The 218300-nt window shown below is 37.3% G+C and overlaps 24 protein-coding genes, 4 long non-coding RNA genes and 2 other non-coding genes across 41 annotated transcripts; 15 read left to right on the top strand and 15 right to left on the bottom strand.

Moving 5' to 3' along the window:
* The first annotated feature begins 6574 nt into the window (after nt 1-6574).
* On the top strand, nt 6575-12223 carry LOC137948300 (uncharacterized). Its single transcript, XM_068794339.1, has 9 exons — nt 6575-7281; nt 7853-8004; nt 10521-10616; nt 10723-10785; nt 10993-11061; nt 11169-11271; nt 11357-11428; nt 11666-11754; nt 11837-12223. Exons 1-9 carry the CDS (start codon nt 6975-6977, stop codon nt 11984-11986), a joined length of 1101 nt encoding a protein of 366 aa, XP_068650440.1. The 5' UTR covers nt 6575-6974; the 3' UTR covers nt 11987-12223.
* Nucleotides 12132-19978, bottom strand: LOC137948301 (acetylornithine deacetylase). Its single transcript, XM_068794340.1, has 10 exons — nt 19512-19978; nt 18658-18902; nt 18242-18350; nt 17592-17730; nt 17401-17458; nt 17262-17279; nt 16977-17099; nt 12633-12789; nt 12514-12547; nt 12132-12379 (listed from the first exon to the last, which is right to left on the bottom strand). Exons 1-10 carry the CDS (start codon nt 19842-19844, stop codon nt 12264-12266), a joined length of 1332 nt encoding a protein of 443 aa, XP_068650441.1. The 5' UTR covers nt 19845-19978; the 3' UTR covers nt 12132-12263.
* An 8785-nt stretch (nt 19979-28763) lies between these two features.
* Nucleotides 28764-29486, top strand: LOC137947585 (transcriptional regulator SUPERMAN-like). Its single transcript, XM_068793394.1, has one exon. It carries the CDS (start codon nt 28764-28766, stop codon nt 29448-29450), a length of 687 nt encoding a protein of 228 aa, XP_068649495.1. The 3' UTR covers nt 29451-29486.
* A 15524-nt stretch (nt 29487-45010) lies between these two features.
* On the top strand, nt 45011-46045 carry LOC137948609 (AT-hook motif nuclear-localized protein 23-like). The gene has a single exon (XM_068794705.1). It carries the CDS (start codon nt 45047-45049, stop codon nt 45890-45892), a length of 846 nt encoding a protein of 281 aa, XP_068650806.1. The 5' UTR covers nt 45011-45046; the 3' UTR covers nt 45893-46045.
* A 6979-nt stretch (nt 46046-53024) lies between these two features.
* LOC137948191 (mannose-1-phosphate guanylyltransferase 1-like) lies at nt 53025-55970 on the top strand. Its single transcript, XM_068794186.1, has 5 exons — nt 53025-53066; nt 53832-53992; nt 54245-54307; nt 54391-54630; nt 55031-55970. The coding sequence occupies exons 2-5, from the start codon at nt 53882-53884 to the stop codon at nt 55700-55702; spliced, it is 1086 nt and encodes a 361-aa protein (XP_068650287.1). The 5' UTR covers nt 53025-53066; nt 53832-53881; the 3' UTR covers nt 55703-55970.
* A 6726-nt stretch (nt 55971-62696) lies between these two features.
* On the bottom strand, nt 62697-69101 carry LOC137948805 (B3 domain-containing protein LFL1-like). 2 transcript variants are annotated; one of them, XR_011111662.1, is made up of 7 exons: nt 68387-69101; nt 65193-65273; nt 64963-65063; nt 64113-64159; nt 63928-64004; nt 63270-63821; nt 62697-63161 (listed from the first exon to the last, which is right to left on the bottom strand). XR_011111662.1 is itself a non-coding variant. In XM_068794976.1 (6 exons), exons 1-6 carry the CDS (start codon nt 68666-68668, stop codon nt 63330-63332), a joined length of 1080 nt encoding a protein of 359 aa, XP_068651077.1. In that variant the 5' UTR covers nt 68669-69101; the 3' UTR covers nt 63194-63329. The 2 variants fall into 2 exon arrangements, 1 of the variants encoding a protein (XP_068651077.1); XM_068794976.1 differs by lacking the exon at nt 62697-63161 and having other exon boundaries at nt 63194-63821.
* A 5747-nt stretch (nt 69102-74848) lies between these two features.
* LOC137949037 (uncharacterized) lies at nt 74849-78293 on the bottom strand. Its single transcript, XM_068795295.1, has 2 exons — nt 77836-78293; nt 74849-75262 (listed from the first exon to the last, which is right to left on the bottom strand). The coding sequence occupies exons 1-2, from the start codon at nt 78049-78051 to the stop codon at nt 75032-75034; spliced, it is 447 nt and encodes a 148-aa protein (XP_068651396.1). The 5' UTR covers nt 78052-78293; the 3' UTR covers nt 74849-75031.
* Nucleotides 78294-82785: 4492 nt separating this feature from the next.
* Nucleotides 82786-91460, top strand: LOC137947950 (AP-2 complex subunit mu-like). The gene is made up of 13 exons (XM_068793822.1): nt 82786-83125; nt 83903-84080; nt 84343-84433; nt 84649-84743; nt 87992-88081; nt 88162-88210; nt 88316-88454; nt 89354-89470; nt 89706-89796; nt 89951-90093; nt 90365-90479; nt 90956-91000; nt 91088-91460. The coding sequence occupies exons 1-13, from the start codon at nt 83043-83045 to the stop codon at nt 91166-91168; spliced, it is 1317 nt and encodes a 438-aa protein (XP_068649923.1). The 5' UTR covers nt 82786-83042; the 3' UTR covers nt 91169-91460.
* Nucleotides 91461-92318: 858 nt separating this feature from the next.
* Nucleotides 92319-100502, bottom strand: LOC137948024 (AT-hook motif nuclear-localized protein 10-like). The gene is made up of 6 exons (XM_068793928.1): nt 100382-100502; nt 99544-100039; nt 98348-98400; nt 95181-95312; nt 93107-93268; nt 92319-93020 (listed from the first exon to the last, which is right to left on the bottom strand). The coding sequence occupies exons 2-6, from the start codon at nt 99980-99982 to the stop codon at nt 92709-92711; spliced, it is 1098 nt and encodes a 365-aa protein (XP_068650029.1). The 5' UTR covers nt 99983-100039; nt 100382-100502; the 3' UTR covers nt 92319-92708.
* A 470-nt stretch (nt 100503-100972) lies between these two features.
* LOC137949091 (uncharacterized) lies at nt 100973-104702 on the top strand. Of its 2 annotated transcripts, XR_011111690.1 has the most exons (4): nt 100973-101082; nt 101169-101264; nt 102229-102267; nt 104189-104702. It is a non-coding gene; the product is annotated as an uncharacterized lncRNA (long non-coding RNA). The 2 variants fall into 2 exon arrangements; XR_011111689.1 differs by lacking the exon at nt 102229-102267.
* A 7586-nt stretch (nt 104703-112288) lies between these two features.
* Nucleotides 112289-125303, top strand: LOC137947959 (3-hydroxyisobutyryl-CoA hydrolase 1-like). Of its 2 annotated transcripts, none has more exons than XM_068793832.1 (14): nt 112289-112434; nt 112642-112722; nt 113060-113128; nt 113337-113400; nt 113644-113723; nt 113841-113924; nt 120276-120360; nt 120556-120641; nt 120986-121107; nt 122166-122226; nt 122449-122547; nt 124629-124730; nt 124836-124877; nt 124958-125303. In XM_068793832.1, exons 1-14 carry the CDS (start codon nt 112396-112398, stop codon nt 125096-125098), a joined length of 1155 nt encoding a protein of 384 aa, XP_068649933.1. In that variant the 5' UTR covers nt 112289-112395; the 3' UTR covers nt 125099-125303. The 2 variants fall into 2 exon arrangements, with proteins under 2 accessions (XP_068649933.1, XP_068649932.1); XM_068793831.1 differs by having other exon boundaries at nt 112630-112722.
* Nucleotides 125304-125404: 101 nt separating this feature from the next.
* Nucleotides 125405-126394, bottom strand: LOC137948565 (pentatricopeptide repeat-containing protein At1g08070, chloroplastic-like). The gene has a single exon (XM_068794652.1). The coding sequence runs from the start codon at nt 126392-126394 to the stop codon at nt 125405-125407; it is 990 nt and encodes a 329-aa protein (XP_068650753.1).
* Nucleotides 126395-126504: 110 nt separating this feature from the next.
* LOC137947969 (uncharacterized) lies at nt 126505-131434 on the top strand. Its single transcript, XR_011111578.1, has 3 exons — nt 126505-127123; nt 127236-127572; nt 131401-131434. It is a non-coding gene; the product is annotated as an uncharacterized lncRNA (long non-coding RNA).
* On the bottom strand, nt 129832-132678 carry LOC137947968 (protein LSD1). Of its 3 annotated transcripts, none has more exons than XM_068793846.1 (6): nt 132455-132678; nt 132132-132280; nt 131398-131511; nt 130825-130938; nt 130440-130549; nt 129832-130261 (listed from the first exon to the last, which is right to left on the bottom strand). In XM_068793846.1, the coding sequence occupies exons 2-6, from the start codon at nt 132187-132189 to the stop codon at nt 130226-130228; spliced, it is 432 nt and encodes a 143-aa protein (XP_068649947.1). In that variant the 5' UTR covers nt 132190-132280; nt 132455-132678; the 3' UTR covers nt 129832-130225. The 3 variants fall into 3 exon arrangements, with proteins under 3 accessions (XP_068649947.1, XP_068649949.1, XP_068649948.1); XM_068793848.1 differs by having other exon boundaries at nt 132478-132678; XM_068793847.1 differs by lacking the exon at nt 132455-132678 and having other exon boundaries at nt 132132-132444.
* Nucleotides 132679-132686: 8 nt separating this feature from the next.
* LOC137947970 (uncharacterized) lies at nt 132687-134331 on the top strand. 3 transcript variants are annotated; one of them, XR_011111581.1, is made up of 4 exons: nt 132687-132754; nt 132876-132989; nt 133101-133160; nt 134104-134331. It is a non-coding gene; the product is annotated as an uncharacterized lncRNA (long non-coding RNA). The 3 variants fall into 3 exon arrangements; XR_011111579.1 differs by having other exon boundaries at nt 134100-134331; XR_011111580.1 differs by lacking the exon at nt 134104-134331 and adding an exon at nt 133605-133799.
* A 904-nt stretch (nt 134332-135235) lies between these two features.
* Nucleotides 135236-137771, bottom strand: LOC137947967 (plant intracellular Ras-group-related LRR protein 5-like). 2 transcript variants are annotated; one of them, XM_068793845.1, is made up of 4 exons: nt 137246-137771; nt 135697-136610; nt 135509-135592; nt 135236-135298 (listed from the first exon to the last, which is right to left on the bottom strand). In XM_068793845.1, exons 1-4 carry the CDS (start codon nt 137769-137771, stop codon nt 135293-135295), a joined length of 1530 nt encoding a protein of 509 aa, XP_068649946.1. In that variant the 3' UTR covers nt 135236-135292. The 2 variants fall into 2 exon arrangements, with proteins under 2 accessions (XP_068649946.1, XP_068649945.1); XM_068793844.1 differs by lacking the exon at nt 135236-135298 and having other exon boundaries at nt 135410-135592.
* Nucleotides 137772-142720: 4949 nt separating this feature from the next.
* On the bottom strand, nt 142721-144041 carry LOC137947816 (E3 ubiquitin-protein ligase PUB22-like). Its single transcript, XM_068793608.1, has one exon. It carries the CDS (start codon nt 143921-143923, stop codon nt 142721-142723), a length of 1203 nt encoding a protein of 400 aa, XP_068649709.1. The 5' UTR covers nt 143924-144041.
* Nucleotides 144042-151204: 7163 nt separating this feature from the next.
* Nucleotides 151205-154349, top strand: LOC137948085 (MND1-interacting protein 1-like). Of its 2 annotated transcripts, XM_068794025.1 has the most exons (4): nt 151205-151372; nt 151456-152231; nt 152322-153070; nt 153502-154349. In XM_068794025.1, exons 2-4 carry the CDS (start codon nt 151478-151480, stop codon nt 154018-154020), a joined length of 2022 nt encoding a protein of 673 aa, XP_068650126.1. In that variant the 5' UTR covers nt 151205-151372; nt 151456-151477; the 3' UTR covers nt 154021-154349. The 2 variants fall into 2 exon arrangements, with proteins under 2 accessions (XP_068650126.1, XP_068650125.1); XM_068794024.1 differs by having other exon boundaries at nt 151456-153070.
* A 10312-nt stretch (nt 154350-164661) lies between these two features.
* LOC137948925 (aluminum-activated malate transporter 12-like) lies at nt 164662-166977 on the top strand. The gene is made up of 6 exons (XM_068795140.1): nt 164662-165004; nt 165114-165254; nt 165419-165691; nt 165778-165899; nt 165985-166131; nt 166269-166977. Exons 1-6 carry the CDS (start codon nt 164725-164727, stop codon nt 166881-166883), a joined length of 1578 nt encoding a protein of 525 aa, XP_068651241.1. The 5' UTR covers nt 164662-164724; the 3' UTR covers nt 166884-166977.
* A 458-nt stretch (nt 166978-167435) lies between these two features.
* LOC137948564 (uncharacterized) lies at nt 167436-168275 on the top strand. Its single transcript, XM_068794651.1, has 2 exons — nt 167436-167601; nt 167708-168275. Exons 1-2 carry the CDS (start codon nt 167436-167438, stop codon nt 168229-168231), a joined length of 690 nt encoding a protein of 229 aa, XP_068650752.1. The 3' UTR covers nt 168232-168275.
* A 424-nt stretch (nt 168276-168699) lies between these two features.
* On the bottom strand, nt 168700-168771 carry TRNAD-GUC (transfer RNA aspartic acid (anticodon GUC)). The gene has a single exon. It is a non-coding gene; the product is annotated as a tRNA-Asp (tRNA).
* A 2729-nt stretch (nt 168772-171500) lies between these two features.
* LOC137949004 (uncharacterized) lies at nt 171501-172696 on the bottom strand. The gene is made up of 3 exons (XM_068795256.1): nt 172436-172696; nt 172039-172318; nt 171501-171951 (listed from the first exon to the last, which is right to left on the bottom strand). The coding sequence occupies exons 1-3, from the start codon at nt 172631-172633 to the stop codon at nt 171839-171841; spliced, it is 591 nt and encodes a 196-aa protein (XP_068651357.1). The 5' UTR covers nt 172634-172696; the 3' UTR covers nt 171501-171838.
* LOC137948563 (NAC domain-containing protein 71-like) lies at nt 172676-174117 on the bottom strand (the record flags this gene model as incomplete). Its single annotated transcript, XM_068794650.1, has 3 exons — nt 173862-174117; nt 172881-173161; nt 172676-172759 (listed from the first exon to the last, which is right to left on the bottom strand). Coding segments are annotated over exons 1-3 (522 nt in total), but the record flags the coding sequence as incomplete, so codon positions are not given.
* A 3214-nt stretch (nt 174118-177331) lies between these two features.
* On the top strand, nt 177332-177456 carry LOC137949122 (U6atac minor spliceosomal RNA). Its single transcript, XR_011111695.1, has one exon. It is a non-coding gene; the product is annotated as a U6atac minor spliceosomal RNA (small nuclear RNA).
* A 256-nt stretch (nt 177457-177712) lies between these two features.
* On the top strand, nt 177713-181208 carry LOC137948322 (pentatricopeptide repeat-containing protein At5g46580, chloroplastic-like). 2 transcript variants are annotated; one of them, XM_068794372.1, is made up of 3 exons: nt 177713-180197; nt 180971-181104; nt 181173-181208. In XM_068794372.1, the coding sequence occupies exon 1, from the start codon at nt 177799-177801 to the stop codon at nt 179902-179904; it is 2106 nt and encodes a 701-aa protein (XP_068650473.1). In that variant the 5' UTR covers nt 177713-177798; the 3' UTR covers nt 179905-180197; nt 180971-181104; nt 181173-181208. The 2 variants fall into 2 exon arrangements, with proteins under 2 accessions (XP_068650473.1, XP_068650472.1); XM_068794371.1 differs by lacking the exon at nt 181173-181208 and having other exon boundaries at nt 180971-181130.
* Nucleotides 181209-182053: 845 nt separating this feature from the next.
* Nucleotides 182054-186217, bottom strand: LOC137947945 (protein phosphatase 2C 29-like). The gene is made up of 4 exons (XM_068793817.1): nt 184622-186217; nt 184428-184541; nt 184053-184317; nt 182054-182397 (listed from the first exon to the last, which is right to left on the bottom strand). The coding sequence occupies exons 1-4, from the start codon at nt 186179-186181 to the stop codon at nt 182273-182275; spliced, it is 2064 nt and encodes a 687-aa protein (XP_068649918.1). The 5' UTR covers nt 186182-186217; the 3' UTR covers nt 182054-182272.
* Nucleotides 186218-187256: 1039 nt separating this feature from the next.
* On the bottom strand, nt 187257-190547 carry LOC137948908 (uncharacterized). Its single transcript, XM_068795123.1, has 7 exons — nt 190287-190547; nt 190004-190136; nt 188315-188388; nt 188082-188160; nt 187883-187992; nt 187699-187763; nt 187257-187515 (listed from the first exon to the last, which is right to left on the bottom strand). The coding sequence occupies exons 1-7, from the start codon at nt 190362-190364 to the stop codon at nt 187422-187424; spliced, it is 633 nt and encodes a 210-aa protein (XP_068651224.1). The 5' UTR covers nt 190365-190547; the 3' UTR covers nt 187257-187421.
* Nucleotides 190548-192402: 1855 nt separating this feature from the next.
* LOC137948347 (glycine cleavage system H protein, mitochondrial-like) lies at nt 192403-194278 on the top strand. Its single transcript, XM_068794412.1, has 4 exons — nt 192403-192667; nt 193206-193294; nt 193426-193596; nt 193734-194278. Exons 1-4 carry the CDS (start codon nt 192559-192561, stop codon nt 193860-193862), a joined length of 498 nt encoding a protein of 165 aa, XP_068650513.1. The 5' UTR covers nt 192403-192558; the 3' UTR covers nt 193863-194278.
* Nucleotides 194279-196851: 2573 nt separating this feature from the next.
* On the bottom strand, nt 196852-201554 carry LOC137948660 (uncharacterized). Its single transcript, XR_011111636.1, has 3 exons — nt 201116-201554; nt 200953-200979; nt 196852-197351 (listed from the first exon to the last, which is right to left on the bottom strand). It is a non-coding gene; the product is annotated as an uncharacterized lncRNA (long non-coding RNA).
* A 1866-nt stretch (nt 201555-203420) lies between these two features.
* On the bottom strand, nt 203421-213225 carry LOC137948168 (serine/threonine-protein kinase BSK2-like). 2 transcript variants are annotated; one of them, XM_068794144.1, is made up of 11 exons: nt 212759-213225; nt 212277-212679; nt 211980-212203; nt 211673-211808; nt 210135-210268; nt 208427-208532; nt 206651-206736; nt 205906-206094; nt 204744-204902; nt 204373-204486; nt 203421-203933 (listed from the first exon to the last, which is right to left on the bottom strand). In XM_068794144.1, exons 2-11 carry the CDS (start codon nt 212353-212355, stop codon nt 203682-203684), a joined length of 1479 nt encoding a protein of 492 aa, XP_068650245.1. In that variant the 5' UTR covers nt 212356-212679; nt 212759-213225; the 3' UTR covers nt 203421-203681. The 2 variants fall into 2 exon arrangements, with proteins under 2 accessions (XP_068650245.1, XP_068650246.1); XM_068794145.1 differs by lacking the exon at nt 203421-203933 and having other exon boundaries at nt 204464-204543.
* Nucleotides 213226-218300: the final 5075 nt, after the last annotated feature.

Below are 218300 nucleotides of genomic sequence, written 5' to 3'. Positions count from 1 at the left end.
TTCCAGGAATGTGACTATCTCTGCAGAAGACTATGCTGTAATTCAGAAGCTGAAATCCTTATTGGATCAGTCCTCTACTCCACTGGGCCCTACTGCTGCCACTACCATTGCCTCAGGTATGCTTTCTTCCGCTTCAATCCCTTCCTCTTGGATCATTGACTCTGAGGCTTCCGAACACTTGTCAGGTAACAAACATATGCTTCATTCATTGTCTCCATGTCTTTCTCATAAACTAGTCACTATTGCTAATGGTTCCCAAACCAAGGTGTTTGGCAAGGGTTCCTCCTCTCTTACTGCGTCTATTCCTCTCCAAGATGTGTTAGTTATTCCTCAATTTCTGTTAAATTTGCTCTTCGTTCGTCAATTAACCAAACAATTGAATTGTTCTATCACCTTCTCACCATCTTCATGTATATTTCAGGATCTAACTACGAAAAAGGTGATTGGTGGCAGCCATGAAAAATGGGGTTTATACTATTTTACTCTTCCACTAATAGCTGCTATTTCATCCACTACATCTGAGGCTCAACTGCGGCACAACCGGCTTGGTCATCCATTTACCTCGTTACTTCATTTTTTAGTTATATTTTTTAAATCTTTGTCTAATTTTAATTGTGATGCATATCAATTAAGTAAGCATATTAGGAGTACATATTCTCCTCGTCTTACAACTACTAGTACTGCTCCTTTTGCATTAATACATTCTAATGTATGGGGCCCTTTAAAGGTCTCTAGCATTTCTCAGGTTCAATATTTTTTTACATTTGTGGACGATTTTACCTGAGTGACTTGGTTGTTTTTTTTAAAGAATGTTCAAAATTTTTTTCTATTTTTAAAAACTTTCATGCAATGTTTCAAATGCAATTTTAAAAAAAACAGATTTTACCTATCTCTTCATGGCAGAAATCCTTCTATACACAACTTCTTGAATGGATGACATAACTACTTGAATAAGGATCCTAACCTCCAAACTCTGGTACCATGTAGAGGTTAGGACCCCATGAGAATGACTCTAGGTTAACGTGGAAGTGTCAGAGTGGTTCCGTCCACTCTTGTAGGTAGCTTTCCGTACCTAACATATCGATCTTTTGGGTGTATTGGCTAGCCGTTGTCATGGTATCAGAGCTGGGCACGCCACGTCCCGCATTCGAATCCTGTGAGAAGCGGTCAAGAATGAGCGAGGTGGGTGTCAGAGTCAGTTCAGTCCACTCTTGTAGGCGGTAGCTTTTCGTACCTAATAGATCGGTCTTTTGGGTGTATTGGTTAGCCGCTGTTAATAAAAAGAAGGAGAAAAGAGTGAGAAGAGGGAGAAAGGAGAAGGATGTTAGAGAGGAGAGTCTGGATTAAGGGAAGGAGAGAATGCGTCAAGGGAGAAGAGAGGGTGGCTGGACATTTTTCCAAAGAGAGGAAAAGACTTGAATGCCTTACCTCTTAGCCAAAACTCTTATTTATAGTGTTACAAAGCCCTTAAGGTTACAACTCAATAGATTAAAAGACATACTAAGACAATGTATTTACATCTTCATGCCATCCTTATGGAACATACCATAAATAACCACTTTGCCACTCCTTTAACGTGTGAGATTCTCACAAAGTGACAATCCAACTCAATATGTCACCTCGATATGCTTAGTTCTCTCATAAAAAATTGGGTTGGAGTCAATGTGGATCACTATTTTGTTGAAAGATATGGAGGACTGCCATTTTATACAAAAAAATCTATACATCATTTGCAGCAAGTTGCGAGTTCATGATGTTCTCTCACCCCTAGCTTGAGGGGGGCCAAAACCCACATGACCAAGGAAGACCCACATATATAAGAGTGTTGGAAGATGGATCCAAGCCCATAAGATATGGATCCACATAAGATGAATTTAAGCTCACACGACCAAGGAAGACCCACATACCTAAGAATATTGGAAGGTGGGTCCAAGCCCATAAGATATGGACCTACAGAAGAGTTTCAGTTTAAAGATGTTTTAGTCATGTTAGTCTTTTATTTATTTTGGGTTATTTAATTATGCTAGGACTTATCTTTAAGTGTTAGAGTTTGGGTGTAATTGGGACAAATATAGTTTTATTTTAATTGGACTCTACTACTTTCCTCTATTATAAATAGAAGTTCATGTACTCTGATTATAATGACCAAGGAAGGCCCACATATATAAGAGTGTTGGAAGATGGGCCCAAACCCATAAGATATGGATCCACAGAAGATGGACTTAAGCTTACATGACCAAAGAAGGCCCACATACCTAAGAATGTTGGAAGATGGGCCCAAGCCCATAAGATATGGACCCACAAAAGAGTTTCAGTTTAAAGTTATTTTAATCATGTTAATCTTCTATTTGTTTTGGGTTATTTAATTATGCTAGGACTTATCTTTAAGTGTTAGAGTTTGGGTGTAATTGGGACAAAAATAGTTTTATTGTAATTGAACTCTACTACCTTTCTCTATTATAGATAGAGGTTCATGTACTCTGATTATAATAAGTCAATGAAGTATTTTTTTTTTTTATAAATTCGACATGCTTGATTGTCACAATAGAGTTCCATAGGACCTTCTTTGTAGAATCCATTTCAGTTAGAAGAGATTTAATTCATAGAAGCTTACTTACAACATGTGTCATGGCTCTATATTCTGCTTCTACACTGGACCTTGCAACCATTTTGTTTACTCCTCCATGTAACAAGGTTGCCTCCAACTAGAGTACAATATCCTAAAGTAGATTTTTTTTTATCATTTGGTGATCTAACCCAATCTGCATCGGCAAAACTTTCAATATTGCGATGACCATAACACTTATATAAAAGCCCTTGTCTTGATGCATTTTTCAATATTGAGATGACAATGATACATTTGAGGTTTATGCATATATTGACTGACCACACTGACGGTAAAAGAAATATTTGGTCTAGTCATAGTGAGATAGATAAGCTTGCCAACTAGCCTGTGGTATTTGCCCACATCAACTTCTTCTCCCGAGCCAACACATAGTTTTGTATTTGTCTCTATAGGAGTGTTAGCAGGGTGACATCCTAGCATTCATGTTTCTTCAAGCAATTCAAAAACATATTTTTTTCTTTGATAAGATAATACTATGCTTGGACTGAAGAACCTCAATACTAAAAAAGTACTTAAGGAGTCCCAAGTCTTTTGTCTTAAATTCATTGCATATCTTGTTTTTACTTGACTGATACTATCAATATCACTACCCGTCAAAATAATATCATCCACGTATACAACAAGTAGTACGACTCCTTTCTCAATACGCTTGACAAATGCAAAATGGTCCACAGAGAACCTTGTCCCGAATTGAATCATTGCTTGATTAAACTTGTCAAACCAAGCCAACAGAGATTACTTTAGACTAAATAATGATTTTTTAAGGTGGCACACCAACTCCCCCTCAAACACATATCCAAGTGGTTACTAGATATAAAATTACTCCTTAATATCGCCATTAAGGAAGTCGTTCTTTACATCTAACTGAAAGACAACCATCAAGAATTAGCAGCGAGAGATGATAAGAGACACATCGAGTTGAGCTTGGCAACTGGAGAAAAGGTTTCCTCATAATCAATCCCATAGCATTGGGTATAGCCTTTAGCCACATGGAGGACTTTAAGGCGGGCCATTGTGCTATCTGGATTCTGTTTGACAGTGAATACCCATTTACAGTCCACTGACTTTTTGCTAGATGGTAGAGAAACAAAGCATGATGTTTGATTTTCTTAAAGGGCTATCATCTCTTCGTTCATGGCTGTTTTCTATCCTAGATTTTGTAGGGCCTCCTAATAAGACTAGAGGAATAGTAACATAAGAAATAGAGGCATGAAATTGACAGCAAGATGGTGATAACCGATGGGTGGATAAAAAATAAGCAATGGGGTGAGAGGTGGAAGGTCGGGTGCATACCCTAGGTTCTTTCCAAAGAGCAATAGGCCGGGTATCAAATGGAGGACCAAAAGTAGGGGGTGGAGAAGGAGAGCTTACCTCAGAGGGATCTGGAGACTCCACAAGGTATTGTTGGCCAATGCTTCAGGGGGTGGGGCACTGGTGGATGGATAAAAGTACTTGAGTTTTTGCAACTTCGAGATAAGGTTTTAAGTTGGCAAGACATATGACAGAAATCAATGCCTCCCTTTGTCTTTTTTGGGTTGCTATGTTAGTAGAATATGACTATGCAATTTTTCACTCTTGTAAGAAACCTTGAAATCTAGTAAACTCATAGAGATTGTTACATACTGTCAAGAATGGAATATAACTTAAAAAAAATCTCCCAAACATCTTATCCATACTATTCATCAACTAACTTATGACTAGAGTATCTTCTTTCAATCACTTATGAGCAGAAGAGTCATCTTCTTCAACCACTTTTGCATAACTTTAGAACAGTTTAACAAAACCCTAGAATCCCTGCTCTGATACCATGTTAGATTCTTGGGTTCCATTCTTGAAAAAAACTAGAGTTGATGTGGAGAAGAGGTAGGAAGAAGAAAGAAAGAAAAGAGAGAGGTTTAGAGACGGAGAAGGCAAAGGGGACCAACTAGGTTTGAAACAAGGAGAGCTCAAGTATGGGCTTCCCCTCTCCAAAGTGTCTTATTTATAATTAAGAGTGAAAACTCTAGTACATGGTAAAGATGAAAAATAACTTAAAATACTTAGTAATTATAATTTATGTCACTTTATCCTTTAATTATAATATGTATCATTGGAGGTGCTTCAACAATTGGGTGGTATGCTCAAAACTTCTCAGATTTTGACTTCTGGAAAACATTTTGAAAAACAAGTCACTTTCCCTAGATATGTATATAGATGCCAAGATAGGACATTAGCTTGGATAAAAATTTTCAAGGTTTTACTATGTAAGGTCAATGGTCGAATTTAGAAAGACAAATTAAATGGAAGACTTGGGCATCATAGGATACGGCAAGGGGAGGCTCACTAAAGGTCATCGTTTGTTCATTTTCCTTCTAAGTTGTTAAAGATGGAAGATGTAGCAAACAATGCAATGGCTTCAATGTTATAAAACATAACTTACACACTAATAAAAAAATTAATCAGTTCTGATTGAACTTGCATCAATAAGTTAGACCAATAGTCTACTCACAATGGGTTCTACATCTCCCCATAGGTTCTACTCCTCTTCTTCTAGTGAATTTTCTATTCTTTGTACACTTCTATGCACGATCTTGACTTCTTTAGCTTTTGATCATCTTTTTGTACATGTTTTACTCTTCTTGCGTTTTCTTGACTGGTTTGCTTCATTCTGTTGTAAAAATGACTATGCTTCCTCTTAGTTGGACAAACAATGTTGCTAGGTTGTTTAACTAATGTGTTTTTTTACACAAGTTGTTTGTTCCTTTGTTTTTTTTTTATGTATGGGACCATTTAAATAGGCTTTGGCTACTCGAATGAACATGCTGCTGAAATTTTCCTTTCGAGGCTTATTGAGCTCCATAATATACTTTAAATTACATAATTAATACTTGATTATTCGTTATCATCAAAATTATCTCAATGGGGATTTTGAGACCAACATGCTGATGTTGTAAGGAACCTTACTTTTTATATAAAAAAATGTTCGCACTTCTATTTTAGAGACGCAAGGGAAGGGGGATGTTTGCCCCCCTCCCTATTTCTTATTGGAGGTGGGGGAGGAGCCCATTCCTCCCTAAGCTAATGAAATAAAGTGTAGATCCCTCCGCCTTCTTTGTGTCGATGGAGCTTTGACGTGTGGAGGAGCCCTAACAGATTCGTAAGAGAAGGAGAGGGAGGTGTACCACTAATCTTTTGCATTTGGCCTGATGTAGGAACCAGTTTGCTAAATGCAATGATGTGATTATATATTTTTCTCATGAGCAAGGAAGGGTGAACCTCAAATCCCAGTGGGTTCTTCCCACACTATATTATATATTTTTAATTGTTATATCTTTTAACAATTTTTTTAAATATTCATAATAGTAATTGGTTAAAATATTAGACACTTTTGTAAAAAACATATTTTTATTTTTATTATTAAAGAATTAAAGGGTTTTTAAGATGAGGTTGAAAGGGTTGGGACAGGGCCGATGGCCAGGTTAGCTTTTCTAAAACCAGTCACAAGCTCGCCTGCTATAACACATACGATATACGATGATTTAATAATGCTACTTACTAAATACGTATTCACATTTTGTTCGAATAAAGAAATCAATAGAAAAAAAAATGTTAAAATTTTTATCACAAAAATGAGTTTCTCATGGTATGATTCAAAGGCTAAGAAGGCAATCAAGATGGTCAAACCTCATTCTTGAAAGGGTATTTATTTAATGCTCAAACTAAAGGCACTTTTTATGAAATAGCCAAATGCTCAAACTCTGCATATCATATAAGTAAGAATAATTCCTACATTATCAGGTTCTTAAAGATCAATTTTATCTCTTTCCACTTTGGCGCAGTCTTATTGGATCTTTGGATCTTCATCAATCATCAGTCATCACCACGCCAACATAAACACGGAATCTACCCGTACGAGTTACGACAGCCACATGCATGTACCCCTCCCTCAACGGCCCAAATTCGATTTCCGTCACCATGGTTTTTCTCCATGAGAATCATTGCTCTATCGACTTCACTTGTCATTTCCTTTACTTTCTCTATCTAAGGTTCAAATCTCGCTCTTTCTCTGTGAACCATAAGCTCGCCTTCTACAGCGCTGATATTTCTTCGCTGAGAGATTTTTTTTTTTCTCCTTTTTCCTTTTTGAGACTGGAAGTCGTCGCATGTATCATTATTAATTCATTCAGTGTATCGACATTTAAGATTCAATAGCTTATGGGGCGCTGTTCTAGGGTCCCCACCAATGGTATTCTTATTTGAGAAAACGGATGGCGGTGACCCACTGAATCGAGGATTCAGCTATGGTTTATGAGGCTCTCAGCTCTTGCTTTTTTAAGATGGAGCTCTGAGGCCTCAGTTGATATTTCTGATGGAGCTTCCTCTGATTTCTAGGAGTAGGAATTTTTCGTCTTTAATTCCCACTTCTTTGTTTTGTATCACAAGTTCTAGAATAGGAAGATTGCATGCTAGGAGGTCGGAAAGCGTTTTTAATGGAGCAAGGGTCAGGGCCTCGGCGGAGCGGAGCGGGGAGGGGATCGAAGGTGGAAGAAGTGCGAACCAGACTGGCTTCTCCGGTCCTGCTATGGAGGTTACAACGTTCAATCAGGGTTTTAACGATGCAGAATTTCCTCTTTGGGAGAAACTGGGGGCTGTAGTTAGACTCAGCTATGGAGTTGGTGAGCTCAGCAACTCCAACTCGGTTATTAATTTTGATTTTGACGAAATAGAGTTTGCTATGTTTCGAAGTTTGGATTTCTGATAGCTGAATATTTTTCTGGTTTTCAGTTTGCAATAGGTTTATTTAGTGATCTCGTCCTACTTTTTCGTTCAGATTGAATTCATTTGCTTATACCAACTTTAAATCTTATTCAGGTATGCGGTGTTTGTTAAAAATTTCGTTTGATTTTGTGGGATTCCTTGTTTTTTGTATGGCAATTGATAAAAGAGTCTAGCTTTTCGAGGTTTTATCTCGACAACCTTTTTAGGAGTATCAGCCCCTTACCCGTCTGCTACTTTTTGAGTACTTTTGAATGCTTTTTCTTTTGCTTTCATCAATCTGGTAGCAACGTGACTTCTCTGTTATTGGAATTTGTTCGGTAAAGGGAAGTAAAAGAAAAGAAAAGCGTGTTCTGCTGTCTTCCTCCTTTAGCCATGACTACTGCATGGAATCTGAACCTCATCTAATGAAAACTGTAGCTTGACAGAAATGGTTATCTTACGTTTTAATTTGTTTCTATTGAACTTCAGGTATCTATGGTGCTATGGCAGTTGCGGGAAATTTCATTTGCTCAATCACTGGAATTGATGCCGTGGGAGGATTCCATCCATCCTTCGATGCTATTCTAGAGGGGCTTGGATATGCTTCTCCTGCAATTATGGCTCTTCTCTTCATACTAGATGTATGTAGATCCCTTCTGCCTTTTTCACCTGTGAATGATCAATGATTTATTGTATCTTTCTCTTGTCTTTTGTAGAGAAGCTGCTGATTTATTTTATTTTATTTCATTCAGTTTCTTGAGTTTTATCAAGAAAGGAAAAAGATTGAAAGAGAAAGAATAAACAGATTTTAGGAACTGAGAGAGAGACAAAGCATCTTCTTGCACATTCTTCTTAGGGATGAATGTATCCCCTAATTTCTTTTTTTTGTAGGTTACATATGAAAAGACCATAATGTCCTTTAGGACTACATAACATACACCAACACTCTCCCTCAAGCAGGGTGATACAAATTGAACAAACCCAATTTGTTACATAAATAGATGAAACCCTTCTGACTCAAAGCCTTGGTAAAAATATCACCAACTTGTTATGAGGATGTTACATATAGAGAACAAATCTTGCTATTGAACATTGCATCCCAGATAAAGTGGCAATCCACTTTAGTATGTTTCATTCGCTCGTGAAAGACTAGATTGCTAGCAATAAAAATAGTTGTTTGATTATCAAAATCTCATCTCTATAACAAACTGACACACCAAACTCCTCAAGTTGAGATTTTACACAGATGAGCTCACATGTTGTATGATTCATAACTCTATATTCTGCTACTGCATTAGATTGGGCTACAACATTTTGCTTCTAGCCTCTCTATGTCACAAGATTTCCTCCCACAAATGTATAGAAACCACTAGTAGATCTCCTATCAAGTTTTGACCCAACATAATCAGCATGAGAAAACCGGTAATCTTAATATGACCATGCAGCATATATAATTTGCCTTTTCCTGGACACTGTTTCAAAAATCTCAAAATCTTATATATCGCTTCTTGATAAATAACCTGTGGATAATTCCATAAATTGACTTACCACACTAACCGCAAATGAAATATCTAGGCTAGTTACCGTGGCATACGACAATTTCCCTACCAATTTCCAATATTGGGTTTTATCTCTCAATTGTAGACTACAATCATCATAGAAATCGTTTCCACTTTCAATGGCAGTATCAATAAGTTTAGCACTTAGCAGCCCTGTTTCCTATAGAAAATCAATCACATATTTTCTCTGAAATAGGATGACCCTAGACTTACTACCTGTTAACTCAATACCAAGGAAATATTTCAATATTTCCAAATCTTTGGTTTGAAAATGTTCCTCCATATGCTGTTTAACTTCATGTATACCCTGCAAATCACTTACAGACAAAATTATGTCATCTTATATAAAGTAATAAAATAATATTGTCTGTTTGGTGCTTCCTATAAAAACTTGTGTGATCACAATGGCTTAAAAAAAAACCAAAACATATAACAACTCTGCTAAAATTTTCAAACCACGTCCCCGCACTATGTTTCAAACTATAATTAGTTTTTTTAAGCCTATACACTTTGTCACTCTTCCCTTGAGCAACAAAGCCAAATGATTGCTTCATATACACCTCCTCATGAAGATCACCATATAAAAATGTATTTTTGAAATATTTTTACAAACAGAGACCACACTAGATAGTTCTTCTCATTCAACTTGGGAGTAGTAATCTGAATATGGGTAAACCCTTTTCTTTAACATCCACCTGAGTGTCCACACTAGATAGTTCTTCTCATTCAACTTGGGAGTAGTAATCTGAATATGAATAACACCCTTTTCTTCAACATCCACCTGAGTGTTTTCAAAAGTTACCTTTATAGAATCTAATGATGCCATGATAAATACTATATGATCGATCAACCTTGTTACAGCCTTACTATATGATTTGTCAACCATTTAATCTATCTTCTATCAGATTGATCAACCTATATTGATGATCAATATATTATGCTCAACTCTCACTGTATGTTTGATCATTCAGCTTAGTGTGATCGTGACTGCCATGAAAAACCACAAAAGACGCATCTTTAACTTCTCCTTTCCATCCCTCACATTCATACACCCTCTTCTACTACACCCCAGTACCCGGGGCACCAAATATATCACCAATCTATAAACAAAAGCACCACAATCAAAAGAATTAAAGAATAAACAAGTGAACTAACCAGAGCCAATCAAAATGGCAAAATCCCTGGATTCCTTTATTGTGCTTGGCGAAGCTTAGAGGTCAACAATTAGAACGAAAAATTGTAACAGTTCCCCTCAGATCAAACCCACTCTGACACCATGAAAGATTGAAAGAAAAAGAATAAATAGATTTTAGGAACAGAGAGAGAGAAAGAAACAAAGCATCCTCCTTCACGTTCTTCCAAAGAATAAACAGATTTTAGGAACCAAGAGAGAAAGTGACAATGCGTCTTCCATCACGTTCTTCTTAGGGATGAAAATAATCTCTTATCTCCTTTATTAACGATCTTTCTTAGGATACATCTGAAAAGACCAAAATGCCATTTGGAGCTTCATAACATACACCAACATTTCCTAAACTTGATTCTTCTATTTTAGTTGGTCGCTTTGAACTCATCCAAGTGAACTGATATGTTTGCAGGATGAAGTTGTGAAGTTATCCCCTCATGCTCGTGCCATAAGAGATGTGGAGGATGAGGAGCTTCATAGTTTCTTCTATGGAATGTCACCTTGGCAGGTATATTTCTCATATTTGATTTAGGGATTTGGATGAATTGATCTTTTTCAACCTATTCCATGCAACACTACCAACATATATTATAACCAAGATCTGTTTTTTGCAGCTTATACTTATAGTCACTGCAAGTTCAGTTGGGGAGGAGCTCTTCTATCGTGCTGCTGTGCAGGTTAGATGAAAATTAACTAGTAAAGTGCCTTGAAGAATTTTACATCAAGCAACATCTTTCCATTACATTACATTCTCAGGAAATTCATGAACATGTAGGGGTCGTCGAACAAATGAACAATTGTCAAATTGATTGTGCAAGAGTATATAGTATTTGAAGTTCGTCTTCTGATAATCCCTGCTCATTTTATTTATTGGCATGTGATAGGGTTCCTTGACGGATATGTTCCTGAGAAGCACAGAGTACAGGACAGATAGTCATGGAATTGCATCTCTGGTATTGCAAAACTTTTTTCTCATTCATCTTTGTTATCTAATATGTAACTCTATCACTTCGTGGTTGCTAACTTGCTGCAATTTGTTTTGATGATCTAATTGGTGCAGAGTGGCATGTTACCACTTCTTGTCCCATTTGCGCAAGCATTTGCAGCTGCAATTACAGCTGCTCTTACAGGATCCCTGTACTATGTTGCAGCCTCTCCGAAAGGTAGCACCTACAGTAGCAATGGTTTACCCAAAATTTACCTGTTTGCATATCTTTGTTCTCATAAAGGATGCATGGTTCCTTTCAGATCCTACCTATGTGGTAGCACCAGTACTGCAGTCCCGCTCGGGTCGAGAAGATCTCAAGAAGCTGTTTGCAGGTTTGTTTCTCCTTGTTACAGAGGAAAGATTTGACACAATATAGGTTTTTTTCTTAGCTAAGAGGTGCTGAATTCTATTTTATTACCACAAGCATCTGTCATAAAAGCATCTAATCTTTTGCTATTTGTAGATGAAATCTTTCTTCTTGGATAGAACTTGGTTTCCTTATTATGTGGCAGATTTATACCTTTCTTTTACCGAAAACATTTTTCTTGTATGCAATATTTTGCTTGCAGCCTGGTATGAGAGAAGGCAAATGAAGAAAATCTATTCTCCCCTCCTGGAAGGGCTATTAGCCCTCTACCTTGGGTTCGAATGGATCAAGGTACTCTTTGTTTTCAAGTTTCTCTTTCCACTTGACCCCTCTTAGGGCCTTGAATCCACCCATTTGTTTTCGTCTTCTGCAGACAGATAATATCTTGGCTCCCATGATCACCCATGGTATATACTCTGCTGTGATCCTGGGGCATGGCCTTTGGAAAATACACGATCACCGCCGAAGATTACGACAGAGAATTCAGCAATTAAGGGTTGATGGAGGACAAGAACCAAAATGAAGTTCTGAAATCAACTACAGGAACAGTGTTTGAGTTTTTACTAACAAGAGCAGATGTACAGCAAGTCAATGGGATAGTGAAATATTTGCTTGAAGGTTATTCTTATTTACATAGTGGAATGTTGATGTATAGCGAATGATGTGATGTATACGAATGCTTGAAAGAGTTACAGATGAAAATTTTGATAGAATCATAACCTTGCAGCAGCTCCAAATAATAACACTTATTAATGCTGTAGTTAAATTCTCCACTCTTCTATCAGTTTGTTTACAAGGAATCATGCCTTGTTGTCTTCTTCCAGTTGCGAAATGATGCTTACGAATACTTGAAAGCCTTGAGACATGTCAGAGAAAAGGCAGTACTCATTCTTCGCGTGGTAAGTAGATAATAAGCCTGCAAAACGCAACACCTTGCATCAGAAAAAGATGAGCTAATGCTGGGATCTTCACCATCATTGAATCTAATAGAACTAATATTTGTTTCTTGTAACGGATGAAACAATCTTGAATTCGTATTAATACACATACCATAGCCTGCAGTTTGAACATCAAAACCTTCATCCTGGATACAAAGTAAGGAAATCAGGCCAACTTAATGATCACAGTTCTAGGACGAAGCCAAAATGAAGATGTGGGAGGAACCAAACCTGCAATTCCCGGATCAATGGCAGACTTCCTGTTATGGAGTAGGGTTTTACATGCCCAACAACCTCCTCAGTTGCTTTGCATAGTACATGGAAGCCCTGGGACTCAAGGCTACAAGCCACTCCGGACATCATTGACTCGTCAAAACTCAGAGTCAGCCTGGAAAGAGATAAAATAGCTAGATTTAGCAGGCTTCTACATGATCCAGAACCTACAAAACTTGATCTAATACCTCCTATTTAGAAACCCTTCAATCTGACCTATGAGTTGAAGGCTCAATGCACACATTATCTACCAATCTAAAGTACTTTCATGCCACATGCTATCAAGGGTAAAATAAAGTGCATCAGAAAAGAAAAAAAAACCTTCCATCTCTTTCACATCCAATTTTTGGGACTATTATAGTTATGTTGAAAAGAAGATATGGAAGACTCTTACATGCCTCTCACAGTAAGAAGTCTCACAAAGCCAAAATTAATATGGTGGAGTCATATAGGAGTCTCAGTTTAAAGGTGTTTTAGTTATGTTAGTCTTCTATTTATGTTCAATTGTTTAATTATGCTAGGACTTATCTTTAAGTTTTAGACTTTGGGTATAATTGGGACAGGGTAGTTTAATTGTAATTGGACTCTACTACTTTCCTCTATTATAAATAGGGGCTCATGTAGTCAAATTACAATAAGTCTGTTGGAAGATATGATGTAATTAGGGTGTCATTTATGTAATTAGTTTATGTTTCTAGTTTTTTCTTCACTCTTACTAGGGTGAAGGGTATAATTGTAATATTTATATTTATTCATTTATAAATAGAGCTTGAGGGGGAGGGTTTGGACATCAGTCCATAACCTCTTCTTCCCTCTGTTTTCTCCCGATGAGTGTCTCCTCTTTTTCTCCATGAGCTAAATCCATGGAGTCAAACAGGAGGAAGAAGAGGTTATGGACTTATGTCCAAACCCCCCCCCCCCCCCCCCCCCCCCCCCCCCCCCCCCTTAAGCTCTATTTATAAATGAATAAATGTAAATATTATAATTACGCCCTTCACCCTTGTAAGAGTGAAGAAAAGACAAGAAACATAAACTAATTACATAAATGACACCCTAATTACATCATATCTTCTAACAGACTTCAGTACTTGCTCTGACCCAATTCATTCAATTTAGAACCAATAATGATCAATTCCAACAATTGAGACCATAAATCAATGAAAGAATGACCTAATTGCAACAAAATCAAAATGGTGTGGCGTCCACTTGACTACGCAAATATTGAAATTTGGGGAAAGTGCTTCCTTTTGGTTAATTGACGCTCTAGTATACTGAATTGTGGTGTTTGGTGATATTTAATGGTTGATTCCAGCACACGGGTTGCTGTCCAAAGGACTGCTAAGAGCTCAGATGTGAAATTCTCTTAGTCTATTCAGATAACTACGATCCGGTTGAATGGATCGAATTATGTTAATTGGTCTAGATCAGTTTTAATGTATTTGAGGGGTAGAAAAATATATAAATGATAATCCCCTGGTACTTGTTACTGAAGATTGAGTGGCAGAAGATAATTTAGTAATGATCTGGTTGGTCAATAGTATGAAATCCAGATTTAGTGATCAGATTTTGAGTTGCAGTACTGCTAAGGCAATGTGGACTACATTGGCTTCCATTTTATCTCAAGAAAGTAATTTATCAAGGATCTATGAGTTATATGTGAAGTTCTCTAATATGAAGCGTGGAGGTAGATTAGTGGCAAAATATTTCATTGAGATGAGGGGAGTAATACATGAGATTAGTACATTCCATCCTTTTACTACGAATGTTGAAGACATCCGTAAGAAATAAAATCATATTCAAGTACCCCGGTTTTTGGATGGTTTGGGGGGGTGAGTATGATGCTATTAGAGCCTAGTTGTTGGTCAATGAGGATGTAAACACTCTTGAGCAAACTTTTAACAGAGTTTTTCGAGCTGAAGGTGCAGTTGTAAATAAGAATGACTTAGGCGGAGCCCTCTTAGAAGCAGCTGCTTTTAACCTTCAATCTTCTACTAGTAAGCCCGATGGTTAGTTTCATGGTAGTAATAATAGAGGTAGAGGTCGCTCTTACATAACCCGTGGTCGTGGTCGAAATGATCGGAGAGATCGAAAATGTGTTTATTGTGGTAGGACTAATCATATTTATGAGAAATGCTGGGACAAATTTGGTAAACCTACCTGGGCCAACTCTATAGTCTCAGATAAGGGCGCCCCCTCACACACTAGATCCTATGAGGAAATTTAGCAGTTATTACATCGACTGGGTCAACTGACTGCTTCATCTGCTGCTTCTCATACTACCGAGACTTCTCCTTCTTCCTCAGTGAGTACCATGATGGCTAGTACAGGTATGAATGCACTAAATGTGTCTCATTCCCCCTCTTGGATCATTGATTTAGGAGTCTCTACACATATATCAGGTATGCCATCTCCATTTCAATCCATTAGTCCATCTCATTCATATCGTCAAGTTACTTTAGCTGATAGATCCACCTCTCCCATTCAGGGGGAGGGTATAGTTTGCACTACTCCACAAATATCCTTAGATTCTGTTTTATTTGTACCAAAGTTTCTAGTTAATCTCTTGTTTGTGAGTCATATAACTAAATCCTTAAACTATTCAGAAGGCTATTTATGGACTTAAACAGAGTCTGCGGGCCTGGTTTGAAAAGTTTAGTGATGTGGTACTACAATTTGGGTTTTATAGGAGTCATTGTGATCATTCTATGTTCCTACTTAAAAGGAAGACTGGTATGGTGGTTTTGGTTATCTATGTAGATGACATTGTGTTATTTGGTGATAATCTTGATGGTATTACAGAAGTTAAAACAATATCTGGCCACACATTTTCAGACAAAGGATTTGGGCTCTCTCAAGTACTTCCTTGGCATTGAAGTCGCTCATAGCAAGCGAGGTATTGTTTTTTCTCAGAGAAAATATATATTGTATATGCTACAAGTGGATAGTTTAGGTGTAGGCCCTCTGTTGTGGCTCTACAAGTGGATAGTTTTAGGTGTAGTAGCTCTACAAGTGGATAATTTTAGGCATCGGCCCTTTTTTGTGGCTCTACAAGTGGATAGTTGAGTTGTAGGCCCTCTTTTGTGCCTCTACAATTTGATAGTTTAGGTGTAGGCCCTCTTTTGTGCCTCTACAAGTGGATAATTTAGGTGTAGGCCCACACATGATATCAGAGCAAGTACTCATATGTGGGCCTAAACCTACACTATCCACTTGTAGAGTCACAAAAAAGGGCTTACACCTAAGCTATCCACTTGTAGAGCCACAAAAGAAGGATTACACATAAAATTATCCACTAGTAGAACTACAAAAGAAGACATACACCTAAAACTACCCACTTGTAGAGCCACAAAAGAGGGCCTACAAGTGAGGGGGAGTGTTAAGGAAAAGATCCACATAGATTAGTGAGATCAAATATCTTGAGTTTATTAGTTAGCAGAAAAGGTTTCCTAAGTGGCTAGTCATTTTGGGATGGGTCCAACAATTTAACAAAGTCAATGAAGTTTTCCCCTTTTCTAGAAATTCAACAATAATCACTGATTAGATAAAAATAAATGGAAGGTATTAGATCCAGTGACAGGACAACCAAGGCTCTTCTAAATCTATGAGTGTGGGACAGCCAGATGGTGGCTTTGGATCATCTTGACAAATACTACTAGCATTTGTTATCTCAAGTTGTATCGTCAATTTCAACAAACCCAGACAGCACAAAGGAGACTATTTCAGGCACTACTGAACTATTATCTCATCAGCATGACAGACTATTCTCCTTAAAGTTTTTTTTTTTTTTTTTTGAGAGGAGCATGGTGCGATTCGAACTCACGACCTGACGCACCTGATGTAAAGAAAATACCACTAGACCAAACAGCTCAAAGTTGAGGGTCATAATTTCAAAAGTTTCCATATTTTACAAAAGAAATGCACAGTTGATTTCCCAAATCCCCACTTGGATCTACAACCTGAACTAAATTATAGGTTGTCTTTTTTTTTTTTTGTTTTCTTTTATTTTAAGCTTTATTTATTCATTTATTCATGTCCCAAAGACACTGAAAAATTGGGAACGAAGCTTTTGCTACCATGTATTTTTGTAAAAAAGAAATGGTACAATTTTCACTCGTTGAAATCATGGAAATATTTGGTGTGCTAAAAGGGATGGCTTATATTAGTTGTCATTTCTATGGAGACCAAAATATGTGAACAAGTGAGAAATAACTGCAAAACTTATCAATTGCTTGAAGAAAATGCTGATACAATTGGGAGAAAAGGGAAAAAAAACTAGAAAAAGGTAAGCATGAGAACACAGACCTGCCCCTCAAATTTTCATCAGGGAGAACATACTTGGACACAGGCCCTCGTGTAGCAAGCTTATCCATGTTGGCATTTATATCATCAACATACTCCTGTAACCTTTTTCCCACATCTGCCACACTGTAGTGGAATCAGATGGAAAACAAGGATTTGAGGTTAATTTCCATATTTCAATGGGATATGTGGCTCAAGAATGAAATAGTTATGCTAACTATTAGATAGTAAACCAAGAAGAGAAAAGAGATAGAACTGAAATTGCATCACAGATAGAGGAACACATACTTGTAAAAAGGGGTCAACCTGCAATTATGGCAACAATAAAACAAGTTATCAACTTTCCTTCAATAGTTTACCTCTGCATGTTCATCGAAAAATGCTGCTTTAATTACGAAAAGAAAAAGAAAAGACTGATAAAACAAACCTAACATCTCCCGAGATTGTACACTCGGCAGGAATCTGATTAATACCACCTCCTGGATCTACAAACACCATACAAGTACATAATGATGTGTAAGGTACAATTCCTCAAGTGATTAAGCATTTGAAATTACATGCAAAAATATGACAAGAGCAGGAATTAGCTGATGATAGAAAGACAAGTTTACAACTTACAGCTCCATTGGGTAGGCTTCATGGTTGAAGGTGTTGCAAATCCATAGACCTGTTCCTTGGGATGTGGAGGAAAGTCCCTGTAGAATCGAAGCTGGATCTCCTTAAATGCTTCCATTAGAAGTTCAAGCGGATTGATTGCCTGCAATTTGTATATATAACAAGCAACAGAGTAAAGGTCAAAGATTACAAACATGCACATGTAATTGTAACAAAATTTTACCCAGAAGAATCCATGTTGAAGCAATGGAAACCTAATCTGATCTTTAAATGGATAGTTTTTTTCCTTTTTAATCTGATCAAAGTAAACTAAAATATCAAGGTTCTTAAGTTTTACATTCAAAGATTTCCAAATTATATGAAACTGATGATAAAGTACTCAATGTTCATTTAAGATCAATTGAGGCTCATAAGCCACTCAAATTTCAGAAGAAAAAAACTGACAGTAAAATTCTTAAAGCAGGCCTTAACATTTTGGGCACAGAAACAATGGCATTAGAAGAGGAATCGATAAACATTTTGTCTGCTTTGAGAGCTGGAGGTCATGGCAATCTGAAAGAAAAGTCTCAGGTGCTCTGCAGATTGCCTTTATGGAGTGAACAAAAGTCAAGAAAGCCAACACAGGTATAAGGACTGCTTGGTAGCTTCTGTACCTTGTGGGGAAGACCACTATGGAAAAGTTTTCCTGTTGCTCTAAGTTTCCATGCTATCATTCCTCCGGTACCTATGCAAGGCTGCTTGTCAGCTGTATCAATCCAAAACCTGCACAAAGGCAAGTGGATGAACCAAAATTGTTACTTTAACATATACAAAACATAGAACGCACAGACATTCATGTGAAGAAGGTCTAAAGATCCGATCAAAATATTTTAAGAAAAAATAGGGCCACATGTAGATCTTGCAAAAAAACGAAGATGAGTTTTTGAAACTGTCATATAAACTACAATGAAAATGCTAATTTAGAGGGCTTACATATCAGTAACTTGTCATAACATATGCAGCTTGAATGTATACCATAGATAAAAAAAATTAAAATCTGAGGAGATATTCGAGCAAATGAACTACTTACAGAGGACCCTTCTTGAGCTTATCAAGCAAGCCGTCTTTCACGAGCGCATCAACACCTACCCCAGCAACAGATGAATTTTCCTCATTAGCTATAAACACAGCAACTACAGTTGATTTAAGGATTGGTTTAGTCTCTCCAAGCTTTCTCATCAGTTCTGTCACAAGTGCTACATGACCCAAGCAGTCAGTAGTCCCACGGCCCCGCAGTTTATCTCCATCAATGCTCAACGAGAAAGGATCAAAGTCCTGCATTTCAAGTCAGGCGCCAAACTAAACTGTCAAATTTCTGTTGTTGCCACTCACACGCATCTGCATATTACAATTTTATTGTGAAAGGTGTACAAAAAATTAAATTTATAGTACAAAAAATTATGTCCTAAACATCAAAGTCGGCGACTCAAATTACATTGCTGAAGTTAAGTAGGTAACAGGGGAGAACACAGGGATGAGGCATTTCTGGTCTATCCTTCTTCCCCTAGGCGCTGGTAGGGACAACCGGGCTCTGGCAATCATAATTTCGTAAACACTCCGTGTTGTTATCCTTTTTATTATTTCCTTTCTCTCTCCCTAAAAGTCTATCCGAAGAACGTTTACCAAATGGAGAGAAGATCATGTCATTGCTTTTATTATCAGGCTCATCCATGTGGAAGCCAACAAGCTGAACGATGCCAATCTTAATCGTACAAAAGATGCACAGTAGGCAGAAAGAGATTCCAACACATGACGATTTGCTGCAAGTTGATAACGAGCCACGCAGTATTTCTCTTCCAAAGCAAAAAGAAAATTTCCACCACATTCAGGAACTGAAGACTTAATGAAAGACATCGGGAGTGTAAAAAAAAGAGAAATCGGTACCCAATCTTGGGGATTAGCGGTGACGACATCCATGTGACATCCGACGAAGGAGAGGATTTGTCCGGGAACCGTGCCGGGGTACTCAACGATGACGTTGCCTCTTCCTTCGACATAGCTGACATGGTTGACGATAAGAGGCCCACCGCCGGTGGAGGTGCTGAGAGGGAGAAGGGCATCGAGAACGTGACGAGCGACTCTGTCTTCTCTGGGAACGAGCTCCGGTGGATTGTTCTGCACGTGCTTGACCTCGCTGATGATCTTGCCGAGAAGGGTCACGAAGGAATCTCTATCAAGCTCACCCAAGAGAGATTTCAACGAAGGAGAAGAAGCCATATCACTGGTAAGACTCCGAGGGGATGAGACAGGAGGGGAGGGAGCGTTGGCTAGGGGCCCTCTGCAATGCGGAGAAGGCACAGGGGAAGTCAGGAAGGTGGTATTGTTTGCTTTTTCTTTTACGCAAGAAGAAAAGAGTAATCAACAAACTTGGGAAGATACCTACGCGACTGCAGTATCCAGTAATGACCATCTGACTCAAAATGGTGAATGGGCAGGTCACCGATTACAAGTATTGGAAGTTGATTTTATTGTCTAATTTTTATTTTTATTTTAACCAAACTTTACAAGCACTCAATCCTGTTACCAATTACCCTTTTTGATTTAAAGGGCAAAAAAAAATAATTTTTACTATTTAAAGGTGTAACATAGAAGACATTAACCCTAATGTTCTTATAACCCTTTTAAAGATGATTTGTTTTTGAAGGACCTTATTATTTATATGTATGTTGTTATGAGGTGATACCATGTTTTCTTTTTTAATTTTAAATAATTTTTTATTTTTTATTAAAATTTATTTATTTATGTAGCATGGCTAAGCAATCCTACTCACATTGAACTCAACACCTAGGTGGTTTGGCTAGGTCAAGAAATATTGAATCGTGATGTGGGCGGTCAGAATGTTTTTATTGATAATCCATCATGAAGAAAAAAGTTTTTGAAACTGATTATCACTTTACTTTTTTCAAAACAAGGTTTAAGAAAGTGGATTGTCAATGTTCAAGTTGGGAGGAGAAGATCAAAGAAGTGGCGGATGTTTGACAACATAGCAATGATTCAAGTGCTAGAGAAGGTCATGGTATCGTTATTGTGTTGAAGTCAAACACAAACAACACCCCTGGCGAGATGATGAACAAGTATTCTAACTTTCCTTACCAATATGTACTCTTTTTCTCCTCCTAATCTCACAAAGTAGACATGAGTTTATGTTTCCTTATGGCCTTCTTAGAAGTGAAATTTGATGGACCACTCAGAGGTTTTTGATACTTGGATCTAAGTTTTCATGCTTAATTGGCAATGGATCATATGTGGATCATGTGATCCTCCCATTCAATTCGACTAATTTGCAGCCCAAGTTGCATATATAAAAAATGTCTTGCTAAAGTTAAAAAAAAAAGCCAAATGAGAATGGGCTATGCCTAGGTTTACAGAAAAAGGGGAAAAATGCCTTGGATTTCAGGCCTTTCCATGTGAGTTGAATATTAAAATGATTAATGAGGCACATTGCACATTGATTCATATACTATATGGATATTTTTGTATATAGATAATAAAAATAATAATGTTGAAGACATTCAAATGGTATATCATGTAGTTAAAATAGTGAGTGGCATAGGTTGTAATTAATTATAAGTTTAAAGTTTTTTTTTTTTACTTATAGATAATTTTGCATTTTATTTTGAAATAAGAAACTTATTTACATAAGATTGACTAGTTTGAATATGAATAATATAAAGTAGTTGGTAAAAAATCATTTCAAAAGTCACTACACAGAGGTTCTTAGATAACTCAGATTGTGAAAATTCTATCTTTATTTCCTCAAATAAACTACAACGCTTAGATTGAAGGTACACACAATCCAAGGAGCAAACGTCCTATGGAAATGAATCATTGTGCTATAACTGCATGCACTATGCTAGTTTGTTGAGTTCTAGAATCAAAGCAGAGAATGAATAGTAGTTGAGTATCTTATGTTTGTATAAGAATTTCTTATAGTGGGTAATTGAGTTTCATTAATTAATCTTTTTCAAGAACTAACCATAGGTCATTGAAGCCACATATATAAGTAATATAGTAAGGGGGAGGAGGGTTATTGAGCTATTCTCTCTAAACCTTAATCTTCCCTCCAACTCATGCTTCCACAAGCTCTCTTGTCTTCTTTTTTCTGATGGATTAAACCCTATAATTTAACATGGAATCAGAGATGGAATTCTAGGGTTTAAATTAAAGTTAACCAAGTCATGTAAGTGTAGAGAAAAAAGGAGTCTTAAAATCATCCTTCAAGCAAGACAAGGTTCAACCAACTTGAAGAAAGGAAGAGGTTGAAGTCAATTCAACGTGGTATCTCTTTAATCAGCTAAGCTTCACTCTATGTTTTACATTATGAGGGATCAACTTCATGTCTTTGAAAGTCAGAAATTTGTTCATGGTTAACCCAAGTCAATTCTCAAAAAAAAAAAATCATTTTTCTTCAAGTTCAATGGCTGAAACTTGCATGCGCACATGTTGATTGTGTAGTTCATGCTTTGCTTCATTTTTTATGCCAAAAATTCTTCAATAAAATTCAAAAAATTCCTCCAAAATTTCTCCTTGATTTCAGTTTTTTTGAAAAAGTAATTGATCAATTAATCCATTGAAACCTTAAGTTAGAGTTTGTGGAGTTGTTTTAGAAAGTACTCCATAGTTCAATTGCATTTAGGACCACTTTCATACTAGTTTTTATTTTGATTTTCCTTGGCTTGATTAACAGTGATTGTTGGCCAATTAGAGTTCTGGTTTAAACTCTAAAATTAGAAGAAAAAATAAAAAAATGGAAGTCGTATCCATATGCCTATAGGTTGAGTTTATTCTCTTGCTTGATTATTGAATTCAATGTATTGTTGGTGTTGTTTTTGAATTCCATTGCAACAAGTATTTGATTCCTTTGATTCAATCTTATCCTCTTCTTTCTAAAGCTCATTCAAGAGTGTTGTTTTTCCTGAAATTTTTTTATTTTTTGAGTCATCATGTCGAAAGTTTTGAACTCTTCTTCTTCCTCCTCTACATATGCTGATTTTAGCAAACGAGATCCCTTGTGAATTACAATAATTTTGAGTAATTATTTGTCTTGGCTCCAATGTGTGAAATGATTCTTGATTACTAGTGACCTTGTTGGATATATAACTCAGCCACTATTTCATATAGATGACCCTTCTTATCATAAGTCGTTGAGGGAAGACACTATAATTATCAATTAGCAGGTAAATAGCATGGAGGAACATATAGCAAACAATGTGGAGCACCTAGGGACAACCAAAACAGTACGGGACATGTTTTAAGTTATATTTTACTTTTGATAGTCTTTAGAAGATTTATAATATTTTTCAAGAGATGAACAACACAAAGTGTAAAGACAACCTTCATGAGTACTGTGCTAGAACCAAAAGGTTACTACATGAATGGAAAGTTGCGTAATCATATGTTCTTGATATTGTTACATAGGAAAAGTTGAGAGATCCCATTGTTTCAGCTATATGTCTTACAAATATACCATCTTACTTGGATATTGCCAAGTCACAAGGATTCAACTTTACTGTAAAACCCTCCTTCAATGATGTATGAGCTACCATGCTAGAGATTTCAGTTAAGGAGTCTAACAATCAACCAGACCAAGTGACAAATTCAGCAATGTTCTCTTCAGGGAAACACCATAGATCTATCTTTCAACCCATGCAAAACAATATTGCTTCTAGTCCTTTTTCTTTAGTTCATTCAAATGTTTATGGACCTATTGATGTCCCAAATATTTTATAATTCAAATATTTTTTATATTCATGGATGATTACACGAGAGTTACATGGTTATATTTGATGAAGGACATGGATGGAGTTTTCATCTCATTTTGTGCTATGATGGAAAATTAGTTCAATACAAGGGTAAAACCTTCCAATCTGATAATGTGAAAGAATTTTTTTCCTTTACCTTTTTATTTTTTTGAAAATAAAAAGGGATCATTCACCAATCCTCATGTGTTTATACACCTCAAAAAAATGGTATCTTAGAAAGAAAGCATCGACATCTTATAGAAGTTGGCCGCACTATTATTTTGTCTATGAATGTTCCTCAGTTTTATTTGTCCTATGTTGTCCTCTTTGCGTATTTTTTTATTAATTGTATGTCGCAGAGTATGCTATAGGGTGTCATTCCCTTCTCAAAATTGTTTCTTGATTTGGTTGTTTTGCCTTTACCAACTAAGCTATTTGGGTGCACCTCTTTCTTTCATCACTTAGGGCCTCACCAAAGTAAATTTCTTTCCCAGGTTATAAAGTGCATTTTCCTAGAGTATTCAAAAACCCAAAAGGATTATGTGTGTGACTATCCATCCTTGAAGAAAATGTTTATCTCAGCTGATGTTTCTTTTTTTGAGAATCAACCCTATTTCTCAGCTAGCTCTCCTCTTGGTTTTACACCATTTTCAAGGATGCCCAAGCCGCTTACTCCAATGGATTATGATATTTGGACTTAGGACTAGCTGTCCAAGGACCCTCTCTCTTCACCTGTTGCTCAATCACATGTGGAGTCTTCTAATGACCCTGAGGTATGTTCTCCTCCCTCTCAACTGGTTTATGGCCCACCTTATGACACTCGGCCTATTGCTCTTCGCAAAGAGCCTCACTCCAATGTTGTCAAACCTCCATCCAGTTCACACCCTATTTCTCATTATGTTTTCACTCATCATTTGTCTCTTAGTTGCGTTTCTTTGTTGTCTGCAGTATCCTCTACCACTATTCCTCCCTATTATTACATGATCCAAGGTGGAAATATGCCATGGATGAAGAAATACAGGCTATGTATAATAATTTTGCTTGAAATTTAGTTCTCTTCTACCTGAAAAGAAGATAGTTGGGTGCAAATGGGTATTCTCATTCAAGTATAATCCAGATGGCTCTATTGTTCGATGCAAGGCTCGACTGGTTACTAAAGGTTATACACGATCTTATGGTATTGGGTTCTCATTTCCCTTGAAACCAATTTTAAATAGGAGCTCCATCAATTATATGTCAAGAATGTTTTCTTAATGGGACTATCTGAAGATGTCTAAATGAGCCAACCATCAGGTTATGTGGTTGAGTGGGAGCAAATATGTCAACTGAATAAGGCAATTATAGGTTGAAACAGTCTCCTCAGGCTTGGATAGATAAATTTACCATTGTGGTTATAACACTTGGGTTCAAGAGGTGTGAAAGTAAAAACACCACTAAGGAAAACATCACTTAGCATTCAACAGGTTAAGCATGACCTTAAACAAGGAGTTCCAAACCAAGGACCTCAGACTTCTTAAGTACTTCCTAGGGATTGAAATTCTTTAGTCCATGAATGGTATAATTCTATCACAGAGGAAGTATGCATTTGATCTATTGAGGGAAAGGCAAATGCTTAAATATAAGCTAATTGATACATCCATGGAACCTAATGTTAAGTTGTGTGGTGGAACTAAGAGTGATGTTGATGTTGGTCGGTTTCAACTGTTACTTTGGAAACTAATCTATATCATAGGCACAAGACCAGACATATCCTATTCAATCATTGTTATCAGTCAATATATGCATCAACCTCAACAATCACTTTGGGAAGCATTGGAAAGAATCGTTCAATACTTAAAAGAAGAGCCCATGACAAGGATTGCTATACAAATGTCATGGGCACACCAAAATTGAAGGTTTTACTAATGCAAATAAGGTCGTGTCTTTTGATGATAGAAAATCTACCTCTGGCTATTGCACAACAGTTAGAGGCAATCTAGTCACTTGGAACAAGAAATAAAATGTGGTGGCAAGATCGAGTGTAGAGGTTGACTACCAATCTATGACACTAGCAGTGAGTAAGTTGTTATGGTTGAGATCATTCATGACTGAGTTGTGATTTCTGACAACCATGCCCATGCAACTTCATTGCGATAATCAAGCAATTATCCATATTGTAACCAATCCAGTCTTTCATGAAAGGACCAAACTTGTTGAGATAGATTGTCACTTTGTTTGGGAAAAACTTGAAAACTGATTAATATTTATACAATATAGACCTTTGAGGAATCAATTGGCAGATATCTTTACAAAAGTTATTGTTGCAAAGTCACTCACATATACATGCACCAAGCTGGAAATATTTGATGTTTTTTCATTTGCTTGAGGGGGAGAGTTGAAGACATTCAAGTGGTATATCATGTAATTAAGAGAGTGAGTGGTATATGTTGTAATTAGTTACAAGTTGAGAGTTATTTTTTCACTTTGTTATGCACTAGGGCATTCAAGCCCACCTATATAAGTAATATAGTAAGGGGGAGGAGGGTCATTGAGCTCTTCTCTAAATCCTAATCTTCACTCCAACCCATGCCTCCCACAAGTACTATTGTCTTCATCTTCTCTTCTTTCTCCCTCTTCTTTCTTCCTTCTTCTTCTCCCTTCTTCTTCTTTTCAAATCTAGTTCCTATGGATTAAACCCTAGAATTTAAAAAATAATTAAATTTTAATTTTAGGTTTTACAATTTTTAGAGTTTGTAATTAAATAGTTGAAGGAAAAATATGAAACAAGGAAAAAGACATCAATGGATGAAGATTTTTTTTTTTTTTTTTTGCATTAACAGACTTGACATAAAATTTGATAGTAACTTCATTCTAGGGATCCAAGAAAACAACCCTCCCTTCACATTTTGGTTTAGGAACAAAATTAGCCTACCCCGGCTTACAGAGATGACTCCCCACATCAAAAGGGAGTTGGGAGTCTTCTCCCTTTCTTATCTGTCTATATATGCTAGAGAAGAAACAAAAAAGGTTGGTCTCCTCTTTGCAATAGAATTGTCAAGTTTTTCTCCAATCAATTATTTAAAAAATTAAATGATATCATTTGACATCATTCTAAATCAATTAGTGGTAAAGTCCAATTGAACTAGGTTTAATTGAATTTAGTCACCTCCTCCTATAGGTGGCTGGATGTGTTTTCATAACATTGATAAATTTTATGATGAGTACAATTCTTCAAGTATTTAATCAATGGGTGCAAAAAAATGTTTCCATTAATATTTGAATTAAAATTTTATTTTATATAGATAAATCATAAACCATCTCTCTAATTTCCTAAATTTACAAAAAAAATCTTCTTTTTAATTTTTAATTATTACAGGGTCTACTTTAATTAACATAATTTTTTAATTTATTCTCAACATACCAAGTGCACATGCAGAACCAGATCATGACAAGTACCTGAAGATCACCAGTGAAACCCATTGAAGCTGTTTAAGTAGGCTTAGATAAACAAATCAATAAGACAGTTATATACTTGCTTACAGACTTAATCACCAAGTTAAGCAAGTAAACATCTTCTTCACGTCGGTTTCCCATGAGTTAAAATGAACTTATAAGGGATTATTTAAGTTGACATGATTTGATTAAACTAAGTGGACATAGACTTACCTTGATAAACCCAATAAAATATCCAATAAATTATTGCCTTGAAAAACCTTGAAGAATTTAAATGGACTTTTCCTCAACTTGTCTTGATCAAGGCTTTATCTAGCTATTAAGCCTTCCTTTTAATTGTTGAAGATTAGGGTTTGTCATCAATCATCACTTGCCAAGAAAAATACCCCATGGCCTTCAACTATCCTAAAGGCTTGCTCGTTTTCAACGTCTCAATCGCTGGACCTATCGACTTTCTCTCTCCCTACGTAACTGATTAATCTACGTACCCGCATGGCTGAATCAAAGCATATATCAATTGTCAACCTCCACCCCCTTAGAATGTCCTCCCCATTCGGCACAATCGATAAACAGGTCGGGATACGACAGGCGCAAGCCTCCATTTTCTCTTACTGAAAGCTCCAGCGAGACAGAAGCAAATCGAGACATTGAGTGGAGGGATTGTTAAATCAATCGGGTTTAACTAGTTCAAGTCATCGGAACTGCTCGGTGGTGAGATAATAGATGTATCTGAGTATTCTTCTTTTCTCAGCCCTAGGATTTCGTTAGAATACCAGTTGACAGATTCTTTAAAGGTGTCTGTCGAGGGTCGGCGGTGGCAACAGTTGCGGGACGTTGGAAACAATGGCGAAAGTCATCACAAAGTGAGATTGGGCTTCTATTGGTTTCGTCGAACGCCGATCGAAGCAAGGAAGCGTCGGAGACTTTTTCTTCTGTTTATGCTTTAAATTTGAAGGAAGAGTAGGATGGGAACTGCTGCTACCAACTGAGAATTAAATTAGTTCAATTCTGTTCCTGCATTAAATAGAGGAGGTTTGATCGCTAAGGGAATGTCTCTCGGTGAAGTCAAAAGAGAAAGAAACAGGCGAGGGAATATAAATCAAGTGAAGGGGATGGGAATTGAGTAGCTGGGAATGACAGTCTACATCCGTGAAAGCTTGTGGAAATGACGGGCAAGGACGGAAACCGGATAAATAAATGGAGAAGTTACAGTAAGTGTTTGAAGAAATTCTCAACTGAACGCGACTATACGAGTCACATCTTCCGAAGACAAACGCTTGGGCAAAATGCATTCTTAGACGGCATCCATTGCCCAAAAAACTGTAGCTGTTACTGTACAGTTATGCCTGGATATGAACATAAGACAATGAAAGAAGAAAAAAGGCTAATCATGAGATGGGTAGGATCCCTAGATCGAACAGATTATGCAAATAGTGGTCCACTCTCTGGATTTGATAGCATGGGTGGAGTACCGGGACAAGATGGTTTGCTCGAAGACATGGAGGGCGCAGCCTGTGTGTGTTTAAGTTGCAGGCGCGCATTTGCTTGACGTCGTTGTCTGCAGCATCAGAGGAGAAAATATAGCTCCAGAAGCTGGATCAAAGAGGGGAAAGGCGTGAGAATTGGATATGGGTAATCTGGACTAGTAAATGGGAGGAGCGGCGTTCAAGCCAAGGTAAGTTGTCGTCTTCTTTCCATGGAATCCAGTCCAGTTGCGTGAGTCGTGGTCTGTTTATTATAATACAGGGGAACTCTCATGTACTCAACTAAATTCCAATCATTTACAGAGGATTTTGGTGATACAATCGGTGCTAGGGTTTCTTTGGCATCTTCTGCAACAAAGAAATCTGCCCTTTAGCTGCTATTTAATCGTCTGTGAGGCCAAATTCAAACACCATTCTTCCCTGCTATCGTCTTCCTAGATGCTACTAGTGGTGCAGACGCGGCCGACTCTATCATCTCCATGGCTGCGGAGCTCGGTTTCGTCTCTTTAACCCAGCTGCAGAAACTGGCTCAACAACAAAACGCAAACCCTAGCTCTAATCCGGGGACTTGGATGTGGTCCACGCGGCGGGCGCCCGAGGAGGACGACTCATGGGAGGTCCGAGCCTTTGCGGAAGACACTGGGAGCATCATGGGCACGACATGGCCTCCTAGGTCATACACTTGCACTTTCTGCAGGCGCGAATTCAGATCAGCGCAAGCGCTGGGTGGCCACATGAACGTTCATCGCCGCGACCGCGCTCGTCTTCGGCAGTCTCCCCCCAGCTCTGATGCTTCTTCTTCTTCTGCTGCTTCCTCGTCGGCCCTCCTCTTCCCAGCTCAGGAGCTTGTCGCCAACGGCGGTTTGTGCCTTCTCTACCCTTTTCCCAACCCCACACACGGTTTTCCTCCTCCAGTACCTTCCTTCCATGGTTCCCTGGACTCTTCTCCCTCCACTCTTCTCTCCATTTCGCCTTATCACCCGGCCAACGGGTACATGCCGCCGTGTTCGCCTTCTCCTCCTCTGCAGAATATTGAACACAAAGTGCTAACTAACCAAGGTAATGATGAAGACAATAACTATGGCAGCAGCGACAATGCCCTCCCACGAGAAGCCGTAGTGGAAGAACTGGATTTAGAGCTGCGACTGGGGAACAAAATCAGTTAGGTAGTCTGCTTTTCTCATCTATACAGTGAGTGTGGATTTTTTTAGAGCTTCGACTTAGGAACAAAAGCAGTTGGTCTGGTTTTTTTTTATCTATACGGTGAGTGTGGATTTCTTTGCTTGATTCCTTCTGTACAAGTATATATGAACCAGTTGCAACACACAGACTAGTGGAATGTGATGACCCTGTATCGTTTGATTCTTTCGTCTCTAGCAACCGCGACTCAAGTTGCCATGGCAGCAGGCTAGTTTCCGCCATGAGAGAAGAATTTAAGCTGTTAAGAGAGCTTGTAATATTGGTTAAGAGTGGGATTAGAGGGAGGTGTCTTGAAGAAGAGTACAGATTGCAGTGCAATGTCGTTTTCTCTTACGCATTTCTTAGAGCTAGCGGTCGATCTACTGGTTCTGCATTCCGTGGGGACTATGTCTTTGGGGTTAGGGAAAGATTTGATTCCCTTCGCCTCTCAAACTACCGAAATGCCCTTCATCCTTGTTTCATTATCCGAGGAAGGAAACAAAAACTCAAAGGAAGCAACTGAAATTCTCATCTTTTTTTTTTCTTTCTTTTTTGATCTGTTTCCTTCATTATAAACAACCAGAATTCATCTTCGAGAAACTTTAGAGAGAAACCAACCTGTGCAGAAGATCAGAAAAGGAGAAATACGACGACACTGAGTATCTTCATAGTAAAATCTGATCTGTTTGGTTACACGATGATGCAGGAAATTAAGTGTAGCTTTTACCATGGTGCAGCTTCGGGATTTTTGTTTTTGGTAAAAAGAGCCAACCTTTATGTGCGCACAGTGAGAACACCATGATCCATGTCTTTCCGGGTACGATCTTTTTTGTCTGCTGGAGTTGAACCTGAAGGAATTCCAGCTACAGATTCAGGCTAAAAACCTGAAAATATAACCCAGAAACGACTCCTCTAAGCTGATGTTTTCCGAATCCAGATTGCAGAATTTTGTAACCAGAAGCCATATCAAGAATGTCTTGATTTTGATTATTTCCATGACTACGAAACGAAAAGCTCTGAGCTTCATAAATTTAAACGGCTTAACGCGTCTCTCTGATTGTAAATAGTACGTGCAGTTTGGTGGAAAAAAAAAAAATCAAACTCAACATCTGCAAGTAACCCATCATATCTTTTTTGAATAAACCATCATCAATCTTCAGTCTTTTACATGTTCAGTCTTCATCTCATTGCTCAGGAAACCTGAGTCTCTGTTATATCTCTTCTGGGCAATTTTGAGCCGACTGTCAACATGAAACCAAATGAGACTATCACATAGATGGAGACTTGTGATTTTGTACCATGAGATGTAGCAACAAAGCTGGAGTTCATTTGATTATTTTGGGTAGTCTTCCTGCGAGTGAAAGGAGGTTGAACCCAAGTTGTCACAACCTTGACTCCACCCAAATGTCAATTTTTTTTAAAATCTATTTGGTTTATGGTATTTCTTTATATTTATAAAAAGATGTCATTATCTTCATTTATCATGAAAAAATGACAAAAAAATTAAAAATTCAACATAAATGGATGAAATAATAAATAAATGTAGAACAAGAAGAAATCATATTTTAAGTCATTTGAATAACATTTGATGGTTAAATTAGAAATTGGGTGTACCTAGGCTTATATGGACTTAGGTCCTCTTAGATGCCATATTTCTAAATAAGATGTCTTATATATGGTCTCCATAAGAAATTTATAATATAGCTTTAGTAGATAATTATGTTGTTACACTATAACCAAAGAAAAAAGAAGTAAAAATTTGTATATTGCTCCTTATTTTGATATACTATATTTATTGAACAATGATGGAGTAGGGGTGACAACCTCACTCCATTGAAAAAAAGAGGAGAAAGGCCGCCTTTCTCCGGTTTCTACACAAGAAACTCCTCTCCTAGAGCCAAAAAGGGGAAGGGGACCGACTTCCCTTCGTCGAGTACCCTTTGAATACATAATGAAAGGGGGAGAAGCGACCTTTTTCTGCTCCGGGAGAGACCAACTGTCCCTCCTATGAGAGGCAAAGGTCTTGGGGGACATTATGGCCCCACTATTTTATTGGAAAATCTAAAAAATATTTAGAAATTCGTTCTTCAGATGATGGTTTTTAAGGAAGCCAATAAGACCGCATCTATAAAGTACCATATGTGTATTATCTCTTTGAAATTAAGGGCCTATTTGGAACTCACAAAAAAGAAAAGAAAAGAAAATGGAAAAGAAAACTATTTTATGTTGTCTGGCAGCAGAAAATCATTGAGAGAAAAGAAAATAAGAAAGAAAGACACTTTCTCTCTTAGTTAACAAATTTTCTCTCACAGAATGATGAAATTTAGAAAGAAAATAAAAGAAATAGAAACTTGAGAAAAAAATTTAAAATATTACAAATTTTCTTTTGTTTTCCATTCGTTTTCTGTGTATATTCGAACAAGAGAAACTATATTTTTCATTCATTTTCTCACTAATTTTCCTTGAGCATCCAAACAAGTTTTTCTCGACTTTTTGTGTTCCAAAAAGAGCATAAAAGAATACAAATAGTAGAAAATAGAGGGGGAAGTGGTGTAGTTAAAAGAGAAGAGTGGACAGAGAATAGTGAATCATATTATCCACTTTTAAAGGATCAAGGCGCGAATGTAGAGAGCCCAATGATGTCCACCACACCTGAACTCAGATACCACATCTCACTCCCTCTCTTTTCCCTCTGTCTCTCTCTCTCCCTCTGCATCTCCGCCTCCCCGATGGCGACCACTCCCTCCCTTCTCCCAACCACGTCGGTACGACACCTTTCTGCGAGATCCCATTAACCCTTCCTCGACAATTTTCTCATTGTTTTCTCCCAGATTCGGTACTGTTCAGCCTGGAGTCTCTCCTTCTCTCGGAACTCCTCATCTCAGGTCGCTGTTCCGTGACGGAAACGCCCACGCCCTCTGTGAGGGAGGGGGGACCTCAAGGGACCACCATGGTCCTGTTAACTCGCAGTTTATCCCAACGCCTGATTGACGAACAATGATTTTGTTGGCTCTGCAGTCTTATCTTGTTTGGAAATCAGTTTTGAATTAATGGGTGTCAACGGTGAATTAGATGGGAAGTACGTCTTCGTGCACAGGTTCCGGTGCATGTTGATTGCAGATCGATCTTTGCTGAAGATATTAGCACTGGGTGGAAACGCTTTCACGTACAATTCGATCGTACTGAATTTGTGCTCTTCAGGGATGATAAATCTGCGGTAACTTTCATCTTCAGGGATCGTACAATTCGATCCGAGTGGAGGATTCAACTATAGAAAAGTCATTGGAAGCCTAAAGGAGTTGATCCCGGGCATAGGAGTTGATCCCTAGCAGTAGAAATTCAGCTCTTCAGAATGTCAATGGCAAATCCAAGAGCTACAGGATCTTCAAATTTTTTCAGGTATCAACATGTTTATTTGCAAAAATAGGATTTATTGATTATTATTTCATAATTTTTACATGATTTTTCGCAATGCTTACCTACACAATGTCTTGCGACTCATATAGAAATTCCGGATCTTTGTACAGTCAACATTCTAAAAATGTTTCTCTTTTTGTAAAGAGACATTAGAAATAGCTGTAGAAGAGAAAATTCATTTCCAGTTGAATATTCTGTACTGTTAGATTTCTGTACCTCTTCACAAGCACGAGAACTGCAAAAAAATGGAAAGATCGACAATCACAATTCCAAAGAATGGGAAAGAAGACCAAAATGATGGCGATAATATGAGCAGTTATATAAGAGTTTTTAGCAACCCAAAATCGAAGGAGACAGCAGAAGAACAGGAGAAAGCCATCTCTGTAAGCGAATTTTATGGTGGGCAATCGCTATTACTGGACAAAACCGTGTAAGAAGTGTAGATTTGAAAGGATAGTCGGATCTTTTTCTTTCCGAAGGAGAAAGTGTGTTTTCGTTTTCTTCTTTTACCGGGCTATCCCTGTAATGGCCGTCGTCTTGTTGCAGCTTAAAGACAAAAATGTTGCGTGTATCAGACTGGCCTGGACGTGTCTGATCCTCCGCCCAATCTTCTGGCCTCCTCCTTGCATGGTGACTCGTGCATCGGCAGTATTAATCATTGCGTCTCTCCTTGTTCCTTCATGCAGCTCCTCTTGTTGCTTCAGCTTCTGCTCTTTTCTAGAAATCCTTTTTCACTGGATTCAGCGTTTTCCTCGTCTTTTCCTCACTGTCTTGAATGATAAATCAATATATTGTGTTAATTAAAGTCAAGTTCAAATCCATCTCACATAAGTAAAAATTAAGAAGCCTTATTCCAAGTATAACGATAATAACACTCTCTGTATGTTCTCTAGATAATTGCTTACTTAATATAAAAACTACAGAATCTGAATTCAGATCATTCTTTAGAGGGTTTTTTCTTCCTTTTTCATACAACTAGTTGTCTTGTAGGATAGAACTTTCATCTTATGAAGAAGGTTTTCTTTGTGTTTGGCGTCGTTGATGGTGAAATGAAGTGTCATATGAGATGGGAATTTTGTTTTTGAGATGGTAATGGCTCTAGAGGGGGTCATCACATCTTATATCCATCTTATAAAAAAATATTTGATACAAGAAAATATTGTGACACAAATTAGATTAAATAGTGGTCAATGGTGTATGAAAAATATATTAATATAATATTTAAAAATGGTTTAGGATACGAGATTGTATTCGTCACGCAACCCGATTGCTAATACCACAAAATAATATCACCCTACTGATTCAATAAATAAATCTATTCTCAATTATTCCCCCTTTTTAAAAAAATTAATAGAGATTTTTGAAAAAAACTAATGGTGACAATTTCATAAAAAATGAATGAAAAATTAGGAAAATATGAGAGATTTTTGTTGGAACAAAAATTTTGGGTAAAAAATGAAAAAAATCGTACCAAAAAATAGTAACAACATAAATTTGGAGTGAAGTTGGTCAAGGTCCATCTTAAAATGACTAGCCATCTTAAGAAACTTTTTTTTCAACTGATAAACTCAAGATATTTGTACTTACACCCACATAGGAGTACCTGCTCTGATACCATATGAAGTTGGGTCTAAGGCCTATCCCAAAATGACTAGTCAACTTAAGAAGCCTATTTTCCAACTAATAAGTTCAAGATATTTGTACTCACTAATCCATGTGTGACTATTCCTTAACTCCATACAAAAAGCGGAATGCGGTATGTATGCGTATTCTCTATGAGTTTTCCAACTCAGATCCGGAACTACGTAGGGGATCCTTGAGTTAGACATGCGGTTAAGTGTTGGGGACCCGGTACCATCGTATTAGGTTTGTGCATGGTTCCTATGTCGGATCTGGTTTCCGAAACCAAATGCACAAGCCTGTGTGCCTATTAGGCGAGCTACATTGACTCGTTGTCTTCTACTCGATGCAAAATTAACCAGAGATTTGAAATCTCAATTGAACCATCATTTCTTGATGGATTTTGTCAAAATAAGTGGGAAAATATTTGTATTTGAGTCATCTTTCAAAGTAATACTTTAGTATAAATAAATAAAAAACTATATTGCAACGAAAAAGTGGTTCAAAAACATGGTGTCAATCGGTGAAAAACACAAAATTATAAACCATTTCTCAATGGATTTTGATGAAACAAGAGGCAAAATGCTCGAAGTAAGCCGAACTATGTAATTTATAAATCAATTTGAATTAAATACAACGGAATAATAATACACAAAAATTATGTTAAAACTAACAACGAAACAAAAAATTGCCAAAATCAAACATTCAACTATGATACTATGAGAAATTTCTATGTGAAAATAAAATTGAAGGTGAAAAGAATAAAAAACACAAACCAATTTTATGTGGTTCGCCTAATCCATGAACGAAAAGGGAGAGAAAGATCTTTTATTGAATCAGAATGAAATTTTACGATCAATATTAACCTATCTATAGGCTAAAGAGGGATTATTTAATTCTTTAATTAATTATTTAAAAATTTTAATTTAAAAAATAAAAAATCAGTCAACTTTATATTTATCAGTCAAAAATACCTCCTCAAGAACCCTCTCCACTGCTTCCCTCCATCCGATGCCACTTATCATTATTCTCCTCGCGCGAACCCCTTGCATCTCTACCTGCTTATCTGAAGGGTTCTCTCTTGTTTCATCTCCACCTTTATCTCGTCCTCGTTTACTCCTGGAAGCTCAGCCTTAAAGATGAGAGCTTCTTCTGGAGTTTCACTCCAGTCGACATGATTGATTGCGAAGACAGAAGATACAGTGCTCATGGGCGATAAACTCCTGTTGAATGGGAAGCCATGGTCGAACGGGTTGGTCGTAGATCTGCTGAAATAAATAAAATTTACAATTTTTTAGAGGGTGAGTGGAAGTATAGAGGAACAGCTTCAGTTCTGGTCGTCAAGCTTATTTGAGATTTCTTCCCAAAGTGACACTTCTGGGCTTAGAATTACCCAAAAATTTGTGGATTTCTCATTACCTTGGCCCATCTATGCAAGTTCTAGTATAAGCGTAGAACTACAGTGGATTGAGGGCAGGTTCTTGTCTTCTTGAGAACCCAAAACCTGGTTCATGAAAAGGCTATGCTTCAGTGTTTCGCCCACTTCTTCAGAGATCTATCAAACAATGGGCCGTCAATTCCCAGTGTTTTCTGGGGCTGAAATGGCTCTATCTTCTTCACCAAATCAAGCCGCCTAAATGATTAAACAGAGAATCCAAGGACTGGTTTTGTCTCTTAAAAAGATGAGATAGACTACACGAATCTCGTGATTAAGTGTCACTCTCAATGTTGAAACCATTGGGCTAAAAGGCTCGAACCTTTTAGGAAAGCAACCCCACGGATCTTATACAAGGATTGGCCCGGTCGACACAAACACAAATTCCAACACTCCCCCGCACGGGAAAACCCGTGGACAAATTCACTGGAAAACCCAGGACAAACTCCTGGAAAAACCCAGGACAAATTCACCAGAAATACCTGGGACAAAATTCGGTGGGAGCGGGACTCGAACTCGGGACCAACCTGCTCTGATACCATGTTGAAACCATTGGGCTAAAAGGCTCGAACCTTTTAGGAAAGCAACCCCACGGATCTTATACAAGGATTGGCCCGGTCGACACAAACACAAATTCCAACACTCAATTACCCATTTTATTATAGAAGAATCGGAAGAAGGAAAGTAATTTATAGTGTTTTTCATTGATGAGGAATAAGGTATTTATAGAGATTATAATAGAGACCGTAACGATTATAAAGATTACAATTCTTCAACTGCTTGTCATTGCTGGATACAAGATTTACAGTTTGAGTCGGAGTCTATCTCGAACTTGATCAACCCTTATCCTTATCTAATGTTCTTCCTGATTTTAGCCAAGAAAACTTAATCTGATAACTCTAAATAAAAAACTCAATTAGGTATACCAGGCCGACAATCGAGAGGCTATCTGGTATCACTTGTTGAGGTATTCGAGTCAAAGCAACAACAATGAGTAGATGCCAGAGTAACCAACATTTGCACTGATCAGGAAGCATACTTAGTACTGCTAAAGCACTAAGCATCAGTATTATAATCTCCACACACACCCCTTTAGACTGCATATTCTTTATCCCTGTTCTCTGTATGAAGAACAAAGGCCACACTTCCATTATTGTTTTTACATGTAATCACCATCCAGCTTCGATCAACTCAAGAAACCTTCTTAAACAAAGAGATAAAGCCCAAAGCAAAGCCTGGCAGTGTCTCTTGTGAACTTGATTCAGTCTCCTTCATCTAAGATCTTACTTAAATTATGCAGGTATTTTCATCAATTTTCTTAATTAACCTGTTTATTATTATTATTATTATTATTATTATTATTGTTTTTATCGAGACCCATATATTTGACTTCTCTTCCCATCAATTTCTTAACTGGTCACCCATCTCTCTTTCTCTTTTCTCTTCATGAGACCCAAATATAGGTCATGTGAGAATTTCATTTCCTTTCCAAATTATTTAGAATCTGTTTGGAACCCATGGAAAAGAAAAAGAGAATTTGACCATTATTATTCCCAAAAATAGTTAGTAAAAAGGAGAATTTGATCATTATCTCTTTTTTACTACTATTTTTTATAATAATAATGATTAAATTCTCGGTAACGAAGAAGGGAAGAAAAGCCAGGCATGAGAAAAGAAATGAAACCTCTTAAGACAAAGAGAATCCAAGCAGAGAGGATGAAGGGCTGGTAAAGAAGGTTCTCCGTCTACCTCCCCTCTAGCATATGCTCTCCATTAGGGCAAAGTGGCTTCCAATAAAGAACCCTTGGAACTGTGCCCACCATTAACTCTCTGCCTTCCTTTCCCTGCTTTATGTCTTAATGTTCCTCTCTTATCATCCTTAATCATATTGTATTTAGTGGGTTCCCCCATCAAGGGAAAAAAAGAGAGCTTAGTCTCCTATACTATAGCCCTCAACTCACATGGCCTTAGTGGGGTTGAAATATATGCTGCATATTTTATGCTATCTGTCACATTTTAATAATCTAATGTGACACTATCTACAATGTACTTTATGAGGAAACCCATGAGACCTCTGCCTTCGCTTTGATCACCTCATTACATTAATTCTCCTTGTGTTTCAAAATCTAAAGTTTCAGTGTGGTTGTGGGATTGATTATGAAAAAAAAAATGCATTTTATCTGCTTTATGTACTTTAAGATGAAATATCTTAAAAAGGTTGTGCAATTAATTTATTTTTTTTAATTTCAATTTTATGAAGCGGTCTAATAAGGTGCACATGTCGTAAAATTTTCCACAATAGAATAGTGACTAAATGATCATATTCAACAAGGGTTGTTTATTAAATATCGTAAAATATGTTACCATCGGAAATACTTGTGGGTGGTATGAGAGGTCAGTTTATATCGAGGTTACTAGGGATATAAGTTGACTTCTAATTTAGTAGAGATAAAAAATTTAATTTTCATTAAGGTTGTGTTTGGAACACAAAAAGTAGAGATAAAAGACGAGAAACAGACAAGAAAATAAAAGAAAAATGTTTTTTTTTCTCTTGTTTAGATGCCCATGGAAAATGAGAGAGAAAATAAAAGAGAAATGTAGTTTCTTTTGAGTTGATATACATGAAAATTGAAAAGAAAATAAAATTAGTAATAATTTCAAATTTTGATGAATAAAATTTTCTCTCAAAGTTTCTATTTCTTTTTTTTCCTCCCCAGTTTCTTATTTTCTTTTATTTTCTTTTTAATAATAATAATAATAATAATAATATATAAAAATTAAATTTGTTAAAATGGTTATTGTTTTCTCATCCATATTACATTATAATGATATGATACTTCAAAATTCATGTGTTACAATATGTATTGTTTGTTACACAAAAAACATATTAATTGAGTATTTCAAACTAGGGTGGTGAGTATTCGTATAAGGAATTCTATCAGATATTCCCCATATGTTGAAATGTGTTATTATGTGTCACTAAAATGGGACCCTATGTCCAACTATTATACTCTAATGTAACAAATGAAGCCCCTTATTGATATTCAAGACCTATATTTCATAAAAAAAAATATTACATCTATCTTCAAGTTATCAAAGAAAAATTCTCCCTCATGGTGGTCTTGTAATTTGCTCCAAAACAAAGGTGGTCTGCTAAAAGAGGGGTCATGGACCCACACTTTTTCTCTTAGAGCTTCCTAGTCAGACAAATCAGTCACGTGGGAGCGTGAGCGGATGATAAATCCCCTTCCTCTCTTCTAATTCGGCGCGCACGTGTGCCAGTACGGACCTTCTTACCTGCGAATGAATGAACTCTAACGATGGGACGTTACCCTGCACGTGACCTCCCCGTGTACACATACGGTCTCCCCTACCGTATATCTACGACTCCAAATACATATTTAATTAATTCGACGACTCCAAATACATATTTAATTACCCACTTATATATAAGAGTGATTCAATAAATATTTTACTTGAATGAGATATATTTGATATGATTTTTATACTTTTTATAAATTTAAATTATTTTTTTCTATCCGTATATTTACTTGATTACCCATTCTACCATCCAATAAATAGGTAAATAACGATATATAAACTAACGTATTTAATATATTGATAATACCATATACCAATACGCAATATATACATAAAATAAAATAAATAATTTATACCATTCTGTTCCATAATAGCCAACATTCATTGTATATCGATATAGGGGGGTTGAATAGATTTATCAAATTTTATTGCTAATTCACAAACTATTGCATTTATAATATTTAACAAAAGGAAAAGGAGTCGATCAACCATTGCATCAATAATTTTTATAGCGGCTCACAATCAATAATTCAGATTGCTAATCCACTCCCAATTAGCCTTTGCCATAGAATTAAGATTTCCAGTATGCTCAACCCAATGACATCTAGAATAACTTATAGTCTGAAGATATTGGAATACAACACTAGCCCAAACATCTTGGCACTTAATGTCACAAAAAATAATCTATAAATCCTATTTTTGTTGTTAAATATGTTGGCGAGTGACCTATAACCTTTTCAATCTACCACTGACATCTTTATGGGGTTGACTCTAGTATAGGAAGAAGGGAGCAAGAGGGGAGTTCAAGTTCTTTGGCACCTATGATCAAATTTGAGATTGAATTCTTCTTGTGCACTTGAATCTCCATCTTTTCATTCTTCTTTAAGACGGGGTTGACTCTTTCAATTTTCACAGTTTTTAGGTAGACTCCAATTTTAAATCTCAAACTTATTGTAAGTTGGTGCAAACTCCATCTTCCCTTTTGTTACATGCTACATGGGGTCGACTTCATTTAGGTGTGCTCGACTCATTTAGTAACTTCAGTTGAGGGTTCAACTACACCTAGTAAGAAGTCGACTCCACTTTTGGAAATGTCTTTTGTAAAGTAATTTTTTGCACAAATGTCTCTTATACACTATAATTAAGTAATTTAGCTTGTTACAACCCCCACGCTCACCTCATCATATAATTGGTTATTTATCTACTTTATGCCTTCAATCAAGCATTAGTAGACATATCCAACCATTAAGATCTTTAGCCCCCAAAAGAGAACTCCAACATGACAAAAAAAAGTTCCATTGAAACGATTTCCACCCTTGCTTTACAATAAGCACTTTATTGTTTATCTATCACCTCTATTATTTGGTCTCAAGAAAGTTGTCATTCACACATTACCTAGTCAATCAACCTTTTGAAAGTCATTAGCAAGCCTAGAGATTTCAATAATCCTAGCTTCTTAGTTTCAATTATTTATGCCTCTCTTCATCTTCTTTACTCATTAATTTAATCGCCTCGAGTATCCAAAAAAAAGGACTCATTAGGTGAAAACTAGTATTGTCACAAGTGAAATTTGAATAAAAAAAATTGACCTTAAAAGCTTTGACTACTACCTATGCTTGAATCGTCAGAATCATGTTAATTAAATATCTTGCATGTAGTTTTTTAATCCTCAAGAGGGAATATCATTTCATGTGGAATTATGTGAAGATAAAGGTGTTATGCTCAACTAGTGGTGGTAAGTTAGTTTAATAATCAAATCCTTTTGATGAATAACATTGTTACTAAGTAGTTCTTCTGAAGGATCACGGGGGGAGAGGGGAAGGAGTAACGCCTATCGCACGCTTCAATCGGTTGATTCGCAAAATAGGTATAAATCAACTTTTCCCGATTTTTGCCTGAGCGAATAAAGTATTGTAATCTCACTTCAATGTAATTCATTCTACAATAACGCCATTATTTAATGAACTAAGTAATGCAGGGGGGAATTCATTCTGCTTCATTGTGGACTAGACCCAACACCATATTCTAATATTTGACCTCCAAACTCAAAATTTGAGGAAATGACTTCCTGCCGAAAAAGAAATAAATATTTGAAAGGCAATCTAGTTTCTTAATCAATTACCCACCATCAAAAGTGTTACTTAATTAGTCAATTTTATACTAAGGCAACAAAATTTAATTTTTTAAAAGAAACAATAGTTGCTTTTTAATGACAAGATCCAAGTTGTTACAATTATCTAATTCATCTATATGATCATTAAATTAATCTATTGCTGGTTGCTGTTAAATGACCTTAAGGAAAGCTCATCATTGAATGATTGAAAGGAAAAAAAGAATCTTCCAAGAGTATAGGCATTTCTACTATTTCTATAAGCAAAAGGACATGTTGTTTTGTTTAATTTTTAAAATCTGCACCAGCATCAACTACCCTTTTGAACCCTTTTACTTCAAAGCTCAAGTGCCTGTAAGTCATCTATATATATATCAACAAAATGTCTAGATCAATTAGATATTGAGACTATGAATGAATTGATCATATTATAAAAGGGTCTACTTATTTTTAATTGCAGTAGATGATGTTATTAAGCCTTTCATTATCTAGTCATAGACCAAGCAAGGAGATTCGCCATTTTTTCTAAAGGAAGCTTTTGAGTCTAATTGAGATGGAGGAATGAAACACTAGCTACAAATTAGGTGTTGAAAAGGAATTAGGAAGATGAACCTTGACTGTTGAGGAGACGTGATTAGCCGGTCCGACGGACTTGAACACAGATCATTAGCAGGCTTTAATTTCTTCTTTTGTGTCCGAAGACGCAGTTCTGATTCGTCATTGGTGATGTTAACATCGAGGTTATCGAGATAAGCCTTGTTTAGTTTTCTAAAGCAAAAAACGACAGATTAGGGGTAGTGTGCTTGAACTTATAACAGGGAAGAATCATCAAGACTCAACCACTCTGAACAATTCCACCGGTCAAAAGAGACGAATGACGATGATAACTATGAATTTGTTCTTCGTTTATCGGCGAGTTTACGATAGCTTAACCATGGTTAAAGACACCTAAACAAGTCGGCAGATGTGATCTTATTGCATGATTAATATACGTTAGTGAAATAGTTAGTTGGATCAAAATATTTTGATGCTCCCCTAGATAATTATATCTGTGTTTATCACTAGATTGCGTTATCTAATTATTGAACCAATCATGGAACAGTTCCCAAGTCATGATTCAGTTGTCGTTCAATCTAACTATAAAAATTTCGTAATTTTTTTTCCTAATTTATTCTTTTTAATCTGTTCTCTTCGTCTCTCTCTTATTTGAGGCGACCCAGGATTTGATATCACTGCGGCAAACCTACGACAATCAGGGAAAGATGACAGAAAGTTTTCGTTAAATCGACTTTAGGTTTCAGTAGGACAAAAGAGAACAAGAACTGAGGTTAGTGATTGCTGTTGAGCTCATGAATGGCAGAGAAGGAAGGGGGAATTAGTGGCGGGGGCGTCATGAATGGAAGAGAGAGGGAGAGGAATTAGTGGCGGGGGAGTCACCACAAGGCGACAAAGGAGGCGGAATGGGACCCTTTTAACTAGGCAGTCGTACCCATGACTTCTTTCCGGCCCAAGGTTTTTGCAATTTGAAAATGGATTCTCTGGTTAATTATTTGCAGGGGAGAAGGAGGGGACGTGAGGGATTGACGAGAGAAGGGGAGAGGAGTGACGGTGACGATTGATATTGACGTGGGTGATCTGGGCTTGTGAATGGTTCAAGGACGGATCCAATCGCCGTCACATCAGCTTCGTCTTTCGTCTTGTCTCTGATAAAAACTGACAAAATCTGGTGGTCAGGGAAGAAGGAGAAGGAGATGACTCGTGCGGACTGGCGGAGTGCTCAGATTTCAGAGTTCAGACTGCAGAGACATCTAATCGTTACTGAGTTTCTCCCTGCTTTTACCCTTAAACCCGGGAGTTCGGACTTCCAGGTTTCAGACAACCCTCCCCATAATTTTTTCTCTCTCTCTCTCTGACGCTCTTATTTTCGAGTTTCAGGATTCCGCAGCGTTGCAGAGAAGAAGGATAGAGATGACTGGTTCCGGTCGAGTCGAACGGGTCATGGGTCCAGTTGACCAATTCCCAATGAAAGCGACTGCTGGATCGTGGCCGACAGCTATTCGGTGTCCCTCTTTCGGCACTCTTTTGACTTTATGACCGCACGTGATCGATACAACGGATCCCTCACCTCCGGAGCGGAAGCCGAGCCGAGGCTCTGCTTCGGTGTTCGGTGGGTTGTCCGATCCGTCTCTCTCTGGTGTTCCTTGGGCGAGTTAGCGACCATAGACCCCGACACTCAAGGCGGGAAACAGACGACCAGCAGCCGCTCCTGCTCCTTCTGTTGCTGTGGATTTCCCAGAACAAATTCTTGTTCAATTTCGATTATTCCATCTCCTTTTCTAAACCTTATCCTTATTTCCTGATATCGTTTGATCGCCGTTCTTGTTAAGCAACACTGAAAGATGATCGCCACCCATTTAGGCAAGCTTTCCGGCGGGCATGGCTGTGAACCGCCGCATCAATATCTTAAAAAAGAAACCCAAGTTACACCATAACACAGGAAATGCATATTACAGAAGCGAGTAAATAATCGTTTCTGAACGCATTGTTCATTACGATTGTAAGTGTAAAGGAGTTTCAGAAAACAACTTGTTGGCACAAACAGATATATTGACTCTTGGAAAAACTTGTATGGGCGTCTGAATCCAATCTACATTTTTTCCAAGGACCCATAGAAATAAATAAAGACTACCATTCTTTACACCCAAATAGAGATAATTAATTAAAAGAGACTACAAGAGCCAGCAAATAATGTTTCCAGGTGAATTAACAAAGCCTTCTGCTGCTATGGATTAGTTTTTTTTACTGTTTGTTTGTTTGCTACCGTGAACGTGTTTCCTTTTAGTTTCTGCCAATTTACCCTACTGTACGAAGTCGATCAGGAATACTAATCTGATCAGACATGTACAGAAGAAGGATTTGACTCCAGAAGTTGCAGCAGTACCATCAGCCCCACGAGACGAGAAGAAGAAGAAGAGTGTTTCGAGGAAAACTAAAAACAGTACTGGAAAGCCAACAGACTCGGCTTCCTTTCAAAGAAAACTTAGTTTGAATTCAACTTCTTTGCTTTTCATGATGAGTTCGCAGACTAGGAAGAAAATAGTAAGAGAAGGAACCAAGGAGACTGGTAATTCGTCTCTAAAGTCAAACGTTTACACCGCTAAAATTTGAAGTTTAAGCCCTTAATTTGACAGTAATATCTAAACCGCTCAAGCCGATCTCTCCCAGCCGAGCCGCAGCTCCTGCTCCTGCTCCTTCGTAGGAAGTGGGCCCACTGGCCTCTTAACCCAGGTCAACTTCCTTAACCCTGATTAACCGCCGCTGCCTTGTATTATATTACTTGGTTAACTCCTATGTCACATTTCGATTCATAATCACACGCTCGCACACACGCGGTCTCACCGTCCATTTTTTTCCCATTTTTTTATGACGGGAAATAAAAAAGAAAGAAAACAATTATTTTATAGGGCGAAATAGAAAAGAAAGGCGGGGTCGGGGAATGGCAGCATTTCCCTCAGTGTCTGCGTCTCCTTCCTCTCTCTCCCTGCCGTCTCCCTCTCCCCTTCCCTTTTCCTCCGCTCTCGCTAGTCTAGGGTTCTGGGTTTCAACTCCCTCCTTTCTTTATACATATTTATAATCCAAATTTATATAGTTTTTTTTCTTTTCGTCCTTTGTTTTTGGATATGGCCATGGCGGGCTTGGATTTAGGTACGGCTTCGAGATACGTGCACCACCAGCTTCACCGCCCGGACTTGCACCTGCAGCAACCCGCAGATTCCGATGAGGACAACACCAGGGCTCATGACTTTTGCGGCGAGCGGGACGACTCCGGACAGGGCTTGGAGCTCGTCTCCGCCAATCAGGGACTGGGTGACATCGTCGCACGTCGGCCCCGTGGTCGACCGCCGGGGTCCAAGAACAAGCCCAAGCCCCCCGTGATCATCACGCGGGAGAGTGCTAATACGCTGCGGGCGCATATTCTGGAGGTTGGGAGCGGCTGCGACGTGTTCGAGAGCGTGTCGACGTATGCCCGCCGGCGGCAGCGCGGGATCTGTATTCTTAGCGGGAGCGGGACGGTGACCAACGTTAGCCTTCGACAGCCGGCGGCCGCGGGAGCTATCGTCACGCTACATGGGAGATTCGATATACTGTCGCTGTCGGGTTCCTTCTTGCCACCGCCAGCACCACCGGGGGCCACTAGTCTGACCATATTTCTGGCCGGCGGGCAGGGTCAGGTCGTCGGTGGGAGCGTGGTGGGCGCCCTTATCGCGGCGGGGCCTGTTATTGTGATCGCGGCGTCGTTCACCAACGTGGCGTACGAGAGGCTCCCGCTTGATGAGGAGGAGCCTTTGCAGATACAGCCGCCGGTGTCGCAATCTCCCGTCGGTGGAAGCGGCTGCGGCAGCGTCCCTAATCCTTTTCACGACCCATCGTCGGCGTTGCCGTTCTTCAATTTTCCGCTCAATATGGCCAATTGTCAGCTGCCCGTGGATTGGGCCGGGAATGCCACTGCAAGACCTCCTTATTGAGATAACCAGACAGCAGTCCAGCCACCCAGCCACTCTCGCATGTCTTCTTCATCTTGTAATTTTTCGGATTGAAGTTGGATGACCAATTCGACCGGGTTGTATGGATGAGCTGATTGCTAGCTATTGAAGATGATCGGTTGCTCGAAGGTCAGATTGTTCAAGGATCATGTACAATTAGTGTTTTTTTTTTTTTTTTAAATTTCCATTTGCTTCTTCTTCCTCTTTCTGCTTTTGCTTTATTTTCGTTTCCTGGTGAAGAGATCGTCGTCATCTTTCTTCTTCTTCTCTGTGAACTCCTTATTTTCATTTCCAGCAAATGAGTATGCGTTTTTTCGCTTGCTTCTTCGTTATAAGAATCATCATAACTGTTCACAAGCTCTACTACTGACACTGCCGAAAGAGTGAGGGATAGGTCTAATGGAGTGATACCTAGGACTAGACGATCTAATAAGATTTCTTTAATTATCTCTCTGCTTCTTTTCAATATTTTCTGAATGTCCCTGCAGATCTTACAAGTCATGATTTTCTTTTCTTCTCCTTCGACTTTCTTTCAGACTGATCTTAACAACTCCAGCAAGTAATGTTCCCAACATTGTTTTCAGTGTTCAAAAGTTAACGATAACATAAGAAGACGGTATTCCAGGCCTGTTACAGACGATTCTTACTTGAACTTCACAACTCGGTTTATAGATTTCCTCATCTTTCGTGCTTTTTCCACATGTCTTCCGCTCCATGGCTTTACACCCAATTCCCGCTGGACACCCGGCAGGGAGCTTCGCTTCTTCAACTTCTTTGTTTCACTATAAAGACTTGTTTTCTGCAACTATTCTAATAGGGAACTTCTCCGCCAAGCATCTCCGCCTTATCCAGACTCGTTACTTACAACAAGTTATTCTTTACTTGGTTCATCCAGAATTGGCTTCGTTCTTTACTTGTTTATTAAGCTAGCTCAAATGTTTCAGTCATTACAGCTAATTGGTTTTCTCCCTTCCTTCCAATTTTAGTTGCCCAGAGTTCCGTGACAGGAAGTTTGCATCAGATGAGATCTATACTTTGGATACTTCCTAGTTTCTGCTCTTAACGATAATATATAGTTTGTCTTGCTAGTTATCTTCTCTTTCCAGGACATGTATAGTTTGTCTTGCTATTATGATTCAAACTTTCATCTGCATCATGTTATCTTCTCTCTCCAACAATATTTATTTATTAGATAGCTAAAGATGAGGCTTGATTACAGCAAGACGGAGATGGTGAGAGGCTTTCAACTGAGAATCAAAATATGTGTTTCTCTTTGTGGGATTCACTGATGCTATTACTAATGCTTGGCTAAATTCGTTTCTCGAATGAGTTCAGTTTTGAATTCCCTACCCCATTTTTAATTTGCTTCATCACATTTCTCAAGCTGATGCTGATAAACCCAGTTTGGTCTTGATGATTTGGGGATTAGCTCCTTGAACTTCATTATTGCTTCCTTCACTCGTGAAATCTTGTTTACTTGAGATGCCTTTCACAAGCTTGAGATCAACAAAACGGATCTTTTAATATCTAGCAGGCGAATTGATATTGATGCAGATGAGTAGTTTTACCTTCTTTAACTAGTTATTTTCAGGAAACCAGGAAACCAGGAAACCTTCTGATCATTAGTTGTAGAAGATCTGGTTACCTGATAATCTTCGTATTTTTTATTGGTATCTGATCAAACTCGTGACCTCACCTTCCCTAGTCTTCGAACTAACAGATCAGCCATGCGGAGCTCGAGCGCGAGTTGTTTATTGCATTAATGAATTAGGTCTTGTGTTGGCTGCAAGTTGTTCAGATGGAGAGGAAGAAAGAGAGAGAGGGTGAGAGCGTGATGGAAACGGAGTTGTGATGGAAAAAGGGCCATGGACCTCGTCAATCCACCAACCCAGGACCTGAAAGGAATCCAGAAAGGTGATGTTAGACCCAGAAAACAAGGATTTCGATCCGGAAAGTAAGCATTTCTCATAAAACGATTTGCAAAAAGCCGTGTTCTTTCATGTCGATCGTCTTCTCCGACTGGCAACGTTTGAATCTGTAACGTAACACATTTGAGGCAAGAAGATCAAAATACAAGTACGCTAGCACAACCCTCCATGCACAAGTTTGAACCAGACTAATTCAGAGGAAAACCATGAAAGATTAAATATAATAATCGTGAAGACTATGTAGAGTGCACTTTTTTACACCCTTAAACCCTAGGAAATTACTTTCTATAAGAAATTATTTTCCTAAAAAACTAAGTAAACTAAATTACTCTGATTGTTCTTTCCAACTGGGTGGGGCATATGTATTTTTCACACCATAGGTAAATGATGTCCTAAATGGTCTTACTTATCCTTCATTGGCTCATTTAGATAATTTTTTATGATAAAAAATTAATTGTTAATTTTTTTTTAAATTAAATATTTCAAATACTGCACCTTCAAGATTCAATGTATTTCAAAATCTAAAATTTCAAAATGGTCAAACTTATACAATGCCTTAAGCATCATTGAAGAACGTCTTTTGAAGAAGTACTCACAAGGAAGAAAACAACAAGAAGACTAGAGTTCAAATGTCTAAACTCAGTCACAATGTAAGAGAGTATTCTTATTTCATTTTAACACCACCTAACTACACAAAGTCTCACGGCTCCCATAGTAGAAAATTCAATTTACCAACCCGTATATACCTCCACCACAACAACTTATCTCAAATTCTTTGGGGTGAAAATGGAGTTTGCCACTCATAGTTTGACCCAAATTGCAAGGATTACTTGATTTTAAGATTAAGATTGCTCATATAGTTCTCAAAAACTTGATTTAAAAATACATGTAGCTCAAGATGACTTGATTTGAAAATTTGTACTCAATGTAAATTTGGGAGGTGTTTTTCAAGTTGGAGAATGTACATAAAACATTAGTAATCTGAACTTAAAACGAATGATTTCAAAGCCTTATGGCGCTAATTCAATGTACTTGAGCATGTATAATCAATATATTTCAGAGTATGAGTATGTAAATGATTGAATTTGAATCTTACCCCCAAATTTAAATGTTATGCAATAAAGCCCTTTCAAATGCTCCAATAAATCAACATATCAACATGTAAGATATGATTTGAAAATAAAGAATCTTACGAATCTTACTAGCATAGATTGAGTGGTAGTCAATTACACACAATACAATGGTTGAACCAAATATGATGTTAAAAATATATGACACACATTTAGCCAATTGGGGTCTAAGTATTCACTCAAGATTTAAGAGATTAGCACTGAAATACTAACCTCAATGAAGAAAACATTCAAATTTGGCTCTGCTTCAAGGCTTAGAGGAGGCTACAACTTCTCTGAATGAGTGTGGGTTTGAAAGACTTGGTTTCCACCATTCAAAGAGAGGGAGAGAGAGAATCCATTCCGGGTGAGTTTGGGTTAAATAACATGACTCTCAATGTTATAAATAGTTTTTATGAATGGATGAGATTATTTTTGGTCAAACATATGAAAACTAGGTCCAAATATTATGAAAAGACAATCGATAAATCCTATTTTTGCTACTAAACATGTTGGTAGGTCACTTGAAATTTTTGGAGACATATAGCCCTTGAATCTACCTTTGACATTCTAAAAAGTTGAATTTCTACAACCAGGATTTGAATCTTGTGCTATGGATTTGACTCCATTCCTTCCAATGATTTAATTTTGCATTCCAATCCCCCTCGGGTTTGACTCCTTTACTTCTACTCCCTATAAGTGAATCTATTTTTTATGCCAAAACTTTTTTTCAGTTGGGTTTGCATCTTTTTTGTTGTTGTTTTATCCATATGGGGTCAAATCCACCTATGGGTTTTACTCCTACAACCTACTTCTTCAATTGAATCCACTTCTACTTTAAAAGTTTTTGTAGCTAGGGTTTGCATCCTTTCTTTTCCCTGCTTGCCTTAAGGGTTTGACTCCTGATTGATCCTCCTATCAATTCAAATCTCTGCTCCTTTTTTACTATATGCTTACTCCTTTTTTGTTGTATTTGGATTATCCCATGGATTGAAATCCTCTCAAGTGGACTTGAATCCTTCTGCTCCTTTTTCACTATATGTTTACTACCTTTGTCTCCTTTTACTTTAGGGTTTGGCTTATGTACATGGGTTTTAGACCTTCAGACTTTGACACTTCACTTCATCATTTTCTTTTACACATTTTATTTTTCTTGCGTTTTCTAGGTTGGCTTGCCTCATTTTCTTGTAAAAATGATCATTCTTCTATTGTTTGGGCAAATGGTGTTGCTACGCTATTTGGATGTTGTGCTTTTCTTACATGAGCTGCTTGTTCCCTTCGTGCAAACCGCTGAGACAAACCATGACGGTTCACATAGATATGCTACCAGAAATCTCTTTGGGGGCTTATTGAGTTTCACAATATACTTAACACACATTGTTAGTACTTTAGTATGTTATCATCAAAATAATCTATATGAGGATCTTGATACCAACAATAAATACTTAGATTTTAAGAATCAACCCTAAATTATAAAGACTATGAAAAGGCTAGTTCATCCAATTTCTAAAATGAATAGTATGTTTTCAAAGTAAAAAAACAATAATTCTAGCAAGGTTGATGCTAAGTAATTATTGCATAGTAATGACATCGAAATCTTAGCTCCTTAGAGGAGTGTCTTTTCCAAAACCCAAATTCAATCTTCCAATTTCAATTTCGAAGTGTAAGAGTGCTTGGAGTGATCGTTAGAGCCTTGGGAGTTCCCTATGGGGGAGGGGGTTAAAAAGCAACCTAAATAAACAAGTCTCCCATGTGCAAAAATTGAAGCTTGAAAAAGGGACATTTTGTCCTTTTTTAAAACACATTGAAATCTCAAGTAAAAACTTTGAAAAATACTTCAAACTTTTCTTCATGAGTTTCTAATCACATAGACAGATCACTTACAAATTTTGAAGACTTATCTTCACTAAATTGAAGCTTTGACTATCTTTTTGCAACTCTTCTAAGTCCCATTGTTCAAAAGCATGGAGAGCTATTTGAACGATCTTTAATTAACCTTTTTTCCTTCAGTCATCCAATCACTTTGAATTGGTTGTTCGAACACTCGATTGAATGGATCTTCTCAAAGGTTTTTGTATCTTTGTTGTTCGAATAGATTCTTATTGAGCAAATGTTCTTCTTAATTGTGCTTTGTTTTTCTTCTTTTATCGTCTACCCTATTTTGGGTTGACTATTCGAATGTTAAGGGTAAGTGGATCTTGATCAAGAGCCTTCTCTCTCATGGTCATCTAATTGATTTCATGTCTTTCAAACAGATGACCTTTGCATCTCCTCTTACGCTAAGCAATCTTCATGTCATTCTAATGCTACCCTAGATGGCCTCTTCCTAAGAGCTTTTTCTTTTGTGTCTAGTCAAACATATACTATTGGTTTTTTCTATCAATTATGCTCACTCAAATTCACAATTACTTGCCAAAGTGTTTGTCATCATAAAAGTCAAGGGGCATATTGGGATCAATATTGTCACCCTTTTTGCCATCAAATGTATTTAGGACTTTCAATGCAAATGATTAATGCATATGCATGACTAGTTTTTTTAAAACTCCCCCTAAGTGTGACTAGACACATTCCTTCCAACAAATAATTAAGGTTAGTGGCAAATAATTCATGAAGAAATTAAAAGTTTTAAGACAATTAAAGACATCAAAGCTTTAAATTGAATAAATGAATTGTTGAGAAGAAAACAAGTTAAGTGGAAGAAGACATTTGAAGAACAATATTGATTGTATTGGAAATTTTTATGAAATGGTTTGGATTTTTGCTCCAAAGGTTAATTACTAGAATCTCCAATTTTTTTGGAATAATCCTTTGGGTTCGCTTAGGTTTAAATTAATTAAAATCGCTAAGGATGTTTTGAGCCATCTCTAGAGCAAAAAAATCACCTCTCTAGAAAATGGCCTTGAGTTAACTCAAGATATAGGCACAATTTACTTTGCTCTAGGGTTGAAATTGAGAACTTGAGTTAGCTCTAGTCTGACTTCTAATAGTAAGTTTAAGTTTTTCTCAACTTGAACTCAACATAAGCCTAAGTTAAGTTGACTTATAAAAGCAAGTATTTTTCTTCAGTTGAGTTTGAGGTAAGTCTAGCTAGTTAAGTTGACCTAAGCTCAAGTTATCTCATGTGTATGAGGTGTGTTGTCCTAGAATAGCCAAGGATAGCTCAAGTTAAATCGACCTTAATTCCATTGGCAAAAAATGTCTAGTTGGATTTGTGGCTAAACATATGTGCATCAAGCTCATTTATTAAAATATTGATTGCAAAATTTTCCTAAAATTTAAAGTCGCGTTAGCGTCCTTGGGTGGAAATTTATTTCCCACAAAAAGCTAGAAATATTTTTCCTAGGATATATATTTCTAAAAAAAAACTTTAGATAAAATCCTATTAGTGCCTTACCAGGAAATTACATGGAAAATTCTAAGGAAAATTGAATGGACCTGTTAGTGACTTTTTCTAGGGAAATAAATAAAAATTAATAATCAATCTTATACATTACCATACATATCCGATAAAATTTCAGTAAAATAAAATATCAAATACAAAATTACCATGAAAAATTGCCTTGTCCCGAAAGTATTACAATATCAATTGTCAAATACTTATTAAAAAAAATTCCATATGGTTTTCCAGCCCATCTTGGTTGGGAAATCTTACTTGAAAAATATATGAATTTCTTGGTAAGAATTTCTACCTAAAAAAATATTTCCAAGAAACATGAGGCACTGAAAACGTACTTCGACTAAAATATTTTTCCAATGTTTCCTGGAAAAGCACTAACAATACCTAAAAGTGCTCTTGAGAAAATTTGGATGCTCCAAAGTCAAACATTAATTAAATTTGTTCATAATTTTTTAAGAAATTTCTATCTATAAGGGTGCAATTTGTTCCATCGATATAATGTTCTGAAGAAGATTGAAGCAATTAAAAGCTTCGATTTAATCAAGTACCATAATGGAAATCTATTTTAATGCGCACGCGCCGCAGCCGGATGCTTCGGCGGGAAACCCGCCAACACGAATCATCTTTATTCCTTCCAAAAGGCATCTGCTTACTTATTCTTCTTTCCTGCTAAGCTGTCAGCTCTCCAAGCAAAGCTTGCGTGTGCTTTCCTCTTGCTCCAGGTGAGTCACATTCCAAGCTGTTTCTGGTCTCATTTCAATTTCTACGGTTCTTTGTTTTCTAATCTGTTGAACAAATGAAAATCTGTTTTGTATTTTCTAATACACGCCCATGGTTTTCGTTTTGATGCATAATTGAAATTAGCAAGGGTTTTAGCGTGTTCTATGTTTCTTATTGGTTTTGGCTCTCTGGAACGTACCTGTTGAGAAATCTTTGAGATATAGCATAGTTGGTTGAATATACAGTGACCAGTTTTACTTTCCTCTCTAGTTAGATACATGGATATTTGATGTTTAGGAGTACTGGATATGAGATAAAAGCTAGGTGATTGGCGTCACTCTGTATTTTGCTGAGAGTGACATAGGTTTGGAAATAACATGATGGCCAAATATTTGGATGGATGGAATTTGACCTAATCTGCATTACATCGCATACTTTCGTGCGATAGGCTTTTGAAACTGTTGCTTTGAAAAACTGATGAAACCGAAAATGAACTATTTTCTTGTTTTTCTTTTTTTCTGACTGGTTGTCGTATCATTGGAACTATGAGAAACGTGATCATAAAAGGGTTGTGTTCTTCTCTTTGATCCTCTTTTAAGGGGAAGAACAGGCTATATGAACTGTTTTGCTGGCGCCTGCAATCCAATATACTTTCAGTTCTCTGTTTGAAATCCTTCTTAAACAGAGGAAACAAGCTGAAAGCTCATATTAACTTAATTATGCTATTAAAAAGAGTTTTGACTTCTTTGTCACTCTCCTTTAAACAGAGGAAACAAGTTGAAAGGACATTTTACAGATTCCTGCAAGTTATATCAAGATGAAGGCAGTCATTTTAGTAGGCGGATTTGGGACCCGATTGAGGCCTTTAACACTCAGCAAACCAAAGCCTCTTGTTGAATTTGCAAACAAACCCATGATTTTGCATCAGGTGCTTAAGGCTCATGTTCTTATATTTCTCCGTAGAGCTATGCTTGGCAACCGTCATAATTACCCCTGTCCATAAATGCATGGATCCATGGCATTTATATGAAAAACTTGGCATCTAATGAATGCATGGTACTTTTTTCAGTTCGTTTACAGAGGTTTTTTTTTTTATCATTTTCCTCCAAATATGCATATTAGCTTCTATTATTAATAAAATACAGTTTCTGGAAGCTAAAGTTGATATCTGTGAACTTAGATTGAAGCTCTTAAAGCTGTTGGAGTGAATGAAGTAATCTTAGCAATCAATTACCAACCACAGGTAAGATGAATCCATTATCAATTGATACCTTTCTGTTGATATCTATCAATTCTTGTAAGGAGTAATCTTGATAACCCTTGTAGGTTATGTTGAGTTTCTTGGAAGAACATGAGCTCAAGCTAGGGATAAAAATAACATGCTCCCAAGAAATAGAGGCATTAGGTACAGCAGGCCCACTGGCCTTAGCTGGCAAAAAACTGTTGGAGGAGCCAGATCAGCCATTCTTTGTCCTCAACAGTGACATTACCTGTGAGTATCCATTGAAAGAAATGATTGAATTCCACAAAACTCACGGAGAAGAAGCATCAATCATGGTAACCCAGGTACAGTTGTTTGAGTATATTTGAGTTTATTTAAAGATGTAAACAAAGCTAAGAAAGATAAAGCATCAATATTTCATTGACAAGTTGCAAAGTTCTAATGCACAAGCAACAATAACAATTACAACAACAATAAATGCAGTTTTTTTTGTAACCAATTACAAATTTCTCTAGGAAATTGTCAATGAGTATTCCAAGAATTTTGATCCCAAGAAGCTTGAAGAATTTATTTGATAGATATTTGGTTTGGCAAACTTGTTGTGTAAGAATACTTTCTGAAAGTTTTTTCTTCAAGCTGTTTCTATCTATTCAAGGTTCCTTTTTTTTTTTTTTGGCCCACAACTAATATACTAAGGATGGGTAACAAGTCTTGCATGATGTAAGATGAAATTGTGACTGCCAGGTGGATGAGCCTTCAAAATATGGTGTGGTGGTGGTCGAAGAAGAGACGGGAAGAGTAAAGAAATTCGTTGAAAAACCAGCAATATTTGTTGGCAATAAGATTAATGCTGGAATCTACATCCTGAACACCAGTGTTCTTAACCGAATTCCTTTACGACCTACTTCTCTAGAGCGTGAAGTCTTTCCTTCCATTGCTGATGAAGGAAAGCTCTATGCCATGGTCTTGAGAGGGTTCTGGATGGATATTGGGCTGCCCAGAGATTATTTAACAGGCTTGACACTGTACTTGGACTATCTGAGTAGAAACTGCCCTTCAGCACTTGCCAAGGGACCAAATATAATTGGGAACGTACTGATTGATAAAACTGCTGAGATTGGTGAAGGTTGCATGATTGGACCTAATGTAGTTGTGGGACCTGACTGCGTGCTTCAGACTGGGGTAAGGCTCTCCAGGTGCACATTGATGAAGGGAGTGAGAGTGAAGAATTCAGCTCATGTCTCTGGCAGCATCATTGGATGGCACTGTACAATTGGGCAATCAGCACAAATCACTAGTATGGCTGTTCTTGGAGAGGATGTCCATGTCAGTGACACCTTATATCTCAATGGGGTGGCAGTTCTACCTCACAAGGAGATCAGGTCACATTTCACAAAACCAGAAATTATAATGTAGATAGCAAACAAGCAATCAAGATCAAGTTAGGAGTATAAATGAAGAAGAGGGTCATTCTTCTCCATCTTGCTGCTATCTAGGAACAATTGTCTGTGTTGTAGCCTGTTTCCTAGGTTTTCTTATGGGAAATGAATCATGATTCAGAAAGGATCACCAACCATGTGCATTTTTTTCTTCCAGTTGCTAGCACAACAACCCAGAGTTGTTTTTGGCAATAATGGACATTTTGTAATGGCTTACCAGTTGCTTTATTGCACTAGTGAAGTATTTCTATTATCTGAAAATTTTCCAAGGAGATTTTTTTTGCTGGCTTTCCAAGGAGAAGAGGAACTGAAACTGCCAGGCAATAGATTTTTTAGCTGGAAACTAATAAATGACAAAAATATAGTTTTTACCCCGTTCTAAAAGATTTTTTAGATATAAAAATTATGTGATTATTTTTTAATCTTTTAATAAGATCATTTTAGGCATTTTATTTACTAAGTAAATGTTGCTAGAGGAATTTATTATAGAATGAGGCAAATGATATAGTTTTGTTATTTACTCATTTTATTTAAATAAAATTAAATCAACATAGATTTTTTAATATAATTTTTTTGGAAAAAGACTTTTTGGATAGGTGTAGAAAATAAAATCACTATATTCATTATGTTTAACAAGAAAGAATCTAAAAACCAAACCATAATACCTAAAAAATGGTACTTTTTTCAAATGCATGATTGTATTTTATTATTTCATTTTCTAAAGATAACAAGAATATCAAAAGACAGGTCGATGCAATTTATGGAGCCACGAGTGTAGCATATGCTGAATGTTGTACAATAATATGGTATTATAAAATCTTTGTTGGCTAACCGATCTTGGAGGGGAGTAATAGTGGTAGAAGAGTGCTAATGGAGCGACTTGTTCAAATGACACAGACTGTCAAGAGCTACTACACATGGGGGTTGATGCATTTGGAAGATTACTTAATATCTTGAGGGAAACAGATCGTCTTAAGGATAATGTGTATAGCACCACAGAGGAGCAAGTAGCAAAGTTTCTCTATATAGTTGGCCATAATTGGAAGAACCATCCAATGAAATTCCATTTATTTCGTTATGGAGAAACAATCAACATTCATTGCCATCAAGTCCTCCAAGCACTCATATCCTTGGAAGACATTTTTTTAAAACAACCTGATGGATTAGAAGTTCCCCTATAAATGAAAAAAAAAACAATAATAAGTTATGCTCATACTTTAAGGATTATGTAAGATACATATTCTTGTGAAAGTTTCAGTATATGATATATCAAGATATAGACGACGAAAGGAACATCCAACACAAAATCTATTGGTTGCATGTCCAATTATAGAATGCAATTGAAAAATATTTAGTGTTTTAAATCAAATATTTTCCATTTTTAAGACAAATCTTAATTATCCAATTCAAACTGAGAAGGATAATGTATTAGCAACATTTATTATTCACAATTATCTTATGGGGGTTGATTTAAACCTAGAGCTTATTAAGGAGGTGGACCGTGAGCTTATGGAGCAAGAGATTGATAAGGAAGTGTACTCAACTATATACTAGCAGAAAGATCGAGGGGAAAATAACTAAAAAATGTGGCATGATGAGATGCAATAAAAAAACTTATTTAAATGTGATGTTATTGTATAAATATGAGAAATCTTCTTGGAAATAGTTTATGTTTGAAGTATGTATGTATTAACTTAAGACTTATAATTTCCATGTATTCATGTATTTCAAGTGTTCCGCATTTGGTGCCTAATCATTGAAAAATTGATATTGACAATTTTCAGGAAAAATAGATAATAGTAGAGGTGATAAAAAGAATATTATATGGAGTCGAGACATGGGGAATTTTCTTATACAAACTCCAATAGATCACATGAATAAGGGCAAAAAATTTGAGAGGACGTTTATATGATTGCATATTCAGTAGCTTCTAAAGTTATGTCAGAGAATTTTGGATCCTTTTGTGGCTTGTAATGCATATATGTCCAACGTATTAAAAACCAACCGAAGACATTGAAGAACTTTCCTACACTTTAGGAATTTCATCATAATAGTGTTAGCAGATTCGGTTTTATTCAATAAACTATGATGTTTGAAGTAGCTTCGTAAGTGTGGGACAATTACATATAGGTATGCTCATCCACATTTAGATTTTTTATGTTTTAACTGACCTTTGTACACTAATTTTGTTTAACAAATTTATTAAATGTATAAGCCCATCCAGATGCAAAATATGATGAATTACATTTTCTCTTTGAGAAAGATCGTGCAACTGGGTCTAGTTGTATTATTGCCAAAGAGGGGCAATTGAATTTGAATAAGGGGCCTAACATATCAAATTTGGGAGATAGTTTTACTTCTCTTGAAGATTGTACTAATGAAGTGGAAGGCATTGCAAACTCTCCTACTCAAGAGGTAACAATTCCTAGAACATCTATTCCATCTGGTATTAGTAAGGTCAAGCGTAAAAAACGATGAGCTTTTGATGTCCTAAAAAAATGTCTGAAATCAATCAACAGTCTTGATGGACTTTCAACAACCATTTCATAAACAGAACATTCAAACCTCTCAAGCAAGTGAGTTGTATAATAAAGTGATGAAGATTCCAGAAATTTACAAATGTGTCGAGATGAAAGCATATACTTTCTTGTTTTAAAATTCTATTAGAGCAGTTGCCCTTATGGAGTGCTCTCTTGAAGATGGAGCAATATGGTTTATGATAAAAATAAATAATTAATTGACTTACTTTAGAAATTGAGTACTTTAGACAATTTTGAGCAATGTAGTTCAAACAATTTTGAGTACTTTAGAAATTAACTTATTTTATGATGGAATGGTTTGATCAAACAATTGATGTTTAAGATAGATTTCTTGTACAGATGTTATTCCTATGAATTTGTTGAACTATCGTGGACATATCTCATTGCTATATCTCTTCTTCTACAAATACTTTTGAGAATTAATTAAAAGAGATTATTGGAAAATGAAGTATAATTTTGTAATTTTATTATAAATGAAAAAGTAAAGTTATCCATGTAGTGGAACTACTTCGAAGAGGGAATCCACCCTTGTCTCTAATCACTTTTTTTGTAGATGGAAAAAATTTCTATGTTGAATTTAATGGTTGTAGATGGAGGGAGAAGAGTTTTAACATTTTATTTGATAAATTTTGATAGGTAGAGTGGAGGTGGGCATCGAGTAGGGTTTTTTGGGGAACCCGACCTAACCCTAGAACCCTGAATTTGGGTTTTTGTTTTCACCCCATGGGTTAGGGAAGGGGCGGGGAAAAAGCTCATGTGGATTTCAAGTCTGGGACGGATTTCTCCAAACCTGACAAGGGGTGACGAGACAAGGATACAAAACGGGGTTGGGATGGATTGGGGATGGGAGATGATGGGGCAGGTTTATTGGGACTGGGTGAGGATGGGTCAACTTTAAGTTGGGTTTACAGGAATGTGGAGAACAGGGTTGCAAGGATGGTGATCGGGTTCAGGGATCGTAATCGTATTTGTGTTTTGAGAAACCTCACCCCGGCCAAGGAGACTCGAGCTTGACAATAAAAAGTTTCAACTTTTTTATGTTCAACAATTAATTTTTAGGTTATACTGAGGTATTTTATAATTAGAGCCTCTAAAAATTATTTAGGAATATTATTTTTAAAATAATAATTACTATTACTATTATAATAAATTTATAAATGGAAGTCAATAGATAATATTGGTTTTAATTGATAAATAAAAATGTATAGATAATATTAGAAATTTTAAATAAATGGAGCGCTTATCATGGAACGAGACACGGACAACTTCGGACCGTGACTGGCTTGCTCAGTTGCACGTGGCCCCAGCTGGACTATCCTTGCAGACAGATTGACACGTAAGTGCTGAGCATTACAACGTGTCCATGGCGAGGTGATCTCCAAAGTCCAAACGCTTGCCATGGCAGAAGAAGAAGAATAAAGGAGAAGACAAGGCGTGCTCCGCTTCCATTGTCATTATAAACACGATAAGAAGCCCTTTTGCGGTGTCCTTGTTCAAGAGATCAATTTCAGGGTTTGATTCACATTTAGCACAGGAAGAAAAAGAGAGCAAAATGCAGGCAATGAAGGAGAAAGCGAAAGACATGGCCAGTGCAGTCAAAGAGCACGTCGATACCTACAAGGCCAAGGCAGAGGAGAAGGTAATTTATACGGCCACCAGAAACTGATGATTTTTCTCTTCTGTATGCTTGATTCTTACTTAGGGCTCGTCTGCATCACAGGCGGCGAAAGCAACGGCGAAGACGGAAGGACAGAAGGTGGCAGCCCACGAGGTGAGGAAAGCGAAAGAAGCCGAAGCGAATAGAGACCTGCACGAGGCCAAGGCTCGACACAGAATGGAGGGGGAAAATGCCAAGCACGCCCAAGCAATGGCGGCCACCGGTGGGAACGATATGCTTATTGCCACCCACGACCACCACGGCGGCCATATCCCGGACGACATGATTCCTGCAACAGCAGCCGCGGCGGGAGCGGCACCCACCGATCCGATCAGTGGACATCTCAGTTATCCTACCGCTAGCAAGTACTTATAGATCAACGGCAAAGCCCCGAAAAAAGGTCGTGGCTTCTTCCTTCGCGAACTATGTTTTTTTGTTTCTTTGCCGATTCTCTTACGGCCAGTACTAGGTTTTCATCTTCCATGCATGGTGAAGATATTGGAGTTCCAATGGAGATTTTCTGTAGCGAATGAAGAGAATAAGAACCAGATGTCAATGCTGGAACGATCCGAGGCCATTCAATTTTTTTTATTTTTTTTCTAAAAATGAAATGCCCATCGCCATAATCCTGAAATAATTTATTCATTAAATAATACACCTAAATACTTTAGCAAATTGTCATGTATCTAAAAAAAAATCCAGCTTCAGCAGTTAAAACGCAGTCCATTGTGTGGGTAGTATTTTGCCTTATTATTTTTCAATGATGCAAAATAATAATAAATAATAATAATAATAATAATAATGGTTATAGTTCTCTTTCATTAAAAATATTCAAAACTTTGAGAATAAAGGTTTATGGATTCGCTAATAAATGTTCATTAACTTCGTTTGTAAAAATTATTACATTGATTATCCATCAATATAAAGTGATTGATTGATAATCACGTACACTTAATAATCATAGATTGATAGTTATTGATTGATAATCATATACAATGGTTTTTTTATGATGTGACTTAACAATCAATCAATATGTTATCATTGGTCCTCTCAAAGTTTTTTTTGCAGTGCAATGTAATTATGTTTTGTCAGTGAATTTTTTATGATTGATCATGTTTTATGTCTTTTATGGGTAACATTATGTTTAATTAATTAAGTCCTATGATCGATTATGTTTTATGTTTTTGATTAGCAATGTTGTGTCTGATTGATCAATCATGTAAGATAATCAACCATTCTATGTAGTTTTTGTTTGCCTAGATAGTATTGATCAATCGATCCAAATGAGATGATCGATCATGTTTCATGTAATGGTCATATTCTGGAAAATCAATCAATTGACTTAAGTTGATCGATTATGCTTTATAAGTTTGGCTTATACACTTTTGGATGATCAATCATTCCAGTGCAAGTTTAACTAAGTTAACTTTAACTTTTTAAGCATAGGAATGATTGAATCTAAGTGCTCTATCATGTTTAAAAAGATGTATATGATGTTTTAAAACATGTGTAAATACAATATATCTCTTAAAGCTTCATGTTTGGATTTGTACCTTAAGAGAAGGACTTTTGGAATATCGTCTTACATATTGATTGAGTTTTTATATATATATCAATGACTCCAAAACATTGTTTCTTTTTTAAGGATTCTTCTTCAAGAGTTGTCTTTAAATGATGTTTGAGATCTTGAGTAGGCTCAATCGTTTTGAGGCATGTCTTTTGAAAGTAAAGTATTTGAAATATTTAGTTAATTTTTAATTTTATTAAAATTTGTTATCGTCAAAAGCAATAATGGAGTCAACCTATATTCAACATATTCTAGACTATAGCAACTCAATGAGTGAGACACCTACAATAAATATTTTGAAATAATTAAAATATAGATTTAACATAATTATTGGGTTCTATCGAAAATTGATATTAATATTAGTTGCTTAAGATAAATAAATATTATTATACTTATAATAATAATATTTTATCATAATAATAATAATGAGTAATAAAAAATAATTTATTGTCATTCAAATTTATTAAAATTTTATTATTATTCAAAAATTTCTAAATTTTAATATATAATATGTAACTATTTATATTAAATTACTATGTGAATTAATAAATTTGAAAGTAAATATTTTATGATTAGATTAAATTAATTTAAAGAAGTGCATAAGTTTAAATAGAGTGAAATAAATATTAGACATAGTTTTTTACTGATATATATAACTTTGATTAATAATTTAAATATTTAATATATATTAAAATTAATATTAAACTTAATGAGTGTGTTAATATATATTTGCAAATTAATTGTAAACCAACAAAAAAAAATTTTAATTTTAAATTACATTTAATTATAAAATAAAATTTTAGAAATTATATTATATTAAAATAAATAAAGTTTTTATTTTTTAAAATATAATTTACTCTAGCTTTAATAAAAAATAATTATATGATTAATTTAAGTAAAATAAGATTGTTAAGTTATTTAGTGAAATATATTTTTTCCATAAACTATATTAATGTTTTTAAATAATATAAATTAATTCTTTAAATGAATATGATGAATTTAGCTTAATTTTAATTATAACATATTTATATTATTAAAAGCGAGTAAATTTAATTTTTCTTATTTTCCTTCACTCTTTAGGATTTCATTAACAACTGAATTAGAATTTCACTAACTCTGATTTGTAATCCCAAACACACTAACATTCATCAATTTCACACTTTAGACTCAAACCCCAATTCAACAAGGGTAAAAACCAGGTCGTTTACTAGTTCTAAAAGCTGAAGTCCAGATAAGTCAAAATAAAAGGCGCGAGGGCATCCGTGCCTTCTCATTTACAAATAAACCGGGACTGCTCTTCTACAAGAGGGGAGGGGAGACCGAGCCAGGGCATACCAGCTCAGTGTTTGACTCGTGGACGCCTTGGGAATTCACAATCTTCACATCTCCCACATAAAGACGAAGAAGAAAAGAACAAGAATCTTACAAGCCTTTTCCCGAGACGCTTTTCTTTTCCTTCTCTTCCCCATTTTCATTGGTATCGGAACTGCTGCTGCAAGACCATTGCAGTCTCCCACTTAGTTTCCCAGCTCAATCACCAAATCAGTGCAGTTTGACCTTTGAACTTTAGAGTTCTTGGGTGCCCTTCTGTCGACTAGCATGAAACTCCAAAATGGGTCATCTCTTCGGAACACAATTCATCATAGAGATTCACCCAATGCTGCAGCTAACACTGTAATACATAAAAGTATAGCTTTTCACAAATTTTCAAAGGCTTTATTTTCTACTATTCATAACACCAGTGTCAACCAAGCAACTATAAACAAAACCAAAGACTCACCACACAAAACACCAAACATAGTCCATCTGCACTTTGCACACCCACAGAAGCGAGGTGGCTTTATAAGAAGTCATCAAAAGACAAATTATCATCAGGCCCTATACATGGACTTGTATCAAGCCATGGAGAGCTCCCATTCGTGCTACTTGAGAAATCAAAAGGTGTATCCGCAGCAAAGGCATCATCAAGTATGCTACTAAAGGTAGTATCATCATCGGTTGTAGGAAGAGTTGCATGGAGATAGGTTAATTGATTAGCCTCTGCCTCTGCCTCTGCATCAGGCATTGCTTGTTCATTATAAGTATCAATGACTGAGGGAGTGGTTTTTGATAAGCTGCTCTCTTTAGTGGAGGGATTTACATGATCCTTCATCTTCCATGAGAAGCTTGCATGATGTGACTTCTTTCTCGAAGGGGTGATGAGACTCATCGCCTTTTTCGTGGAATATGCCTGCTTTATCATTTTTCCCGAGAGGCTCATGTGATCCATCACCTTCCTTGGAGGAAATATACTACAAGGCATGCGACTTACGGTCTTCCTTGCTTGAATTAGCTGCTCATCAGTTTGTAAGAAATGAAAAGAAAAAAAAATGATCCAAGTAGCTGTTGCTTACAAAGATGGAGGCAAGGATAATAAATGATGTTAAACAGAGGCTTACATATTTCGGTGGATGGTCATCCTTAAATATCAAGATGACATCACCACTTCGTAAACCATGAGCCTTGATGAACTCGCCTGAGATAAAATTACAATAGAGCAAGATAATCTGCATGGTTTACTGGTAATTAAACAAAAAGAAGAGTGTTAATTAAAAGTAAATGGGACACACATAAATGCCCTCACCTATATGCTCAAGAATGTACATTCGGCTCTTGTTATTTGGCCAATATCTATACAAGACAAAATTATCAGCTGTTATGCATACGTGTAGAAAAGATAAAAATACATTAGATTTTATCTCCTCCCCTCCAATGACAGGACACAGAATGGCCAAATCATCTGACCAATTTAACCCACCAGATTTTAGTTCGCTATCATTTACACATATTTAAGAGACTACAGGTGCCAATGATCAGGTAACCCAAAGATGGAAGTTATCAATATTCAACCCAACATAGGTTTCATGAGTCGAGCATATAATCCAAAGGTCCATGCGGCACACAAAAACTCAAAAACTTTTATCCAAATGAAAAATTTTATACAAGAATATGTACTCTATTTAGACTATCTTGTTTCCGTTTGCACCTTGACAGGAAACATGCCAAATACTTGTTTCCGCTGCCAAACAAGAAAATCATGACAAATTCATAGGTGCAAACTTTGGATGGTTGATTGTTGTTTTGTAAAAGAGAACAAGCACAAGGGAGGAGAGGGAGAAGGAGCCTCACCATGTCTTATACTCAGAAGCTAGGAGAATTTTCTTGGAGAAACATTGGTAAGGAGAAATCATGAAACAAAACAAAAAAAAGTTGCTGCAAAAACTGGCACAAGTACCATGAAATAGTTAAATGTACAAAAAAAATTTCTCCAACTTTTGCTACTGAATGTATGGAAGATACTCATATGGCATGGAACCATTGCCAATAGTATCCAACCGTTTCAAAACAGTGTAACATAAGAAATGTGTTCAGAAGTTTCAAAGACACCGAAGTATGATAGGCATGAAAAAAATAAGAGGAACATAAATTCAGACCTGTACTTGAAGTTCCATACACGTGCATTTTCCATGTCCTCCATGGTTATCATTATACCATCCCTCGCATTAAGAATAGGTAAATGGGCTTCAGCCTCCTTCTGAAACCCAATCTCATCTTCCATCAATCTTATGTAAAAGCAGTAAGTACAACTTGAAATCTATCAAAGGCTCCAAAGTTTAGAAGAAAGAAAGGCATGCATACATGTAAGAGTCTATTAAGCACTAACCTTAGGAAGAACCATACGGCCAAGGGAACTCACATCACTGTTTTGAAGTTCTTTCTGCAGGAGGAATCTCAAACCTGTATCCTGAAATAAGAAAGCTTGCTTCACGATCATAATTCAAAAGGGAGAGAGAGAGAGAGAGAGAGAGAGGAACTGTACATAAGTCAGCAAAATTGTACAATTTTCTAGATTTATGAAATGACCAATAATGATTAGTCTGCATGATATTGCCAAAAAGAGGACTAGTAAAATTAGAAAGAGAAAAAAGATACAATAAGCAGCAGCGTAGTAAAAATAAATGAGTCGATGACAATAAGTTCTAATCAGTTTAGTGCAGATAGATTCGTATCCTTAGCAAGGACTCTTCCATCATTCCCACTTATTTGTTCCTCCACACTATCAGATGATTAAACTATGTTTATGAGGATACTATGTCAGCCCAAGCACTTGACTTAAATTCACTAAAATCCACTCACAGTTGTTATGTGAGGACTACATAGAGATTCAATGGAGACAACTGAATTTTACACTCATTTTCATATTTTTTTTCAGAAATTGTATTCACCGAATTCAACATTCAGTATGAAGCCTCAAGCAAGCTTGGTATTTGGCAGGCTAGGTAAAGCAACTGAGCTTGATCAATATTTAAATCAAGTAAATCCCTAAACTAATAGGTGGAAAGAGTGCAAAAGCTTATATCAGTATATGATAACTGATTGAGAAGTATTTATGACTCCTGTTGAATCAAGCTTATGTTGTAACTTCCAGACCACAACTTTCAGCTGTATCAATGTGGAACAGAAGAATATACTGATGTATTACCCAAATGTTATAAAACCCAACCAAGGAAGGTGAGTGGTCAACCAGGTTTGACCACTTGTTGACACATCGCCAATGTCAACAACTATTAAAGATAAATCACAAAGGGGCAAGCCACCCGTCTCCCTGATCTTACTGTTACAGCCTCCCCTTTTCTCTCAGGAGGTAAGGAAGGGCCCTCTGTCTTCCCCCACCAACAAAGAAATCCAGAAGGCTCCCTCCTGTTTAATGGTGAGGGAAGCACCCCCACCTTCCTTTCCAACTTACGAAAGTTCTGCATGACAGAAAGGAGGTTGGGGGCACCTCCCTCACCAACAAACAAAATGGGGAGGGGCACAGCGCTACCCTTCCCCTGTTCATCTGCCAGCAATGGGATGACAGGGGAGCTTCAGCGACTGCTGAAAGTGAGAGGGGGGAAACCCCCTACCCTGCTAAAATTGCACAAAGTGTTCCCTACACAACCCAACTTTCCCCTGAACAGTCCAAGCCACCAAGTAATCAATTGAACTTCGATTGCTCAACTGGGTTTTGACTAGTTACCAGGTTTCTAGGGTATCAGGCCCAACCAGTCACTTCAGTCTGGCTCTGTTAACACTGATATTACCTGCAAATTTTATTGGTCTCATTTGAGCACTTTTATGCACTTTGCTAGTAAAAATTGCAATGAATGATAATGGGACCTTTTTTTTTTTTTTGAAAGATAAGGATAAAGATCTTACTATAAACAAAAATAGATCCACGACCACAACAAAAAGGGTAGAAGAAAATATAAAGCTTCTCAGCCAAGGCCTTAATTTTAAGATTTCAAATACTACAGATAATATCACACACAAAAATTCTTGCAGATTCAACATACAACTTTACGAGTAGGTTTCCCTCTTTTTTTCATGAATAGTGTTTCTTTCATTTTTCGGGTAACATGAACGGCATTAGATATGTTCTGCCCTCCGGAATAAAACAAAGGAACATAATCTGGTCAGCCATAATATTTTAAAATCAATTCCCAAAAAACAAATGGAAAAAATGCTAGCAATTAATATACAATTCAATAGATTATTTTTCCTCAGTTTTGGAGGAAAAAGAACAACATATAAACCTTTAGCAGGTTATGTATACTTCAGTAATGAAAAAGAACACAACATCAAGATTCACTATACTCCAAAAGATACAACAAAACAAAGTGTCTAGCCAACAAAAATCTGTTAAATGACACATGTAAGCCTGCTGTTTTCACACACACATAGGCACACCAAATTGCACATGGATTCATAACTTTTAATATTTTTACTTCAGAAATAAAATTAGTTATTGATTGCAAATGAAAACTAGAAAGACTATGTTTCCTCAAGATGTTATCAAAAATATCAAATCATTATTATTAAATTATCAAGTAATCATTTTTTGAGCGACATCATTAGTTGTTTCCTAAGAGATATCAAGTTTTTGGGAAAAAACCAAACTGATGTCTTTGCCAACAGCATCCAGCACTCAGTGTTCTAAGAACAACTAAAGCTAAAACCTATTTTCCATTCAAACATTTAAATGCACTTATCATCTTTCTCCTCTTTCTGTTAAATGAAACAAGTTATTACAATGTCAATTCTCATCCATCTCAAACATAATGTGGTAACCTGCGAGCTGCAATAAATTAATGACCCTAGCAAGGATGTCATTCTCAATGACCGGAAGCACAACTGATCTGGAGAGGATCTCGTGTTGCATCTGCCTTACCTGACAAAATAGCATATAAGGCTCCAAATATGATGTCCTGATTCAAGAATTTGTCACATTGTGAGTACGGAAGTAGCTCGCTGTGCCTCAGTAATCCCTTCATATTGGACCTCTGCCTATCTCATTTTTTCTTCTTTTTCGTTTCCTTTTATTTCATAACGTCGTTTTATACCAAGAAACAATTGTTAAGATGATGGCAAAAAAAATTGGGCAAGAAATCTCAAACCAAACAAGAAAATTACACAGAATTTGTGCAAAGAAATGCCAATTAGAGAAACTTCACAGAAGGAAAGAATTTCCAAAAGTGTACAAATGTCAAAACCAAGTAGTCCTTAACAACAGCAATGATAATTAAAGAAACTTTCCTGAACTTATAAAAGGAATTTTTTAAAGCGAAGCAAACGTATAGTAGAACTCACCAACAAAGGCAACATCGGTGAATTAGTAATAAGGTGCTTGAAGCACATAAAAATCGCTTCTAAAAATAGAAATATGAAAAAATAAACATATGTCAGTACACACTTCACTCCAAGTGAATAAGGATCAAAAGAGCATTCCCAAAATCATAAAGCAATAAATCAATTAAACGCTCGTGCGAACAACCAAGAGGAAAGAAATGAACTCGGGAAAAAAAATGGAAGCCTTACACGGGGAATGGGTGGAGAGCTGTTGATGGTGAGCTTGGGCAAGAGGGGAGGCAGCGGAAAAACGCTGCCGACCGATCGCCTCTGCCTGGCCATTCTCTTCTTCCTACTCGCTCTCACACTGGAGGCGTCACGGAAAGCGGCAGTGACAAGCTCGCGACTCGTGTCGGCACGGCTAGTCTCACCACCGCCCACCTCGACGGTCACAGTCCGAGAAGCAACCTCAGTGGCGGGCTTAGGGATTTCAGTAGCAGGAGGAGGTGAGTGTAGGTTAAATGCCTCCATTTCTCTCACTCCGTCTCAGCCTCCTCCTCCTTGGATCGTATGAAAGAGAAAGTTTTGGGTGAAAGAAAGAAGGTGGTGGTGCAGTAAATATAAAGGGGGCTCGAAATAGCGCAAAATTGCTATTTTTAGAAGGAATTTTGTGATTTTGGTCTCTGATTTGGAGGAAGTTAGTGCAAGTAGTGTCCATTTTTCTAAATTTTTTTGATTTTCGGTGCCGTGTTCATGCCAAGAGGCGAGCGATGGGTGGAAGAAGGTAGAGAGAGAAAATAAGAGAGAGAAAGCCCGTGTGGTAGAGAGAGGAGCCATGGATCGTTCTGATAATGGCGGTCCAGGTGTTGAAAAAGCTCTGAAATTCTGCTACGAGATGAATGGGTTTTGGGTTTCGTTCGGAGATTTGCTTTCTAGAAAAGACAGAGGAAGAGGGTGAGAGGACCTTCCCGGCTTTTTGAATTTTGAATGTTCCTTCCTTCCTCTCCCCACTATTTACGCTGTAAGCCGCTGCAATTCCCCAAGCTTGACGGTATAATCCCCACTTTACTGAAAAGCCCACCTTCTTTTCCCTTAATGCTGAATCTGTCCCCTCCAGCCGGAGGTCAGTGTAAATGCCCGGACGTGGTCGATTTGTATCGTTGGAGGATCTACGCGAATTACGTGGGGTCAGGTGAATCCAACCCGTCCATTGGGCAGAGGACGTTGCGGTTTCGTCTACGCGGTAATAATTCCGTTTTTTTGTCGCGTTGCGGGAGCTCATGCACGCAGAATCGACCGTTAGATCTGAGATTAACGGCGGATCGAACTTTTTCGGCAAAACTCACGTTCCTCAATTGTCAACGGGTTGAAAATAGTGAAAATCTTGGGGTTGGTTTTCTAACTCAAGGTTCTTTTAGGTCGGGTTTGCGGTAGAAGTGGGAAATCGGGTTGGTTTTCTAACTTTAAGTTGGGTCGAGAGAAAGGGAAATTGGGGGATTAAGGTTGGTTTTTCGACTCTTGGTTGGGGTTTTTTTGTGGGGGTCAAGGTTCAAGGTTGGAGGTCAAAGTAGGGTTAGAAGTTTGGTTTGGGTTGGGTTTTTGGGCGATAATGGATTGAAAAGAAAAGGAGACAAAGCATGTCGAGATTGGTTTTTTTTTTTTCAAGTTAGGTTTAGAGGTAGGGTTCAACCAGAATTGGAGACCTTTTGGTTGCTTAATGGTTCTGTATTTCCATAGTTAATTTGGCATTCACTTAAGCTTTCACCTTAAAAGATTATTTAACAAACACCATCTTCATGATGAAAAAAAATAAAATAAAAATTGATGATCTTTTTCATTAGAGGAACTCATCTTCGACCTTTAGTTGTTAACTGTTGACACTGTGTTGGTCCAACGAAAACCATATCCATGGCAAACCATTCAGCAAGTCATCCATAATTTGACTGCGTTGACCCACTTTTGGAATTTGGTGAGTCAGGTCTAAAGGTTAAACTTACCCTGCGTAAATGCTTCAAGTCACCCCTGATTCACTCAACCACTCGTCTTAGACTAAGGAGACGTGACTCGACTCAACTCGAACAACTGATATCAGATTCCACGAATCATGAATTGTCTTGAGTATGGGTTCAAGAACCTTGAATCAACTTATTATGTGTGGGGCTTAGGGGTGGCACCGAATTCAGCTAGCTCATGAGCTAAGCTTGACTAGAGTTTGATCTTGCAAAAGCTTATCAATACTTAGCTCATTCCTACCCCTAGTAAGTTTTATTAATAATTCATGGGGCGTTTTAGATGTCGGGTTTCAAATACTTTACTAGTTTCACCAACACGAACAAATCATTTTCACATGACCAATTATAGGATTGGTACAAAAGAACTTTTTTTTCCGTCAAATTAGTTATCCTTTTTTCACTTTTTATTGTATCATGGAATTCTAAAATCAAAATGGGACCGAACTTGCCCTCAACGAAATCCAGGTCGATACCTAAGTTTGATTGGTTCTCTCAAAGTACGTGGGCCAAGTCAAAGGTGACTCATGGAAAATAGAAGGGATGAATTCAACTTCTTGAGTCTAGGTTGACCTCACAAGCTGCAAAATTGTGTTTATACGAAATAATTGACTATTGAAAACTTTTAACTATAAAACTTATAGGGAGTTAAAGAAGAAAAACTATAAAAATGTATGCCAAGTAAACATATTAGAAAAAAAAAATTAATAGGGTTGATCCAATACGAAAAGCTATTTGGTGCGAAATATGCGAAACAACTATCTCAGTTGTCTGATCATGATCGGACAACTAAGATAGTCATTGATCGGACAATTGAGATAGCGTTTGACCAGATTGAGATAGTGTTTCGCATGTTTCTGACCAAATGGCTTTTCGTATTCGATATCCTTTAGATTTAAAATCATAACATGATGACATTGATAATGATCCTTTCACTTTCTGATTGGATTAAAAAAGGAATTAATACAAGGCTCAAGCGAATTGCATTTTTTAACCTCGTTTCACGAAGAAGTAAGACAAGTAAATTCCACCAACTTGACAGTTCTAGATGTCAAAGGAAAAAGAGTGACAATTTGAAATACTCAATAGACAACACAATTATCCTCAGCATGGGACAAATCATTTTCCGAAGTGGAAGATAATTCTGCTAAAAAAATGAAATCGTTGAGGATCAAAATAGGTTGTTTACCCCAGGAAGTGCTCGGAGATTATGGTGATCATGGCAGTGGTTCCGCTTAAGCTATTACTAGTCATTCACTAACTGGGTATGTCTCTCCCTTCTGATTATGGCAGTTTTGGTTTCGATGGAGATGGTTATGGGTTCGGCTCCTTATTACTGCTTCTACTCTTCCTTCTTCTGTATGACCTCTTTTTGGTTGGCGTGAGATCTTCTAGAGGAGGACTTCTTCCTCTGGAGCAGTCTTCCAGATGCATAAAAACATAGGAAGAAGTCCTTTGTAAATCAAAGGCGGATTCAAGAAACTAGGATAAATAACTATAATTTTGTGTATAAATACCGATGTAAATCGATATATGAAAAAAAGAAAATAAGAAGAAAAAACTTACATGGTATCAAAGCGGGAATAACCAGAGGTTGACAATGTTGCGGGGAGTAGAATTCCTGTTCAGCAACGACGCATGCAAAAATTCCCCATCCCTTTTCGGAAGTTTTCGTCATCGGCCACCTTGTGCAACTCTGGCTAAGCCTCTGACCTACGAAACGCCGTTCTTCCAACGAATGATAGAGACGACAGACCCTCGTCTCCCGCGTTGTTCAAAAACTAGCATCGTGGGGACGATGAAGGTTCGAAATTAAATCAGCCCAAAGTTAGGGAGAGGAAAATTTTGAACCTGGTATCTGGACCGCACTCAAAGTGACTCAACCCAGCGACCCGGACCGGACTCGAAGTTGAGTCAACCCAACAACTCAGACCAGACCGGACTCGGACCAAGACCCGACTCAAACTGGACTCGGACTTGACTATGACCGAACTCGACCTGAGATGGATGTAGACCCAGGTAATCCTCTCCTCGGATCTACTAGAGAGGTTGATTGCAGAGTGTGAATACTTGACTCTGGAGCAACAAACCATATGACATTTTGATGCAAATGATTTTTCTCATCACTTTGCTCCTCGACGGACTAGCATTGCCAATGATGCTATCACCAGTCGTATTATTATCTAATACACTACCCGTGTCCTCTTTTTCTCACAAGTTACTATGAGTGTGTAGAGTTACCGACGACCTAAATTGTGTTGCTCTTATTTACCCAATATTTTGTCTTATTTAGGATATTTTCACCAAGGAGATCATTGGGCATGGTACTAAGAGGAGGAGGCTCTATTATATGGAAGGTTTCAGTGTAGGCCGTGCATATCACATGCGGCCCTTAAACGACCTTAAAGTAGAACAAATTTGGTTGTGGCACCGTAGGGTAGGCCATCCTTTATTTGGGTATTTAAAATATACGTTTCCCGATATATTTTTTAATATGTTAATTTTGGATTTTAACTATGAGATTTATATTCTAGCTAAAAATCATCGGGTCAATTTGGGGTTCCGGCAATTGGAATTGGATTGAATAAGTAACTTCCTAACTGGATGTGACTTACTGCGTTGTACAAGGAAAGAGGTGCGTGAGAGGGAAATGCTTCCTCTCACATGCCCTCTATATATATAACACCATTTTCGCCTTGTCTCATTCCAATTCCCATTCTCTGTTGCTCCCATAACTTGGAGACTGATGTAGACAGCGAGTGAGTGGAGTACTTCAAGAGTGACGATGACAGAGACTAGAGGAGTAAATCGTCGCGACAAGAGAGACGTCATTACAGACCAAGAAGCCGACTTACTCGAGTTTCTTGAGAAGAAGAGGAAGAGACCAAGTAGACGACTTACTCGAGTTTTTTGAGAAGAAGAGGCTCAGCAAGCAAGAAGAGGAAGAAACCAAGAAGACGACTTACTCGAGTTTCTTGAGAAGAAGAGGAAGAGACCAAGACGACGACTTACTCGAGTTTCTTGAGAAGAAGAGGCTCATCAAGCAAGAAGAGGAAGAGACCAAGAAGACGACTTACTGGAGTTCCTTGAGAAGAAGAGGCTCAAGTAAGAAGAGGAAGAATGGAGGCCGAAGAAGAAAGCCACCCCAGAGTTACTAGAAGCATTGGGTCAGTTATTCCATAATTTCACGGAACCCATATGGTTGGGGCAGAAGAGGATTACCAAGACCGACGTTAATCCTCACCATCAAAGGTTCTTTCTCCCTTGTTCTGTCATGGAGAAGCTGAAGCCTCACCTCAACTCGTGGGAGAAAGGGGAGGCTGAACTCCAGAAAAGTCTAGGCATTTACGTCTCCGTCATGGATCCAGTAGGGTGGAGAAGGGAGCTGAAGTTGAAGAAGTTGGCGAGTCTGAACCAGTGGGCTCTCCTACAGGGCTGGAAGGTGCCGGTAGACGTGAACGAGTTGCGGGAAGGAGATTATCTCGGCATCGGAGCATACCGTCATGGCCCCAACAAACAGCTAAACCTCATCCTTCAACGAATTCTTTCGTAGCATTACCATTTGAACGGCGATGCATATACTCCAACAACATATACACATCAAGATCATTCAAGAACCTACTGCTGCATAATTTCACTACTTATTTGATTTCATGTTTCAGTGTCCCTAAAAATTCGTCAATTCTTTTACTTGATTTGTATACCGATTATACGAGTTATTCAAATTCATTAGTAGGTTTATAGAAATACCAAATTGTACATAGAATTTCTACTTCTGTCAGTGAAAAAATAAAAATAAAAATAAAAAGCAAAGATATTTGAGTCTATTCAACCTGGCCCTTAAATCACAATGTTCAGAACGTTCTCTGAGAAAGGGGAAAAAAAAAAAAAAGCATTTGATGTCCATTATGCGTTAGCAACCTTTAAAAACAGATGGGGATGCAGATAGTCATTGGATTTTGAGATATTAAGGAACTATTTATACGGTTAGAGAAAAATAAAACGGCAAGTGACAGTATAATCTAATTCACTTTTGAGATATTAGCAACCTTTATATTTGAATATTATAAAACTACCTGAATAAATAGCAATATCCATGAGCCTAAACCATTTGATTAATGAGTTAATACTTGATACTTGATAAGTGAAGAATACCTAACTTTAAATTCACTAAAGTGAAGAGTGGGTAAGAAATGGATGGTTGGGGTTGCTTTTCCTCAGTAGCCGGTAAAGTATAAAGGATTTGGGAACTCAGACTTGGAGAGAGCCAGATAGCAAAAGAGAGAGATCTAGCAAGAGGGACTCTGGAAAGTAATGAGGGGAAAACAAGTATATATATATATCGAGAGATCAAGAGATCGAGAGATCGAGAGAGAGAGAGAGAGAGAGAGAGAGACAAAAAGTATTTGGGAGAGGGAAATAGAAAAACACTTCTATACCCAACCCAACAAGGCTCGAGCCAAGAACCCTACCTGATCAATTCTTTGAATAGAAGTGGGGGGTTGTACATGTGCCCCCGGGAATCAACTGGGTTACACAACCAAAAAAACCAAGTCGACTCAGCCGGGTCATCTCAGAGAGTCACCCTGAGTGAGTCACTGACCAGGGTCGACTGAGCAAGTCACATAATCTTGCTCATATAGTCATAACAAGTTTATTGGTAAAAGCAATATTGCTCATATTAGTCATACAAAGTTTGTAATATATTGAAACTTTTGTACTGAATTCTCACGTATATTCACACATAACACGGTAGATGATAATACACATGAAAAAAAGTGTATCAAAATAAATAAGAGGCTAGTTTTTCACAAGTTAGGTTCACATGGATATTCATCATTCAAAAAATGAGCCTTTAAAAGAAAGAACTACCTTTTAAGGCCATTCATACCCACTGCAACTTGCCCTTGAATTCCACACTTTGATGAATACTACCATCTGCTGCTATTACTTGGCTTCTTACTTTAGCAGGTCTTGTGCTGTAAATCATTTCAAACTTTGGTGGTTGGTTTCGATTCTCTGGCCGTGACACACCTGTATAGACCTCGTCAAAAAACTCCTCTGCAACATCACCATCTTCATCTATTTTAAGACGCTTAGCGTGCCACCTTAAGCCCTGAAAAACCAGAAACAGATGCAAAAAAAAAAAAAAAAAAAAGAGAGCTTTGAGAGATGAAGTAACAACCTTAAAATAGCAATATATTGGCTCCAATATAATAAAATATCAAAAAATAATACATCAGTTGGCATCTGAGCATCTTCACAGCCAAAAAATCAAAGATGTGGTCAAAAGGACACGTTTCAACCAATGGTTAGCATATGCTTACTAGGCTGAAACCCAAACCACTCTTTGCAGATGATTGCTTTTCTTTTCCTTTTCAAACTCATTTTTTGTTTCCTTTTGAACGTTATATGGCATGATTCTCAATCTCTGTACAGAGAAATATTGCTATGACTCCTAAGTTACAAATCAGTAGAAGTTACAGAGTTGTTAATGTTAACAAAAGAAAAGCTAACTTAGGCTGTTTATGCCATCACAAGAAGAGAAAATGACAAGAAAATCACTTCTTTGACTACATTTTCCTGTTGGAAAATTTCCCTATTGAAAAATAAATTGCCTTTAATTGTTGCATTTGTTACTTCTTGGTTTATCTTCTCCATTGCTTCTTATTAGAGTAAGCTTTTTGTAGGACAAGGGCAATTGATATGAATTCATCCCCTAAAACCTACACATATACCAGAAAAATTTGGTCAAAGGAAAAATTTTCTATTTGCATTTTTTCTTCTATGATTTTCTATTGACACCAACACACCCTTAGTTACTTGACATTTGACATTGCAAAAGAAATCCCAAAGAATTTCAATATTTGCTATATTATATATCAAGAAATCCATTGGTTTAATGTTGACTTGTCAAATGACAACAACCCTGCGTATTAGTCACCATCAACACTGCAAAATTTGGTGTTGATATGCAAAAATTCAGGAATAGTTTTGAACCAAAATTTAGGGCAAAGATATGGATTTGTTGATCTCAAATTTTCCAAAAAAAAAGTTTTTCCTTTTTGTGGAAAAGATATCATAACAAAGGTCAAATGGCACATTCAGTGATCTGCCTCCGCACTTTGTCAAAAGTTCTCTGAATGATTGGGTTTGGACAATAGCTTCCCCATAGTTGCTAACACCACAAGCATTTTCAGAGCATCATAATGCAGCCACATTTGGGAATGAAAACATAAACACTTTGTTACTCAGAGACGTATCAACTTGATTTAATTTGATTTCATTTTGAGAAAGTTAGATTGTATGTGATTTGATTCCTCTGCTTTTATTTTTAGTAATTTTTAATTTCCACACTGTACTTATGAGTTTTGACAGCTGAAGTTTTTGTGAACTAAGCATTTACTCAATGGCCAAAAGGAGAGGGGGGGGGGGGGGGTATACGGAGGTGGTTACATTCAAATATTTATATATATATATTGTTTTTTTCATAAATTTCCACTCCTATCATGTGATATCCAACCAATCTGATGTAAAGACATTACACAAAGTAAACTAATCTAGTTGATGGTACAAGTGAAGTTATTAATGCTTATTTTGTACCGGTGCACAAGGAAAAGACTGAATTTCAATTCAAACTGGTATAACCTCTACTATGGCTTTCTAAGTCCTGCACCAAATTTCTGTCTTAGAAAATGGTGCTTCTGGTATAGAGGTCACTGACTATGAACCATCAAGTGTCCAACTGCATTCAACCAATGACGTCAATGCAAACAACAGATTACCACCTCCACAACTTGGACACGAATAACACACCTCAAGGTATGAAAGAAAAAGGGAAGAATGGTTCATTAGAATAGTGAATGTTTTCATCCATGAGATGAACAAATCATTAGTCTCAGAGAACATGGACTATTGAGATTAACTTGAGTAAGGGATAAATGCTTAAAAATCATTTTGGCCGGATAGACAAAAGATATTTAAATAATCAGTTTCAACAGAAGCATGAGGCTACCAATCACTAGAGGCTATCGTTTTAAGTCTTTGAATTAGCATAGATATAAAAGATCAACATTCATTTTTAAGTCTTCATACTTGCTCCATATGGGGTCAATGCAATAAGTCGTCAGGGATGTAGGTGAATGAAGGGAGGAAACAATGATCCGGAGTAGCAACGTTGACCCTTGAAAGGCAAAGACTTTTCATTACCAAACTCATCATCTTATAAGTTTGTAGGATATGTCAAATGCTCAAGGTTGCAACCATTAACCAAAAGTAGGCAGAATTGCAACACAAAGAACACCCAATCACACCCCTAACTTGCCAACCTAGGGGTGCATGGAAAATTTACTGAATTTTTGGGATCAATCAGAATAAAAGCTAGAAATTAAGGAATCCCAAAAGGAGAATCTTAAATTCTCCTGTAAGCGTACTGCCTTTCTGATATTTAAAACCTTATTCCTTATTCTAGAATTATTAAGAATAATTGAAGTTAATGAGAAGTTAAAAATTTAATTCCCTGAATAGCGCTAAGAACTAACACATTATCTTTCCCAAGACCTTACAGCACACTTTCCCCTTCAACCTAATGTTGTTCCTTATCCTTTAGGATTATTCTAAAAACATCATATCTTATTCTTGAAAATGGCAAATGGTTCTGAATCAAGATGAGTAAAAGAAGATGAAAACCTGAACACCGCCTTGGCCGAAACTACATGGAGCAAGAAGGGGTCCCGGATGGGCTTTTTCCACAGCCACAGGTACCCGAATGCTGAACCTTTCGGTGGGGCCACGAGGTTGAGCCTCTTCCTTACGTACACGATCCTCATCATCTTCCTCGTTGGCTTCGTGACTTTCGTCTTTAAGCAAGCCAAAAATGCCCGCTATCCTTCTCAGAAATTTCATCTGCCTTCTTTGAAGTCCCCAGCAGAAACAGAAAAAGAACACCCCAGGAAAAGAGCAAAATTAGAATTGGGTATTCCTCGATCAGATGGCGCCGAGCGTCTTGGATTGTGTGAGAGCGTCTCACTTAAAGAGTTAAGCAAGATAAGGAGACGAAGGTCGATCGGAATTCGGAATCGTTGCTCGGAGATCCCTCGTTCGGTGTTTCTTTATAAACGCACGCATCCGCTCCGTCCAATGTTCTTGGTGCGTTCTTTTAGTTACAAAGTGACTGCTTCACTAAGCGTGTACTTAATTGAGAAGGCGAGCAACTACAGCTCGAGAGAGTTACCATTGCTTCTCTCGTTATTGGATGACAAAGGTCCAATACTGTCTGCCCACGTTGTCTAAGTAAGAAACGAGTATGCCGAACGTACGAGTGTAACTTGTAATTTCATTTCACAGCTGTCAGACGCTACACAAGCACGAGCTTAAGATAATTAGTCTAATCTACCTAGGGGTGGCTTCGAACCGAGCCGCTTGAGTTCGGCTTGGTGCCGGTTCGGTTCGATTCGTTATATTTCGAGCTCGAGCTGAGCTCGTTTAGATTAACGAGCAGAGCCAGGTTCGGCTCGCTGACTCGTCAATTTGAGCGATTCGGGATCAGTGGATTTGGAAAATTTTCGGGAAATGTCTCTTCCATTTCGTCTTACCACCTGCGAAACCCATACTTCTCTCTGCCATTTCCATGCCGTTTCAGCATGATTTCTCACGAAAATCGCTATCCGTCGACAGGTATTCAGGGGAAATAGGGAATTTGGGCTTCAAAGCCCTCGTTCTCCCTCTCCCTCTTCGATTCCTCAATTTCTTCCTCTGCGATTTCTTTATCTTCTTCCTCTGCGATTTCTTTCTCTTCTTCCTCTTCGATTTCTTCATCCAAAGTTCTTCCTCAGACGAAAAGGACGGTCCGACGGAAGGAGGTAAGATTTTTATTTGATCTTCTGTTTTTTTTTCGTCGCCGACCTAACCCTACAAAATCTCTAATTCTCGCTTCGTTTCAGCAATGCTCCTTCATTCTTGGAAAAACTTTTTGGATATCCGAACGACGAACACTCTGTTTCTATAAGTGAAATGTTCTGTATTAGAATGCAGTTATGCCTAAGCAAAGATAACGATCTGTTTTTTTTTTTTTTTTTGCAGATATTTGCAGCTGACAGTTTTCTTGAACTTATAGAGTACACTCGGAAGAAATCCTTGGAAGAAACTACCGGTATGAATTTTATTTCATGATTTTGAGTGTTGATAGCATATTTTGTTGACTGTTTGATATATTGTCATGGTTTAGGGACTTTTTTGGTTCCAGTCCAGTCTTGTGTCTTAGATCTGTAAAAGGTTTATATTTGTTCAATAGTACATAATTAGACAGGAATATAAGAAAATTGCCTGCCGCATAAGAAATGGATGTTGGACTGTTATGTTTTTTAAGATGTTCAAACCAACTTAGAATTTCGAACAAATGGAATTTCATTAGTTATTCCACATAAAATAATTTAAAAAGTTTTCTGTTCAATTTCAGGTCTTGGTGTGTGATAAGATATTCATTGTAAGTCTCCGTACATCAAAACTTTCCTTGATGTTGTACTGAATTAAAACATAAGGCTCAAAGAGGAGATAAGATATGGACAAGTGAAAGGAAATGAGAGAAGGAAAGATGCTTTGAGTTTAAGAGATCACATGTATTTTTTTTATGATTTATTTATCCGTTATGCTTTTAACGTCGTTTGTTGGCTTACACGGTTTCATACACTTTTCATGTAATATATTGGGCGGCTGGTCATGTCTCTTGATTTATCTATCTTCTCTTCATTCACCGTCTGTTATTGAGGAAATATAAACTTCCTATTTGTGTAAAGTTGGTTTTCACATGAAAAACATATTTTGAAGGTATTATTTTGTTATCATCAGATTGTTGGATAAAACTGTTACAGTCCAAGTGTTTCTGAAAGTCATTATAATATTTTAAAAACCATTTTTTTTCCTTTCACTTTCACTTTACTAGCATGTATCCAGGGAAATAAGCAATAGTTGGGTTGGAGTTCTGGAATTCAAATGAACACTACGCAAGGAGAAACACAATATAAACTTTGCACAGGCACAGACAGTGATACTGAATCTAGATTATTGTCCTAGGTATTGCTTTTTACTTGTATCTGTCTGAAGAACAAAGGTCATCATTATATTATTGTGAATTGAAATATGCTACTATTACTTTATACTGATTCTTTGTACATCATTACTCGCCCTTAGTACATAACAGTTCATTTTGATATTTTTCTAGTTTAATATGTAAGCAAGTGGGCATTCATGATTGCCTATAATCTCTGAGCATTGAAAAGTTTCATATTGTGGTTGAAGGTGCAGGAAAAGTTGTTGGTTTGTGGGTTAGATGGAAACTCTCTGTGTTTTAACTTGAGCTCTTGCATTTTGTTAAGGAAGAGATATAATGATCTAAATTACCATTAATTCAGAGGGCCAGTCTATACTGTGAGGATGGTGGATGGTGCAGGGATTCTTCTCAGGCATTAGGTTGCAGTTCTTGGAATAAAAGAAGTTATTTGGATGTTTATGAACCACTTTAGTGGGGTTCTTTGCTTATTTATTGATGCTTGTAGTAGACCTAAGTTGTTGTTGATTGTCTAGTATGTTTCTTTGGATCTATATAGGGTTTCTCTGGCATGTCTTAACTAGGAAGAAATTCTTAAGAAAACTGTGCTTAATTTGTGCGAGAATCAGCTTCAGGCTGTGTTGTTGAATTTATTAGTCGTGGTACTGTGTATTTTAAAGTTCTTGCTATATTGTGCTCCTAAAAGAGGATTAGATTTCATAATGTTTATAACACATGGTGAAATCATTTATAATTAGTATGTTTGAAGTGCTAATTAGCATTCCCACCTTTTCATGTTAAACCGAGACTGGCTAGTGAAAGATCCAAATATTAGAAACTCAAATGGGATATTTTTATGTTCTCTATCGATGGGGCATGATTTTGCTTTATTGTTCCCGATATTAGGTTGAAGTGTACATGTGTTATGGTCCCGGATCTGGCACAAGAATTCTTTGGGTGGATCTGCAATCTGCCACGGATTACCGTACAGATAGTAAGGATTGAAGGAAGACATGGAGAACGAAAACGAAAGATCAAGCCAAAGGGAAGCTTGAAAACCCTAGAACTCGTTCAGGAGAACTCTAAACCTCTTTACGCTAAATTTAACCTAATTCTTAATACTTCAATGCTTCCTTTTTTCTCATTACTCTTACCCTTAAATAGGGTTCACCCAGTTAGGGTTTAAGATAAAATATTACAAAAATACCCCTATAAATAAAATATTCCAAAAATACCTTGTGGCCTAAAACTGAAATAAATAAAGTAAATAAAAGAAAACACTAAAATAATAATGTTATTGCATGCATAACAACATGACTGAACTGAAAAACCATTTTAGTCTGCTTACCCACCAGTGTTGTTGATGGTTCTTGAAGGAACAGATAACTTTCGTTCACCAACTTTTTTTTTTCTGTTTCCGTTCACTGTCATTACATTATGCTTAGGCTATTAAGTTAAAGTTTATAGCGGAGTTGTTCTACTATAATGTGTTGATTGTTATAGGATTCAAATTGGTTATTGTAATAATCATGTAAAATATCAGTGATGGTGGTAGAGTAATAGACTCATATCATTCTTCCTTGGCACCAAATACAGTTCAAGCTTTGATTTGTGGCAGTGATTGGGTTCGGGTTATTCACGGTGTAAAGAAAAAACAAAAGGAGAATTTCTTTGATTAATTATTTATTATGATATTTTTTAGTTTTATTTATTAAAATTTTGTTTTATGATTACAGCCTGAGAAGAAGAGTGTGGAGATAATGCTACCAACTACATAATTTTTCATGTTTCTATCATCATGGTAATTTTAATATTTTTAACGACATTAAGTAACTAGTAGTGGAAGAGTATTTTTTTATCTGACAATAACTAATTTTATTTTTTTTATTTATGTCATAGGTGGAGATTTTGCTCATGCAGGGACGTATATTATTTTCTAGTATGAAGAGAAACAACTATAGTTTGTAAATTTATAATGGATTTATAGTTTTTATTTGGGTGATTGTAAATTAATAGTGATATTTTATTTAATTTTGTTGTGTTTGATTATTGTATAGAGTTTATTTATAATGTTATGCAGTGTATGTAGTGTTTAGACTATTTTATAGAGTGTATAAACAATTTCACGGAGTGTTTATGGAATGTATAGATAATTTTATGAAGTATTTATGGAGTGTTTATGCAGATATTATGTATATTGATTATGCTTAATTTTAAGTAGAGGTTATGATGAATTTTATATAGGTATTATATATATAGATTATGCTGAATTTTAAGAAGAGGTTATACCTAATCTTATACATATATTATATATATAGGTCACGCCTAATTTTATGTAGAGGTCATGCCCAATTTTATGTAAAATATATGTATAATTTTATATACAATTTATTTGATATATATTTTTTGAAAAATTTTAAATGTATATTGAGGCTCTGAGTTCGGCTAAAAATTTTGGGGGTTCGAGACAAGGTTCGGCTCGAACATAGGCCGGTTCGGGTTCGGCTCGACTCGGCTCGACCCTGGACTCTGTCACGTGTGACACAGAAAGCGAAAAAGAAATCCAGCGAGGAGAAAATTAAGCAGGAGGTGGATGGAAAAATCTCATGTCACTGCCCGTCGTGTCTCTCTTTCAATACTCAGCCGACGACGAGAACCAAATCCGCCGGAAAAATATTCTGAGCTCCACTTGGAAATCTAGATCTGTATCCTGAGAGTTCCATTGTTGTGATCGCTCCTGTGGTGATCTGCTCTCGTTTGTTTTCTTTCTCATGACAATCCGGAGATTCCAGCTCTGTTTTTAAGTGTGTGAGATCGGTTTCAGCTCCGATCATAGATTTCTGGATCCGAAATGCCTGTCGCAGCCTCGGCTATATATTTCTTGAACCTCCGTGGAGATGTTCTTATTGATCGCCTCTATCGTGACGATGTCGGGTAAAGCCCCTTAGAAGTTTCTTGGTTTTTCTATATTTCTTCTTCCCGTCTGGAAGATTCTTTTTTTACGACCTAAATTTCTTATGAGTAAATTTGATGTAATCAATATGAAATGTTTAGAGCTTAGGAAGAAAGGCAATGTATTTAAGCGATTAGTCGGGATTTAGTGGATCTATGTTTTCAGTTTTATGTCTTTTACAGTATAGTCCGCATATAAACATATATTAGTGTTTATGTTGCTCATTCAGCTCATCCTCAGTTAAGAATCTGGATTCTTGAAAAAGGAACTACTGAATTGCGTGTACCTAGATACCCCCAGCAATATGTTGATAACGCAGTCTTTTCTGTTTTATCTAGTCGGCAATTGCTCAAAATAGAGGAGTAGTTTGGGAGAAACAAATGTTGGCGATTCATGTTGATAAAAATTCTCTGTTATGCTCGTGGGATAATCTGAAAGGTGGAAATGGAAACTAGAGAAATTTGTTGGAAAAACGTTTTTGAAGGACTCTTCGATGCTTATACTTTAATAAAGTCCTTTCAACTAATTTTTTATGAAAATAGAAGGAATCTCCTTTTTTTTTTTTAGCTGTGATAGTGGAAAAGAAGGTCCTTTTCTTGCTTTTGTGACTGCAGCGTCATGTCATCTGGACTGCCCTGTGTCTTACAGTAATAAGAATATTTTTCTAATAAACTATTTAACTTATTGTGTTCATTTCTTTTTCTTTGAATACCTGAATCACTGTATTAATTGCATTTTTAACTTGTTCGCTGCTGCAGCGGTAATATGGTGGATGCATTTCGGGTGCATATAATGCAAACGAAGGAACTGGGTACTTGCCCTGTTCGTCAGATTGGAAGTTGCTCTTTCTTTTACATGAGAATAAGCAATGTGTACATTGTCATAGTTGTCAGCAGCAATGCCAATGTTGCATGTGCATTCAAGTTTGTTGTAGAGGTATCATCCATCTTTTTTAAGTTAACTTCAGCTGCAAATTGATAAAGTGGGGAAGCAGTTATTTTAGTCTTTCTGTGTCTTAATTTTGTCAAACCACATTATTCTGTGTTATAATTCTTTAATGTGTTGCCATGTAATCAGTATGTCATGCTCAGTCCTATTGGTCATAGCACTTATTAGAAGCTCAGTTATGTAACTCAGGTTCAAATGGATATTCATCTGCAAGAAAGCTGATACAGTTTATGTCCTTTTCTGTGAGCAGGCAGTTGCATTGTTCAAATCATACTTTGGTGGGGCATTTGATGAGGATTCTATTCGTAATAACTTTGTTCTTATTTATGAACTTTTGGATGGTATGCTACCTTATTTGGATATTTATTTGGATATTTATTTGCTACTCTTAAAAACATCAAGGCATTGAGAAAAAAACTTCTTGGATGCTACAATATGCTAATGCTGGAATCTTTATAAGGTCTATCTTCAACTAGAAATTAAGAAAACTTATATGAATATCTGTTTTTCTGTTGTCAATTATCTGAAAGTTTTAGTATCCACCCTTGTTATGCAGAAATTATGGATTTTGGTTACCCCCAAAATCTTTCTCCCGAAATTTTGAAGCTGTATATCACACAGGAAGGAGTTCGGTCGCCATTCTCATCCAAGGTCAGTATATGAGAAGCATCTTCTACAAAATTTATGGATGCACTTCACTGGGGGGATGAGGGGAGGCAAGCAGAATAGAATTGAAATGCCAAATTTCAGGATTTTTAGTAATGCATTTGTGAACCGGGGCATTACCCTGCTCTTTGAAGTTTAAGGGAGCAACTCATCCAGAAAACAGTCTTTAAAAAAACTATTGGACATACAGGCTTCAGAAAAAGTTTTATAAGATTCATAACCGGTGAATACAAAATGGCAAATTGAACCTTATGAATAAAACTCAGTAACATTTAATTATATGCAATAACTTGATGTGCCCAAAAGAGGCTAATTACATCTGAAATTTGTGAAACTACTCACACAGCCCCTATAATTTTTGGTTACTGTCATTTTTTTGCAGTCTGTTTCCATCAGTTAACACTGACTGGGAGATAAAAGGCAAAATACCATTCTCTAAGGTTATTGTGTCTGCTCTGAATTATGAGCCTATGGGCCCATTACAAGAGACATGAATATATTTATATTTCTTTTCTCATGTCCTAGATAGTTAACTAACAGAAGTAGATGTAGATGGCAAGGGGTGAGAGCTATAAAATTTTGAAACTATGAGGTGATTTAGCAAAATTTGAGGAATAAATGAGGTACTGGTACTTTTTGAAGTTTGCATAAGTGCAGAGTGACAAACATACCCCTCTTTGTAATTAACAGTGCTGATATATATATCTTTTTGAAATTGTGCTGAACAGTTCTGATATTAGAAAACGTAAACTTGCACGACTAACCAAACTGTCTTGAAAGTTCATCTTCAATGGTATTTCAATTTTTATATGAAATGAGTAATCTATAAACTACCCATCAATAGTAAAATACCAAAAATATTCATTTCAGTATGAGCTCAACAAATTTGGGGTATGTCCATGATTTAGGCTGCCATTTAAATATTCCTTGATTGTTGTAATTGTGTTTGAAAAATATGTGATTTAGAGAGAAAATAGAGGAGAAAAAGTGGCCTGGATGAACAACAGCCTTGCTGCCTTGGTGGCAGTGCCAGAATCACACGCCCTTCTCTTTTTATAATCAGGGTTTTAAGTGAAGGCAGTGCCAGAATCACATGCCCTTCTCTTTTATAATCAGGGTTTTAAGTGAAATTTTACAAAAGGACAAAAATGCCCTTCAATACTAAAAAATACATAACTCCTAAAATACATGTCTAAATTGAATGGAAATTGAACCAATGATAAAGTAAAACATTGTCTATCTAATAACTTTATTATAAGACAAAAATATAATGTGGGAAATGATCAAAATACCCCTGGACTGGTATTTTAACACTCCCCTTCAAGCTAAAGAGTAGATATCAAACAATCTCAGCTTGTCACTGATGGACCCATGTTCACGCCTTCCCAATGGCTTGGTAAATATATCTCCTAATTGGTCTGAAGATTTTACATAAGCAGTTATCACTTTTCCCTGCATCTCTAATGAAGTGGCAATCAACCTCTATATGTTTCATTCTCTCATGAAATACAGGGTTGCTGGTAATAAAAATGATTGCCTGGTTATCACAATTTATAACTATAGAGTTAGGTAACTTAAAGTCAAATTCAAGAAGAACATGCTTAATCCACATAAGCTCATTAACTGTCTGAGCCATTGCTCGATACTCGGCTTCTGCACTAAGCCTAGCCACAACTGTTTGTTTTTTACTTTTCCAGCTTACCAGGTTGCCTCTAACAAAACAACAGTAGCCTGGCGTAGAACGTCTATCCATCTTACACCTAGCATAATCGTCATCCGAATACCCAACTACACCAACTTTGCCATTCTGAGTATACAAAAGACCTTTTTCCAAGTGCATCTTTCAAAGTACTTTAAAATCCCCTGAGTAGCTTCTAAATGGACTTTCTCGGGATTTTCCAAAAACTGACTCACAACTCCCACAACAAATGAGATATCCAACCCAGTAACTGTAGCATAGATCAGTTTATCTACTAACCATTGGTATTGAATTTTATCCTTGAATGTAGAACCCTGGGTGTCATGTAGATTATTATTAACTTCTATGGGGGGGGAGTCTATGAGTTTAATACCTAATAAACCATACTTCCCCCTACACGTGAGGGGAAGTGTTAAGGAATAGTCCCACATGGATTAGTGAGTACAAGATCTTGAGTTTATTAGTTGGGAAAGAGGTTTCCTAAGTTGGCTAGTCATTTTGGGATGGGCCTTGGACCCAACTTCACAAATTTGTTAAAAGCTTGTTCTAGGATGATGTAGGCTATATGGATGATGATGCAAGCATTAGGTTGATGAAGCTGGTAGATTTGAGGAATTTCTTCAAATTGGGATCATCAAACACCTCTAAATCCCAACAATCAATCAAGTAGAAGCAATAACCATTAGCCAATAGGCTAAGACAGGCAGAAAAAGGGAAAAATTGAAATTTTTACCCTACCAGTCCAAAAATCTGGGAAAATCCTTGAAGGAGTTTGCTGAAAATGGAAAGAAGGTCCACAAAATTGAAAGAAAATCTGCCCAAGATTTGCATTGCTGCTCTGATGCCATGAAAAATATGTGATTTGGGGAGAAAATAGAAGAGAAAAGAGGAGAAAAGTGGCCTGGATGAACAGAAGCCTTGCTGACTTGAAGACAGTGCCAGAAAGGCACGTCCTCCTCGTTTATAATCAGGTTAAGCGAAATTTTACAAAAGGATAAAAATACCCTTCAATACTCAAAAATACATGTCTAAATTGAATGAAAATTGAACCAGTGATAAAGTAAAACATTCTCTATCTAATAGCTATACTATAAGACAAAAATATAATGTGGGAAATGACCAAAATACCCTTGGACTGGTATTTTAACAGTGTTAATTTAAAGTATCAATTTCATTGGTGTTATATTTGTTTAACTTTTGAATATTGTGTAAATGCATTAATTTTTGTGTGAATTAGAAGTACACAAACCTCTATTTTTGTGGGACTTTTTTTTTTTTTGAATGGTGAAAAAGATGTTATTGAAGAATGAAGAGTGTAGAAGCCAAGGAAACAATCTCATGAAGCTTTAATTTCATCTGATATCTTTTTATGTTGATAAGAAGGCTTATTAATTTGTGAGTTTTAGTTAAGCTTTAAAAAGTTCAGTTTCACTACTTGCCCTATGTCTCTATGCAAAATATAGCTAACTGGTCTTTGTAGGTAGATTTAAGCAGTCTTAGTTAACCAATTTCTGACATTTGTATTACTTAACAGCCCACAGACAAGCCTGTTCCGAATGCAACTCTCCAAGTAACAGGTGCTGTTGGTTGGCGTCGTGAAGGCCTTGTGTATAAAAAGAATGAGGTCATCTTTTTCTCCTTTGCTTGCTATTCTTTATGACTCTGCAACAATCTGGTCCTACGCTGACAGGGTTATTGTTTCAGGTTTTCTTGGATATTGTGGAGAGTGTGAATCTGCTCATGTCTTCAAAAGGTAAGCATATTTGTTCAGTCAGTTGTGCATTTTTCTTGTTTTTAAAGCAAATAATCTTTGATTAAGGCGTTCGATACCTAAGTCAAATATGTTTTGTGATTACAGGCAGTGTTCTGCGATGTGATGTGACTGGAAAGGTCCTCATGAAGTGCTTCCTCTCTGGAATGCCTGATTTGAAGTTGGGTTTAAATGACAAAATTGGTCTTGAGAAGGAATCACAACTCAAAGCTCGCCCATCTAAAAGGTATGTATGGCATCCTACTTTTTATTTCTGGAATAAAAAGGAACATAACATTTGCAAACCTGCAGTTCTTAGGTTCTCTTTGTGTATCTCGACATTTACATAAATTGTGCTTAGTGCATTTTCCTCTCTTGATGATTATTAACTTTTGCTTCTGCACTCCGATTTTTTTGGATAGTATATAAATTAACTGTTAGAACCAGGGCTTTCTGACCCGAAATTGGTACCTGACTTGGGTTCTTGAAAATCCAAGTAGGACTGGGTGAGTCGGATCGCGACTCACAAGACTGGTAGCCAGAATTGGGGTGAGTCACCCCTAATAGAAGGGTCGAGTCTGAGCCACTGACCTGACCTGACTGCTCTTGAATCCGAGTTGACTCAGCTGGGTCGTGGGTCGACTTGGCAAATCATAAAACCATGTTTAGAACTTCTTGTCATAATGAACCAGATTTCCATAAATGAACTCCAGGTTTATAAATTTCAAAAAAGAAAAAAACATGTTTTCTGGGCTTAATAACTCCAGCTTTTTTTGTCATTTTGCTTATAAGCATCATATGTTCTGTCTATTTTCAAACGCTAAGTGGTGTTATCCTTGGCTTAATATGTAGTCCTTGTGTCAAATGAATAAATTACTTTAAGAGATTATAATTTCCTTTTACAAAAAAATTGATGGCAATTGCAATTCTCTTATTGATGTGTAAATATTTTACTAAATTTCTTTAAAACTGTTTCCTCCGACATTTTTATTTTATTTAAATCCTAAGTGAAGACACCTTCTATTTGCAAGTAATGTGTCTTGAATTTTACTGGACCCTGTGTTGGAACCTACCATTTGAAACTGTTGCAATTTTGTTACCTTCTAACTGAGCTGCTACTTTGTTTTTTATTTTATTTTATTTCAGTGGAAAGACCATTGAGCTTGATGATGTTACTTTCCATCAATGTGTAAACTTAACAAGGTTCAACTCAGAGAAGACTGTCAGTTTTGTTCCACCAGATGGTGAATTTGAATTGATGAAGTAAGATTCTGCTTAGCCAACTGCAGCTCTTGCATCTAGGTCTATATTATCTGAACTTTTTATTTATTTCATCCAGGGCAAAATAATTACTGTTCTACATTTTATTTGTTTTAGAAATTATTTTTTCAGATATTACTGTCTGCTAGTTGACTCATCTGGTGAAACATTCAGCAAATGTCATTGTTGTTTGTTGTGAATCTCAACTTTAACATCATACTGATAACAATTCTGATAGGTACCGAATCACTGAAGGTGTAAATCTTCCATTCCGAGTGTTGCCAACAATTAAGGAACTGGGTAGAACACGGATGGAAGTGAATGTTAAGGTATGTCATTGGCACTGCATATCTCATCATGCACTGAATGAAACTGAAGTGAAATAATTTTGCGTAATTCTCAAAAAAATTGACACTGCATGGAGGTGTGCACTTCTTTCCTGTGATGTGGTTCTACTGTAACCAAACTGCTAGTAATTTTCAGGTGAAAAGTGTCTTTGGTGCAAAAATGTTTGCACTTGGAGTCGTGGTCAAGATTCCTGTCCCAAAGCAAACGGCAAAGACAAGTTTCCAAGTGACAACTGGACGTGCCAAGTATAATGCTGCTATTGATTGCTTGGTCTGGAAGTAAGGACTCAATTTGCCTAGAATGATTAATTTAGAATTCTCGTTTCTGCAACTCGTGACTGTTCAAGTTTTAAGGACTCCTTGTGATAGTGTTTGGTTCTGCTTGTGCAAGAATGTTTTCAATTTTTATCCAGCATGTGAAAATTATAAGTATGAGCAGTGAGTTTTAAATTAATGATATTCCATTTGGTGAACTTGTAGCATTCTCATTCCAGCTTGAGTTTATTTATGACAGTTTTATGCATCACAATGAATGTTTTCGATCTTGCAGGATTAGAAAGTTCCCTGGACAAACTGAACCAACATTGAGTGCTGAGGTTGAGTTGATTTCCACAATGGCAGAAAAAAAATCATGGACAAGGCCACCCATCGAAATGGAATTTCAGGTGCAGTACAATGAGTATTCTTATGCTATTTTATGTATTCTAAATGCAATAAGATACGCAACCCCTTGCAAATTAATGCTATAGTCTGTTCATTAATATGATACACACTTATGTTTGTGCTGTTTCATACCTACAATGCGGATCCTCTTGAGCAATGGTTTTCTCTAGTGAGCGTCTGTATGTTGTCTCCTATTTCTTCTTTCGTTGTGGATGAACTGTTTTTGTTCTATTTTGTCTCACTTGCTTCACATTTCTTTTCACAATAACTTGTATAATTCGTCCATTTTTTTTCTGTTCCCCTTAGGAAAAGGGCTAGTTGATTATTTAAAAGTTCTTGGAGCTATCATGAAAGTAATTAATACTTCATATATAGTATGAGTTTGGATTCAGCATTTGCATACAACGAAGTTTGGAATCTTGCTGTCATACAAGGCAGAAATCAAGTGATTAAGTTTGTGGGAAACTTGATTTTACAGGTGCCCATGTTCACAGCATCTGGCTTAAGGGTCCGATTCCTTAAGGTAAAATTGAAACAACTCAGCAATTCGTTTTTGTACGATTGGCAATGAAATCTAAACCATTTGCTATTTTTCATAATGCAATAACAGGTTTGGGAGAAGAGTGGATATAACACAGTTGAGTGGGTTCGCTATATCACCAAAGCTGGGTCATATGAGATTAGATGTTAGATACTCAGATGCCAGTTTTTTTTACTATTGACAATTTTTCTGAAGACGTATTCGAGGGGGAAGCTCAGCCAGTGAGCCAAAAATGAAGTTGAGAGGGAACATAAGTCTGATTATCCCCCACCCCCACTAAAAGAGCGATTGATGTAATATTCTTGTATTATTATTGCTGCAACATCGTTTTTGGGAATGGAGATAGCTGTCATTTTTTGGAGTGGGAGTTTAGAATGGAATAGTGGTTTTGTGCAAGGGTTGAGTTACTATCTCAAATATGGAGAAGGATTTTCGCTTTCAATGTTACTTCATCAATGGAGAGATTCACAATGCCTGGCTTCAATTGTAGAGTGCAGGAAGGCGATGTCACAGAGTCAAGAGTGGTTACGGGGTGTAGACAGTAGAAACAACCATTTGATTTATGGCGTAGTTCCTTTTTGATTTTCTAATTCAGAATCGTGTAAACGCTGCGTAATAAATGGAACTCGAAGCCGCCTGGCGTTCGCAGCTGTATATATCATCGTGTGTATTGCTACTTGCAAAACATTTAAATAAGGTGAGAAATTTACTTTGTAATGTAGGTTGAACGTGGAACAGAAAATTGACAGAACTAGTTAATAATACGGAAGAGAAGAGAAAGAGGGTTTTTTTTTTTTTTTTTTTCAATTTGTATGTTTATTGAAAATGAGAGTAAATGAAACAGTAATATAGTTTTTTTGTTTTATATATTTGAAAAATAAAAGAATAATAATATTTTTAAATTTTGATAATTAAGATTTTCTCTAAGTTTGTTTTTCTTTTTCAATTTTATTATTTTGTAAAAGAAAATTTATTAACTAAGAAAAATAACTTCATCTGCTTCTGTTAATTGAAGTATCTTTATCATTTTAACTCAGGATAATTCTCATCTCCAACACATTCTGGAGAAAGTTGTGAGGAACAATTAACAGAAAATGATGCTTCTGCACCAAACGTGGAGCGTTCTTAATAAAGTTGGAATTGTAAAGAGTGTCTGCTTACGAGGATTAAAACCATAATCATCATCTTTTACAGCTTTAAAAGGAAGAACACTTCAAAAGTCTAGTGAAAGGCAGACTCGGGACCCAAATCGACACTAAGGTCTCCACATTCTCTGGAATCAAGTATCAAACACCATTCAGCAATAAACTGGATCAAGGTACGACCAGAAAATCCTTTCTTCACACACAAAAGTCAGCAGAATTCAACTTCAATCATTTACACATATCTCATGTTAACAAACTCTGTTATTTGTGAAACCACGTGGGCCATAGGCAGATTTCTTACACTCTCATTCTTAGTACAAACTACAAATGACAAAAACAATAGCAGGACATCTGCTTGACAGCACAGAAGACCATGATCAGCTGCTACTGAAGCATGAATGTCTAACATTTAACAAAAACATGGCGGAAAGTACAATCTCCATAACTAATCCTGTGTGAAGCCTCCACTTCCCCAGGGAACATCAAGCTCCCCATAACTCATCGTGGTAGACTATTTATAAGTTAAACCCAAGAGATTAAGACTTTCATTTGGGTAATATTTTTGTGTCACCATCATGCCTGTGCTGATTGGTAGCAAGAGGACTCACCCAACTCATCGTGGGATATCCAGACAAGTGTTGTATAGATTGATTGTTGTTGTTGTCGTTGCAAGCTCCTGTGCTTTGGTTGATGGGGCTGCCAGGTTCAGATGATTCACTTGAGGTTCCTTGAGAAGGCGGGCTGGTCGCTGCTACTGGACCCATGCCAGCCATTTGTATGCCTGCGAATGGAGATTCACGATTTCCTGATTCAGGCTTTGACTTCTTACCATCAGAAATAAAACTGCCCACTACTACCTGATTGAATGTGAGAGGTTGGACGTATCAGTACCAAAAGTAGGACAGTGAACCAAAAAAAGGGGTTTTTTAAGGTGCATTCAAACCTGTACTGGTGATGCAGCCATTAGCATACCGGCTACGCCACCACCCAAAACACGACCATCAGATCCAGCTAATGAAACACTTAAACCACCAGTTCTACTTCGAGTTCCACCACTCTCGGTTAATAAGAAAGAACCAGAGAGAGAGATAATCTCAAAACGGCCCTGAATGAAAAAAAAGAACCTTGAGGAAATGATGAATCTTGTGTTCAAAACAGCTTACAAAAAATTAATCAAGATTTCATACGAAGAGCAGTTTAATCAAGACAAAACAAGTGCAAGAAATAGTCCAGCTGTTTTAACAAAGGCAATCTTTCTCCTTTCCCGAGCTTGTCTTATTCACATAATAAGAGTTACACTACAACTCTCATAAGCAAACAACTTCATGACATATTCCATAATCACCACTTTAAGATCAACCTAAAAAGTGCCCAACCCGTGATCTTTTTTTATTTTTATTGAATTGTTGATAATTTTATTTCAAAGAGAAAAAGGATAGATCAAGGGAATTTAACACCCAAATCAGCAGCCGAATTGGCTGATATAAGTACATGAGACCAAGTACAAGAGATAGTGAAAACAATGTCCAAAATATCAAGAAAAATCTGCCAGTGACACAATGGGGGGAGGAGGATGAGGTGGAACACCATCCGATAGTGGTCAAGAGATAGCGAAAACAATGTCCAAAATATCAAGAAAAATCTGCCAGTGACGCAATGGGGGGAGGAGGATGAGGTGGAACACCATCCGATGACGACGATCACAAACACCTCACCACATTCTCTTCAATCATCATAGCCACCAAATAAAGCTTGCATACCTCATGTTTCTCATTGTTTTAACAGTAATATTATATCTCAAATTTAACTAAAGCTATAAAAAAAATCTGGTGGACGGGTCAAGAGCCTTTACAATCAACTTACAGGAACCTTCTCCTCCTATCTCTGCAAAAAGATATATCGGTTGCTGATGTTTTTGAAGATAATGGATTGAACTTACACCCTAGAAGGGGTCTCACTGATACCAAGGCTCTGGAGGCAAGTAGGTTGATGGAATCTCTACAAACCTAAAGACTGAGGCCTTTAATTGCGGATAAGATGATATGCTGGCCTGATAAAAGTGGTATCTTTATAGTATCCTCTGCTTACAGCTTCATCAACGGTTGACATACAAACCAAAGGGATCATGAGGTTCTTTTTTCATGGCGTCCCTATGTCCTGCCAAAGATAAAAAATTTTGTTTGGAGTGCTTACCATGGAAATATACTATCGGCAGATGTGCTCAGAAGAAGAGGGCATCCAGCAATTGACCCTCTCTGCCCCCTATGCAACTCTGAGATTGAATCAATCAACCACATTTTGCTTCACTGCTCATTTTCGTGGAGTATGGTCTTCCATTCTCAATAAGACGGATTTAAAATTCTGTATGTCAGTGGATCTGATTTCGTTTAGTAAGATGCTCATTGGTACTCCCCTCCCTGGGCTTGGTAAGCTTCTGATTTCCGCATGCACTGGTTTTATTCCGTAGGGGCTTTGGAATGAACGTAACCGGAGGTGTTTTGATACTAGAAGTAACTCTGTGACTAGAGTGGTAGATTGTGTGACTGGCCAAATCTCTACTTGGCTCCTTACTGAGAAGCTTTTCTCCTCCTTTGCTAGTTCATCCATCCATGATAATTAGAACACTATTGCAAATATGAGGTGTGGGACCAAGACCTGGGTCATGCAAGAATGGACCCCCCTAGAGTTTGGTTTCCTTAAGTTAATTTTGATGGTTCCTCCCAGGGTAATCCCGGAAAGGCAAGAATGGACCCCCCCTAGAGTTTGGTTTCCTTTAGAAAAAAAATGTTACAAAAAAGGCCTAAAATTATCTACCATAAAATATACATGTTCCAACATTCTTTACAATATTTGAACCATTGTGTTCCACCAAATGAGTTGCTAGAAGTGACTAGGCTTTCGTTGTAGAATGTTCTTGATTTCAGAAAAAAAAAAAAAAAAAAAGCAGAAATGTTCTGTAGCTTCCATAATAAATTGGTGGTAAGCATAAATAGGGAACTCAAAACCTCCACACTGACCTCGTATGTGACAGTCCCACCAGATGTTGCCGGTTGGCGAAGGGTAACATTACAAATTGCACCATTTGCTGAAAGAATGCAAACCGTGCGTGATCCTTGCTGTGAAAAAGCCATGATCTTTGATGCCACATCCTGCCGAGCAAACATATAAAATGGATCCAACCAAAAAGTCCAAGTTCAGATCTGATATCAATATTTTTCAGAAAAGATGAGCAGCATTTATTGTCAGATCAGCAGACAAACCAGGGGAATAACAAGGCATCTATCATAAATGACCATTGTCTCATGTACAAATCTTTAAAGTTTTCCGGAAACATAAGCAGCTTTTATTGCCAGACAAACCAGGGGAATAACAAGATATCTATCATAAATGACCATTGTTTCATGTACAAATCTTTAAAGTTTTTCATCATCATAATTCGACCAAAGAAAAATAAGATTTTTCTCCATGGATACTGAAAGAAAGTTCTACGAAAAGAATATAAAAATGCTCTTTTAGGTACTGCAAATGATGAGGAACATTATAGGATAATCCAACCAGGTTCAGCTAGACTGTAAACGATCTGCAAAACCTCCTTTCTACATGAATTTTGTTTGCCATGGACAACCATTTACTTGAATGAGATAATTTGTCACAACGACAACATACAATTTCATTACATAAAAGTGACATCTCATTCAATTTCTCTATTTGAAAAAAAAAACTAATTCTTTTGGTTTCAGACTTTGGCAGAAGAGTGGTAATGAAAATATATTATGATATAATTCAGAGCAAATAATTCGAACTAATATACCTAGGCATAACCAAAAATCAGAAGTTCTTGTCAGTTTTTAAGGAGAAAAAGGAAGCACCATTGCCACAGACAGCACTCTTTTCTCATTTTCTGATTGTATCTCTTTAGTGTTTCTCATTTCTAGATTCCAGCTCAAGAAATAAGCTGCCATACTAGCCACCTTCTTCACATGTTATGCAAATTAGATCAGCTTCATATTACATTTTGAAAGAAAGGATCAAGAATTGCACAAATAATAGGCTCATTTACCCTAATACAATTTTAATTAGTTTTCCAGAAAACTCAATACATTGTACTTGCCTTTTATTGTCGTTATTGTCAATTTTATGAATTTACCATTTTCTCTTCTTAGATAAGAAAGAGATTTGTTAGATGTAATTTCAGTTTATTTAGTTTGCTTAACTTTCTTATGGAATCATATATCTCGAGGTGCAAAGGAAGCTGAGACATTATTGAAACTTTAAACATATTTTGTGTTATAAATAGGAGAAAGGGATGAACCCAAACCCTAATCTCTCCCATACTATTCCTACCTCAAGTATTCTCAATTCCCCTCTCTTCACTCACGAAATCTCCTCATTCTCCTCTTCCACCCACTTGAGCAAATTCTGCCAAAATTAAATGGACACATTAAACATGCCAATAAAAGGTGAATCTCCTTCTTGGTTTTACCTGTATATGGTCCCAAATTCCTAGGTCAGCTAATTCTGTTGCTGATTTGCTTGTTAAGTACAGAGCTTCCCTCCAATCCCTTGTTGTAAAGGGTATACTCCCCTAGCTTGCTTCCTGTTGGTGCTTTGTTTGGCTTAATAAAATCTCACTTTATCAAAAAAAAAAAAAAAAAACAAGTTGCACACATGGGGTTCTTAGATCTTCTTGACTAAAATTCATTAGGATGATGGTATTCTTCATAAGATAATTGATGTCTGGTTTCCAGGATGGACATTCATTTTTCAGTGTTAGTACCTCAATACATTAGTACGAAAACAAGAAAAATAGTTAAAAGTATGTAACTAATCTATGCAACTGAAACTCACAAAACCCTGTTTATGGACATACATCCATAGTTACAGTTCAGTTTCAATGAAGTTTATCTACAACTAGTCCCTTCAAGAATAGGTTGACTTGCCTATCTAGCTGGCTAAGCTTGTTAATCTTTTTCCTCTCTTGGTTGTTGGTGATGACATTCTGACTCTGGAAGGCTTTACCCATTCTGAAACAAACGATTTTTATAGGAGATTTCAAACCACGGCATATCCTAAGGTCAATGTATGATCCTCAGTCACCTCCTTTGGATAGGTAAGGCAGCTATTGCATAGATTATCAAGACAGCCTTTATCAGGGAAGACAAGATCTGGTCTTGGTTGACTCTAAATTACATTTATCATTTAACAAGAGGCTTGCTTCATAGAGAATAGGTATCATATATCATGCAGAAGTTATTGAAATAGTAGAATAGAAGACAAAAATAGTTTCATACCATGTTTCAACTACTTAATTCAAACTGCCAACAAATAGTGTTAGCTTTCAAACAGAAACTTTACAAGTTCTGCAGATCACCAAAAAGTTTCATCAATAACAATAACGTTCCAACAATCACCCAAAAAGCTACAAGCCCCAATAGTTTCATACGAATCCTGAAGATCACCTGAAATTTTGCTTGTTGGCTTTTTTTCTGAAAGGAGTGAAAACTATAATTTATTAAGAGGGCTCAAAGAGCATTAGGACAGAGAGGTATAGAGGCTCAAGAAGCTAGTTAACCTTTTTGTGGTACTTTTGCCAATATATCACCAGTGCACGTGTGGATATAATTCTAGGTAGTTGCATTTGTCATGAGTGTACAACAAATAAAATAAGTAACATAGAGGTATATAGGGCTCAAAGAGCTTGATGACCTACTTTAAGTGTGTGTGTGTGTGCATGTGTGTGTAGGTAGGTAACTATAATATGTAAAATGACTATCTTTGTCATGAATGTACAAAAAATAAAAATAAGCAACATATTTTATAACCATCAGTTTACTGAAAACATAACGGGAATTCTGCTCCAATAAGAACAAGAAACTGGCCTTTGGATGGCATCAGTTTGGATGTTTTAATGTCTTTTGGTAGCATCAGTTCACATCTATTACCTGAATAAAATGAACTGAATGAACCTTGAACAGAGCCCACCAGATAACTCAAATATAGATTATTTTATTGACGAACAATCATGGTCGAATTTCAAAACAGTTGACTAATTCAACAGACCAATTTAAACATGCACTTAAAATGGAGCATGGCATATGAATTTTCCATGATTATCTCCTTTCAGCAACTTGAGAAAACAAGCTTAAAAAAACAAAAAAAAAGACAGCAAGCATTAGTGAATTACCTCACCAGCTTTCACTGTAATTATATGTGGAGTAAAAGCAAGACCTGCAGAACCTGCCAATCACCCACTGATAAGCACACCCTACTGCAAAAAGCAAAAGCAACCATGTTTGCCTAAAAAGTTATAAACACATATGCAGCATGGTGTGAACCACATAATGCATAGAAATATCAGATAGAAAAAATCTTTTTGGTTTGGACCATGAAACACAAGGGGCAGTATATTGACCATTAATAACGTAAGCCCTTCCAAAGGACATACCGGCCAGTAATCTGTAATGGTCCCAATTCATCATCAGTACAAAAAATTCTAATCTCACTAAACTTAACCCCTAGAAATGATGTGATGAAAAAAATGACAGCACAATATTAAAAAGGCAAATGTTCCAAGACAATTTTTTATTCCTACCAATATGTGTAAACAGTTTCTTTGCCATTATCCTCTGTTTTTGCCCGTTTCTATAAAAAATTCCTTTTTTCCCTTGTATTTTTCCAACTTTTACTATTACAAAACTGATTACATATTATTGATTTTATGAATAATGAATATCTTTCAGATCATTATTGCTTATATATCTTGTTACCATCTTCAAAAAATTGATGTAATTGACATCAAAATTTTAGCAAATCATATTTAGAAGAATGGGCCTGTGAGTGGATTGGACAGGGACACTTCACAGTAGTTGTTGAGAGACCAACAAAGAAAAAGAAGAAGAAAGAAAATGCATAGGACGAAAGTGGTATGGGAAGACTTGAAGAAAGATAACTTAGAGATGAGGTTACCTACAGTTAAGTAAGATGGAGGAAGTAGATATTTTATCCGTAGGTAGTTGGATAAGGCTATGATGATGATGAAGATGACGATGAGGGCTGCAATGACAAGATGTTCTCTAGCTAAGTTGGTACATCTTACTGGTAGTAACAACAGACCCATGTCAAAACATGAGAACGCGCAGAAATGAGCTCAATTGAAAAGAATAAGAAAGTACTAAAAAAGCCTTGGCTATATTTGTGAAACAAACTCTCTACCTTCCATCTTATTTGGTTCAAATGTTAGTACAGAACATTATCTAAAAGGGGTGAAATTGAATATTGAATACTCTGACGATAAAGTGAACAAGATAAACAACAATACATAAGAAATGTGCCTCCACAAAACAAGCACAATAAAGCAAGCAAAAGTAGGAAAGGAAGTACCTAAAGCATCCAGTTGTTGTTTCTTCCCTGACCCAGGGGGGCGCCCTCGATTCCGCTTAACCAATGGTTCAGAAGTATTTGAATACCCCCCTGATCCTGAAACTGCGGACAGAGGGGTCAAAGCCAAAGCCATATTACCATCAGGTCCATACTTCCTTGGCCTTCCTCTTTTCTTTTTTACAGGTTCACTCATGCTGAAGCCAACACATGATCTCATGGCAGAAGATGCATCCCCCTGATATGGGGAGTTTGAAGTATCATTTGGCTTTGATACAGAAGAAAGTGCAGCACCAAATGGAAGTCGCATAGCCTGGATCATCCCTGCTGAATGGGTAGTCATCATTGAGGTATTTGGCAAGTTTGATCCATAAGAATTGGAACCCACAATCATTCCCGTAGGCTCATTTGGGGCCAACTGTGCAGGTTCTCTCGAGTCCATTCAGAAATGTCAAGCAGCCCCTCCAGTTTTCTCCACTCTTATAGCAAGGTAGAGTTTCTTCATGAAAAAAAAAAAAAAAAAAAGAGTACACAGATGAGTTATTCTCATGCCAAACCTACGCATTCAGAAAAAAAGTAAAGTAAAAAAATCATATCACAACTCATACTAATGCAGAAGCGAACCACAACCACCACTGTCGAGATCTTTTAAAAGATAAAAACATAGAAATCTCAAAAATAAAAAGGCTGCAAATGGGTTCTTCATTCACAAAAAGAAAATCAACTAACAACAACGCCTCAAACACGAGACACTACCACGGCGAAAAAAATAAAATAAAATCATGGGCATATCAAGCAACACTTACTAAACAAAATGCGAGATAAGAAACAAAATTTCTACCTTGAAAGAGAAAAACAAAATACTCAGGGTCAGAAATTAGGGTTTAACCAAGTTTCTACAACAAGCTTTTTTCCCTCGGCTTCCCCTTTTCCTCAGCAGTCAGACCCGTCCAAAAAATTAGGAAGAATGTGAAAGAAAGTGGAGACACTCTTTTTTCTCTCTCCCCTTATCCTTATTATCTAAAATAAATTAAAATTAGCAAAAATCTCTTTAATAAACCCCTGATTATTTCCTTGTTCTAATTTTGGATCTTCGATTATTACAACATAGACCTAAATAACAATTCGAACCATGAAATAAAATAACATAATTAATCCATAATCTTCGTGTATTTTACTTATTTTAAAATATTAATTAATTAATATTTTTCCTTATTTGAGCTTGCGTCTCTTCGCGTATTTTTCCTTTTCCCTCCTCATTCATCCTCGTTCAAATGTTAGGGTTTTCCCTTCGCACGAGACAAACGCGCTCGTGCCTACCACATTGCACCGGGTCATCGGACCGGGTTGATGGGCCCCCTTGTAACTGCAAAAAAAATGGGCCTCATTATAATTAAATTCTCCTATAAGCTCTCTGAATGTGGGCGAGAGGGTGCAGGGTGGTGATGCACAGCAAGGAGTCGAATTCGCGCCTAGAGGAATCCCATTTTCTGGCAGATGGTGGCGGCAGTTCAAGCGGTGAGAGACACTTGGATGAATAAGGTTGTGCTTTTTGGCAGTTAATTGAATGATTAAGTTATTGGAGAGTTATATACGGTGATGATCTTTGGGGAGTTTTCGTATTGCAGGTAGATGTGAATGGATGCGTATAGGCCTTCACTGCTCTTCCGGAGATCGGTGATGCGTTTTCTGCAAGCAAGATGAACGAGACAAGGGCACATTAGGTTTGCTTTCTTTTTTTCTTTTTTTCTTTTTTTTATTTTCCCCGTTTCGCTGCTGTTGTCTGATATGGGAGTCAAGGGTAGTTGGAGTGTGTTCCCGTTGATAAGACAATCGTTAATTTTCAGGGGAAATTTTTATAGTTCTCTCTTTTAGTACCTAGGAGTGATAGGCAAGGTTAAGGACTGACGTTTGTTTGATTTTTTATTGTTTTGGAATAGGAGAAAAAGGTTATCGATCGGCATTTTTTGTTGGACTGACTTTGACTTTCCTGTCTAATAAAAATATGGTACAACTGAAAATTACATTTTGTTTTTAGAAATAATCTCTTGGGATTGAATCAGTGATATGTGGCTTCAGCCAAGTGGCATTAAGGTTTTGTAATTATACTAAAAAACTGATTGGTTAAGTCAAAGCATTGATTTGATCGTGCATTGTATTAAGTTATCTTTTTTTTTTTTTTTTTTTTTTTTTTGTTTGTGTGTTGGTGATTCTGGCATTTAGAGAGGATATTGGCTCAGCTAAAAATGCGATAAAGTGGAGTATTTTCTTGTCAGAAAGGAACTTCTATTGAAAGTCTAATGCCTCATTCTTACCCGCCACTGGCCAAACGTATAAACTTGTCTAACTTTTTTATTTTTTATTATTTTGTGAAATAGAAAGACTTGTCAAACTTGAGAACTGTAGGCCATGAAAACATCCTTAAGCCGAAGGACAAAGGATTCTTAAATAATTTGTCAGTTTCAGTTTATATTTGTTGGAGCACTCTTCCTTGTCATTTGTGGATGCAACTACCGATCATAGTGTCAATCATCTATAATTCCCCCTTAGTGAGGTGTTTTACAATTTGATCTTTGCATTTCCGTCATCTGCATTGCTAATTGCATTTCATATCCTTTCCTAATAATTACTAAAGATTTTATTAGTTTTCAACTTCAGAATGGTTCATTACGAGTTGGTTATTTGTAGGTGGAGCAAGGGAGAAACTGTTGGAAAACATGTGCAGGGGTATTTTGGTTATTTCACCTTATCAATAGATTTATTCTGCTATGTAATCTTGTTCTACATGATGAATTGTATTTATGGTTCAAATATCATGTACATAGGACATATAGATTGGGAGATATAAGGAGATAAGGCTTAAGTGTTAAAGTGAGGGCATTATAAAGACACTCAATTTTCTGAGCTTTTCTCCACTCTCTCCTCTCTCTTCTCTTCTACTTCTCAATCTTCAATTTTCACAGAAACAATCAACTGCAACAAATTCGACTTTGCAGGTGTGCAAACCCTCAACACACACTGTTGTTTATACCATTAACTAGCAGAGTAACAGTTCCAAAATTTATCAGAGTAAGTTGATTTTGTTTAAACAAGGAGTTCTTAAACAAATAAGTCGGTCTCTTTCACCTTTTAAATTTTAATTCAATTTAATTTAATTTATTATTATTATTATTATCATTATTCTTATTATTATTTTTGTCTGGGTCTGTGCATGCAAGTGCGTGCATATGCATTGTTTCTTAAATTCTGTAATTATGGTCATTGTGGGTCTAAACCTTTCCTGCCAACCACTTTTAACAGAAACTATTTGAGTGGAATGTACGGTAGAAACAGAAATTTGGATTTGTTTTCCTGATATGTGCATCTGGGAGGAGCACTCCAGAAATGCTTGTAGAATTGGAGATAATTAAAAATTGTGCTGAAATGACATTTTCCACTATTTTGATGACTTGTGGTCTATCTGCTAAAAGATCTTCAGTTCAGTATCTGACTGCATGATAAAAATTTAATTCAAGATTAGGAATGGTTCTGTTACGTTACTTTGAAAAACAAGATAGGTTTATTTTAATTAGGATGATTCCATACCTTTCTTTGAAAAACAAGATAGGTCTGTTTCATCGGAGAAAACAGAACGAGGGTACACTTATAATGTTTTTGCTACTTCAATATGTTAAAAGATAGCTGTTAAACCAGCCATTACTTGAACAACTGGGATCTACAGACAAATAAGGTGAGAGATGAGAAAGTTGAGATCAACCTGTCTATGAAACATTAAATTAGAAATGGTCAGCTAGAAGTGCAAAACACTTGGCATAAAACAAGTAAAAGTGAGTCATTTGAAATGTTTAGCCATGTGCAATGGGAGGCATAGTATGTCTAACAGTATGAAGGGTCAGAATGGTGTTTGACAATGGATTGACAAGGACGAGAAAATGATTGTAAATGACACGAATAGAAGTGTGGTGACTTTATGGAGGGTAGCTTAGTGATGGAGTTGGCAAATAGAAGAATGGAGGAGGAGAATGATGATGAATGAGCAATCTCTGGTTGGTGTTTATATTTATTTAAGGTTCCTGCAGATGCATTCTGCTTCGTCTGGCTACCGAACTTAAGCCTTTAACCCCATTTCTTATGAAATGGACGAGAAATTCATTAAGGGAGAAAAATATACAGGAGTACAAAAGAGTGCAGCATCAAATTGAACCCTAAAAACTTTCTTTGGCATGTCTTCTTTAGAAAGGGTTCTTGGCTACTTGTATGCTCTGTCTTTTGAGGTCAAAATGCACTGAAAATCCGAGTTTTTGTTGACTGAGCTAGTTCTGTTTCTTAATTCTTTTGCCAAATAGTCTAAAAACCACTAGTAAACCACTATTTCACTTTTTAGATTCTCTGAGGAAGCACTGAAAATACTGATGTTGCACTCTAGGTATCTTTGATGGCTCTGTTTCCTGCTTTTAAAAAACTGGGAGGCTTCTTCATGGTAAATATTAGGAAATCAAAAATTTAGGTTATCTCTTGAATCCTTATCAGTGCTTAGCTGTTATTCATTAGGTCACTAATGAATTAAAATGGTTCTAAACGTCCTATGATTATATTTGCCCATACTTGTTTCCGATTATTCTGCTCTTATTGTGAATGTCTCTTGCAGAAAAGGTACCCCAACTACCCATAGTTGAACTTGAAGTTGCTGCCCAGGAGCAGATGAAAATTTCAGAGTTACATCTCTCAAAACTCTTTAAATCGAAATTTCCAACACCTTCACCTCCAGCTGGTACCCTGCTAGTCTAACAGAATAAGCAGACGACACTATTAGTTTTTCTCATCTCTGTTAGTTTCTAGTTTTTTTCTTCTTCAATTTCATCAAGGCGTATTCTTTCACTTAAACTTTTCAGTTTTTGAACAAATTGTTGGAATTTCTTTATTCTTCTTATCAAAGCCACAGTTCTAGAATTCTTATTTCTTCAAAATTGGTGTGAGCAAAATTGGTGCTCATTTGACATAGAGAACAGAGGAGATTACTCTCTCAACTCAACAAATCAGTGATGGAAAAGAATAGAAAAGGAGGTCTCCTTGTTCCAAAATCGAATTTTGAGAAAGAAAGATTGAGATAGACAGAAAGACATGTGAAAAAACAATGGAAAAAGTACTTCAAACTATTCCTATATCCCTGGAAACATTAAAGTAGTTTTGATCTCTTTTTGTTCAGATTTATTTCTTATTCAATGTATTCATGATTGATGTTAATTTGACTTTTGAATATGTATCAACTTAATTTTTACCAATATTATAATTCTTTGATATTTATTTTTGAAATTACCAAGCATGGGACCAAAATGCCCTTTTATTCGGTCTTCTCTTAATTGAACCCATTTTATTTTCAACAAAACTGAACCAACCCAAGTTTCTCCAGTTTGGTTATAAAATACCATTTCACTAAAGGCTAACATAGTTTATTATTATTGATTAACATAGTATTATTTTATATTTGTACATGGTATGCCAACAAATAAAATTTGTACTGTTAATTTTAGGGTGAGAATAATGTTTCTTAGGTCTATAAGATACCAATTGATACTCATTTACACAATGTTCAACTTCAAAGAGAGCCTAATGTAGGTTATTGAACTAAATCTAGGCAGTTGATAACATAACATTTTACTAAAGGATTGTTGATTTCTAGGGCCCTCTTCTTATAAATACAAGGGTCTAAGAGAAAGAGGGAAGAAGAGAGGAAAAATGAGAGAGAGAGCTCAAACTCGATAAGAGAGGAGGAGAAAATGTGAGAGAGAAAAAAGAGGAAAAGAGAGAGAGGAGCAAGAGACGAATTGGGCAAAGAGACTAGCGGCTTGAATGTTCTATCCCATGTCTTAAAGTTGTACCTATAGTTGTGGAAATGTGTTTACAATGGTTACAATGCCCTTAAAGTCACATGATTCAAAAGAAAAAAAATATAAGAGGACATAGGCCAGTTTGTATAATTACAGTTCTATGTCATCTATATATAAGTTTTCCTTATTACCATGTCATCCTACACGTGGAGACATTTTAACATTCCCCATCAAATAGGTGCACAAACATCATAAATCCCCAACATATGCAAGTTTGTTCTTTGATGGAATGTAGTTCATGGTGATATCTCTAGCTTTTAACTTCTCTCCGATGAAGTAGTAGTTGACTTTAATATTTTTGGTCCTTTCATGAAACATTAAGTTCGTTGTTTTGTGAATTGTTGGTTGATTATCACATTGGAGTTGTGTTGGTATTTTAAAAGGAAAACCTCGTTATGATAATATGGATTTTAGCCATATTATTTCACTTATTGCATGGGTCATAGTTTGGTATTCTGCTTCTACACTTGATTGGGTTACAACTAACTATTTTTCACTCCACCACGTGACCGAATTGCTACCTACCATTGTGCAATACTCGAAAGTTGATTTTTTGTCATTTGGTGATCCTATCCAATTTGTATCGATAAATCATTTTGTGTCTATGATTTATTTGTATAATAGCCCTTATCCAAGACTCTTTTTTATGTACTTTAGTATTATTTCCAAGGCATGCCAATGTGATATTTGGAGATGATGCATGAATTGACTAACTATGATTACAGTAAAGGAAATATTTGGTCAAGTTACAATAAGATAGATTAGTTTTCCAATGAATTTAAATCTTTCTACATCTACCTCATCCCTTATTCCATGTGTAACTTGGCATTTGGATCCATAGGAGAGTCAAGAGGTTTAGTTCAACATTCATGTTTCTTCTAACAAATCTAGTACATATTTTCTTAGTGATAAGACTATACTATGTTTTGATTAGGGGTGGCTTCGAGCCGGCTCGGTACTGGCTCGATTCGATTCGAGCTCGAGCCGAGTTCGAGCACCGAAATCGGCTCATTTACCTTAACGAGCCGAGCTCGACCGAAGCCAGGTTTGGTTCGTCGGCTCGCGAGCTGGCTCGAAGTGAGTCGGATCGGTATCGGGATTGCCAACGAGCGGGGGAGCGGGAGCGGGATTGAGAGCGAGGGGGGGGGAAATTTTTTCCTCCCCCCTCGTCACCGCCGACCCCTCCCATCGATTGTTGTCATCGCCTCTACCGCCGTCGTAGCTGCTCGTCGGCCGTCTCTACTGTCGTCGCAGCTACTCGTTGGCCGCCTCTGTGGCCATCCGTTCGATTTCTTCCTCTCCTTGTCGTCGCCTTTGTTTTCGTCGCCGCCGCTTCCGTCACCGCCACTTCCATCGCCGCCGCCTCTGTCGTAGCCGTCATCCCTGACGATAGGTCCTCCTCGGCGCCATAACCCCCTTCCCTCCGCGTTGTCTCGGCGAAAAACCAGAACAGGGGAGAAATAATCTCCCCCCTCCCTCGCGCGAAGATGATCTCGTGCGAGATCATAAAATAAAAAAAAATCCTCTGGAAAAAATTAAAAATAAATTTTATAGAAATAATTTTCTATAAACTATTAGTGTCTCATGTTTTTTTAAACATTTTTCTAATTGAATTTTTTTATTAAAAATCATATAATTTTCTAAGTAAGATTTTTCGTACCAAGATGGGGTAGAAAATTGTATAGAAAATTTTTGAATAAGTATTTAACAGTTGATGCTGTAATACTTTTAGCATGAAGCAATTTTCATTGCAATTTTGTGTTTTGATATTTTATTTAATTAAAAATTTATTGATAAGTATAATAATATATTAGATTGATTATTAATTTTTATTTATTTCCCTAGAAGTGACAATAAAAGGTCCATTTAACTTTCCTAAGAAAATTTTAAAATATTTCCTGTAATTTTCTAATAAGTCACTAATAGTAATAAGATTTTATTTAAAAGTTTTTTTGGGAATATGTATCATAGGAAAAATATTTTTAGTTTTTCCTAGAATATAAATTTTTATTTAGGGGCACTAAGGAGGCCATAATAAATTATGGCTAGATTCAAAAATTACAAAACAAGCTAGATAACAATTGTAGTAAAAGATATTAATATTAGTGTATTTTAATCCATTATTGAAATTCAATCCTGAACCTCCCCTATCATTATATTTTTAAAAAATGTATGCACAATTTTATATATAATTTATTCAAAGCCACCCCTATGTGTGAAATCATAAACAAGGAAAAAAAAAAAACTCTTTGTCCCTTCCTCATGGCTCTTAAATAAATTGAAAAGATATTTTAGTAAAATTAATTTCTAGAGACTATTAGTGGTTTTTTTAATAAATGTCGAAAAGACATTTGTAATAGAAATATAAGGACCATTAGTGCCTCATGTTTTTTCAAAATATTTTTCTAATTATAAATTCTTTTTAAAAAATCATATAATTTTCTAAGTAAGATTTTCTTGCCAAGATGGGTTAGAAAACCATATAAAAAAATTTTGAATAAGTATTTGACAGTTGATGATATAATACTTTGAGCATGAGGTAATTTTCATAGCAATTTTGTGTTTGACATTTTATGTGATTAAAAATTTATCGATAAGTATAATAATATATTAGATTAGTTATTAATTTTTATTTATTTACTTAGAAAAGGCAATAAGAGGTCCATTTAACTTTCCTAAGAAAAATTTAAAATATTTCTTGTAATTTTTTAGTAAGTCTGTAATAGTAATAGGATTTTATTTAAAGAATTTATAGTTTTTATTTGGGTGATTGTAAATTGATAGTGATTTTTTATTTAATTTTGTTGTGTTTGATTATTGTATGGAGTTTATTTATAATATTATGCAGTGTATGGAGTGTATAAATAATTTCATGAAGTGTTTATGGAATGTATAGACAATTTTATGGAGTGTTTATGCAGATATTATGTATATTGATTATGCCCAATTTTAAGTAGAGGTCATGCCGAATTTGATACAAGTATTATATATATAGATTATGCTCAATTTTAAGTAGAGGTTATGCCCAATCTTATACACGTATTATATATATAAATTATGCCCAATTTTATGTAGAGGTCATGCCCAATTTTATGTAAAATGTATGCATAATTTTATATACATTTTATTCGATATATATTTTTTGAAAAGTTTTAAATGTATGTTGAGGCTCGAGTTCGGCTCGAACTCGTTGGGCTCGAGCTTGATAACAATTTTAGGCTCGAGACGAGGCTGGGCTCTAAGCTCGACTCGAAATATTTAAATCAAGCTCGACTCGAACATAAGCAGGTTCGGACTCGGCCCGGCTCGATGCCACCCCTAGTTTTGATTACAAAACCTATTTGCCAAGAAAGCATTTGTGTAATCCCAAATCCTTAGTTCATAATGTCTTGCTCAGTTCATCATTAGTTTTTTCTATTCCACTCTTTTCTCTTCCGATCAAGATAATGTAATCCATATAGACCACCATAAGTATTGTGCTAGAGTTAGTATGTTTGATAACACAAAGCGGTCAGTTTCACTTCTTTTGAATTTAAGTCCAAGGATTTCCTTGCTAACATTTTTCTAACTATGCTTGGGATGATTGTTTTGAGTCATAGATGGTTTTTAGATTTTGCATATTTTCTCCCTCAACCACACAACCGGGTGGTGTACCATGTAAACTTCTTCTTGAAGATCGCTATTCCCCCCAAAAAAAAAAAAAAATTAATATCAAGTTGGTGAAGACCCATTTAAAATTGGTTGCAAAGGAGATGAAAACAAGTATCGAGTTCATTTTAACAATGAGAGAGTAGGTCTCATCATAATCAATCCCATAGGGTTGATTGTACCCCTTGGCAACTAGTTTGGCTTTCAACGAGCAACATTGTCATTTGCATTATGTTCATAGTAAAAATCCATTTACATCCAATGGGGGTGATTCAAGTGCGATCCAATGTAGATCTAACTTTCTATTCAATCGTGGGATCTTGGCGGTTCGGGGGGCCCACCACGACTCCTCTCTTCTTGAGACTCCATACATCCCTTATCTATGTATCGATAGTTATCTCTCGAGTACAAGTTTAGGTTTGGCCTTAATGGGAAAATGGAGCACCTAACAATGCATCTTCATAGAGCAAGAACTAGAGATCACCCACCACTCAGAGCCTTTTTTATGCTTTTCCCGGAGGTTTGGAGAAAACAACAATCAATAGGATTTCCCTAATTCTCCCTTCTCGAAAAGAAGAACTTAAAATTTCTTTCCAAATAGTAAAGTCATGAAATTTCAAGTGTTATTGGAATGCATGGTTATCATTTGCTCCTTCATGGCTGCCTTCCATTCGGGGTGTTATTGGGGCTTCATGAGAATCCTTAGGAAGAGGGATGTAAGACACGATGACAAAGAAGAAATGACAACTTGGAGACAATCGATGAATAGAGAGAAAGTTGGATATAAGATGGGAAGTAGATGGTCATACAGGGATACATGAGTGAGGTTTTTCCTAGAGGGCAATGAGATGAGTGTCACATTGAGGACTAAATGGAATAGAAGAACTTACCTCAGAACTAACAGACAACCTAGGTGAAGGAGGAGCAAGAGGAGGATACATGTCTTTAGTATCTAGATGAAGTAATTGATCATCCAATGGCACAAGAGGTCTTGGTGTTTCAGAGGGATGTAAACCTTTAGCAAGCGAGTTTTGTCGAGAATAAAATGGTTGATCTTAAAAAAAGGTGGCGTTAGTGAAGATAAAGGTACGATGTAATCCCAGGTGGTAACATACATATCTTTGATCTTTGGTGTATCTGTGGAATTTAGGATTCCAAGGTGGAAGGCCTCGATTAAGGTGGCAGAGAAATAAAGGAAGAAAAAGAAGAGAAGAGGAAGAGAAGGACGAGTGGTTGAGAAAGAGGGAAGGAGCTTTTTGGAAAAGAGAGAATAGGCTAGGGACGAGTTATGAGAAGAGGAGAACTTTGATTCTCTACCATATGCTTTGAGGCTCTTATTTATAGTTGTGGGTGAAGGTTTACAATGACTACAATGCTCTTAAGGTTTCAAACTTTATGAAAGAAAAGAGATAAGTGAACATACACCATCTTACATAATTACACCCTTATGCCATCCTTATGAAGATCACTTTATTTACCTCCTTTGCCACATCTAGACGTGGGTGAGGAGTTCCTCCTTTTTACAAGTTGTGCAACCCTTCACATGGGTGCATTATAACACTCCCCTTAAATTGGTGGTGAGAAAACATCATATATCCCTAGTTTGGTGCTCATAGTGGAGAGAACTTTCAAAATAACTGATTTTGTGAGTATATTCGCAAGTTGGTTGTGAGATGAGACATGTTTGAGACTTATAATACCTGCTCGTAGCTTCTCTCTGACAAAGTGATAATCAACTTTGATAGCCTTAGTTCCTGCATGAAAGTTTGGGTTAGAAGCAATGTGGATTGCAGTTTGATTATCACAATGAAGTTCCATTAGGCCATTTTTGTTAAATCCTATTTCTGCTAGGAAGGATTTGATCCATAGAAGTTTGCTTACTACACATGCCATAACTTGATATTCTCCCTCAGCATTGAATCTTCCTACTACATTTTGTTTTCTACTTTTCCATGTCACAAGGTTGCCTCCGACTAAGGTACAATTCCACGAGGTGGATTTTCTGTCATTTGGAGATCCAACGCGACCTGCATCAGGAAAAATTTCAACTTTGAGATGATCGTGACACGTATATAAAAGCCCTTGTCTTGGGGCCTTCCTCAAGCATTTGAGGATTTTTTTTAGTGCATGTCAGTGAGAGATCTAAGGTTTGTGTATGTATTGGCTGACAACACGAACTGCAAATGAGATATTGGGTCTAGTCACTGTAAGATAGATTAGTTTTCTGACCAAACTTCGATATTTGCCCACATCAACATCCTTATTAGAGCCTACACATAATTTCATATTTGTATCTATTAGAGTATGAGTGGGGCGATATCCCATCATTCTTGTATCTTTGAGCAAGTCAAGTACATACTTTCTTTGTGATAAAACAATATCATGCCTAGACTAAAGAACTTCAATACCCTAGAAGTACTTGAAGAGTCCCAAGTATTTTGTCTTGAAATCACTGCATATCTTTTGTTTAATTTGACTTATGCTATCAGAATCACTTCCTATCAGAATAATATCATCCATGTATACAACAAGTGGCACCACAACCTTCTTAGCGTGCTTGATAAATACCAAATTGTCCACAAAATACCTGATAAATCTGTATCAAAGCGTGACTTTGACTAAATTTGTCATACCAAGCTCGCGGAGACTGCTTCAACCCATTTAAGGATTTATGTAAATGGCATACCAACTCCCCCTTAACCACATAGTCAGGTCGTTGTTGCATATAAATCTCCTCAATATCTCCATTAAGAAAAAAAATATTTTTATATCAAGTTAAAATATCGACCAACGAGAGTAAGCAATGTGGTGGCTACTCTAAAGTTTAAGGTTAGGGTTAGTATATATAGTTGTTGTTTTTTCCATATTAGTTTATTTATAAGTGATGTTATGATAAGATAATTAAATATGTGACATTGATTATGATGAATAATAAAATCAATTATACATTACATATTAAGATTAAAATTAAGTCTGGTTAAAGTTTAAAGTAAGATATTAATTAATTATTTAATTTAGTAACTAGTTTAATTTTATAATTAACATACCATAATTAACACCATAACATTTTATATTAAATTACTCTTATAATAAATATTAGTTAATCCACCTAATTATTAGAAAAATTATTTATAAAAATAATTAGAGTGAATGAAATTTTGGTCTTTTTATGCCTAAAAGCCCATGGAAACCTCTTGACCCTGATCTTGAGAATCGAGAGCATCGGGGTCCGTCCTCCGAGGTTCCCGTCTCCGATTTAAATTGGTCGCTGACCCTCTCTCCCTGCTCTGCCTTCATTGTATATCTCAGCACGGTCACCATGGCTTCCAGCCAGCACTCTAATGGCGCCGTAGATCAGGTACAGCCGAATTTCGGCCGTCTAATCTTTTCCCTCCTGCTTTCGTTTCTTGTAGTTCAAGCCAAACTGGTCTTTCCATGTTGCTTTCCTCGTGTTCAATCAGTGATGCATCTCTTGGTTCGAATCTGACTTACCGCCATGAGAGTTAGAAGAGCAAGATTTTCTTCCTTCTGTAACACGACTCATTTCATTTAGATAACTTGCCAGGTCTTGGTGGAGGAGAAGTCCTTTGCGAGGATATTGACACTAAATCGGCCTCGACAACTGAATGCTCTCTCGTTTGAAATGGTATGCGAGTTTGTCAGAGCTCGATAATCTATCTGTAACGCGACCTTTTATGCTTTGAACTAATAGTAAATCAACGAGTCTTCGGGCTGCTTCATCTGTCTTGCTAAATCTGCAGACCTGTACATTTTATATCAATTCGAAGTAATCGTTTGGTATTTAATCTGTGGTTTCACCTTGTTTGAACTGCAGTTGCTTTGTATCGAGTTTCTTCGATAAAAATTCGCGAAGCTCATTGCCGTTATGGAATAATACAAATCGAGTTTCTGTCTATCCGTTCTGTTATTATGTGGTGAACTTGAAGACTGATTGAACTCTCTGCTTGATTTTGTGTTTTCAGATTTCTCAACTACTGGATCTTTTCATTGCATACGAAGATGATCCCAGTGTTAAGTTGGTGATTCTGAAGGTAAAATGGAGTAGATTTTATTTATTTTTTATTTTTTTAGCATTTTATAGAAGTTACCTTATTTTTTTGAAGTTTTCGTGACCCTACGTAGGGAGGACAAGTGGCTTTCTGATAATGATGATATATATTTTTCTGTTTTTTTATTGATCCTTTCCTGATATAATTTTTACATCCAACATGTTCATGACTTCACTTTGCACCATGGTAGGGAAAAGGAAGAGCATTTTGTGCTGGTGGTGATGTTGCAGCTGTGGTCCGTGTTTCTATTGAGGGTAAACTTTTACTTTTTATGGCATTTTTTCTGATCAAATGAGTTGAAATCCCCCATTTACAAGATAATAACTTGTTTTGGTTCTTGAGTCCTTTAATTATTTTACCTGCCTCTGACATCCCTTAGTTGAAGTGTGCCAAAACATGTTGATCACTAATAAAAAATGAGAAATGGTTTTGTAAAGGATCACATTATCATTTGATCATAAGTGCTTCTGTTTGTAACATTTACTTGTATATTTCAGGTCATTGGAATCTTGCTGCAGATTTTTTTGGGAAAGAATTCACTCTAAATTATATACTGTCCACATGCAAGAAGCCTCAGGTAACATGTTGCTGTTTTGCACAAATTTTAAAACACTTACCATCATATAATCAGTGCTGTTCTTTTGGATTTGAAACTTAAAATGGATTTATAACTGATTTTTGAATTTACTCAAAGGTTTCCTTTCTCAATGGGATTGTCATGGGTGGTGGGGCTGGAGTTTCCATTCATGGCAGGTTCCGTGTTGTGACAGAGAATTCGGTAATCATCTTTTCCTTCCACCATTTATGAAATTATGACTAGCTCCATATATGAAGGACTACAATGGCAGCAGGCTGGAGAGGGGTAAGGCAGAATTCCCAGCCCTTCCTCATTTACAGGTAGGTCTGGTATGGGTTTGTATTAATCATCTTTTCCCCATTAATGTGTGGTCAGGGATGGGGTTTGAGAGAAAACCCTGTCATGGAACAGGGCAAGGTTTGGTTTGCTGAGGCCAACCTGCAGAACAATAGTTATTTATAAATAACTATTTAAGCACTAATTTATGAGCTAAAACTTTTAAAGATCAACTATAAATATTTGTTAGTATATTACTATTTGGTCCACTGGTGAATGTTTTGAGGTTTGGTTGGGTGGGAGAGAGGTCATATGTTGAGGCGATGGAGTATGGGTCTGATCTGGTTCTCCAACCCCTGCCTTGTTGCATCATTGACATTGAAAATGAAGAGATTTGAGGGAGAAATGAGAGAAAGAAAAGTAGAAAAAAGAGACGAGAGAGAGCAGCCTTGAAGTTCATGCCAAAAAGGCACGAGCTTCCTTCTTTTATTTCATGGTTTAAGTCATAATTACATAAATAACATAAATGCCCCTAGATACAAAGAATTCACGTATCTCCTAAAAGACACCTTTGATTTGAATGAAACTTGATCCACAGGAATAGAAATACCTTAGCTATCTAACATACATAAGGTAGGATAAAATATAATATGAGAAATAACAAAAATACCCCTGAACTAGTATGTTAACACTCCCCTCAAGCTAGAGAGTAGATATCTTACAAACCCAGCTTGTCATAGAAGGATACCTGTTTAATTCTTCCCAAAGGCTTGGTAAACACATCTCCCAACTGGTTTGAAGACTTCACAAATGGAATTACCACCTTCCCTTGCATAACTGCATCTGCAATAAAATGACAATCAACCTCTATATGTTTAGTTCTCTCGTGAAATACAAGATTGCTTGTAATGAAGATGGTAGCCTGATTGTCACACTTAATAACCATAGGTTTTGATATATGGAAACCAAATTAAAAAAAGAACAAACTTAATCTACATTAGCTCACTAACCGTGTGCACCATTGCTCTATACTTGGCCTTTGCACTTGACCTAGCCACAACTGTCTACTTCTTACTTTTCCAGCTTACCAGGTTACCTCCAACAAAACAACAGTAGCCTGATGTAGAACGTCTATCCATCTTACACCTAGCATAATCTGCATTAGAATATCGAAGCACATCAATTTTTCCATTCTAAGTATACAACCTACCTTTTCTACTCATTTAATAAAAAAAACAGACCTTTTCTAGGTGCACCATTCAAATATTTTAAAATCCTCTATGCAGCTTTTAAATGCACTTTATGAGTATTTTCCATGAACTTGCTCACAACTCCCATAGGAAGGATATATCCGGGTTGGGTTGGTAGTCGTAGAATAAATCAATTTACCTATCAAGTGTTTGTATTATGTTTTGTCCTTGAGAGTAGGAGCCTGTGTGTCATGGTGATTATGGTTGACTTCCATGGAAGTGTTTATAGGTTTAACACCCAACAGACCATATTCCTGTAGCATATCTAATATATATTTTTTCTAAGAAAGAACAATACCTCATTTACTATGAACAACTTTAATGCCAAGGAAGTACTTTAGGGAGCCCAAATCTTTCGTCTGAAAATGTGTGGCTAAGTGCTTTTTAACTTTTACAATACCATTTATATCATCCCCAAATAGTACAATATCATCTATACAAACTACCAAGGTAACCACACTAGTCTTCCTCTTAAGTAGGAACATAGAATGGTTAAAATGGCTTCTGTAGAAAGCAAACTGTATCACTACTATATTAAACTTTTTGAACTATGCTCCTAGGCTCTGTTTAAGTCCATAAATAAGCTTTCTGTAATTTACATTCTTTCCTTGTCTCCTCTTGAGCAACATACGCAGGAGGTTGCTCCCTATAGACTTCCTCTTGTAAATCACCATACAAGAAGTCATTTTTCTCGTCAAGTTGAAAGAGAGGCTATCCTCTATTAACTGCCACTGAAACTAGGATACGTACAGATGTAACTCTGGCCACATGTGAGAATGTCTCAAAAACATCAACATCAAAGCTCTGTGTATAACCCTTATGCGACCAATCATGCCTTGTGTCGTTCAATAAAGCCATCAACATTATACTTTATGGTATAAACCCAACGACACCCCACAATAGCTGTCCCTGCTGGTGGATCACATAGATTCCATGTTCCTTGAGACATTAAAACACTAATTTCATTATCCATAACCCGTTTCCACTTAGGAGAACACAAAGCATCTTGCCTTGAACGAGGGATAGTTGAAGTAGACAAGGACAAAAGACTTAAAGGATAGGGATAAAAAATCAAAGGATACATATTTTTGAGATGGGATGAGAAGTAAGAGACTGTTTACCTTTTTGACGATTAATGGGGAAGTCCAAATCTACCAGAATGGGACCTGAAGGCAAAGAGGAAGATGGCTGGTCGAGATGAGAGGGCTCAGGAGCTGTATCGGCTGGAGGCACTACTGGAGCACGAGGACATTGGCCATAGATACAAAGAGGCGTGGAAGAATCTGATGGAGATGGTGCATCCAAAACAGCTATAGGGAGTGGACTATCTAACGATGATTTAGAAGATACAAGAAGCTCAACAAATGATGCAAAATATGGAGCATGCTCAAAGAAGGTCACATCAATTGACATGTCTTTTATCGAATAGGGTCATAATATTTATTCCCTTTTTGTTGATGAGAATATCCCAAAAAGACACATTTGATAGACCGATGTGACAACTTATCAACTAAACTCCCAAACATGCGTACAAAAAACGTGCACCTAAAAAAACAAGGAATAACATTAAACCACTTATAGTTTTGTTTCAAAACTTGTAGAGGAACTTGACTTTGCCAAACAAAACAAAACAAGGCATGTGATTAATTAAGAAACAAGAAGTCAAAGACAACATCCCTCCCAAAAGGACTTAGGTGCATTCATATGCAGTAATAACATCCAAGTAACCTCAAGGTGTCTGTTTTTACGATCTGCGACCTCATTCTATTGAGGAGTATAGGGATAAGATGTCTGATGGGTAATAACATGTGAGGCACAAAATGATGAAAATTTGTGATTAAGATATTTCAATCCATTATTAGTACGAAGAACATGAACATAAGCACCAATTTGATTCTTTATTTCATTAAAAAAATTAGGAATACATCAAATACCTTGGATTTCTCCTGTAAGAGATGCACTCAAGTTACTCTACTAAAATCATCTATAAACAACACAAAATACTTAAAACCAAATGGAATAGGAATTCTACATGGACCCCATACATGAGAATGGACTAGTTCAAACAATTTGGTGCTATGACTAGAACTAATTGGGAAACTTGCTCGATGATGTTTTCCTAATTGACAAGACTCGCAACCAAAGGTAATATTTGCTAGCAAAGAAGGGAAAACTGATGTAGTTTAAATGATGATGGATGTCCCAAGCGTAGATGCCATTGGTAGGAAGAATTGGTAGTAATAAGTGTCACAACTCTAGGAATAGAAACATAATCCAGCAAGTAGAACCCTCCCTTCTTATGTCCGGAACCAATATTCCTCGTTGCCCGACAAGTCTTAAAAAACATTAGTAGTATAAAATGTTATTGAACAATTTAAAGACTTAGTAGTATGACTTATAGACAAGAGGTTGACTGAAAATTTTGGAACAATTAGAATTGTCTAAGGAAATCTGTGGAGTAGTATGAATAGTACCCTCTCCATGAATGGGAGAGGTGAATCCATCAACTAAAGTAATTCGACGATATGAAGGAGATAGATTAATAGATTGTAAGAAGGAGGACATACCTGACATATGGGTAGAGGTTCCTAAATTAATGATCCAGGAGGGAGAATGAGACACATTCAGTGCAGTCATACCTATACTTGTTGTTGTGGCGCTTGTAGAGGTTGAAGGATGGGACTCAATGGTAGGAGAAGTGGTAGATGGTGCAGTCAATTGGCCTAGTTGTTGTAGTAACTACTAAATCTCTTCATATGACCCAATGTGAGAAGAGGCTCTTTTCTATGACTATGGAGGTGGCCCAGGTAGGTTTATCAAATTTCTCCTAACACCTATTAGAAATATGGTTTGACCTACCACAATGAATGCATTTCCGATCCCCTCTATCACTTCGGCCATGACCGTTGGAAGAAAAAGAGCAACCTTTGTATTTGTTATTACCACCACGAAATTGACCATTGAGTTTACCAATAGATGATTGAAGGTTAAAACCAGCAACATTTGATAGACTTCCATCTTTGTCATGTTTATTCACTATTGCACCTTCTGCCCGAAGTACTCTATTAAATGCTTGGTCTAAGGTGATCACATCCTCATTGGCCAATAATTGAACTCAAATGGCGTCATACTCATAACCCAACCCACTTAGATATTTGGCTACTTGAATTTTATTCTCTTTCTTATAAATGCCCTCAACATTTGCGGTAAAGGATGAAAAGTGCTGATTTCTTGTAGCACCCCTCTTGTTTCAGTGAAATAATTTGTCGATGATCCATCCCCGAGTCTCATATTAAAGTACTTCACATATAATTCATAGCTTCGAGACAAATTACTCTCTTGAGATAAAATGGTCCTGCAGGTAGTTCACCAACCAAGTTGTGACTCCATACTGCTCACCAACCAAGTCATAACTTGATTGTCTTGTGCTTCCCAATCTTCAGGAATTAGTACAAGGGGATCATCTCTAATATATTTGACCCCCCTTCTAGCTTTCAAGTACATCAAAACGGAAACACATAGTTTGATCTATTCAATCGGATTGTGGTTATCTAAATAGGCTGAGAGTGTTTTCCATCGGAGCTCTCAGTTGTTCTTTAGACAACAACTTGTATGCTAGATTCAGCCATTCAATTCCACAAAACAAACCACAATTCAACCTAATATGGTGTCAATAACCAAACAAAATCACTTTCTCAAATTTAATTTTGCTTGCGCATGCATGTGGGCCCCACAATCAATTCAATTAGGGCAAAGCGACAAGCAATCCAAAGTACTCATATTTTGCAATTAAGATCACAAATTGATTGAAAAATGATCCAATTGCTTGAAAATATGATGAAACATGCTTATGGGTAAATGACACAGGCAGTATTGGGGATGATACAGGCAAGAATGAAGCAAGGCTTCAAATATAGAACATTGAATGACTTCAAATCCCAATAGTCATTCAATTAAGAGTAGTAGCCATTAACCAACATGCTATGGCCGGCAACAAAGGGAAAAAATTAAGATTTTTACCTTACCAGTCCAACTTTCTTAGAAGGACCTTCAATGGAGTTGCTGAAGATTGAGAAATGAGCCACAAAACTGGAAGAGACCTGCCCAATATTGATGTTAATGGTTTGATACCATGAAAATAAAAAGGTTTGAGGGAGAAAATGAAAGAAATAAGTGCAGAGAAAGAGAGGGGAGAGAGCAGCCTTGGCTGCGTTGAGGTTCATGCCAGAAAGGCACGAGCTTCCTTTTTTATTTCAGGGTTTTAAGTCATAATTACATAAATGATAGAAATGTCCCTAGATAAAAAATTTACATATCTCCTAAAATACACCTCTGATTTGAATGAAACTTGAACCACAGGATTATAAAAACGTTATCTATCTAACTGACATAAGCTAGGATAAAACGTAATATAAGAAATGACCAAAATACCCTGAACTGGTATTTTAACAGACATGCAACAAGCCATTTATCTGTATATGAAAAAGGGACTTCCTTGCCCTTCACTGGTTTTGAAGTGAAAAATTTCACAAAAGGATGAAAGAGTTTTGAACTTCTGGAGTTTTCTGAAAATGAGGTTCTGACATAGATTGTCAACTGTAACATTATGTAGTTTCCTACTCTCTTGAACTCATCTGATTTGAGATGCTTCCATACTGTTGTTAATAACTTCAAAACACGTGCTTGAATTCGATCCTTATAAATGAATTGTTTGAAGATTTTGTAAATGCTTTAGAGATCATCCAACAATGTAACTTTGTTAATGTTCTTTTGTTTTTGAAATTTGTATGCTTTAATAACACCAAAGGCAACTAGGGTTTCAACATCAATTTTTTTCAAATGAATTCAAGAGTTTAATTATTAAAATTATTTGGTGTAGAAAAAGAGGTTAACCTCCTGTATGTGGACTTTAAAGATTCCCAGATTAATCTGTTAAGATTGTTTACTGACTAGTTTATAGTTGGTCCTTTGTGAATGATTGTTAGAATATTTTAAAAAGTTCCAACTTAAGGTGGATTTTCTGCAGGTTTTTTCTATGCCAGAAACAGCACTTGGGCTATTTCCAGATATTGGTGCCTCGTATTTCCTATCTAGGCTTCCTGGCTTCTTTGGTATTGTGTTAAAATTTGTGTGTTAAATGGTTTGTTGTGTTGCAGTTTATTACTTACTCAAAGAAGCACTGAGATGTTCTGCATTTGTGTTTTGTTTTGACTTTTTTTCTTGCACGTTCTTTTAGGCCCAAGTAATTTGATTTTTGGCAACCCTTGAGTTTTTTTTTTTTTAATTCAAACACTTTCTGTTGCTAGGGGAATACTGTGGTCTTACTGGTGCAAGGTTGGATGGTGCTGAAATGCTTGCATGTGGCCTTGCCACTCATTTTGTCTCATCTGAGGTATATTATAGTCAAAGTTCTTGATATGCTGCATAAATTACTATTTTTCGGGGTCAAACCTCACAGAAATGGATTACCTGTCGTGGTTACAACTCTCTTTGTTGCTGCATTGAATACTATATTTTTGGGGCAAACTCAAAGCAATTGATTACAGGTTGTGGTTACAACTCTCTTTGTAGCTGACTATATTTTCTGAATAAGATAATCTGTTCCTAGGATTACGATACGTGATAAGTTTTCTTCTCAAACGTGTTTGTGTTGTTTCTTTTGTATTTGGCATTATATGGTCCTAGAAGCATATATTTTACTAGGATGATTTGTAACATCCGTTGTATCTGTAACAGAGATTGCCGTTGCTGGAGAAAGCATTGACTAAGGTGGATGTAATGGACCCGGCTGTCATTTCTGCAATTATTGATCAGTTTTCAGAACAAGTTCCTTTGAAAGAAAAAAGTGCTTATCACCGGTAAGTTAGTTGCTTCTGTCACACTGACTACAGTGGGGATGTTAATGTAGTTTTAATTTGGTCATCTTAGTGTGGCTTCATGATTTTTTATTTTTTTTTGAAATGATGCTGAATTTTATTAAGAGAGTTCAAACGAGCAGATTACAAGAGGGGAAACCTTCCCAAACAATGAGAGATTGCTGGGAGGTTCCGAATTTTGCCAATTTATCAGCCAAAGAATTGGTTGATCTAGGAACGAAGTTCCAATTACAATGAATGGATGACACAATGTCAGCAATACAATCAGAAAAGAACATAGAAAGAGAGATTAAGAGCAAAGGAGGTTCTGATAATGTTTATAAGTTTTGTTTAGTTGAAAGTATTAGGAAAGAGACTAAGAGACAATAGAGTGAAGAGAAAGAGAGATCTGCAAGAGAAGCTGTTGACATGAATTGAACTCAGATTCCTCTTTCTCTACTTATAGTGTTACTAAGAAGCCAAACAGAGAGAAAAACTGACCAAAAAAATAAAATAAAAAATAGAAGTAAATTAACATCCTAAACTTGAAAGGGCTAAGATTTCTTATCTGCCCATAATTCTGGAAACATGTCCTATTTGTTTCCTACTTGATTCTTCTAGACGAATCTATTCAATTGACTGCATCAGGGGCCCCTTGTAGTCTCTAGGACATCAGGATTGGGAGTTTTGAATTCTCTAGGATAATCCACCTACCTCCTGCATCTGATTTGTGCTTGCAAACAAAAACAAGGGGTATGCCTTTAAAATATGTCCACACAAACAAAATTCTCGAATAGCCTGGTATACTGTTCAAATCACTTATCCTATTATGTGGAGTATGCCAAGTTTGAGACTGGACAAGTGCAAGTTGGCAGTCTCGTAATCGAACTATTTTGTCTTCCCATTTGTGCTCTTAGACTAGTTAAGGTGCTGTTTCATTTTTAGGATGCTTCTGTTAGAGATAGATCCGATCTGCATTGATCTAAAATGAAGAATCCTTATAATATTTCACAATGTCAGTGTATTGCAAGTGCTTCATGTCCCTGCTCCTTTCCTTGCAGGATGGAGATCATTGACAAATGTTTTTCCAAAAGAACAGTTGAAGAAATTTTATCTGCTCTCGTAAGTTGAGAAACTGGTCACATAATGTAATGGAATTTGGTTCGTTTTGTTGGAATAAAATTCCACCTTTCTCAAAAAAATAAAAAGTTGAAAAACTGGTCACATATTTACTTAGCAGACAAGGTTATTGGATATTAGGATTTAGTGTTTTTGTCTTCATAGAGTAGTGATAGTTCAGTGTCCTGGCCTGAAATGTTCAAACTTTTAATTAATTATATACAGGAGCAAGAGGCTGCAAAGAGCACTGATGTGTGGCTTGCTGCAACAATTGAATCCATGCGGAAGGCTTCCCCAACGAGTCTTAAAATTTCTCTGAGATCGGTATGGATTTCACGTGCTTTTGAGAAAATTGCATGTGACTTTTCTTGCTCTAGGCCGTTAGAAGGCCATGATTGTTTTGTTAGCTTTTTAGATAAACAAGCAAAACTCTGTTTTTCTTTCTTTCTTTCTTTCTTTTTTGGCTTGCTTTTGAGATAATCAAAGCACAGCGTTTTGAGAGCACCTAGCTTCAGCCCCAAAGTTCAGTCAATGGAATGAGAATTAAGGAAGTGAAAGTTTGCTTGTAAATATGCTGCCCGTACCCAACATTGACCTCCATAAGTACAACAGTTCTGCTATTTAAAAAAAAGGAAGTTCCACAGTCTCCACTTTCTTTGCCAACATCCATGGTAGTCTACTCTATGATGACTTTGGCTTTGGATACCCCTTTCTTCTGTATTAGTCTCACACTTGTTCTAGGTTGCCCTTTTTATGGATTATCCCTCCAAGATTCTAACATGGCACTAGTTGTCATGCCTAACATATTCCGGACGAAAAGTATGCTAGTCTGCCTCCAGTTCAAGAAGAAACAAAGCAAATAGAAGAGAAACTCAGCCTTGAGTGTAATGGGGAATCCTTTGCACAAAAAATGAGATGTTTACAAAGTTTATTTATAGATAAAATAGAGATAACCCTCCTTATCCCTTTATCATTACCCTAACCTATGAGAATTTGCCACCCAAGCAAGGTAAATCTCTAATTTATTCAAATTAAAAAATGACATTATAAAAAATGGCAAATCCCAAATTTCAAATTTTGAACAGAACAGCTAGCCAGCCAGCCTCCTGCCAACTGTTGCCCTTCACGCGTGTGCGTGCTGCCTACAGCATGTCTCGCTGTGCTCCGCACCTGCCCCTGTGCCTCCTAGGCGTCTAGCCTTCTCCGCGCGCATGCCCTGCGCCTACTGCTCATCTGCTTGCCCACGCAGCAGTTGCTAGCAGCATGCGCCCCTGCACCCCTGTTGCTGCTGCGCCTTGGCTGTTTCGTGTTTTTGAGCCACCTGGAGGTATTGCTACCTCTGGGTGGGCATTTTAATGACTTGGGGCTACCATACCTCGTTGGAAATGCCGTTTGGCACTGGTGCCAATGCATCCCATTTTGGCTGTGTGGCATATGAATTCGCTTATGTCAGTTGTGTCGGCTGTGCTGTGTTGGTTTATGGCTGTGCCACCTATGCCGCATCTGATACCGAATGTAAACACTTAGCGAAAATTCTAAAACCTCCCAATTTAAAGCTGGAGAAATTAGGCTTTGTAATGCAAAAATTAGGCCGGTAGGCCTATCCTATACCATGTTGGCCAGTATGATACCCACACCCTACGTTGGGCCTCACAGACACATATCAGGATACTTATAGCTTACGTTGGGCCTCACGGAAGCTTACTGTGTAACTATCTGTTTTGGTTAAAATTTCCTAATTTTAGGGTACAGTACCTGAAAGGACTACTTCAATAATCTTCAACTCTTGAAAGAAAAAAGCAAGAGATTATCAGTAATATTTAGAAACATTTACAAATAGTAGATTTAGTATGCTGTTTAAAATAATGTGAAAACTGATCCATTCAAGTTTCGTCTCAGAAATTCAAATTATTCATAGATTTGTATTGATAGTAACTATCTTGATAATGACTATCAACTGGAATCAAGACCAGTTCATGTGGTGATATTTATGAATTGAAATAACCTGTGGTGTGAGCTTGTTTTGGATATAAGTGGTAAATTTGGTCAGTTGTTTCTACGAACACTGAAGAAGTTTTATCTATAACTATTCCAGTATGATGAACTTTTTTTAGTTCAATTAGAATTTTCTTACAGCAATCAGCAACATATTTCCCATCCAGTTGTAGAAATTTCTAACCAATTTTAGACCATCTTTCAAACAAATGTCTACTGGTGAGCAAGAACCACAGGTTAAAAGGAGAGGCATTATTTTTAAAAGCATAATGTTGAAGTCTATTAAACAGCAAAGAATATGAAAATAAACTGGAATAGTTGTTATTTTTATATTTATATTTTATTTTCCTGTTAATATCCAAAACCTAACTGAGATTTAATTATGTGTTGAACAATTTGTGCTACCACAGATAAGAGAAGGCAGGCTACAAAGCATTGATCAGTGCCTTATCCGGGAATACAGAATGGTTTGCCATATCTTACGAAGAGATGTCAACAAAGATTTCTTTGAGGTCCCTGGCACAATATCGGTTTTTATTCTGTTATACCATCTGAAAAGATGATAGCTTCTTCATTTCTGTACGGCATGAAATTATTAAATAATCTTTCAACTGCAGGGCTGCCGAGCAATCTTGCTAGACAAGGACAAAAATCCGAAGGTTTTATGGCATCACCTTCCTTCTTTCTCATTTCACATTCTTATATTATATATTTGAACAAATTATATTTTATTTTGCAGTGGGAACCTGCGAATCTGGAGATGATAAGTGAGGAGATGGTAGATAAGTTTTTCCTGAAGGTGGATGATGAGGATTGGACAGATCTGAAGCTTCCCCTTAAGCCTTACTCAGTTACCTCAACAGCGGCATCAAAACTCTAATTGGTCCTCTCAAGGATTCTGTAACATGGGATAGCCAATTGGAGTTGCTTCAAGAAACCAACCTCTGGTCATTGGCCGGCTCGAAGTTTCGTTATGCTACAAAGCATATGGTTAATAAGTATGCCCCCTTGTTCAAAACTGGAACCAAAAATATTAGCTTGAATAAATGCTGCTCTTTCATAATAAAATATATATAATTCTATCAGATGTTCAATTCATTTTCTTTGTATCTGTTTTCTGTTTGGTGGTTGCGATGTTGATTAGGGTTACAGGAAAGCTCTTGGATGGATGCCTTGGATGATGATATCACCAGTAATCCTTGCAAGAACAAGAACCTTCACTAAAATGGTGGAATCGACTACGGTCTCTGATGATTATCTTGCGCTGGTAGACTTTTGAGATAACTTTAATTGCTGAATGGCAATCACCACAGATCCTAAGATTCTTCATGATAATTATCTCTTTTCCAGGCTTCATCTTTATAAGCCCATAACAAATTGCCAACTTCTCACTGTGCTGTGAAATTGAATCTCCTTTCTCTTTCTCATCGATATTCAGCAAAACTTCTGATGTTTGTGCAACATAACCTTCTAAAGCTAATCTCCTTGTTACAGAATCCAGCACCGCATGTATTTGTTCTGATTCCGGGTGTGATCTATCTGCTACCAGAAACTCATGAGTAACCCCATCGATCATGATTGAACTGCAGCCTGGTTTTTTCTTGATTCCTCTTTCATGCATTAAACGTCTCACTTTCCTGACTTTATCCCATTCCTTTCTTCCGGCAAAAATGTTTGAGAGGAGCACATAAACGCCATCATTTCCAGGCTCAATAAGGAGGAGTTCGTTTGCTGCTTCTTCACATAAATCTATATTTCGGTGTGCTTTGCAGGAGCTTAGCAGAGCCCCCCAAATTGCACCATTTGGTTTCATAGGCATTTCTGCTATAAACTCCTCAGCTTCCTTCAGAAGCTCAGCTCTGCCAAGAAGATCGACAATGCAGCCATAGTGCTCCAACTTGGGGCTAATTTTGTACCGTTTCTCCATGGTCCGAAAACAATGAAGGCCCTCTTGAACTAATCCGGAATGGCTGCAAGCAGACAACACTCCGATGAAGGTCAAATCATCCGGTTCCATCCCTTTGATCTGCATAAGAGAGAACAGTTCCAGTGCTCGATCACCAAAGCCATGAAGGGCAAAGCCACTAATGATGGTATTCCATGAGACAGAATCTTTGTCTCTTATTTCCTCGAATAGCTTGTACGCAAGATCGATCCTGCCACATTTCGAGTACATATCTACAAGGGCGTTTTGTAAAGCGAGCGTCCGGTTCAACCGGGCTTTCCCTGTATAAGCATGGATCCATCTACCCAAATACAGGTTCCCAGATTGAGCACAGGCTGAAATTACTGCCAATAGCGTGACCTCGTTCGGTTTTACTGTAGCTTCAGTCACCATCCCCTTAAACAATCTCAATGCCTCGTTACTCTGGTTATTGAGAACGTAACCAGAAATCATAGCCGACCAAGCAACAACATTTCTCTGCGGCAATTCCTCGAACACCTTTCTTGCTATTTCCGGCTCACCGCATTTCATATACATGTCAATAAGAGCAGTCCCGAGGACGATACAGATTTCCATACCTGATACATTGATGTGCTCATGTAGCTGCCTGCCATAATCCAAGTCTCTGAGTTCTGCACAAGCAGAAAGGAGAGTTGCAATGGTAACTTCATCTGGTTCTTGTCCTTCTCTCACCATTTCATCGAACACAGCTAATGCCCTTCTAGGGTTATTATTCCGTACGTATCCGCTGATAATTGAAGTCCAGGCAACTCTGTTCCTGGAACCCATCTTTCCAAACACAATGGCCGCTGAATTTAGATCCCCACAAGCTGCGTACAAGTTAATTAATGTAGTCTCTGTGTAGAGGTCGGATTCCAGGCCCAATCTTATTATTTGGCCATGCAAAACTGTTCCCTCTTTCAAATTCAACGATTGGGTGCAGCCCTTCAGTAGCGACGGGTAGGTGAATCTGTCGGGACCGACTAGAGATTCTTGGAGCATCTCAATGTAACAGAACATTGCAATTTTTGGTTCGTTGTGGTTCACGAGTTCTCTAAACATTGTGTTCCAGATTACTATATCGCGTTGTTGGATATGGTTGAAAATCATGGATGCATAAGTGAGGCCCGTAGACTCTGAATTGAGAGAGTAAGCGATGAGTTTGGCGAGGGCTGGCGTGTGATGAATGAATCCGGTAATTATCAATTGAGCATGGATCTGTTGCAGGTCTCTCATGCGCCAACATTTGCTTTCCGTAAGAGGCAAGACGGCCTGACGTCTACCCGAGGAGCTCCTGCTGGATTCTTCTGCTGCTGGCGCTGGGTAATGTTGCAGTGCGAGGAACGAAGAGGACATTTTCTCGCCGGGCAATGGTGCGGAATTGAGAATCCTACAGGGTTGAAAATGAGGTGTGAACGGTGTAGTAATGCTCTCTTTTTTATTTTTTATTTTTTTTACAATACTAGGTCAAAAGTTTATGCTCGCAATTTGCACCTGCACAGATTGAGCAATTCGCGTCTTCTCACAGTAATGACAATTCACCCTCTGATTTTACTGTAATATTATGATTTCTCTAGAAAACAGAGTTTATCTCCTCCAGTTTGCTTATTCCAGACTTTATTTTCGGACATTTCATGAATTATGATATCTCTTTACTTGAAGTAACGAACGCCAGACCTGCTTGTTTTATCTGGTTTAAGATACTAGAGTTTATTTCAACGTTTAGATCACAATTGAAGAAATAGTGGAATGCTGATTTAATGGTCTTGGTTCTTACCCACCTTGAGAGGTCTAAAGGCTAACTAAGCAGAAAACTATGGATTGATTAAGAAACCTCGCATGTTTGTCTTTCAATATTTTCATTTGATTTAATCAAGTAAAATTATGCACCAGTGTTCAGATAGCTAATAGATTCCTGATAGCTAGTGGATTCCCCCTTCTTTTATTTTATTCCCTTCTTCTAACCAGCACCAATGGAGACAACAACAATGACAGAGAAAGTTGCTGTTTTCGAAGATAAGATTTCCTAGGATTTAAATTGGTGAAGTTACAATAAGAAAGCTAGTGACAGATGATACGGCCTGAACCATTACATGAAGCAACAAGGATTGTAAAAGTTCATTCGAAATCAGGTCATGGAGGCCACCCTGCACATGGGTGTAAATAGACAGATGATGTTACAGAATGATAATAAATGATTGAGACATGATCGAAGCACTCAGTATTCCCTTGGTATTTAAGAATCTTTGTGGTCCACTACCTGAAGACATCTATAATGACAGTGGGTACAGAAGACAAGCAAGACAGGTTGGTGCCTCTGGTATAACTCTCTAGTGCAACAGTGGATAAGTTCTTCAAAAAAATGGAAATGGAGTGTAGAAAATTAAGACATGTAGAAGATATTATTATTTTCCAGGGCAAAATTTCAGGCTGAAAGGTAATAAACTGCCCTAAGATCAAGCCCTTTTACAATTTTTGACCTTTGAGAGAATCCAATAAACGAATTTCAACCACAGGTCTCCTTGGAATTGTTGAGATTCTAGTGAAGCTGAACTAGAGTTTTTTTTTTTTTTTTTTTTTTCATTTTGAATTGAAGTTTGAGAATCTCATGAGGATGAGATTCGTTTTATTCTCTTTAAAATGTCAGGGTGAGAATCTCCAAAGTTTTCTGGATGTCTTGTGGTTGAAGTTGACATTTTGGTGATGATAAGCTAGAGAAAAAATAATGACCCTTGCTGGAGATTCTGTCATATCTTTGATGAAATTCAGAATAAACTGATTAGCTGATAAGCTTGAGAAAGAGCCAAAAGCTCCCACACCATGTTGTGCAGGATTTTCCTCCACCCTTTTCGGATGAAATGTTTGCATATAACCAGTCTCTTGGTTGCTGTGTATTGGTTGTTGTTTCCTTGATACAATTTTCACCATTGAAAACACAATCATTTTCTTTGCTTGATGAGTGTGAATTAACTGCTATATGCTAGAAAATTATTATAGGGCAGTCTGCTGACAATAGACCGTGGAATGTGCTGGAAGTTCTTTGATTTTTCCTCTAGGATGTAGTCTTTCCTGAAAGAAGTTAAAACCTTAGTGCAGATCCCTCTGTAAATACCATTTTAAGTTAATTTTTTATTCCAGTATGTGTTTGCAATAATGCTCTTTGCTTGTTCTCATGTTACTATGCAGATGTATGTTTCAGCTTTTTGACTTAAGTAACCGGTGCTACTTTTGATTTGGGTGGTTACTTATGTCAGCCTTAATTATACTAAGAAATTAGCATCATCAGAAGGTCTCAGGTACTCCATTCTTTTTGATAAATCATGTGGACATAATTTCAGTGACTGAAGGACTGTCGCTCCAACTTGAGGATATCAAGGATGGCAATGGTATTGTTGTCTGGTTGTGAATGATGAGTTTTAAAACTTAAATGCTTATGAAAAACTAAGACTATATTGCAGATGGGATCAATGGATTTCACATGGCATAGATTAAAAGTAAAGTGCACAATCATGCCGTCTGATCTGTTCTCAGATTGAAGAGTTCCTCTAGCTCTCCTTTCTCAAAAAAAAAAAACAAAAAAAAAAAAAAAACAAAAAAAGATTGATTTCATCTGCAAATAGAAAATTCTATAACTAGACAAGAATGCAAAAACAATATACACATGAGGCACGGTTAATAACCAATGTAATGGAAACATTGATGAATTGATGAAATGCGGGACTTCATGCTTGTGCTATACAAAACACAAGTTTCCTCGCATGGATCATTATTGGATAAAACCTCTCTGCTGATGCAGAGTTGATGGGAAAGGGTTGTCTTTGTGATCGACTATTCAAAGATAATATTCTCTCATAGAAGGATCCTCTCACATCAAGCCTGCCAAAACTGTTTATTCAACCACAAAAAGAAACAAAGGAAAGAAAATTGAAAAAGGTTTTCTTTACATTTTACTCATATGAGAGGACCAGCCAGAGATGCACCTCTTTTTCAGCTGATTGGGTAGCACACAGGAAAGAAGAACCCTTGCAGATGGATTTAACCATGCATGCCATCTACAGATGTTCAACTATTGAACTTTTGGTCAGTGCTTGGGGATGCCTGTGAGGTCCAGACCACAAATACCTTAGAAAATCAAGAAAAAGATAGATGCATAGACAAAAGTTTTTTTTTTTTTTTTTAATTTAATTTACTTGAATTCTGAGAATGGCAAAATAAAGTGTTCTTATGGATGATGTAGTATCTAAATAAATAAAAGGCAAGTCATTTGAATACCAACCCCAATGGATGTCACAAAATTGCAAACTGCACATTTAACTGATCTTGCTCCATATTGGTACATCAATAACATCCGGCAATTTCCACAGTTAACATGTGCAACCTGGTTAGCTGTGACAGAGACAATAAGTAGCTGTCATGGAGATTATATGTAATTAACTGTAGGTTATCTTGAATATTTCATTTACTCTATGTGGAATGCTCCCAATATTGTTTTAGTCATTAAGTCCAGCCTTGCTGTTATATACTTTGTTTGATAATTATCATTATAATCATCATCATCTTCAGCATCCAAATTTTGGTTTCAACCATGCTGTTTTGTCTGATAACTAATGAAATACTCTTTTCTCTAGTTATAAATGTATTGGATATTCTGAATTCCTCACCTTCCATAGCCAGGTTAACTGTGTGACAACAAGAACATTGTACACTTGTTGCGCCACGAATGTACATCAATAGAGTGTGGCAACCTCCACAGATCAATTGTGCCATTTCTGTTCCTGTTCCAATTCAAAACAGCTTGATCATTTTTAGTGTGGAAAACCCTGCCTCATTTGTCTTGCAGTCATCTTGAAGCAATCATAGGTTTTGGCTTGTTGGTACTGCAGATCAGACATGCTTCTGCAAATTAAAACTCGTTATATGCTGCCGACTGTTTCTGTATAACTGCTGACCCTAAGAAATTGCAAATTTCTGAAACTAATGATTGTCAAAGCCACTAAAATGGCAGGTTATCTCAGTTAAAAAGCAAAAAACACAGGGACTAGGGGCTTATATTGAAGCCTACAGTGGACGCCAAAGAGGAAAATCTGCTAGCAAATTTTATGAAGCATTCATTATTTGATTATTTGACAAAAAATAGCTCAGACCCATTTATCTCTTCCGAGAATATATTGAATTCCTTCGAAAAAAAACCTTTTCCATTATCTAACTAGATGGAAGAAAATAATACACCATACCAGGCGGTGGTACTGTTGTCACGGCATTGCAGACAGCACAGCATACAGAAGTTGCTCCAAGTGGATAGAGGAGGAGATTCCGGCAGCCGGAGCACACGAGTTGGCTCTGCACACCTATGGGAGCAGTTTTTGGCATTAAAGGTTAGTCAGATTCGAGTCACCTCAATTTTAGAGCTTATTAGAAATATTACGACAGTAATTGAATCTCGGGATACTCATCTTCTGATTTCTGAAAATATGCATTTGTAGCATTTTAACTCATGTTGTTGAAACCGTCAATTAATAGTTTTTGTTAGACAATCTCATCAGCAGAAACATTGAAAACGAGCAGATCTAAAGATTTCCAAGAATAATCCTCACTCAGTCTTGAAGACGACCAGACCAACACACTCGGAGGAATGAGGCAAATTCCTTTCGATTTATTCATCTAGGTGACAAAAAGACATATAGCATGCCATTTTCATGGAAAGGACCAAACGAAAATCTATAAAAGAGAGAATCAAACAGTATGCTGGAATCAGACCGAATGTGCTTCTCCAAGTTTTTCATCTGACCCAAGACAAATCAGAAGGAACTCCAGAAAACCAGTTTCATCTTTCCAGGAATTGACCACTTTTACCCATTGCAAACAGAATCAGATTTGAATGCGTAGCAAAATTTGAAGAAATCAGAAGAAAGGGCGAGAATTCATATAAATTTCGAACCAAAAAACCAGAGTTGTTGATGACAATCACCATTGGGTGGAGTAAAATGTGCCGAAGGGTTGGGATACGGGGCCAGAGGAACTGGCATTGCTTATCTGACGTGCTTTTGTTTCCTCTTCGTATGTCTCCAGTCTACAAATCTAAATCAAGTGAACAAACTCTCCTTCATTCCCACCAAACTGAAAGACGAAAACAAGATAGTGTAAGACTCCAGAAAACATAGGTGAAACTGGACCATAGTACTATCTAGTAACAAGCGTCCATGAGCTGAATTCTAGAGAGAGAACGCCATTTATAGTTGCAAAAAGAGAAAGGAAAAATGAGAAAACGAAAACCCAGAGAAGATCAGGTACTTCACGAAGTAGGTAGTTCATACATATCTCCACCACCAGCAGAAGAAGAGCGGACGATGAGACAGCGAAAAAGTATAACTCTGATGTGTGGATAATTGACAGTGAGAGAAAATTTATCAAAAATAATAAACGGGAAGTGAAAATGAAAGTAGTCTAGCTGAACCGGAGTTCTCTCTCTATTTTTCTTAAAAAAACTCAATTTCGTCTTTCCTGCTTTGTGCAGGTGGTTGTTGAAGGGTGGGGGGGTGCTGTTTGCCCTTTATGATTTATACTGGTTGCGTTACAAGACCGCCATGTCTGGTCAGTGTCCGCGTCTGACTGCCTCCACCTCTCCTCCTCTTCATTCTTTGTTGAGTTACTGTAATACAAGGGATGCACGTGAGTTTTTCCCACGACTCACCACATTCTCTCTCTTCTGAAGATTTTCAGGGTGGAGCTTGGGCCACGTACACCGGAAACTACAATCAGATCATCCAAAATGGAGCTTGGTGGAGGTAAAAGTTGATAACTGGGCCAACAGAAGATTGCACTCTAGGTTTGTGCTTATGCCTTCATTGTACAGACTTTCACATCGCCATTATTGACTTTAAGGACGCCGGAGAAGGAAGAGCTGCTGTGTCATCTAATTATATTCTTTTGTTTTCAGAGAAAAATCTGTATTCACACTTCATACAAGGAAGAAGTTATTGCAGAGGCCTTACAGCAGGTAAGGGTCGCTTCTTCCTTCATCTTTTACTTTCCTGGAAAAAATACTGCAGAAAGGATGAGAAGTAGTGTGCACCACAAATTTTCATGTCATGTCCTATAAACAAAAGTGACCCACTGAATCAAGAATCCCATCCCTCCCCACTACATCAGATATGCGCCATGTCAACCTTGTTTTACACCCCGTGGCTCGGCTTTGAGAAGCGAGAAAGCATGTTTTATATCCCTCCCCACTGCAGAAAGCCTACCAGCCTTTGTCTTTCGGGTATCCATTTATGCAGCAGCTCATGGAAACAAGATTGGGCCATTCAGTGTGTGATATTGGAGCCTGGTAATTTGAGTTTTGACAGTCATGATTGGACCACTTTTGTTGTGCTTGGCAGCTTTTCTCTGCGTTCATTGTTGATCCAAAATGGATTCCTAACAGTCTTTTTCAACCACCTAGGGCTACGAGTCGATGATCTACCAGGATATCAGAAACACCAATTACTCCCTCTGTAACTACTTTAATGATCTCTAAGCCTCGCTTTGACTTAGGATTTCACTTTGCTTTGGTGGGTGTTCTTTATTATCTCATTGTTAATAGTAATTGCTCATAGGTGAGCAATCCAACTCCATGCAGATCAGCTACTCATGTCTATTTCCCAATACTCTCACAAAAAGAAGAATCACTATTTCTTAAGAAGATAGAGTTTATGTTAGATCAGTTTAATTTTATTAAAGCTAAGGATAAACTTGTGGCTGAGGCAACTAGAAATATCCTTCCCCAGTTGTTCAAAAAGTCATCTAATCCCCAGTCAACACCTTAATTGTGTGGGCAACCTCTTAAGCGCAGTAAGACTTCTTTCTTAGTTGCCACGCTGTGCTCCTCTTACTCACCAATTTGATCCATAATAGGGGAAACATCTTATCTTATCTTACTGATGCTTATCCTGATTAGGCAGATTGGATTACACAGCAAATTGGCATTTGAAAAACACGGAGGCAACCATGCATCTTCTGTTTGCTTTTGACACCGAATTGCTCTCTTTGTCCGTGTGATTGGAGATATTGTCTTCACTCCTCACAAGGTCAGTGTGTTATCGTTTCAATGAACAGGGTATGTAAGCATCAATGTGCTTTGTCAATCTCTAGAGTGGAGCTTTTGCAGTTTAGTTGGGTTTCAAACACAATTTGGGTGTCCCTCTTTGTCTTTATCTTATCGATTCTAAAGTGGTAGAGTTTCTATTAAGAGAGGGATTTCGAGGTTAGGATTTTTTGTCTCATGGAACAATACGCACTTTTCATTGGCTCAAACTTACAGCCTGAATTGACAGCTAAAACCAAAGGCTTTTTTCAACTTCTTTTCATTGGCTTCCACCTAAATATGAACTTTCAAATAATATTAAAGCCCTTCTCTTCAGGGGAAACGAGTTTGTAATTGGACATGTTCCCAAAACTTACCCCATTGCCCACCATAGTTTCACTCTCTGTCCAATTGATTCCTTGGGGCAGTGAAATCAGCACGAGATCTCCCGACACAAGCATATAAATGCCAAACAATTTTTTTTTTTTGAAATGGCTTTTTCCTTGGCGCCAATTGTGCCCCATGTGGTATTCGTTCGTTCAAGCCATGGTCGAGATGGGCACACCGGAGATCCGGCCGGGACAGGAGGGGGCGTCGCTGCCCACCCCCTGTGCCCGAGTTGACGTAGGGATGGACAGAGGTCGTGCGGCTCATTTTGATTTCAAGGTATCGATAATGATCCTTCCGTAGGTTCACTTACAGAAACCTTGTTACGACTCCTTCCTCTAAATGATAAAATTCAATGGATTTCTCGTGACATCATCGGTGGCAAAACAACTTTCTTTCTTATTTATATTTTCGTTCAACTTCTTCTATAAACAAGGTACATGAATTGTAAAAGAAAAGGTAGCAAAACCAATATATTTACAAACACAAAACAGGTTATCAACACCTCACGAGTCATCATCTCTTCCTATGGTGGCACTGCCGTTATATATGACTTCCATGTAGTGCTTCACCATTTGGATTATTAGCTCCATGTGGAAGCACTACATGGAAGCTACAGAAACCCCCGCCTTTGCACTGCAACTGGTTACTTTCTATTAGCTTTGAAGGTACAGAGGAAATCAATCCTGAGGGCAATTTAACAGGATGTGAAAAACAAAAAACACAAACCATTTTGACTTACAGAGAGTTTATCTAAGTTACTGTCATTACAATTTGGATTCTGTCTATGAGCACATCCCATTTAGAAATTATGTAAGATAGCTAAAAGAATGAAACTGGAATAGAAACTACACTCTAATTTTGGTTTTTTTGCGTGGCTGACATAATGAACATACCCAATACCAGAAGCCATCCTTCTTCACTGCAACAGGACTCACATCCTTCTTTGCAACGAGATTAGCCATGTACTCGACCACCGCCTGATAATTCAGAAGAAGAGATGTGGAGGCATTCAGATGAAACTGCATCATTTAACTGAAAGTGAAATGATTTTTCAGAATTAAGGAACTCTAATGTGACAAACCTGAGCTCCCAGTTTGACTACTTTTCTGGGAGGCACTTCCAGTGGAGTCTCATCTGCATGAAACTCCCTCAGCTTTGACAGAAACCTGAAGGATTCAGGCAATACACTTATTTGGTTGTTGCTTATGTCTAACTCTTCGAGTATTTCGAGATTGCCGATCGATCTAGGAAGTGATCTCAAGTCCGCGAAATTTCTCCCCACATTCAGCTTGACAAGACTGGTAGCAAAACAGAGATTTTCAGGCACATATTCTAACTCGTTGAAGCTCACGTCCAGTTCTTTCATCTTGGAAAGAGAACCCATTGTGGTAGGCAACCCTTTAACTCTATTGTAATGCAGTGTCAGTGTTTCCAGGTTCTCAAGTTTGCCAATTGCTTCCGGAAGAGCTTTTAACTGATTGAAGTCTAGCCTCAGCTCAACAAGGGAAGTCCATGACCCAATCGTGTATGGGAGTTCTTCAAGATCGTTTGTCTCCACAGTTAATCTCTTCAACCTCGTAAGATTTCCTATAGCTACTGGGAGGACTGATAACTGATTCGAACTCAAATCGAGATTAATAATATTGGTCAAATTTCCAATCGAAGCAAGTAGAGATTTTAATCGGTTGGCATGCAAGTCGAGATCAACTAGACTGGAGAGTTCTCCAATTGCTTCAGGAAGGTTTATGAGCTGGTTAGAGTGGATATCAAGTTTGGCTAAACATTTGAGGCTACTGATACTGGATGGAAGGGCCATGATTCGATTCTCTGATAAGTTCAGCTCAGTGATATCTGACAATTTCCCCAATGATTGTGGCAGCCATTCAATCTGGTCCATCAGTTTGCCTTGCAGGTTGAGAACTTCAGCTCCAGTTTTAACCGTAGTTTCGATTACACTTGCAACTTTTATCAGACTTAGTTTGTCTCCATTGTCGTCTGTGACAGATTGGAGGTCAAGAAATAAGATCACATGTTAAACAATAAAGCTCATGGAATGGAAGCCAGAAACTACTCAATAGAACTCCCTCTCAGCCATAGATTTCCAAAAGCTAAAAATTGGAGTCTACTTTCACCTGGGCATAGTTCTCATTTTAAAACTTCAAGATACAGCATTTTCATTCTTCATGAACATAGAAGGCTATGTAAATATCTGAGACAGTCCAAAAGCAAATATAACATTTGAATTAATGTTTTGGATCACAGAGTCTTGATGGCAGGATAAGTATTTCATTTTGTTTTTTTTTAAAACCTAAAGAAGAAGACCCAAGTTTGCAAAATGATCCAGTCATATGGTTCAAAATAAATTTAATCAGGCCATCCAAAAAATAAATAAATAAATTCGATCAGAAAGTCACAAAATACAGTATTTTGGATAAAAGCAATCATTCGTTCTAAGAATTTCAGAACTTTGGATGGCAGCAATCACTAATCATTTGGTATCACAGTTAAGGACTAGCTTAAACTGGTAAAATTTCCTCAGAAGGCCATCACATTTATCATTATAGAAATCATCATTAAAATCCACAATAGCCTTTCCAGGGAAACTGAAAGAATCGAAGAAACAACCATACCTGGAGAAAGACAAGCTTTGAGAGAAGAGCTACGCAGCAGTCCTTTTGGAGCATCGGCTTCTCGAGTCTCTTCTATATTCTTCTTCAGAAAGCTCTCATCGGTGATGTAACTCTTTCTCTCACTGGTAATCACAGAAACGCCGTACCCATCCTCTTTTTCATTCTGGGTATCACCCGAAACCAGCTTAGAAACTCTCTGTATGAGTTCGTCAAAGGCCTGAAGGCTCTTATCGAGCTCAATCACATAAAGAGCTTCCTTCCTCTGTTCCTTGACCTGCAAGACAACCATGCTTTTCCTCACCTCCTGTAATATACCAAACAACTCTTCTGTTACATCAGGCGGCTTTTGCTCTTTCGAAATCTCATCAAGCCTGGCCTGTTCCTCGCTATTCACAGTTTTGACGACAGATATGGCTGCATCAACATCATCAATCGTGGGTCTGGGTGGCAAAGACCTCATAATCTTCATGATTTCATCAACCATTTCCACAACCCCAGGTAGATTTTGATGCCTGGATATCGCCATATTTGGGGCCGACGCTGAAAAAAAGGACCTCAGAAGAGAAATGGGTTTCGTTTTTGCTCAGACGGCTGGCGAGGTGGAGAAAATGAAGGATAAAACTGTTTTCCTGCTTGGGCTCGTTCCTTAACAACAAGTGTAAAATATCTATGGATTTTTTTAATTTAATCGGATTGAGACTGGAGAGATAGATGCAGATGATTATGATGTGTCTCCAAGAACCGAACTGGAATAAATCTACTCTGGAAAAAAGTAAAATATTAACAACAAAAGAGGCTTGAAAGATGAACAGAAAAGCCCAGGAATACAGGGACATCTATGATTATCCTTGACCCTCTCCACATCAATGGGTTTATCTCTGAAATTCAGTAACCGCTGCAAATCCCAAGCATCCAAAACAAATTATGTTCTGAAGTCAAAGATTCAGACCATCTTGCCCAACCATCATTTGCTGCTTTACATTGGAAGTGCATGGAATTTCCAAAATTTCAATCCTCCCATCATCATTTCACTGTTGTTTCATAATCTATTTGTGAGATTAAATTTGAGTTATTAGATGATATGGGCAGAGTCACTGACCCAGAGAGCCATGTCTAGAGGTAGACTGTTGGTAGACTTATGTGGTATATGGGTGTCCTACCTGAAACTGGTCCCTTGCTCTTCATTGACATTTAGGACATGGATTGGGACACTTTTGAAAGAAAATTTCTTTACTCGATTTGTACCCGTTGAATACTTCACCATTTGGGCTTTTAATACGAACATATCTTAGGTGTTTGACGATCATTGTCTCTCTCTTCAAGGTCACCGGTGCCTTTCACCCTCCTTTCTTCTCCGAAGCAGGTCGATACTGACATGGACCTTTACCATTCCCCTTCCCACCTTTTTTTTTGTGCAGAAGTTTTTACTATCGATATTGCAAGGAGAGGCCTTCTCCTACACTTTCCACCAGAGCTGTCACTGGCTAGCAGGAACTCCTGCGATGGATACTAGAAAGGTGTGCACCATGCCTTTCCCCATTGACTATGCAGAAGAAGGGGGGATTCCTTCCTTCCTCCCTGTCGACTGGGGCTGAGTTCAGTCACGAGACTGGCAAGAAGTCGTATGCTTCAAGTTTTGTTTGTTGTCTATGGATAGGACAGACACAAGAGGTGGAATTTTTCCTTGTCAAAATGAATCTTAGGTACTCAAGACTGTATACCCTACATCATCAAGGTGGTCTTTAGACCCTAAATTAATCTAAGTTCGAAATAAAGGAGCTTGTTTGATCGGTGAGGAGACTGGACATGGGTGAGTCTCCAGACCCAACTTGTTCCCTCACAAATCCATGTGAATTTTGCTGAATTATGGATCAAAATTGATATCGCTTAACCATGGTCTTAAGTAGTAGCTTACTTGCACATTTTCTTTTCTATCCAATTTTTTGTATTCAGTTGCAGTGGAGGAATATGATCTATAATAGGGGGCATGATCCAATATGAAAGCCCCTTATGTGTGAAACTTGCGAAAATGAGATTATGTCCATTCGATCTTCATAAATTTGATCGGATGGCTATGTTATAATATAATGTAATATTTATTATAATTACAAAATTACCGCTGCCTGAAAAGGCAATAGATTGAGTTTCTACCAAAGGGGAGAAACAACCGTTTGAATGGTGTTGAAGCTTAGGATTCTATGATGTATAATCACAGTAGAAGAGGTTTAAGAGGTGAAAAGAAGAAGAGTTGTGGAGAGAAGGTTTTAGGAGGAAAAAAGAAATCATGTTTTCCTTTTGATTGTTCAATGCATACTGGTTTAATAAGTTATGGGACTTAGTTGTTTCCCATATTTTGCTTGACCGGTATTCTAAGTTGTATTGTTTTTTTGGTTATTAACTGCCTACTTTTGTCTCAAACTATTTGGTTGATTTCACCTTTTTAACATTTTAATGCTACATACTTCCTTCTAAATAGGCTTCTTTGTTTTTTCAATTTGGTGAAGTATTCAAATGTATGGAATTATGTTCAAAGTTTCCTTGTTTTGTCTCTCAACAATTTTTGCTAAAGCCAACATTTGTAGGGTCTTGAAATAATTCTGAAGGAAAATCTATATGATCAAAGTATTGAAATCGTAACCGTTAATAAGTTTGTCCATCAATGAAGAGTCTGCAGAAGACAATTTTGGAAGGTTTGGCATAACAAGATATGATCGAAAGCACCTAGTTGAATTTCCAGAACTAAGGTAATGTAGAACTAAGACTTGGAGATTATGGATAATCGATGGCTACAAAGGAATTCTATCAACTACTTTCAACTATTGAGGCTACTTCTATATTAGAATAATGATCAAAGAATAGATGGAATATGACTTTGGTGGAGCTTTAGCTAACTCGAGCAAAATTTGAGGTGGTGTTTAAAAGACTGTCCTCATTGCTACTGAATTTAAGTTAAAGCAAGTAGAGGGAAAAAAAGGCAACTCTCAAGATGAACCTAAAGATTGGTCTTGATGCCCTTCTCTAAGTGCTTAGCACAATAGAGAACAGTTGAAGCATGAACAAGCCAAAACTCTATTTATTTGATAAATATTGAAACTTATTTTATATTTTCAAGAAATATTTATTTATTTGTTGTTTCTAGGAAAACCGGAGAGAAATGCAATGTTGAGGGCTACATGTGCAGGATATGAGGATTTAATTGATCCCTATTTCTTTGACTAGAAATTCCGACATCTTTCTTATAACATCATTTTTCCAAATTCTTCATACCCACCCAACCTAAAACTTTAATTGGCTTTTCATTATAGTGCAGGTTTGAGACCAATGAAAGCCCCTGAGAAATGGGCTCTTTAATTGTTTGTGATTGACATATTGCATAAGCTTGGAGAAAAAAAACTTTTCCATCATATATTTATGAATACTTCTAAAATTAATTTATGATTTTCTTGCTTTTGTTGATATTCTTGCTAGGTGTATGTTTTTGTAAGATAATAAATAGGATTGATGGATTTTCAAATCAATGTTATAATTTGCAGTACTTATTTTTTTTCCTCAAGTGTCTGATGCTATTATGGAGTCCAGAGATGACTATTTTCTTTGTTAGTGCCTTGAGGTGCTAGGTATATATATATGTAACTAGTTGTATTGTTTCCATTTTATTGAGAAGACTTTGTGGCCTAACAGTATGGCGCCAGTCAACTGGAGATCTAGGTTCAAATCCTTGAAGAGTTATATTACTCTTATTGTGTGCTAAACTATTTTAATTTTCTTAGCCAACTATTTTGTGATATTGGTTTGAGCTTTCAACTATAGATTTTTTTTCCTTATATATTGTTTCTTGAATTTCTAATGTTCAACCTCCAAAGAGCAGTTATTTGCAAGCATTTTAACACTAATGACTTGTAAGACTAGTTTAGTTGGAAAAATGAATTTCTATTTTGTTGATTTCTTTTTTTTTTCACAACTTGGTGAGAATTTGGACCAGTGGCCAGATTAGTTTCATCCTCATTCCTTTGACAAGCTCCTGGGTGCCTTACTAGTGCATACAGAAAAGGACTTCTCCATTCCACAAGTTAAAGAAGATGTTTCATCACATCTGGCTGGATGGAACTCGTCTTGGATAGAACCAGTAGGTTCAACCTTCATGGCCAAATGACAACGGTCCAAATGAGACTGTACATGAGTGTTTGGCTCTTGTCTGACACTTTGCATAAGAAAAAAGACAAAATGTCAATAATAGTAGAAAATAATACACAACATGCAGATGAAATTATCAAACTTTCACTCACATTGTAAATTCATGCATAGTTCTAGTATCACTTGATTTACTACCTCCATCATCTTTATTGGTTATCTATTAATCATGGATATGTCTGTTATTTATTTAAAATCTCAAGACATTTTCTTATGGAATAATATGTTTTTTAAGAAACCCTAAACTTACATATAAACACCAAGAGACCTTTTCCACATAAGAGCAAAGAAAATAAATGACTTTGTTGGGAGTTGAACCCAAATTCTCCAAGTGAACTGGTGCCTTATCCATTAGGGCACAAAGTCTTCAATGACTCTTAACTCTTCCATTACAAAATTCATGCACTGTCCAATAGATTAAAAAAAACACAGGAGGAAGGATTGAATGGTGTTGCATTTTAAGACATTCAGATATTGTACCTTGGAGGTAATTTCTCATTGCAACAATTTCTAGACATTCAACCACACAATCTGGTTTTGGGTCCATAAAGAATGCCGCCTACAAGTTTTGTTTTAGATCAAAGTTGGAAATCTCAGGCGCATCTATGATTATGCATTAGAAATCATGCTTTTGTATATTTGACGCTTGACTAACCCCATCTTAAACTAAAATTATAGATAAAACATGTGCCTTCTTACAATCTCACTAGCACTTGCAGTTCTGCTACTAAATAACACTAATATGAGCGAGAATAGCCACAAATGAAAATTCCCAAACACTTAGACATTGGAGAACATATTGTTATGGATTAAGGCATAACACAGAACAATGCTCCCCAACCGATAAGCGACATAAAATTCAATCTGAATGATAGAAAATCAAGTTGTATGTTTTTCAATGTAAAAGAGATAGATAAACAATTACAGGAGCACTCATCGAAGGTGCAATTTTTTCAATGATAGTATTTTCAAATTGGAGATCCCTTCCAACTGTATAAATTACTTGTACCAAAAGAAATAGCATGTTGAAAATCTAACAGTTGGAAGGCCTTCATTAGATTGTCTAATCAAAATTATAGATAAAAAATCATTATGCTCTTAAGCTAGATGTTTAATCAACGAATATTTATGGTTTGAGAAAAAGGAGAAAAATAAAAAAGAAATAAATTCAATGCTAACTTAATCACTCCAAAATTTTGATATTTCAACATTGTAAGGTTTAACATTCTGATTAATTTAGATTTATAACAATTTAATCTACCTAGTCTCATTTACGAATCTCAATTAATCCCTGAATTCACTAGGAAAACATGGGTATTGCCTCCATGAATTCCCATGCAGCTTGACGATCTTCATCGCCTTCTCCTTTGTCGAGCACCTGCCTTCGATTTGCAGCAAACCCAGAAGCTTCTTCACGGAACCGAGCATCACCATGTCCTCCAGTACTCTATCCGTCGGCATAGCATTGCAAATCAACCACAAGATCTTCACCCCCATCTTCGTCGCCAGTTCTGAAACTCTCAGTATCTTCTTCGACACCACGGAGATGGCCAGCCCGTGATCCACGAACGCGGATCTCCCCTCGGGGCATCTGCAGAGTCGTTTCAGCAAGTACATCATCTTCTCGCATTTGTGTCGATTCACGTCGGGGAGGAGCTCGATCAGTGTGCAGACGGTTCCGGCTTCGATCGCCTTCAGCAGGTTCTTCCTTGATTTGGCCGTGATTTCGATCACTACATCTAACGCGAAGGAACTCTCTTTGCTGTAAATCTTGTCAGAGAGAAGCTCCAGGAGATATTTGAACACGTTGATGTCCAGGTCGGCGATGATTTTGATCCAGTCGCTCCGGTACTTCTTCGCCATCTTGCGCAGAATGGTTACCGTGTTCAGACGAGCCTCCGCGCTTCCCCTCTGCAGCATGATGGACATGGATTTAACACAATCGGGCTTCGACAGCAATTGAACCGACGCTTCGTCTGATAACGAGAGCCGGCTGAGGACAGCCAGAGCCTCCTCGCACGCTTGAAACGTCGTGAAATCGCCGTTGTCCACCAAAATCTCGAGAATAACAGTACCCATTGTCTCGATTCCTCCAAATTTTGAGAAATCTTCTTTCATGTCTTCGTCCACCTCGACCATGGATCTGAGTTTCTTCAGGCAGCTGAACTTGAACGGCGTGGATTCGAGCTTACCCAGTTGAGAAACCAGCTCCTCTCTACTGTTCCTCGCCGGCGACGGCGGCGATGAGGAAGAAGGAGACCGAGAGGTTTGCTCTAACCAGGAGAGTATAAGGCGCTTGAGGGTGTGATTAGGCGTGAGGTCGAAGCTCTCCAGCTCCTGCATGGTGGCGGGGCACGTCGTCTTCTTGTAATTGTAGAACCATTTCTCGATGTTCCTCCTCTCGTAGGTGACGCCGGTGGATATGGCCACAGGGTCACTCATCATCTCCATCGAAATGGGACACCTAAAGAACAGAGGAACCTCCATTGCTGCACCGCCAAGCTGCTGCCCTCTCCTCTACTGAATTCACGCTACCGCCAACGATCGAAACACCGAAGGCTCACGAAGCTTAAATAGACAACCAGAAAAGAGAAGAAGAATCAAAGTCAGAACTCAGACCCATTAATTAAATAAACAGATGCTGCTGCAAGCTGTGTGTCTACAAGCCAAAGCCTTAGAAAACTTCGAATCATTTCCAGTCTTGAATCGTGATTGCGGGCGGCAGTAGACTGCTACCTTTTCACAATCTCCTGCATAATCACATCCGTCCACCGATTCCTTCATCGTCTGGGATCTCCGACCGTTGGAGGTTTTGACTTTGGGAGATGGATATCTTGTGAAAGTACGTATGAAGAGGAGAAGAGATAGAATAATGGATTCAAAGGGTCTCTTCACTCGGTTACACCGGCGAGGACGGCGAGGCAATATTGTGAGTTTGGGCGGTTGAGCTGCCCTGTGACTTATTCCTTGGACTACTTATAAATTTTCTTTCACTAAAAATGGAAGAGATTGCAGATGCAACTGGCCGAGGATATTGAAATTTCTCACTTAAACCATTTCGCAGAATGTACAGATAATCGGTACAGGTGATTAAAAGAGTTTTTATTGAGTTTGAATGAATTACGCATTTCGAACAGCCGAAGATGTTATTGGGTTTAGATCGAGATTAGCGGACTAATGAGAACTGAGATTGTAATGGTGGATCTCTGAAATCGAAAACGCATATTTTCAGCTCCATTAGTCAAATGATTTGTGGAATTAAACAACAGGGAAGATGACGGTGAGAAGGCGTCACAAGCTTCGTGTAAACCGCAAAGTCAAACGCAGTGGGGGTTTTATTAAAAGAGTGGGCATATGGGCATTTTGTCAAACATGTGGGATGCAAAGTGATGTTCCTCCTTGCTTCAGGCGCCGAACAGTCTGTCTTGCCCAGATGCGGCTGCCGTGGTGGCTCACTGTGTCTTGCTTCTTGATTAAACCATATTGTCAAGCAGTTGGGATGTAAGTGAAGACTCTCCTTGTTTCAGGTCATGAACAGTGTTTGTCTTGCCCAGATGCCGCTGTCATTGTGCATCACTCCGTGTTGTTTGTTGATTTGGATCGTGGGGATGTTGAACTCCCATTTTAATAATCTAACAGGGGGTTTTCATTGACTGCAGCAGGTGAAGCTCAGCGCAGTTTGCTCTCAGGTACCTGTGTTGATAATCAAATATGGATGAGAAGATGGTGAGTTAAACTACTCTGAAAAAATAAATTCAACGCGTCCAGATAGCGTATGAAACTAACAACTGTTCACCGACTGTGTGTAGTTGCAGTTAAACAGCTGCTTCTTCATTTTCTTTCTGGTCTCATATCACAGAAGCATTAAATGGTTTCCCAGATGGAAGAGAGCAGTCGGAAACCTTATCAAGAGTCATGATAAAAAAAATCGAAGTTCGTAAACCTACTTGCTCAAGCCAATGAATTCTAGCAATTGGGGTCTGTAACAAGAAGAAGGTAAGGCTGTCATGGGAGCTCTGGTACTATTTGTAAATAGGTAAGCGGGTAGAAGCCTATAAAATCATTAAATTAATTAAAATTGACTAATTGCCACCGGTTGCAATTCAGTCTAGTTGGTGGATTGAATTTTCATTGTTGTCATCAACAATTCGATTATTGAAATGCAATTGAATTATTGGTGGTAATTCAAAGTCTAAACAATTGGCTTTTTAAAAAAATTTCATGGCCAATAATGTTCTCCATATGTGGATGCATATGGGAATTTACATCTCACAATACGAATTTAGTATTTCATTGGGAGAAGTATTCTCCCAATTTTTATATGGAGAAAACTCTTTCCTATCGAATTTTTAAATTCATCGGATTCCTTTTCCCAACATAATTCAAAATTCGTCAAGAAAAGTCTTTTTCTTTTTCTTTACATACTCTTAAGCATATGTTTCCTTCCTTACGTTCCATTTCTAGTTTGAATTGTGAAGTTTGTCAATTGAGTAAACACTAGTAGAATACTTACTCCCCTTGAGGCAAAACTAAAAGAGTTACTCTTTTTTCTTTATTTCACACTGATGTGTGGGGACCCTTAAATATTTCCTTTGTTTCTCAATCCAAGTACTTCATTACTTTTGTTGATGATTTTTCTCAAGTTACATGGTCATTTTTACTTAAAGACAAATAAGAAGTTTTACCTAATTTTTACTCAGTTCAATACCAACTTAAAGGTTTTTCAGTCAAATAATGCAATGGAATATATGTCAGGAGAATTACAATCCTTTTGCAGGGACAATGGAATCATTTATCAAACTTCTTGAGTTTGCACACTATAGTAAAATGGTTTGACTGAGAGAAAGAAAAGACATCTTCTAGAGGTTGCATGTGCCATTCTTCAACATATGCATGTGCCCCATTTCTACTAGCCACATGCTATTCTTATAACTTATTTTCTTTATCAACAGGTTGTCTTCCTTGGTTCTTAATGATAAGTCACCATGCTCCTACTTTTTTCTTAGTGAAGATATGTTTTCCCTTCCTATGAGAGTACTTAGGTGTACTTGCTTTGTTCATGTCACATCTTTGCATACTACTAACTTGGACCAAAGGGCTATTAAATGTATATTTTTGGGCTATTCTCGTACTCAGAAATGATATGTGTGTATAATCCTTCTCTCAAAAATATGTTTATATCTAGAGATGTGATATATTTTTAAGTAATTTTTTTATTCATTCAATGGTGTCCCCACCTAGTTTTTCTTTTGCTAATGAGTTTCCCAAGCATATTGTGCCTATCGAAGACTCAAAATTTCATAATAGTGATGATTTATCTTTTCAACCCCCTAAAGCATTGGTTGATACTACACCCATGGAATCCACAAATCCTTCTGAGGTACGTTCACCTTTTCCTCCTTGTGTTTTTGGTCCTCCATTTGATACTCAACCAATTTCTCTTTAGAAAGAGCCTAAGTCTTGCACACAACCATCTACCTCTCACCCCAACTCCAATTTTTTATCTACTCATCGGTTGTCACTTCCTAGCTTCTATTTCTTATGTTCCTATTCCCCAATCTTATCAGGAGGCCCTTTAACATCCAGGATGGAAAATAGTTATGGAAGAAGAAATGGCAGCCCTATATGAGAATCAGACTTGGCAATTTGTTCCCCTTCCATCCATAAACAACCGGTGAGCTATAAGTGGGTATTCACCATTAAACATAATCTAGATGGTTCTGCGGCTCGCCTTAAAGCCCGACATGTGGCCAAACGTTATACTTAGTGCTATGGTGTTGACTATGAGGAAACGTTCTCACCTATAGCCAAGCTAAACTTGATACGTCTTTTATTATCTCTTGTTGCTAACTTTCACTAGTCTATTGTTTAGCTTAACATGAAAAATGTTTTTCTTAATGAAAATATTAAGGAGGAAATTTATATGAGGCAACTACCTAGATATGTGGCTGAGGGTGAGATGGTATGCCACTGACAAAAATCTTTATATGGTTAGAAATAATCTCCATGAGCTTGGTTTGACAAGTTTAATCAAGTTATGCTTTGGTTTGGATTCATAGGTGCTCTGTGGATATGTTTTGTATTTGTTAAGATGATATTATTTTGACAAGTTGTGATACCGACGACATTAATGAAGTCAAACACAAGATATGTAGCAAATTCAAGATATAAGACTTGGGACTTCTCAAATATTTTATTGATATTGAAGTCCTTCAATCCAAACAAGAATGATTGGATGTCGTCTTGCTGACACCCCAATGGATATAATGCAAAATTATATGCAGGTTCTAGAGAAGATGTTGATGTGGGCAAGTACCAAAACTGGTTAGGAAGTTGATTTATCTTATTGTGACTATACTTGTTATCTCCTTTACCTTTAGTGTTGTCACTCAATACATGCATACACCTCAATTGTCTCATTGGCAGGCATTGGAGAAAATCCTCGGATACTTGAAAAAGGCTCTAGGACAATGGTTCTTATATAAGTGCCATGGTCACATCAATATTGAAATTTTTTGCTGATGCAGATTGGGATGGATCTCTGGATGATAGAAAATCCACCTTAGGGTATTGTACTTTAGTTAGAGGCAACATTGTTACATGGAAGAGTAAAAAACAAAATTTAGTTACAAAATCCAGTGCTTAAGCAGAATATAGAGCTATGGCACATGAGGTAAACGAGCTTCTATGGATTAAATCCCTCCTAGCAGAGTTGGAATTCAACAAAGATATCCTGATGGAATTCCATAGTGATAATCAAGTTGCAATCCACATTGCATCTAACCCGATCTTTCAAGAGAGAACAAAACATATTGAAGTTGATTGTCACTTTGTTAGAGAGAAACTACAAGCATACATTATATGTCTCAATCATGTCTTGTCTCAAAGGCAACTTGCTTATATACTCATAAAACTAGATAGCTCAAAAGTTCTTTCTATTATATGCACCAAGCTAAGAATATATGGTGTCTTCTCACCACCAACTTGATGGGAGTGTTAGAAGATATGATCAAGCTTGAGTGTCATAGATGTAATAAGCACCTACTAGGGTGAAGAGTATGCTTGTAATTGTTGTATTTTTTATATCTATAAATAAAGCTTAAGAGGGAGGATTAGGGTATCCAAGATCACATCCCTAATCCTCTCTTTTCTTTCACCAATGAGCATTCCCTCTCTCTCACGCACTTAGTCATCTCTCTCTTTGCACTCTTTTCTCGCATCTTCCTCTCTTCTCTTCTTCTTCCTTTTTCCTTCCTTCACTACCTTAATTGAAGTTATCAAATATGGAATATTGGAATCTACAACCCTAAACCCTTTTTATTTTTTTGTTTTTGCTTTTGAGTGTAATGCAAAGATAATGATTGTTTATTTGCCATTTTAATGTCTTCTATATGAGAATTCCACTCCGATTTTTCTCCAATTTCTTAAGATTTATTAATTGCCTACTAAGACTTTTATATCTCCTAATTTTTCTCCCCCTTTTTACTTCATTATTTTTAATGGAGACTATAGGTTTGTTTCCCCTATAGATGTGCTCCCTCTTTTAGCATGCAATGATCTCCCTCTAGCTATTTGATTTTAGTATCATTCTCTAAGGCCTATATGTTTATTATGTATCTACTCTTTTTTTTTCAAACACTCCCATATGTTCATGAATGGAATTATTCATAAGTGACTCAAATACAATAAGAACACAACCCTCTTTTGAGGGATCTTGAGATTATACATTGTCTCAATGTTTAGACATGCAAGACATCACACAATGACCAAAATAATGGTTAAAGTAGATGTTTGATTTTTCTTGTAGAGCTTAATTGGCAATGACTCCACTTCGCATCGATCTACTAGGTGGTTCCCTATAAGTTAATTCTCATGATCCTATGTGTGCCCCTTTCATCATCCTTTTGGGCTACATTTTCTCTTTTTCCTTCTCAATTTTCCCACCTCCTCTACTCTTTGGATACTCTTGGTCTCATGTTTAGCTTTCTCGATTTGAGATGACTTCATATGTCATACATGTCACCTTTCATTTGGTTTTATTTTCATTTTTCCAATTTCTTACATAAATTTGTCCAAATCTTCACGTTATTTTTATTACTTTCTTAAACTTGTTATGACGATACCAATTTATCTTATTTTTTTTCATTCAGCTTCTTTTCTTCTTCCATACATTTTGAGTGAGATTTTATAGTTTCAAAGTGTACGCTCTATCTCATGTGTTCATTCTTGCTTCTTACCCAATTTTTGTTTTTAATTTATCATACAAGTTTAGGAGCTCATTTATAAGTTTCCCCGTTGAAGTAACCTTATTTCGATCATTTACAAAATGTTATAGATAGGGAAGATCAATTATGCATTTTCATTAATTGATCATGCCCCCAAATGATCAATCACGACATCAATCAACTACTTTGCAACCCTTTAAAAAATAGGTTGACCGATCATATTTTATAAAATGGTTTGGTAGTATTTTGTATGATCCAACATGCTATAGTGGATGATCATTCTTGCCCCTTCAATGATTGAACATACTACACTAGATGATCCATCATGCTTTATAAATCTTACCTAACAACATTTCGTATGATGGTTTGTTCTACTAATTGAATGATGAATCATGCCTATTACCAGTATACAAAAATGAGTTCTAAGCTTGATATAGGCCATGACTAAGGGTCTTGCAGTTTTTTTTTTAAATATTTATATGCAACTAAAAATATATTTTTGGAAAACATATCATGCACTTTTTTTTTCTTGAACTCAAAAATTGGTGTAATACAAAAGCATGGGATAAGAGTTTCAAGGGAAGATTATACTTGCGAAAACTTATATTATAATTCAAATCCTTTCTGTAACATGTAAATGACGATTTTGAGTATAGCTTTGAAAATATGAATGTCCTAATGCTTCATAACACACTTGTGTTTAAGAACCGAAATTTGTTGTTCTTGAGATTTTTATAATGATGCTTAGATTCTAGTCTTCAAATCTCCAATCTTCTTCTTTGCGTAAGTTTTTCATCATAGCAACAATTTTCAATGAACTTTTTCTTTGGGTCTTGACTTAAAGTTTTGCCATAGACTTTATAAAATCGTGGTGAAAAACATGTGTCTAATATACACTAATATCATCGTTATTAGCATACTTTCAAGCTACTTATTTTATTATCATCAAAATAATGGAGACTAACATTTTCACCCCCTGAACGTACTCTTGAAACTCAACTATGCAAAAAACCATGATGGGTTAGAAATTTGATCTTTTCCTGTTTTGTTCTCCTACTGTCCAACCCTATCGCCTGCCTCATCCCCGACATTCTAGATGCCATCCAATTTTTAAATATAACCTTGTAAACTTTATAAAAAATTGAAGTAAAAATATAAAATATATAAACATAATAAAAATGTAAAATTGAAAACTCTAACAATTCCATACAATAATTAAAGTTCTTATTTCCCCAATCCTTATTTAAGTGAAGAATGTATATTTTTTTAAAAATATAAATGTATTTTTCAAAAACATAAAGGGTAATATTGTAATCATTGTGCATAAGGTTTTCGCAAGATGGGGCTAGGGAAACCCATTCCTGCCCTAAAACCATGGGCATTTTTGTACTTACGCCATGGTGGCCCCACTTGGTGAGGGTCAATTCCGTCCCCTCATGGTCACATCTGATCAAGTTATTAAAGGGTAGTTTCGGAAATCTAATTCTTCCAAGGGAATATGTGGCAAAACTTTCTTGCAATGGCATTACGTCCATCTCTCGTCCCCATTCCCCGCTTCTTCGCTCGTCTCTCACCCCTACTCTCGTACACTCCTGAAAGAGAAACCAGAAAAGAAGAAATTGAAAGCAAAAAACAAATGATCAATCATTTGGCCGATTGATCGATTCATCCCCTCCTTAAAATTGAGTTCGAATTTCGTACACTACAATCGGTAAGTTTCTTTCTACTAGGAAGTTTCTTGATTTTCAAGTACTGTCTCTATCCATTTCACATTTAATTTGATCATTTTTTCAGTTTTTGCTTTCTTTCCTCTCCAATGGGGTGCTCTGTAAGAGAAAAAGCTCTTCGCAACAATCGAAAACCTCGACCTTCAATCAAAGTCGACGATCATCACAGCCACGGTAACCCTTCGTTAATTGCTACATCCACAGCAAAACCCCTTAACCAATCGGATCCCAGCGGTGCCGAAAAGCTGTCGAACCTTAGCCCTAGCCCAAATTTTGATGAAACCGGTTGGGGCTACTGCACCGAAGACCAATTAGAAGAATTACTGCTGAAAAATCTTGAGTTCTTGTACAATGAAGCGATCTCCAAACTTATCGCGCTGGGCTACGACGAGGATCTCGCTTTGAAGGCCGTGCTGAGGAATGGCCACTGTTATGGTAGTATGGATGTTTTGACGAATATTTTACATAATGCAATTGCATATATCAATAGTATTTCTAGTAGTAATAATAATGGTAGTCATTCGGAGGAGCCCGATTTGGTTTTTGCTAATTTGAGGCAGTTGGAAGAGTACTCTCTGGCGGGGATGGTTTGTTTACTTCAGCAGGTTCGACCTCAGCTGAGTAAGGGAGATGCCATGTGGTGTCTTCTAATGAGTGACCTCCATGTGGGTCGTGCTAGCACCATGGAAATACCAGTTCTCCCTTCTAGCACCAGTAATGAAGATCATGGTGGAGCTTATGATGTCTGTAAGTTTCACGGGAGCTGGGGTGTTGGTGGGACTGCCGATTTACCTGCCAATGGATCAGCATTTGATGCTACGATGATGAGTTTTGCTCCTTCAGGTATGAGTGAGATTGAATGTCCCAAAAGGTTCAATCTGTCCCCGTCCATGAAGTCATTGTTAAAGAGGAATGTGGCTATCTTCGCTGCAGGCTTCAGGGCAAATTCCAAAGCAATTGCACATTCACAGGTGCAATCCCACACTTGCCCAAGCTCTTCATACTCCAGTGGAGAAGCCGTCAATGGGACTGCATTGGGGTCAGAGACCTCAAATATTGAGGAATCAAAGGATAATCAGAACTTGGATGCAGTTGATTCTGTATTGGGAAGTTTGGGTAATTTAAGCCTGGATGACAAATCTGATGGGACATCGGATCAGAAGAATGAGATGATTTTGACTTTGATGCATCAGATTAGGGAGTTGGAAGTGCAGGTGAAAGAAAGGAAGGAATGGGCACACCAGAAAGCATTGCAAGCTGCAAGAAAGCTGAGTAGTGATCTTACTGAATTGAAGACATTGAGAATGGAAAGAGAGGAGACTCTGAGGCTGAAAAAGGGTAAGCAGGCCCTTGAGGATACAGCCATGAAGAGACTTTCAGAGATGGAGAATGCACTAAGGAAAGCAAGTGGTCAGGTAGACCGTGCTAATGCAGCTGTGCGACGACTTGAGACTGAAAATGCTGAAATTAGGGCAGAAATGGAAGCATCAAAGCTGAGTGCTTCAGAGTCAGTTACGACATGCTTGGAAGTCGCAAAGAGGGAGAAGAAGTGCCTTAAGAGGCTCTTGGCATGGGAAAAGCAAAAAATTAAGTTGCAGGAAGAAGTTTCCGAGGAGAAAGAAAAAATCACCCAATTGCAACATCAATTGGTACTTATCAAGGATGCACAAAAAGAAACGGAGGTGTGTGAATTCAAACGTTAAGCTTAAATTATTTGTTCTCTATTCTTCTTTTGACACATAAATGATTGTATCACGGAGATAATAGATTGTTTATTGGAATTTCTAAGACACTCTTTGAGACTTCATTTACAATTTATACCAGGGTTCTCTTGCTTATTGCTTGCTTCATTTTGGAAAAATCTCATTAATTTGTTTTCTTGCTACGTACTTTACAAGGTGCAACTTTTAGGGGTAGAAACTCTTGAGTGCTTTTATTTGTCATGAACTTGTGAATTGGCATCTGTCAACTATTGGAAATGGGCAAGACTGGTGTGCACTTTTTTTTTTCTTTTTCAAAAAAGAATCTTGGGAGGTGACAAAGACTTCTTCTTGACTGATAAAACTCATATATGCTGCTGGTGGTAGTATCATAACATTGAGTGTTTCTGCAGGTAAAATGGAGACAAGAAATGAAGGCTAAAGAGCTTGCTATTGCACAGGCTGAGGAGGAACGAAGAGCTAAAGAGGCTGCTGAAGCTAGTGTTAAAAGGAGGCAGGAAGTTCTGCGTCGCAAGATAGAGATTGACTTCCAGCGTTATAAGGATGATATCCAACGATTGGAGCAGGAGCTTTCACGTCTCAAAGCCACAACAGAGTCAACTCAAATTAGTTCTGCAACAAATATCTTACCTGCCAGAGACTCTGATGCAGCAAAGCCACCTAAAGAGACAAATGCAAAGTTACTTCACGAGTTGCAGAAATTGCTTGAATCATCAAAAAAAGATGTGACCCTTGATAGGGAATGCTTAATATGCATGAAGGAAGAAGTGTCGGTTGTATTTCTTCCATGTGCACATCAGGTTATCTGTGTCAACTGCAATGAAGAACATGAGAAGAAGGCAAAGAGTAGCTGCCCTTGCTGCAACGTTAAGATTGAGCAAAGAATCCGTGTCTATGGAGTGGCATCATGATTTCTGATGGTGATTGATGGTTTTATGTTGTTTGTTACCATGGCTAAATGGGGAAGGGTTGTAGTGGTTGAGAGGATTGGCTGCAGCTACTTGGTAAATAGAACCTCTTCATCGTCCATATAGCTGCTGCATTCAAAGTAAATAAGTCATGAATTTGCCTCATAAGAGCAATGTTGCTTTTGAGACTCGCGAGCCAAAGTTCTTTTTCGTTTTGCAAAAAAAAAAGGACAAAGTGGTCTTGTAATAAGTACAAGGAAGGTAAGTTTTGAAGATTCCTTAATTACGGCTCTTTTATACTCAGGTATGCTACTAATAACTGTGAACTTGAATGCGCATTTTATTTCTTAAGAACCACTGAGCAGACTGCCGAGTAAGTTTCATGATTCCTTTGGCTGGGTTTTTCCTCACCCTTGTTTTTGCTCTTGGCTCGTTATTATCTGCGGGTATGTAATTAAGAGGTTAAAGTATCTATTTCTTCACAATTTGGGGACAATTCTATCAGTGAAACGTATATAATCTTTCCAAACTGAACTGGTTTTCCCCTCTGCTTTAATGGTGCCGCCATGGTGCCGCCAAGGAAAGCTTGTTTGCATTTGCAGTCATATAGCTCGCCGGTTGGTGGAATGAAGGGCGAAGGTGCGGCAGAGTTACCCCTCCGAACCTCTATGTAAGGGGAGAAGTTACTCCATGCTTTCTTTGTTTTTTAATGTTCTTTAAAAATAAATGGCATCGTCCTAGGAGCTTGTTGTCAAAACTGGTTGAACAGGTTTCAGCAACATTAGGTTAGAGTGATAATTAAACACAGCTAAAATAGAAGAGGTTCGACAACTCGAGATGTTCTTAGGTTGTGTTTGGAACACAGAAAGTGGAAAGAAAAAAAAAATAAAGTGAAAAGAAAAGAGAGCTTCCATTGCTCTTGTTTGGATGCCCATAAAAAATGAAAGAGAAAATGAAAGGGAAATATAATTTCTTTTGTTTGGATACAGGTGAATGATTGAGATAAAAAAGAGAGCATTTAAGGTCAATAAAGAATACCAGGGGACTGATAAAGCATGGCCTTGGGAATGATCTTTAATAGAAGTCTTATTCATTGATCATGTTTAAATTACAAGATCGTATCTTCCAATCCTATCTGATTATCTCAAAATCAAATTTTATCTTCAACACTTTCCTTCAAGTTGGAGTGCATGTTAATGATATTCGGCTTAGTGAATAAGTCTGCAGTTTGGTCGTTTGGTCGTATATGGGTTGTTTTAATCATCCATGCTTGAATCTTTTCACAAACTAAGTGATAATCAATTTCGATGTACTTGGTTCTCTCATGAAAGACCGGGTTTGAGGCGATGTACAGAATAACTTGGTTGTTACAATACAACATGATAGGCTGAGTATGTATGATTTCCAAGTCCTTCAAAATGTTCTTCAACCAGGTAATTTCGTAACATGTGGTAGTCATAGAACAATACTCTACCTTGGCAGTTGATCGAACCACCGTTGTTTGCTTCTTTGTTTTCTAAGAAATGGGTGATTGTCCAAGAAATATACAATACCTTGTTATTGACCTTCTTGTGTCGTTACAACAAACCCAATCTGCATCTCAAAATTCTTGATAATAGAATACCATATCTTGAAGTTTGTTTCAAATATCAAATAACTCTATGTGTTGCATCAAGGTGTGGTGTACATGATTTTTTCATAAATTGCTTTAGAACATGGCCAGCATAGAATAAATTTATTCTAGTAATAGTCAAATAGATCAATCATCCCACATGATGCTTGTATGATGAATGATCATTTAGGAGTTCGCCATCGGATTGTGTAAGAGCCAAGTTTTGTTCCATTGGGAACTTTGTAGGTTTCACTCCTAGAAATCCAGCATCTTCTAATATCTCCAAGACAGTTCCTGGGAGAGGGAATCCCCTTTGAAGACCTTGTTACTTCTATACCCAAGAAGTATTTGAGCTGACCAAGATCCTTAAGTTTGAACTGATTGGATAATAATTGTTTCACATATTCAATTTGTTGCAGTTTGTTACCTACCAAAACCACATCATCAACGTACACAAGTATTATTGTAAAATTGCCATTGTAGGATTGGATGTATAAAGAATAATTTGACTTTGATTAATGAAACTCAGTAGTTTTGAGGGTTGTCAAACACTTAAAAAACATTGTCTAGAAGCTTGTTTTTAATCGTTTAGGGACTTATTGAGTTTGCACACTCGAGTCTCGAGTCTCCTCCTTTCGTCAAAAATCGGGAGGTATGGACATGTATACATATTTATCAAGATCATCATGTAAGAACGCATTGTTGACATCTATTAAGTTGGCTCCAAGGCCAATCCCAAAATGACTAGCCAACTTTGGAATGCTCTTTTCTAACTAATAAATTCAAGATCTTTGATTTCACTAATCCATGTGGGACTATTCCTTAACACTCCCCCTCATGTGTAGGCACATGGATAATTTGGGTAGAGACCCACATACGAATATTTGCTCTGATACCATGTTAAGTTGGGTCCAAAGCCCATCCCAAAATGACTAGCCAACTTAGGAAACCTCTTTTACAACTAATAAACTCAAGATATTTGATCTCACTAATCCATGTAGAACTATTTCTTAAAAACATCAAGTGGGTGAATATGTCATCCTTTAATAGCGAAAACACTCAGTAGAACACATACAATAATCAGCTTGGCAACTTGGGCAAACGTCTCTTGATAATCGAATCCTTCGACCTGGTTGTATCATTTGGTGACTAAACGAGCTTTGTAACGCTCGACAGTGCCATAAGATTTGAGCTTTACTTTGTAAACCGATTTAAATCCAATTGATTTTCATGTGTGTTTAGTATGTAATACTTGAATTTCATCATGCATGGCTTGACACCATTTAGGATCCCTCATGGTTAGTAAGAAACTAGTTGGTTCTTTGGTAACGATTAACGAATTGATAAAAGATTTATGAGAGGTGGATAACCGGGCATAAGAAAGAACTTGAGAAAGCACATAAGGTGTACCTGATGTGGTGACCATATTGAAGCCAGATGATTGTTGAGGTCGTGATGGTAGGGTTGCTTCCACATTAAATTTGTAAACGAAGCTAAGTCGCTTAATTGGTCTGGTAGAGAGGTGACGAGTAGGGGAAGGCAAAGGAGAAAGTATGTGGTGTGAAGAAGCATTATTAACATTTGTAATTTCAGGACTTTCTGACTGAGTAGGTTTGTCTAGTATAGGGTCATCGTAAAAGACAAATGTTATGAGAGGAGGAAACAAAGGACTCTTATTGGCAACGAAAATGTGATTAAGAGGGAATTCTTGTTCAAAGAAAGTAACACCCTGGGAGACAAATACTCTATGTAGTTCAAGATCATATACTCTATATCACTTTTGTCTATAAGGATACCCACGAAAAATGTAACGCAACGGATTGTGTGTGTATCAAATTTAGATGGTTTGTGGGCATGAGTGGAGGTAAAATATAAACATCCAAATACTCATAAAGGTGAGTAAATGGGTACCACCCCCCCCCCCCCCCCCCCACAAAACTTTTAGGAAGATGGGCTTGAAAAAACAAGGGGACCATGGATGTCATGAATGAAGCATTTAATGGATAAAGCATGGCCTTGGGAATGATCTTCACTCATAAATTTATTTTATTAGATTATAGTAACTTAAAATAGTGCGTTATTTAAATAAAATAATTTTTTAAAACTTAATTGTAAGTCAATATTTGAATATTACACAATATTTTGTGTTTCTAAATATTTAACCTTTTCTATTTTAAAGAGGAGGGTGATTGTCCCTTTCTTCTTCGGCTAGAGGAAGAATGAGTGCAATGCTAGCAATCGACCACCTTCCTCCACCGTCCCCTCCATGTGAAGATGATGGGATTCTCTCTCTCTCTCTCTCTCTCTCTCTCTTCATTGCTTCTAATGACATGGATCAGACAACAACACAAATAACCGATCTTTCTCATATTTGTGTTTAACACCTGATCTTGCTGGTTTATGGTCCTCTGGGTTACTAACTGGTGAGACAGTCATAACTACATTGAATAACTCTAGAGTTGTTAGCTAGTATTCTATTTGTTTTTGCTATCTATTGAAGTTTTTCCTATCAAACAATTTGGGTTTCAATGATTTTTTGCTTTCCCATTCTAGAAGTTTGAATCTCTTTTGAAATTTTTTGGAAATAATATGATGCAAACTCACAAAACTTAAATAAATAAATTAATAAATCAAAATTAAATATGGTGTTGATGCATACCTTTTGTCGATCCTCTTTATCAATTAGATATAGAATAATAATAATTAAATAATACCTCCATAATGACACAATATGATTGTTTGGATCTGTAACTGCTTGATCTAACAGTTCAGATATGTAACTGTTTTCATCCAACGACTCTGATCTTGATTCATCCCAACGGTTAGATTGATTCGATGAAAAACTCATCCTACCCTACATGTCACACATGTGATGTGCAAGCCCACTGAACACGTCCGAATATGCTTATGTAAATTTCGCACAAACTCAAGGAAAATTGGTGGGTATCTATATTAAACCCAAGAAGTCCCTGTTGCTTTTAGTAATGTGGGACTGATACCAACCAAGCTATACACATGCACATATGCCTCTTAGATGCATGGACATTTTATTTTTAAAAACCTCTGACATTTTAAATTTTAAATAAAAAAATTTATGACCTACCTTTTCACATGAATGAAATGGATTTTCTCCTAGTTTTGTAAGAGACCCTTTGCCTCCCCTTCCTCGTTTCTTGTGTGATAGAAAGGGTCACCCTCACCTTTAAAAAACCAAAAAATGTTATTATTTTATTAAAATATAAAATGGTTACATAACTTACACTAAAATAGATTAGATAGGGTGAACATTAAGGGTGGCATTTTATCCATTTACTACCTTTTATCAAGAAATATTTAAGGATAATTTCATAATGTTAATTTTAGTAATATGAAAACTTACAAAACTCTAACTTTCTCTCTCTAAGTCATAGCTCAATCTCATTGTCCTCTTTGTCAACTATCATTCTACAACCTAACACATTTATGTATGAAATTATTTTCAAGTTATTTTTTATTTTTATTTAAAGTTCAAAGTGGGAGGAACTTATCACCTTTTATTAGCTAAATTGGCTAACATAGGGGAGGCATTGTGTTGTAATTTTCTTTTGAATATATAAAATAAATATAAAACAAGGCAAGGCTTTCCCTCAGCTCCTCTCACATGATTGATTGAAATGAAAGTACCTAACCCATCAGTGGTGGACGGAACCACCTAACTCTGGCAGGATGGTCCCACCCCATTTTCTCCCATCTTTATCTATACCATCTTTCTCATTAATGTTACTTTTTTATGAATATTTTCATTTTTATAGTAATTTTATAAAAATATTTTATTTTATCTATTTATCTACCCATTTACTCTTTACTTGCATATAATTTGGTAAACAAATGAATAACATAATAACTTCTTTCATTTTGGCCAAAATGGATGATAAAATAAGTATAAATTAAATAGAACATGTAACAAAATACTTATCACCTATTTCATGCGTTACCCATTTACTACCCAGTAGTTCATTACAATCTGTGGCATGCTCAACTTTGGGTTGTATATTATATGGTTGATAGAATTACTAGCTTATATTGAAAATGTACAAATACCAAAAATAAAACTTTGGCATGAGTTCATAATCATATCTTCAACAGACCATAGCTTTTCTAGTTCTTTAAGTTGAATGTATTATTATAATAAAAAAAACTTAGTAAGTGGGTCTTCCAATTTTTGGCTTTGTCACCTAACTCTGGGATAGGATTGGGTGATTGATTTTTACTTTTGGGATTTTTGCAATAGATTTTCCTCCATTGTGCATCAAACAATGTTGGCTAACTAAAAAAAAATTACTTAAAACTAAAATTTTGCTAATAAAAAATGTAACACTGGGGAAAAGTAAATCCTTGTGAAAATGGCATCACCAAGAAAGGAAAAGTATGTTGTTGTGAAAAATGATATGCTACTAGACAAAAACATGTTATTCCAAAGTGCATCATGTAAAAAAGTTATGTGATTTTTGATAAATTATAGATTTTTTTGTAATAAATATTAGAGAAAAATTAAATTTATTCTATTAATGTAAGTTCCACAAGGTTGGATGAACCTAATTCTATTTTATGTAGAGATAGACTTGTTATATATTAGGTAAGGGTGTCGATTTTGTCCATTTACCTGATATTCAGTTTATAGTTTACTAAAATGGAAAGAGAATGAAACAAAAATTCTCACTCGATTTGGTATTTAGGCAACAATGAGTACAAGTTATTTTGCACTTGTCAAATTTTTGAAAAAGAGAAAAACTTCATTGACTTAATTATAACTGAGTACAATGAGCTTCTATTTATAATAGAGGAAACAAGTAGAATATAATTACAAGTAAACTGCCCTTATCCCAATTACACCCAAAGTCAAACATTTAAAGATAAACCCTAGCATAATTAAACAACCAAACATAATTAGAAGACTAACATAACTAAAACACTTTTAATTGAGATTCTTTTATGAGACCTCCTCCTGTGAGACTCTTGTAAGACTCCACCATATTAATTCTAGCTCTGTGAGACTTCTTGATGTGAGAGTCATGTTAGACTCTTGAAAAAATTTTGTTGAAAAAATTCTTCATAGATGCAAAATTCTTCATCATTTGTTTTACCTCTTTCTTGAATATTTTGGTCACACAAAACTTACTACAACATGTGTAACAAAATACTTGTTTCTTGTACTTCTTCTACTTTTTCCCCTCAAGTTAGGGATAAAAATGATATAGAGACCCAGATTGGACAAAACACGATGTGGGAGAAGAAAATCACTCCTAGTTGTAAGAAAAAACTCCATATAGTAGTCAAAAGAGTCATAATCTGAAACACACTCTACTCCATTTTAAAGGCAAAAAAAATGACCCAACTTTAGCGCTCTTAGGTGTAGAATAAAAGACTTGACTCAAACTAAATATTGGGCACACTCCTATACTTCTTAGGTAGTAGGTCTAGGTGGGTTGATTATGAAGTGATGAAAACACAAAAAGATAAATTGAAGAAATACTAGGAAAAAACAATTTTAACTAGAATGAAGCGATTATGGAACCATCATACTTCCAAACGAATCTAAAATATAATTTTTTTTTAAATAGGAGAGATTATAATGGTAGAACTTAATAAATTTGACCAAGTATAAATTTTTTTGGGGTAACCACAATTTTCGGAGTTGAAGATGTGTAAGATACACAACAAGTAACTAAAATGCAAAACTTGAAAACAACATCGAAGAAGGAAATTTTTGCATACCTTGAACGAGGACATCATGAAGTGATTAATTCTAATCATAACTCTTTAGAAGAGAAATTTGGCTAAAAACTAGGATTCTAAGGGAAAATGAAACTCAATTCACGCCAATGCATACAAAGATAATAGGAGAGAAAATAGGAAAAAGGAGAATTTTTTTGTAGAACTGACCTTTAGTACTTCTGATATTAATATCTCCCACAATATAGATCAGAATCGCAAACCATTTATTTTTTCAGATACTAGACTCAAAGATCTTTAATTTGATATCTAATTTGAAATAAAAAGTTTCGTTCTCGAATCTATTATGATCTCTTATTTTTTTTCATTCTATAGTTTGATTATTGCCCAACTCCAATACGAATATCTCCTTACATATAGATAGACTTCAATACCTTTCATTAAAATATAAATTTTATTCATAAAATATAATATTTTGTGACAAAGAATCTGATATATTTTGAACTCTATAATTTGAACGAAATAAGTTCTTTTTCTTCTTTGGCTAAGATGACCATTGACTCTTCCGATATTGATATCTCCCTCTAGAAAACTCAGATTGAGAATTAGTTTAATCAGTAAGAAAATAAACTTATAGATATATCTTTTGACATATAATTCAACATATAAAGACTCGTTCTTGATAGCATAAAATACCTCAAAAGTTAAAATTTTCTGCTACTGCTCGAACCTCTCTTACAATTTGACCTTTGCTGTTTCAAATATCGATTTTTCTTTGTAGAAAAAAGTGATTACCAAAACAAAAATTGCATTAGAAAGTAAATTCAAAGATCTAAAATTCTAGAGATGATAAATTAGAAAAGGATTATATTATCTCTATTGGTTGACCAAGTTAACTCACAAAACCCGGTCTGATACTATGTTGAATTTTCGAAAAAGAGAAAATTTTCATTAACTTGATGTAATTTGAGTACAATGAGCCTCTATTTATAATGAATAAAACAAGTATAATCTAATTATAATTAAATTACCCTTATCCCAATTACACCCAAAATCTAACCCTGAAAGATAATTCTAATATAATTAAACAACTGAACATAAATAGAAGACTAGCATAACTGAAATACCTTTAAATAAGACTGTTTTGTGAAACTTCTTCTAGTGAGACTCCTGTAAGACCTCACCATATTAATTCTGGCTCTGTGAGATTTTTTGCCTTGAGAGTCATTTAAACTTCTATATTTCTTATTCAACAATACCCAATTAAATAAATTTATATTTGAGTTAATATATTTTTAAGATAAAATATTCAAAGTACACTTTTTTAAGAACTTTGTAATATTCTTTAAATGATTTTGATTCTTAGGTTTTTATATATAGGATTACGTATTTTTTTTATAATTTTATGATTTTATAATTTTTAAAATAAAATGTATCATTATTCCATTTATTTATGTGACTATCGGCTCTGTAAACTAGAAATGCAGGTGTTTGTGCCGTGATTTCATGTCGGCCGGGTTTCCTCTTCACTGGGGAGAGGGAAGAACTAGGAAGCTCCAGCAAGAATCCAGAAAAGGAGTGATACTGGATTAAACTATCGAACTAGGCTGGTGAGCTACTTTCGATTTTCAGCGTACAAATGACGCCCACACGTCAAGAGGATATGGCTGCGTTCGTTAAGACAATTTGCAGAAACATTTTCTTCCTCGCTTAAATATTTCCTACCATTTTTCTGCGCACACGGACGACCGTGATCTCTGTCGGGTGACAGTAATGTCTGTCCTCCCCAATCACGGATCTTATGGTTGACCTCTTCTCATCTCTCCCTCCAAAGAAGCAGCCTCCGCTGGAAAGACGCTTGCGAGCACAGGAGGACGCAGAGTCTGGCAACACCTAGCCCTTGGAATCTGCCTGTGTAGATTCCCGCGCGCGCGGTTGCAATCAATAAGGAAGCAAAGCAGGAGAGAGCAGGTCAAAATGAGAGAGAAGGTTGGGGAAGTTGCGAGAAACAGTGTGGCCGATATTCAAAGAAATGGGTGTCACTGAATCTCCTCCCCTCTCTTTCTCTCTCGTGCCTCTGAATGTGAAATGCAACAACTGCTTCAGCAGCAGCAGCTGTTCAAGGTCATAATAATATCGAAGAGTCCCGTGACATTGGAAAAAAAGAAAAAGTTCACTCTGTTCTAGAACTCATCGAGACTTTCACCGTTCCAGACCCATGACTTGGGAAAGTAAACGCTTCAGCGTCCTCTCCGTCTCGATCAATCTCATCAATTCTGAAATAAACCCACTACGATCTTGCATTCTTTCAGTCAGTAACAGAACAACAATGCACTCGCCAAAACTTTTCTGGCAAACGACTGGGGCTGTAAAAATTTCAAGGGAGAGAACGGCTATCGTTTTCCAGACCAGTTGGATCCACTGTCTCCAGCAGCAATCACTCTGTACCGGTGTCTCACGGAGATTGAACATACCCAAGAGCAAGCAAACGACTTCAACAACTAACCCTTTTTTTTTTCAAATCTCTCTACCTAAAATTCCTAAATTTGTCAACCTGATGAATCAGCTGCGTAAGCATGAACAGGGTTTGACAGGAAGACAACGATCCTAGCTTTGAAAAATCATTATCTTGGAAGAGGTTTCTTAAACTTTGGATAAATCTAAAATGTTTTAAAATGGCATCAAAGCAGGAACAATAGCCAGTACATGGAGTTAGCCCCAATTTTAAAGCATGAGACGAGATGTCTATTTCATACCAAGTTATTGAAGCTAACAAAGTCTTTATTTTAATGGATTGATTAAAATCTTTAACAGATGCAGCCCTGTTGGCCATGATGTACTTAAGAATGTCATTATCTCTCATTACATCGCTAATGAAGACGTGTCCCACAGTAAAATGGAAATCTCTATCAGTCTTTTTTGACGTATTAGTAGTTATTACAGAGCTGTGCTTTAATGGATTCCATGTGAAGTGAGTATAGTTGCTCTCTCACTTGCAATAAAGTGGAGCCACCCCTGCCTTGCAGAGAAAGAGATGCAAAAACAGTCCAACACCCCCACCTGCCTTTGTTGGATTCTCTCATTCTTTAAATGAACCATCATGTTCTCTCCCATGATTTCATTGCCCCTTCTCACAATTAATATCATAATTAATACCAGAATGCGGCATAATTGGAGATATATGCTGGCATTGTTAGAGAATTACTATTTCAATCTCTTGAGATTAATTAACATAGACTCCACATTTCTGAATCTATATATCTATATATATACATGACTGGCAAATCCGTCTGCGTTACCAGGCTCTTCTAGGTGTTTGATGGTATAATCCTTGCCGGGATTCTTCTTAGAAGCCGAGTTCTGGGTTCTTGTTGGGGTAGCGAATGGCCGGGAACCGAGTTTCTGGTGAGGAAGGTGGTGGCGGAACCGCTCCTCGATCGATGGACTTTGCTCAGAAAGTTAAAAGATTTCCGGAGTCTGTTTGCCGAAAGGCATGGGAACTGGGTCGGGATGATCCTCGACGACCAATTCATGCGCTTAAAGTAGGATTGTCCTTGACATTGGTTTCGTTGCTGTATCTCACGGAGCCTCTGTTTGAAGGGGTTGGTCAGAATTCTCTCTGGGCCGTCATCACTGTGGTTGTGGTGCTTGAATTCACTGCAGGTGAGAGATTCTGAATGAAGATGTTTCCCCGTTTCTTCTGGTAAGACGGAGAAAATGGGGACTATTCTTCCTCGTGATCTTCTCTTCCTACTAACCCTTTTTCACGCAGGTGCCACCCTATGCAAAGGATTGAACAGAGGATTTGGGACGCTATGTGCGGCCTCTCTTGCATTTTTTATAGAGTATATAGTGCAGAAATCCGGACGTGTCTGCCGTGCCATCTTCATAGGAGTTTCAGTCTTCCTGATAGGTACTGTTTCTGTCTTGTTTTTAATCTTTACGAGAAATGCTTCTGTTCATCTCATAAGTTACCAACGTTTCCTTGATTCTTTCTGACTTGCCTTCTTTTCGCTCTCTCTCTCTCTCTCTTTTTGACTCCTTCCCTCTTAATTGCTCTCCGCTCTGTGGTACCAGGAGCTACTTGTACGTACTTAAGATTCTTCCCTTACATAAAGAAGAATTATGATTATGGAGTGGTAATCTTCCTTCTAACCTTCAACCTGATCACTGTATCAAGCTACCGAGTCGATAATGTGTTGAAAATCGCACATGAACGGATCTATACAATAGCGATTGGCTGCGGACTCTGCCTTATCATGAGTCTTCTGGTTTTCCCAAATTGGTCTGGCGAAGACCTTCACAATTCCATGGTGTCCAAGCTTGAAGACCTGGCAACATCAATCGAAGGTAATGGCTTGTTCTAAGCATGAGCTCGTATATGTATTGTCGTAGACATGAAAAATTACTGATATTTGGGTTTTACAACATGGCAGCTTGTGTTAATGGGTATTTCCAAGACGCAGAGATTGAGACTATAAGGAAGCAATCATCCAAGGACCCTATCTACAAGCGTTATAGAGCAGTTTTAGACTCCAAATCTACGGATGAAACTCTGGCAAGTTCCCTGGAATTTGCATTTTGTGAATCCTAGTCACTGATGATCAACCTATGAACTCTTTGATTTTGGTTTTATTGTTCAGGCATTGTTTGCAAGCTGGGAGCCGAGGCAGCATTCGATCCACTGTTATCGGTATCCTTGGCAACAATATGTTAAACTGGGCACTGTTCTCCGTGGTTTTGGTTATACAGCAGTTGCTCTTCATGGTTGCTTAGAGTCTGAGATTCAGGTAATTCTGAAGAAATTTCTTGTTTACCTAATCTTCTTCCTTGGTCGCAGTATGCCCTTAAATGCAGCAGTAGGTGAAATAAGATTGTTCTTGTAGAATTCCGATTTGAGCATCTGATCATGCCAGTTATATTGCAGACTCCAAAATCAGTCCGAGCACTCTTCAAGGATCCATGCATCCGAGTTGCTAGAGAAGTGGCGAAAGTACTGATAGAGCTGGCCAACAGCATAAGAGACCGGCGGCGGTGCTCACCCGTAGTACTATCTGACCATCTCGAAGAAGCTCTACAAGACCTCAATACAGCCATCAAATCCCAACCTCGACTCTTCCTTGGTTCAGACCAAGTCCAAGCCACCAACATGTTGGCCGTTGCCGCCGCTGCAGCCAATCAGAAGTCGAACAAGAACTCCGGCGTCTCTTTATCTTCCGTCAAGACAGACAGTTCGGCTCTGTTCGAGTGGAAGCACAAAAGGATTCAGGAAATATCGAAATCAGAACGGAAAGTCCTGAGACCCACGTTGAGCAAGATCGTGATAACCAGTCTAGAGTTCTCGGAGGCGCTGCCTTTTGCTGCATTTGCTTCCCTGCTGGTGGAGACAGCAGCGAGACTCGAGCTCGTGATCGAGGAAGTGGAGGAGCTGGGAAGGGTAGCAGGGTTTAAGGAGTACGAGGGGGAACCCAATGTGGAAATACTAGTGAATGCTCCGAGGACGCCCACCAACAACGATTTCCCCGCGCATCCCATGGAATGAGGAGAAGAACCAGTAACTTTTGTCATGAGCTCTTCATAACGGTGGACTACAAAAACCAGTTTGATTAAATTTAACAACGAAAGACAATCAAAGAGTTTTGAATATTGTGAGAATTTGAAATTATTCCAATAACTGTCTATTACTTATTATTCTATATCTTCCAATTTCCAATTACTACAAATGGTGAGAGACCAAATTTCATCAGAATTCATGGAATAATAAATCATATTGACTTGTTTCTTTGCTTTGTTTTCTTTTCTTGAGTCCCAGAAGTTACTCACTGGGTTTCTGTAAGATTTTTAACAAATCGTCTCAAGATAAAATATCAGCAGGTGTTTTGCCCTGTGATCGGAATCGACAAACTGATGTGATCGACTGTTATCACCTTTTAACTACTATTAGAAGATTAACACCCTTCAATTCAACAGAGGACATCAAGAAAATTTAGTACTGTACGAAAAAGCTGCGGATAAGGCCGGAAGGCTGCTATGTGGCTGCTGTTGTTCAGAAATTGGTATCCTATAACATGTGGTTTTTCTTTTCTCCCTAGTAATGGCGTGTACGGTGAATTCCATTCTTCCAAGGTGGAAGAGCAGTCCCTCGAGCTTCTTTGATTGGAGCAAGTTCAGGAGAAGAAACGAGGAGCCTCCTCAGCCCAAGTACCATGACATTGATCTCCCCTTTTCACCCTCTTTAGTCGCCGGGACTTTCTTGAAGGGTCTGTCTCTCTGACATTCGTCTCCCCATTTCACCTTCTTTAGTCCCCAGAACTCTCTAGCAAGTAGCTAGTAAAATCTCATGTCGTTCCAGATTTTGAATTGCAGGCAAGGAGCTCAAATGCTGTTACAGGGCTTCCGTTGATGGATTCAGCGCGAGCTCCTTCCACCACCATTGTGACTTCAAGGGGCCTTGTGTGATTGTAGGCTACTCTACCAAATTATTCAAGTTTGGAGGATTCAATCCTGAAGGATACAGGAGTACTGATGATTACTACGATACGTTTGATGCTTTTCTCTTCTACTGGAAGGAGAACGATGAAACAACACAGCCAATCATCTTGCCTAAAGTTGGAGGTAGTGGTGCCGCACTCTTTGATTATGCAAGAGGTGGACCTCAGTTCGGAGCCGATGGACTCTTGATCGGGGCTCCATTGGCACCGGTAATGGGTGGCTTTGCAGGGCCTGACACCAATTCCGGTATAGGCGAACTCCGGCAAGCAAAATCTAGACTTGGGCTTTCATATGCTAAAAGAGAAGATGGGAAGGAGTCTTTGTTTGGGGATGAATCTAGAGCTACTTTAGAGGAGGTGCAAGTCTTCTGTAGCCCCAAAATTGCAAGCTTATACTGAGTATGTAAAGAGTAAGCTTCTGTAACAAATTTGCACTATGTGATTATTTGAAAGAATTAAGAGTTACAGAGCAATACTCCATTACTACACTGGAACAGGGTCGAACATATAGCATCCAAGCCTTCCCGTCCTACAGAGGTTGATCAATTTTGTGGCAACTCTCTTGTATCCGTCTTCATCTGTATCAGATGGGACTTTCAAGGCCTCACGCAAGGCAACAAACTGAGTTTCGATCAGCCCGAGCATTTCTTCCTCATTTTGTAGATTCCCATTAGGAGATGAGATAAGTCTCAAAAAAGGCCTCGCCGGCCATCCTTTACAACGAACTCCGGCACAAATAAATTCATGTAGATAGGTACGACACTAGATGTTACAACAGGGAAGAAAAAGAATTACTGAAAGTTAGAGACCAACTGAAGAAGGTAGAGAAGCTGCAGTCATGCGGCGGCCGAAGAATTAAAAAAAAATCGCCGTTGCCGGGGATCGAACCCGGGTCACCCGCGTGACAGGCGGGAATACTTACCACTATACTACAACGACATTTGTTGATATGTAAAAGACAAAATATTAAATGAATTATATATTAATTTGAAAGTTTCCGTTTATTATTTGTGCGAATTTTAAACTTCTGGGGAGAGAGAGAAGCAGGACTTTTGCGTCTGCCATTGATGAAGATTGATCGACTGGAATAGTCATTTCATATTTTCGCAAGAAATTGGGTTTCGTATTAGATCAAGTCTCTCTCTATATATATTGTATAAAAACAATATAGAGTGGAAACAAATGTAAGATCTTGTGATAATCAAATAAATCAATTTACTAGTCACCCTTCGGAATCATTTTGGATCATCAAACAAGTTATTGATTGGATGGAGCACCGACCAGAATATGATTCCACCATTTCCTGGATGGAGCACCGACAAGTGATCGATTCACGTCATCCCTGTTAATTTGATTAACATTCTTTAGCTCTACCTGGTTCCGTTCGTAAAGAATCTATCTACGAAAATGAGAATGTTGCAGAAAGGTGGTTTTTGAATGTCTGAACTCTGAAGGTCACGGCTGCTGGGTTTTCCTTAATCGAGATTCTTCAAGACGAAGGTGAAGAAACCCATTCCTTTTTCTAAAGCGCGAGTCAAAAATAAACGCAATACGAAATGCCCACTAGCCTCACCTGATGAAAGAAAAAGCTCACTGTCGGTTCTTCTGTCTCAATTCTCATGCAATCGAAGAAGAAGTTTTTACAGTTTCCAACCAGAAACAGTTTCTTCCCATCACTTTTTCCTCATTAGAAATGGTTCATTTTGGACCTGGTGTCGCTTGAGTGTTGATCGTTAGTTCCTTTTTTCTTTGGTTAGCTTTCTCTTAGATGTAGGAAAGTGGGACAGTTGTAACTGTCCATCAGTTCCAATTAATTAAGCACGGAAATTGAGTTGCTGAAGCTGAGGCTTTCACGTAACTGGTGGGTATCAAATCACTGGAAAACCTGTATTTTTCTCAAATGGGTCTCAAAACTTTCAGATCAACTGAATCCTCCATTTATAGAGTTCATGAGATCTAACACAGAAAGACTGGCAAGAAAGAGAACAGGGCGTCGTAGCTTGAGGAAAAAGGAATTCAGACCTTATATCAAGATCTCTGTGTAATATTTATCTCACTTGTGAATTCTCAAAGACTTCTGCAAAAGCTGGTAACGGTTTGAAGGTTCGAGTTCCTACTGTTTTTAACAAGGAAGGAAAAAGCTACTGTGTCTTTTCTTAAACAACTAGGAAAATTTGAAGTTTAGAAGATCTCCGCATCAATTTAATTAAAATTCTTTATCTTCTTCTAGTTTCTTCCATAGGAACGCAAAAAAGAAAAACAACAGAAAGAATCAATCTACTAAAATGAGAGTGTGTTTCAAAAAGGTGGTTTTTGGACAATTCCCTTTAAAGTTTAAACAGAGTGTCTGAAGGTGATGAGTGCTAAACTTATTTTAATTGAGATTCTTTAAAAAGGAAGAAGAATAAACCATTCTTTTTTCTGCAAAGCCCATGGAACAAAATAACTGGGTGCTTCTCCTTATCCTCTGGCCAACCATCTTTTCATTTACTTTGAACTGCTTGATCCTGCTTTCCTAGGCTCATAGCCAATCTTTTGCTTCAAGTCCTCACACCACATTGAATGCTGGAATCTATATCTTTTAAATTATTCCTTTGGGTGGACTTCAATACTGAAAGAGATTAAAGCTCCAAATTTTGTCTCATTTGATTCTGCTTCTTTCGGTTGGCCGAAAGTTATAATAGAAGAACAACTAAGGTTTAAACTATCATACCTTTGTCTTGACTAGCAAAAATGACAGGCATCTTTCTGAAATGAGAGTGGTATAAAATTAGAAAAGAAAATTTTCCATAGACTTGTCTTGGTCATCCAGAGCTAAAGAAAAAATCATGAGATTGGAATATCAAATGCATCTGGTCTCTGACATCTGTTACAAAAGTCTTAAATTCTGAAACAAAGCTTCTCACCTGAGTGTTTGCCTGCCATCTGTAGAAGTTAATTTTATTTGGGAGAAAGGAGTTCATGTTAAATTGTTATGAATGTGGAATTGCTAAAAGGAATTGAATGCCAGATTCAGGTGTTATCTGCAATTGAGGTTGTTGTTGTCACAATATGGTGCAGGAAGAAGGTTTAGTGCAAATCTCTTGCTTGCTGATTTCTCTTAAAACAAAAAAGTAATTTATCTGTGGAACAAGTCCTAAATTAGTAACTTGAGAACACAACAGGAGGAATCAAACTCCTCTTATTACAGGTGAAGCTCTAAATTTTGATTCTAAAGCCTAGAATCATTGTTCTTTCAACTGCAGGATCCAGCCAAATGCTCACTATTTGCCATTGATAATGAAGGGCAAAGAAACAGAGCTCCACCTTTCACTGTAAGAGAAGGCAAAGAATAGATACGCAAAACATATCTAATAGTATAAAAGGAATTGTTGCAAATGTGGCCTCCCTGAAAGGAATTGGTGCCAGATTCACAGGTTTTCAGCAATTGAGATTATTGTTCTCACAATATGAGCCACGAAGAAGTTTTAATGCAATCTCTTGCTTGTTGATTCCTCTTTAAAACAAAAACCTTTTTTGTCTCTAGAACAAGTCCTGAATTATTAACTTGAAAACACAAGAGGAGGAATCGATCTTCAATCATGTCTAGATGGAGCTGACAAGCTTCACACTCCACTATCAGAGAAGGCAAAGAATAGACACAGAGAAATATCTAGTGAAATGAAATACATAACAATAACACAGTTCCCATAGTAGGTTCAGGCAATGCCAATTACATAGAGAATCACCCAATACTTGGGCAGAACAACAGCTTCTACCAGACTCCAGTCATTAAAAAAGGACGGAGTGAATATTTTTCTTACTATGAAACTAAAAAGTGAACTTAATCAAGACGACTACTGTTACTCTTATTATTATTAATGTTACTTTTACCATTAATTTTTTGTTCATGAGTTACTTGGTTGTTTTCTCCAAGAACAATCATTAAAATCTGCTGTCTCAGAGATGGATTCAGATTCAAGGTCTTCAGATGCCAAGAAGAAACGCCTCCAAGCAGAATAACAGATCATATCACAATCATTAAGTTGTCGTCTTGTGACCATAAATTGGATAAGTCCCCAAATATCCCATCACCACTTGATTGTCTGCAAATTGCTGTTGAATTTAGAGCTTCAAAACCTGAAGTTAGAGAAAATGACTTCAATCAATAATGGTTAATGTGGAATAATATCATGCATGATTTAGAAAGAGGATTCCATGTCATACCATCAGTCATTGGGTGCACATAAGGGGATTCTGCCCATTCGAGGCTCGAAAATGCTGTTCTCTCGTCAGTCATCATTCCAGAGCAGTTTACAGATTGGTAAGGTGACAAAGGACCTAATTCACCAAGATCATTCGCCACTTGAACATCCTGACAAAAGTTTGTGCAGGAAGAGTAAGAAGAGTCTGTGGGACAAGGACATGGTTCCCATGTTCTTGATGGGTTATTAAAATCACTGACAACCATGCAATCAGAACTGACATGCCCTTCATCCATGAAGACCTACATGCAGTCAAACAAATAATATGTAAGAAACGTAGATATTTTGTTAATATGGCACGGCCTTCATCCCTTGGAAGTGTCTGAAACTAGAACAGTCAATTGATGGATGTTTCGTACCTTGAAAGTATCTAAAATTAGATTGTGAGGTACTACATGATTTGTGTAGTCAACCTCTGCTGGAGTTGGAACTGGTTCCATCTCTCTTCCGATCCCAGATGGAGAAGCAATGGGGCTTGAATAGTAACTTCCATCTGATATGTTAAAAAAAGGAGTTGGATTTTCTTCAGAGATTTGCAAGATGCTATTTGACAGCATGCTTGGGGAGTGTTGGATCTTGGAAGAGGGAGAAAAAGCCTTCTTAGCCTTGAGCTCTCCTTGAAGGTCACCTATTCTTTGTCCATGTTCATTTCTCTTAACTACACGACATAAGGCAAAGGCTCCCTGTAGAATAATATTTAGACAATGACATTATTCTACCAAACAAACTTTTAAGATTTTCTCAACCTATTTTGTGCTGCTATTAATGAATCTTTTATAAATCCATAATAAGAAAATACTTTACCTGAAAACTGCAAGAACCTTGAGGAAGCTCTTGATCACAAAGACGATATTCATGCATGACCCAATCTGTCCGATCTCCTGCTGGAGCTCTTCCACGATAGAAAACTAGGGTCTTCCTTAATCCTGTGACAGAAGATTGACAGACAATTTTTCTGTCCTTCCCAGTTGCTTTCCAGTAGCCAGCTCCAGTGGCCCTATTTGTACGGGATCCATTTGGATACTTCCTATCGCGAGGACAGAAGAAGAACCATTCCATATCTCTTCGAGGAAGAAACGACTTGTCTGCAGTAAAAAATAATTTTATATATATAGATATATAGAACTCATACTTAATCATTTCCCTGATAATGACCATCTAGGTTAATAAAATTTCAACTGTACAAGTTTCAAGCAATAGAGATAACATTGATGGAGAAAGCTCCTAGGAACAAGTCTAGTAGCCAAACTAATGTCAAACGTCACCAGGGTATGGCATCCCTTCTTCCTTCTGAAAAAAGAAAGGTGGTCGGCTAGTTTTCATGCTTAAAAAAAAGCGAGATGCTTGATGAAGACCATATTCTGTTTTTCACCTTACCTTAGAAGAATAAATAGAAAATACTTTTTTCCATATTTCCTCTCTGATGTCTATATATTGACTGCATAAGCTGACAAACTGGGTCTAATCTTTCAGCATAGAGATGATTGGTAATAATGCTGTACTTCATTGTTCAGAATTTTAAACAGAAATTATTAGTAAGAGAAGTTTGATTTGTCCTACCCATGGCAGCACAATTGTGAAATATTTTGCTCTATAGCAGTATCTTATTCCACTGAACTTAAGTAATCATCCATTTTATGAAAAAGGCAGCTAATAAAATGCAATAAATATGTAAATATTTGAACACCAAAGTTTGTTGCTTATATATATTTTGCATTGATATTTAAAATCCTGAAGGTAAAGTACTAGTGAATAGGAACATTTCATGATTAGAAGAATAGATACCTGGTAACTCCCATGGATCGAACTTATACAAATCAACCACTGGAATAACTTCAAGCTCAATCTTCAGTCCATCTATTTTCCTCTTCAGGTAGTAACCCACCAGTTCCTCATCAGTTGGATGAAACCGAAACCCAGGAGGAAGAGACGTTCCACCCATTAGTACTCCACTCCTAAAACTAGTGTCCAAATTGAAAAATGCACTGCTGCAATAGAATAAGAACAAATCTGGCAAAAGCCAAAACACGAACAGCTAATATGCAACTAAGTGCCAAAGCTGTACCTATTGACAATTTGGAAAATCCAAAAATAAAAGCTTTTAGCAATGCAAACTTTCTCCAAAACAGAACAGAACTTCCAGAGAACACAGCCGTTGAACAACAGAATCATTCTTTCCTGAATTCAAACTTTAACAAACAGGAAGCTCCCCAAACCAAAATCCAATAAACACCAATCAAAACAGAAATATACTAAATACGGACAGCTTAGGTCTTGAATTAAAACTCCAGGGAACACCCAGAATGAAAACGTCTCAATCTACACTAAACCGGGAACAACAATGCACTATTATTCCTTAAAGGAAAAGAAATGAACTAGTAAAAGTTACCCAGTAGCCAAAACCGTTCAAGAGTTGTTAAAAACCTGAAACTTGAACGTGTGATTAGGAAAGACAATAGAAGGTGTTATTATACAAGTGAGAGAGGCAAGGAGAGTGGAGTTAAATCGAGTAGGAGATGGGTGGCTTTTATATTAGTGATTTGCAGTGAAGCCATTCCAAACACCGAAAGGTTGAGATGATTGTGTGAAGCGAACAAAACTTTCAAACTCGTAGGGACCTCCGGTTTTAGGCCTTTTCACACAGGAGTCTGGATTGCCCGCCAAATAATTTAATGACCGTTAGTGGAGCCTCCTGCCTTTCTGACTCCCTCTTCAACGGTCCAAGTATCGTCCACGTTATCCTGAGTAGGACAACCCAAAAGGTAATTTTATACCCTTAAGAATCCCTGCTACTTACAACTAATGCCACTGCTTTTGGTGAATCTCTAGTTTTTTTCTGATTATTGATTGGATATTAAAGCCTTAAGAGATGAGAAAAGCATCCTCGCCGGCCGTATCCCTTCATTCCTTTCCAATTTCCGTAGTTTTTTAAAATAAAAAATTTTAGTTTTCTTTTACGTGTTTGTCTTAAGAGGGTTCATCCTTCTGAAAGTAATTTGATCAATCCGTCAAATAAACGTAGATGATTTATTCAATTATTACCCATTTACCGCCATGCTTAAAGAACCATTTGAATCGCACAGTTCCATAGACAAGTAGAGCCTTTCATATCATATATTTCACTTAGCATTGAACAGTTACTGTTAATCTTAGGATCCCATTAAAAACTTCGGTTTAGAGTGCATCAAGCAAATTTAGAAAGAAACTCAAGTTGGTACCGAGTAAGGAAGTCACATATCAAAAAGAAAAAGAAAAATGACAGTTCTGAAATTTCTGGGAGGGACTGTGAGTATGAACTGTGAAGTGAATCTATTGAAAAGAAGGTCCAAAAGGGCGTGAATTTCTAAAATAAGAAGAAAACAGGGAGGGTTTTTCTGGGGATTTGGAGACCCTTATCCTTGTCGCTGTTGGGTAAATGCTTTCGGCCCCTTTGTCCATGGTGCCTGTCAAAATTATCATCGATGTAATCCCCTTTCCTGTTTCTGGTTCCTTTTGGCACTTTTCTTCCTTTTCGTTCTCGCTTCATCGTCACTTCATCAGGCTCACGGTTTACATTATTTTGGGACCTTTTTCATTTTCGTTTTCTACTCATCGAGAAGAGATTATCAGAGTACCCCTCCAATGATCAGTGGAAGGTGCAAGCTGGTGTCTCCCACTCCCATCATTTCCCCCTCCATAATCACACACTCGTGCAGCAAGCCACGGCTGCATCTATACAAGCTTGTGAATACGTATGAAATCTTGTTGCTTTTGTCGTGGTGTGTTGTTCTGCGTCTGGTTTCTTTAGCGGTAGTACTGTAACTACTAATGGCAGTGAATCAGAAACCTTTCTTCCTCCTGTGTGCTTCCGTTTCCTTTCTTACGTGAAATGCATGTCGTTGTCTGAAACCGTCCTGGCGGGGGCCTCTTTACGTCAGAGAAAGGAACTTGTGAGAGCAGCAAAGGGGGGCGGGAGGGGGGATAGCCGATAGGTGGATCAGATACTGCAAACAGAAAGATCTTTTGGGGGCATTAGTTTAAGCTTTAATGAACCATGACAGCGTCAGAAAAGTGTTCAAACGTCGCGTTAAAGCGTCCCCCTAGAATGACTCGTCTTCTACGCGGAACTATCCAGTGGAGGCGACTACAGTTACAGTGATGAACAAGGTTTCTACAGATAAGCAGACAGCGTTCAAAGAAATTTTGTGACGTAACACGGGTGGGGGAAGACTGAAGACAGTCTGAGCTCTGAGTCTGGAGGAGTAGTTGAATGGAAATTTCAGGCTGTTTCAAAACGATGATCAATTATTTTCTGTTGTGGGATTGTGTTCACATTTGAAGACTGTAAAGAGAGCATTATCTCATCAAAATCCCATGAAAATGTGGTTAGAATATAATTGGTCCGGAACAAGGGTGTACTGCTCCATGTGAAGCAGCTCACTAATGTAAGCTGTACACTGCAAGCAGGTGGTCCAAGTCCTAAAGCCAAAGGGCACGCAACCCTGTGCAGTCCTAAAGCCAAGAGCTCTTTATCAATGGAAACTCCATTTTCAGAGTACCGATGATTAGTGTCTCAGACCTAGTCTAAAAGAAAGAACCAGAATCACCCAGTCGAACCAGTTGACTTGAGCTCCCAAGAGCGAATTTCCCTGCCATTTCAAGCATCTGATTTAGAGCGAACCATACTCTTTCTTCCGTCGGCCGACTTCTCTCTCTGCACACAAGATAAACGACGGCAACCGGAGATTTTCCAGTTGGAACAAAAAAAAAAAAAAAAAAACTGGAGTGGGTCCGTCTTGTTTGTTTGTTTGTCGGGACCATGTCTCAGCCGCCGGAGTACCTCGGCGTCGCGTAGGACCACCCTTCGCCGGCTACCCACCACGAAGCATCCTGAAATCATAACTCAGTCTGAATATGGAAGAAAGTGGAAAGCCTTGTGTCTGCGTATGGGGAAGATCAGCCAAGCAACATGACACAGAAAAGAGAAAGGCCAAAGGCTCCCCCTTGCCTGTGCATGAACGCCAAGACAGGGGAAGAGGGATTTCCCTCTTTCTGCTTTAGTCGAGTGAAAATCGAGTCATCCATTAGAGGAGTGCACAAATTTATCGTGATCTTCTGGTGATTGTCGATGGGAAATAGAGGCCTTCTTTTCAATCTTCACGGCTAAAAAATCACTTTTTTAATACCTTCACAAGAATTTCCTTCATTTAGTCCCACATGGAGAAAATTGAGATTACCATATGGGTTTATTATAGACGATGAAGAGCAAATCTAACGTGTTCTTTGAAAGGAGAGACGGTTGGCATCTCCCCAGACAGGGACGGGAACAGCCTTCGGGCTTACCTGTTACCACACTCGGTTAAGGCTACCCACCTCACGGTGGATCTTACCAAATTTTTTTATTTTTTAATATATTTTTTGGGACATCAAATAATCGAGTAATTCGAATTTAGATTGAAATTTACCTTTTTGTCCCTCCCCTCTATGTGTAAGACTAGGCACTATAACGGAAATCCGATACGGCCCAAAGTATCCGAAACGGTGCTATGATGGAAGGCCGAAAAACCTACCGTTCCTGGACTCTGTAAATCTTATCTTCACTTCGCCTCTCCCGGTCTCTGCGACAACAAATATCTAACTGTTCCAACGTTTAAATTAGCCGACGAGCTGAAATGGAAAGTTCAAATCCTAAAAGTGAGAGACTTTGAGGGAAAGTTTCTTCCTCTCCGTACAGATATCAGAGATGGCCACCATCTCCCTTCCTCTAGACCCCAGGCTCACATCTCCCAACTCTAAAACCTCTCGTGGGTCTTCCCGGAACAGAGCTTCCTCCACCAGATTCACCATCCGTTGTAATTTCGCCAATTCCCCGTCCCACAACCCCCAACAGAGCTCTTCAAGCCCTTCTCTGTCCGACCAACTCAAGCCTCTGTCTCTCACTCTCCTCTCCCACACCACCAAAAACCCGCCTCCCCCTCTTCGCTCCAAACCCAAATCCACATGGGTCAACCCCTCCAGGCCCAAACACTCTGTTCTCTCACTCCGTCGCCACATAAAGAGCCCCTACTCGTATAACCCAGAGCTCAAAAACCTTAAAGGCTTTGCCCAGAAGCTTAGTAATGCTTACCTCTCAGAGTCTGCCTTTTTATCCGCGCTGGATGAGTTGGAACCTTCACCTACTAGAGCTGACGCCTTGCTCATTCTCAATTCCCTGAAACCGTGGCAAAAAACCTGTTTGTTTTTCAAATGGCTGAAGACCAAAAATCTCTTTCCCTTGGAAACAATCTTCTACAATGTCACAATGAAGTCTTTAAGACAGGGCAGGCAATTTCAACTCATTGAAGAGTTAGCGAACGAGATGATGGAGAAAGGTATTCCACTTGATAACATCACTTATTCTACTATTATCACTTGTGCCAAGAGGTGTAACTTCTTTGACAAAGCTCTTCAGTGGTTTGAGAGCATGTACAAAACAGGCTTAATGCCTGATGAGGTGACTTACTCTGCTGTGTTGGATGTTTATGCCAAATTGGGTAAGGTGGAGGAAGTTATAAGCTTGTATGAAAGAGCAAGGGCAAGTGGTTGGACTCCAGATGCTGTTGCATTTTCTGTGTTGGGCAAGATGTTTGGTGAAGCAGGGGACTACGATGGGATCCAATACGTTCTGCAAGAGATGGAAGCTGCTGGGGTGCAGCCCAATTTGGTAGTATACAACACTTTGCTGGAAGCAATGGGAAAGGCTGGTAAACCTGGTTTGGCCAGGAGCCTGTTTGAAGAAATGGTTGCAGCGGGTGTGACACCTAATGAGAAGACACTTACTGCATTGATCAAGATTTATGGTAAGGCAAGGTGGGTTAGGGATGCATTGTCTCTGTGGGAGCGGATGCAGTCGAATAAGTGGCCAATGGATTTCATTCTGTACAATACTCTGTTAAGTATGTGTGCAGATCTTGGTTTGCAGGAAGAGGCAGAGAGGCTTTTTGCTGAGATGAAGAGGTCAGAGATCTGTCAGCCGGATAGTTGGAGTTACACTGCAATGATGAACATATATGCAAGTGGAGGGAATGTTGATAAAGCAATGAAGCTTTTTGATGAAATGCTGCACTGTGGAGTCCATCTTAATGTGATGACCCCAACTTGTCTGATCCAGTGCCTGGGAAGAGGAAAAAGGATGGATGAAGTTGTAAGGGTATTTGGTATTGTAATTGAAAGAGGCATTGAAGTCGATGATCGACTTTGTGGGTGTTTGCTTTCCTGTGTAACTTACTGCGAGGAGGATGAAGAAATGGAAAAAGTTCTTGACTGCCTTGAGAAGGCCAATCCTGCATTGGTCAATTTTGTTAGACTGATTGGAAGAGAGGAGATTAGTTTTGATTTGGTTAAAGAGGAGTTTAGAAAGATACTGAATGCAGCTGTAGTTGAAGTCCGACGACCTTTCTGTAATTGCTTGATTGATATTTGTTGGAAACAAAAATTGCATGAGAGGGCTCATGAATTGCTTTACCTAGGGACTGCTTACGGTCTATACCCTGGTTTGCACAGTAAGGATGCTGAGAAGTGGTCTCTGAATCTTAGGTCTCTCTCCATGGGTGCTGCTTTCACTGCTTTCCATGAGTGGATGAGGACCCTTGCTAAGGCAGATGACCGAAAAGAACAGTTACCCCCCTTATTTTTTATCCATGCAGGGGCTGGGACTCATAAATACTCGCAGGGGCTAGGGAATGCTTTTGCTACACATCTGAAGAATCTAGCTGCACCATTTCTAGAAAATGAAAAAGAGGCTGGTTGTTTCGTAGCTACGCAAGAATCTTTGCTCTCTTGGGTGCAATCTGGAGCTTCAATTGTTTGAAAGATAGTAGTAGAATGAGATGATGTGCCTCCAAAATTTCCTGCTGCTTCTAGAGCTCTTAATTGGATACCTCGGATCTGCTGTTCGTGCTTCTGATGTTCAGTTATTGTATCACAATTTACGTGAGCATTGTGCAGGAAGCTTTGCTGAACTATATTCAGGCAATGGCTCAGATGCTACTTCCTGAGTCTTTACTGAAATCAAGTGTGCTTTTCATTCATATTTAATATAAAGGATTGCTCAGGAATTGTGAGAACGGAGAGAAGATCAGTCCACAAAGGGTCATGGAAAAGGTCTGTGTTAGAAAATACATCCAAGGGTATTTTGGTCATTTTACCACTTCAGTAGTTAATTTTCTTTATATAATTTATTCTGCATCTTAAATTATATCAGTGGTAAATTTTCATGCACATAGAATATGTAATTAGGGAGATATAAGGAGATTAAGGTTTATTAAGTGTATAGGAGCATTTTTGTAATTTATTACCCAAAATATAATTTAAGAAGTCTAGGAATTTGTGTACAGTTCCCAACCAAGCCGTTTAGGCTCTTCAAAAAGCTCTTTTTCTCTTATATCATTTTTCTCTCAATTTTCTCCTCTTCCTTTAGCCAAATCTTGATTTTTACATGATATCAAAGCTGTAAATCATTGTTGGGAGCATTTTACTGCAGATTCTTGCCATTTTTTAAGAGAACGGCCTGCTGGAAGGAAATAAACTATAAGTTTTTTATGCTAGTTCATCAAAGCTAAGTTTTTTTCATCCTTGCACTGCTATAACCTTAGGGTTACTACTCTACGCTTTGATTGCCCTAATTGGGTTTTTTGAGATCTATGTCACCCAACCTAGTGTTGGATGCTTGCGTCGTTAGCCCTAATTACCACTACTTTTGCACGATATTAGTTGAGAAAACAGCAAAATCAGTTGCTTGTTACAAAATTTTTGGATAGTTTAGGTGCTGAATTCGATGCTATTAAATCCTAGGTGTTGGCTTAAGATGAAATTCCTACTCTCTACCACTTTTAATCAGATTATGAGGGCTGAAAAGATTATTGTATCTTGAACAGGTAAAAGAAGTAAGATAATGGAAGCCACTCTCTTAATGCTTCCAACTCTACATCAACCCATACAGATTCCTCTAGAGGTAGAGGTAGAGGTCAAGGTAGAGAGGGTTCAAACAAAGGTAAAGAATGCGGTGAAGGTAAGTAAAAAAGAAAGTTTGTTCATTGTGGCTGAAATAATCATTATTCTAACAGATTTTGGGTTTAGTTTGGGCAGCCTGCAATGGCTAATTCTACAACTCCTGATAGTGGAAATGAAAGTGTAGATTCTTTTACGTCGATTACATCGGGAGCTCCAGATGAATTGCATCAATAGATACAGCAACAAATTGCTCAACACATGGCCCAAATCTATGTTGCCTCAACCTTAACATGTGTAACTCATGCTTCCATCCCAGTTCCTAACTCTACCAATGTTAACTCAAGTATGGCGGTTTATCATGTTCACTCGTCACCGTCTTGGGTTCTTGACTCAAGAACCTCTAAACACATGTCATATAGGTCGTCATTATTTTTCGATTTAAAAAGGTCTTTGTATGTCAAACATGTTAATATTAGAAATGATTCTACCTCTTTAGTTCAAGAGCCTTGAGGTAGGCAAACCCTCAGGTAACACTTTTTATTCCCAAGTTTCCTTTAAAGAGCCTAAAAATTCGTAATTTGTAACTCAAAGCACTTATTTATAATTTGTAACTTAAAACACTTATATAAGGAGCTTGGGAATTCATACAATTCCCAACAAAGCCATTTACACTCTTCAATAAACTTTTCTTCTCTTATGTCATTTTTCTCTCAATTCTCCTCTTCATTTACCTAAATCTTGATTTTTACAGTATATTTATAACAATGTTTTACCAAAAATTTCAGGTGAAATTACAGATTCTGACTTTAAACAAGAAGGATCTAGTGGGGATCAGTTAACTGTTATTATTCATGTGATGGGTACTGTTCTCATTCATCTGAAGGTGAAAAGGAAAAAGTAATTGGTAAAGAAAAACAAAAATCAAATCTTATCAACAAAAGTGAACAAACCCGCCCTACAAAAAAAAAAAAAAAAAAAAAAAAACTGTTTCTTTCTTTTTTGTTTTTTCTTCCTTTTCCAACAAAACACTGTTTCTCATCCTGAACCAACCCATATAAATGCTCTCTACAATTAGTGCTACGTTCTCCAAGCAATTGTTATTGTTACATTGAAAGGCTCCCATTGATGTTTGCCACCAGTGAGGAATAAAATGAAAGAATTTGTATTACCCACGAGAAATGGGTTGGAGTCACTGGCATCCAGTGAAGGCAATATCCTGCATTTGTTCACAAATATTTCACAGATGACTTCCAAATTCTTCCTTCGAGAGAGATGACCATGACAGTAACATCATCATGGTACTTTCTGCGATCTCCTTGTGGAATGTCCAATAATTCATGGAAATCCATCCCTGCATGTAAAGACTCAGTAGAAAATAGCTTTTGATTTGAAACTTCTTGTGCATCCAAAGAAGAAACTTTAAAATTTCTTGAAAAAAGATCTAGATTGTTGCACCTCAAAGTCTGTACTGAAATCCATAAATATTTTCCATACAGTATCTCTCTTTAATCAACAGCAGGATAAGATAACAAGCAGCGATAATTTTCACAACACCACAAAATGTGTACAGTATATTGCACACTAGGCCTGGAAGACTTAATGCTTGACAAGCTAAAAGGATTTTATTTTTGAAAGTTTACTCCATACGAGTGCAACAAATGATTTTTACTTTTCTATGTGACAAAGTCATGGAAATTTTTCAATGGTACAAGACTACTTTGAGCTAATACCTGAAAAATTAAGAATGTAGTGAGGACAGCTTTCAGATATTTGTCTATAATATGCTAATGTCTTAAACTCCTGAATATGGGACAAAAATTATTTTCTTAGTTTCTCATTTGAAAATTGATGAAATGTTTCCTTTCTTTCTCTTTATGTGGAGTAATTTGCAGATATTGATCTCTGATGTCATCAGATGCAATGTTACAGTCTTAAGTTGTTTTACAATAACTCAATACTATTACAGATGGACAATAGGATAATTATTGTAATTCCACACTAATTAAAAACCAATGGCTCACTCCCTTACTCAAGCAAGTAATTATCCTCAGGATTGCTTATAAAACCTCACTTGCACTCCCCAAAGCCAACATATATCATGTTCATGTTCTAACGCTGCTTGAACCTCTTATGCATCTAATCCTTGCATATTGAACCCCATCATACGAATCCCATGCAAGATTTCTCTTGAGGCAAATATTTACTCAAAGGAGTCCTCATTCCTATGTGATATTTGAGTAACTTTGTATCTGGCCTCAAGTTTGGTCTCCATGGAGTTCAAATTTCAAGCTAAAGTTAAGCAAGAGCTCAATAAAACTACTGAGAGGTAGAATGCAACATCAAGAACTTATATGCAACACAGCGATGAAATGAAGTAAGAAACAGCGAGTGAAAACTTGTGGGGAAGCACACCAAGCTCGTCAACAAGAAGTAAGAAATGAAGTAAGGAACAACAAGTGAATATGTGTTTGATGGCTAAAATTCAAATGTTTCTAGTACATGTTACTTCTAACTTCGCAGGTCATTTAACTGTCAACACCAGTGATCAAGATCATTAGTACTTGTGATGTTTGTTCATGTTGCATCACCGCCGTTATCATAGCCTTGTTCAATTTAGCGATCGACTAAATGCTGACTCTGTTCTAACATTTTAGGTAGTGGATCATCAATAGTTTTTATCATGTTCTCAAAAAAAAAAATCAACAGTTTTTATCTGCTAGGAATGCAGGCATCCTATAGTAGGTCTCGACAACCTAACTATTCTGGCATTCTTTTTCCCACTACAATTAAGTCTACGACATTTGAACTCACTAAGTATGCTTTAGCAGGTGCAAGTCTTACTACACCAATCTTATTCTTATTCTTATTATCTTGTTGTTTGGGCATTATTAAGTGCAACATATTAGAATTTGACAAAGGAGAATACTATCATGGATATGCAATATACTGGGCAATAAAACATATAGCAGAAAATTATATATAACTGTTAAAGGAACTTCATTGTACCAGCTTTCTTGGCAGCACGGGAAAGAAGCTCCTCAATTAAATGCTGGGCAGGGTCTCCATCAGGAAACTTCTCCATCAAACTTTCAACAAAAGAAACTACTTCTTGATTGGTCAAATATTGATATAGCCCATCGGATGAAAGGACTAGAAATTGGTCCATGGGACCAAGTTTATGGTGAGAAAGAGAAGGTGAGCATGATATATATGGTGCTGTACCAATATACTCGTTCCGAAACATTTCCAAAACTGCATTATTCAACTTGGGCTGCATCAACAAAGAAGTCTAGATAAGTTAAATTATTCAGGGTAATCCTTATTAGGTCAAACGGCTGAAGGACTTCATAAACTGAGTTCCCAGAATTCTGGATAAAGAACCTGTTTTAGAAATCCAGCTCCAAAGGCTCGGGTGACTTTAAGACGACCTTTAACCCTATCATTTACAATACACTGGGAGTCATCTGGGTGCTCTGCCTTAATTCGTAAGACTTCCTGCAGAAATTAAAAACATAATAACACTATTTGCAACATGAATTGGATTGAAACTGTTGATCTTTTGAACCAAATCTTACTTCTACGATGCTGGTGCTGTGATCAATGGACAATTGCAGTGCACTTAACCTCATTATCTCATCAGAACCTTCATTTGCTTCAACAATACCTTCTTCTTCAGAGCCACCGTTTGGATCCCTAGTGACCTTTGCACCCAAATCAAAATCCTGGGGTTGATATTGTGCAACTATAGCACGACTATCTCCCACGTTCATCACATAAACATCTTCATCTTTCATCAACACAACTAACAAACAAGAACCCATCAACGCCAACTCCGGGTTTCGATCAAGAACCTTGTCAGTCATTTCTAGGTATGCGACCTCAGTCGCTTCAAGTGCGCGAGAGAGAGCTCTCAACACGGATTCGTGATCGATCGGACCCACTTTATACTTCCTAAAACTCTGTCCTAGTCTCTCCTTGACCTCCCATTCATCCCGTTCTTTGGGTCTGTTAAACCCGTATTTCAAATTTGGAAAGGAAAGGGTTCTCCTTTTGGGAGATTTTTTTATACAGTTAATCGAGAAAGCAAATCGACTCGAACCCGAGAGGTCCAATCCGTCGTCTTCCTCATCCCCCTCAGCGAGAAGTTCCCAAAGTTTCTTACCTCTTTTGAAATCCACATGATCGGACTGAAATGTCACTTTCTTAACCAAATCTTTGCCGCATCCGGATAACTGCGCCCCATTTCCGAGTTGCTTGTCAACAATTTCCAGAATTCCTTCCTTATCCTCCTGCTGGCAGAGAACTGTAGCACTGTCTTTGCTCGTTTCGTCCCAAAAGAGACCATCCAGTTCGTTAAAGACTGCGCGGTAGAGATTACCCATAAGGAACTCCGGCGCGTCGGGTCCGTTAAAGCCGTCGTAGATTCCAATGAAGAGCCAGCGTTGATCGTCCGACACAACGACGTGGACACGATCTTCCCCGGCCATGCCGTGAGCCCACTGAACATTCTCCCCGACCTCTCCTCTACCTTTCGACTCGGAGTTGTCCTTGCGCCCTCCGACGAAATTACGGACGGGCACCACGGAAAAGCTCCGATTAAAGGACTTCCGCGAGAAGGGCTTCTTCTTCTTGCTTTGTAGTTGCGGCCAACCGAGCGGGGCTGAGAAAGGGATGCCACTGGCGGAGGAGTCTCCATCTAGGGGAACAGAGACCGCGGCAAGCTCGATGGGCCCGGACATGAAAAACCCACGATCGAGGGAGCCGGAGGCGGCACCGGGGGGAAGCGGCTGAAGGGGAATAACGCCGAAAGAGGGTGTACTCTCGAAGGGTTTGGTGGAGGAAAGATTGGGCGGGTCAGTGACATTGTGGTGAATAAGTTCCGGTTGGAGCACAGTCCTGGGGGTGGAGGTATTGGCGGAGATGGATGCGCCGGATATGGATCTGAAGCGTGCAGAGTGGGAGGGGGAGAAGCGGTCGGAGTGCGAGGGGGAGAGGAAGCGAGCGGAGGATCGAACGTAGCAGAAGGAATGGCCGAGGGTTTTGTCCGATGGCTTCGACGCGAAGATCAGATCGGGATTCTCAGGGGCGGCTCTGAGACAGGACGAGAAGAGGAGGCGGGAGAATCCACTTCCCATTTTTTCATTTGAGAAGGAGAGATCAGTCGTCCCAGAGAGAGACCAAACCAAAGAAAGAGAGAGAAAGAGCATTTCTTTCTTTATTCGAGTTTTTTTTTCTGCTTTCTCTCTCTTAACTTTTTGTTTTTAATTTTTCTTTTCATCTTTAGAGCGGGAGTTCCTGTGGACAGTAGACTTTCCTGCTTCTTCTTCTTCTCTTCTCTCTCTCTAATGTCAGACCTGGCGTTTGATATTCTTGTCTTCACTCCCACTTAGGGAAGTACAGTGAAGAGGTTTTGCTAAATCAGATCCACGTTGGCACAGCATTGATATATGGACGAAGATAACTGCGTGTTTCGTCCTCCCGCTTTGGCGGAATCATCGACTCGATCTTAAATGCCCCGCGGACTTCTTTATTTGACGACTCTGTCCCCTTAAAAAAGCTACTTTCTCCTCTTTTAAATCAGCCTGTTTGTGCAGGTATAAGAACAAAAATGTTAAATAAAATTTATAATTATTTTTAAAAAATAATTTTTGAATTTAAAAAAATATATAAATTGTATTATTAAAATAATTTATAAAATATAAATAATAAAAAACTTAGTGGAAATAATAAGTGAGTGATCTTTAATGGGAAAAATCGGGGAGGAAAAACATGAAGAAGACGGGGGTATTAACGTCTATACAGAAAACTGAGCGTACGGCAGAACGACTCGTCAGGAATCTTTTACCCTTTGTCGTTCCTCGGGATCCCACTCAATAGGATCTTCTACGTGTCAGCCGTATAACCGCCGCCGCTGACCGATCGACGGTCCACAGCGCGTCTCGACTTCCGACGTTCACGTAGTCAAAGCGCAGGGATCTAGTCGTGAGGAGACTCGCGAGTTGCTATTTAAAATTAAGATTTTTGTAAATAAAGAGAAAAGAATAACATACGTCACTCGCGCGTCTAATCAGTCAGATGGGGCTTTTCCACGGTGGTCAAATATGCGGCCCCGTGGAAAAGAATTTCAGTGGAAATCCCTGCAAAGTCAATAGAGCCCCGTCGGCCCGTCCGGTGGGTTTTCAAATAGAACAAAAATGCCTGGAAAACAACGACAAAATAAACTTGAAGATAAAGGCCATGCCATCAATATATTATATATATACTCTTTCTCTTCCAATATTTTCAGTTTTCGTTGAGTTTGTGAATTTACCGAATCTACGAGACGCACGTAGAGGATTGTAAATCTCTGGTAACGAATTGGAACTGAAAGGGAGCTCAAAACTGGCCTGCTCTCAGATTTCTATCCACCCTTTCTGCGTTCAGTGTCCCTGGAAGCTCTCTGAAATCTTCATTGAAAATTGAAAATGCGCTGTCATCAATACAAAAAGGTAGGTTTCAGTACTCATCCACACACAAAAGGGGGTAAACTAGCTTGGAATTTCTGCCTTCAATGCAAAACAACTAGGAACCTTGAGAAATAAGAGCAATGGGTGTGGGATAGAAACACAAAAAGAAAACACTAGATACAGTTGATTCTGCTCAAAATCCTTACCTCAGATCACCCTGTTGCCTGTGTCCAAGATTTATGAGTATAATGGCAAATCCAGTTCCAAGTATCTGCATACAATGAGCACAAATGTAAATAGTAAGTGAAAAAATTCTTGCTTTTGATCATTAGTAAAAATAATTATTTCATTAGGAAATGTAGTTATGAGGAAGCATTTAACCCTACTCACATATAATGGCCCGAGATCCCATCTGTGGGCTACAGGAGCTAACAAAAACCAAGTAATGATAACAGCCCACCCCTTTAGGCTGATAGAGAAAAGTACCATCAACATGATATCTATCAGTATTGAAAAACACAGAATCATTTGATCTGCAAAAATCATTTACAAGAAATGAATAGTAATAACATTCCATGCAGGAACTTACCAGGAACCTTCATCTTCTCCTGTAGAAATGTGAAAACAACCCTTTTCCACCTACTTGTAGACCAGGGTATCCGAAACCTCTAAAAATGATGAAGAAATTAGATGCTTATAACCTGTTTATTTTTATAGCTATTAGATGATGCTATCGCATGCCTATATCTAGTTTTCATGATGTAAATAATGCCAGAGAGTATGCAACTAATCAGCAGACACTACAGGTTGTATCGTTCTAACCAGATCATCATCCTCATCATCATCACCAATAAGTCCAGCAGGTGGCTGGGGTGCGACAGCTACCATTAGGGAGTCTGCAGTGCTAGAAATATTCTCCAAAATCAGAAACCGAAAACAAAAGAAAAAACAATATCAAATATAGGAAATTATAACACATATGCAACAAAAGCTTCCAAAAGTGCAATGTACAACATATGACACTTCTTCCGCTCATCTTGAATACAGATCTTGCTCCACCAACCATCCCAGGCAAATTTTATGTTATTACATCAGTCACGCGTTCCTGACAGGCTACTTCAACCAATTGCTTTTTAGCTTGCCCCTATTTTAGTAATGTTTGAGCTCGTACTTTCATTAGTGTGGTTGATGTAAAACTGAACGAGGTAAAATCTTTCAAACAGTTTCCTTTGTTTTGCCATCTACTGAACCTACTCCTACCTCATCTTATGTTGGTTTATTTTGACATCTGTCCTAATTACCATGACCATTTTATACATCCCACATGACAAAAGCATTTCCAATATTCTCCTGCTTCATCACCCAAACAGGCTACTAAAATCCCATCTCCATGAGTTTGTGTCAAATTCTGTCTTTACAACTATTACCGTCAGTTCATCTCAGCTTTCTCGCATAGATTAATGTGACTATTTAAGCTTCCACTCCATATAATTATGTATAAAACAAACAGGCAGTCACCTATGGTTGACACTGAAGTTGGGCCCTGTAAATACCATCAATTGAAAAACATAAAGAAACAAATAAACAGACAAAGAAAAGTGTAGCAGGTCCATCTATTGGTAACTGTTTGGTTAAGCACTAGGATCATCTAGTTGTGAAAAAAATTAATAAAAAAATATACTAGAAAACTAAATATGCTGTAGAGTTGGACTCAATTCAGTTAAGTTGGAGAAACATATTTTGAATTTCTGTTAACTTGGAGAAGCATATTGTAATCAGTATCTGCCCAACATTTAAGTGAAATGATAATTTCAACTAACTTTTTTTTGAAGAAATTTCAGCTAATTTTGAGAAGCACTGACTTTATCACTTCGTTTCTCAGTGCTTCAAAGCATATTTTCTAAACTTGAATTCAGCCAATAAGGTAAATTATAATTGATTATGCACATTTTCCTAGAATTCATCTGATTAGTGCACCATTTCACTGCTACTTTTGATTTTTATATGACCCTTTTTAATTATTTTCAAGCATAATCAGTGTAAATCATGGCACATAAGTTATGTCTTAGACACAAAATTCCTCTCAGGGATAAATACAAAGAAGCAGGAGCATCTTCAGAATATCTGCTAGTAGAGGTTCAAGCTTCATGAGGGATCAAAAACATTGAGGTTCATAATTTTTCTTCTTTTCTGACAAGTACTTTGAGCCTCTTTCTCTTTACAGCTCAATTTTGAGATTATTGTATCTGCCAACAGATCCCAATTCTATAACAATTAGCCAGTTGGAAACATGCGATCATTCTTCCTATTAGTTTGTGCTCTGTAAATGTTGATTAGTAGAATGCTAGAAATTATGAATATACACAAGAAACAATTTCTAGTTTGACCAGATAGAAGACGTGTAAACATGGAACAGGCAGATCACTAGGGGAACCAGCAGATTTTTGCATTAAAGAAGGCTAACTAAGACAATTACAGAATAAAAGATTGCATGAACTGAAATTAAATTACCTCCATCATTGAGATTAAGATAGACGTCGTCCCCATTATTTTGGTCTCGCAAAATCTTCCCCTTCAAAACAAGTTTTAGTTTTTCCAGTGGAAGATGTTTATCCTCCGCTATCAATTTCCTCAAATCAGCGACCTAATTGAGAGCGACACAAAAGAAAGCCCAAATTTTGAAAAAGTTACAATTTATCCACATCAATCACCCTAAAAGTTTCAGTTCGAAAAAACTGGATCAGTTTCAGTTGAAATCAAAGTTAAAGGAGATCAAGATAGAAGGATGCACAACTTTGATGCGAGACATGACGCAAAGATGCGAAGGTCGAGAAGGACCGATGGTTCTGACGATAATATCGACTTCGGCCATGGCTTCTTCTTGTACTGATCTTCGTGACGCCTGAGATGATCTCCAGCGCCTTCTCCGCAATCTCGCCTTTGCAGTACTCACTCCAACGAAAGGGAGAATTGGGCACTTCGCGCCTCCGCAGTTTCAAGGAGGTGCCCGCACCAGAGATCAGAATGTCTGCGCACAAGCACAAGTCCTGGCCGTGTCAGCTGCACGTTCGGGCATGCCAGGACCACGTTTAGATCTTAAAATTGATTTTCTTCGGCTCCCCGCCATCCCGCTCTCGGGATATGGAGGACATGACCGAAAGTCCGAATAGAAGCTGGAACCAGTGCTGGAGCCTTCGCGTTAGGGCTCGACTCGAGCCACCCCCTGGTGTTATGCTGCTGCTAAATCAGGTTTTATTATCATATAAAAGGGAAAATTTGTTGATCTAACGCGTTAATTCCCATCTTGATTTTGATGATAATAAAAATTAATCAATCTAATATTAGAAATTGTAGTATTTCAGATGGAATTCTTTCGAGAGATACAAAAATTAAAGGTCTATGCAAACAATTGATAAGAGTTTCTCAAAGACCTCAAACTACACAACTATGTCAAAGTCATCTTAAAGAAACACCATTCGAAAGAATAAGCAAAGAATCGAATACTAGAGTTTAGGACATCTTGAAAATCACAAAAACTCGATCTATATAAAAAAATAGTTATTTTCCTCTCAAACCTTGACTTCAATCGTCGTTTACTTTAAATGATACAAGGACATGAGGTGGCATGTTAAGGTGCGTGTAGATGAAATGAATACATCAAGATATCTCTCAAAACTTTGGCGTGAATTTGACAATGAGCATCAATAGTTTGCTATAGACTTACATAATGTACATTTAGGTCTTTGCCTCGGATGGTTTCAACCCATTTGGCAATATGAATACATCATACAACATATGACATGTGGTGTTGATATTGTATAATCTATCCTCATGGAAATGTATGAAATATCACTATTATAAGAAGAAGATGCTAATTCCAAGGCCAAAGTCATCCAACAATAATATTGATGTTTATTTGCATCATTTGGTAGTCGAGGAGAAGTGTGTACAATACATATTGCACTTCTTTGGACCATAAATGATTTCTTGAGTTACGAATCACTTTTTTGTTAGAGCACCAAGGGAAAATTGGCAAGTCCAACGTGTATGAGTGAAACACACTTTGTACGATTGAAGCATGGAAGAAGGATTTGTATATGGGTCAACGACACTTTTACCCATGGACAAATAAGCGATGAAGTGATAGAAAATTTGTTAGTCAATTGGAATACCGACCCCCCTTATGTTTAGTTATCTAGATATGATATTGATAAACAAAAAGAAAACAATTTGTCAATAAATTGACTTGAAAGAAGAAGGGTATTTTGAAAAAATTATTAGTCGAAGTTAAGATTGAGACCTTATTTGGACATCATGCATATTGGGAAAAAATTGTGATTGTATTAAGGGAACAATTTTGAACATAAGTGGTAAAATAAACTACTTTGTGAATGCAAGGTTTAACTTGGAAGATATGACAATAAAAAAGGAAGTGCATTAGAAAATAGACTATGATTTTGTTTATGTCTGTTGCATTGTGAATAATGTCTTAACATTTACTTTTCATATGGGGTTGCTTCAAATATCTCGTGTTGTGTTAAGGTGGATCCGCAAACTTATCCGGCCTAAAGAGTCACGATTGTCGCATAATGATGCAACATTTGCTTTCAATGGGTTTACATGGTTATCTATCAAACAACATAACCACTCCAATTATTGAATTGGGACTAGGAATTTCTCTTAAGAGAGATTGTATTAAAAAACACTTAAGAGTTGATACATTGATAGATCGTAGTATGGAGCTTCAATGTTTTGCTTGATGTACATCGTAATCGTGATGTTACAGGCTTCTCTCCTAGTCTCCTTTCTTCACATGAGCTGCTCTCACCGGATAGGAACTCAGACCGTCTGGGTCCTCCTATTACAGAACTTTGAATGATTTACCAACAGCAGTAGATTGAGAAGACAAGGATAGGGAGTGGGTTAGGATGAGGCTCTCAATATCCACCAGTCAACTGGCCCTCCCTTCCTACCACCCACGAGCAATCGGCAAAATATAGCGTCCTTTCTCTCTCCTCCCATTTGAGTTTCCACCTTGAAAGGAAGAAGTGCAGAAGAAGAAGATAATGGCACTGAGAATGTGGGCGTCTTCAACCGCCAATGCGCTTAGAATTGCGACTGCCTCCAGAGCCTCACTTTCTCCGGCCTTTTCTTTCTCTAAATGCTTCTCCACAGGTACGGGTCTTACTCTCTTCTGCATTTTTTGGATTGGGCTTTTCTCCTAATCTCACTTTCTTCTCCACCTTATCGATTTTTCCACTGAATGGGTTTGTTTCTTTCATCTCTTAACTCTCCAGCTTCTGTAACTGTTTTTCTTGGCAATGAACTCCTTTGTTGTTTGATATGTTAATTTCCTCTCTTCCGCTCTTTAAGAGACTTCCAGATTCTACCCATTGTGGAGAGTTTCAGATTCCCACTAACCTTCACACAGGAGTTGTAAATCATAATATTGGGCTTTAAAGAAATGATTAGAAGCAAATTTATGGACGATTCAGGTTTCTGCTAGTATTTGAAGCGTTTTCCTTGTGTGTGTGCTAGCAATCGTCCCCTTAACTATGGATTTTCCGCAATTCCCGTTGCCATCCTCAGAACAAAAAATTGTATCAATTTCTAGGAAGATTTCGATTGGATTCGACGATAAGAGGATGAGTGTAAAAGTTCTGGAAACTGGGGAGTTCACTGAACACAGATAATCTTTTTTTTTTTTTTGTAGTTGTGGATGGACTGAAATATGCACCTTCCCACGAATGGGTGAAGCATGAGGGTTCAGTTGCTACAATTGGCATTACTGATCATGCTCAGGTAGACTCTTCACCTTGAATGAAGGATACCTGTTACACAGGAAGCAAAGGATTCAGTTGCTTAGAAGAATCTCACTTTTTTCCCTATTTTCTTCAACTTTTACCATCAAGTATTTGTTAAAATGGTGACAGAGTCATCTCGGGGAAGTGGTGTTTGTGGAGCTGCCGGAAACCGGTGGCTCCGTTTCCAAAGGGAGCAGCTTTGGAGCTGTGGAGAGTGTGAAGGCCACCAGTGATGTTAATTCCCCCATTTCTGGTGAGGTCATTGAGGTCAATACCAAGCTGAGCGAGTCTCCTGGCGTGGTAATTCCATTTACCTTACCTGATTTCGTTTCTGTTTGCTCAAATCGTAGCACGGAAATTCAGAGATTTTTTTTTGTATTTGATTCTCATTCTTTTGTGTGGATTGATGATATCTGCTTGGAATTTAACATGTGCAGATCAACTCGAGCCCATATGATGAGGGATGGATGATCAAGGTGAAGCCTAGTAGCTTATCAGAATTGGATTCATTGATGGATTCACAGGAGTACGCTAAGTTCGCTGAGGAAGAAGATGGTGGTCATTAGATTAGAAAATACCTGAAATGAGATGCACAGCTCACAGTAGGAGATATCAATGGTTGCTTCTCAAACTCTGCAATTTAAACCAAATTAGCAAAAGGGGAACTCACCATTGATAGTTTCATCTTCTGTCGCTTCTCGGAAAACCAGTGATGAAAACCACACGCAGTTTCATCAATTACCTGCAAATGCGATGCAAGATGGATTAAGAAGGATTGCATTTAAGTATAAACAGCTTCTATTTGTAAGCAATGATTGTTCAAGTGAGAAATGCCTTCGAAATAAACTCCATTAGTCTAATCTCCTTAGTGACAGGCCCTTCAGTGAAGATGGTCTGTTCCCCATGATCTCCTCTTGCTCTGCCTAAGAGAAGAGACAATTCGGATTATTTTAAGCAACAGAAACTACATTATAGACTCCTCAGAATTACACCGAGAAGCACAGAATGTTCAATCAATTCGTAGACCCACCTTGGCTTTGAAGATTCAGATACATGATTAGAACATCGATAATCTCCTCGTCGGTCAATCTTCTGCCTTTCTTCTTTGAAGTTGTTACTGCTTCCTTCTTCTTCCTTCTGTCATTCAAAGACGGATTGCAGAATCGCCATCAGTCTTTTTCGAGCCTAGGAACAAAACCCAAATCAGTTTCTGTGTTAATAAATGGACCGTAATTCACTCATTAACACCAAGTTTAGTTTAAAAAGCGTATCAAGATATCGTTGCACGGCACCCACCTTCAGTGTTCTGTAATAAGCAAAGAGGTGGACGTAATGGCTCTTAGAGAAAGGATAAATACAATCATCAGAGATCTCTTCTGAGATGAAAAATCATCTCCTAGCCCCCTCAAGATAGACCATGGTTAGAGAGGTTAATCTTATCTTTTAGTAATTGAAACTATGAATTTGGAGAGAGATTTGCAATGAGCTGAAATTGAGAAAAGTGATTAGGTGGTCGTTGACTGTGAGGATTTTTTTTTCACTCTCACACGTGTGAATGACTTAGGTCACGCATGTGCTCAATTCCCCTTTAGGGACTTCGATTAATCAGGCTAATTAATCAAAGTATTTTAGCCAATAAAGGTTGAAGACCAAAATTGAAGATAAAAAATCATTTGCATTGCAAGTTGACTCTCACAAGAGTCTTATAGAGTAAAAAGTCTAAAAAATTCAGAATTAATATGGTACAATCTTATATGAGTCTCACACAAGAGTTTTAGTTAAAAGTGTTTTAGTTATGTTAGCCTTCTATTTATGTTTAGTTCTTCAAATGTTCTATAACTTTGAGTATAATGGGGACAATGATAGTTTAATTATAATTGGATTTTACTTATTTTTTCTATTATAAATAGAGGTTTTGTACTTAAATTACAACAAGTTAGTGAAATATTTCTCTTTTCAAGGAATTCAACATAAATCAAAACAAAGATAAATTAAAAAAAACCTCTCAATAGATTTCTACATACACTCCAAAGGAGTTTTATACCTCTGAGTTTGATTTGCTAAATAACAAAAAGGCCAAACAACATCTACAACAATAAAAGGATTTTCAATAGCTACCAATCAATTACCTAAGTCTTGATTGGTTTACAAGTGCAAGGGTTACTCTTTTTGCATTAAAGTTGTTGAACATGGTAGTAGGACACTTCCACATTTTGGAGACCTAAAATTTCCTAATCCAGGTTTGCCATTATGTAAAATTATAACTTCATTTCTATCCCAGTAGCTCTTCTACTCGCATAAAAGCTTGACTTTTTCTAATTCAAGAATCACTATTTCTAGAGGTCAACTTCTTTTATCGAGGTCAACTCCTCTAGACTGTTGTGTTTCAAGTGATCAGTTCTCCTACTGAAGGGATTGATTTTTATTTTTTTTATATTCAAACCTCATTGTTTATGATGGTTAACTTTTTTTGATTTGTGTTCTTAATTTCTTCGGCGAAAGGGGTCGACTCATTTGCATGCGCTCCACTACTATTAACCTTTATGCTTCAAGTCTTCATCTTCCCTACTGAAGTGTTTGGCTCCTTTTGCCTAGATTTTTATTGACAATGAAAAGAGGAGTTGTAAGAGCATACGATGAATGTTTAAAATTATAAACTTATTAAAGTTTTTTAAATGTAATTGTTGTTCTCTTATTGATGCTTATATTTTAAAATGTCCTTAACTACATTTTATATTGGTCCTCATTGCCTTGTTGTAATTAATGAAACTTTATCAAAGCTATGACATAGTTTATGTGATTATGTTTATATCATATATGTTCTTATTCAATCTCCCTTATTATTTAATTGCACCTTATAAACTAATATTTTATATTTAAAATTTAAATATATTTTTCTATTATTATTAAGTTAAAATTTTAAGTATAAAAAGATCATTCTAATCTGGAGTATAATCTACTCTAGTCCACACATGATCAACTCTGCATAGAACTGGTAGATCCCAAAGTTACTTGAACCAATTTGCAAGATTCATAGGTGAATAAAAAATGCCAGTTAACTTGAAACCAATTCAATCCGCAATAGTGTGTGGGTCAAGGAGAAGACATGACACATGATTGCAGGCCTGAGATTACAGTCAAATGGAGGATCAATGCCTGGAGTAGACTTTGAGTGGTATGGTCAGGAAGTATGCTAAAATTTTCTTTTAGATAATGGGAACTGGAAAGAAAGGGGGACCTGTAAATGACTTTGTTCTGTAGCCACGAGTCCAATCACATCTGCTGAAGTTGAAATTTACATGCATTCACATCACAGTTCTATGAAAAAAAAAACAAAAAAACACCTCTAGGAATGACTCTACTACTTCCGAAGCAGTACTAGATTTAATCAAAATTATTTTCAACAGGGTGAAGCAGATATTACATCCAATCAAGTCACATTACTTTGAACTCATGTAAGGCATAGCCAAAGTACTGGAGGACTCATTTGTCTATCTGTATGTGCTGAAGCAGGGGATTTGAGAGGCGGCACACTAGAAACAAGGATTTCAACACTGATAGCTTAAGAAAGACCTATGTAGGAAAAGCCATTTCGAATACACAGTCCTAACATTGTTTACATGAAAACCTGTTTATATCCACAGTAGTTTGGGTAATGACTTTTGTTTCAAATACATATCATGACATAGTTGTTTCATTGATGGTTATTCTACCCATCAACAATTGCCGGTGACTCTGGGGTTGTGATCTTTGTATCTGGCGAAGGTGTGCATGAAATGGAGATGAGCTTTGACCGATATTCTTCTTCTCTTGGGGTAGTGATCTTAGTATCTGGCGAAGGTGTGTATGAAATGGAGATGAGCTTTGACCGATATTCTTCTTCTCCTGGGGTGTTTGTTTTGTCTGTTACACTTGCATCAGCCAAGCTATCAAGGTGTGGTTTTAATGGAACCTTGTCTGGAAGGGTCTGAGAAATTGCAATAAGTGATTCGCGAGTTTGCTCTGGTGAAACCTGTGAACTGGGCAGTGAATCCATAGAATGAAATGGTCTAACCCTGCAGAGTTTCAAATAATCTTTTTAGAATGATGAGAGAGAGTAATTTTTTTTTTTCTTTCAAACTCGAGAAGTTCTTTATTTTAAGAAAGTTATATTTTGCTTGCATGGCTTACATCTAGAAATTCAACCTGTCAACATTTTAGCAGCAATGATCCAAGAGTTATATGAATCTGTAACATTCCTAAACTTACGAGCCGGAGATCTCCTGATAGTGTGACAAGGTCATGAAATTTAATAAAGGCCAGCTCAAACCTTCGCGAAGAAGTTAGGAGACAGAACCATAAAAGTACCAAATGTAGTAGTACTTATCAATTTTAGTTCTTTTCTCTCTTCCTAATGCACTCCTCATGACAATTCCAAATACTCTGGCAACACATGACACCAATTACAAACTGAAACCTTGTTTGCAGGTTGATAGTTATGATGATTTTCAACTCATCTAAAATGTAAATTCTCCCAATACAATTCAAGGTCAAAAGTTGTATCAACTCATCTTCTGAACCACTTTCCTTTTCCAGGAAACTGAGATGGGCACAAGAATGGGGAAAACATTTTATGTAAGAGAATGAAGAAACACAGGGAAAAAAGAACAATAAATTATGATTGTACCTAGGGACAAAGGAGCTTAGTAATTTTGGTTGATCATCAACTTTTAGTATTCCATACTCCTAATTAGCTCCTACACATTTTAACTGGACTCTTGGATAGTAGTTAGACTTAACAAAAAATTTACTTCCTCATTGTCCATGCTTCACATGTAATCATCTCACAGAAACTAGTTCATATCCCCATTAACTAGGTTAACTTTCAGATACATAGTGAGAAGAGCAACGTTAGAAATATCTCAATCTTCAAAGTCGTAGCATCTGGTGACATTTGATAAAAAATATCTGTTCCATCTTCTTGCCCGCATGGCTCTGTTATCTACAAGTCCTATTTACCTTTCGAATCACTCTCTCAGCATCAAATCTTTCAATACTCATCACCTCTTCATTAAAACTATATCCAGCTAACCAAGCTCTTCTTTCACCTTGCGTCAGAATCCTCTAAACATATTTTCTGAACTGCGACTTGCTCCCCAAGTTTCAGTATCACCCAATCTCGCTATCCCCGTTAACAAGCAAGTCCTGGCTTTTCCCCATCATCCCCACTGACTAACTAAATAATTCCTACTGATAGTAAGATTTTCCACCATGAGACAAGTTTCTTAAAGAAGGCCAGAATTGATAGACTCATCCAAAAGTTGACATGTGCCAAATGCTCATCATACAAAAGAAAACCTGAGATCACTTAAATTTGCTAAGAGACAACGATGACTGAACACTACCTAAAAAACCCAACTTATTTTACTTAATGAAGAAGACACATACAAGTGCTTTGAGACCTGCAGGAGGCTGCTCATCCATGACCAGATGAGACAAATATTTGGCATGGCAAAGAAACTATGTATAATTACCAAATGCATAAACAAGTACTTGGCATATTGACAAGTGTTTGATCCTCCAATCTATGAAAATTTTAGCGAAGATGTAATAATGAATCAAATTGTAAAATTTCTTAACACTAAACTTAGTTCAAATGTAATCAGGATATGAGATGCAGAAGAATCTTTTTTCCTTGAAAATGTTATAAGAACTGCAGCAGACTAGAAACTTCAGTGACATCATAGTAAACTACACAAGAACTACGCTCTACAATCAACCATCTGACTGGTGAGATATCAATTCAACTACTGGATCATTTGGAGCAATTGGCGTACAATCATCTAGATGCCAACACTTGCTTTCCTGATTTGAAACCATCGGCCAAAAGGTAAGAACTTTTTGCAGCAAATAATCAAATAAACCATCATATCTATATCAGGTCAAAATCTAAAGACCATGACTATCATCACAAAAGAGAGCGAATAACCATCAGTATTTTCATCAATCCGAACATCCAACGAACATTTGGAAGATAACGAGATACGCCTTTGACATCACCAAACGAGGTGGTCACTAAAGATAGGGGTGGCATCGAGCCGAGCCGAGCCCAAACCTGCCTATGTACGAGCTGAGCCTGATTTAAATATTTCGAACTTGAGCTCGAGCCCAATAATTTTAACTAAGTTCGAGCTCCAACATACATTTAAAAATTTTAAAAAAATACATGTCAAATAAATTGTATATAAAATTATGCATACATTTTACATAAAATTGGGCATGACCTCTACATAAAATTGGGCATGACTAGAAAGATTTTATCTTAGTCCTGTGAATTAGCTGATGTTCCTCGGCGAGATCAACCATTTGACACTAAAGAACTTTATCCTACATAGACTCCGTCGGATAGATATAACAAAAATGTGGAGAGAAGCAAAAGCACTTGCATGACATTGAAGCTGGCAGCATTTGTACTTTGAACAATAAGTATGAAAAGCACTTGTTACAATTAACTGTTCATTACCCTTCTAGAAGAGTTTTTTCCAAGCAAAAGAGTATGAAATCTATTTGCACTTTAGACCACCATGAACTGGTACTTCTGTACATTAGGTCAAATTTTTATTGACGACTGGTCATTTCCATAGCTCGCTCAACTGTCTCATGTATCTGTCTTGACTTAAAGACTACTGATTGAGAGGGGAAAAAAATTCTGGACTAATTCATCTGTACTAATTGCTGTTAGAGGTTTTTGAAAGGGTTCAATTTCCAATTCATTTCTCTAGCCTCCTCCAGAAGCTAAGATGTAAGAAACAAGGAAATTGAATCACAATGAAGATGTGACCTGGTTTTCAAAGTCTAGCAATGTCCTGCCTCTCATAGATAAGGCAGAGTAGCAACACAAGAACCACTGTTATATTCTTGAAAATGCAACTCCATGTTTCCACCAATCCAGAAAAGTCAACATATACAAAAGACTGATCACTAGTTTTCTCTTTAGGATTGCAAATATTCATGATCATAGCCTGGAGCTGAATTCAAGTCCAGCATCAATTGCAGAAGAAAAGTTGCATTTGGTTTTAGTCATAATGGTTGCTGCAAATTCATCAAATATTCATTTGAATTATAGTAATATACTTGAATTTAATTGATGTGTATTAATCCAAAAGGGGCATTTTATGTCAGATTTTTTTAGATCAAACTAAAGATACCTTCCAAATGTCTAACATAGACTTGTTGTGATCTGCTTGAAAGGATTTTTACTGCCTGTTGCTGAATTAATAAAAGTCAAAAGGAAGGTTGTGGCTCGAGGGAGATAATAGTAATAGCAAACATAAGAACTGGCCTAGTATATGATGATCAAAATGGAGAAAAAATGATTGCAGCCGAATCAATACATCTGAGTGGAAGCTATGAAACTGAAGAAGAAGACACAGGGCATTTCTGCTTTTCTATTTAGTAGAATAAAACCCAACAAAAATATGTGTATCCCAGAAAATTCTACTAATAAAATATATGGTTTGCTCTTTGAAAGCACCAGAGATTACTCCTTGAAAAGGTGAAGGAAAAACGCAGAGGTGATGAGTTAAAACATTAATACAAAACAATTAAAACGCAAAACACAACAGAACGGTAAGAGCTAAAAACATAAAAATCAACAGTAGGGGAAAATGAGATTACCTTTGAAAAATAAGTAGGAAGGATCTCCTAAAACAGCATCAGCATGAGGCATTCGTCCGATCGAAGATAAGTAACGGAATACAGAAGATAAAAATGAAAAAAAAATCAGTGTTAGGTCGGCGATGAAAAAAAAACCCAGAAGATTAAGAATAAAACAACTTACCTCTTTCCGTCACTTTCGTCAGCGAGGAAGAAGTTCGGAGGAACAAATCGAAGAGGAAGAAGATCAGAGAGGAAGAAATCGAAGAGGAAAAAATCGGAGACCGAGACTGAGATTGAAAGTAAGGAATCGAAGAGGGAAAACGAGGAAAGGCGATCTCTGTTCCCTGATTCCCGCCGAGAGAACGAAATCGGAAGAAACGAAGTCGAAATCAATCGACCTCCCGCTCGGTGATCGCCGCCTGCTCAGAACTCCCGATTTCCCGAAGTCTCGCCTCCCGACTCCTCAAAGTCAAAATCCCGAAATCCGAAGTCCCGAAGTTGAAATCCTTACGAGCCGGCTCGCGAGGTGAACTCGGTTAGAGATCCAGATAAATCGAACGACACCGAGCACACGAACCGGCTACGTACGATGCCACCCAGTCTAAGATGCATCACCATCGAACTCACTGCAAAGTAAAACAATTTGCCAGAAGCTAAAGGACACTAAAACAAAAGTAGGTCATTCACGCTGATTAACCTGAGAAAAACCTTTGAAAGAATTTTTACGATCCAAACACTAAAGACACTCTACACCTAACTATTTGATAACTGATTAGATAGAATATGCTTCCAGAACTCCAATACATACATAATCAATATAGAGTATTTTACGGAGGTAGATGATCAGAATATGTTGGTCAACGTTGAAACTATCTCGATTTGGTGCGATTTATTCGCAACAACCAATGAATTAATATAACAAACGAGGTGAAAAACGAGATTGCATTCTGTAAAATCAGCAGACGAAGAATCAGAAACACAAGCGCACGGATTCGTTGACTCACCTACAAGAAACGACTGACCTGGGTCATTCTAGGAGAACACGTGAAACCCAATTTAACATAAGTATCAGAGTAACCACTCAATATGTGAGTATTTCACTCAAACTATCTATGTACCACACGTGAGTCCTAGAGGTACCGCAACAAAGATGACTAGATGCTCTACAACACAGGTTATGCGATGATGAGGCAAATGCTCTGCGACAAAGGCTCTACGATAGTGGCGTTGCGCTAAAGGCGGTGTTGCGACGGAGTCGGAGACATTGCAATAGAGGTTTTGACAGGAGAGTTGCGACTCTATGACTATGCGACTGAATGGCTCTGCGATAGAAGTTGCTATCTCTGGAGTTCTTTCTACGAACATCCTCCGCGACAATGGTATCCCAAACATCATTAAAGATTAATTTCTCGTTGCCTACAGAGTTGTTGACAGTAGCCCTCATAGGCTCCCAACAATTTGGCAGAGACGCCAAAAAAATTAAAACACGAACCTCATCATCAAATTTAATTTGAACGGAGGTCAATTGATTGACAATCATGCTATACTCATTCAAATGTTATACCACTGATGTATTTTCTGTCATCTTTAAATTGAAGAGTTTTTTCATGAGATGTACCTTATTATTTGCAGAAGGCTTCTCATATATATCTGACAAAATCTTTATCATCTCGCCTGTGACAGTGTTAACCAGACTACTCCCAAAACCTATCTATCAAGGAGATTCCATTCATCATCTTTCATACCTTTAGTTTCATATTCAGAAGTAGTGCGTGCAGCTTTTTACTGTATAGATAATCTTCGATCTGCATCCTCCATAAAGCGAAATCCAAGCCATATAATTAATGTTTCAAGCCAGCCAAATATGATAGACAAGTTATCTTGTGATAGATTACACTTTCAAAAGAAATGCATAGAATTAGAGCAAAAAATAAAAGTCCCATCATCTCAAAAGAACACACCTAGGGTACATTAGGAGAAACAAAAATAAGCATATGCACAAGTTTTTTTTTCCTCTACCTCACATTAGACGTTATTACTACAACAAACTAGGTCATTATGATCATATTTGTAAAATAAAAAATGACAATAGCATAAAACAAAAAAGTGTACCCAAAGCAAATGAACAAGTTGTGGTAACCCAAAAATCCATGGGCAAATAAATCTGGAAGCCTAAAGGGAAGATCTCTTTTCCTTTTTTAGGTATATCTCCAAGGCAAGACACCAAAGAAAGTATACAAGTGAAAGTGGAAGTGGATTAACAAATCGTTGTGTCAATTAATTGTGAATGCGTTTTTTTACTTTTTTCATTAATTGTGTCACTCTAAACGTTTTAATAACTTCATTAACTTCAGAAACAAGATTTCGATACACTGATTGTCTTTCAGTTTTATGGAATATTTTCCCATAAAGACAACTGTAGAAAAGACCGGGCTATCTGAGAATTTTGTTCAAAAAGTTGTGTTTGGGCTATCAAATAATGCGAATTTGTTAAAAAAAGTATGGTTTTGATATAGAACTCGATCTGCATCCCTGAATAAACAAATCCTCTGAGAGTGTTTCCTTCATGGCTGACCTCGGACTTGCCCATTCAAAGCAGAACAGGCATGTCCATATGTGATGAAGAGCCAACACCCATGCCCATTCGCTCCCTGAAATTTTATACGTACATTTCCCTCAAAACTTTTACAAGTAATGGCTACTCACGATTACTAAATACTGGCTCCACTGACCAGCTATTAACGGAATCAATTTCGCCAGTTGTTTTGCTTCTTGGCTTCGAAGGCAGCACCATCGTTCAGCATATCCTGGGCATCGGATTCCATTCCAAGTTTGGACAGTGCGAGAGCCTGTAAGTAGAAGGCAGTAGGCCACTCGGGCATGCAAACCTGTGCTTGCATTGCATCCCGTAGTGCAAGCTCCGGTTGGCCATTCATCAAGTATGAGAGAGCTCTTCTGGTAAATACTGTCGCTGAAGGAACAGACATCATCACCACTAACTGCATTCATAAAGATTACAAAAGACTTAGTGCAGAAAAAAGTGAATCAAAAGGAGAAACAGAAATTGAAGATGACTCGCATACATTTCTTTCTGTTAGTGACAACAACAAGGGGTAGTCAGGCAATTATGAGGTTTAAATTGTCCAGAGAGTGAAATCACACCCGCTGGTGAGGTATTTACTTCCTCTTATTTTAGGCTTGAAAGGAGGTGAATTGAATTCCACCTCCATTTTCCACTTTCGGTCACATTTTCAGCAACTTCCCCATCAGAAGTTGTTTCTCTGGTTTACTTTCAACATTCATGCTAGCAGAGACAGTAACAAGAAAAAAAAAAAAAAAAACTGGCCTATATAATAACCTCCTCTTCAAAAAAAAGATGGGATAAATGGCTCCAAATGACTGAAAACAGCTCTGATGGATCAGAGCACAGGAACATACTTTTGAATAGTAGTCAATGGCACTCTTGAAATCTTTGTCCCTGAAGGCAATATCACCATACTTCTTTGTGTTTAACATATCTTGGACCTGTTGCGTCCATTCTTGAAATGACAGCTTCATATCCATGCCAATGCAGAGAAGAGTAAGTTACACATGTCAGATTGTTGAGAGCTGACAAAAGCATTAGAACAACAAGATTAAAGAAATCAAATTTGTGCCTACACAAATAAAGAAACAGATAGCCTCAACCAAAAAGAGATGCTTCTTGAGCAAGCTGTCTTTTTTTATTCATTGAGTTCTTACTATTTTACTTTTTCAGTTCGTCAAACCAACAGACAAATATGATTATGAAAAGACTAAACTTGAGGTACCTCATTCTCAGCACCCTCCTCATCCTTATAACCTATTTTAAGGAGGACGTCATGTACAGCAGTCAAATCCATCCTTGCACAAGCCTTTCCAAGTGAAGATAACATGGTCGGTACCACAACTGTCATTATTGGTATACCCATTAAAACATGTGATACCACCTGTATCACCGTCAAGAAAATTCAAACAAGTGCCAAGTTACTAATGTGTCGTTGAAAACAAATCCAGACCCAGTTAAACTACATGCATATTTACTAATATTACTATTACTACTACCACAACAAATAGAACTGAGCTACTCTTATCACAAGAACTATTAGTCTTCCTCCAAAAAAGAATCACAAGAAATATTAAGAACAATGGTAACATTGAATAATAATGATATGTGCTATTATCAGCGGTAGTAGCTGCAGCAGAAGCAGTAAATCAGTATTTGTATTTTAGTAACTTGTCTTCATTCTCTTCTCCTTCCCCTCCATCCCTCTCAAATATGGAATTCAACAAGAACACAGCATCTAGAATTCTGTCTTTCTTGCTTGCCCCCAAAGCTTCCCCATCTGGAATGCTTTCTTTCTTGCTTAACCCTCTCAAGCTCGAACCTGTGAACTTTTGCTCGAGTTGAGCTCACGCCTAGTTGATTGGCCTCAAACTCTACTCTATTCCTTTCCACGCCTATTTCTTATCTTATTCATTCTTGACCGAAATTCAGTTGAGTTTTTCTCTTATTTTTACCAATTCTTAGTGATAACATAGAGACAATGGCTTTGTTCTAAATATATTAAAGTGAAGGTATTCTTGTAAGTTGGGTAATTTTTCTAAAGAAAAATAGTTGGATGCAGACAATATTTGCAAATAAAGTAATTATAGAACATAAGTTTCAAAAACAAGATAACAAAGTAAGGATAGTAATGCCAACTGTCCTTCTAACAGTAGCTTGCAAAATCAGCTGTTCGCAACCTTTGGGAAAGAGCCGCTAATGAGCTAAGATAAAGTCTTAGTCCTCCCTTTGGAAGTTATTGAAACTTGAAGACCTCATTTTGAACTTTTCAGATAGAATTCTATGAATAAAAATGATAAAATGGTTGAATTATATAATATTTCTATGTAAAAACAACCAGAGAGTGTTTATCACTTCTCTGACAGTGATATTGAGAAAAGCATTACCTCTTTCTGTTTTTGAAGGGGTGCCACCGCAGTCAAAAGGAACTTGGTATTGGGCCGATCTCTTGCCTCTGACTGAAGGCATGTAGAAGCAAGCTCAACCAACTTTGTTGCATCCTCATTGGCATACTGCCCTTCCAAGGATGAATCCATCAACATCAACACATTTTTGCCTCTGATTATGTCCAATGCCTGCAAGATAACAGTCATTAATCCATAGGATAAATCATATAAAATTAGCTTATTGACGAGAGACCAATTAAGTTTGACTGGTTAAGAATATTCCCTCCTCTTAACTTATTTTTTCAAGATCCTCATTGGACTTTTATATTACTAAATTAGATAAAAATAAGTAAATGTAATTATAGACAAAAGATAATATAAAACTAGCACCCAGAGATAAGTCACCAGATGGATAAAATGTTATTTAGATTCAGTTATGCTTTCTTCTCTACAAATAGACACAAGCATTAACAGAGCCCCACCATCTGGTTGACTTAGTTGCGACTTGAGCAAAGCTTTTTGAGTACCATTTTGTTGTAACAATGTTAATGTGAACTTCTGTTGTATGCATCATACACATTCGTAGTTCATAACATTATCAGGAACAATCTGATTGCAAACAACAGGGATAACAATAAGAGAATAGCTGATTGATCCAAAGATATTTTGCCATAATGATTTTGTAGTCACAGAAAACCTCTATAAAGTGAATCTCAAATAATTTATGAGATGGAAAGCACCATACATGGCTTGGGGGAATGTGTTTCCCACTCAGAAGATCAAGAAGAACGGTTCCATAGCTGTAGATTACACTTTCTGGGATAACCCTACCTGCCAAAATTCAAGTTCCCAAATAGAACTTCAGTAATTGATATTCTGTACATCAATGATATGACACTGATTCTTTGGTAGAATTATGAAAAACACTCACCAGAAAGAATTTAAATGAATAGCCATGAGAGAATTATCAGGAATTCACTAACAAAGAAAAGGGTTGACCAAAGAGTTCAGGAAAGCGATCCAGAGGATAAGACGTTTGGAAAGCAGGATCTATTACAAGAATCCTATACACTATCCATTTTAAATAGGTATCTGTTAAGAGTTGACAGATTGGTTATTACACAAGCTGAATTTGAAGTCTCCAAGTCAATAAGAAATCACTGAGTATCTTATCCAACCAAATAAGAAATCAAATGTCAAAGACTGCCAATGGATTAGATTTAGCCAAGACTAATACAATCCAAACCATTAAAACCCCATAGTACATCCAGTAAGCAACCCACTTTTAACTTATTTATTGTAGTCTTATTCATACTCGTTAGTTTCCAATATTTTAAGTACAAAAATAATGCAAATATATTTTCTTAACACTTATCTACGTGGGCTTATTCCCAGTGATATAACCAATAGGTTGACATGTGCTAAATAAGACTGTTTTTTTTTTTTTTTTTATGAAGCCTTTAAATAAGACTGTCAATGAGTTGAGTTTACTCAAATCCATACCCAGGCCAAATTATTCAAAAAAGCCAATGGACATCCAGAAAAACCCAAAAAGCTTGGACACCAATATAACTTATTAGGTTATAGGATATCCAAGACGAACCCATTTAAATTTTTACTGAACCTATATGGCACAAACATAATTTATAACAATTTAAATTAAATAATATTTCTATTTTATATTATATAATTACAAAAATACATATTCAATCTTTATAAACCACATTAAGGAATATAAAGAAAAAAATCCTCAGTCCTTCCATACATGTCATGAAGAATGATAATAAAACACACTTTTTAATCTATTTGTTTCTTACATACCATTTTGAACTATGTAGGTTCTTGCATACAAATTACATAAAATGATGAAAAAGCCCTTTCTAATTTACATTTCTTTATATACTATTAAGAAATAATGATAACACGACTGTGACTATTTTTTCATTTATCTCAATTAAAATAAAAATACCTTTTTAAGTATATTTTCTTCACATAACATTTAAAATCATGAAAGAAGCCTTTGACCAAAATCTGTGTACATATCAATTAAAATAATAAAGATAGCCTGTTTAACCTACTTTTTTAATACCTTCCCATTTAAAATTTAAAAATATAATCTACTTTTTTATACTTCTCATATAAAAGAACGAAACTCCTTTGGACCTACTTGTCCTCCTGCAACTTAGCAAGACTCACAACTTGAGTGAGTCAACTAAAAATTTAAGGCAGGCAATTCAGTTCAGGGCTTTGAATTGGTCAGAATCCTCTCTTGTGCAAGAATCGGTCTAACGTGGGATTGACTCAAACAGTTAATCTGTAACCCATCTAGTTTTGAGCTTGTACAAGCAAATATCATGGGAGAAGAGTTCTTTAACTTGCCTGAAATGTGAAAACGACGTTCATTAACAATGTAAGAGATAAAGATGTTGCAAAGAACAACATCATATCAGAAACAGTTTATGAAGGCTTTATAACAAATTTAAGTGTAGAAATGCCAACAGGACAAAATTAACATCTTTACCTGTACGTAGAAATTCTGGAGGGGTGTATGCCAAATTAGTACTATAACTTTTCCCATCTCTGCTATTTTTCATAAGACCAAAGCTTGACAATCGAGGATCACCATCCTGTCATACAAATGAGATATTTTGGAGCTATTATGGATAAAACATAAGACTTATATTAAAAAATGCAATTAATACCTAGGTCCAAGAATGTCTTAACAGTTTCTAGGAGGCAATTATTGAAAGCAAATTTTTGAATACAAACTAGTGCCATCAAGAGAAGTGTTAGGTACCTGCCTCAAGAGAGCTCAAGCGAAGGGCCTAAGCTGAGGAGAGAGAGAGAGAGAGAGAGAGAGTGGTAGGGAGGGAGGGATAGAGGAGGCTGGCATGATTAATTATCAAACAAAAGCGCCTAACAAGAAGCCAGGAATGCAGGATAGAGAGCACAACTAATTGCTAATCCTCAAATTTTCCCTAGGATAAAACCCTTCTAATCTTTCTGCAACCTAACGTCATTAGTTGCCATCAAATTATGTTGTGAGCTCCAGCACTTTAAATAGTGACATATCAGATGCCACTTATATCAGATATGGTCATAAAATATCCGAAGAGACCTTTTTTCACATTCTTGTACAAAATAAAATTAACATGGTAATCTTTCTATATAGAAGATTATTGAACCATTCTCAATCTCTCCACACTATAAACTTCAGTAAGTTGTTTCAGCTGCCTCCATATGTGAAGTCTTTAGGCAAGAAGTGGCAAGAAGAAACAGTAAAAGAAGTTGACAACTGAAGCAGGGCATATAAAATTATGCTAAATTTTGATGAGAACAACTCCAAATGAAGCAAATCTAAATCTTTACACACAGTGGCGGAGCTGGAAAGTTTTGAAAGGGGGCAGAAGAGGAGGGGGACAGAGAAGGGGCATAAATTTTGTGGGAAGAAAGGCAAATTGTATGAGGGGCAAAGGGAGAAAGAGAAGGGGGAGGGAGAGGGAGTGTAAATTTGTGGGGACAGTGGGTAAATTTTGTGGAATGAGAAAGCAATTATGAAGAAAAAGCTAAATATAGAGGCTCCAAAATTTTAAGGAGGAAATTGTCCCCCCCCCCCCCCTCTCCAGCTTCACCCTTGTTTACACTTTCAGTTCCAAGCTTCTTTAAATATTTCTTTATCCGTTATCAAAGTGTTCCACTCAGGTCCAACAGAAGCTTATTTTCCTAAGCTCATCTGTATTTTAAATTCGATGGAGGTGTTGGGCATGGACAATCTCCAATGTTTACTTTGCTTGCTTTGTAGGACAAGTATGTGAGAAGGCCGGAAGAACCTTGTTGTAGCTGACTTGCTAAAGATTTCAAAGGAACTCAAAATCTAAAGAATTGAAGATTAGTCAGAGTCTAAAACCTGGATACAGGTTTCCACAAACTGTAATTTCACTATTTAATTATCAGAAATTAGAAATCATAGCTCTCCACCTAAGGTTCACATGCACACACACTTTTTCTGCTTAAATTTGTCAATATAGCAGTTACTGATACCGTGGCACTACAAACAAACAAATAGCTACAAAAGATGAACTGCACTTGCTCACCTATCAAAATACATTTTAAGATTAACCAATGCCTAATCAACTGCCCAACTAACATAGCACAATTTTGCATATGAACTATAATACTAATACAAGAGAACTCAAAATGCATATATATAGAATATATATGAGGCGTACCTCATCAAAAAGAACTCTATATGCATTCAAATCATGATAGATCTTCCGGTTCTCAGAGTTGCAATAGTCAAGTGCTTGTGCAATATAAAGTGCAACTCTCACGCGCATTTCCCATGGTAGTGGCTGTTTGTCCCCTGTAATGAAGCATAGAACCTACTCCATAACTGTATTATAGCATTGAAAATAATCTATTATTTATTGAGCTGCAAAAGAAAGTATAACTAAAAGTATGATTGAGACATCTAGCAAAACTATGAAAAAACCATATAGAAAAGTAACACTGGTTTTTCAAAAGCAAAATAAGACTTAAGTGTCTTCAAAGTTGAGATGCAAATAGAAATTATTTCAATGACATGTTTGAAATGAGCCAGGTTTTCCAAACTCACCTGCATGCTCTCCTTTCAGTAATTGAATCACATGAAAAAAGTACAGTCAGGAGAGAATTTTGCATAAGATCTCTAGTGGAAAGAAACACAAAGAAGAACTTTTTAAAAGCAAAATCACTACTTCTCCCCATGCTTCAGTTAAAGCTCCGCATTTAAGCAAAAACACTTATGCCATCAAGGAGCAGACAATACTGGGACCCATTTTGAGTTAAAATAGTACACAGACTTGCATCAAGAAAATTTTGTGTTCTGATATTTTTTAATGGAAATGAAGACCAAACTAAATTGGTGGTTGGAAGCTATGTCAGAGTGGAATAACAGGGTAAAACCATGTTTAGCTGTATCACAGGACACATAGGCCAATAAGAATCAAATTTTTTTGAAGAGGTATCGCAGACTGATATAGCACTTTCTATCGGTTGATATCTATCGACTAATAGAGTACTTTGTACCGGTTTCATAAGGACTAATGGAGCACTTTATATCATCCTCAGCCAATTCCGTTATAGTGAAGAATGACAATACCATATTTTTCTGAGCAGAGCTCGTAGTGAGGTTTTCTAAAAATTTGATGCTGACATGAGCTCAAATTAAGAACACCAAGGTTCAGAAAATGTTGTTACTTTGCTGGGACACTGGAAAGTCACAAAAATCAAAAGAGAACTTCTAACACCTGGACAGGAAAAGCTTCTTCTTGTGTGCCATAATGTATTAGCATCTAAGCAAACAGGTTTGACGTGATGACACCGTGAAGTAGGACACTTTCCAACCTGCACCTACAAATCTGACAGGTCATTGAAGCATTCCCTCTTTAGAATACCAACATGAGGTAGGGAATGAAGACTGAAGTTTAAATGCCATGGTAAAAGCACAAATCTCATACAGTGAACGCAATTACAATCCTGATTGTGTTTTTAATCATGGAAACGCCCCACCATTCCCCCGTAAAGGGTGCCTTACAAGCTCCATTTGGGTTAGGGGCACTTCACAAACAATCAAATAATAACACCCGACTGCTGGTGATTCAAAGCACCACGCACATAAAACAAATAAACTTTTCATCCAAGAAAAAAGATGTAAAAAAGTAAAGTGATTCACTAATATATAGTTGTTAGTTCCAGAAACGGAAGAATAAAAAAAAGGAGATCATACAGTGGAACAGATGCTTCGAGAGAGTATCATTAGGCATATACTCTGCAACCAAAAGTCGCTCATCACCCTCGGCACAGCAGCCGATTAGATTTACCAATCTCTTATGCCTAACTTTGCCAACCCCAGCAGCCTCTGCCTATTTTAGATAAAAATAACAGATAGTGCCGATCAGACTATAGCACTGATTAAGCAAACAAATCCAAAAACAAAAAATGTAACAAAACACGGCAATCTCGCCGCAAAGTGCAAAAGACATGCAAAAAAAAATTAAAAAAACAAAAAGAGAAAGTAAACACCCCTCCTTTACCACAAACTGCTGCGCATCCGGCCACGACTGTTTCGAGAAGCGCTTTACTGCAACCAAACGATTGCTCTCCCACTTCCCTCTGTATACAACATTTGGCGCCTTCTCGCCGCTCTCCGAAACAATACAGTCGCTACTGAACCCGTTCGTAGCCGTCCGGAGCTCTAAAAGACTGAACTCTTTAAATGCAGGTATTTGGCTATCTTGCTCCCCCGGATCTTCATTAGCTGAATAGCACAAAAAATGAGAACTAGATACTCGAAAAACATGCAAGACAGAGACAGAGAGAGAATAAAACACCTTGATCCGGTTTCTCTGCTTGTATTGACTCCTCGTCCGGTGACTGAACATTGCTGGTTTTCGACTGCAAACAGCCCATACCGGATGCGAAAACCCTAACGCATTCCGGAAATTCGAGACAGACGCTCAGTCTACTGACAAATATTGAGAAATGCGAGCTCCATTTTTCCACTTCGCCACAAAATAAAAAAATTTAAAAAAAATCCAAAAAATGAAGAGAGAGAGTGCGCGTAGGTGAGAAAAAACGACGACGAGGACGATTGGTCTCTGCTGATGATGATGATGCGGATGACCGAAGCCGAGCTCAGCAGAGAAGTCACATGATAAATCGATGATGAGCACGTGAGGAAGGCCTCGAGCTCTTTTCTCTGGCAGCGTTTCGTATCGAGAACTGTTCTCTTTTCTGCACACAAACCGCTCTACTTTAAAAACAATACAAAACAAAAACAAAAAAACAAGAAACGAGCACCACCACCACCAACCCCAAATCAAAACCCTAGCCAGTTCCTCACAACCACTCCACATTTCACAGTCACGGGGAAGAAGACGTGGAGATTCAGGTGAATCGGAGTGTACACTGGAAAGTGTTTTCTCGGACAGAACACCGGAAAATGAGAAGGAGAAAAAGAGGGGTAGCTTTTCTGTCTTTCACGAAAGCAGAAAAAAATGGCTTTCTAATTCTGACTCCCCTTTTCTTTAATACTTTTTTTAATTCCCCGACCGGCGCCTCTCCAAACATGAGAGGGATTTATTAATCTGCTCTGGGCCTGCATTGGGTATTCACAAGACCGGTAGTGCAAATCCAAGGTGTATGGGAAAGGCTCATGTGGACTTCGAAAGGCAATGGGCAGCAAGTAACTGGGCTTGGATTTGGACACTGATTTTCCAATTTGGGTCAGGTATCTAGTGGGCCGTTTGAGTTTGGACACCAAGAATGGCTGTAGCAAACACTCCCTCATTTCACAGAAGCCACACTAGTGAAGCTCTTGAGGAAATAATTATATGAAAACGTAGCTTAAAGAATACTTCGAACAGGGCATATTCTTTAACCCCCTCCACTCTAGTTGTATTACAGCTTAATTGCCTGGTTGGTTTTCTGTAAGTGAATGTCCATATGAAGCTCCTAAGATGTGGAACCAGAAACTTAGAAGAAAGAAATCAGCTTTATTTAGAATATGCTATAACTTTCTTCTGCCCCTCTCCTTTGAATGATGGAGCTGCACCATTAGTGAAAGATGCTGGAAAGATTTCCAGACCTTTTGCTGATCTCCAGGTATCAATCTGTTGAAACATTACCAACAACAACCAATTATGCAATATTGCTGAATCCAATTCCAGTCCAATTATGATCAGAATATACCTAACAAGTGATTGACTAAGAAACCCAAAAAAGCATGTGAAGTAAACAAAGCCATATTCCAGTCTTGTTTTACTACTAAATCATTTCTGTGAGCTCCCTGGAGGAGCAAAACAATTTGTCAAAAGATGCTAGACAAGAAGTTCAAATTCGACGCTTTGGACCTGAAAAATGGGTTTGGTACCTTTTGGAAATGCTGGCTTGAATATCCAAGTATTTGTTGAAATTCTTATCTTCCCTTGAATTAATTAATCATCTTCACCTTTAATAATGGTCGCCAAATCTAGTGGATGTGTGTGATCCCACTCTGCGAGAAAAGATGTATTGTTACCTCAAACTTAAAAAGCATCCAATACTTCAATTATTGAGAAAACAGGATACAACTTGACACAGAGAAAAATGTAAGCTTCCTCACGGCAGTGGAGCATCTGATGTTACCCACAGTAGCACAATCTTTCCTTTGGCAAGAAGGAAATGGTGTCTCCATTTGCATGGTCTGATCCTTCCAAATGCGTTTCCTGCTGCTCTCACTTTCTGGTAGCTCAAGAAATCTTCTAGAAAAGTGGCCTCTTCAACAGATGGTATCAGGAAAATTAAGCTTACCTTTAAAAGTAGAATAAATGCCATCTTGCCCCATTCATCATATGTAGCTTTTACTTTTCTTAAGGAATTTCCTTCGAGAATCATAGCAGGAAGGTACCCTTCAACTAAATGCACAGGCATCTGAATTATGAAGGTTTTTTTTTTTCTTTCAAAAAGTCTCTTTCTTTGCAGCTTATACCTAACTTTTGAAAAGCAGTTTGGTATATGTGACTCAGAAGTTGTGAAATTTAGGATGCTGCCACTAGTGCCACAGCTAAGCAAAGCATGGGGCCATCTCACTGAAGAGACGAGATAAGGAATGACGATAGCTTTTATCAGAAGAGAAAGTGAGGGTACTGTTTGTTCCTGCTCAAGTATATTTTTCCGAATGGTCATGTTGTAATTGCTCTTTTGACCTCTTCAGTGGGAGCAATCTTCTACCAATAATGATAGATAATGGATAAATAACTAAAAGTGATTAGACATCTCAATGAAAATGTGTGTAGCTGACAACATTTCTTAGGTATCATTTCTACTAGAACAGTCTCCACCAACCAATGAAATACAACTCATAAGGCTTCTCTTTTATTATCTTATATGTTGTCTTGTTAGCTTAAGAACATAGCAGAATAGAAGAGACAGTTTCACATAGTTGGGGAAATGAGAAAAGAAAGAAAGATTGGTTCATTCCCCTCAAAATGAAGGGCCTAAACAGTTTCACAAACTCACTGTTGTCCTTTCAATAAGCTCACTTTCGTTTTTGCTTGATCAAGGCTGCCATCAAAGATCTAACCAAAGTAAGGTACAAGAGCACAATCCACTGGGGTTATAGAATTAGTGAAGTCAAGCAGTCAGAGATAGTGGATATGAAGAAGATGATCAAAAGCCAAGCAAGAAGTGATAAGAATGATACTGATAAGAAATTCAAGTATATCAAAACTTTATAACAAACATAGACACTATGCTTCATAAAAAATAAACCCAATAAAGTATGATGTCTCCTCTCATGCTTTGATGAAATCTCAAGAAGATCTGACTATCTGATGTCACCAAGCACGCGCATTAACTGCCTTAATTCCACTAGCCATCTCAATGTTTCAATGAACAGAAGACAGATGGAGGAAAAACAAACTCTGTAAGACCAAACACAAGAAGAAAACCAAGCCACTAAATTTGGCGTCCACTTGTAATTAGGCATCCTCAGTTCAGTTCACGTGGTTATAGGGAGGGATCCACAAATTAGGTTCCTGTATCCTGTGTTGTGTGGGATCAGATTTACTATTTTGTTTAAGAAGTCTTAAAGCTGTAATCAGGTGTTCGTCACCACCATGATTCGTTTTTTTAATATTACCACCATCTACAAGACGACACCACCCACCAAACATTAAAAAAAACCAAAAGCTAGATTGCAAAAGTGCCATATGTCCTTTTGCTGACCTCAAACACCCTCGACAGGGTCTTGTCATCTGACAAAGTAAGCTTTTAAGAATACAAACTTTAAAGAGGAATTTTGACAAACACATGTGACAACAAAAACCAAAATTGCAGATTCAGAGCTCTTACCAGCGGAGACGCTGTAATTGCAACAACTTTTGCATTATGACTGCAGTAAGCTTTTAAGAATACACATTTTAAAGAGGAATTTTGACAAACACATGTGATAACAAAAACCAAAATTGCAGATTCAGAGCTCTTACCAGCGGACACTGTGTAATTGCTAATTGCAACTACTTTTGCATTATGACTGCAGTAAACTTTTAAGAATACACAGTTTAAAGAGGAATTTTGACAAACACATGTGATAAAAAAAACCAAAATTGCAGATTCAGAGCTCTTACCAGCGGACACTCTGTAATTGCAACAACTGTTGTGTTATGACTGCAGGAAGGGATAAGAAGCTTTAATAAAACCTTTGAAATTTGCACGGTTTGATTGATCAACAAGTGTTTCTTTCTTCTCTTTCTTACCTTGGTTCGGAGCCTACCGGAACTGCAGCCAATTAGCCCTCGTTGGCGTGCTGATGTTGCTGCCGGGATTAAAGTGATGACCCACAAGGCCACAACAGATAATGACGTATACCTTCTATCAATCTCGATCAATTTTGACGATCCACGACAATTGACAAACTGATATCGACGTTCCTTGAACAAGTGGGATCTGACAAGCTTGCAGTGGATGACGGAAAGACCCGTTCTGGGTGGAAAAATCGCTTTGTTTATAAGCCTACAGTCAAATTAGAGATTGATTAGATGATGCACCCGTGTGATTGTTTGGAATCAGGATTCCAAGGGGCTGCCGCTGCGGCTGATAAGTCGTGTAGGATCAGAATACGAGCTCTTGCTTCTCAGAACCGCAGCGGTGACAGCTAAAGATTACAGACCCGCCAAGGGCGAAAAAGTAGTGATTTTCAGTTTCATCTATCCTATTGACGACACTCTTGACGGCTGAACGTCTCTCGAACTTATCTCATCTGTAAACCAGACAATAATGGTGACACTATAAGATAACAAAGGAGAGTGACTACCCAGAAAAGAAGGATATGCTAGTTGTTATCATTACCGACTCTTACTTATCTGCAAATTGATAAGAGCAGAGAAAATGAAAAACAGACAGAAAGAGGAAAAGAAGAAGAAAAAAGACCACAGATTTTAAGGAGTAATGGGCATAATATTGAGTTTCTGATGAAGATTTTCTTGCGTCCAAGGAAACTCTCAATCACTACTCATGGGCTGCCTTAATTAATGCCTGCATTTGCTCTTACTCAATTGGAAGAGCCTAAAGTTCAAACCTCTCAAAAACTGCAACTTCAAAAAATGCGTTAATATAAGAATAACTAATGAGAATCTATCTCACTCACAAATGCGAATTGGTTTTAACCACTTATCCTAAATCTAACAATATTCGATGAAAATTTGAAGACCCAGAAATGGTTTAGAGCTTCCATGCGGTAAGGATCCACTCCAAGCTCAGGCAAAGATTTTCTCAACAATCACACCCTTCGTTCATAATACCAACTTGTACGTTTTTAATTAGATTGGAAAATGTTGAATTGGTTTCTTCTTTCTAAGGCTGCTGGTGAGTGGGATGTCTATAACATGTCTAATCAGTACCTCAGTGGCCATGACATTTATAAAAGACGTTTTCTGGCTCACAATTCAACCCGCTTGAAATACCGAATTTGGATATTAGTTTTTGATCCAAGCTACTGAGTTTTAAATCAATGACAAAATAGTTTATCTTATGTAAACTGACAATGCAATATAGATACTAGTTAAATAATCCTGTAATAACAGTGATGATGTTTACTAAACTTCCAGGAAGATAGAAACTGATAAATTCCTTCTCTTCAACTTTACTCTGTTGCAGGGAATCGTGTGCCAAAATAATCAGAAAAGTTAAATGGAAAAAGATGCAGATGCAAGGAATAATCACCATTAGAGCACTGGCAAGCAGAGATATATGCTGGCATCTTCAGCAAATCCCGTTCAGAAAAAGATATAGACAAGATTTATCAAGAACAAGTTCCAGTCTGAGTCTCAATATTGCATCTCTTGGTGTTATTTTTCATAACTATTATTTCAGCCATATCAAACAGGAAAAGAAAGAACAGTGGAAGGTTCCATCTGAACCATGCTTCTCCGTCCCAGAATCCCTTATTTCCTTTTGGGTGCTTTCTCTTTTCTGTTGCACTATACAAGGAATCCTGCACTGGTTCATTCGGGAGACTAATAAGTTAAACTTTCAGTGGTGGGTTGTTGCCTGTGGCTTGTGAGTTCATCTAACTATCCCAAATTGCTCAATGATCCCAACATTATGTTTCACTAATTTGAACAGGGAATATGGACGGCCAATATTGAGGGCATGTGCATTTCTCAAGTATTTGACCTGAGAACCTAGATATTGATACTGTAAGTTTCAGTTAATTTCCCAAACTCCACAATGGGTCTAAGAGAAGAAAAGTATGAAATGGAAAAGATATATCCAAGTAAAGAAGCTTGATCTAATATAACTGAACTGCTCTCCGCCTGTTCGAGAAAATGCCTGGCTAGTAAACACTTCCAAATTCCAATCCGGTTCAATGATGT

The sequence above is a fragment of the Aristolochia californica genome, unplaced genomic scaffold (genome assembly GCF_029961685.1).
Source record: "Aristolochia californica isolate CCGP_79_NKW_82.1479 unplaced genomic scaffold, dmAriCali1.0.hap1 SCAF_13, whole genome shotgun sequence".
NCBI classification, from domain to species: Eukaryota; Viridiplantae; Streptophyta; class Magnoliopsida; order Piperales; family Aristolochiaceae; genus Aristolochia; species Aristolochia californica.
Note: the sequence above shows the minus strand (reverse complement) of the source record. Positions and strands in the feature narration are given on the sequence as shown.

Excerpts from the sequence above, each read along its gene's own strand:
- LOC137948300 (XM_068794339.1), top strand. The coding sequence starts at position 6,975 with ATGGAGCTTCCTCTGATTTCTAGGAGTAGGAATTTTTCGTCTTTAATT. Across the intron at positions 10,786-10,992 it reads TCTATCGTGCTGCTGTGCAG|GGTTCCTTGACGGATATGTT; the intron begins GTTAGATGAAAA and ends GGCATGTGATAG. Across the intron at positions 11,062-11,168 it reads GTCATGGAATTGCATCTCTG|AGTGGCATGTTACCACTTCT; the intron begins GTATTGCAAAAC and ends TAATTGGTGCAG.
- LOC137948301 (XM_068794340.1), bottom strand. The coding sequence starts at position 19,844 with ATGGCTTCTTCTCCTTCGTTGAAATCTCTCTTGGGTGAGCTTGATAGA. Across the intron at positions 18,351-18,657 it reads AAGCTCAAGAAGGGTCCTCT|GTTTTGGATTGATACAGCTG; the intron begins GTAAGTAGTTCA and ends GCCTTTGTGCAG. Across the intron at positions 17,731-18,241 it reads ATAGTGGTCTTCCCCACAAG|GCAATCAATCCGCTTGAACT; the intron begins GTACAGAAGCTA and ends TACAAATTGCAG.
- LOC137947585 (XM_068793394.1), top strand. The coding sequence starts at position 28,764 with ATGGCTGCGGAGCTCGGTTTCGTCTCTTTAACCCAGCTGCAGAAACTG.
- LOC137948609 (XM_068794705.1), top strand. The coding sequence starts at position 45,047 with ATGGCCATGGCGGGCTTGGATTTAGGTACGGCTTCGAGATACGTGCAC.
- LOC137948191 (XM_068794186.1), top strand. The coding sequence starts at position 53,882 with ATGAAGGCAGTCATTTTAGTAGGCGGATTTGGGACCCGATTGAGGCCT. Across the intron at positions 53,993-54,244 it reads AACCCATGATTTTGCATCAG|ATTGAAGCTCTTAAAGCTGT; the intron begins GTGCTTAAGGCT and ends CTGTGAACTTAG. Across the intron at positions 54,308-54,390 it reads CAATCAATTACCAACCACAG|GTTATGTTGAGTTTCTTGGA; the intron begins GTAAGATGAATC and ends TAACCCTTGTAG.
- LOC137948805 (XM_068794976.1), bottom strand. The coding sequence starts at position 68,668 with ATGGAGGCATTTAACCTACACTCACCTCCTCCTGCTACTGAAATCCCT. Across the intron at positions 64,160-64,962 it reads GTATGGAACTTCAAGTACAG|ATATTGGCCAAATAACAAGA; the intron begins GTCTGAATTTAT and ends TGTCTTGTATAG. Across the intron at positions 64,005-64,112 it reads GTACATTCTTGAGCATATAG|GCGAGTTCATCAAGGCTCAT; the intron begins GTGAGGGCATTT and ends ATTTTATCTCAG.
- LOC137949037 (XM_068795295.1), bottom strand. The coding sequence starts at position 78,051 with ATGAAATTTCTGAGAAGGATAGCGGGCATTTTTGGCTTGCTTAAAGAC. Across the intron at positions 75,263-77,835 it reads TCGGCCAAGGCGGTGTTCAG|GGCTTAAGGTGGCACGCTAA; the intron begins GTTTTCATCTTC and ends CTGGTTTTTCAG.
- LOC137947950 (XM_068793822.1), top strand. The coding sequence starts at position 83,043 with ATGCCTGTCGCAGCCTCGGCTATATATTTCTTGAACCTCCGTGGAGAT. Across the intron at positions 88,211-88,315 it reads TCTGCTCATGTCTTCAAAAG|GCAGTGTTCTGCGATGTGAT; the intron begins GTAAGCATATTT and ends TTGTGATTACAG. Across the intron at positions 89,471-89,705 it reads GGTGAATTTGAATTGATGAA|GTACCGAATCACTGAAGGTG; the intron begins GTAAGATTCTGC and ends CAATTCTGATAG.
- LOC137948024 (XM_068793928.1), bottom strand. The coding sequence starts at position 99,982 with ATGGACTCGAGAGAACCTGCACAGTTGGCCCCAAATGAGCCTACGGGA. Across the intron at positions 98,401-99,543 it reads ACAACAACTGGATGCTTTAG|GTTCTGCAGGTCTTGCTTTT; the intron begins GTACTTCCTTTC and ends GGTGATTGGCAG. Across the intron at positions 93,269-95,180 it reads GTGGGACTGTCACATACGAG|GGCCGTTTTGAGATTATCTC; the intron begins GTCAGTGTGGAG and ends TTTTTCATTCAG.
- LOC137947959 (XM_068793831.1), top strand. The coding sequence starts at position 112,396 with ATGGCTTCCAGCCAGCACTCTAATGGCGCCGTAGATCAG. Across the intron at positions 120,361-120,555 it reads TAGGCTTCCTGGCTTCTTTG|GGGAATACTGTGGTCTTACT; the intron begins GTATTGTGTTAA and ends TTCTGTTGCTAG. Across the intron at positions 122,227-122,448 it reads AAGAAATTTTATCTGCTCTC|GAGCAAGAGGCTGCAAAGAG; the intron begins GTAAGTTGAGAA and ends AATTATATACAG.
- LOC137948565 (XM_068794652.1), bottom strand. The coding sequence starts at position 126,394 with ATGTACTCGAAATGTGGCAGGATCGATCTTGCGTACAAGCTATTCGAG.
- LOC137947968 (XM_068793846.1), bottom strand. The coding sequence starts at position 132,189 with ATGCCAGTTCCTCTGGCCCCGTATCCCAACCCTTCGGCACATTTTACT. Across the intron at positions 131,512-132,131 it reads ACATTTTACTCCACCCAATG|GTGTGCAGAGCCAACTCGTG; the intron begins GTGATTGTCATC and ends CTGCTCCCATAG. Across the intron at positions 130,550-130,824 it reads AGTTAACCTGGCTATGGAAG|CTAACCAGGTTGCACATGTT; the intron begins GTGAGGAATTCA and ends TCTCTGTCACAG.
- LOC137947967 (XM_068793844.1), bottom strand. The coding sequence starts at position 137,771 with ATGGCGATATCCAGGCATCAAAATCTACCTGGGGTTGTGGAAATGGTT. Across the intron at positions 136,611-137,245 it reads CAAAGCTTGTCTTTCTCCAG|ACGACAATGGAGACAAACTA; the intron begins GTATGGTTGTTT and ends AATCTGTCACAG. Across the intron at positions 135,593-135,696 it reads TAGTCAAACTGGGAGCTCAG|GCGGTGGTCGAGTACATGGC; the intron begins GTTTGTCACATT and ends CTGAATTATCAG.
- LOC137947816 (XM_068793608.1), bottom strand. The coding sequence starts at position 143,923 with ATGGAGGTTCCTCTGTTCTTTAGGTGTCCCATTTCGATGGAGATGATG.
- LOC137948085 (XM_068794024.1), top strand. The coding sequence starts at position 151,478 with ATGGGGTGCTCTGTAAGAGAAAAAGCTCTTCGCAACAATCGAAAACCT. Across the intron at positions 153,071-153,501 it reads ATGCACAAAAAGAAACGGAG|GTAAAATGGAGACAAGAAAT; the intron begins GTGTGTGAATTC and ends GTGTTTCTGCAG.
- LOC137948925 (XM_068795140.1), top strand. The coding sequence starts at position 164,725 with ATGGCCGGGAACCGAGTTTCTGGTGAGGAAGGTGGTGGCGGAACCGCT. Across the intron at positions 165,255-165,418 it reads AGTTTCAGTCTTCCTGATAG|GAGCTACTTGTACGTACTTA; the intron begins GTACTGTTTCTG and ends CTGTGGTACCAG. Across the intron at positions 166,132-166,268 it reads GCTTAGAGTCTGAGATTCAG|ACTCCAAAATCAGTCCGAGC; the intron begins GTAATTCTGAAG and ends GTTATATTGCAG.
- LOC137948564 (XM_068794651.1), top strand. The coding sequence starts at position 167,436 with ATGGCGTGTACGGTGAATTCCATTCTTCCAAGGTGGAAGAGCAGTCCC. Across the intron at positions 167,602-167,707 it reads CGCCGGGACTTTCTTGAAGG|GCAAGGAGCTCAAATGCTGT; the intron begins GTCTGTCTCTCT and ends TTTGAATTGCAG.
- LOC137949004 (XM_068795256.1), bottom strand. The coding sequence starts at position 172,633 with ATGCTGTCAAATAGCATCTTGCAAATCTCTGAAGAAAATCCAACTCCT. Across the intron at positions 172,319-172,435 it reads TAATTTTAGATACTTTCAAG|GTCTTCATGGATGAAGGGCA; the intron begins GTACGAAACATC and ends GACTGCATGTAG. Across the intron at positions 171,952-172,038 it reads TGTGCACCCAATGACTGATG|GTTTTGAAGCTCTAAATTCA; the intron begins GTATGACATGGA and ends CTCTAACTTCAG.
- LOC137948322 (XM_068794372.1), top strand. The coding sequence starts at position 177,799 with ATGGCCACCATCTCCCTTCCTCTAGACCCCAGGCTCACATCTCCCAAC.
- LOC137947945 (XM_068793817.1), bottom strand. The coding sequence starts at position 186,181 with ATGGGAAGTGGATTCTCCCGCCTCCTCTTCTCGTCCTGTCTCAGAGCC. Across the intron at positions 184,318-184,427 it reads GAGCTGGATTTCTAAAACAG|CCCAAGTTGAATAATGCAGT; the intron begins GTTCTTTATCCA and ends TTGTTGATGCAG. Across the intron at positions 182,398-184,052 it reads CCGTGCTGCCAAGAAAGCTG|GGATGGATTTCCATGAATTA; the intron begins GTACAATGAAGT and ends CTTTACATGCAG.
- LOC137948908 (XM_068795123.1), bottom strand. The coding sequence starts at position 190,364 with ATGGCCGAAGTCGATATTATCGTCAGAACCATCGGTCCTTCTCGACCT. Across the intron at positions 190,137-190,286 it reads GCGTCATGTCTCGCATCAAA|GTCGCTGATTTGAGGAAATT; the intron begins GTTGTGCATCCT and ends GCTCTCAATTAG. Across the intron at positions 187,516-187,698 it reads AGGCAACAGGGTGATCTGAG|CGCATTTTCAATTTTCAATG; the intron begins GTAAGGATTTTG and ends TATTGATGACAG.
- LOC137948347 (XM_068794412.1), top strand. The coding sequence starts at position 192,559 with ATGGCACTGAGAATGTGGGCGTCTTCAACCGCCAATGCGCTTAGAATT. Across the intron at positions 192,668-193,205 it reads CTCTAAATGCTTCTCCACAG|TTGTGGATGGACTGAAATAT; the intron begins GTACGGGTCTTA and ends TTTTTTTTGTAG. Across the intron at positions 193,295-193,425 it reads GCATTACTGATCATGCTCAG|AGTCATCTCGGGGAAGTGGT; the intron begins GTAGACTCTTCA and ends AAATGGTGACAG.
- LOC137948168 (XM_068794144.1), bottom strand. The coding sequence starts at position 212,355 with ATGGGCTGTTTGCAGTCGAAAACCAGCAATGTTCAGTCACCGGACGAG. Across the intron at positions 208,533-210,134 it reads ATAGAGTTCTTTTTGATGAG|GATGGTGATCCTCGATTGTC; the intron begins GTACGCCTCATA and ends TTTGTATGACAG. Across the intron at positions 206,737-208,426 it reads TCCAGAATTTCTACGTACAG|GTAGGGTTATCCCAGAAAGT; the intron begins GTAAAGATGTTA and ends GAATTTTGGCAG.